General features: G+C 42.5%; 8 protein-coding genes across 20 annotated transcripts in view; 5 read left to right on the forward strand and 3 right to left on the reverse strand.

Annotated features, from left to right (window-relative positions):
• Positions 1–7,530: 7,530 nt before the first annotated feature.
• On the forward strand, positions 7,531–49,792 carry NAMPT (nicotinamide phosphoribosyltransferase). Its single transcript, XM_070755111.1, has 11 exons — positions 7,531–7,809; positions 21,381–21,537; positions 31,475–31,578; positions 35,473–35,601; positions 37,986–38,144; positions 39,991–40,127; positions 43,332–43,557; positions 44,152–44,271; positions 46,968–47,108; positions 47,214–47,348; positions 49,386–49,792. Exons 1-11 carry the CDS (start codon positions 7,546–7,548, stop codon positions 49,497–49,499), a joined length of 1,686 nt encoding a protein of 561 aa, XP_070611212.1. The 5' UTR covers positions 7,531–7,545; the 3' UTR covers positions 49,500–49,792.
• A 7,514-nt stretch (positions 49,793–57,306) lies between these two features.
• Positions 57,307–65,825, forward strand: SYPL1 (synaptophysin like 1). 2 transcript variants are annotated; one of them, XM_070754682.1, is made up of 6 exons: positions 57,307–57,402; positions 57,495–57,566; positions 61,422–61,540; positions 62,517–62,721; positions 62,858–63,046; positions 65,319–65,825. In XM_070754682.1, exons 2-6 carry the CDS (start codon positions 57,498–57,500, stop codon positions 65,445–65,447), a joined length of 711 nt encoding a protein of 236 aa, XP_070610783.1. In that variant the 5' UTR covers positions 57,307–57,402; positions 57,495–57,497; the 3' UTR covers positions 65,448–65,825. The 2 variants fall into 2 exon arrangements, with proteins under 2 accessions (XP_070610783.1, XP_070610784.1); XM_070754683.1 differs by having other exon boundaries at positions 57,333–57,408.
• A 741-nt stretch (positions 65,826–66,566) lies between these two features.
• CDHR3 (cadherin related family member 3) lies at positions 66,567–116,146 on the reverse strand. Its single transcript, XM_070754697.1, is given in 22 exon segments — positions 66,567–68,186; positions 70,535–70,810; positions 73,480–73,528; positions 74,210–74,241; positions 76,391–76,404; positions 78,946–79,127; positions 80,208–80,452; positions 82,528–82,699; positions 85,166–85,395; positions 88,163–88,261; positions 88,391–88,493; positions 90,709–90,874; positions 92,304–92,493; positions 93,606–93,760; positions 94,907–95,011; positions 95,277–95,371; positions 97,691–97,785; positions 100,914–101,082; positions 103,569–103,780; positions 107,393–107,602; positions 107,605–107,681; positions 115,851–116,146. Coding segments are annotated over 22 exon segments (3,387 nt in total). The 3' UTR covers positions 66,567–67,971.
• ATXN7L1 (ataxin 7 like 1) lies at positions 116,003–192,371 on the forward strand. Of its 4 annotated transcripts, none has more exons than XM_070755165.1 (12): positions 116,003–116,235; positions 118,385–118,456; positions 150,792–150,896; positions 165,546–165,774; positions 169,054–169,331; positions 173,048–173,130; positions 175,438–175,694; positions 176,206–176,401; positions 180,063–180,184; positions 181,867–182,821; positions 185,471–185,545; positions 189,711–192,371. In XM_070755165.1, exons 1-12 carry the CDS (start codon positions 116,145–116,147, stop codon positions 189,750–189,752), a joined length of 2,505 nt encoding a protein of 834 aa, XP_070611266.1. In that variant the 5' UTR covers positions 116,003–116,144; the 3' UTR covers positions 189,753–192,371. The 4 variants fall into 4 exon arrangements, with proteins under 4 accessions (XP_070611266.1, XP_070611267.1, XP_070611270.1 ...); XM_070755166.1 differs by having other exon boundaries at positions 116,078–116,235; positions 165,588–165,774; XM_070755169.1 differs by lacking the exons at positions 116,003–116,235; positions 118,385–118,456; positions 150,792–150,896 and adding an exon at positions 159,933–160,151.
• Positions 192,372–194,573: 2,202 nt separating this feature from the next.
• EFCAB10 (EF-hand calcium binding domain 10) lies at positions 194,574–199,195 on the forward strand. The gene is made up of 4 exons (XM_070755170.1): positions 194,574–194,730; positions 195,634–195,798; positions 197,497–197,581; positions 198,972–199,195. The coding sequence occupies exons 1-4, from the start codon at positions 194,634–194,636 to the stop codon at positions 199,006–199,008; spliced, it is 384 nt and encodes a 127-aa protein (XP_070611271.1). The 5' UTR covers positions 194,574–194,633; the 3' UTR covers positions 199,009–199,195.
• Positions 199,196–202,409: 3,214 nt separating this feature from the next.
• Positions 202,410–233,899, reverse strand: RINT1 (RAD50 interactor 1). Of its 4 annotated transcripts, none has more exons than XM_070755174.1 (16): positions 233,820–233,899; positions 232,012–232,565; positions 227,882–227,949; positions 226,078–226,273; positions 224,555–224,796; positions 221,740–221,913; positions 221,501–221,653; positions 219,995–220,151; positions 219,390–219,500; positions 217,768–217,993; positions 214,366–214,503; positions 212,976–213,175; positions 210,369–210,580; positions 208,231–208,411; positions 207,369–207,487; positions 202,410–202,767 (listed from the first exon to the last, which is right to left on the reverse strand). In XM_070755174.1, exons 2-16 carry the CDS (start codon positions 232,057–232,059, stop codon positions 202,545–202,547), a joined length of 2,448 nt encoding a protein of 815 aa, XP_070611275.1. In that variant the 5' UTR covers positions 232,060–232,565; positions 233,820–233,899; the 3' UTR covers positions 202,410–202,544. The 4 variants fall into 4 exon arrangements, with proteins under 4 accessions (XP_070611275.1, XP_070611272.1, XP_070611273.1 ...); XM_070755171.1 differs by having other exon boundaries at positions 227,882–227,952; XM_070755172.1 differs by having other exon boundaries at positions 227,882–227,952; positions 233,610–233,865.
• Positions 233,900–236,157: 2,258 nt separating this feature from the next.
• PUS7 (pseudouridine synthase 7) lies at positions 236,158–279,593 on the reverse strand. Of its 2 annotated transcripts, none has more exons than XM_070755113.1 (16): positions 279,512–279,593; positions 276,715–277,105; positions 275,719–275,803; positions 273,191–273,292; positions 269,870–270,014; positions 262,432–262,543; positions 261,316–261,393; positions 259,565–259,693; positions 256,170–256,295; positions 255,945–256,006; positions 250,441–250,601; positions 248,336–248,462; positions 246,277–246,378; positions 242,712–242,841; positions 241,445–241,536; positions 236,158–238,800 (listed from the first exon to the last, which is right to left on the reverse strand). In XM_070755113.1, the coding sequence occupies exons 2-16, from the start codon at positions 277,074–277,076 to the stop codon at positions 238,664–238,666; spliced, it is 1,950 nt and encodes a 649-aa protein (XP_070611214.1). In that variant the 5' UTR covers positions 277,077–277,105; positions 279,512–279,593; the 3' UTR covers positions 236,158–238,663. The 2 variants fall into 2 exon arrangements, with proteins under 2 accessions (XP_070611214.1, XP_070611213.1); XM_070755112.1 differs by lacking the exon at positions 279,512–279,593 and adding an exon at positions 279,352–279,447.
• Positions 279,594–287,511: 7,918 nt separating this feature from the next.
• Positions 287,512–288,358, forward strand: part of SRPK2 (SRSF protein kinase 2) — a 124,724-nt gene continuing 123,877 nt past the window's right edge. For 2 of the 5 annotated variants that reach the window (XM_070755117.1, XM_070755114.1), the window contains exons 1-2: positions 287,661–287,829; positions 288,006–288,090. In XM_070755117.1, the coding sequence (XP_070611218.1) occupies positions 287,814–287,829; positions 288,006–288,090 (101 nt within the window). In that variant the 5' untranslated portion in view covers positions 287,661–287,813. Of the gene's footprint in view, positions 287,830–288,005; positions 288,091–288,358 lie in introns of all 5 variants that reach the window. The other 3 variants (XM_070755115.1, XM_070755116.1, XM_070755118.1) reach the window with 3 other exon arrangements.

The following is a 288,358-nucleotide window of genomic DNA, read 5'->3' on the forward strand; positions in this document are numbered from 1 at the left end:
CTTGATAGACTACCTTGAGTAGAGATAGTCCTTATGACCACAACTGAGCCCCAAAACTTTGTTGCTAAATGAGATATTTGTTAAATGAGCCTTGTCTCATATTTACAACCTTTCTTGACACATTATTTAAAGCGAACTATTGCAGTTGTTAAGTTAGCAACACCGTTTGTTAAATCAATCCACCTTCCCCATTGGCTTTGCTTGCCAAGAGGTCGCAAAAGGGGATCATGTGATCCTGGGACCAGAGCTGGGTTCCTGCTGGTTCGGATCAGTTCTATAGAACTGGTAGTAACCTAGCGGCCTGGGTTGCTAGAACCAGCAGTGACCCAGGCCCACAACCCCCCTAAACTGTTGTGCTTAGCTCTGGCCCAGCTCCTGCCCCAAGGATTGTGGATGTGGGGGAGACATCCACATGCTGCAGGCCTGTTTTGCTCCCGGTGGAATCTGATGATGAAGGCTCCTCTGACCAAGAAGACATGAGTGACAGGGAGGAGGAGAGTGGGGCAGACAGCTCAGAAGGAGATCAATTCTCTAGCTCCTCCTTGGATTCGGAACAAGAGTTAATGATACAGCCACGCATGCGGAGAGCGATGCATAGGCAGCAACAACTGAGAGATTATTATCAAAGAAAATGAGGCCACCTGTGGTTGGGTGGGGCTGGGGTCATTAGTGAGGCTGCTATTTGGCCATTGTGGAGGATTATCTGATCTTTGTGTTTCGTGACTGCTTTGCTGACTGACTTTTTGGGTGCTGATTTTTCCCCGCTTTGAAACTAAACCAGAGCAAAGTGTGTTTCACTTTGTGAAAGAAGAAGGACTGTGAATTGCCTCACAGCTGCAAGCTAAGTATCACAGGACTGATAAGGGACTTGTACAAATTACCAGTTTGTTTGGAGACCAGTGCTCTTTGCTATACCAAAAGAGGGCTTAGTTTAAGTGACTTTTCATTATAAAGAACATTGTTTTGAATTTTCAAACGTGTGTGTGTCTGAAATTTGTACCTGTGAATTTTTGGGAGGAGTCTACCAGAGAGCCCGACAGAACATAAACCAGTTTTCTTGGTGGCGCCATAAGCAGCGCCATTTTGTTTCAGTCAGGTCCTCCATTTTGGAAGGAAAATACTGACTGCTGATTGGCTAGACCAGGGTAGGCAAAGTTGTCTTTTCTTTGACTTGTGGACTTCAACTGCCAGCTCAGGAATTCTGGGAGTTGAAGTCCACATGTCATAGAAGAGCCAACTTTGGCAGCTCCCTATAAAAGGGCTGGCTGTCAAACAGAGCCTTTGCTGGATTGTAAACAGTTTGCAAATAAAGAGCTGTTGTATTGAAGCCACCTCTGTCTGCTGCTTCCATTCACCCTGTTTAGCAACATTGTACAGTTATTTGTACAGAATTGACCACAGGCAAAGTTTTATGACATCTTTGTCATAAAACAGAGCCAGTTTCGGCTAGTGGTTAAGGCATCAGGCTAGAAGGTAAGAGATTGTGAGTTCTAGTCCTGCCTGAGCCATGAAAGCCTCCTGGGTGACAATGGATCCGTCCATCTCTCTCAGCCCAACACTCCTTACAGGATTGATGTTGTGGGGAAAAATAGGAGGAGGAAGGTGTGCTGGATATGCCCTTGACTTATTTGTAAAAATAATGAATACATTCCATTTTGCAGCTACTAAAATTGTTGGACGAGCAGGTACAAAAACAGCTGGGAAAGCGATTGAAACCTGGGAAACAGAAGTGCTACTATCAGTTTATCAAGTACTTAGGAGACAGGGCTTGGCAACACAAGGTAGCAACAGCCAGGGATTTAATAGCTGGCCATCAACAACTAAAAAGCCACACATAACCAGGTACCATATAAATATCACCCACAGAAAAACAACCAAAAACAGGCAAAAACGGCTCACTTTTTGGCCCAAACCAGTCATTTTCACCTGTTTTTTAGCCTCCTGGGGTGTGTGTGCACCCTGTTTTTCAGCAGATATTGGTCAATCTAAGCGGACGATAAGTAAGGGGGAAGTGATGAAAGAAACATGCTGGAAAAGAAGATCAAGACAGTGTAGATTTGCTAAAGAAAGGCACGTTATAATTGCAAACAATTCTATACAGGAGGGAAAAAATAGAAGGAAAATGCTGAGGCTACAGGGAAAACAAAGGCTTAGTGAAGATCTAAAGAAAAGAAAAGACAATGGATAGAAATTGTGAAAAAGGACCAGGTCATAAGAAAATAATACACGCAGGCAGTGTTCCTCCTAATTTTTTTTTGGGGGGGGCGGAAAAGTATAGTGTCTGAGCGGCAGTCCCTTTGGGACTGGGTGGCACAGAAATAATAAATAAATAAATAAACAAACAAACAAACAAACAAAAATCCCACCCTGTTTTGCCTCAGAGAATTTCAAAATAAAACACTGTACTGTGTGTCTATAACAGTGAGCTCATAATAGGGCAACTCTATCAATATCAAAATGCCACTTAAATAGTTGAGCTACTTTCAAACTAGATTTTGGTTTTCTTTCTCTCTTCCTTACTCCCATTCTTTCTCTTTCTCTTTTCCTTCCTCTCTTTTTTCTATCTGTTTCTCTCTCTTCCTCTCTCTCCTTCCCTCTCACTCTTTCCCTCTCGGCTTCTGGGCAGATTTGGAAAACTCTGAGTTGATGATGATTTTTAAGTGAGCGATTGCTCACTGCTCAGCTTAGAGGGAACTATGCATGCAGATGTCTTGCACCTGTGAAGCACGTGTCTCAAAAGCTTCAAAGCTCAGAACGAGCCGAACTGACGGTAGCTAAAGGTGCTCTCTTGTTATTCTTGCCATGCTTTGCTTTTTTCACCTCCCCTGCCTCCAAAAATTGTTGGCCTTACCTTTCAGTTTCAGCCCGCAGGGCTCACAGAGGTAAATCCTGCACTCAGCTGAAGGGTGGGATGCGAGCGGGCAGCCTCGTGGTTCTGTGCAGGCCGGGTTAATGGCTTCAGTGGGCCACATGTGATCCATGGGCTGTAGTTTGAGGACCCATGTTCTAGACCAGTGATGGCGAACCTATGGCACCAGTGTCATGCAGAGCCATATCTGCTGACATGTGAGCAACTTGTTACACCAACACTCCACAGTCTGCATTGGTTGCCGATCAATTTCCGGTCACAATTCAAAGTGTTGGTTTTGACCTATAAAGCCCTTCATGGCATCGGACCAGAATATCTCCAGGACCGCCTTCTGCCACACGAATCCCAGCGACCGGTTAGGTCCCACAGAGTTGGCTTTCTCCGGGTCCCGTCGACTAAGTAATGTCGTTTGGCAGGACCCAGGAGAAGAGCCTTCTCTGTGGCAGCCCCGACCCTCTGGAACCAGCTCCCCCCAGATATCAGAGTTGCCCCCACCCTCCTTGCCTTTCGCAAACTCCTTAAAACCCACCTCTGTCGTCAGGCATGGGAGAATTGAAATTTCTCTTCCCCGTAGGCTTATAGAATTTATACATGGTATGCTTATATGTATGAGTGTTTTTTTAAATTGGGGTTTTTTAGATTGTTTTCAATATTAGATTTGTTTACATTGTCTTTTTATATTGTTGTTAGCCGCCCCGAGTCTTCGGAGAGGGGCGGCACACAAATCAAATCAAATCAAATCAAATCAAATCAAATCAAAGAAAGAAAGGAAGAAAGAAAGAAAGAAAGAAAGCCTTTTGAGCCTGGGAAGGCAAAACCTGAGCCTACTGGGCCCACCAAAAGTTGGGAAGCAGGCCATTTCCAGCCTCCAGAGGGGCTCCAGGGAGGCGGGGGAAGCTGTTTTTGCCCTCCCCAGGCATTGAATTATGGGTGTGGGCACTCACACATACACAATAGCACGCGCGCATGCTCTTTTGGCACCCGAGGGAAAAAGGTTTTGCCATCACTGTTCTAGGCCAAGATTGGAGCCTGCAACATTATGCTGGGGCATGTATATTCATCTTCATTTGTTGAAAAATAATAAAGGGGGATGCAAATGAACAAACACACGAAGACCCCAACTCTCTGGAGGACAGCTGTAATGCTAGGAAAGGTGGAAAGAGAAAGGACTAACAGCAAAGTGGACGTGAGGAACCAGAAAGAGTTGTCATGGAGAAAACGTACAGGAATTGAAAACTAATTGATGGTCCACAATCAATCAAAATGACAGTGAGCAACAGCTATGAATAAAGCCTGAATAAATGTGACCAGTGAGATAAGACTAAAGTCAACACTGAGGATTTAATGTAACATTTTCTTGCCAAATAGATGTTGCAAGAGATTGCTGAATCTCGCCCTGCTGTGGGGAAAAAGGAATTTGTTGACTTGTATTATGTAACCTACTATAGAATTTGTGTTTTCTTTTCTTAACCCCTCCCTTACCCAGGTTTGAAGGGAGTTTTGCAGGTTGCACCAAGGTCAGGACATTAAAGCATAAAAGGTAAACTTTCAGGTACATGGGCTTGATAAAATAGGTTAATGCTTTACATTATGCCAAAAATAAACCAGGTTTTTACTAGACTAGCCTCACAATCTCTGGAACGTTTAAAATTTATTTAAAACTACTACAAAATTACTAAGCTTTCATCAGTCCTCTATTGACTTTCTCAGAGTGTAAAATCCCCATTGAAGCGATGCTTTTATTTATTTATTTATTTATTTATTTATTTATTTATTTATTTATTTATGTATGTATTTAAAAAACCCCAATTTAAGGAACATACATACATTACAGACATACCATGCATACATTTTCTAAGCCTAGGGGGGAAGGGAATATCTCAGTTCCCACATGCCTGACGACAAAGGTGGGTTTTGAGGAGTTTACGAGAGGCAAGGAGAGTAGGGGCAGTTCTAATCTCTGGGGGGGAGCTGGTTCCAGAGAGTCGGGGCCGCCACAGAGAAGGCTCTTCCCCTGGGGCCCGCCAACTGACATTGTTTAGTTGACGGGACCAGAAGAAGGCCCACTCTGTGGGACCTAATCGGTCACTGGGATTCGTGCGGCAGAAGACGGTCCCGGAGATATTCTGGTCCGATGCCATGAAGGGCTTTATAGGTCATAACCAACACTTTGAATTGTGACCGGAAACCGATCGGCAACCAATGCAGACTGCGGAGTGTTGGTGTGACATGGGCATATTTAGGAAAGCCCATGATAGCTCTCGCAGCTGCATTCTGCACGGTCTACTGTTTCCGTTACAGTAGTCGAGCCTCGAGGTGATGAGGGCATGAGTGACTGGGAGCAGTGACTCCCAGTCCAAATAGGGCCGCAACTGGTACACTAGGCGGACCTGGGCAAATGCCCCCCCTCGCCACAGCTGAAAGATGTTTCTCTAATGTGATGTAATGCGTTCAATTTAGTCATTGTACATGCATAATAGACATAATAGGAAGCACGTGTGCCTAACAGAGAGAGGAATAACAATATCAATGAGGGGGAGAGAGCAAGGAGAAATACTTTCAAAGCAATGCCTGATAGCTCTGCTTTATCCCCCAGGGAGAGAAATAGGCAGTACACAAGGAAAGGGACAACAGAAATTCCATTATCACATGTCAGCATAACTGAGGCAGAAACAGCAAAGTTAATTACAGGAGGGAAGAAAGGGTGTGGGCCGCATGCAATGACTAAATTGAGCATTGAGTGGCATTACATAAAAAGCACACACTTCTTTAATGGGGATTTTACACTCTGACAAAGTCAGAAGAGGACTGATGAAAGCTTAGCAGTTTTACATTTTAAATATCCCATAAAATCATGATGGCTCCTGCCTCTTCATTTATAACAATACCTGGAACTCACATTTTAGGACAATTCTTAATATATATATTAAGAAGTAGTCTCCCTTCCTTTTCATTATCAGCAAAATATGTTACACACACAGGCACAAAAAAATTAAGGGAGCACTTAAACAACACAATATAACTCCAAGGAAATCAAATGTCTGTGAAATCAAACTGTCCACTTAGGAAGCAACTTCACATGCTGTTATGCACATTCAACTTTGAACAGAACAAAGTATTCAATGAAAATATTTCATTCATCCAGATCTAGGACGTGTTCTTTGAGTGTTCCCTTTATTTTTTTGAGCAGTATACATACATACATACATACATACATACATACATACATACATACAGTATATGTAAGGAGTATGCATAATAAGGGACGTGCATAAGTACACCAGCGTGCCTACCATCCCCAGTCCTAATGTCTTTCTTTCTTTCTTTCTTTCTTTCTTTCTTTCTTTCTTTCTTTCTCTTATTTATTTATGTATGTATTGGATTTGTATGCCGCCCCTCTCCGCAGATTCAGGGCGGCTAACAGCAATAATAAAACGGCATATAATAATAATGCAATACTAAAAACAGTTAAAAACCCATTATTATAAAAACCAAACATACAGACATACTATGCATAAAATTGTAAAGGCCTCAATTCCCCCATGCCTGGTGGCAGAGGTGGGTTTTACTAGTATCATGTATATACTGTAAATATTATTATATCTCTGTATATCACCAATACATACTTGACAAAACAAAATTATAATGTATTATTATTATATTTCTATATATAATTATAAATTCAAATATTACATGGGAAACCCCCCAACAATCTCTTTCTCTCTCATCTACCTAGGTGTATGTATGTATGCCTGTATGTGTGCGTGTATATATATATACATACACACATACACACACAAACACACAAGAAATTCTGAGACCTGCTCTAGAAAGTGTGTACAGACTTTTGAGCTTGCGTAGGAATTATTAAAAGACGTGCCAGCATGTTAACAGGAAAGTGACAATAAAGGTTACCTCAGCTTAATTTAGTACCTTTATTTTAACGTTTCTCAACCTCAGCAGCTGAGGGACTTTAATGCTCAGAATTCCCACCCAGAAGCGCCAGATGGGAAATGTTGGGAGTTACAAGATCTCCCACACTTCAGCCAATGAGCTTTACAACACATTCAATTTATTTGGGACCCAGATTGTTTTGCTTCATGGTTTCCTTTCCCGGGTGGAAAAGAAACCACGAAGCTCCGTCTCTCCTCAGAGGCTCAAAATGTCAATTTATTTATTTATTTATTTAGTGGGGGGGGGGGTGTTATTTTTTAAAACTGGGGTCTTTCTGCTCTACTCGCGTCGCGGCGAAACGGGAGGGCATGAGGTGAACCTCGCGCGACCTTGAGGGGCGACCGTCCGCGCCTCAGAGCCTCGAGGCGGGGAATCGAAAACAGAAACCCCGTTCCGCGACGTCTGCGCAGGCGCGCTTCACACATCCCGTCACTGCGCGCGCGTCATCTCGCGCTCATACCGCCTCCCGAATCAATCCTACTTCGTCCAATCAGAGAGACGAACCATCAGCGCCGCCCTTCCCTCCCAGTCCCGTGCGTAACATCGCCCCTCCCTTGTAAGTTACGAAAAACCCAAACAGACGCTCGCTTGGTGGGCCGTGACGTCATTCCCCCGGCTTGACCTCCCCACGAGAGAACGAGAGCCAATGAGCGGCGAGCGAGGGACGATCCGGGCTGGGCGTGACCTCACAGCTCCCTTCCCGCCCCTTTCCCCTCTCGGGGATGGCCACCCAATCGCGGCCCGAGGGCCCGCGTGACGTCCAGGCCCCGCCCCGCCCGTCCCGGAGGGTGGGCAAAGCGCGAGGCGGCGGAGCCCCTTTTCTTGCTTCGTTCTTGCGCCGTGAGCTCCGAGGGGGGGTCCCGCCGGCGGGGCGCGCACCTTGGACGCGGCGCCCTTCAGCTCTTCCTGTCCGCCCCGCAGCCAGCATGGAAAGCGCCGCGCTAGGAGCCGAGTTCAACATCCTCCTGGCCACGGACTCTTACAAGGTTGGCTACGGGTGGCGAGGGGGGTCAAAACGGGGAAAGGGCGCACGAGGAAAAAAATGGGGGTCCCCCGCAGCCCCCTCGCCTCTCCTTCCACCTGGGAGTCCGGCTCCTCTTCCCTTGCACCGGGGCTGCCTAAGTCCCCCCCCCTCCCAGGCCGATCTCGGGGTTTGGGGGGGGGGGTCTCCGGGACGACGGGTGTGACGCTTGCTACAGAAAATGGGGGGCGGCCACTGGGGCAATCCGAGGCGCGGGGGGGTGTCTTTATCCCTCTCTCCTAACCTCCCCCACACCTGCTCATAGGCGCAGGTGGAAGGGGGGGCACCCTTTCTTCCCCTCCCATGGGCGATTTGTGTGTGGGGGGTTGGAGAAACTCTAGGGAGGGGGAAAGGATTTGGGGGGGGGGTAGACTAGGGGTTGGTGAGCCCCTCTTGGAGAAACTCAGAGGGATTTGGGGGGCAACCTGGAGGCTGGGGAGCCCCCCTAGGGAGAAGGGGGAAATATTTTTGGGGGATAGACTGGAGATTTGGGGAACCCCTTTGGAGAAACTAGGGAGGTGGAGAGATTTGGGTGGTAGTTGGGGGGGGGGCTTGGAGAGTCCCCCTTCCAGTCTACCACCCGTGGAGGGATTTTGGGGGGGTGAAGCCTGGAGGTTGGGGAGCCCCCCTGGGGAGAAGGGGGAAAGATTTGGGGGGGTAGACTGGAGATTTGGGGAGCCCCCTTGGAGAAACTCTAGGGAGGTGGAGGGATTTTGGGGGGTAGACTGGAGGTTGGGGAGCCACCCTTGGAGAGCCCACCCTCCAGTCTACCCCCCTTTGAGGGAAGGAGGGGTGGGATTTTGGTGGAGTAGCCTGGAGGTTGGGGAGCCCCCCTTGGAGAGAAACTAGAGAGGAGGGGGAGATATTTGGGAGAATAGACTGGAGGTTGGGGAGCCCCCCCCTTGGAGAAACTAGGGTGCTGGGGGAGAGATTTTGGGGAGGGGTAGCCTGGAGGTTTGCCCCCCCCTTGGAGACAAACTAGACAGGAAGGGGAGATATTTGGGGGGTAGACTGGAGCTTGGGGAAGCCCCCCTTGGAGAAACTCTAGGGAGGCGGGGATGGATTTTTGGGGGGTAGCCTGGAGGTTGGGGAGCCCCCTCTTTGAGAGAAACTGGGAAGTTGGATCATGGGGGGGGGGGTAACCTGGAATTGGGGAGCCCCCTTAGAGAAACTCTAGGGAGAGATTTGGGGGGGTAATCTGGATAAACTTTAGGGAGGTGGAGAGATTTGGGGAGCGTGGCCTGGGCTTTTAGGAAGCCCCCTTGGAGAAACTCTAGGGAGGGGGGGGTAGCCTGGAGGTTGGGGAGCCCCCCTGGAGAAACTATTCTATTTGCAACCATTTCTGTACATATGTAAGTTTATTATGGGTTTTCCTGTTCTTATTGCTAATTATTTGACTTTGTTTACTGTATGTACTATTTATTGTTGCAAGCCGCCCTTGTTCCCATTGGAAGTCAAATACAATTTAAATTAAACTCTAGGGAGGGATTTTAAGGGGGTAGCCTAGAAGTTGGGGAAGCCCCCCTTGTAGAAACTTAAAGGGGCAAGAGAGAGATGATGGACCAGGTCATCCCTGGCTTTTAGCCCTGCAATTGCAACCTGACTCCTTTTAGGTCCTGCAAAGATGGATCACTGGGATTTTTTGCACTGGGCACGTGGCTAGACCTCAAGCAGCCCAGAGAGGGGTTTCTCTTCCTCCCACCTTCCTCTGGTGGGGGAAAGTTCCAGTGGGCATAGAAAAGTATGCACAGCGGAGAGAGAAAGGGAAGCAATTGAGCAAGATACAAAGTGAAACTTGGGGCAGTTAGATACTGAGAAAGTCACGCCTTTCAACACCCAGCTTTTTCCCGGGAAACCGAAACATAAAATTTTTCTTTTTATAACTCCAGGAGGGTTTGACCTTCCCTCTGCAGCAAGTGAATTTAAAGCCTTGAATTACAGTCCGGAAGGGCTTCTGCAAAGATAAATTATCTGCTTGACCCCAGGGATTTTTTTTGAGGAATCCTTCACAAAGGAGGGGGCGGAAATTATGATTTGCAAGCAAACTCTTGATTGTATCACCATAAAATTTTTTACTGATTAGTAAGAGGGAGTTTTTTTGTTTTAAAGTGTCATAAAAGTATTTTCAAATTGCTGGGGTAGCTTTTAGCCAAATCAAAAATCCCTTTGGGCTTGCTAAAATGTAAAGGATTTGCACGAATAATGTGGAAGGCCAAAAATGAAATTGGTTTTTAATATTATTTATTTATTCAATTCAACTTCTATGCCGCTCAATCTCGAAGGACTCAGGGCGGCTTGCAACAACCCTATAAATACAGAACGATAAAAAGAAGTCAAGTTTAAAATCTAAAAGAATTATCAAACCCTAATTAAAAAAGCCATTAATTAATCAATCACAATAACGTGCCTATAAAACATTCATATGATTTGGCCATGAAAGTTGTTAATTCATGGGCCTGCCGGCCAAGCCAGGTCTTAGTGGCTTTATGGAAGGCCAATAGAGTGGGAGAAGTACGAACATCGAGGGGGGGGAGAGTTGATTCCATAGAGCCGGGGCAGCCACAGATAAGGCCCTTCCTCATGGCCCTGCCAACCTGCAATGTTTAGTCGATGGTACCCGGAGGATGACGACTCTATGTGCTCTTATTGGTCACTGAGAGATACGCGTCAAGAGACGGTCCCGTAATTAGTCTGGTCCTGAGCCATGTAATAATAATAATAATAATAATTTATTGGATTTGTATGCTGCCCCTCTCCGCAGACTCGGGGCGGCTAACAACAATAATAAACACAACATGTACAATCCAATAATAAAAAACAACTAAAAAACCCTATTATAAAACCAAACATACACACAAACATACCATGCATAACTTGTAATGGCCTAGGGGGAAGGAATATTTCAACTCCCCCATGCCTGGCTGTATAAATGAGTCTTGAGTAGTTTACGAAAGACAGGGAAGGTGGGGGCAGTTCTAATCTCCGGGGCGTGTTGGTTCCAGAGGGCTGGGGCCGCCACAGAGAAGGCTCTTCCCCTGGGGCCCGCCAAACGACATTGTTTAGTCGACGGGACCCGGAGAAGGCCAACTCTGTGGGACCTTATCGGTCGCTGGGATTCGTGCGGTAGCAGGCGGTTCTGGAGGTAATCTGGTCCAATGCCATGAAGGCATGTATTGATGGTGGAGGACTTTTTATTATTATTATTTTATTATTTATTAGATTTGTATGCCGCCCCTCTCCGTAGACTCGGGGCGGCTAACAACAGTAATAAACAGCATGTAACAAATCTAATGTTTAAAATAATTAAAAATTATTTTTAATTGTTAGGGTTTTTTTTGCTGGGATCCCCTTATTGGCTCTGTTTGTGTATATCATAAAGAGTTCATATATGGGAGCTCCCAATATTATTTATTGATTCGATTTTTTTTTAATGCCACCCTTCTTCTTATTCTCAAGGCGGCTTACAACATGTTAGCAATAGCACTTTTTAAAAACAGCCAGCCTATTGCCCCCATAATCCGGGTCCTCATTTGACCCACCTCGTAAGGATGGAAGGCTGAGTCAACCTTGAGCCGGTGATGAGATTTGAACCGCTGACCTTCAGATCTACAGTCAGCTTTAGTGGCTTGCAGGACGGCACTCTACCCGCTGCCAATATTCAGCTACAGGACAAAGGGAACGGCTCACGCCGAAAGTACTTCATATACCCACAGGTTAAACCTATCAAGCTGTGCCAGTCACCGAGTCCCTGAGGCTAGGAGTTATACAACATGCAAATTTGCAGCTTGAATTCTTCAAACGAAGCAGGAAAGTTTAGTTTTGACTCAGGTGGTGGCCACTGTTTAAAACTTCTAATGCGGTCTTTCTCAACATTCAGTTAGGTTAGTGGTGGGTTTATTTTATTTATTTATTTATTTATTTATTAGATTTGTATGCCGCCCCGCTCCGTAGACTTGGGTTGCTCCCAATTCAGCCCGGTTCTCCAAAATTGTTCTCCAACGCTGTTTAAAACCCACTGCTGGGTTAAATACAGTGATACCTTGTCTTACAAACTTAATTGGTTCCGGGACGAGGTTCTTAGGGTGAAAAGTTTGTAAGACGAAACAATATTTCCCATAGGAATCAATGGAAAAGCTATTAATGCGTACAACCCCAAAATTCACCCCTTTTGCCAGCCGAAGCGCCCGTTTTTGTGCTGCTGGGAGTCCCCTGAGGTTCCCCTCCATAGGAAACCCCACCTCCAGACTTCTGTGTTTTTGCGATGCTGCAGGGGAATCCCAGCATCGCAAAAACAGGTGCTTTGCTGGCTACGGAAGTCCGGAAGTGGGGTTTCCCATGGAGGGGAGCCTCAGGGAAATCCCAGCAGCATAAAAACGGGTGCTTCTCTGGCAATGGGAGTCCGGGGGTGGGGCATCCCAGCAACGGCGGTGGGTTTGTAAGGTGAAAATAGTTTGTAAGAAGAGGGGGGGGAAATTTAAACCCCGGGTTTGTATCTCGAAAAGGTTGTATGATGAGGCGTTTGTAAGATGAGGTATCACTGTATGTTGTGCAAAAGAATAACCTCAGCGATCTTTAAGCGGCATAGAAGTAGCGGGTGTTGGCATCCCGGTGCAGTCAGAGAAAATCAGAATATCTCCGGGACCGCCTTCTGCCGCACGAATCCCAGCAACCAATTAGGCCCCACAGAGTTGGCCTTCTCCGGGTCCCGTCGACTAAACAATGTCGTTTGGTGGGTCCCAGGGGAAGAGCCTTCTCTGTGGCGGCCCCGACCCTCTGGAATCACCCCCCCTGAGATTTATTTATTTATTATTTATTTATTTATTGGATTTGTATGCCGCCCCTCTCCATAGACTCGGGGTGGCTAACAACAATGGTAAAAACAGCATGTAACAATCCAATCCAATACTAAAATAGCTAAAAAAAAACCTTATTATAAAAACCAAACATACATACAGACATACCATGCGTAAATTGTAAAGGCCTAGGGGGAAAGAATATCTCAGTTCCCCCATGCCTGACGGCAGAGGTGGGTTTTAAGGAGTTTACGAAAGGCAAGGAGGGTGGGGGCAATTCTAATCTCTGGGGGGGGAGTTGGTTTCAAAGGGCCGGGGCCGCCACAGAGAAGGCTCTTCCCATAGGTCCCGCCAAACGACATTGTTTAGTTGACGGGACTCGGAGAAGGCCCACTCTGTGGGACCTAACTGGTTGCTGGGATTCGTGCAGCAGAAGGCGGTCCCTGAGATAATCTGGTCCAGTGCCATGAAGGGCTTTATAGGTCATAACCAACACTTTGAATTGTGACCGGAAACTGATCGGCAACCAATGCAGACTCTGGAGTGTTGGTGTAACATGGGCATATTTGGGAAAGCCCATGACTGCTCTCGCAGCTGCATTCTGCACAATCTGAAGTTTCTGAACACTCTTCAAAGGTAGCCCCATGTAGAGAGCATTGCAGTAGTCGAACCTCGAGATTAGAACTGCCCCCACCCTCCTTGCCTTTCGTAAACTCCTTAAAACCCACCTCTGCAGTCAGGCATGGGGGAACTGAGATAACTTCCCCAGGCCTATATTGTTTATGTATGGTATGTTGTATGCATGTTTTTTAAATTATGGGTTTTTACTTTTAATTATTAGATTTATATTGTACATTGTTGTTTTTTTTCTATTACCGTTGTGAGCCGCCCTGAGTCTACGGAGAGGGGCGGCATACAAATTTAATAAATAAATAAATAAATAAATAAATTTACTTGGAGCAAGCAGGTAGGAGATGGGAAGGAGGAAGGAAGATAAATAGATGTGCAAAGGAATAACCTCCGCGATCTTTAAGCCGCCTAGGAGTAGCGGGTATTGGGGTCCCAAGGCAGCCAGAGGAAAACCGTTTGGGGTAGAAAATTCACTTAGAACAGGTAGGTGGAAGGAAGGAAGGAAGTTAGGGAGGGAGGGAAAGGTAGGAAGGAAGGAAGATGGATGGATGAATGGATAGAGATGGATAGATAGATTTTCGAGATAGATAAAATGATAGATAGGGAGGGAGGAAGATAGGTAGATGGATAGATGAATAGGTAGAGATGGATGGATAGATAGATAGATAGGGAGGGAGGGAGGAAGATAGGTAGATGGATAGATGAATAGAGATGGATGGATAGATAGATAGATAGATAGATAAATAGATTTTCAAGATAGATAGAATGATAACTAGGGAGGGAGGAAGATAGGTAGGTGGATGGATGAATAGACAGAAATGGATGGATAGATAAGATAAGGAGAGAGGAAGGGAGGAAGATAGGTAGATGTATGAATGAATAGATAGAGATAAATAGATAGATTGATTGATTGATTGATTGATTGATTGATTTTCAAGATAGATAGAATGATAAATAGGGAGGGAGGAAGATAGGTAGATGGATGAATGAATAGATAGAGATAAATAGATAGATTGATAGATTGATTGATTGATTGATTGATTTTCAAGATAGATAGAATGATAAATAGGGAGGGAGGAAGATAGGTAGATGGATGAATGAATAGACAGATGGATGGATAGATTTTTGAGATAGATAAAATGATAGATAGGGACGGATGGAGGGAGGAAGATAGGTAGATGGATGAATGAATAGACAGAGATGGATGGATGGATAGATAGATTTGATTGATTTTTGAGATAGATAGAATGAATAGGGAGGGAGGGAGGGATAAGTAGGGAGGGAGGGAGGAAGATAGGTAGATGGATGACTGAATACAGATGGATGGATGGATAGTGTCAGAATGGCTCCACTCAGTATTTAAGAAAAGTAAAACTCAGAGTCCATTTTGAACTTGAAAAGTAAATTTTACTAAATCACAAGTGAATGCATCAGAAGCAAAGCAAAGTCCGAGGAAAAAGGCGCGATAGTTGCCCGTATCAAAGTATCCCATTCGCCCCCCTTTGGGAAATAACCAATCCCCATTGTCCAACTTCGTCAGGTGGACACATCTTCACTGGCGCCTCATGCTTATGGAATGCCGCTACTAACAGACATTCTTATCTCCTCTTCTCAAGGAGAAACGAAAGTCTTCTGAACTTCGCCAGAAGAAAACAAAACTTACCAGGGTCCCTCCAGAAATTTCCCCTCCCAAATCCCCAAAGACCTCCCCCCTCTCCCCCCCCAAGCGTAGTCGAAAGATGAAACATGGCGAGACTGACAGATAGATAGGGAGAGAGGGAGGAACAGGAAGGAAGATAGGTAGACGGATGAATGAATGGATAGATAGAGATGGATAGATACATAGACGGACAATTCAAAAGCAAGCTCCATTGTGGGATTTTGTTGCAGGCTGCAAGGGATGATCATTTAAACCTTACTCACAACTCTCTTGGAATTTTTTTTTTTTAAAGATGGGTAGGGTAGATTGCCTTCTGCAGGCCCAACTTAGTCGGTCCAGCTTGTGGGTGGGAGCATTTGGAAAGCACTGGCGATATACAGGGGGTGGACAAAAAAATGGAAACACCTTGCAGCTCTTCCGTGGAATCCAGATTTGTGAAGCTCCCTTCGAACAGTTTTTGTGGAAACTGGGTTCTGTACGTGTCTATTGAGCGCTGTAGTGATTTTTTTGGAGCTGTGGTCTTGCGATCCGCTCTAACCATTCGCTTTAGAGTCCGACAGTCTCTCTCAGACAACTTCGACTTTCGACCAGCCAGACCTGTGCTTGGCTGAGGACGTTTTCCCTTCTCTTTCCAAAGCAGTCATTACTTTTGAGACATGACCTCTTGAAATGCCAAACATTCAGGCACTTTCTGTTGCACTAGCGCCTGCCATTCGAGCACCCACAATTGGGCCTCTTTGAAAGTCTCAGCGGTCTGCCATTTCTAGAAGGTTATAACCAATTTCCTTAAATTTCTGTTTTAAAAAAAGGTAGTTTAAAAACAAACAAAACTAGTATATACCCTCGAAGTAATAAGACGGGATTTAATACACCAACTACATTCTTTTTTTTAATAGGAAAGTGAACACAAGAACAAGGGGACACAATCTGAAGTTAGTTGGGGGAAAGATCAAAAGCAACATGAGAAAATATTATTTTATTGAAAGAGTAGTAGATCCTTGGAACAAACTTCCAGCAGACGTGGTAGATAAATCCACAGGAACTGAATTTAAACATGCCTGGGATAAACATATATCCATTGTAAGATAAAATACAGGAAATAGTATAAGGGCAGGCTAGATGGACCATGAGGTCTTTGTCTGCCGTCAGACTTCTATGTTTCTATTCTCTAATTTTATGTTGTACTGAGCTGTAGCACCAGCCAAGTTCCTGGTCCTTCTTTACCTATTTCCTATACTCCCTCCCTTTATTTTACCTTTCTTCAACATCTTTCTCTTTCTATTGTTTTTCTTTTCTCTCTCTCCCTTTCTTTACTTTGTTTCTTATTATTCTCTAATTTCTAAATATTATGTGATGTTTACGGTATCGACCTCAAATGTTATGATTTACAACCTAATTACTGTAGACTTATTTTGTCTTACCCTTTCTATTTTTGTAAAACTCAATAAAGATCATTTTTTATAAAAATAAAAAAACAATCAAACAAAAAACAAAAAACAAACAAACATTAAAATATGTCAGGTTTTGATTGATTTGAACATGTTCAAACATTGTGATGCCAAGTCCTTCCTTCCTTCCTTCCATCCATCCATCCATCCATCCATCCATCCATCCATCCATCCATCCATCCATCCATGAGGTCTTTTTCTGCTGTCAATCTTCTATGTTTCTATAAATGAACCTATTTTCTCTTTGGAGAGTGCCGTATTTTACTCTGTGATCTTTTACCCCAGTTAGCTTGTGAAAAGAGTGCTGGTAAAAACCCATAATATATATGTCTTCATTCATAATACCAAATTTTCTTTTAAACACCCTGTCCCTTCCAAACTTAAAATCCAAAATAGTGACCATCTGCTATCTGGACAGGTGATTGTGAAAAGGTATTTTAGGCATTGATGCTTTGTTTGTTTTTGTTATTCTATGTAGGTTTTAGTGTATTATGTTGGAGAAAAATAAAAATATATATACCCCCCAAAAATGAAAATGTATGCGAAAAATCAATAAAGATATTGATAAAGAAAGGGGTATTGAAAAGAAGCAGTAATTTGGCATATTGGGCCCGATATGTACAGTGTTTATGTGTATATTCTTTTAGGTTATTTGTATAATTTTATATTGATACAAACTGGCCTGTGCTTTAATTTAATGCACACTCTGGTGTTTAGTCAAGTTTGTCTCTAGTGTTACATAGAAACATAGAAGTCTGATGGCAGAAAAAGTCCTTATGATCCATCTAGTCTGCCCTTATACTATTTTCTGTATTTTATCTTAGGATGGATCTATGTTTATCCCAGGCATGTTTAAATTCAGTTACTGTGGATTTACCAACCACGTCTGCTGGAAGTTTGTTCCAAGGATCTACGACTCTTTCAGTGAAATAATATTTTCTCACGTTGCTTTTGATCTTTCCCCCAACTAACCTCAGATTGTGCCCCCTTGTTCTTGTGTTCACTTTCCTATTATAAACGCTTCCCTCCTGGACCTTATTTAACCCTTTAACATATTTAAATGTTTCTATCATGTCCCCCCTTTTCCTTCTGTCCTCCAGACTATACAGATTGAGTTCATTAAGTCTTTCCTGATACGTTTGATGCTTAAGACCTTCCACCATTCTTGTAGCCCGTCTTTGGACCCGTTCAATTTTGTCAATATCTTTTTGTAGGTGAGGTCTCCAGAACTGAACTCAGTATTATTCCAAATGTGGTCTCACCAGCACTCTCTATAGCTGGATCATAATCTCCCTCTTCCTGCTTGTTATACCACTAGCTATGCAGCCAAGCATCCTATTTGCTTTCCCTACCGCCTGACTGCACTGTTCACCCATTTTGAGACTGTCAGAAATCACTACCCCTAAATATGAAATAGTTACAACTATAGATTAGCTCAGAAGCACAAATAGTTACCATAAGTTACAACTGTGGTACAAAATAGTTAAAATGCCATTCACCTTTTTTATATAGAGACAAAGGGAAATCATTTTTGGGGGTGGGGTATATCCAACCAGTTAATATTTTCCTGAAAATTTAATCTAAAATAAACAATAGATAGGGGTGAACGAAATAAATAACAAGGCCTATCTTTTATGAAATCGGATGGTTTGCGGATTCTGGAGGCTATTTTTTTAATAGCTATTGAAAACTGTGACCCAGTTTTTTTAAAAGATCCAAGAGGAATGTCTGAAATAAGCTTTAAATAACATTCGCATTCAGACAGTGTTGATACCTGGCATAGAAAAATCATTTCCTCCTCCAAAGGTATTTAAATCAGGTTGATTGGAAATATGGACCAATCTCTAGCTTTGTTTAAGCAGAGAAACATATATTGACTTAAGAAGACAAAAACTCTAGAGGGAAACTTAAAATACTGCATTAGATGTTAGGTTAGATTTTGGAATTAAATGTCTATTTCAAAATGTTTTGAATAATTTGCCCACTTGCAAATTTACAATTAAAAGGAATAAAACAGAATGCAAGCAATTCTATTCAAACTAATGACTGGGAGAGTTAATATTTTGGGGTCAACTGATATTAAAGTGTTCCCTTGATTTTCGTGGGTTCAAATGTCACGAAAAGCCTATACCATGGTTTTTCAAAAATATTAATTAAAAAATGCTTCACTTATTATTATTATTATTATTATTATTATTATTATTATTATTTTCCCCCCTATACCACGGTTTTTCCCGCCCGATGACGTCATATGTCATCGCCAAACTTTCGTTCGCCTTTAATAAATATTTTTTAATAAACTTTAATAAATAAACATGGTGAGTAATAATCTAAATGATTGCTAAGGGAATGGGAAATTGTAATTTAGGGGTTTTAAGTGATACTGTCCATAGCCAAAAATAGTGTATTTACGTCCGCATCTCTACTTTGCGGAAATTCGACTTTCGCGGGCGGTCTCGGAACGCATCCCCCACGAAAATCGAAGGAACACTGTATACATTTTTTTTTAATGGAACATATGCACCAAAGACGGCATCATTAAAGAAGGCATCTATACAATATACTGTTGATATTCAGTCTTGTTAGAAAACGCACCATGTTTGGGAGAGATTAGAAGGGGCTTTTATAGAATAGAATAGAATAATTTATTGGCCAAGTGTGATTGGACGCATGAGGAATTTGTCTTTGGTGCAGATGCTCTCAGTGTACATAAAATAAAAGATGCATTTGTCAAGAATCATGAGGTACAACACTTAATGATTGGAAAGACTTAATGAACTCAATCTGTATAGTCTGGAGGACAGAAGGAAAAGGGGGGACATGATCGAAACATTTAAATATGTCAAAGGGTTAAATAAGGTCCAGGAGGGAAGTGTTTTTAATAGGAAAGTGAACACAAGAACAAGGGGACACAATCTGAAGTTAGTTGGGGGAAAGATCAGAAGCAACGTGAGAAAATATTATTTGACTGAAAGAGTAGTAGATGCTTGGAACAAACTTCCAGCAGACGTGGTTGGTAAATCCACAGTAACCGAATTGAAACATGCCTGGGATAAACATATGACCTTTAAAGCCCTTCATGGCATCGGACCAGAATACCTCCGAGACCGCCTCCTGCCGCACGAATCCCAGCGACCGATTAGGTCCCACAGAGTGGGCCTTCTCCGGGTCCCGTCAACTAAACAGTGTCGGTTGGCGGGCCCCAGGGGAAGAGCCTTCTCTGTGGCGGCACCGGCTCTCTGGAACCAACTCCCCCCGGAGATTAGAACTGCCCCTACTCTACCTGCCTTCCGTAAACTCCTTAAAACCCACCTTTGCCGTCAGGCATGGGGGAACTAAGACATCTCCCCCTGGGCATGTTTAAATTGTGTATGGTATGCTTGTGAGTGTGTATGTACTATACGGGGTTTTCTTTTTAAATCTTAAACGTTTTAAATGTATTCAGATTATTTATGATTTGTTTTTCTCTGCTGTGAGCCGCCCCGAGTCCTCGGAGAGGCATACAAATCTAAATAATAAATAAATAAATAAATATCCATTGTAAGATAAAACACAGGAAATAGTATAAGGGCAGACTAGATGGACCATGAGGTCTTTTTCTGCCGTCAGTCTTCTATGTTTCTATGTTTCTATAAATTGTAAGGGCACAAGCAACTTTACGGTTGTACAGTCATTTTATTGATGTGTTTTTGAGATTTGTAGTGCAAATAAGAAACACGTGGGTGTGTGGCGCGATAATATAATCGTATCTAGTTCTACCCAATGAATTATTTCCGAGCCAAACGTTGGTCAGCCTGTACTTGAATGCAGTTTTTTTGTCTCTAAAAGAATTCTGCTAATAAATCTAATTGCGAAGCTGCAGAGAAAGGCATGGCTGTCACATTTACCTGGAATTACCAGCTTCACCTCTCAGTTGTGGCAAAAGTCTGTTGTATATAAACAAGGTCCCACAGGGTTGGCCTTCTCAACAATGCCGTAGGGGTAGAGCCTTCTCTGTGGCGGCCCCGGCCCTTTGGAATTGCCCCCACCCTCCTTGCCTTCCGCAAGATGTTAAAGACCCATTTATGCCGCCAGGCATGGGGGGGACTAATCCTCCCCCCCCCCAATCTTTCTGATTCTGGCATTTGAGAATGGTGTGATTGTGTAGAATTGAATGGTTTTTTTTTAGTAATAATGGGTTTTTAAATTAGCTTTAATATTGGATTTGTATCATATTGTATTTTGTTGCTGTTGTGAGCTGCTCCGAGTTCTCGGAGAGGGGCGGCATACAAATCTAATAAATTATTAATAATAATAATATTAATAATAATAATAATAATAATCGTTGCTCAGAATGAGTGGAGTGAGTAGAATGGAATGGAATAATGGAGTTGGAAGGGACCTTGGAGGTCTTCTAGTCCAACCCCCTGCCTAGGTAGGAAAACCTATAGCATTTCAGATCAATGTTTGTCCAATATCTTCTTAATTTCCAGTGTTCACAACTTCTGGAGGCAAGCTGTTCCACTGGTTAATTGTTCCAACTGTCAGGAAATTTCTCCTTAGTTCAAAGTTGCTTCTCTCCTTGATTAGTTCCCACCCATTGCTTCTTGTTCTGCCCTCGGGTGCTTTGGAGAATAGCTTGACTCCTTCTTCTTTGGGGCAACCCCATAGATATTGGAACACTGCTATCATGTCTCCCCTGGTCCTTTTTTTCGTTAAAACTAGCCGTGCCCAGTTCCTGCAACTGTTCTTATGTTTTAGCCCCTAATAATCTAAAATGAGAAAGAAAAATGTACGCTCCAAAATTGCCAGCCTAGAATTGAAATGGAGCAATGAATGTTTCTTCTTACTTCTAAAAGTTGAGGGAGATTTGCGCAACCCCAAATTGGTCAAACGGGAAGTCATGAAAACGATCTTTGAAAAGAAAAAAAAGGGTTTATAGCACCAGGGTTTAAACTTGGATATTTCCTCCCTCTCTTCTTATGGACTGAAATATTTTCTTAACTCAAAAGTTTTCTTATTACAGGTGACACATTACAGACAATACCCACCCAACACAAGCAAAGTTTATTCCTACTTTGAGTGTCGTGACAAGAAGACGGAGAACTCCAAATTGAGGAAGGTCAAATATGAGGAAACTGTTTTTTATGGATTGCAGTACATACTTAATAAATACTTACAAGGTACATTTCCCCACCACCCCCTTCTTCTATATTTTCAAATGTTGCCTTTCCATGTTGTCGCTATCATTTCCCGATGTCCATTTCTCTGCTGGAATATAGAATAATTTTCGAATTGTCTTAGGTTGTATCAAGGAGACGTCATAAATGTAATATGGAATATGTGTTGCATTGGGTTTTGTCCTGAATTAATTGCTTAGATAAATATAAGATCCGGACTCAATTACGTCTTAGCTTTTTAATGTTTATTCATTCTTACAATATATTGTGTTTCCCTGAAAATAACACATCCCCCCGAAAAGTACCCCAAAATAATACAGGGTGTCCAGCAAACCTGGGGAAAAAAAGGGAATCAGGGAATTATCTGGGAAATTGGTGGTTCGGGAATTATTATTATTATTACTATTATTATTATCCCTCTCCGTAGACTCGGGGTGGCTCACAGCAATGATAAAAACAATATACAGTGATACCTCGTCTTACAAACGCCTCGTCATACAAACTTTTCGAGATACAAACCCAGGGTTTAAGATTTTTTTGCCTCTTCTTACAATCTATTTTCACCTTACAAACCCGTCGCCGCCGCTGGGATGCCCCGCCTCTGGACTTCCATTGCCAGCGAAGCACCCGTTTTTTCACTGCTGGGATTCCTCTGAGGCTCCCCTCCATGGGAAACCCCACCTCCAGACTTCCATGTTTTTGTGATGCTGCAGGGGAATCCCAGCAGGGGAATCCCAGCAGTGCAAAAATGGGTGCTTTGCTGGCAACTGAAGTCCAGAGGTGGGGTTTCCCAGTGAAGGGAGCATCAGTGAAATCGCAGCATCGCAAAAACACCAAAGTCCTCAAAACCCACCTCCGGACCCCTGTGTTTTTGCGATGCTGCGATCAGGGGAATCCCAGCAGTGCGAAAATGAGCGCTTCGGCTGGCAAAATGAGTGAATTTTGGACTTGCACGCATTAATCGCTTTTCCATTGATTCCTATGGGAAACATTGTTTTGTCTTACAAACTTTTCACCTTAAGAACCTCGTCCCGGAACCAATTAAGTTTGTAAGACAAGGTATCACTGTACAATGACAGGGAATTTGAACCAAATAAATCGGGGGGGGAAACAAACTATTAAAGTGAATCAAGCAAACATGAGCAGAGTCAAACAAACATGAGCATAACTGTGGCCACAACTTGCTTCCTCAGCTACTGATATTTCTCCACGGCTTAGCCGTTTGGTATGACGTCATCTACAACCACGCCTTAAATAGATCGCAAGTTACACAGCGAAATGTCAGGGAATTTCAAAGTGCTTTTCCCCCTGGACAGCCTGATAATAAGACCTGCCTAAAAATTAACGCCAAGCGCTTATTTCGGGGTTCAAAAAAATAGAAGGCAGGTCTTATTTTCAAGGCAACACAGTAAAAAACATTGCTGTTCTACTTCTTGTAGCATGGGAATGTAAGATGTTTGAAGAGCCTCATTTGAAGAGGATGTTTTAAGAAGAAAGCATGTCTGGATCCCATCGCATTGTAAATTTAACGGATCCATTTTTGAGCAACCTGCTTGATTTTGGTGGAATTTCAGTTCCAGTTATTTCTGGATTATTTGTCAGATGGACAAAATCCGTTTTAATTGAACGTCAACCCTAGCCGTAGGACAGAAATCCTTCGTGACAGGTTGCAGTGGTTCTCAGCCTTTCTAATGCCGCAACCTCTTCGTACACTTCCTTGTGTTGTGGTGGCCCCCAACCATAAGTCTAGCGCCAATTCTCCCAACAGAGCTTTAAGCTGATTGGCAGGAAGGCCAGAGGGACACCCCCACTGTAAACGCCTGATTGGTCGGATTGTAAAAATATGCTCCAAGGCGCCAAATAGAAGCTTTAGTTCCTAAGTCCATGGGAAATTTGTCTTTTTCCAGGGTCTTAGGTGACCCCCAAAGGGATCCCAACCCCCAGGTTAAGAACCCCTGTGTTAGAGGATTGGCTGCACCCAGGATCAAGACCAGAAATATTCCTTATTGGATCTTCTCCGTACTGAAGGAGCGGGTCCAGCAGTCACATGGGTTGCTCATGTCCAATCCGGTGGAACTGAGCCTAGTATTAAAAAAGCTTGCCGGATCCGCCCCTTCCCCAGAATTCGCTCAGTTCGCATATCCTGCGGTTGTATTGTGATAGCTCGTTCAACATTCGTTCAACATTCTAACACCTTCCCTTCGATCTTTTCCTTCAAAAATAGTAAGACTGTTTATCCTTATTTGTTTTACTTGCACTAATAGCGCCAGCCGTTTGCGGCTCGGCTTTTTTCCCTTGGAGAAGTTGCGGTTTCGTTTTCCCCCGGCGGTTTTGCCGTGTACGATCCCCGCGGCCGCTTGTGGATTCCTTTAATCCCTTGGCCTGGAGGTTCTAGTGCAAGTATTAATTGATTGCCTTATTGATTCTAATTATTGCATATATATTAAAGGGCTTAAAATATACCTCCTGCGGAGTGAGACGGCTTTCTAGTCTCCTGGACTTAGTCGATCGCTTCCCCTTTAAGGCATATTCGGAGCGATTTTTAGGCGCGAAGGCCTTCGCGCCCTTTTTAAACTAGGCCTCTCGTGTTGGCCTCCTGCCAGCCGCGTAGGCCTCAGTCCACCGCGTGGATCCCGGAGCGGGCCTTGGGGGTCCCAGGCTAAATTCTCCACCGGCTAAGCCTCCAACCAGAGTGCCTTGGTTTACTTAATTGAAAAGTTTAGGGAGGCTGGCCCCGCTGGATTTGGGGGCACGAACTCTGGGTTTGCCCAGATTGTCCTCACGTCTCAGCAGCTTCGAGGCCTCGAAGCAGGATCCATTCCTCTTGGGAAGTCCTTAAAATTCTTCTCCTTTTCTATTCAGTTATTGGCTCAGCCTTGTCTTCTGTTAAATTTCAGACTATGGCTTCCTTTCCCAAGAGAGGCACAACTAAAGGTCCCAGAGAGGCCAGGCCTACAGGCGATGAGATTACTAGTATCCCCCAGGCCTCTTCCTCCTCTTCTCCTGGGGCCCGCCCCTCGACTAAGGTCACCAGGGCCGAGAAGAGAAGGGACCTAGCCCTACAAAGAATCCATGACAAATCAGCAAAACGTTTAAAAGTGCAGGCCCAAGTACTCAGTAGTCAAGACCCCCCAGAGGCTTCTAATCTACCTCCTTCTGGGGTCCCTGTGTTATCTCTGGATGAGCCTAACCTAGACAGACCCCAACCTAACCTATGGGGCATAGGGCCAGAGGAACCAGATATTATTGAAGATCCCTCCCAGCCAGGATCCTCCCAGGCCTTTAGGGATTCTTCTGCCATTCCTGCTGATATTTCTAATTTACCTCCTGAGTTCCAATCTATTTTTGCTGTGTTGTCTAAGGCCATTGATGCCAAACTCTCTTCCATCAATGAGCTTCCCTTACCTCCTCCTCCTCCTCGTCCCTCCCGCCCCTTGGGTTCTTCCCCAGCGGTTAGGGCTCCTATTCAGGATGATTCAGATTCCTCTCAGGACGAATATGAGGATATGGAGGATGATGAGGACCCTTTCCAAGGGCTATCAGACGATGAGGAATCCCAAATAAAGGTTCCTTCTCCAATTACCATTTTCCCTTCTCAATTATTCAAATCTCTCCTCCTCAAAGCTAGGATTTCTACGGGATTAGCGGCCCAGGAGAAACAAGCCTCCACTTCCACTGATCCCCCGGAGGAGAATTTACCTTATTTCACTGAGGAACAGGAGGATAACGAGGTAATTCCTATGCCTAAATTGTTTAAAGATGCCTTACTCAAACAGTGGGATTTCCCAGCCTCTAGTCTTAATCCCTCAACTAAAGACAGGAAGTTGTACAAACTTTCCTCTTCCTATGAAGAGCTTCTATCCTTTCCCAAACCGGATGAACCTGTCAAGATCCTTCATTCGGCAGCGGCTGTGCCGGGAGAGGCGGAGGAAGTCCTCCGCCCAGAGGACAAGCGCATTGAACAAATGCTCAAAAGAGGATTCACGGCAGATTCCTGGGCCATTAAAAGTTCTGCAGCAGCCTCCTTTTTCTCCAGAGCCACGCTGCTGTGGCTTCGCCAACTTCAACAGCATATTCCTCCCGATGACTTGAGAGGTCAACAAGACTTCAACAAGGTCTTTGCAGCTGCCCAGTACGTGGCTGATGCCACCTTGCAATCTACCAGATTTTCTGCTAAGTCTATTGCAGCTTCTACAATGGCAAGGAGACTCCTATGGATTCGCCCTTGGCAAGCGGGAGTACGCCAGAAGTGGCAGTTATCCCAGGGACCCTTAAAGCGCGACCTTCTTTTCGGTGATCTTCTGGATCCTCTCCTCACGGAAACCACGGATAAGAAGAAAGTTTTGGGTCCAACTACAAAAAAGGCTACCAAAACGCAGTCCTTTCGTCGCCCGGGGCGCCAGCAAGATCAAGCGGCGTCCTATCAGAGATCTCCAGGTCAGTATTCCCCCCGCTTTCGTTCCCAAAGTAGGAACTCCAGGGGTAGAGGTTTTCGCTTCCAAAGGGGAGCTTCTTCTAACAGGGCCTCAAAAAAACCTAGATGGTAATTTTCCCTCTATTCCCATAGGGGGCCGCCTAGCTCATTTCGCCTCAAATTGGCGTCTCACCTCCAAGGACCCCTGGGTCATTGACACTGTTCAAACTGGCCTTCTTTTAGAATTTATTTCTCCTCCCCCCAAACGTTTTATTTCCTGCCCTTCTCCCAGGTCCTCCTCAGATTGTAACCGTATGGAGGAGGCCATTTCTCATCTATTGTCCATCAGAGCCATTCAACCGGTGCCTTCCGGTCAGAAGGGCCTAGGATTTTACTCCATTTTATTTATGGTTCCAAAATCCTCTGGAGGTTGGAGAGCTATTTTGGATTTAAAGAAACTAAACCTATTCATCAAATATAGGAAGTTTAAAATGCACTCCTTATCTTCTATTTTGGCCGCCATTCACTCCGGAGATTTCATGGTCTCCCTAGACCTCACTGAGGCCTACCTTCACATTCCTATAGCCAAATGCCACAGGAAGTTTTTACGTTTTTCCTTTCAAGGCAGGCATTTCCAGTATAGGGCGATGCCATTTGGCCTTTCCTCGGCCCCTCGGGTCTTTACAAAGCTCTTGGGGGTCCCTGGCGGCCTATATCCGGTCGTCTCCCATTCACATTTTATGTTATCTTGATGATATTTTGATTCATGGGAACTCCCTAGAGAAAGTGAAAACAGACCTTTCTGTCACCATGTCAGTCCTTCAGGACCATGGTTTTTCCATCAACTTTGAAAAAAGTCACCTCCAACCTTCCACATCCATTTCTCACCTGGGTTCCATTATCAATTCAGAATCTTCCCAGGTTTTTCTCTCTCCCGAGAGAAAACTCAGTATAGGGGAGTTAATTTCTAACATTTTATCTAATTCTTCAGTATCCATAGTAACTCTGTCTTCCCTTTTGGGGAAGATGGTGTCATGCATAGGCATCATTCCCTGGGCTCGCCTTCATGCTAGGGAACTCCAGTGGCTCCTATTACCCTTTCAGAGATCGGGGCACAGCAACTCAAATCGGCGCATTGTCATCCCACCAAGTGTTCGCAGATCCTTCAAGTGGTGGAAGTCTCCGGCCATGGACAAAGGATCCCCGTTCAGATGCCCGGATCAATTTGTCATCACCACAGATGCCAGTCTATCGGGATGGGGCGCCCACGCCCAGGGGATGATAGCCCAGGGCACGTGGTCCCCGGAGGAAGCTTCCAGGCCAATCAATTGGCTAGAGTTAAGAGCCGTTTCCCTGGCTCTGAAGCATTTCTCTCCTCGCATTCCCAACCGGCACGTTCTCATTCTCACCGACAACATTGCCACAAAAAGCCATATCTGCAGACAGGGGGGCACGAGATCCAAAGCTCTCATGAGGGAGGCCCTCAAGTTAGGCCTTTGGGCGGAAAAACATCTTCGGTCGCTCCTAGCCGACCACATCTCGGGGAGCCTCAACGTCCAGGCGGACTGGCTATCTCGAGCAACGATAGACCCAGGAGAGTGGAACCTCCATCAGGACCTGTTCCATCAAATCAGCCTCAGATTCGGCCTACCAGTCCTGGATCTCTTCGCGACCAATGTGAACGCCCAACTCCCTCGCTTCTTTTCCAGATTTCCATCCCCGGGAGCGGAAGCAATCAATGCCCTCCGGAGTCCATGGCCTCCAGGCCTACTCTACGCATTCCCTCCAATTCCAATTCTCCCGGACGTGATTCACAAGGTTCTCACCGAGAGGGCCCGAGTAATCTTAATCGCCCCTCATTGGCCCCGCCGGCCCTGGTTCGCGGACCTCCAACAGCTGTCCGTCCAGGACCCTTGGCGACTCCCCGTTTCGGGGGATATGCTGCGGCAGGGGGCCTCATTTCATCCAGACCCGGAGTGGTTCCACCTCACCGCCTGGCTGTTATCAGGAGAGACTTAGAACTGCGTGGTCATGACCCCGATTCAGTGGAGGTCATTTTAAAGGCCAGAAGGGGTTCGACCAATCGAATCTACGACCACACGTGGTCCAAGTTTCACCAGTGGTGTCTACAGGAAGGTCTATCCCCTCTGTGCATCCCCATACACAGAATTATTTCCTTCCTTATGCAAGGCTTCCATAAAGGGCTTTCCACCAGCACCCTCCGGCGTCATCTGGCAGCCATTTCATCTGTCCTAGGGGGTCCCCGCAGACAGCCTCTCCGATCCTTCCCTGAAGTTCAGGAATTCCTCAAGGGCATAGCCAACCTCAGACCTTCCAAGGTCCACAGGTATCCATCCTGGGATTTGCCACGGGTTCTCCATTCCCTCACGCAGGCACCATACGAACCCCTAAAATCGGCGTCCCTCAGGTACCTATCCTTTAAGGTAGCTTTCCTGGTGGCTATTACCTCTGCCCGACGCATTTCGGAGCTGGCTGCCCTCTCAATCAGGCAGGACCTTTGTCAATTCCATCAGGACAAGGTAGTCTTGCGACTGGACCCCACCTTCTTACCCAAGGTCAGTTCCATGTTCCACAGATCTCAGGACATTGTCCTACCTTCCTTCTGCCTCCAACGAGATCATCCCTTGGCAATTAGATGGCACACCCTGGATCTCATCAGAGCGCTGAGAATCTATATCCAACGCACAGGACCCTTTCGGAGGTCAGAAGCACTTTTCGTAGCCTATCATCCCAGAGTCATGGGGGCCAAAGTGTCTTCAACAGTAATAGGCCGTTGGATCAGAGGGACTATATCTAAGGCCTATGAGTCGGCTTCCCTCTCAGTTCCAAGGAACATCACAGCGCATTCCACCAGGAGCGCAGCCACCTCGGCCGCTTGGGCGACTCAAGCCCCGTTGGAGGAGGTCTGCAAAGCAGCCACTTGGGCCTCGCCAAATTCCTTCATCAGGCACTACAAGATTGATTCTTACGCTTCGGCGGACGCTGCCTTCGGCAGAAGGGTACTCCAATCCGTTATCTCACACGATAGCAATCTAATCCCACCCTAGGGACCATCTATTGGGTATGTCCCATGTGACTGCTGGACCCGCTCCTTCAGTACGGAGAATAGGCGTTGATTGCTTACCTGAACGCCTCTTCTCGTACGGTGAGCGGGTACAGCAGTCACTTCCCGCCCTTGTATGTGTCTTCTTCACCTTTCTATAATCCTTTTTCCTCTAACAATGAGAGTTGAACACTACAGAGCTTCACAACTGAGCCTAGTCTATGGATTCGCGAATTCTGGGGAAGGGGCGGATCCGGCAAGCTTTTTTAATACTAGGCTCAGTTCCACCGGATTGGACATGAGCAACCCATGTGACTGCTGTACCCGCTCACCGTACGAGAAGAGGCGTTCAGGTAAGCAATCAACGCCTATTCTAGATTTCTCATCAGCTGTTGATTCAGTTGATCAGTTATTTGGCTGAAAAGAACTTGGCAGTTCCCATAAAATTGACATTTCCCCTCCTTCTTGCAAAATTCCAGAAAATTAAATTAAAAAGGCTTTTAGAATAGAATTCTTTATTGCCCAAGTGTGATTGGACACACAAGGAATTTGTCTTTGGTGCAGATGCCCTCAGTGTACATAAAAGGAAAAAATACATTTGTCAAGAATCACGAGGTACAACACTTATTGGTTGTCATAGGGGTCAAATAAGCAATGAGGAGTAATCAATAAATAAAAATCTGAAGGGTACAAGCAACAAGTTACAGTCATAAGTGGGAGGAAATGGGATGAGAAATAAGTAGTAATAGTAGTAGTAGTAATTTATAAAGTAGTAGTAATTTATCTTATCAAATATTATTTCACTGAAAGAGTAGTAGATCCTTGGAACAAACTTCCATCAGACGTGGTTGGTAAATCCACAGTAACTGAATTTAAACATGCCTGGGATAAACATATATCCATTGTAAGATAAAATACAGGAAATAGTATAAGGGCAGACTAGATGGACCATGAGGTCTTTTTCTGCCGTCAGTCTTCTATGTTTCTAATAGTAGTGCAGACTTAGTTTGACAGTGTGGAGGGAATTATTTGCTTAGCAGAGTGACGACGTTCGGGAAATCCTGGCTGTTGTCCATGTGTCCCTTAGCTTATCTCCTCTACTAAGTAATATTTCAATTTATCTTATCAATTGAGGTTTCAGAATCTGGATGTTTATGGTCACCTATTATGCTACTAATAGGCAATTATCCTATTTGGATGCTGAATCAGAGGTTAATTATAGCCATAAAACTGTTACGGTTGAAGATTGCTCTTAAGCAATAGAAAAGAGAAACCGCCTTGTACTCTCTATCAGAGTTTGTTGCAAACAAATCAATTCCTAGAAGCACACACAGATGACTGATTTAGCTGGATTCACAAACTTCTTTATAAATATACCATGTTTCCCCCAAAATAAGACATCCCCTGATAATAAGCCCAATCGGGCTTTTGAGGGCATGGTAGTAAGGCCAAGCGCTTATTTCAGGGTCCCAAATAATAATAATAATAATAATTATTATTATTATTATTATTATTATTATTATTATTTATTAAATTTGTATAAGACAGTCTTATTTTCGGGGAAATACACACAATCAGTGTTCCCTCTAATTTTTTGGGGGGGGCGGGCGGAAAAGTATAGTGTGTGAGCGGCAGTCCCTTCGGGACTGGGCGGCACAGGAAAAATAAATAAACAAACAAACAAACAAATAAAAAACTCAGAGAATTTCAAAATAAAATACTGTACTGTGTGTCTATAACAGTGAGCTCATAATAGGGCAACTCTATCAATATCAAAATGCCACTTAAATAGTTGAGCTAGTTTCAAACTAGATTTTGATTTTCTTTCTCTCTTCCTTACTCCCATTCTTTTTCTTTCTCTTTTCCTTCCTCTCTTTTTTCTATCTGTTTCTCTCTCCTTCCCTCTCACTCTTTCCCTCTCGGCTTCTGGGCAGGTTTGGAAAACTCTTGAGTTGATGATGATTTTTAAGTGAGCGATTGCTCACTGCTCAGCTTAGAGGGAACTATGCACACAATGCCATAAGATTATTATTTGTTTAAGTAGCTAACTAACAAGCAGGAGTTAGTTTCATTTCAACAGAGCAGACAAACACAGAGTGGGCTGAGAGTATAGATAGGACTGAACCACGCACAGCCTTAAGATTCTGTTTTCAGTTTCGATTCTCGGCATAGACTGAAGCTGACCATACTAAGGACACTAGCCAGATGAATATCTGGTGAGCAGATACTTTTCCCTATTTTCCTCCTCAAAAACTAAGGTGCATCTTATGCTCCAGTGCGTCGTATGTGCCGAAAAATACGGTCGCTTCCCGATTTATCATTTTGGCTTCTCCAAAAGCAGCAGTTAGCAGAAGTAATAATATGTTTTTGATATATTATTTAAATTTAAAATACACACACAGAGACAATATTGCCAAACCGACTTTCTTTGAGTATATAATAAAGTTTGAATTGTTTCACAGGCAAAGTGATAACCAAAGAGAAAATACAGATAGCCAAAGCAGTATACAAGGAACATTTTCAAGACGATGTCTTCAATGAAACAGGATGGAACTATATTCTGGAGGTAAAAAAACAAATCGAATTAATATTTGCATTTAGTAGAAAGTTGCGTCCCTTGGTAGAGGACATAGTACTTATTGTAAAAAAAAGAGTTATCTATGAAATTGCCAGAGGTTGTCTTTCAATTTCGTAGGACTACGAGATGATTGATTGATTGATTGGATTGATTGATTGATTGAAAGTTCATGGATAAAGCAGTGTGCTTTCCGCATGGCAAATGCGAATTTAAAACTTTGGTAGGAAGAATTGGCTTCTGTATAGAAAAAAATGTGGAATATGTTGAGTTGAATATGCTGGGCAAATTGTTTGTATGAAATAAGATTTCTGATGAAGTTTCTCAACCAACCAGGCCAAGGTGCTTTTGCAAGAAGCAGCTGTCCTTCCTTTTTTTCCCCCTTGGTATTCAACATTCAGCATTTCGAAACGAACATTTTGTCCTGATACTCATTGTTTGGTATTCAGTGCGCAAGCTGGAATTTGTCAGCTTGCTTGTGATTCACTATAATAGCAGCCCCCAAAGTTTAAGACACCAGGGACCGCTTCCTTGTGTTCTATCCCGGGCCTATGCAGCTTGAAAACAATGGAGGAATCCACGCGCTATTTCAAATCAATCTTTTTTATATAGAAAGCATCATTTATACAAGCCAAATTCATGCATGTTGAGATTAAATTGGCAGAGAGTAATTAAAAGATAACAGGTCCACAGTTAGGCTGCTGCCAAAGGTCAAAGCTAGTTGCGAATTCCTTCATGAGATAAAGAATCTCCAGTTTCACAGACTTATATTTACAACTTCCCAGCATCTCCGCAGACAGGGCACTTTTATTAATAATAATAATAATAATAATAATAATTATTATTATTATTATTATTATTATTATTATTATTATTATTAATTAGATTTGTACGCCGCCCCTCTCCAAAGACTCAGGGTGGCTTATTTTATTTATTTATTTTATTTATTATTTAGATTTGTATTATTCCAAGGATTTTAGCAGGAAAATAACAGTTGGCTAGCGTAACCTAGCTAAAACCTCAAACATCACCCGACTCCATTGTAAAATGTTGAAATTCCACCCGGGATTACCCATTCATCACCTTTAAAATACTTATGGGGAGTGGTCAACAATGCCCTAGTGTTAACAAACTACAGACTACTTCCTTTTCTCATACAAGTATTCTTGTTTTTTTTCTTAGTCTTCTAAAGCGGGCATCTAACAAAGGCTCCCGATCTTCCTCCTCCTCCTCTTCTAAGTCAGACTCTACTGTCATTGGCATATCTGCCACCTCTGGTGGTCCTTCAGGTTCTTCCAGGTCTATCTCATTCTCTGCATCAGCTGGTAACTCCACTGGCCCAGAGTACCAAGATGGGCCTGGCTCACATCCTCCTCAGAATCTATCATGACCTGAGTTGGTTGAGGACCATTTACTGTGGAGAAACTTTTTTCCATTTAGTGGAGGGAGGATGCTGTCTGCATCTTGTGTATGGGTCTTCTTTTCTTTCAGGTTTCTGGCATGCCATGGCCCGGTGCTGGTCCATGGACCAGGTGTTGGAGACTCATGCACTATATTATTTCTTGGAAGCATTTGCTTGGTACTCATCAGTTTTGGTACTCAATTAACAATGAGTACCAAGGTACCACTTGTTGTGGTTGGATCGCAGCCAGGTCCTCTGGCAACAGACTTCGGGCCTGATGAACTGGGACCGTCTGGGCACGGTCGGACTGTGTGACCGTCAGAGGAGTCAGACAGTGAGGAGGAGGGAGAGATTGGGTGTGAGGAGCCTGCAAAGGCTATAGAACCCCCAACTGGGACTTTGCCTGGGTCTTAGGAGGAAGAAGATATCCAATTCTGGACGCAAGAGTGAGAAGGTTGCAGGAGAGGCAAGAGCAGTTATGTAGACTCAGAAGGAGGAAGACAGCACAGCTGTGCACAGTCTGCATGTGTATATAAGGGGGGGGGGAGTTGGGAAGTTTTCTTTGCAGTAAATCAACGTTTGTTCCTTCGGAGAAAAAAAGAGCACATGAAGTGTTTTTGTCTCTTGTTCAAACAAATCTTACTGCAGTTCTGGACAATTTAATTTAATTTATTAGATTTGTATGCTGCCCCTCTCCGAAGACTCGGGGCGGCTCACAACAATAACAACAATGTAAATAAATCTAATACATTTAAAAAAACATCTAAAATTATTAAAACCATACAACTCATACCATACATAAATAATATAAACCCAGGGGCTCAGTTTCCTTATGCCTGACGACATAGGTGGGTCTTCAGTAATTTACGAAAGGCAAGGAGGGTGGGCACGGTTCTGATCTCCGGGTGGAGTTGATTCCAGAGGGCCAGGGCCACCACAGAGAAGGCTCTTCCCCCAGGGCCCGCCAGACGACATTGTTTAGTCGATGGGACCCGGAGAAGGCCAACTCTGTGGGACCTAATCAGTTGTTGGGATTCGTGGGGCAGAAGATAATTCTGAAGGTTAAGGGTTAATAATCTCGTGAGTAATTCTTGGCTTTGAAACCATTTGTTTGGGATTATATCTTATTAAGTCCAGCTCCCATTTTGAGCTTTGGCAGTCAGAAAACATTCCTTTGTCCTAGTTTATGCTTTTCAACAAACTTCATTGTAAATAGACTCTTTCATTTTGGAAACCTTGTGTCTGAGCCTTAATTTGAGGTTAATTACTGGCCGGCTGTCATGCAAGAGAGAACACCGCTGTATTTATATTAAAACCTATTTTTCTTTTTTTTTCTTTTTTTAAATATTTTTACTGTTTTTTAAAAAGACAGACAAAGACATACAACACTAAACATTTAAGGAGCTACCATTGCTCCGCTTGCCGTAGAAGTCTAACTAATACAGAAATATAAAAAATCCTGACTATAGTCAGATCAAAGCAGAAATGCCACACGTGAAAGTTACATTCTTATTGAATTCAACTCTATATTTTTAATATTAAACTTATTAATTAAATTTCTTTATATTTTAAAATATTCTTTACTTATACGGAAAGGAAGAGACAAATTATTAGTAATACAGAAAAAGGAAAAAATATACACTTCTAAGTTAGTTATACTATGTACTATTTCATTCTATCTTATAGTTCTTCAAATAGTTATATATACTTATATGTTTAATTGTTAATACCATTTTTGAAATTCCACCAATCATATACTTTGTCCCATATTTTATAAAATTCTGTTTCAGTTTGATTATTCAAACGTTTAGTCATCATATCTAATTCTGCACATTCTATATTTTTTTTAAATATTTCAGTGTTGTCCTAGTTTGTGCTTTTCAACAAACTTTATTGTAAATAGACTCTTTCATTTTGGAAACCTTGTGTCTGAGCCTTAATTTGAGGTTAATTACTGACCGGCTGTTGTAGAAGAGAGAACACCGCTGTATTTACAGTGGCCCCTTCGATTTTTGCGGATTCGAACTTCGCGAAACGGCTATACCACGTTTTTTCAAAAATATTAATTAAAAAATACTTTGCGGCTTTTTCCCCTATACCATGGTTTTTCCCGCCCCGATGACGTCATACGTCATCGCCAAACTTTCGTCCACCTTTAATAAATATTTTTTTTAATAAACTTTAATAAAGAAACATGGTGAGTAATAATCTAAATGGTTGCTAAGTGAATGGGAAATGGTAATTTAGGGGTTTAAAGTGTTAAGGGAAGGCTTGGGATACTGTTCATAGCAAAAAATAGTGTATTTACTTCCGCATCTCTACTTCGCGGAAATTCGACTTTCGCGGGCAGTCTTCAAACGCATCCCCCGCGAAAATCGAGGGAACACTGTATATTAAAACCAATTTTTTTTCATCGGTCTAAATTGACGGTAGTATTTGGAGTGTTTTCAGAACCATCCTTCTCTTTCTCTTTTACATCCTAGAAGTACGATGGCCGCCTTCCTATCGAGATAAAAGCTGTCCCCGAAGGATCTGTCATTCCCAGAGGAAATGTACTTTTCACGGTTGAAAACACGGATCCAAACTGCTACTGGCTCACAAACTGGATAGAAGTGGGTGGCATGGAATTTTGAAATGAATAAATGGTGGCTATGATGGAGTGTTAAAAATATATTATTATTATTATTATTATTATTATTATTATTATTATTATTATTATTAGATTAGATTAGATTTATTGGATTTATATGCCGCCCCTCTCCGCAAACTCGGGGCGGCTCACAACAGGGTAAAAACAGTAGATAATAACAAATCCAATACCCACCAATCCAATTACAATTTTAAACTAAAGAAATCATAAAAAACAGCCCCAGAATATTAAAAAAACACTCACACAATCAATCTAACACCAAAACAACATGGGCAAGGAGGAGATGTTTCAGTTCCCCCATGCCTGATGGCAGAAGTGGGTTTTAAGGAGTTTGCGAAAGGCAAGGAGGGTGGGGGCAATCCTAATCTCAGGGGGGAGCTGGTTCCAGAGGGTCAGAGCTGCCACAGAGAAGGCTCTTCCCCTGGGTCCCGCCATATGACATTGTTTAGTCGACGGGACCCGGAGAAGGCCAACTCTGTGGGACCGAACCGGTCGCTGGGATTCGTGCGGCAGAAGACAGTCCCGGAGATAATCTGGTCCGGTGCCATGAAGGGCTTTATAGGTCATAACCAACACTTTGAATTGTGACCGGAAACTGATCGGCAACCAATGCAGACTGCGGAGTGTTGGAGTAATATGGGCATACTTAGAGAAGCCCATAATTGCTCTCGCAGCTGCATTCTGCACCATCTGAAGTTTCCGAACACTTTTCAAAGGTCGCCCCATGTAGAGAGCGTTACAGTAGTCGAGCCTCGAGGTGATGAGGGCATGAGTTGTTGTTGTTGTTGTTGTTGTTGTTATTATTATTATTATTTATTAGATTTGTATGCCGCCCCTCTCCGTAGACTCGGGGCGGCTCACAACAATAACAAAGACAATGTAAGAACAAACCTAATAATTTAAAAAACACTAAAACCCCCATTATTAAAAGCAAGAAATGCAGGTTTAATTATCCTGTAAGAATCGCTTTTCATAGTCCACAACTCTTCTAATCCACACTATGGGAAAGCATCAGGTCGAGGAAGGTAGCTCAGAATATTTGCCTAATCAGGATGAAATGTTAATGAGAAATATACTAAATATAACAATTAAAAAAACTAATAGAAAAAGTATCGGCTAATGAATTAATATTCTACACAGCCCTCCTACTTAGTGTAATAAACTAGGAATTCTTGCCATAAGTCTATTTGGAATGTTACTTTTTTCATATTTTTAGATTATATTTTTACTTTAAACTCAAGAATATAGTATATCTAGTTTGCTAAATAACTACTACTACTACTACTACTATTATTATTATTATTATTATTATTATTATTATTATTATTATTATTATTATTATACCATTCTGTAAACCGCTTAGAGAGGGCTGGAAAGCACTCGAAAGCGGTATATAAGTCTAAGTGCTATTGCTATTCTAGACAAATGGAAGTCCCACCTCTTCTTCAAAAACCAATTTAAAAACATAGAAGATTGATGGCAGAAAAAGACCTCCTGGTCCATCTAGTCTGCCCTTATACTATTTATTATTATTATTTATTAGATTTGTATGCCGCCACTCTCCGAAGACTCGGAGCGGCTCACAACAACAAAACAATGCAAATATTTCCTAGGATGGATATTTATTATTATTTATTTATTATTTTATTTATTAGATTTGTATGCCGCCCCTCTCTGTAGATTCGGGGCGGCTCACAACAGCAATAGAACAATTCATAACAAATCTAATAATTTAAAAAACATTTTTAAAAACCCCATTATTAATCAAACATGCATACAAACATACCATACATAAATTGTATAGGCCCGGGGGAGATATCTCAATTCCCCCATGCCTGGCGGCAAAGGTGGGTTTTAAGGAGTTTATGGAAGGCAAGGAGGGTGGGGGCAGTTCTAATCTCCGGGGGGAGCTGGTTCCAGAGAGTCGGGGCCGCCACAGAGAAGGCTCTTCCCCTGGGACCCGCCAAACGACATTGTTTCGTTGACGGGACCCCGGAGAAGGCCAACTCTGTGGGACCTAACCGGTCGCTGGGATTCGTGCGGCAGAAGGCGGTCCCGGAGATATTCTGGTCCGATGCCATGAAGGGCTTTATAGGTCATAACCAACACTTTGAATTATATGTTTATCCCAGGCATGTTTACATTCAGCTACTGTGGATTTACCAACCACGTCTGCTGGAATTGTAGTCATAAGTTGAGGACTATCTATGTATGTATGTGTATTTTGACAGCGAGCATCAGAATTTCTTTTTTTTTTAATGTGTGCCAGTGTGCTCGCAAGAAAAACAAAAGGGATGAACCAGTTTTATCTTGTCTTATTGATGGTGTTCCTTTTTCTTTTGCTAGACAATTCTTGTTCAGTCGTGGTATCCCATCACGGTAGCCACAAATTCCAGGGAGCAGAAGAAGATACTGGCAAAATACTTGTTGGAAACCTCAGGCAGTTTAGAAGGACTGGAATACAAACTTCATGACTTCGGCTACCGAGGGGTCTCTTCACAAGAGGTAACCAGCAATGGGCTACTGCCCCCACGGCGAAAGGGGTGTGTGTGAACGCAGTGGGGGGGTAGTAGGTTTATGCACTATTTATTGAATACTGAATAGCTTTTTTATTGTCCTTCCTTAGTACCATCCTTAATTATTTTTAAAATAGGAAATAAATTAAATAGTATGTTTTTACCCATAAACGTTTTAATCATTTTAAACGTGATCTAGAACTGAACTTTTATAGCAATGAAAGAAAATTGAGCTACTTGCCTAATCTGTTATCGTACTGAACCGTGTGTACGAAACCTTCAAATGTGACTGTGCTCCTCAATAAATAATGCTGTCTGTCATTTGTCCTTTTTGTGGCTATTCAAATAGTGGGACTTAATCAGCTGAAAAAAGAGTCCAAGATAAAATACAGAAAATAGTATAAGGGCAGACTAGATGGACCATGAGGTCTTTTTCTGCCATCAGACTTCTATGTTTCTAAGCTTCTTCAGCGTTCCCTCGATTTTCATGGGGGACGCGTTCCAAGACCGCCCGCAAAAGTCGAATTTCCGCGAAGTAGAGATGCGGAAGTAAATACACTATTTTTGGCTATGAACAGTATCCCAAGCCTTCCCTTAACCCTTTAAACCCCTAAATTACAATTTCCCATTCCCTTAGCAACCACTTAGATTATTACTCACCATGTTTATTTATTAAAGTTTATTTTAAAAATGTTTTTTAAAGGCAGACGAAATTTTGGTAATGACATATGATGTCATCGGGCGGGAAAAACCGTGGTATAGGGGGGGGGAACCGCGAAGTATTTTTTAATTAATATTTTTGAAAAACCGTGGTATAGACGTTTCGCGAAGTTCGAACACGCGAAAATCAAGGGAATACTGTATTTGAAAACTTAGCCACTCCCACCCAGTCACATGATCTTTAAGCCACCTCCAGTCACATGATTATCAAACCACTCCCACCTGGTCACACGGACGGCAAGCCACACCCAAACAATAAGCCACGCCCACAATGTGGTAGTAAATCTTTTTGTAGCCCTTCATTGGAGGTAATGTTTTTAATTATTTACCAGACTTTTCAGAGTATTATCACACATTTTCTCCCCCACTCCAAAGAGTAGAAATGTTGGTGCATCTTATATATTGAATATACAGTGTTCCCTCGATTTTCGTGGGGGATACGTCATCGTCAAACTAATAATTTTTGCAAATAAATAACAAAAAAAATAATTATTGTTAATAAATAATTATGTTCATAAATATCAGGATCACTAAGTGTCTTATTCAATGGTGAGTACCAGTAATAATGGTGAGTAAATGGTTGTTAAAGGAATGGGAAATGGTAATTAAGGGGTTTAAAGTGTTAAGGGATGGGTTGTGATACTGTTCATAGCCAAAAATGGTGTATTTACTTCCGCATCTCTACTTTGCGGAAATTCGACTTTCGCGGTTCAAATCTCATCACCGGCTCAAGGTTGACTCAGCCTTCCATCCTTCCGAGGTGGGTAAAGTGAGGACCCGGATTGTGGGGGCAATAGGCTGGCTCTGTTAAAAAAGTGCCATTGCTAACATGTTGTAAGTCACCCTGACTCTAAGGAGAAGGGCGGCACAAAAATTAAATCAATCAATCAATCATAAAATGGGGGAATAATTGCTGAAAAGACACCAAAAAGATACATTACTTTTTTTCTTTTTTTTTTGGGTGCCCTTGTAACTTTGAACTGTCACCGAACGAACGGTTTTAAGTCAAAGACTGAATCTGAATGGCCTTTTAGAGTGTTGTAAAACCCGAGAAAAGATTGGTGGGGTTTTTTTTTACTCTACTGCTCATTAAAACAGAAACCATATTTTCCCAGACTGCAGGAATCGGCGCGTCGGCACATTTGGTGAACTTCAAAGGCACGGATACCGTAGCAGGGATTGTTTTAATTAAGAAATATTACGGCACAAAAGATCCTGTCTCGGGTTATTCCATTCCAGCTGCAGAGCACAGGTAGGTGTTTGTTTTATCGGTATTCGATATAGCAGCCTGTCCTTTTTGTTATCCTTATCAGGTGACAACCATGACTAAGATAATTGTGAATCTTAACAACTGAAGTTATCCACTTAACAGCCATAACAAGAAACACAATAAAAAGTGGCAGAATTCACTTAAGCTAGCAACTGAAATTTTGGGCTATCTCTATGGTTATCTGTCTGTCTGTCTGTCTGTCTGTCTGTCTACCTATTCATCCATCCACCCATCCATCCATCTAGCATCTATCAATCATTATCTCTCTATATTATCTATCATCTATCATTTTTCTATCATCTACCTACCTACTATATCAATCAATCATTATAATATCTATCTATATATATTATTTATCATCTATCCTTTTTCTTTCTTTCTATCTACCCACTTTCCATCTACCAATCAATCATTACCATCTCTATATATTATTTATCATCTATCCTTTTTCTATCATCTACCTATCTACCAACGTACTATCTATTAATCAATCAATCATTATCATCTGTATATATTATTTATCCTCTATCCTTTTTCTATCATTTACCTACCTACCTACGTACTATCTATTAATCAATCAATCAATCAATCAATCAATCAATCATTATCTCTATATATTATTTATCATCTATCATTTCTTTCTTTCTACCTACCATCCACTAATCAATCAATCAATCAATCAATGGACTATATATTATCTATACTTATCATTTTTCTATCACCTATCTATCATTTATCTATCGTCTATATCTATCTGTCTATCTATCCTATCTACCTACCTACCTACCTACCTATCCATCCATCTATCTCATCCATATCTCTCTCTCCCTATCTTTCTCTGTCTGTCTATCTATCTACCCACACATACACACAAAGAAACACCATACCTGTCACATAGCTGCAATTCATAAGCAATTCTGATACCAACCAGTAATTTATTTGCAGCTTCTGTTTGACGTGTTATAATTTCAAGGAAAACGAATGAAAGCTCCATCTTCTTGAATTAATTCACACTGACATCTTACATTTGCCTTCTCAGTTCCTTTAGGGAATCGATCAAGTCACTTAGATATAATTTATAATAAAAATAATATTGTTTTCTCTTCAAACGCATCAGTGCCCTGTTTGGGGACTTTAAAATAAAAATTGTTACAGATAAAGCGTATTAGTCCAAGGACTCCTTGATTCAAGGCTTACATTTTTCTAATTAGGTTCATTTGCAACCCTTCACGATTAAGTTCTTTTGGGAAATCAATACTACTCTAACAAAATTGATGATTTAAGTATAATTAATCCATCCACAGGGCTGGGTGGGTGTCAGCTGCCTGAGATAGGAGCGACAGAAAACTTCCACAAGGCAGTTGAAGATTTTTAAATCTTTCACAAGAATGAAAACATTGCCTAAATTTGCTCCAAGGAAAAAAAAACAACCACGTTTTTCTACTTAAAGCAGGACTTAAACTTTGACAACTTTAAGACTTGTGGCCTTCAACTCCCAGAATTCCTCAGCCAGCAAAGCTGAGGAATTCTGGGAGTTGAAGTCCACAAGTCTTAAAGTTAGAGACCCATGACCTAAAGGATTTTTGATCACAAGCAGACTATGGTTAAAATGCTACCAGCTCAGCCCAGTTAAAGGTGTACCAGTAGTGGCGGACACCGCTAGTACAGAGAGCCGGTAGTGGTGGCAGTGCGAGGCTCCGCCCACCTGCCCGAATGCCGCCATTTTCCTTTTTTAACCCGCTATGCATGCTCGGAAGGTGAGGAGGGCGTTTGCCCAGGTTCGCCTGGTGCACCAGTTGCGGCCCTATTTGGACAGGGAGTCATTGCTCACAGTCACTCATGCCCTCATCACCTCGAGGCTCGACTACTGCAACGCTCTCTACATGGGGCTACCTTTGAAAAGTGTTCGGAAAGTTCAGATCGTGCAGAATGCGGCCGCGAGAGCCATCGTGGGGCTCCCTAGATTCGCCCACGTTTCTGCAACACTCCGCGGCCTGCACTGGCTGCTGATCGGTTTCCGGTCACAATTCAAAGTGTTGGTCATGACCTTTAATGCCCTACATGGCATTGGGCCAGAATACATCCGGAACCGCCTTCTACCGCACGAATCCCAGCGGCCGATAAGGTCCCACAGTGTTGGCCTTCTCCGGGTCCGGTAGATCAAACAATGTCGTTTGGCGGGCCCCAGGGGAAGAGCCTTCTCTGTGGCGGCCCCGGCCCTCTGGAATCAACTCCCCCCAGAGATTAGAATGGCCCTCACCCTCCTTGTCTTTCACAGATTACTCAAGACCCACCTTTATCACCAAGCATGTGGGAGTTAAGATATTCTTTCCCCCTAGGCCATTACAAGTTATGCATGGTATGTTTGTGTGTATGTTTGGTTTTACTATAAGGGTTTTTAGTTGTTTTATTAATTGGATTGTTACATGCTGTTTTTTTATCATTGTTGTTAGCCGCCCTGAGTCTGCGGACAGGGGTGGCATACAAATCCAATCAATAATAATAAATAATAGAAGTTTGGAGAAAACATTATTCAAAACAAACAATGCTCCTCACAACACATATAAACACCGCTATGAGAATTGCGATAGCACAACTCTGGAAAAGTGATCAGATGCCAACGGAAGATTTAATTATAGATAAGAAAATATACCTGTGTGGAGATGGACGAACTCAATCAAAGGAAATAAAATCATGGAATCAAAAAGAACATGGCAAAAATGGCATGAATGGGTTCAAAAGAGAATATAAAAGCAATACAATATGAAACAACAGTACAATTGAAACGACCTACAGTTACCATGTAAAAATTTTTTTTTAATATATCAGTCACTGAACGTAATTGATATTAGAATATAAAAATATGAAATACAATGTATATAATGAAATGAAAATGGTCAAAATTTATTGTCAGAATGTTAACAGAGAACATGTATAATCTGTAATACAAAATAATGTGTGATTGGAATGATATAGGAAAATTTAATAAAGAGATATTTAAAAAAAACAAAAAAAACCCAAATCCAATACATAATAATAAAAATAATAATAATAAACTTGCCTGTGAGCGGAGCGGGGTTGAAACAGCGTGTGCGCGACCAAAGCATAAACTTCCGAACCGTTGAAGCAGAGTTATACAACAGTCTATCAAATGTCTCCAAATTTAATCCGCGCCTCTTCTTCCAGTACTATAACAGCTTGGGGGAAAGACCACGAAAAAGACGCTTTCAGACACATCGTGACCCATTTCTCTTCCGTGCCTGTATCTGTGGTCAGCGACAGTTACGACATTTACAATGCTTGCGAAAAAATCTGGGGTGAGGATTTAAGGCATTTGATTGAGTCGAGAAGTCCAGAAGCGCCTCTGATTATCCGGCCCGATTCCGGAAATCCCCTCGACACCGTGCTGAAGGTAAGGGCTCGGAGTTAAACGGTTTCAAAATTACAGAGCAAAACTAACTACAGTGATACCTCGTCTTACGAACTTAAGTCTGGAGGACAGAAGGAAAAAGGGGGGGGGCATGATCGAAACATTTAAATATGTTAAAGGATTAAATAAGGTTCAGGAGGGAAGTGTTTTTAATAGGAAAGTGAACACAAGAACAAGGGGACACAATCTGAAGTTAGTTGGGGGAAAGATCAAAAGCAACATGAGAAAATATTATTTTACTGAAAGAGTAGTAGATCCTTGGAACAAACTTCCAGCAGACGTGGTAGATAAATCCACAGTAACTGAATTTAAACATGCCTGGGATAAACATATATCCATCCTAAGATAAAATACAGAAAATAGTATAAGGGCAGACTAGATGGACCATGAGGTCTCTTTCTGCCATCAATCTTCTATGTTTCTATGAATTTATTTTCTTTCTGGTTTATTTATTTAATGGAATAATTGGTTGATCTGCTAATATTTATGTTCTCATTCTCTCTCTCTCTCTCTCTCTCTCTCTCTCTCTCTCTCTCTCTCTCTCTCTCTCTCTCTCTCTTTCTCTCTCTCACACAGGTTTTGGAAATTTTAGGAAAGAAGTTCCCCATTACAGAAAATTCAAAAGGTTATAAAGTATTGCCACCTTATATCAGAATTATTCAAGGAGATGGCGTGGATATCAACACACTGCAAGAGGTGTGATTTTTGAAACTTTTTGTGGTTGTGAATGCTCCATCATTGGAGGCTTTTATTATTATTATTATTATTATTATTATTATTATTATTATTATCATTGTCAGTACCACACAGCAAACGAGATCACTATGCTGGATTTTTATTATTTTTATTATTATTTTATTATTATATTATATTATTATTATTATTATTATTGGATTTGTATGCCGCCCCTCTCCGCAGACTTATTATTGTTGTTGTTGTTGTTATTATTATTATTGTCAGTACAACACAGCAAACGAGATCACTATGCTGGATTTTGTTTCTTCTTCTTCTTATTATTATTATTGTTATTATTATTATTATTATTGTATGCTGCCCCTCTCCAAAGACTCGGGGCGGCATACAAATTCTCTTTTTGAGAAGTGACTGGACATCCCCTTGTCCAGAAAGACATAGGGCAGTGGTGGCGAACCTTTTTTGATTTGTGTACCAAAAGTAGGTGTGTGGTTGTTGTGCTAGCATGCATGAATGTAGCCACACCCCATCCCGCACATGTGCACAGGCCTCACTGAAGCCTGGGATGTGGAAAAAACAGCCAGATGACCAAACCGAAAGTTTGGAAAAATGGACTTCCGTTTATGCCCGTTGGACAGTTTTTTGCACTCCAGAGGGCTCAGGAAAGCGTCTTTGAAGCCCCGGAGTGCAAAAAACAGCCCGACGGGCAAACCGGAAGTGCGTTTTCCAAACCTCCATGGGGCCTCTCCAACAACCCCACGGTTGTCTTTTTTAGCAAGGGGAAAAAGAGACTTGCGTTGTCAAAAGTTTCTAAGTGTTATCATAAAAGAGGACCTGACCTGGGCTGTTCACATTGCAGCTCTGGTCAAGAGGGCCTAGCAGAGATTATACAGTGGTACCTCTACTTAAGAACTTAATTTGTTCCGTGACCAGGTTCTTAAGTCTAAAAGTTTGTATGTAGAAGCAATTTTTCCCCTAGGAATCCATGTAAAAGCAAATAATGCGTGCAAACCCATTAGGAAAGAAATAAAAGCTCGGAATTTGGGTGGGAGGAGGAGGAGGAGGAAGAAGAGGAGGAGGACAGTCACTGCCGAAGGAAGAAGGTGAGGTGAGGGGAATCAAAATAACCCAAAATGTTGAAGCTTAAAAAAAAAAGAGGGACCCTGAGGCGGCGAGGAGGAGCACACGCTTCCCATATACCCGGCGCAAGGCTGCCTCCCATACACTGCGCCAGAGAGAGAAACCCAGGCGGGCAAGAGGGGGACCGCAACCTCTTCTGGCAGCCCAGAAAAGCCCGAGATGGTCGGGATTAAGGGGGGAATGGCAGGAAACTGGGCGGACCTTCGTGCCGCTCTCAAATTTCCTGGGAAATTTTTCCGGGCTCGGGTTCTTAAGTAGAAAATGGTTCTTAAGAAGAGGCAAAAAAGTCTTGAACACCCGGTTCTTATCTAGAAAAGTTCTTAAGTAGAGGCGTTCTTAGGTAGAGGTGCCACTGTACTTAGACAGCTTCACATCTCCGGCGTAGACGCATCAGAATGAGATTTTGCTTCTGCGCATGAGCAGAAGCAAAAAAATCAATCTCATGGGTAAGCCCGCCCGTCGCCTCGTGATCCTAGATCTGAATGAATAAAATATCCTCATCGAACACTTTGTTCTGTACAAAATGGAATGTGCACAACGGCATGTGAAATTGACTGCCAATCAGTGTTGCTTCCTAAGTGGACAGTTTGATTTCACAGAAGTTTGATTTACTTGGAGTTATATTGTGTTGTTGAAGTGTTCTCTTTTTTTTTTTTTTGAGCGGTGTATTTTTAAAAAATGTATCACGTGGGTTGGAAGACTGTTGACAGTAGATTCCCTCCCTATTCCAGAATATTTCTTAACAGGAACCAGACAGGATGCTATCATGGCCTGCATTGGCTGCCGATCAGTTTCTGGTCACAATTCAAAGTGTTGGTCATGATCTTTAAAGCCCTACATGGCAATGGATCAGATTACCCCCGGAACCGCCTGCTACCGCACGAATCCCAGCGACCGATAAGGTCCCACAGAGTTGGCCTTCTCCGGGTCCCGTCGACTAAACAATGTCGTTTGCGGGCCCCAGGGGAAGAGCCTTCTCTGTGGCGGCCCCGGCCCTCTGGAACCAACTCCCCCCGGAGATTAGAACTGCCCCCACCCTCCCTGTCTTTCGTAAACTACTCAAGACTCATTTATACCGCCAGGCATGGGGGAGTTGAGATAGCTCTTCCCCCTAGGCCATTACAAGTTATGCATGGTATGTTTGTGTGTATGTTTGGTTTTATAATAGGGGTTTTTAGTTGTTTTTTATTATTGGATTGTACATGTTGTGTTTATTATTGTTGTTAGCCGCCCCAAGTCTGCGGAGAGGGGCGGCATACAAATGCAATAAATTATTATTATTATTATTATTATTATTATTATTATTATTATTATCTCCCCCCCCCCCAATTTTGTAGAGAAATGTAACCTACCAAAAAACAAAACCGGGTCTTATGCAATTTTGGTGTCTAAACATAACTTACAAAAAAAATCTTCGTTTCTGTAGGTTACGTTTGTCCACCAAAATTTGTGTAAAACCCAACTGAGATTCCCTGCACGTAGATTATGAGGGGTAGGCTTAATTTAAACCCTGCACTTTGCTTGTGTGATGCTGAAAAGGCGTTTTCTACCGTTTCCAGATTGTGGAGGGCATGAAAAAGCAGAAATGGAGCATTGAAAACATTGCCTTTGGCTCAGGAGGGGCCCTTCTGCAGAAGTTAACCAGAGATCTCTTGAACTGCTCGTTCAAATGCAGCTACGTGGTTACTAACGGCCTCGGGGTATGTTCTCTAAACATAATCTTTGCTTGAGAGAGGGGGGGGCGGAAAACGGGAATTCGCCGAAGTTGGCGTGGGTGTTGAATTCCTTTTAACTTCGAATCCTAGGTAAACGTCTTCAAAGATCCCGTTGCAGATCCAAACAAGCGTTCAAAGAAAGGGAGGTTGTCCTTACACAGACGGCCAAACGGAGACTTCGTCACGCTAGAAGAAGGCAAAGGGGATCTAGAAGAATACGGGCAGGTAATTTAAACGCTTCGATTTCTTTGGTTGGGCTCGAGGGAGTAGGGATAAAATACCTTGTGGATGGGGTTTCAGAGCAGAAATACAAACATAGGCTTGCATTCTCCAATATCTATCTATCTATCTATCTATCTATCTATCTATCTATCTATCTATCTATCTATCTATCTATCTAGACTAGACTAGACTAGACTAGACTAGACTAGACTAGACTAGACTTGACTTATTGGATTTATATGCCGCCCCTCTCCGCAAACTCGGGGCAGCTCACAACAAGGTAAAAACAATACATAATAACAAATCCAATACCCACCAATCCAATTACAATTTAAGCTAAAAAATTCATTAAAAACAACCCCAGAATATTAAAAATCAAGCACACAATCAATCTAACACCAAAACAACATGGGCAAGGGGGAGATGTTTCAGTTCCCCCATGCCTGACAGCAGAGGTGGGTTTTAAGGAGTTTGCGAAAGGCAAGGAGGGTGGGGGCAATCCTAATCTCAGGGGGGAGCTGGTGCCAGAGGGTCGGAGCCTCCACAGAGAAGGCTCTTCCCCTGGGTCCCGCCAGACGGCATTGTTTAGTCGACGGGACCCGGAGAAGGCCAACTCTGTGGGACCGAACCGGTCGCTGGGATTCGTGCGGCAGAAGGCAATCCTGGAGATATTCTGGTCCGGTCCTAGCTAGCTAGCTAGCCATCCATCCATCCATCCATCTATCTACCTTTCTTTCCTTCTTTCCTCCCTCTTCCCTTTCCTTCTTTCCTTCTTTCTCTCCTTCTTCCCTCCCCTTCCTTCCTTCCTTCCTTCCTTCTTCCTTCCTTTTATATGCCACACTCTCCATTTTCTTATCTGTATTTATATATTTTTTTAAAATCTTTTCAGAGTTGAATGTATAGAATCCGTTTTCAATCACAGCGATACCTCGTCATACGAACTTTTCAAGATACGAACCCGGGGTTTAAGATTTTTTTTGCCTCTTCTTCCGAACTATTTTCACCTTATGAACACAAGCCGCCGTTCCGTTGCTGGGATGCCCCGCCTTCGGACTTCCGTTGCCAGCCGAAGGTTCCCCTCGCTGGGAAACCCCACCTCCGGACTTCCGTTGCCAGTGAAGCGCCCGTTTTTGCGCTGCTGGGATTCCCCTGAGGCTCCCCTCCATGGGAAACTCCACTTCCATGTTTCCATGTTTTTGCAATGCTGCAGGGGAATCCCAGCAGCACAAAAACGGGCGCTTCGGCTGGCAAAAGGGGTGAATTTTGAGCTTGCACGCATTAATCGCTTTTCCATTGATTCCTATTCGTCTTATGAACTTTTCACCTTACGAACCTCGTCCCAGAACCAATTAAGTTCGTAAGACAAGGTATCATTGTACAGTGTTCCCTCGATTTTCGCGGGTTCGAACTTCGCGGATAGCCTATACCACGGTTTTTCAAAAAATATTAGTTAAAAAATACTTCGCGGGTTTTTTTCTATACCACGGTTTTTCCCACCTGATGACGTCATATGTCATCGCCAAACTAATAATTTTTCCAAATAAATAACAAAAAAAATAATTATTGTTAATAAATAATTATGTTTATAAATATCAGGATCACTAAGTGTCTTATTCAATGGTGAGTACCAGTAATAATGGTGAGTAAATGGTTGTTAAGGGAATGGGAAATGGTAATTTAGGGGTTTAAAATGATACGGGAAGGCTTGGGATACTGTCCATAGCCAAAAATTGTGTATTTATTTCCGCATCTCTACTTCGCGGAAATTCGACTTTCATGGGCGGTCTCGGAACGCATCCCCCACGGAAATCGAGGGAACACTGTATTCGTTTTTCTCAATTATTTTAAGTGTTTGTATTGTTTAAGCCAATTGTACCATCTTTCCCGTGCGGTGTAAAAGTCTGATCTGTCTTGTCGCTCATATGTCAATTTAGTTCTGTGCATTCTAATACTTTATTGAAAAGTCAAATACATTTTGGGGTAGGTGCTGTCTTTTTTTTTTTTTTAACTTAAGCCCTAATACCTGGTGTTTGTTTGCAGGATCTCCTTCACACAGTGTTCAAAAACGGTGTCGTAACGAAGACGTACTCGTTTGATGAAATCAGACAGAATGCTAAGTTGAAGACAAACGAATTTTCTGTGGCGTCTCACTAAAGTTTCATTCCATGTTGGTATATGTGCAAAAATTATGTACTGATAATTGGTTTTCTTGTAGATCTGTGTGTTTGTGTTTGCCACATCCTAGCCAAATTATTTGTTGGTTTATGGACACCGAGTGCCACATTATGTTTTTTCCTCTTAATTTTTGACCAGTCTAAAATTGAAATATTTACAGCTGAGAAAACTTGATCCATGGAAATCTAGAGTCCTTTGCTCTAGTCGTGATTCAATCTGGTCCAGATCTCAATAAGAACAGTGATGTGATGTTTTATAAATAAATAAAGAAATGAATATATATATATAGATATAGATAATAGATATATAGATATATATATATATAGTAGCATATCGCAAAAGAGGATTTACCGAATAGTATCATCGCTTTATGTTTATAATTAACTTGTATTTTTGTACAAATAAGGAGATTGTGTAAAATATATTTAAAAGTTTCAATAATTCCGTCTTTCCAACTTTTTTGTGATTTTTACGAGCACAGAATTTCAAGGAAATAACCAGGGCTGGGGAAGAAATCTCACTGCCTTTTTTCGTTTTGTTTTTGTTTTTTTGTCCATTGATCAGCAAATAAAACATGGCCTTAAGTTTTATCGTGAAAAATTGTCCTGTTTGGAAGTTTAAATCAGGAGAGCTCGCTCACAACTCGGGGGGAAAAAACCGTTAAACATTAAAAGTCAGATTATTATTATTTTTGATGCACCCACCGAATTTGTATATCCACCGAGACGGTAGGCTACGTGACTTCTAGCAATGCAAAACTTTGTTTAAAGAGAAGGAGATAAATATTCACGGAATGCCAAATAACGAGTAATTTATTGCTGGGGGGGAAAAGACTATCACCAAGTTTGTCTCTCTCTCTTTAAACAGGGAGGCCGCAATCTCAATGAACTCGGTGTAAAATCCCGGTAAAATTTCATGGGGTTTATTTCAATTCACCGTCAAGCTAAGATGTCTCCTTAAGGCAGTGTTTCCCAACCTTGGCAACTTGAAGATATTTGGACTTCAACTCCCAGAATTCCCCAGCCAGCGAATGCTGGCTGGGGAATGCTGGGAGTTGAAGTCCAAATATCTTCAAGTTGCCAAGGTTGGGAAACACTGCCTTAAGGGACAAGTTGTGAAAACGGTTATATTAATTTTTTCCATACACGATTACAAACGACAAAACAAAAATACTGGATTGAATAGTGCACTTTTAAACTTTTTTTCTTCGTTTTATATTTCAGTTTGGAGTTTTTCTCTCTCTTTTTTTTCCTTTGTCAGACTGGATGTTAAATTGTATAGATGTCTTAAATATTTTTTTTCTGTTAAATAATTCTAATAAAGACATTGTTCTAGCCAAACTGCTTTTACATGCTAGCTTTCCCTTAAAAAAACCCACACAATTCGAAAGAGAACATTAGGCAGAGGTTTAAGCATTTAAAAACAAAACTTTAAATGCAATGAATGAGGTTTTGTTTGTTTGTTTCACGACAGCTTGAATAATTTTCTAGAGAGGCTCTGAATCGCCGAGTTGAAGAACAAATTTGTTAATAATAAGGCGCAAGGAATTAAATTCTCAGGTTGAATGTCTATGGCGCACATGTCAGGTGGCGGGCAGCGCCCTTTCTGATGGCACACGAGCCGTCGCCCCCCCACATGTGCCCTACCCCCCCTTGCAGAGATTCGAAGACCATCTGGCTGGTGGGAGGCACATGCACATGCGTGGCAGAGCTGAGCTGGGACGACCGCTTGCGCGCCCACAGAGAGGGCGCTGCATACCACTTTTGGCACACGTGCCGTAGGCTCGCCATCGCCGGCATAGTCGTAACTCGCAGTTATTAACAATCTGTACAGCAAACCCACAACCCCCTCCCCCTCATCTCACACTGTCCTATAAACATCTTCATGGCTTTGCGTGTATTGGCCCCCTCCTCAATCATCATATGTACTCCATGAAGGAAACCCTCGACTTGCGACCACAACTGAGCTCTAAATTTTTTGTTGATAAGACCGTTCTTAAATGAGTTTTGCCCAGCGGTGGGCTACGAGCCGGAACACTAAATTGCGCTCTCCACCGTGGCTCGTAGGTTCTTGCGGGACCAGCGCGATTTTGCTGCTGTGCCTGTGGAGGAAGCAAAATCACACACGGAACTACAGGTCTGCTGCTGTTTCAGCAAGCACGGAAGCAAAAAAACGTCGCCAAAACACGGGCGCACCTGCGGTTCCGTGCGCAGTTTTTCTTCCTCCACAGGCGCAGCAGCAAAATCGTGCTGGTCCCGCAAGAACTTTTGAGCCGCGGCGGCGAGTGCAATTTAGCGTTTTGGCTTGTAGCCCACAGCTGGGTTTTCCCCACTGTGTGACCTTTCTTGTGGCAAGGTTGTTAAGTGGATCACTGCATTTAAGTTAGGAGCAGGGTTGTTAGAGTCAACCTGGTTTCCCACGTTGACTTTGCTCTCCGGACGTCACAAAACCCGATTGCGTCACCCCAGGACTCCCGTAAGCGTCATAAATACGAGACCGTTGCCAAGCACCTGAATTTTAATCGTGTAACCACGGGGGAAATGCCACAATGGTTAATAAGTGTCGGCGGTCATAAGTTACTTTTTTTTCAGCGTCCTTGTTACTTCGGTTGCTAAACGAATGGTCGTTAAGTCAAGGAGCATCCTGTACTCTCGATACTTAACATTTCTGTATTCGGCTTTGGGAACGCAATGGATTTTCTTCACATATATTTGGAATTTATATAATCGTATGTGTGTGTGTGTATTTGTTTAAATTAAATTAAATATACTTAGTTGTAGGGGCGTGAAGACCCAGAATAAAAATAAATAAATAAATATTTTGGAGGAAATAAGTATTTGCCTGTCCCTCTTTTGTGAGCTTTCTATCTGTTGGGGGGGGGGATTAATATTAATATTAAGCTCTGAGTTAACAACTTTAATGTGAAGAATCAATGTAAAAGCAAATAATGTGTGCAATTGGGGAAACCACAGGGAGGGTGGAGGCCCTGTTTCCTCCCAGGACATTCCTAGAGAGGACCCATGGAGGCTTCTCCCCACCTTTTCTGGCCCTGTTTCCTCCCAGGAGATTCCTAGAGAGGCCCACGGAGGCTTCTTCCTGCCTTTTCCGGCCCTGTTTCCTCCCAGGAGATTCCTAGAGAGGCCCACAGAGGCTTCTCCCTGCCTTTTCTGGCCCTGTTTCCTCCCAGGAGATTCCTAGAGAGGCCCACGGAGGCTTCTCCCTGCCTTTTCCGACCCTGTTTCCTCCCAGGAGATTCCTAGAGAAACACCAGGGAGGACAGAAGGAAAAGGGGGGACATGATCGAAACATTTAAATATATTAAAGGGTTAAATAAGGTCCAGGAGGGAAGTGTTTTTAATAGGAAAGTGAACACAAGAACAAGGGGACACAATCTGAAGTTAGTTGGGGGAAAGATCAAAAGCAACATGAGAAAATATTATTTTACTGAAAGAGTAGTAGATCCTTGGAACAAACTTCCAGCAGACGTGGTAGATAAATCCACAGTAACTGAATTTAAACATGCCTGGGATAAACATATATCCATCCTAAGATAAAATACAGAAAATAGTATAATGGCAAACTAGATGGACCATGAGGTCTTTTTCTGCCGTCAGACTTCTATGTTTCTATACCATACCATTCTATTCTACTCCATTCCATATTATTTTATTTTATTTTATTTATTACTTTATTTTACTTTACTTTACTTCACTTCACTTCACTTCACTTCACTTATTTTATTTTTTTTAATTTAATTTTTTTATTTTTTTTTTTTTCCTTTCATTTTCCTTTCCATTCCATTCATCAGCTGGTGTTCGTTTCTTGCATATGACCAAGCTAAGAGTCATTGGAAATGAACCGGTCCCAAGTTTATACATAGTCCACACAAAAGTCAGTGGGTTAAATCCTCCCTCTCGGGACATTTATAGAACCAATTATATACCACATAATTATACTAATTATATACTAAAACAATATAAGTTGGTGGAGAGAAAAACCCAATTATTTCAGCAGACTACAGCAACTAGATTATTATAGCGGTCCTTTTACATGATGAATTGAGGTCGTTTTCAGGACAGAATGGGAGGCTTGTTTTTTATAGGCAATATTGACACAAAATTATTTTAAATTCAGCACAAGGGAAAAAGTAGTACAGCCGCTACGTAAGCAAATTAGCGAATTAAATGTATGTTTTTTTAAAGTAGTTTTTAAAAATTTAGCTAACATTCAGTAATCCATTTCCTTTGGATGCTATTTTGAAGTGTGGGCTGCAAAGCACAGACTTTAACAACCAGAATGCATTAAAAGGCCAAAATTTAATTACAATTTCTCCCAATATATCATTATTTTGACTCCCAATAAGCTTAACCAAGACTTCTGAACAGAGCTATTTGAGATTTATTCATTCATTCATTCATTCATTCATTCATTCATTCATTCATTCATTGGATTTGTATGCCGCCCCTCTCCGTAGACTCGGGGCGGCTAACAACAATAATATAAAACATCATGTAAATCCAATACTAAAACTAATACTAAAACAATTTAAAAACCCTTATTTGTAAAACCAAACATACATACAAACAAACATACCATGCATAAATTGTAAAGGCCTAGGGGGAAAGAATATCTCAGTTCACCCATGCCTGGCGGCAGAGGTGGGTTTTAAGGAGCTTACGAAAGGCAAGGAGGGTGGGGGCAATTCTAATCTCCGGGGGGAGTTGGTTCCAGAGGGCCGGGGCCGCCACAGAGAAGGCTCTTCCCCTGGGGCCCGCCAAATGACATTGTTTTGTTGACGGGACCCGGAGAAGGCCCACTCTGTGGGACCTAACCGGTCGCTGGGATTCGTGCGGCAGAAGGCGGTCTCGTAAATACCCTGGTCCAGTGCCATGAAGGGCTGTATAGGTGAAGGCCAACCAGATTACATTGTTTGTGTGTTTGTTAAAAAAAAGACTTTTGGCTACTGTTTAGTAAACTTCAAAATAAGATTGTAAAGACCTTTTTATTACAAATCATTCATTAAACTTCAGTTTTCCTTTATCGTTTGTCACGTACATAGAGAAATCCTGCCTGATTAAAGCAGACTTCTTACATCATAAAATATACCATATTTTTCAGAGTATAAGACGCACTGGAGTATAAGACACATCTTAGGTTTTTTGGGAGGAAAATTGTTCTGCCGGTGTGTTTCAACCGCCTGTAATTACAGGGTAATTAGTCCAGGAAGACACACACCACACGATAAAAGGAAAACCCAAACGTTTTTATAAACAGAAAAACAGAAACAGCTCCCTTTTTAAATGTCAAAGGGATTTTCTGGTACACACAAGGCACAGGTTAAATGCAATCCAATTGCTCACCCAATAACTGGGAAATTGAGTCGAATTCTAAAGTCCAGAGAGTCCACACACAATCTTGAACAGCACAAAAACCACGATCTTGACGAAACAATGAATCAGATAAACTGCCACAAGGCTAAACCAGCACGCTGTTCTTTTTATCTGTAACACTAATTACAGCAGCCCCACCCAACCACAGGTGGCCTCATTTTCTCTTGTAATAATCCTTCAGTTGTTGTCTCCTAGGCATCACTCTACAAATGGGTGGATGTGTCATTAATTCTTGTTCAGAATCCAAGGATGATACAGATGATTGATCTCCTCCCGGGCTGTCTGCCAAACTCCCCTCTTCCCTGTCACTCACGCTTCCTTGGTCAGAGGAGGCTTCGTTGGCAATTTCCATTGGGAGCAAAACAGGCCTGAAGCATGTGGATGTTTCCCCCACATCCACCTGCACATTCCTTGGGGCAGGAGCTGGGCCAGAGCTAACCACAACAGAAAATAGGGAAAAGAATCTGATTACCAGGTATTCATCTGGCTAGCATCCTTAGTGTGGTCAGCTTCAGCACATTATTTTATCCCCTGGTTAGGGCTTTAAAAAAATTATTTGTAGGGAGTAACAATTAAAAAGCTTGCAAGCCAGTAAGAGCTGGAAACATCATTAGCATCTGGAAAGAAACAGTCTGAGCAAGTAGAGCAATGGAAAAAACCCTGCAAAGACTTAGGGCTTGGAAAATATTATTTGCAGAGAGTAACAATGAAAGAGCTTGCAAGCCAGTAAGAGCTGGGAACATCGTTAGCACCTGGTTAGGCCTGGAAAGAAACTTATTCAGAGCAAGTTAGAGCAATGGAAAAAACCCTGGAAAGACTTAGGGCTTGGAAAACATTCTTTGCAAAGAGAAACAATGAAAGAGCCTGCAAGGTAAGAGCTGGGAAGATTATTAACCAGCTAGTTGGGCTGGGGGGGGGGGAAGCTACATTCAGAGTATAAGATGCACCCTAATTATCTTTTAGGGAGGAAAAAGGTACATCTTATACTCTAAAAAATATGGTAATCATGATATTTAAAAAAAAATAAAGGGAACACTTAAAGAACACAATATAACCCCAAGTAAATCAAACTTCTTGGAAATCAAACTGTCCACTTAGGAAGCAACACTGATTGACAATCAATTTCACATGCTGTTGTGCACATTCAACTTTGTACAGAACAAAGTATTCAATGAGAATACAGTAATACCTCATGATACCAACTTAATTGGTGCAAGGAGGAGGTTCGTAAGACGAAAGGTTCGTAAGATGAAACATTGTTTCCCATAGGAAACAATGTAAAGTCAATTAATCCGTGCAACCAAAAAACCCCCGCAAAAAAACGGCTTTCGGCGACTGCTGGGAAGCTGTGCGGCTGTTTTAAAAGGTGACAGCCGGCCTGGGGGGCTTCCCAGCACCCCCCCGAACCCGGGGTTCGGGGGGTGCTGGGAAGCCCTCCAGGCCGGCTGCGACCTTTTAAAAGAGCCGCGCCGCTTCCCATCTGTCTCCTGAAGCCGAACGGCAAAGCCGAACTTCCGCGTTCGGCTTCGGGAGACAGCTGCGAAGCGGCGCGGGTGTTTTAAAAGGTTGCAGCCGGCCTGGGGGGCTTCCCAGCAACCTCCCGAACCGAACCCGGGGTTCAGCAAAATTTTGCCTCTTCTTACGAACTTTGTTCGAGTTACGAACCGGCGTTCGGGAGGCTTCTGGGAAGCCCCGCCGCCCGGCTGTCACCTTTTAAAACAGCCGCGCGTCTTCCCAGCAGTCTCCGAACGCCGGTTCGTAACTCGAAAAAAGTTCGTAAGAAGAGGCAAAATTTTGCTGAACCCCGGGTTCGTATCACGAGTTGTTCGTAAGATGAGGGGTTCGTATCTTGAGGTACCACTGTATTTCATTCATTCAGATCTAGGATGTGTTCTTTGAGTGTTCCCTTTATTTTTTATTTTTTTTAGCAGTATACTTCAAAAAATATGGCCACGAATATGCTGGTGGGGGAATTCTGGGAGTTGAAGTCCATGCCTCCACTTCCTGCATATATCTTAAAGTTATAGGCAGGGGTTCCTCCTCTGTTATCTATTTTTCTAGAGCAGCACTTCAGAGTTTGCAACTGCTCCAGCAATGTCCTGTTTCATGTTATACCTGCACATGGGGGGGGGGGGGGGTGTTGGACTCGATGACCTCCAAGAACCCCTTTCAAAACTCTGTTATTCTGTATATTCCACTGATCTTCTATCAGGCCTTTGTGAGATAAAGGAGAAGAATGCAAGGCAGCAGGTTCTATAGGACCAAAGAGGGAGTAGGGGGTTGGACTAGATGACCTCCAAGAACCCCTTTCAGAACTCTGTATATCCCACTGACCTTCTTCCAGGCCTTTGTGAGATCACAGTTGTGGGGAAGGAGGAGAATGCATCTCATTGGCTGAGGGACGTGGGCGGAGCCCAAGGCAGCAGGTTCTATAGGACCAAAGAGGTCCACCTTCCTGCTCCAGGGAGTAGAGCCCTTGGAGACAAGGCTGAGTTGAGGTTCCATCTTGATCCCACCATCTCTTGTTGGGTCCCACCAGCTCTTCCTTGGGTTTAATCCCTCTTCCTCCTCCTTCTCTTTGCAGAACATGAGTGACTTTCACCTGGACTTGAGTCCCCTCAAAGAACCTCTAGGTTTCATCAAACTCCTGGAGTGGGTGAGTTGGGTTTATTTATTTTATTTTGTTTGTTTTATTTGTCAAGTATAGGATGGTAGTTTATACAAACATGACATAGAAAGTAATGATAAAAAAAAGACAATAGCACTTTGGTTGGAGAATAGGTTGGAGAAGAACTTTCATGCATGGCTTCCTTTGAGGAGGACTTCTGCAAACTATGGTTTGTTTGTTTGTTTGTTTGTGTGTGTGTGTGTGTGTGTGAATATGAACCCCAAAGTTGAGGTTTTGCAAGATGTCCTGAACCTCAAAAAAAAAAAAAGCAAGCAATTGTAAATTAAGGCTTTTGCAAACTTCTCCTTTGGGGTAAATTCAGAAAATTTGTATTCCTTCAATTTTAATTTGGAATCCATGGTGGTAAGAGATAAATTATATTATTATAATTTATGTTTGGTATGTATGTGCTGTTTGGTTTTTAATTATGATAGGGTTTTTAGTTTTTTAATATTAGATTTGTGCCATTATAATATTGTTTTTATCGTTGTTGTGAGCCGCCCCGAGTCTTCGGAGAGGGGCGGCATACAAATCTAATAAATTATTATTAAATTATTATTATTATTATAAATACTCCCTCTTGCAAAGCTTTAGTAGAATACAATAACCAAATGTTGCTAGGCCAAAAAAGGCTGTGAGGCCTGTAGTTTTTCTTTCTTTCTTTCTCTGCTCCAGAAATACTATAGTTAGTTTCTCTTCTGTTATAAACATCTTTCTTTTGCTAGGCCCTGGTGTAAGTAAAGTTTATTATTTATTTCCCTGTCTTGTCTATATAAAATCCCATTAGATTTGGAACATTTATTCCAAGGGGAGTTTTCTCTTTTGCAATCGGCATGATTAGGCATGGCTCCTAATTCAAACTGTTAAAGTTAAATAGTTAACTTTAATTTAAAGTTAAATTAATTTCCCCATTTGTTTATTTGTTTGCTGGTGAAATTTCTCGTGTTGTTGTGCTGCTACTCCAGGCATCTTACAACAACAGGAGTAACAGTAGCAAAAAGAAATAGAACAATAGAATTAAACAGTGAAAAAGAAAAGAATGGAGAATAGAGCGATAGGATAATAAAAGACGCAATAGCAGGGTACAAAGGGAGAGTAGGACGTTAACTGTCAATTTAGTAGCTACTACCTCCAGTGTGGAACCAACCTCTAGGAGTTTGTTGGTATTTGTAAAAGCTTAAAACTTAGAACATGGTGTCAGCCTACATTGTGTTAAAATTGCTGCACCACACTGCCTTTTTCTATTTTATGGTTGCAAAAGGTTGCATCCCACAACCTTTTCCTATTTTATGGCTGTCAAATATTTCGGACAAAATCCAAATTACTTGTGCGGCCCCTACATGCTGAGCTCTTACTGGATTGCAAATAAGCTGGGATCCTGAATCAGGATAAGCTGTGGTGTGTCGCAGGGCCTGATAAACCATAAATAATGGTCTGTAAGGCCATAGGTTAGCACATCCACCAGGTTGAGTCAGAGCCTCACAAAATCACAATCTAGCACAATCTGTTGTATGAATTAGCACAGAGCAAATTCCTTGTGTGTCCAATCGTACTTGGTCAATAAAAATTCTATCTTTTAATTTTCATTCTGGGCAAAGAGCTAATATGCAAAGTCATTTGATAGGAAAATGGAATCCAATTATCTGCAAAATCCAGGTTAATAATAAAAACTCCGGCAAAAATATCTGAGTTTTGGGGGGGGGAACTACACTTCAACACTATTCTTGTTCCCCCAAAAAATAAAAAATACACTATTCTTATTCCTGATTTCTACACCTGAAAGGGCATTTTTTTAACCAAATGGGGCTGAGTTTACATCACATTTTAATAATAATAATAATAATAATAATAATAATAATAATAATAATAATTTATTAGATTTGTATGCCGCCCCTCTCCGAAGACCCGGGCGGCTCACAACAACGATAAAAACAATATTATAATGGCACAAATCTAATATTAAAAAAACTAAAAACCCTATCATAATTAAAAACCAAACAGCACATACATACCAAACATAAATTATAATAAGCCTGGGGGAAAGGTGTCTCAAATCCCCCATGCCTGGCGGAATAGGTGGGTCTTAAGTAGTTTACGGAAGACAAGGAGGGTGGGAGCAGTTCTAATCTCCGGGGGGAGTTGATTCCAGAGGGCTGGGGCCACCACAGAGAAGGCTCTTTTCCTGGGGCCCGCCAGACGACATTGTTTAGTCGACGGGACCCAGAGAAGGCCAACTCTGTGGGACCTTATCGGCCGCTGGGATTCGTGCGGTAGCAGGCGGTTCTGGAGGTACTCTGGCCCAATGCCATGTAGGGCTTTAAAGGTCATGACCAACACTTTGAATTGTGACCAGAAACTGATCGGCAGCCAATGCAGGCCACGGAGTGTTGTAGATACGTGGGCGAATCTGGGAAGCCCCACGATGGCTCTCGCGGCTGCGTTCTGCACGATCTGGAGTTTCCGAACACTCATTAGGTTCAGTGATTTTGCGTGACTGGGTTTTAACCATGGTTTATTGGGCAAAATACAACTGGCTGGCTTGGTACCGCCACCTGAACTATGGTGTTTAGGTTTACATGATGCTAAATCAAAGCCCAGCAAAAGGAATTATTGTGTAATAAATTGTGGAAAACTAGTCCCTATTACAGGTACCACTAGTCCTCCATGTACAACCACAATTGAGCCCAAAATTTATTTTGGTGAGACAGCTGTTAAGTGAGTTTTACCTCTTTTATGACTTTTTTTGCCACGTTTGTTAAGTGAATCACTTCAGTTGTTAAATTAGTAACATGGTTGGTTTAATAAATCTGGCTTCTTCATTGATTTGTCAGAGAAGATCGCAAAAGGGGATCACATGACCCTGCAACCGTTATAAACAGGGGCGGATTCCCATTACCGCTGCTACCGGCGCACTGGGCACACAGTTTTGCTTCTGCATGCGCGTCCCAGCGTGTATTTGCTTCTGCGTATGCGCAGGAAGCAAAATCTCATGAGGGGATGCGGAAGTGTGTGAAATTTCAACGATTGTTTTGCTTCCGCGCATGTGCAGAAGCAAAAAATCACCAAAATTTCACACACGCATACGTCCCCTCATCGCAATATTTTGCTTCCTGCACATGCACAGGTGTGTGTGGGCGCAGGAGAAGTCAAGCTTCTTTCGCTACTGGGGCGCCGTCTTCAACTGCAACCCGTTACTGGTCATAAATACGAGTCAGTTGCCAAGCGTCACGTCACCAATGTTCGTAATTGTGAAAAATGGTCATAAATCAGTTTTTTTCAGTGCCGTTGTAGCTTTGAACAGAACTGTTATAATTTGAGGGCTATTTGGATTATTTTACCTGCGATATTTATGATACCAGAGCATTACTTTACCTCAAAAAGTATGATACTTTGTGATATTTATGATACCAGAGCATTATTTTACCTCATAAAGTATAATACTTTGTGATATTTATGATACCAGAGCATTATTTTACCTCATAAAGTATGATACTTTGTGATATTTATGATACCAGAGCATGATACCATGGTCTTTCGAGACTGAAGGATGCCAATATAACCTCATAAATTATAATCTTGGCTGTTTTTAAAAATATTTATATTTAAATAGTTAAATATTTCTTTTTTATGCACCCCAATTCGTGCCTGTTGGACCTGAGAATTTCTTGTTTGCGGCTTTGTTTTTTTTTTAATCCCACCTGACATTTAATTTCATTTCTTGAGCCTTTGAATTAAAAAAAGAAAACTGTGATTTTGACAAGCGGGCCATTCTTCTCAGTTCCACATCTTCTTGCCTTTGCGAATTAAATGCTAGAATCAGGATGTTGTTTGTTTTTTCCACAGATCTTTGCGGTGTTTGCATTTGCTTCTTGCGGAGGATATAAAGGTGTCACCACACTTTTGGTTACCTGTCACGGCGTGGTGAATAAGACAATAACAGCCTCTTTTACTTATCCTTTCAGGTAAGTTCCTGGGAGATTGTATCTGTGGATCCTGACAGGATATTGATTGCAAATAGGTTTTTTCCATTGTATCTTGTCCTTACGTCGCTTTTTAGCCTTCTCTGTCATGGACATTTCTGAGAATCTGATTTGATTTGATTATTTTATATCTCTCTGTCTCTTTGTCTCTCTGTGTGTCTGTCTCACTCTCTGTCTCTCTCTCTCATCTCACTGTCACTCTCTCTGTCTCTCTCACTCTGTCTGTCTCTGTGTGTCACTCTGTCTCACTCTTTCTCTGTCATCACTCTTTCTGTCTCTGTCTCTGTCACTGTCTGTCCCACTCTCTTCGTTTGTCTGCCTGTCTGTCTCTGACTTTTTCACTCTCTTGTCTGTCTCTTTGTCTCTCTGTGTGTGTTTCTCTCTCTATCACTTTGTCTCTGTCTCTCTGTTACTCTCACTGTCTCACTCTCTGTTTATCTGCCTATCTATTTGCCTATTTTGATCTGTCTGTCTGTCTGTCTGTCTCTCCATCCTATCTCTCTATCCTATCTATCTATCTATCCATCTATCCATCTATCCATCTATCCATCTATCCAGTAGTAAGTTCTAAAACCCTTTACTACCAGATTGTTCCCAAGACACTTCTCCACCGCCAGTGTTACTGGTTCTTAGAACCGGACCAATCTCTTCCTCCCTTTCTACTTCCTCTTTTACCCTCTTCAACCTTTCCAAAGTATCTCCCCTCTCAAATTTGCAGAATGGTATTAAATAATTTCCTTAATTATTCCCCCCAAAAGAAGAAAATAGAGTTGTTATTATTATTATTATTATTGTTGTTGTTGTTGTTGTTGTTGTTTTGTTGTTGTTATTATTAGTATTAATGCCTTTCTAAATCTTCAGTAAATCTTTTCTATATAAGTAAGAATATGAATACGAATAAATAAATAAATATAAATCTGGATAATTCACGGACGTTCCCCAACTTCCGTTTGTGCAGGTTGAACACTGTGGTATTCACTCCGCCGGATCCCAACCGCTGCAATGGCACCTGGACGGATGTCTACCTGGTGGGCAACTTCTCCTCTTCGGCCCAGTTCTTCGTCACCTTCGGCGTCCTCATCTTCTTCTACTGCATGATAGCCCTGGTCTTTTACCTCGGCTTTATGCATTCCTATCGGAACGGTAGCAATTTCCCAATGATCGTAAGTCGTTCCGATTCAGGGCAGAAGATAAAAAAGACTGCGTTGTTATGAATGTATGTTTTTAAGGTGGAGAAATTTTTTTAAAAAAAAATATTATACCAGAAACTGATCCAAGGTCACTCTCTTTGGCTTCCAGGATTACGTTTTCACTCTCTGCGCTGTCTTTCTGTGGTTAGCCAGTACGGCTGCCTGGGCAAAAGCCTTAGTGGATATCAAAATATCGACCGGTCACCGTATTGTGGAAGAAATAGCGGCATGCAAAATTGCCGGGTCCTCCTGCATGTTCGCTTCGGTGACCAGCATGGGAAGCCTGAATGTGTCTGTGGTATGTACGGCATGTGGAGCATGGTTTAACAGTGTGTGTGAATTTATTTATTTATTTATTCAATTTTTATGCCGCCCTTCTCCTTTAGACTCAGGGCGGCTTACAACATGTTAGCAATAGCACTTTTTAACAGAGCCAGCATTATTGCCCCCACAATCCGGGTCCTCATTTGACCCACCTCGGAAGGATGGAAGGCTGAGTCAACCTTGAGCCAGTGATGAGATTTGAACCGCTGACCTTCAGATCTAGCAGTCAGCTTTAGTGGCCTGCAGTACAGCACTCTACCTGCTGCGCCACCCCGGCTCTTATAACTGTTCTGATAAGAAGAGAATTTTTATTTATTTATTTATTTATTTATTTAATTTAATTTAATTTATTTAATTTATCTATCTATCGATCAATCTATTCATTTATTTATTAGATTTCTATGCTGCCCCTCTCCATAGCTCACAACAATAATAAAACAGTATATAATAAACAAATCTAATATTTAAAAAGTATCTAAAAACCCATTAATTTAAAACTATTCAACGCAAGCATACCATACATAAAACTATATAAGCAAGGGGGAAATTTATTTATTTATTTATTCGATTTTTATGCCGCCCTTCTCCTTAGACTCAGGGCGGCTTACAACATGTTAGCAATAGCACTTTTTTTTTTAACAGAGCTAGCCTATTGCCCCCACAATCCAGGTCCTCATATCTCAATTTCCCCATGCCTGACGGCAGAGGTGGGTTTTAAGGAGTTTGCAAAAGACAAGGAGGGTGGGGGCAATCCTAATCTCCGGTGGGGAGCTGGTTCCCGAGGGTCGGGGCCACCACAGAGAAGGCTCTTCCCCTGGGTCCCGCCAAACGACATTGTTTCTTTGACGGGACCCGGAGAAGGCCAACTCTGTGGGACCTAACCGGTCGCTGGGATTCGTGTGGCAGAAGGTGGTCCCGGAGATATTCTGGTCCGGTGCCATGAAGGGCTTTATAGGTCATGACCAACACTTTGAATTGTGACCGGAAACTGATCGGCAACCAATGCAGACTGCGCAGTGTTGGTGTAACATGGGCATACTTAGGGAAGCCCATGATTGCTCTCGCAGCTGCATTCTGCACGATCTGAAGTTTCCGAACACTCTTCAAAGGTAGCCCCATGTAGAGAGCGTTACAGTAGTCGAGCCTCGAGGTGATGAGGGCATGAGTGACTGTGAGCAGTGACTCCCGGTCCAGATCGGGACGCAACTGGTGCACCAGGCGAACCTGGGCAAACGTCCCCCTCGCCACAGCCGAAAGATGTTTCTCTAATGTGAGCTGTGGATCGAGGAGGACTATAGCTCAAGGTTGAACTGTGGTGCTCCCTGAGCTGGGGTTGGTTTTTTGCAGACATTTCATTACCCAATTAGATAACATCATCAGTTCTAGAAAGGAGTGGGGTTCGTGGAGAATGAGGAGGAAGAGAAGGAGGAAGGAGTGAGGGTGGTTTGGTGCTTTCTTTTATTTATTTATTGGACTTACCAGAGTATAAGACACACCTTAGTTTTTGGGGAGGAAAATAAGGAAAATAATCTGCTTGCCCAGTATTCATCTGGCTAGCATTCTTAGCCAGCACATTATTTTATCCGTTGGTCAAGGCTTTTAAAAAACTTTATTCGGAGAGAGTAACAATGAAAAAGCTTGCAAGCCAGTAAGAGCTGGGAACATCATTAGCAGCTGGAAAGAAACATTCGGAGCAAGTTAGACCGATGAAAAAAACCCTGCAAAGACTTAGGGTTTGGAAAACATTCTTTGTAGAGAGTAACAATGAAAGAGCTTGCAAGCTGGTAAGAGCTGGGAACATCGTCAGCACCTGGTTAGGGCTGGAAAGAAACATTCATAGCAAATAAAGCAATGAAAAACAAACCTATAAAGACAGGGTTTGGAAAACACTCTTTGCAGAGAGTAACGATGAAAGAGCTTGCAAGAGAGTAAGAGCTGGGAACATCGTCAGCACCTGGTTAGGGCTGGAAAGAAACTTATTTGGAGCAAGTTAGAGCAGTGAAAAACCCCCTGCAAAGACTCCGCATGAGCGGAAGCCAAATTTCACGCAGCGGCACGCATGCGCACCAGCACACACAACCTCAAATTTACTACCACTCTATAGAGTGGCCCGTATCGGCAGCAGCCCACCACTGCCCCCCGATGTAGAATGTCTTTTCATTGTCCCCCTTCAAAATTGTGTAAAGTACCCATTGGTTTTCCCCTGATTAACACCAAACTAATCAAGACCCCTCTTATTCTTGCAGGTTTTTGGCTTGGTGAATATGATTCTGTGGGTTGGAAACGCCTGGTTCGTATATAAGGAGACTAGTCTACACAAAGCAAACAGCAATTCTCCAAAGTCAGGATTCTACCCACCAACCTCAGGAATCTGAACAGTTAATAAGATTTGTGCTCAAAGGGTCGCCGTTTCATTGTGTTGACAAGTTTGAATACACTGTATTTGAAAACATTTTTACGATTAACTTTCACAAATGTACAATTTGGAGGGGGGCCGAAAAAACACCAGAGTGTGTAGGTAAGAAATGAGTTTTTTGAAAGAATGTATTAACCTTAAATGAAAAGAATTTAATAACCTTAAATTAAGCTTGAGTCAAATGCTTGGACAGCTTGTCATCGTAGAAAAGAATTTTTGGGCCACAACACATTTCCGATGTGATGATTAAAACTGCATTTGACAATTCTTGGCCTGTATAATCATACTCACGTTGTACTGTACTTAACGTTTTGTCATAAAGAGAGACTTAAAATAATGGTTGTGCATTCTGTTGAGGGGTTAGGATTTGGACAAATTCGCTGCCTGTTTTAAGAGTTGCCTGATTTAAAAAGTTTTCCACTTACAAACCCGAGCCTCCACAACTGTAACCGGAAAAGGCAGGGAGAAGCCTCCATGGGGCCTCTCAAGGAATCTCCTGGGAGGAAACAGGGCCGGAAAAGGCAGGGAGAAGTCTCCATGGGGCCTCTCTAGGAATCTCCTGGGAGGAAACAGGGTCGGAAAAGGCAGGGAGAAGCCTCCATGGGGCCTCTCCAGGAATCTCCTGGGAGGAAACAGGGCCGGAAAAGGAGGGGAGAAGCCTCCGTGGGGCCTCTCCAGGAATCTCCTGGAAGGAAACAGGGCCGGAAAAGGAGGGGAGAAGCCTCCGTGGGGCCTCTCCAGGAATCTCCTGGGAGGAAACAGGGCCGGAAAAGGAAAGGAGAAGCCGTGTGCTTCAAAATTAAGACGAAGAAGCTCTTCTTAAGATTGAGGTTTTTTGACAATTGATTACCTGATTACAGCGTGGATTTTTCTCAGCTCACGATATTGGCCTTACATATACACACAGAGATTAACAAGGAGCTCTGTCATTAAAAAGTTGATCTAACTTTTTAATATACAAGAAAAATGATGTTAAATTCCTTTAAAATTACATGACTGACAGCTATTAAGAGCTACTTTTCCACAGCTCTGGTGAAGACATTTCAAATCCATCTTGAAGGAGATGATGGTAGCAATATGGATTTAAAGGATAGTACTTTATTTTGTCAAAATATTACACCTATAGAAATTTTTTTGGGGGGGGGGGGATAATTTTTTTATTTTTCTCCAACATACAATAAAACATACATAGAGTAATAAAAAACAGCAGACTGTAGAAATCCCCCTCCCCTCAGTTAGGATATTATTTGAGTTAGATGGGGACGTTGAGGACTCTATATTAGATGCAAGAGTCAGAAGAATGAGAGCCAGGCATGAATATCTCTCTAGAAGGGGGTCTAGGCATTGAATATCTCTATGGTATTCTGCCGGGCTCTCTGATAGGAGCCTCCCGAAAATTCAAGGGTACAAATTTCAGACACACACACATTTGAAAATTCAAAACAATGTTCTTTATCCCAAAATTCAAAATAAACTAAGCACTCTTTTTGTATTGCAAAGAGCACTCGTCCCAAAACAACCGGGTAGTCTTAAGCAGTCATTAAGTAGTTAGCTAGCAACTGTGAAGAAACTTCACACCCCTTCTTCTTCCAAGGAAGTGAGACACACACACACACACACACATTGCTCTGCTTTGTTTTCAAAGGCATGAAAAATCAACAAGCAAAGTCCAGAAACCAGCAACCCAGGATTCCTGACGAATTGCGATCAGATACTCTTTCACAACGGCCAAACCCACACGCTATTTATAGCAGCAGCCCTAATTACTGGAGCCCCACCCAACCACAGGTGGCCTCATTTTCTCTTGTAATAATCCTTCAGTTGTTGTCTCCCATGCAACACTCTACGCATGCGTGGATGTGTCATTAATTCTTGTTCAGAATCCAGGGATGATACAGATGACTGATCTCCTCCCGGGCTGTCTGCCAAACTCCCCTCTTCCCTGTCACTCACGCTTCCTTGGTCAGAGGAGGCTTCGTTGGCAGATTCCATCGGGAGCAAAACAGGCCTGCGGCATGTGGATGTCTCCCCCACATCCACCTGCACATTCCTTGGGGCAGGAGCTGGGCCAGAGCTAACCACAACATATGGGATATGTGACCACACCCAGGCTGATGGGAAAGGGAGTAAGACAATATTTGGCATGGATGCCATATCATCAGAACTGAGCTGTGTCTGCTCCATTGGATTTTCTCGCCTGTGTTTTGCTAAAGCCTTGAAACTTCCCTGGGATTGTGTGCGAGCACTTTGTCAAACTAGAAGAGACAATTAATGGAAGATTTATGATTCTTTGCTGGCCAATCAATAATTCCGGCTAATGAGGGAGATGCAACCGAGATCACATTGTATTTCTGAAACTTTGTTTGATAAAACAAGAGACTTTCTTTGCTTTTGAATCGCAGCATGAATGGGTCACGATTCCTAGTAATTAATGAGGACAGACAGAACAGGTTACAAATATTTTTGCATCTGGTTCTGATTTTTTAAGACTGGTTTTGATATTTGGGATATATTTTGGGAGAAGGGATGGGAGATCTCCGTGGGGTAGTGGGCGATGGTGATGGGTTGCTTGGGCGTTCCTCGTTGGCTTTCTGCAATTTTAGGTGACTGCTCGGAGGAGCTTCTACCGTTTTGTCTAAGGCTGTTGGTCCCAGGTGGTTGGGTCTTCTGGTTTCATCTTCCTTTTGGAACAGGTCACCTGTTTGGTTTTCCAAATAGAAATTTTTATTTTCTCCAGCATAGAATAAAAAAACAATACATTAAGTACAAACACTAAAAACCTACTTAGAGTAAAACATACATAAATAAATATTTTCTTTTTCTATTAATCATTCAATGGTGGCTTATTTTATTCCTTTAAAAAAAAATTCTATAGAACTTATTTATTCATTCATTCATTCATTCTATTCATTCTATTCATTCTATTCATTCTATTCATTCTATTCATTCTATTCATTCTATTCATTCTATTCATTCTATTCATTCTATTCATTCTATTTATTTATTTATTTATTTATTTGTTTATTTATTTATTTATTTATTTATTTATTATATTTGTATGCCACCCCTCTCCATAGACTCAGGGGAGCTAACAACAATAATGAACAGGATATGACAAATCTAATGTTTAAAATAATTAAAAAACCTTATTTAAAAACCAAATATACATGCAAACATGCCATGCATAAATTGTATAGACCTGGGGGGGGGGAGGAATAGTTCAATGCCCCCATGCCTGACGACAGGGGGTGGGTTTTAAGGAGCTTACGAAAGGCAAGAAGAGTGGGGGCAATTCTGATCTCTGGAGGGAGCTGGTTCCAGAGGGTCGGGGCCGCCACAGAGAAGGCTCTTCCCCTGGATCCCGCCAAACGACATTGTTTAGTCAATGGGACCTGGAGAACCAACACTCTGAATTGTGACCGGAAACTGATCGGCAACCAGTGCAGACTGCGGAGTGTTGGTGTGACATGGGCATACTTATATAATATTATCAGATAAAGAAGACCTCAAAAAACCCCAACAACAATCTTTTCCCCACCTTACATTAAAGAATTACATTGCATCAGTATAAACAATATCAAACTCTATATTATGCCCATCTTAATTCAAACTTTCTACATTAGATTAATTAATCCAATAACAACTTATCCTGTAATTACTAGAGGTTCTATATACAGTGGTCCCTTGACTTTCGCGGGGGATAAGTTCCAAGACCGCCTGCGAAAGTCAAATTTCCGCGAAGCAGATATGCTCCCTTCCTTCCTCCCTCCCCCTCCCTCCTCCATTCCTGGTTTTACTTATCCCCAGAACCTGCAGGGGCAATGGGGTGACAAGCTGGGGGCTTTGCTGCGCTCGCTGCCGGAATCTCCCTTGACTGCGGCAGCTCAGGGTCAGGGCAGGGGAAGGGGAAGCTCAAGGCAAGAGGGATCCAGGCCAGGACTCGGAGCCAGGATTCCAGGCCGCTCAGCTGGGCGGTCGGACGCTACCTCTAAGGGAGACAGTTTAGGTGGGTGGGGGAAGAACAGGCAGCAGCGGCGGGTGGCAGTAAGCGACGGCAGCGGAAAAACTAGTTAAAAAGAGGCTTCAAGTGGAGCGTACCAACGCTCCGAGAATTAAAGGGGAGGGATCGGGAGGCTGGGATGGAAGCAGAGCTTTGATTTAAAGAAGCAGGGCAGCTGGGATGGATGGGAGGAGGAGAGTTAAAACGCACAGTATTGTATATCAGGCGGTTGTGGGGAAAAACATGGTGTTCAAAAAACCCACAGAGTATTTTTTCCATTAATATTTTTTAAAGACCCGTAGTATAGCCCTTCCGCAAAAGTCGGACCCGCGAAAGTCAAGGGACCACTGTACAGTGTTCCCTCAATTTTCGCGGGGGATGCGTTCCGAGACCGCCCGCGAAAGTCCAATTTCTGCAAAAGTAGAGATGCGGAAGTAAATACACTATTTTTGGCTATGAACAGTATCACAAGCCTTCCCGTAACACTTTATTTAAACCCCTAAATTACAATTTCCCATTCCCGTAGCAACCATTTAGATTATTACTCACCATGTTTATTTATTAAAGTTTATTAAAAAACATATTTATTAAAGTGGACGAAAGTTTGGCAATGACATATGACGTCATCGGGCGGGAAAAACCGTGGTATGGGGGGGAACCGTGAAGTATTTTTTAATTAATATTTTTGAAAAACCGTGGTATAGACTTTTCGCGAAGTTCGGACCCGCGAAAGTCAAGGGACCACTATACAGTAGTACCTCTAGATATGAGTATAATTCGTTCCAGAAGGGAGATTGTATGTTGAACAACTCGTATCTGGAACAAATGGCTTTAGACTTTGTTTTTCCCCTCCAAGATAACCAAAAGCAAGGATTCTTGCGCCACCTAGTGGACGCTCGGCTCGTATCCCGAATTTGAGCTCGGGTCTGGAACAGAAATTTCTCTCTCCTCGTGGCTCGTATCTTGGAATACTCGCATGTGGAGCAGCTCGTAACTAGAGGTAATACCGTATATCTAAAACAAAAGTACTTCTTATCATATATCACCTGTCTTTGGAGGTTTCGTCTCCTTAAAGTCTCCTTGATTATCAGCAGGCTCAGTTTCTCCTTTGGCTTGATCCTTTTCGCCACTTTTTGGAGATCTCGGCTTCTGTTTGAGATTCCGCTCCCCATCATTAGTGGTAGCTTCTGCTTTACCACTCTTGGGAGGAGGAGTTGTGACTTGCACAACAGGGTCCTTCGCTTCAACCTTGGCAAGAACATTGGGGTCCTTCCATCTCCGTGCCCCGGATTTTGAGTTGTATTCATACACGTTGCCAGTGACTGCGGAAGAAAGGATTAATTTGAAATTTTCATTTTTCAGAGTAGAAGGGATGCAGGGGTGGTTTTCAGCCCGTTTGCACCGGCTCATCTCCATTATCAACCCGGATAAGACGGAGTGGCTGTGGGTTTTGCCTCCCAAGGACAATTCCATCTGTCCGTCCATTACCCTGGGGGGGGGGAATTATTGACCCCCTCAGAGAGGGTCCGCAACTTGGGCGTCCTCCTCGATCCACAGCTCACATTAGAGAAACACCTTTCGGCTGTGGCGAAGGGGGCGTTTGCCCAGGTTCGCCTGGTGCACCAGTTGCGGTCCTATTTGGACCGGGAGTCACTGCTCACAGTCACTCATGCCCTCATCACCTCGAGGCTCGACTACTGTAATGCTCTCTACATGGCGCTACCTTTGAAAAGTGTTCGGAAACTTCAGATCGTGCAGAATGCAGCTGAGAGAGCAATCATGGGCTTTCCCAAATATACCCATGTCACACCAACACTCCGCAGTCTGCATTGGTTGCCGATCAATTTCCGGTCACAATTCAAAGTGTTGGTTATGACCTATAAAGTCCTTCATGGCACCGGGTCAGAATATCTCTGGGACCGCCTTCTGCCGCACGAATCCCAGCGACCAGTTAGGTCCCACAGAGTTGGCCTTCTCCGGGTCCCGTCAACTAAACAATGTTGTTTGGCGGGACCCGGGGGAAGAGCCTTCTCTCTGGCGGCCCCGACCCTTTAGAACCAACTCCCCCCAGATATCAGAGTTGCCCCCACCCTCCTTGCCTTTCGTAAGCTTCTTAAAACCCACCTCTGTCGTCAGGCATGGGGGAATTGATACTTTCCCTCCCCCTAGGCTTATAAAATTTATGCATGGTATGCTAGTATGTATGATTGGTTTCTAAATTGGGGTTTTAAATTAACTTAAATATTAGATTTGTTTACATTGTACTACTATTGCTGTGAACCGCCCAGAGTCTGCGGAGAGGGGCGGCATACAAATCTGATTAATAAATAAATAAATAAATAAATAAATAAATAAATAAATAAATAAATAAATAAATAAATAAATAAATAAATTTCCGTTAACGGATCGCCGATCCCACCCATAGCAGTTGCAAACCACTACTGGTGTGTGTGTGTAATTTAACAACACACACACCAGTAGTGGGTTGCAGCTGCTGTGGGTGGGATCGGCGATCCGTTAACGGAAATGGAGATGTGCGCGCATCTCTGCACCCCCAAGGCGGGAATGTCGCGGTTTCTAAGTAATTAAAGTCCGTTAAGACCTTAACCCCGCGGAGGCGATAGATGAAAGTCTTTAATCATTTGTTCGAAACGAGATTTCTTTTATTATAAAATAGAAAATAAAACATGTCTCGATGGACAACGTAACAAATATGTCTTACATGACGGTGGATAGAAAGAGAAGAGAGAACAATGAGGAAGAAGAAGGAAGTGATGTGAGATTTGGCAGGATATTACATCATAGTATCTTAGTAAAGCACACATAGTTAACTCTTTCATTAATGAATGTCTCTGGGGCTGGCAATTTTTCAGCGTGACAGGGAACGTGTGCGTCCATGTGAGATTTGGCTTCTGTGCATGTGCATGTGCCAGAAGCGAAATGAGTGAGGATGCTCTCGCGCCTGAAATTTCACCCAATTTCTGGGTTTTTTCCTGGTGAAACTCGCCAAAATCTCACGCACACATCATCACGCGAGATTTAGCTTCTGGTGCATGCGCAGAAGTCAAATTTCGCACGAGGACATGCACACTCCCGCTGGTCTCCGGAAGCATTCCGGTAGCAAAATATAGGAGCCCCCACTTGACACACCCACCCTGGGGTGAGTTCCCTCCACTTCGGACAAGATCGCCCAAACCATTAGTGACCTGCTGGTGATGTAATTTTGGCATCATGGATCTGGTTCTTTCTGTACTGGTCCACACTTGCCGCCATCTTTTTTTCTGAATTTTTCCGCCTCCGGACTTCTGTTGCCAGCGAAGCACCCGTTTTTGCACTGCTGGGATTCCCCTGAGGCTCCCCTCCATGGGAAACATCACATCTGGACTTCTGTGTTTTTGTGATGCTGCAGGGGAATCCCAGCAGCACAAAAATGGGCGCTTCGCTGGCAACGGAAGTCCAGAGGTGGGGTTTCCCAGCGAGGGGAGCCTCAGCGAAATCGCAGCATCGCAAAAACACGGAAGTCCAGAGGTGGGGTTTCGAGGACTTCCATGTTTTTGCAATGCTGCAATTTTGCTGAGGCTCCACTCGCTGGAAACCCCACCTCCGGACTTCAGTTGCCAGCGAAGCACCCATTTTTGTGCTGCTGGGATTCCCCTGCAGCATCACAAAAACATGGAAGTCCGGAGGTGGGGTTTCCCATGGAGGGGAGCCTCAGGGGAATCCCAGCAGTGCAAAAACGGGCGCTTCGGCTGGCAAAAGGGGTGAGTTTTGGGCTTGCACGCATTAATCGCTTTTCCATTGATTCCTATGGGAAACATTGTTTCGTCTTACAAACTTTTCACCTTACAAACCTCGTCCCGGAACCAATTAAGTTCGTAAGACGAGGTATCACTGTATTTGTTTTGGGGACATTCATCCCTTCCTCTAATGAGACTTAAACCGTTTTCCTCTCAAAATCGATTTGCTCTTTCTCAGCCTCCTTGCAATATACCTGGGTCTATTGCTTCCCCATCGAAAATAGGATTGAAATTGGTCAATTCCTAAAAAGGAAAATAAAAGCACAGTTATTTATTATTTTATTAATTGGATTTCCATGCCTCGGGGCGGCTCACGACATATAATATACAGTATAGAGTTAAAGAAATGAGGAAAAAATAGCTGACCAGCAGGGAATCAAGGACAATTCTACAATCTATATTTCCCCCCACTTCCCCTCTTTTTCAGGTTATAATAACAATAATAACAACAACAATAGAGTTGGAAGGGACCTTGCCTAGGCAGGAAACCCTACACAACAGATGGTTATTCAACGTCTTCTTAAAAACCTCCAGTGAGAAAGCATTCACAACTTCTGGAGGCAAGCTGTTCCACTGGTTAATTGTTCTAACTGTCAGGAAATTTCTCCCTAGTTCTAAGTTGCTTCTCTCCTTGTTTAGTTTCCACCCATTGCTTCTTGTTCCACCTTCAGGTGCCTTGGAGAATAGGTTGACTCCTTCTTCTTTGTGGCAACCCCTGAGATATTGGAACACTGCTATCATGTCTCCCCTGGTCCTTCTTTTCATTGAACTAGCCATGCCTAGTTCCTGCAACCGTTCTTCGTATGTTTTATCCTCCAGTCCCCTAATCCTCTTTGTTGCTCTTCTCTGCACTTTTTCTAGAGCCTCAACCTTCTTTTTGCATTGTGGCGACCAAAACTGAATGCAGTGTTAAAGCTTACTTACCCATATTACTTCTTCCTTCGCTTTTTTCTTTTCTGTAGGGGAAAAACAAAGTCCTCCAGACTTCAATTGCTATGTTTAGAAAATTTACAGCTATGCCGCCTCCGAACTGATTTAACTGTTCATAAAATCATACATCACAATGTTACTCCCTGTTAGTGGCTACTTCACCTTTAACAACAGCAACACGAGAGCACGCAATAGATACAAACTAAATGTAAATCGCTTCAAACTAGACGGCAGAAAATACGATTTCAGCAATAGAGGGGTCAACGCCTGGAATTCACTACCGGACTCTTGTTTCTTCCCCCAATTCCAAAATTTTCAACCTTACATTATCTACAATAGACCTCTCCCCTTTTCTAAGAGGTCTGTAAGGGGCGTGCATAAATACACCTTCGTGCCTACCATTCCTGTCCTAATGTCTTTTTTATCTGTTCTATCTCTACTTTATACTCATATTATGTTAAACATACTACAATACAATACTATATTTGTATGACAAATATTATTACTGTACACTGTCTTATTATTGCTGTTAGCCGTCCCGAGTCTCCAGAGAGGGGCGGCATACAAATCCAATAAATAATAATAATAAAAAATAAATAAATAAAATAAAATAATAATCTTTCTAATCTTTCACTTTATGAAACAAAGAACGGTTAAAAGTATCCAGCCAAGTGATATTCTCTACCGTAGGATGCCCAAATGAATTAAGTAGAACTTACTACATAAAGCCAAGAGTTGGAGACGTTCAACTCTGCGCTGCCTGCACATTTTCCTGTGTCCACTATGCGCATGCGTGCGGCCGAGCGAGATTTTGCTTCTGCGCATGTTCAGGAAGCAAAATCTCACGAGGGGAGATTTCGGCAATTTTCAGCTTTTGCGCATGCGCGGAAGCACAAATATCATCGAAAATCGCCAAAATCTCGCTCTGACGCGCATGAGCAGAAGCTAAATCTCACGTCAACGGGCACGCACAGGACCAATGGCCACACGTGCGCCCGCAACGGCTTCCGAGTGATCTGCCTGACTGGGCTCAGGCAATGCGTAACAGTCCAAGGAAAAGAAATCAAACACACACGTGCTCTTCTAATCAGCAAAGTTGTATTAAACAAACAAAAAAGTGTTACTCAAAACAGTCCTTAGTGTCAGGAAATAATGATAGTGCAAGGCGTAATTCAGCCAAATACAAAACACAGGAAAAAGCAAACAAAGACACGTGCCTGAAAAGGCTGGGTTGAAATCCAAAGGCACGGAACAGAAACTTCAGAGCAGGAACCACAAAATAACACAGATAAATAGCCACAGTTTGCCTTGGGCCTCTGTTCCCTTTTATACCTTTAGCCCTCATTAAGGGAACCACACCCAGCCCTCAGGATAAGAATCACACCCAGCCCAGGTGCTACTCTGATCACCTGTAATAATCCTTCAAGTGAGCCCTCCTTTGCATGGCTCTTCGGCTACGCATGTCTATGAATTGGTCTGCAGAGGAATCCAAGGAAGAGAGACTGTCTGAGGGACTGCATGCCAAATCCCCTGGGCTGTCTGCTGGGTCCTGCGTGCTGTCTGCCAACTCCTCTGAACCAGTGGCCTCATCCTCCTGGCTGTCTGCCACGTCTTCCTGGCTGTCAGCCAGGCTTTCGCACTCACTTTGTGCCGCATCTCTCCCATCTGTGGGAGCAACGGCTGGCCCAAGCCAAAACACAACACCGAGGGCACTCCATCACTGTCTAAGAGTACTTGAATTCACCTTCTCCTACTTTTTAGCCTGGTCCCTTAACCACTAGGCTGAACTTCCTTGGTGGCCAGCCTGCATTTATGGCCATTTGCAGTGTTTGCGATCATGATTTCTGACATTTTTTTCCAAAACTCAGTGTTTATTTCTAGTTTTCAAAGAGAAAAAAATACTCAATGAGCAAACAATGAGTTCACTTAATGATTACCGCGAAACAGGATCATCAAATTGGATTGGTCACATGGATGATCTATTTTACGACCGCCATAGCTTAGGCATGCTCCATTACAATCATAAGTGTGGGACTACTTGTATTCTGTTCAATTAGATATTAAATTCTGTGCTTCTAGATCAAACTGCCAATAAACTCTTTCATTTTTCGAAAACGTGGTGTTTCTTATTGACAATGCGGCAGTGTTTTAAGAAGAAAGAAAAGTGGTACGTACCTGGCATGTTCAACCTGTCATAAATTAAAAAATATATATATGTTATTACTAAAACAGTCATTAGGCAGTACAGTAAACAAAGCTGGATTGAAAAGTTATGGACAGCAATGACTTCAAATTTTGGAGGATTGCTCCAATTATTATTATTATTATTATTATTATTATTATTATTATTATTATTATTAATTTGATTTGTATGCTGCCCATCTCCGGAGACTCGGGGCAGCAAACAGCAATAATAAAACAATACTAAATAATAATCCAATACTAAAAACAGTTAAAAACCCATCATTATAAAAACCAAACATACGTACAGACATACCATGCATAAAATTGTAAAGGCCTAGGGGGAAAGAGTATCTTAATTCCCCTATGCCTGGCGGCAGAGGTGGGTTTTAAGAAGCTTACGAAAGGCAAGGAGGGTGGGGGCAATTCTAATCTCTGGGGGGAGTTGGTTCCAGAGGGCCGGGGCTGCCACAAAGGAGGCTCTTCCCCTGGGTCCCGCCAAGCGACATTGTTTGGTTGACGGGACCCGGAGAAGGCCCACTCTGTGGGACCTAACTGGTCGCTGGGATTCGTGCAGCAGAAGGCGGTCCCTGAGATAATCTGGTCCGGTGCCATGAAGGGCTTTATAGGTCATAACCAACACTTTGAATTGTGACCGGAAACTGATTATAACCTTCTAGAAACGGCAGACCTCTTAGACTTTCAAAGAGGCCAAATTGTTGGTGCTCGAATGGCAGGTCGCCCAGAAAGCAATGCAGGTGGATACTCAGAAGGCAGAGGAGAGGAGAGGAGAGCAGTGGAAATCTATGGGCTGTTCCTTGGGAAGGAAGAGCCACCGTTGTTAGCAAAGCCCCAATCTAACTCTGGGGATAAAAGGCAGGGGGCAGAGATGAATAGATGTGGCAGAGAAATATTCATCTTCTGTCCGGAAGGCCTTGTTAGCCTGTGGTGAAAGAGAAACATTTTGCCGGGGCTGCTGACGCTCCTAATAAAGGAATCTTTGAGTTCATTTCAGAGGCTTAACCAGTTTGGGGAGCTGGGTAAAAACACTGGCTCTATAAACTGCCTTGTCAATTTTAAATCTTAGATCCGTGGCTCCCCGACCGTTTGGGTACCAGGCAGATGGGGGTGGCAAACTCCTTAAAACCCACCTCTGCCGTCAGGCATGGGGAAATTGATTCCTCTGGGCCGTTTTCGCTTTATGTATGGTTTGTCTGAGATGTACCATGTTTCCCCGAAAAGAAGACACTGTCTTATATTAATTTTTGCTCCAAAAGTTGTGCTACGTCTTATTTTCAGGGGGTGCCTTATATTTCTCAAATAAGACAAATTCACAGGCAGAAAAGCTGACACCCCCAAAGAAAGTGTATAGTACGGTATACTGATTATGATACGGTACCTGTCAGTATGGCACCCACACACACAAACAACGGCACTTATATGGTACAACAGTGTACTCCCGCTATTGCAGCTTCCGGCCACCAGAGGAACTACAGTCTACGCACTGTAGTGGAGACTGTAATGGCAGTGAGACAGCAGCAGATTGTGTCTGCTGTACTGGACGGTACAAAGCGATGGAAGGGGCCAGCAAGGGATGCCACATTATTACGGTACCGCTATGAACAGCTTTGAATGGTACCGTATGTTTTTCCACCGTACCGTATGTAAACTTGACTACGCCTTATTTTCGGGGGGTGCCTTATATTAGCAAATTCTGCAAAACCTCTGACATGCCTTACTTTTGGGGTATGTCTTATTTTCGGGGAAACAGGGTATGACTATTTTTTATATTAAGGGGTTTTAAATTGTTTTTAACTATTGGATTTGTACTTTTTTTTTCGTGTTGTGAGCCGCTCCGAGTCTTCGGAGAGGAGCGGCATACAAATCTAATTAATAATAATAATAATAATAATAATAATAACAACAACAACAACAACAACAACAACAACCTCCGCTACTGGTGCTGATGGGCACACAGCTCGGAGTGACTGGTGGGTGCTCGTGTACGTCGGAGCGAGATTTGGCTTCTGTACAGAGAACAAATCTCATGAGAAGACACACAGGTGCGTGAGATTTCTGGGTTTTTTTGTTGACGCGCATCCATGGAAGCAGAAAACGGCCAAAAATCACCAAAATCTCATGCGGCCGCACATCCTCACGCAAGATTTTTCTTCCTACACATGCGCAGAAGGCAAATCTCGCTCTAGTATGTGCGCCCACCTGCTGGTCACCCGGAACAGCGCGCCAGCTCCATTTTCATTACTGGAATGCCATTCCCCCTCCCCCTGTTCTGGTAGCAAGCTGATACTGGTACCAGGGACCGGTTCCACGGAGAGAGGTTTTCCCGCAGACCAGAAGGGATGTGGTTTCATGCGCCACCTGAATCCTGCAGATGGGGGCTTTGCTTGTTTGCACAGCCTGATTTTTGGCATGTTGTGGCCCCGTGCGGGATCACAAACTTGGGACTGGGGACCCCTGTCTCAGAGAGTAGCGCAAAGCACTGGGAAGCGGTATATACGTCTCAGTGCTGTTGCTATTGCTATACTTACAGTGGCTTTGCGTCCGGTTTGGGTTTTGGCGGGCAGCAGGAACGGAGGTATTTTGCCAGCAAAACGGTTAGATATCCGAGCAACCCCAGCAGCAATAAACTGCCAAGGAGTATGAAAAACGGCACATACCAAGCCGATGGAGCATAAGCGTTTTCTTTGGTGGTCACAATGGTCACCCCAGGCTTGTAAGGAAGGAAATAAAAAGGGGATGTTGGAAACAAAATTGTTCGAAGTTTCATTTTAATCATTATCTAGAACTGAACTTTTATAGCCATGAAAGGAAATTGAGCTACTTGCCTAATCTGTTATCCTACCGAACCTTGTGGGTTCAGTACAAAACCTGAAAACGTTACTGTGCTCCTCAACCAATAATGCTGTCTATCATTTGTCCTTTTTGTGGCTCTTCAAATACCGTGGTACCTATACTTATGAACTTAATTCGTTCCGTGACCAGGTTCTTAAGTAGAAAAGTTTGAAAGAAGCAGCAATTTTTCCCATAGGAGTCAATGTAAAAGCAAATAATGTGTGCGATTGAGGAAACCACAGGGAGGGTGGAGACCGTTTCCTCCCAGGAGATTCCTAGACAGGCCCCATGGAGGCTTCTCCCCACCTTTTCCGGCCTTGTTTCCTCCCAGGAGATTCCTAGAGAGGCCCCAAGGAGGCTTCTCCTTGCCTTTTCCGGTTACAGTTTCGGAGGCTCGGATTTGTAAGTGGAAAATGATTCTTGAGAAGAGGCAAAAAAATCTTGAACACCTGGTTCTTATCTGGAAAGGTTTGTAAGTAGAGGTGTTCTTAGGTAGAGGTGCCACTGTATAATTAATCGCAGTCCGGTCATATGATTGTGGACTCCATCTTGGTTCTGTTTTGTGATGGAATCTCCATTTAACAAATACCTTTTTTAAAATATATTGAGGCTAAAAAATGGGAAGGAGACCAACAAAGAAAGGATAATAACCTCCTCTTAAGGCCCATGAAAAGTAGAGGTGTTCTTAGGTAGAGGTACCACTGTAATGTGACTTAATCAACTGAAAAAGAGTCCAAGCACCTATTTGAATACTTATCTTGGTCAGTAAACCATTCCCACCCAGTCACACAACCTATAAGCCACCCCATTCATATTATTGTCAAGCCACTCCCAATTGATCACATGACCATCAAGCCACACCCACACAATAAGACACGCCCACAGTGGGGTAGTCAATTTTTGTTCAGCCCTTCACTGCTTTCATCCCAAATCAATTAGTATAAAAGCCCAAACTTACTGTTGTAGGAATGACAGTGGTTGGATCTGGAATAACTCGGACGGTCAACTTTACTGTGCCGTTTCGAATATGGACCGAGGTTCTTTCAGAACTTGATAACAGGTTATCATCCGTTACGGTAACCAACAGCGGGTATTCCCAAACCTTGTCCACTCCTGACATATAGTCAAATGGACTGGTCAGGACTAACCTTGAGATATTGGAACCAGCCTTGGGTGAGAAGTCAAAATGGTTATTCACGTTCCCTAAAAGCAGAGCCGAAGACAAAATGAGGACAGATAAATGAAGTTTAATTCATTGGAAGAAGAGCCCTTCACTACTCCACTCAAACAGAACACCCTATGAGACTAGACTTTCAATCCTGGGCCTAGAAAGTTTAGAACTAAGACGCCTTAAACAAGATCTAAGTATTGCCCATAAGATCATATGCTGCAACGTCCTGCCTGTCGGCGACTACTTCAGCTTCAACCACAACAACACAAGAGCACACAACAGATTTAAACTTAATATTAACCGCTCCAAACTTGTCTGTAAAAAATATGACTTCAGTAACCGAGTTGTCGAAGCGTGGAACTCATTACCGGACTCCATAGTGTCATCCCCAAACTCCCAACACTTTACCCTTAGATTATCTACGGTTGACCTATCCAGATTCCTAAGAGGTCACTAAGGGGCGAGTACAAGTGCACTAGAGTGCCTTCCGTCCCCTGTCCTATTGCTCTCCTATATCTCCTATACCTTTCTTCTATTCCTATATCTCTTCTTCTATTCTTTCATTGATATGTTCTATTACTATACCTTTTTTATTATTTCTTACATATATTTTACTATGAGTATCTCCTCTATAACCTTCATCATGTATTTTCTATGTGTATATAGATATATACCCACTAAAACCCTAATTGTGTATTGGACAAAATAAATAAATAAATAATTTTTTTTAAAAAGATGGCGGATAGGACAAATGATTGCAGAGAATTGTGAATATCTAATCTAGCAAAGAGAAGGACCAGGGGAGACACACAATAGCATTCTTCCAATATCTTAGGGGTTGCTACAAAGAAGAGTGAGTCAAGCTATTCTCTAAAGCACTTGAGGGTAGGACAAGAAGCAATGGGTGGAAACTAAACTAGGAGACAAGCAACTTAGAATTAAGGAGAAATTTCCTGACAGTGAGAACAATTAATCATGGAACAACTTGTCTCCAGAAGTTGTGAATGCTCCAACAAATGAAGTTTTTAAGAAGATGTTGGATATTCATTTGTCTGAAGTACCGTAGTGTAGGGTTTCCTACTTGGGCACAGGGTTGGACTAGAAGACCTTCAAGGTCCTTTCCAACTCCGTTATTCTATTCTATTCTATTCTATTCTGTTCTCTTCTCTTCTCTTCTATTGTACTCCAGTCTACTTTACTCTACACTACTCTACTCTATTCTTTGGGACAACATGTATTATAATATACACTGATAAAAAAAAATAAAGGGAACACTTAAACAACACAATATCACTCTAAGTAAATCAATCTTCTGTGAAATCAAACTGTCCACTTAGGAAGCAACACTGATTGACCATCAATTTCACCTGCTGTTGTGCACATTCAACTTTCTTTCTTTCTTTCTTTCTTTCTTTCTTTCTTTCTTTCTTTCTTTACTTCTTTACTTCTTTACTTAACTACCTACCTACCTATTTATTTATTTATTTATTTATTGGATTTGTATGCTGCCCCTCTCCATAGACTCGGGGGGGCTAACAACAGTGATGAAAAACAGCATGTAACAATCCAATACTAAAACAACTAAAAACCCTTGTTATAAAACCAAACATACACACAAACATACCATGCATAAATTGTAGAAGCCTAGGGGGAAAGAATATCTCAGTTCCCCGATGCCTGACGGCAGAGGTGGGTTTTAAGGAGCTTACAAAAGGCAAAGAGGGTTTGGGCAATTCTAGTCTCTGGGGGGAGTTGGTTCCAGAGGGCCGGGGCCACCACAGAGAAGGCTCTTCCCCTGGGTCCCGCCAAACGACATTGTTTAGTTGACGGGACTTGGAGAAGGCCCACTCTGTGGGACCTAACTGGTCGCTGGGATTCGTGCGGCAGAAGAAAGTGTTCCGTACAGAACAACGTATTCCGTGAGAATATTTCATTCATTCAGATCTAGGATGTGTTCTTTGAGGGTTTATTTATTTATTTATTATTTAGATTTGTATGCCGCCCCTCTCCGCGAACTCGGGGTTCCCTTTATTTATTTATTTTTGAGCAGTATATATTCTACCAGCAAGTAATGACATAAGGTATTCAAAGATGAAGTATAAAATACCTGCCGTGATAGTATATCGGAATGACTGTGGAGTTGAATCCCGGTCCACGCAGGTAATTTGGAAACTATTAATAATGCCCAAACTTAGATCCACTGGCACTTCCAGCAACTGTCCATCAGGGGTACATATGGGTGGCTCATCGTTTGCTTCAAGGACATTTATTATTATTATCTAAAGAAATATTTGGGTTAGTTTCTATGTTCATAGATGTTTAAACAGTGATGTTATGTTGTCACAAATGGTTTGAATCCGATCCCTTTTGAATTCTGTTGGTGAACAGTGCAGTCGGGCAGTAGGGAAAGAAAGTAGGATGCTTGGCTGCATAGCTAGAGGTATCACAAGCAGGAAGAGGGAGATTGTGATCCCGCTGTTTAGAGTGCTGGTGAGACCACATTTGGAATAATACTGTGTTCAGTTCTGGAGACCTCACCTACAAAAAGATATTGACAAAATTGACGGGCTACAAGAATGGTGGAAAGTCTTAAGCCTAAAACGTATCAGGAAAGACTTAATGAACTCAATCTGTATAGTCTGGAGGACAGAAGAAAAAGATTTAAATAAGGTCCAGGAGGGAAGTGTTTTTAATAGGAAAGTGAACACAAGAACAAGGGGACACAATCTGAAGTTAGTTGGGGAAAAGATCAAAAGCAACATGAGAAAATATTATTTTACTGAAAGAGTAGTATATCCTTGGAACAAACTTCCAGCAGACGTGGTTGATAAATCCACAGTAACTGAAGTTAAACATGCCTGGGATAAACATATATCCATCCTATGATAAAATACAGAAAATAGTATAAGGGCAGACTAGATGGATCATGAGGTCTTTTTCTGCCGTCAGACTTCTATGTTTCTATGTTTCTAATGATAATGATAATAATGTGTTTTTTCAATCTTGTCAGCTTTTAAGGTGGGTTGACTACAATACCCAGAATTCATGCTTTTATGGTGGGTGGACTACAGTACCCAGAATTTATGCTGAGGTCTTTTTCTGCCGTCAGTCTTCTATGTTTCTGTTTGTCTGGCGCTAATTTATTATTGAATATTAATTGACTAGATTCTAGATCAAGAAATCTTTTAAACTGCAACTTAATAAATGAGTCTGACTGTTTGTGGCTACGTAATAACTCTAGGCTGATGACTTGTTTAACTCCACCCTGTTGTGAATGGTCCCCAACCAGCTCAGTTAGTGACAAATTCTTCTTCTTCTTTTTTTTTAAATAAAGTTTTTATTTACAAGGACAAATACAATAAATACATTTAATTTCAAATAACAGTGTAGACATGTCGAGATACAAGGAGAAAGAAAAAAAAAGAGAATTGGATAATTGGAAGATTAAAAACAAAAATTATATGTCAAATTATGGTCTAGACAGTATGCATTTAACAGGAAACAGAAACAGACAAACACACAGACGAACAGAAAGAAAGAGAAAGAAAAAGAAAGAAAGAAGAGGAGAACAAACGAAAGGAAAGGGCGGGCGGGTGTACTGTATTGATCTGTATTGGAATTATGAACTAGAAGTATTCTCAGTAGCTCATTCCCTTATATCTAATATTTTAGATTATAAATAAATAAGTGAAAGTGTTGAATAAATCAAAATAAGGAGATTTTAAGAAAGCCAGTCTAATTTTAACATATATCGATGTCTCATACATCCATTTAGAAGAAAAGGAAAGATTTGACACCAGATATGTATCTATTTAAATATATAAAGTTCTTAACATTTATTGGGCGAGTTGTTCTTTTTTTTCTAACCAGCGATAGAAGGGATCCCAGCAGTTATTGAATGAGGACTCATCATTATTTCTAATTTCCAGAGTTAATGTGACAAATTCTGAGGACGACGAATCAGCTCCATCTTGGTACCTGAGGCCAATGTTCTTGACAGCTGAGTCAGAGAGTGAGAGAGAGTTGGAACCTGGGGAACCTCCAGAGACTGTAGAAACCCCAATGATAGTAACGTCTGAGGAGGAGGGAGACATGGGCGACCAGGAGCCCCTATTAGATGCCCAGGTCAGAAGGTCACAAAGCAGACAGGAATAACTTTATGGGGGAAAGTTCTAGAAGGTGATATCTCTATGAAAGAAAGTCTAGACAGTGAATATCTCAAGGAAACAGTTGACCACACGCAGGCAGTATATAAGTGAGGATTTAGGGGTAAAGAGGTGTGGAGGTTCAACATTTGTATGATGGAGATCCTAGATCTGAGGTTCCAGAAATGCTTTGCTGGCAAACTGCTGTTATCCCTTTAAGTTCATTGTGCAGAGATGCAGCTGTCTGAAGGAAATCTGAAGATTCGTGAGTGTGTGTTTAAAAAACATTAGAAAACTGAAGAATGTCTAAATTTATCTTTATCTATTAGACAACTTTGACCAGGAACACTACCAATGTGAACTAAAAGCCTGCAGATGCTTTGTACAAATCATTTTTAAATATAGATGTGTTTTGGTTTGAATTTTCTGTGAATTTTGTTCCGATCCGATTAGGCCTAAGCAGAACAGATTCCCAACTTATTCTCCCACCCCAGCGTACGTGTTACTTCTGGCAAGTCCTTCTGTGTTTACCATAAAGAGGCAAGAAAAGTCGATCGCAAAGAACGATAAGCCCCGTTTTATGCTGGCTTGTTTACTCACGGAGGTATTTGCAATGCGGCCATCGTTGTCGGAAGCTCTCACTTGGAGGGTGTGCACTCGCTGTGATTCATAGTCTAATTGCTTGGTGTTCTCCAAAGTGCCCAACCGGGCATCAATTACAAATAAGTCTGTCACCCCTCCACCACTTTCTCCGGACAAAATGAAGTAAGAAATTCCGGTGGGAGGCAAATCCTTGTCAGTAGCAAGCACTGTTCCGATATAAGAGGTTGCTGAAATGAAATAGTGGCACATTGTTATTGTTATTGTTGTTATTGTTAATTAGATTTGTATGCCGCCCCTCTCCGTAGACTCGGGGCGGCTCACAACAACAAAGACAATGTAAGAACAAATCTAATAATTTAAAAAACATTAAAAAACCCATTATTAAAAGCAAGCATACACACAAACATACCATACATTAAGATGACAGGCATGTAGTTTTTGGGTGTAAATGATGTGTTTAGAGATTGCGGAGGCTTTAGAAATTATACCAAAACAAGTCAGAAGGATAGCTACTGTCTGGTCAACTTCCTACCCATTTTTTAACGCAGATCTGTAAATCAGGGTTATCCGTGTGACTGAAGCCACATCCTTTATCAGGAATATCCAACCTTGGCCGCTTTAAGACTTGTGGACTTCAACTCCCAGAATCCCTCAGTCAGCTTTGGGAATTCTGGGAAATGAAGTCCACAAGTCTTAAAATGGTCATGATTTGACACCTCTCAGAGTGATGGGCTCCTACAGGTTGGGTCACGTGCGCAGAACCGGTAGAAAAAATTTGTATTTGTTTTCTTTTTTTCCCTTCTGGGCTCTGGGTATGTTTTTCCTATTGCAGTAAATGAGGTTGAGTGTGTATAATTTTTTTAAAAAGCTGTGTGTTTGCGTGTGTGTACAGACACATAGAGTTTATATAATAATGTATATATTTGTGTGTCTGTGTGTAATATATATGCAGCCGCGTGAGCAGTTTTGGGCCTTCCAAGGCATGCCCATATCTCTCCATCACTCTGCGGACTGCATTGGCTGCCGATTGGTTTCCTGACACAATTCAAAGTGTTGGTTATGACCTATAAAGCCCTACATGGCATCGGACCAGACTATCTCCGAGACCGCCTTCGGCCGCACGAATCCCAGCGACCGATGAGGTCCCACAGAGTTGGTCTCCTTAGGGTCCTGTCAACCAAACAATGTCGGCTGGCGGGACCTAGGGGAAGAGCCTTCTCTGTGGCGGCCCCGGCCTTCTGGAATCAACTCCCCCCAGAGATTCGCACTGCCCACACCCTCCATGCCTTGTGCAAGAATTTAAAAACAGATCTTCTGCCACCAGGCCTGGGGACATTATACCTTCCCCTGTCCAGCAAATGTTGTTAGTGTGATTATTGAATGAATGATAATGAATGTTTTTAAAGTTAGAATTTTAAGAACCTTTTAGTATTTTAATTGAATAACTATACTGTTGTGTTTCGTTATATGTTGTGAGCCACCCCGAGTCCATGGAGAGGGGCGGCATACAAGTCCAATAAATAAATAAATACATAAATAAATTAATTAAATAGTATATTTTGGATGTTCAGGAATAGTAAATAGATAGGGAAATTGTCTCTCTTTGAGGCGAGGAGAGGCCAGGCACCCTAACCCAAACCCTTGATGTGAGGGACGTCAAGTTGGCCACCTTTAAGCCAGTCACGTGACTTTTAAGCCACCCCGGTCACATGATCATTAAGCCACTCCCACCTGGTCACATGGCCAGCAAGCCACACCCACAAAATAAGCCACGCCCACAGCGTGGTAGTAAATTGTTTTGCAGCCGTATAAAGTATATACAAAATGGTAAAGTCCCATGGATATTACAGGGGTCCTCAACTTAAAACAGTTCATTTAGTGACCATTCAAAGTTACAACAGCTCCAAAAAGTGAATTCAAGTTTTTTGGGGGGTTTTAAAGGAACTCGTTTGGGAAACATTACTGTTTTCACTCAATTGCTTTATTTACATAGTGAGAGTAAGAGATGTTTGTTTTGTTTCCTTGACAGCCAGAAAGTTTTCAAAACTTTTTTTTGAAGTGGAAGTAATAGGTGTATATTAGATTCTGAAGAAGGTTCAAGTTACACTTTATTCCAGCGGTTTATTTGGTGTTAAAGAAACATTCACCTCAGGGGTTAAATGCTCCCGGTTCCTTGTGTCTATTGGTCGTCGTAGAGCCAGTCGCGAAGGGAACATGAGGCTCCGCCCACTTGCCCGGATGCCGCCATTTTGGTCCTTTTACCCTCTGCGCATGCCCAAAATGCTTTGCGCATGCACAGAGGGTAAAAGAACCAAAATGGCGGTGTACTTATTTATTTTATTTATTGATTGATTTATTTTGTCCAATACACAATGAGGGTTTTAGTGGGTATACCCATAGTAAAATACATGATGAAGGTTATAGAGGAGATACTCATGGTAAAATATATCTAAGAAATAATAGAAAAGAAGATATAGGAACAGAACATATCAATGAAAGAATAGAAGAAGAGATATAGGAATAGAAGAAAGGTATAGGAGATATAGGAGAGCAATAGGACAGGGGACAGAAGGCACTCTAGTGCACTTGTACTCGCCCCTTACTGACCTCTTAGGAATCTGGATAGGTCAACCGTAGATAATCTAAGGGTAAAGTGTTGTGGGTTTGGGGATGACACTATGGAGTCTGGTAATGAGTTCCACGCTTGGACAACTCGGTTACTGAAGTCATATTTTTTACACTCAAGTTTGGAGTGCTTAATATTAAGGACGAGTGGGAGTGTATTAAGGAGAGTGGGCGTAGCTTCACACTCCCTTCGCAACTGGCTCTCCGACTATCGATAGACACGAGCAAAACAGCAGCCTTTCATCCGTGATTCACCCTGGTGAAACTCTCTGTATGGCTGATACCGAACAAGGGGGTAGAATCGGCATTCATTTGAGAGACTTCTATTTTATAGCCTTGATATTTCAAAAAAAAGCCATCGTAACTTACACGGCACTAATTCCGATACATTAAAAATGTACAAAGAGCTGCTGAAGACTGGATCAAACTCATTCACCGGCTCAATGTTGACATAAATGTAGATCGGTTCTGTAAATACAGCAAGTAAGAAAAACATGAAACATGACACAGAAATAAGAGCCCCATTTAAAGATATTCCCCCCCCCTCAGAAAAAGACTCAGGGAAAAATGGAACAAGAAAGAAAAATTAATACTAACCAGAAAAGAAAGGGTCCGAAATATCCTGGATGACAATATTCAAAATATATTGTTGGAGTGCACTTCCATCTGTTGTGTTTTCCAAGTCTACATTTCCTGTAAGCTTAAAGGAACATACTACTTTTAAAGGCAGTCCTCGAATTATGACGGCAAAATCACCTCGAGGCTCGACTACTGTAACGCTCTCTACATGGGGCTATCTTTGAAAAGTGTTCGGAAACTTCAGGTCGTGCAGAATGCAGCTGCGAGAGCAATCATGGGCTTTCCCAAATATGCCCAAATCACACCAACACTCCGCAGTCTGCATTGGTTGCCGATCAGTTTCCGTTCACAATTCAAAGTGTTGGTTATGACCTATAAAGCCCTTCATGACACCGGGCCAGATTATCTCCGGGACCGCCTTCTGCCGCACGAATCCCAGCAATCAGTTAGGTCCCACAGAGTGGGTCTTCTCCTGGTCCCGTCAACTAAACAATGTCGGTTGGTGGGGCCCAGGGGAAGAGCCTTCTCTGTGGCGGCCCCAACCCTCTGGAACCAGCTCCCCCCTGAGATTAGAACTGCCCCCACCCTCCTTGCCTTTCATAAACTCCCCAAAACCCACCTCTGCCGTTAGGCATGAGGGAACTAAGATAATCTTTCCCCCTAGGCTTCTACAATTTATGCACAGTATGTTTGTATGTATGATTGGTTTTATAACAAGGGTTTATAGTTGTTTTAGTATTGGATTTTGACATTCTGTTTTTGTCACTGTTGTTAGCCACCCCGAGTCCACGGAGAGAGGCGGCATACAAATAAATAAATAAACAAACAAACAAACAAACAAACAAACAAATAAATAAATAAATGACACTGCGACCGTCATAAATGTGAGCTGGTTGCTAAGGGTCCGAATTTTGATCATGTGATCATAGAGATCAGGGGTGGGTTACACTGACCTTCGCCACCAATTCACATGGCGATGTTTCGTGCGGCCATGGCTTAAAATTCTGGTTTGAAGGATATTTTTGATACCTTTCTTGTAATTGTTGATACTGATAAGACACGTCCCCACATTCAATTCTTAAACTGGTTTTTAATGCTGCTTTTAATGGGAGACACTTCCCCTCACTGCACTTCCATCACTCTACTAAACAAATAATTCCCCCAACACTGTCAAACTTTTTACTAAGTCTGCACTTCTATTTCTACTAGTTTTTTCTCATCATTCCTATCACCCTTTCTCCCCCCACTTACAACTGTATGACTGTAATTTGTTGCTTGTATCCTAAGATTTTTATTAATATTGATTGTTTCCTCATTGCTTATTTCACCCCTATGACAATCATTAAGTGTTGTACATCATGATTCTTGACAAATGTACCTTTTTCTTTTATGTACAAAGACAAATTCCTTGTGTGTCCAATCACACTTGGCCAATAAAATTCTATTCTATTCTATTCTATTCTATTCTATTCTATCGTATCTTCAACACTCCGTGGCCTGTATTGGCTGCCAATCAGTTTCCGGTCACAATTTAAAGTGTTGGTCATGACCTTTAAAGCCGTACATGGCATTGGACCAGAGTACCTCCGGAACCACCTGCTACCGCACGAATCCCAGCGGCCGATAAGGTCCCACAGAGTTGGCCTTCTCCGGGTCCCGTCGACTAAACAATGTCATCTGGTGGGCCCCAGGGGAAGAGCCTTCTCTGTGGCAGCCCCGGCCCTCTGGAACCAACTCCCCCCAGAGATTAGAATTGCCCCCACCCTCCTTGCCTTTCGTAAACTGCTTAAAACCCACCTTTGCCGCCAGGCATGGGGGAATTGAGATACTCTTTCCCCCTAGGCCTTTACAATTTTACGCATGGTATGTCTGTATGTATGTTTGGTTTTTATAATAATGGGTTTTTAACTGTTTTTTAGTATTGGATTATTATTATATGCTGTTTTATTATTGCTGTTAGCCGCCCCGAGTCTGCGGAGAGGGGCGGCATACAAATCCAATAAATAATAATAATAATAATAATAATAATAATAATAATAATATTTTTATTAATATTGATTGTTTCATCATTGCTTATTTGACCCCTATGACAATCATTAAGTGTTGTACCACATGATTCTTGACAAATGTATCTTTTTCTTTTATGTACAAAGACAAATTCCTTGTGTGTCCAATCACACTTGGCCAATAAAATTCTATTCCATTCCATTCCATTCCATTCCATTCCATTCCATTCCATTCCATTCCATTCCATTCCATTCCATTCCATTGATTGTATTTGAATAGACACTCCCGTTCTCCAACTTTAAACAATATTGAAGAGTGAATTAGCAGACCTTAATTATTCCGGAATGAGGAGGATCCTGGGTAAACTTATGACTTCCAACTCCAGATAGTTCAGTGAAGTTAAACAAATTGTGTGGAGATTCCGCATCTTTATCTTGGCAATAATTCTTCAAATTGAGTTCAAAGCCAGGGGAGGCCGTTTCGAGAATTACCACCCTATATAAGAAAAACAAATTAGCTATTTATTTCTGATTTTCTGGTTCTTTGCCTACCTTTCCTAAATGTTTAAAACGACATTGCCCTAATGTCTTGTGTGTTAGAAGTTGCAAGGATGTATGTTTTTTGTGTTATCACTGTTATTACTGATTTTTGTTATTAGATTTTAACTTTTTAAAATTGTTGCTGTATTTATTCCTATTGTTAGCCACTCAGGGTCCGTTTGGAATGAGCGGCATATAAATGCAATAAATACAATAAAATAAATAATAGAAGGTTTTTTTTGCAGGGAATAGGATCGTATCAAAAAAGAGACGAGAGTAGGGGCAACTGAAAAAGTATTTTAATAACCTTTCATGGGCCTTAAGAGGAGGTTATTATCCTTTTTTTGCTGGCCTCCTTCCCACTTTTTAGCCTCAATATATATTTTTTAAAGGTATTCGTTAAGTAGAGATTACAACACAAAACAGAACCAAGATGGAGTCCACAATCATATGTCCGGACTGCAATTAATTATACAGTGGTACCTCTACCTAAGAACGCCTCTACTCACGAAATTTTCTAGATAAGAACTGGGTGTTCAAGATTTTTTTGGCCTCTTCTCAAGAACCATTTTCCACTTACAAACCCGAGCCTCCGAAACTGTAACCGGAAAAGGCATGGAGAAGCCTCCGTGGGGCCTCTCTAGGAGTCTCCTAGGAGGAAACAGGGCCGGAAAAGGCAGGGAGAAGCCTCCGTGGGGCCTCTCTAGGAATCTCCTGGGAGGAAACAGGGCTGGAAAAGGCAGGGAGAAGCCTCCGTGGGGCCTCTCTAGGAATCTCCTAGGAGGAAAGAGAGCCGGAAAAGGCAGGGAGAAGCCTCCATGGGGCCTCTCTAGGAATCTCCTGGGAGGAAAGAGGGCCAGAAAAGGTGGTGAGAAGCCTCCATGGGGCCTCTCTAGGAATCTCCTGGGAGGAAACGGCCTCCACTCTCCCTGTGGTTTCCCCAATCGTACACATTATTTGCTTTTACATTGATTCCTATGGTAAAAATGGCTTCTTCTTGCAAACTTTTCTACTTAAGAACCTGGTCACGGAATGAATTAAGTTCGTAAGTAGAAGTACCACTGTACAGGTAGTTCTTGACTTATGACCACAACTGTCCCCAAATTCCTGTTGCTAAGCAAGGTGGTTGTTAAGTGAGTTTTGCCCCATTTTACAACCTTTGCTGCCTGCAGTTGTTAAGCAAATCACCACGTCTGTTAAGTCAGCATCATAGTTGTTAAGTGAATCTGGCTTTCCCTATCGATTTTGCTTGTTGGAAGGTCGTAAAAGGGGATCACGTGACCCAGGGACCCTGTAACCATTGTAAATATGAGTCAGTTACCCAGCGCCGGAATCTTGATCAACCCTGAATAGTCTCTTCTGTCAGTAGCATAAAATATTCTTACCTGTGGTTGTACTGTGTGCATTCGGGCGGAAGGTCATTGATATCTTCAATAAATATGAAAATTTCGGTTTCAGCCGTTCTTCCACGGGTGGGACTATCCACAACGCGAATGGTCAGAGATATATTGGGATTGGACCTGATGGGATCAGTGTCACGATCTAGCCGGACGGACACCAAGACCATGCCTGTCACTAAACCAGAAATAAGCCGTAAGGGTTTCCAGGTACCATCACAGACATAGCTTTTGATTACGACAAAAAGAGTCTTCGGAGAGGGGCAGCATACAAATCTAATAAATTATTCATTATTATTATTATTATTATTATTATTATTATTACTATTATTTACTTACTTACTTACTTACTTACTTACTTACTTACTTACTTACTTACTTACTTACTTACTTACTTACTTACTTACTTATTGGATTTATATGCCGCCCCTCTCCAAAAACTCGGGGCGGCTAACAGCATACAATAATAATCCAATACTAAAAGCGAATTAAAAACCCCTTAATATACAAAATCAAACATACATACAAACATACCATGCATACAATTGTAAAGGCCTAGGGGGAGAAGAAATCTCAATTCCCCCATGCCTGGCGGCAGAGGTGGGTTTTAAGTAGCTTACGAAAGGCAAGGAGGGTGGGGACAATTCTAATCTCTGGGGGGAGTTGATTCCAGAGGGCCGGGGCCGCCACAGAGAAGGCTCTTCCCCTGGGTCCCGCCAAGCGGCATTGTTTAGTTGACGGGACCCGGAGAAGACCCACTCTGTGGGACCTAACTGGTCGCTGGGATTCGTATTATTATATTTGTATTTTTCTTTTATTATTTTTATAAATAACTCACAGTGACAAACATATCCAACATATTCATGGCTTCGGAGAGGGGCGGCATACAAATCCAAGTAATAAATAATAAATAATAAAAACCATACAGCACATACATACCAAACATAAAATATAAGAAAGCCTGGGGGAGATGTCTTAGTTCCCCCGTGCCTGGCGATATATGTGGGTCTTGAGTAACTTGCGAAAGACAAGGAGGGTGGGGGCCGTTCTAATCTCTGGGTGGAGTTGATTCCAGAGGGCGGGGCCGCCACAGAGAAGGCTCTTCCCCTGGGGCCCGCCAAACGACATTGTTTGGTCGACGGGACCCGGAGAAGGCCAACTCTGTGGGACCTTATAGGCCGCTGGGATTCGTGCGGTTGAATGGATTTAAGCCCCCTTTGAAAACCCACGAAGTAGTGAATCCGCAAAAGATGAACCGCGAAGTAGCGAGGGATTACTGTAATTCCTTACTTGGATTGATGGAGAATTGGGGGATCACTTCAGGAACCCCCAGGCTGTAGCGGAGGCTATGAATAAAATCTTCGCCATCGGGATCCTCGGCTGTTATATTAGCTACAAACGTCCTTGCTGGTCCCTCTTCACGAATCTTGAAAACCTTCTCTTTGCTAGAATAGAAATTAAACGGGAACATGTTTGGATGGGTTGGATCAGCTGTCTCCTTATAATCCCTCAAGATATAACTCATGCAACGAAGGGTTAGAATGTAAAAGCAGAAATGAAATGATCCTCGGGGCTCAGTAAGCCTGGCGATTTTGTTGCAGGCGTTTCATTACCAAACTAGGTTACGTCATCAGTGATGGAAGGAAGTGTGGTTTGCTCTTAAGAGGCACTGATGATGTTACACAATTTGGCAATGAAAGGTCTGCAAAAAAGCCACCAAGCTTGGAGATAGCCAAGGGCCCCATAGTTGAAATCTAGGCTGCAAATATTGTCTTTGAGCAATAATTAATTATAGCTAATAATCCAGCCCTGGAACTTAAAGAATTCTTCTTCTTTTTCTTCTTCTTCTTCTTCTTCTTCTTCTTCTTCTTCTTCTTCTTCTTCTTCTTCTTCTTCTTCTTCTTCTTCTTCTTCTTCTTCTTCTTCTCCTTCTTCTCCTCCTCCTCCTCCTCCATCTCCTTCTCCTTCTTCTTCCCCCTCCTTCCTTTCTTCTTCTCCTTCTTCTCCTTCTTCTTCTCCCCTTCCCCTCCTCCTTCCTTCCTTTCTTCTTCTTCTTCTTCTTCTTCTTCTTCTTCTCCTCCTCCTCCTCCTCCTTCTCCTCCTCCTTCTTTTTCTTTTTTCTTCTTCTCCTTTTTCTTTCTTCTTCTTCTTCTTCTTCTTCTCCCCTTCCCCTCCTCCTTCCTTCCTTTCTTCTTCGTCTTTCTCCTTCTCCTTCTCCTTCTCCTTCTTCTTCTCCTCCTCCTCCTCCATCTTCTTCTCCTTCTCCATCTTCTTCCCCCTCCTTCCTTTCTTCTTCTTCTTCTTCTTCTTCTTCTTCTTCTTCCTTTTTCTTCTTCTTCTTCGTCCTCTTCTTGTTCTTCCTCTGATCACATTTTTAAGATCTGATAAAATATTAATATTAAAGTCTTCCTCTTCTTCTCCCCTTCCCTTCCTCCTTCCTTTCTTCTTCTTTTTCTTCTTTTCTTCTTCCTCTTCCTCTGCTTGTTCTTCCTCTGATCACATTTTAAAGATCTGATTTGAGAGCACTTCCCACCTCTATTGTCACATCTAAAATAAAAAAAGCAGTGATGCAACTGAGATTTTCCACTTACTTGATGAAGTAAGGAGCTTCATCATTCACATTTATGATGTTGACAATTAGGAGCCTCTTAACGCTAACACCAGCTTTGTCTCTTATGGTAACATTTAATGCATAGCTGTCAAAACAAAATAAAACACAAAGCATTCAATGTATACCTATCAAATTGAAATAAAACGCAAGATATTCAATGTATAGCCATCAAAACAAAACAAATACAATGCAAATAATGCAATGCAGTATCAATAAATACAAATAACGCGGTACAATATAAATAAATAACTACAAACACAATAGGCGTAGGATTGCTCTCGGGGCTAAACCGTGTTTAAAATATCAAACCGTCATTTCCCCATTTCTGGATCATTAGTATATGATCTCACCTGGGTAGATCTTTCTCATAATCAAATTCCTTCAAAGTAGAGATGGTTCCAGTTGCAGAAATCTTAAAGAATGGGGAATCCGGACTCAGAGAAAACTGGAATAAATAATCAGACACAATGAGACCATTTGTAACACATACTTGTGATGGCAAACCTAGAGTCTTTTCTGTCTAACCTCTATGTTGTCCTGAGTCATCCTATAAGGACATCTATATAAAACATCCAAATACAGTGATCCCTCGATTTTCGCGGGGGTTGCGTTCCCAGACTACCCGCAAAAGTCGAATTTCCGCGAAGTAGAGATGCGGAAGTAAAAACACCATTTTTGGCTATGGACAGCCAAAAACTACCCCCGCGCACCCTTTTCCAAGGCTGCGCAAGGAGCCGGGCTTGAAGTTGGGGGCGGGGAGCGCCGAAAGTGCGGAGGCCAGCAAAGATTGTTTTGAATGTCGGCCGCCCCCCCCCCCCCCAGCGCCTCCGGCCCCCTCGCCGCTACCCCCCGCTCGCCCGATCCACCCCTCTCACCGGCTTTCTTGGGGCACGGGTCCTCCTGCAGCAGGGCTGGCAGCTACGGCTTCTCGTCCTCTTCATTCGGCCGCTAACCGCTCTGAGCGCTTTGAGAATGCCCGCTCCGCCCCTCTCACAGTCCCTTAGCTGAGAGCGCTTTCGTCCCAGCTGTCAGCGAGGGGGCTGCAGGAGAGGAGGTGCAGGCATTCTCACAGAGAGGGAGCAACAGACAGCGAGATAGAAAGGAGAGAGAGAGGGAGAAAGAGAGAGAGAGAGCAAGAGGGGGGAGAGTGGAAGGTAGAGAGAGAGAGAGAAAAATGATAGAAAAAAGGGGAGAAAAAGAGAAATGAGGAAATGATTGAAGCTGAAAATGACAGGAAAGAGAAAGAGAGAGAGAAGTAACTTTTGGTGATGACGTATGACGTCATCGGGTGGGAAAAACCGTGGTATAAAAAAACCCAGCGGAGTATTTTTTAATTAATATTTTTTGAAAAGCTGTGGTATAGCCGTTTCGCAAAGTTTGAACCCGCGAAAATCGAGGAATCACTGTATTTTAAAAATACATTCGTTTAAACACACCCGCATCCACACAGCCCATACCTTAAAAAAACCCACCAATATTGTGCCTGGTTGCATTCATAACATATAAGAGAAGAGCAGGCAGAGTTAAGTGTGTCATCAGCTTGGAGTCATTATGTTGCCACCTTCTTGAATTCCATTGGTCCATATCTCGTGCCAATTTAGCAATGAATTTTATTTGGCTGGATTCTCATGTATAGGCCTGGACAACGAAAAACTTTTTGAACTGCAACTTGACTGCAACGCAAGTTAATGTTTCCAAATGTAAAATGATGCACTTGGGGAAAAGGAATCCTCAATCTGAGTATTGCATTGGCAGTTCTGTGTTAGCAAAAACTTCAGAAGAGAAGGATTTAGGGGTAGTGATTTCTGACAGTCTCAAAATGGGTGAGCAGTGTGGTCGGGCGGTAGGAAAAGCAAGTAGGATGCTTGGCTGCATAGCTAGAGGTATAACAAGCAGGAAGAGGGAGATTGTGATCCCCTTATATAGAGCGCTGGTGAGACCACATTTGGAGTACTGTGTTCAGTTCTGGAGACCTCACCTACAAAAAGATATTGACAAAATTGAACGGGTCCAAAGACGGGCTACAAGAATGGTGGAAGGTCTTAAGCATAAAACATATCAGGAAAGACTTCATGAACTCAATCTGTATAGTCTGGAGGACAGAAGGAAAAGGGGGGACATGATCGAAACATTTAAATATGTTAAAGGGTTAAATAAGGTTCAGGAGGGAAGTGTTTTTAATAGGAAAGTGAACACAAGAACAAGGGGACACAATCTGAAGTTAGTTGGGGGAAAGATCAAAAGCAACATGAGAAAACATTATTTCACTGAAAGAGTAGTAGATCCTTGGAACAAACTTCCAGCAGACGTGGTTGGTAAATCCACAGTCACTGAATTTAAACATGCCTGGGATAAACATAGATCCATCCTAAGATAAAACACAGGAAATAGTATAAGGGCAGACTAGATGGACCATGAGGTCTTTTTCTGCCGTCAGTCTTCTATGTTTCTATGTTTCTATGTTTCTAATAAACTATACCTTTCTCAACAAACCGAGCCAACGATCCTTTCCATTTCGAGTGGTTTAAGTTGTGGCAGGCCTGACAACTTCAGATAAAAATCAAATGAACTAATAAAGCTGAAAGGTAAATATTCAATTGTCCTGATTCTTTGGTTTCCCATCGCTTTGATAAATTGGTTTCAAAGGCCTGGTGATATAACATACTATTTACATAAGCCTTTTGTTAAAGGAATATTTCTGAGGGCTGGATTCAGTACAGAATGTTCACCTCATGGATGTTAAGATTAGTCGAATTTTACTCACCTCAACATCTTTAGGGGGTGTCGTTTCAGGATCTACCGCATGAATTTGATAAATATTTCCTGGTGGTGTTCCTTCCAAGATGTAGATTACGACAGCTATACAGATAAAAGTAATACACGTTAACTTAAAGGGATTAAAAACTATCCTATAAAGCTGAAGTGACAACCCATACCGCATTTCTGACGTTAATACCCTCGAAAATGTCCAGAAATACTTCACCAGAAGAGCCCTTCACTCCTCTACCCATAACAGAACACCCTACGAAACTAGACTTACAATCCTGGGTCTAGAAAGCTTAGAACTAAGACGCCTCAAACATGAACTAAGTATTGCCCACAAGATCTTATGCTGCAACGTCCTGCCTGTCAAAGACTACTTCAGCTTCAACCACAACAACACAAGACCACACAACAGATTTAAACTTAATATTAACCGCTCCAAACTTGACTGTAAAAAATATGACTTTAGTAATAGAGTTGCTGAAGCGTGGAATTCATTACCGGACTCCATGGTGTCATCCCCTAACCCCCAACACTTTACCCTTAGACTATCCATGGTTGACTTACCAAGTTCCTAAGAGGTCAGTAAGGGGCGTACATAAGTGCACCAGATTGCCTACCGTCCCCTGTCCTATTGTCTCTCCTATATCTCCTATATCTTCTCTTCTATACCTATATCTTTTTCTGCTATTCTCTCATAGTTATATTTCACTCCTTTATTTTCTCCTCTATTCCCCCTTTAATACATTCTACCTGATTATATCCTTTATAACCCTCATTGTGTATTATTGTGTATTGGACAAAACAAATAAATAAATAAATTATTTGTTCTGGAAGGTGCTTTGCCCCTTCGTCTTCATTATGTGGATTTTGTAAGTCCCAATGCTGGGTTTCTCTGTTCTTTAATAGAAACCGTATTTTTCACAGTATAAGACGCAGCTAGACTTTAAAGGTGGAAAACAAGGAAAAAAATTATTTTGAACCAAATAGTCTAGTAATATACACTTCTCAAAAAAATAAAGGGAACAATCAAAGAACCCATCCTAGATCTGAATGAATGAAATATTCTCATTGAATACTTTGTTCTGTACAAAGTTGAATGTGCTGACAACATATGAAATTGATTGTCAATCAGCGTTGCTTCCTAAGTGGACAGTTTGATTTCACAGAAGTTTGATTTACTTGGAGTTATATTGTGTTGTTTAAGTGTTCCCTTTATTTATTTTTTAGCAGTATATTATTTAATTAAAAAATATCAGTGTAGCAGAATACTTTTTACAAGCATGTACACTTTTTACAAACTTCAAACTTGACAGCTTTAAGACTAGTGGACTTCAACTCCCAGAATTCCTCATCCAGTCATGATAGATGGGGTAATTAGAAGGCAAAAACAGCCCAATTTTTGCAAAAAAAACCCAGGCCATTTTTGGCCCATTTCCCCCCGCAAAAATTGGGTGGGTAAAGGGTCTGGGGAGCCTGCAGACAGCTCTTGGTTGCTGGGGGATGGAAAAAATGCCCCCATTTTGTGAAAAACTGGTCATTTTTGCCCGTTTTTTCACAAAAATGAAGGCATTTTTGCCTTCCCCCTGTCCCCAAGAGCTCTCTCCGGATTCCCTAGACCCTTTCCCCACCCAATTTTTGCAAAAAAAATATGGGCAAATAATGGCCCATTTTTCATAAGAACTTGGGTATTTTTGCCGTCCCCCAGCATCCAGGGGCTCTCTGCAGGCAGCCCCCCCCCCCATGATAGCAAAATTGGCTGTGTACAATGTACATAGAAACATAGAAGACTGACGGCAAAAAAAGAACTCATCATCCATCTAGTCTGTCCTTATACTATTTCCTGTATTTTATCTTAGGATGGATCTATGTTTATCCCAGGCATGTTTCAATTCAGTGACTGTGGATTTACCGACCACGTCTGCTGGACGTTTGTTCCAAGCATCTGCTACTCTTTCAGTAAAATAATATTTTCTCACATTACTTCTAATCTTTTCCCCAACTAACCTCAGATTGTGCCCGCTTGTTCTTGTGTTCACTTTCCTATTGAAAACACTTCCCTCCTGAACCTTATTTAACATAATATTTAAATGTTTCGATCCTGTCCCCCCTTTCCCTTCTGTCCTCCAGACTATACAGATGGAGTTCATGAAGTCTTTCCTGATAAGTTTTATGCTTAAGACCTCCCACCATTTTTGTAGCCCGTCTTTGGACCCCTTCAATTTTATCAATATCTTTTTGTGGGTGAGGTCTCCAGAACTGAACACATTATTCCAAACGGGGTCTCACCAGCGCTCTATACAGCGGGATCTCCCACTTCCTGCTTGTTATACCTCTAGCTATGCAGCCAAGCATTCTGCTTGCTTTCCCTACTGTGTATAAGACTCACCGACATTTCCACCCTCTTTTAGGGGGGGAAGATGCGACTTATATCCCAAAAAATACGGTATACAGTATGTCACTTCCATCCCATTCTTACACACAGTTTAAGTAAATTTTGAAAGCAGTGCTTCTATGCATATATATGACAAATAAGGCAAATGAGCTGTGATGTTCCTTCAATACACCAGGATGATTCGACACAAAAATATGTAACCCTTCCCTGGTGCAGAGCTGAAGGGATTGGATACTGTAGCCTAGAGGATAATTCTCTGCCTTACAAGGCAAAGGTTGCAGGTTTAAATCCCAGTGGGTATGGCTAGCTGATGAGGCCAAAATAAGGCCGAAATAGATCTATCCTAGTCTCCCTTAATTTTCAAATTCAGCAAAAAAAACCCATGTGACATATATTGAGCTCAATATTTTTGTTGCTAAGCAAGACATTTGTTAAGTGGAGTTTGTCCCATTTTGTGAACTTTCTCACCGTAGTTTTTAACTGAATTACTGCAGTTGTTAGGTTAATAATATGGTTGTTAAGTGAATCTGGCTTCGTAAGAAAGTGACCCCGTGAGCCGTGACCCCGAGGCATTCTGTCATAACTCTGAATCAGTTGCTAAAATCATCCAAATTTTGATCACGTGACTATGGGGTTACCGCAACAGTCTGCTTAAGTTTAAGAGACAGACAAAAGTTAATTTTTTCCCATCCGTTTATTTCAATTTGGAACGGTCACAAAGCGAACTGTTGTAACTCAAGGATTTATTTATTATTTATTACTTAGATTTGTATGCCGCCCCTCTCCGAAGACTGGCAAAACCTGGTTTTAAAACGAGCCAGGGTCTTACTTTTATTTGCCAAATTGCCTTGAAAAACCGGAGGTTCGTTTACGTTGGTCACTTGGACGGTCAGAATCTGTACTTCCATGGCTCCCGCGGAATCGGCAACAAGGATCTGCAGATCAAATGCGCGTGGCATCGTTTCATAATCTAGAACGGGGTCTCCTGTAGTAACTACCTAAAAAAAAGACAAATTGGGAGCAAATATCAGATGGAAGGTCAGGTTTACATGGCGTTAAAATCGGCGGGTGTAAATTGGGGCACTTCCGTAGCAGCATTGTCAAGTACAGTGGTACCTCTACTTATGAACGTAATTTGTACTGTGACCAGGTTCTTAAGTAGAAACGTTTGTAAGAAGAAGCAATTTTTCCCATAGGAATCAATGTAAAAGCAAATAATGTGTGAGATTGGGGGAACCACAGGGAAGGTGGAGGCCCTGTTTCCTCCCAGGAGATTCCTAGAGAGGCCCCATGGAGGCTTCTCCCTGCCTTTTCTGGCCCTGTTTCCTCCCAGGAGATTCCTAGAGAGGCCCCACGGAGGCTTCTCCCTGCCTTTTCCGGTTACAGTTTAGGAGGCTCGGGTTTGTAAGACTTCAGAGGAGAATCAGAACTGCAGAAAAAACAATTGCTGCCAACCTGCCTTCCATTGAGGAGCTGTATACTGCACGAGTCAAAAAGAGGACGGGGAAAATATTTACTGACTCCTCGCATCCTGGACACAAACTGTTTCAACTCCTACCCTCAACACGTCGCTACAGAGCACTGCACACCAAGACAACTAGACACAAGAACAGTTTTTCCCCGGACGCCATCACTCTGCTAAACAAATAATTCCCTCAACATTGTCAGACTTTTTACTAAATCTGCACTTCTATTATACTAGTTTTTTTCTCATCATTCCTATCATCCTTTTCCTCCCACTTAGGACTGTACGACTGTAACTTGTTGCTTGTATCCTAAGTTTTTTATTAATATTGATAGTTTCTTCATTGCTTATTTGACCCCTATGACAATCTTTAAGTGTTGTACCACATGATTCTTGACAAATTAATTAATTAATTGATTTTCAATTAAGTTCTCATCACCACTATCCTCCTCCACGTCTCTTAAATCAGGGTAATTGACAGCTTCTGTGTCTTCCTCCTCTTCTGAATCTGACATTACCAAAGGCTGACAGGGAACACTCACAACAACGGGACTCAGAGAAGGCCGACTCTGTGGGACATGACCGGTCCCATAAGTAATCTGATCCGATGCCATGTAGGGCTTTATAGGTGTATGTACAGGGGATGGACAAAAAAATGGAAGCACTTTACTTTTTGGCATCATAATGTTTGAAATCAAATCAATTAAAACTTGACATATTTTAATATTTTTAAAAAATTCTGTTATTTGATATGTTTTTTTAAACTAGCTTTTTTTTTTACAGAAATTTAAGGAAATTGGTTATTTATTTATTTTTTATTTTTATTTATTGGATTTGTATGCCACCCCTCTCCGGAGACTTGGGGCGGCTAACAGCAATAATAAAACAGCATATAATAATAATCCAATACTAAAAACAGTTAAAAACCCATTATTATAAAAACCAAACATACATACAGACATACCATGCATAAAATTGTAAAGGCCTAGGGGGAAGAGGATCTCAATTCCCCCATGCCTGGCGGCAGAGGTGGGTTTTAAGCAGTTTACGAAAGGCAAGGAGGGTGGGGACAATTCTAATCTCTGGGGGGAGTTGGTTCCAGAGGGCCGGGGCCGCCACAGAGAAGGCTCTTCCCCTGGGTCCCGCCAAGTGACATTGTTTAGTTGACGGGACCTGGAGAAGACCCACTCTGTGGGACCTAACTGGTCGCTGGGATTCGTGCAGCAGAAGGCAGTCCCTGAGATAATCTGGTCCGGTGCCATGAAGGGCTCTATAGGTCATAACCAACACTTTGAATTGTGACCGGAAACTGATTATAACCTTCTAGAAATGGCAGACCTCTCAGACTTTCAAAGAGGCGCAATTGTTGGTGCTCGAAAGGCAGGCGCTAGTGTAACAGAAAGTGCCCGAATGTTTGGCGTTTCAAGAGGTCATGTCTCAAAAGTCATGACTGCTTTTGAAAGAGAAGGGAAAACGTCCTCAGCCAAGCACAGGTCTGGTCGAATGTCGAATTTGTCTGAGAGAGACCGTCGGACTCTAAAGCGAATTGCTAGAGCGGATCACAAGACCGCAGCTCCTAAAACCACTGCAGAGCTCAACAGACACGTACAGAACCCAGTTTCCACAAAAACTGTTCGAAGGGAGCTTCACAAATCTGGATTCCACACAAGAGCTGCAAGGTGTTTCCATTTTCTTGTCCACCTCTGTACTTTAGTGACGTACTCATTTAAGCTTTGCATTAAAGACAGCAGTGTCGAAGCCACGGTGTCATGTCGTCATCATGTGACACATCGCAACTTCTCCGTCCTTCGCTAAACTGGGGGTGGGCGTGGCCAGCACATGACACATTCGGTCTGTGGGGCACAAGCTTGACACGCCTGCATTAAGCGATCGGATCGTCTGAGTCCTGATGTCACTGGTTTCGTTACTTCGCCGGAACCTTGACGTTAAACCAGATCCGGTTTCTTGGATCTGTTTCTTGTTTAAGGCCACAGCTTCTGCTGCTAAACAAAGACGTACCTGGCACCGGAGAGAAGATGAACAACTGATCCGAAAGGCTTTCGTGAGTGGATTTGAATTGATGATGAATGGATGCCCAAGCGGTATTGTAACATTTGGCAACAGATCTGGCGTTAGGGTGACCTGGAAATTATGCACCACGGTACCAGAAGGTGAATTTTCTGTAACATTGCTTGTTGCAGGTAAACCAGAAAAGCTGAGGGTTTCTACCCCTGTAGATTATGGACAACAAACATAGAAACATAGAAACAAAGAAAGATAAAAGATTAACGGCAGAAAAAGATCTCATGGTCCATCTAGTCTGCCCTTATACTATTGCCTGTATTTTATCTTAGGATGGATATATGTTTATCCCAGGCATGTTTAAATTCAGTTCCTGTGTATTTATCCAATCCAACCACGTCTGCTGGAAGTTTGTTCCAAGCATCTACTACTCTTTCAGTAAAACAATATTTTCTCACGTTGCTTCTGATATTTCCCCCAACTAACCTCAGATTATGTCCCCTTTATTCTTGTGTTGACTTTCCTATTAAAACATTTCCCTCCTGAACCTTATTTAACCCTTTAACATATTTAAATGTTTTGATCATGCCCCCCCCTTTCCTTTCTGTCCTCCAGACTATACAGATTGAGTCCATGAAGTCTTTTCTGATACGTTTTGTGCTTAAGACCTTCCACTATTTTTGTAGCCCGTTCAATTTTATCAATATCTTTTTGTAGGCGAGGTCCCCAGAACTGAACACAGTATTATTCCAAATGTGGAATACATAGAACATAAAAACAATATAAGCAGGCCGTGTTATTTATTAAGCATTATTTCAAGGTGAAAAACGCTCAACATGTAAACCTCCCCATGAAGACGAAACAATGTTGACAAAGGTGTCTTGGGGGGATGATAGGTCAAAAAAATCAAGATGGTGGCCGCCGTCGGGTAATTGAAGACCTGACCCTGCCTTATGCACCAAAAGGGGTGTGGCTTTGATTGCCTAGCTCAGGGGTAGGCAAAGTTGGCTCTTCTATGACATGTGGACTTCAACTCCCAGAATTCCTGAGCTAGCACGATTGGCTTAAGAATTCTGGGAGTTGAAGTCCACAAGTCATAGAAGAGCCCACTTTGCCTACCCCTGGCCTAGCTCAACCTTTCTAATGCCACGGCCCCCTTAATACAGTTCCTCATGTGGTGGTGACCCCCAGCCATAAGTCTAGTGCCAATTCTCCCAACAGAGCTTTAAGCTGATTGGCAGGAAGGTCAGGGGTCTTTCTTGCTAATTTTGCCTAACTGACAGGGCTGATGGGCAGGTTTTCATAAAAGCAGCAGAGAACCTAAGACTGGGAAGACTTTTTATGGCATCTAAATGAGTTTATCCTGAGTAACTGCTGTGCTTCATTGGGAGAATTTTACAGGTTTAGGGTATCAATTGTCTTCCATTAGTGCTGTATTTTTCCTACCATTTACTCTGATGTTGATGGTTGTTTTTGCTACCTAAAGGACAGGACCTCCCTAGTATCTGAAAAGGACAGGACAAAGGTATTCCTATACTTTGCAGTACCTTACCTTCCTTCCTTCCTTCCTTCCTTCCTTCCTTCTTTCTTTTTCTTCCTTTCTTTCTTTTTTCTTTTTACTAAATCTGCACTTCTATTTCTACTAGTCTCTTCTCATCATTCCTATCATCCTTTCCTTCCCACTTAGGACTGTATGACTGTAACTTGTTGCTTGTATCCTAAGATTTTTATTAATATTGTTTCTTCATTGCTTATTTGACCCCTATGACAATCATTAAGTGTTGTGACACATAATTCTTGACAAATGTATCTTTTTTCTTTTATGTACGCTGAGAGCATCTGCACCAAGACAAATTCCTTGTGTGTCCACTCACACTTGGCCAATAAAATTCTATTCTATTCTATTCTATTCTATTCTACTCTGTCTTTTTTTCTTTCTCTTTCTTTCTTTCTTCACCCATCTCACTATCAATCAACTGGGCATTTTTAAACTGTAATTTAGATTTGTTGTAAATTGTTTCACTTTGTTGTGAGCCGCCCCGAGTCTGCAGAGAGGGGCGCCATACAAATCTAAATAATAAATGAATAAATAAATAAATAAAATAAATAAATCATAAAAACAAAAATCTTAAATGAATAAACATTTGATATATTAAATAAACCCACCCTAGGATGTAACGTAAAGCTGGATCTAAGGTAATTAAATAACAAATCTTTTAAAGGACAATTATCGACACAGATACTCAAACTAGAGAATAAATCACATTATTGATCTAATATGCGGACGTATTTTATTAGCTGTACCGCAGAACAAACCATGAGTTTCCTATAACGCCTAGAGTGGTAAAGCCTACTTGACTAGGATTCATCAGGCTGGGATAACAATGTCTGAAAAACTGGAACTACAGATCCCAGAATTCCTGCTGGGAATTCTACAAGGGGTAGCCCCTCCCATTTGCTTTTCATCCAATAGGAAGGGTGTTTTTTTTTCCCTTTTAATTTTATATCCTGCCCAGGCTGGCAGCTGACCAAATAAACTCTTAAAGCAATTTGCAGTGAAACATGATTATAATCGCAATAAATACTTAAGTTCCATAGCCAATAGCCATAAAATAAAATTAGATGAGTCTAAGCCACAAAAGCCAATTAATACGAGGTATCGGTCAATTAGCTATAAAAGTTTTCTGAAATGGAAATGCTTTCATTGGCTTGCTAAAAAAAAAAATAGAGCACAAGATTTATGAGATTATTTTCACTGCATTATATTGATTTTTCCCTTGTTTCATTCAATCGGAGTGTCTATAAAGCTGAAATTTTAGGATAAAAAACTAGGACGTATCCAATGAGAAAAATACAACCTATCCTTTTCTGTAGCTGCACCTGACAAATTCCAAGCACCAAACAAACTAGAGTTTAAAACAAGATTTAATCAGGCATAAAGGATCCTTGATGCAGAATTATGCTGGGCTAGCTAAACCTACATGCATATGTCCAACATATGTCCAACAATGTCCTGTTTTTTTTTAATTAGAATTTTAAGATTGTTTTTTTAATGTATTAATTGGATTGCTATTTTTTTTCTGTTTTTCTGTACATGCTGTGAGTTGCCCCGAGTCCTCGGAGAGGGGCGGCATACAAATCCAATTTAAAAAAATAATAAATAAATAATAAATAATTGTACCTACCATCCCTGTCCTACTGTCCTTTTTTATTTTATTTTACTTATGTTACATTTATACAAACTTCTATCCTATACATGTTTGACAACTAACTAACTAGCTAACTAACTAACTAAATTTATTTGGTTGCTGGGATTTAAACTAAGAATAAAAGACTAAAGATCAGTTCATACAATGTCCTGTGTTCTTAAGCATAAGAATGTACTGAATATATATTCAGAATCCCTTAAACTAAATTAAATATTAAATTAAATTAATTATGTCATCCCTATTAAGAGAACTTGAGTATGCTCCTTCATTTTAAAAATGAAGAATATGGGTGAATTATAAGGGATCTTATCTGCACTGATTGAAAACGGACTTATTTATTTAAGGGTCATTAAAAATAAAATAAAAAGTCTTATATTCTTGTTTGAGTGGTTTATTTCTAAGATAACATTATTGTTTTGATTACAATCTATGCACTGGCAAAAGAGTTACTCCTGCCAGTTGATAAATTGTTGAAATGTCTACATAAATTAGTTTAAAAACAACAAACAAAACTTACAAGGGGACTCTATTACCCCAAAACTAAAACTATTCTAAGAGATCATCGAGTAGAACAAATCTCTGTAATTAAGAGGAATAAAAATAGTCCCTTACCAGATATTTTTACTAGTAAAACAATGAAGTAAAGATAGACCCCATTCGGTGTCTTTCGGAAAAGGCAGCCTTCCATGATAAACAGATTTTGAGATTGTTGTCTCAAGATTATTGCGAGTCCATTGACTGTGGCTTCAAGATTGTTGTGGCTCCACTGATGGATGTGCTCCTTATCAGGCGGGGCGAACGACAACCCAACAAAGCTTTTGCAGTAACCAAGCAGTTTCTAAAACACAAGCCTGTGTACTTTTCCACTAGTAGTTTAGTGATAGCAATCTGATATGAAGTTCTAGAAACTCATAGAGTAGAAGGGACAGCAAAGGATGAATTCCCTCTCACACATACACAAAAGCTAGATGTGATTATTATTATTATTATTATTATTGATTGATTGATTGATTGATTGATTTTATTTATTAGATTTGTATGCCGCCCCTTTCTGTAGACTCGGGGCGGCTCACAACACAATAAAACAGTTCATGACAAATCTAATAATTTACAATTTAAAATATTTTTAAAAAACCATTATTTAAGCAAACATACATACAAGCATACCATACATAAATTGAACTGAATAGGCCCAGGGGGGATATTTCAGTTCCCCCATGCCTGGCGATAAAGGTGGGTTTTAAGGAGTTTACGAAAGGCAAGGAGGGTAGGGGCAGTTCTACTCTCTGGGGGGAGCTGGTTCCAGAGAGTCGGGGCCGCCACAGAGAAGGCTCTTCCCCTGGGGCCCACCAACCGACATTGTTTAGTTGACGGGACCCGGAGAAGGCCCACTCTGTGGGACCTAATCGGTCGCTGGGATTCGTGCGGCAGAAGGCGGTCTCGGAGATATTCTGGTCCGATGCCATGAAGGGCTTTAAAGGTCATAACCAACACTTTGAATTGTGACTGGAAAATGATCGGCAACCAATGCAAACTGTATTATTATTATTATTATTATTATTATTATTATTATTATTTATTAGATTTGTATGCCGCCCCTCTCCGTAGTTAACTTCTCTTTGCGGTCTTAATACAGTACATAGCAAAATAGTAAAAAAAGATGGTGAAACTCTAGAAAGAGTTCCGAGAAGAGCAATAAAAATTCTATTCTATTCTATTCATTCCATATATTCTATTCTATTCTATTCTTTTTTCTTTTCTTTTTTCTTTTCTTTTCTTTCCATGCCATTCCATCTATTCATAGAAACATAGAAGATTGATGGTAGAAAAAGAACTCATGGTACATCTAGTCTGCCCTTATACTATTTCCTGTATTTTATCTTAAGATGGATATATGTTTACCCCAGGCATGTTTAAATTCGTACTGTGGATTTACCAACCACGTCTGCTGGGAGTTTGTTCCAAGCATCTACTACTCTTTCAGTAAAATAATATTTTCTCACGTTGATCTTTCCCCCAACTAAGCTCAGATTGTGCCCCCTTGTTCTTGTGTTCACTTTCCTATTAAAAACACTTCCCTCCTGAACCTTATTTAACCCTTTAACATATTTAAATGTTTCGATCATGTCCCCCCTTTTCCTTCTGTCTTCCAGACTATACAGATTGAGTTCATTAAGTCTTTCCTGATAGGTTTTATGCTTAAGACCTTCCACCATTTTTGTAGGCCGTCTTTGGACCCATTCAATTTTATCAATATCTATCAATCTATCTATCTATCTATCTATCTATCTATCTATCTATCTATCTATCTACCTATCTATTTATTTGATTTGTATGCCGCCCTTCTCCATAGACTCAGGGCGGCTAACAACAGTAATAAAAAAAACATCATATAAATCCAATACTAAAACAACTAAAAAACCCTTATTGTAAAACCAAACATCCTTACAAACAAACATAGCACGCATAAATTGTAAAGGCCTAGGTGAAGTCTCCAGAACTGAACACAGTATTATTCCAAGTGGGGTCTCACCAGCACTCTATACAGCGGGATCACAATCTCCCTCTTCCTGCTTGTGATACCTCTATCTATGCAGCCAAGCATTCTACTTGCTTTCCCTACCACTTGACTGCACTGTTCACCCATTTTGAGACTGTCAGAAATCACCTAAATCCTTCTCTTCTGAAGTTTTTGCCAACACAGAACTACCAATACAATACTCAGATTGAGGAGTCTATTCTATTCTATTCTATTCTATTCTATTCTAATTCTAACATCTACAAGACAGAAACGCCAAAGCAAATTGAGTATCCTTACTGCCTGGGATAATATATGCCTCAGATAAAAGAGCTTTTTAGAATTACTGATGGATGATGGATGGGGCTACAGTTTTATGATTATTTAATGGTTGGCAATCATAAAATATTACAATTCGTACCAGTATTGTCTCATTGTGTCTTACGTTGCCGCTGCGGGAGGCTTAGTGTCTGGGCCGACTGAAGCAGTATAAAAGCATCTGCTCACCATAAACAAATAAACATTCAAAATCAACAGGATGAAATAAAAGCAACAATTTCGGAGTGTGGTAAGTTTTCAAACCTTCACACGATCGTAGGATCATTTATTATTATTATTATTATTATTTATTAGATTTGTATGCCGCCCCTCTCCGTAGACTCGGAGCGGCTCACAACAACACAACACAGTACAGTACAAATTTGAATCCTCCCTGGCTACTTTGATATTTTGGGAATGAATCTGAGATAGGCAGTAAATTTAATTTGAATTACGGAGGAAAATCAGACACCCCCCCACAAAGTATTTATTTATTTATTGGATTTGTATGCTGCCCCTCTCCGTAGACTCAGAGCGGCTAACAACAATAATAAAAACAGCATGTAACAATCCAATTAATAAAACAACTAAAAACCCTTATTATAAAACCAAACATACACACAAATATATCATGCATAACTTGTAACTTCCTCTAGGGGGAAGGAATATTTTAACTTCCCCATGCCTGGCGGCATAAGTGAGTCTTGAGTAGTTTACGAAAGACAGGGAGGCTGGGGGCAGTTCTAATCTCCGGGGGGAGTTGGTTCCAGAAGGCCGGGGCCGCCACAGAGAAGGCTCTTCCCCTGGGGCCCGCTAAACGACATTGTTTACTCGACGGGACCCGGAGAAGGCCAACTCTGTGGGACCTTATCGGTCGCTGGGATTCGTGCGGCAGCAGGCGGTTCCGGAGGTATGTATGTATGTATGTATGTATGTCTGTATGTATTTATTTATTAATTTATTTATTAAATGTAAATATTGTTCATCTGATGGATTGAGGTGACATCGAGCAGCTTGCAACTTAATAAAAACATATGGAAGAGAAAAGCACTATAAATATAAAATATAAAAACAGATGAAAATTACAAGAGATTAAAACAAACTAAAAGAAGAGATTTAAATAAATAAATAAATATATAAAAGTAGATTTAAAAACAGTCAAAAGGAGGAATAAATGGCCATCATTATCTGTTCTGCCAAATCTGTTACAATCGTGTGGAATTCCATGCAGAATAGAAAAAATTGCTTTCTTAGTCTTTGCCTGAGTGTAGGGCTGCTATTATAGGTAGTCCTCAAATTATGACAACAATTGGGTCCTCTTTTTTTGTCATTGTTCGGTATAGAAATCCCAAATGGGAATTTGTCCCGAACTGCGAATTTGTACGATTGTAAAATAAAGCAGTGGTATCATACCTTCACTGGGGAAATTGTGCATTGCTCTTTCACCAAATTCCCTGATTTTTAAAATTTAGGAAATATTGCCATCTAGTGCCACAAGATCTGACTTTTTACATTTTGATTAAATTTTATAAAGCAATAATAATGCCCTCTTGATTTTTTTGATGTTTCTCAGAATGAGATTATCTTCCTGTGAAACAGTGCCTCTCTCTCCTTTGGGTGAAATAACTTGATTTTAAGCAAAACACAGCAGAAAGGTGATTGATAGTAAATGGCTCAATTCTGATGTGCCTATAAGGAATCTCTTTCTGGGTTTGATTTCAAGTGGGGAAAAAAGCCACTGGAAGCATGGGACTGCTTGGAAAGATGGTTTAATGGTAGACAGCAGGACCACATGGTCCATCCATCCATCTATCTATCTAAGTATCTATCTATGTATCTATGGAACAGTATCAAAGGCTTTGCTGAAGTCCAGGTGGATATTGCCTACCTGGACTTCAGCAAAGCCTTTGATACTGTTCCACATAAAGAGCTGATAGATAAATTAGTGAAGATTGGACTTAATCCCTGGATAGTTCAATGGATTTGCAGCTGGCTGAAGCGTACACATCAGAGAGTTATTGTTAATGGCGAGTATTCTGAGCAGAGTCAGGTTACAAGCGGTGTGCCACAAGGATCTGTTCTGGGTCCTATTCTTTTTAATATGTTTGTGAGTGACATAGGGGAAGGTTTGGTAGGGAAGGTTTGCCTATTTGCCGATGACTCTAAAGTGTGCAATAGGGTTGATATTCCTGGAGGGGTCTGTAATATGGTAAATGATTTAGCTTTACTAGATAAATGGTCAAAGCAATGGAAACTGTAGTTTAATGTTTCCAAATGTAAAATAATGCACTTGGGGAAAAGGAATCCTCAATCTGAGTATTGTATCAGCAGTTCTGTGTTAGCAAATACTTTAAAGGAAAAGGATTTAGGGGTAGTGATTTCTGACAGTCTCAAAATGGGTGAACAGTGCAGTCAGGCGGTAGGGAAAGCAAGTAGTAGGATGCTTGACTGCATAGCTAGAGGTATAATAAGCAGGAAGAGGGAGATTATGATCCCACTATATAGAATGCTGGTGAGACCACATTTAGAATACTGTGTTCAGTTCTGGAGACCTCACCTACAAAAAGATATTGACAAAATTGAACGGGTCCAAAGACGGGCTACAAGAATGGTGGAAGGTCTTAAGCATAAAACGTATCAGGAAAGACTTCATGAACTCAATCTGTATAGTCTGGAGGACAGAAGGAAAAGGGGGGACATGATCGAAACATTTAAATATGTTAAAGGGTTAAATAAGGTCCAGGAGGGAAGTGTTTTTAATAGGAAAGTGAACACAAGAACAAGGGGACACAATCTGAAGTTAGTTGGGGGAAAGATCAAAAGCAACATGAGAAAATATTATTTTACTGAAAGAGTAGTAGATCCTTGGAACAAACTTCCAGCAGACGTGGTGGATAAATCAACAGTAACTGAATTTAAACATGCCTGGGATAAACACATATCCATTCTAAGATAAAATACAGAAAATAGTATAAGGGCAGACTAGATGGACCAGGAGGTCTTTTTCTGCCGTCAGACTTCTATGTTTCTATGTTTCTATCGTCCATCCATCCATCTACCTAATCTATCATCTACCTACAATCTTTCTCTCTTTACCCCCCTCCAACATCCTTCTACATCTATTCATCCATCCATCCATCCATCCATCCATCCATCCATCCATCCATCCATCCATCCATCCATCCTATGAATATGACTGAATAAATAAATCCAACCATCCACCTATCAACCATCCTACCATTTCTATCATCCATCTGTCTGTCTGTCTGTCTGTCTGTCTGTCTGTCTGTCTGTCTCTCTCTCTCTCTCTCTCTCTCTCTCTCTCTATCTATCTATCTATCTATCTATCTATCTATCTATCTATCTATCTATCTATCTATCTATCTATCTGCCATGCCTTGATTGAAGTGAAGCTTTAAATGATCTTGTGCAGAATTACACGGATTCCTTTTGCACCTGGTCACGATCTGTTTTGATTCCCAGGAAGCCCGAGCATGAAAGAGAAGGCAGCCTTACTTGGGGTCTCTGAAATCACCTTGAAGACAAGACAGGTGTCAAGAACGGTTGTGCGTTTGCCATTTGTTCCTTTGCTATTAATTTTTCCTGGATCCACAGAGAAAGCTACAGGCAGAAAACAAGCATCCAATTTAGAGGAGGCAAACGGTCTCTCTCCAGGCTTCCGTGCCTGAAGGCAAAAAACTGAAACCTCTAAACAGTTCATCCTTATTTAGAAAGCGAGAGTGGTAACAGACAGGGTGAGCGGTTCCAGATAAACTCAGCTTCAAGAGATCCTGAAATGTTTATCTGAACTGACACAGTTAAATGGTGTTGCTCAGGAATGTTGATTAAAGATTTAATTTTGGGGTAGAAATTATTTTTATTTCTCTCTCTCCACGTACAATCAATGTAATATACCATCTATTTTCATTACCATAAAACGCAGTATCGTGTTACTAAGACATATATAATCACAAAAAAAATCTAAATTCATGCTTATTTGATTTCGGTATACAGTGTTCCTTCGACTTTCGCGGGGGATGCGTTCCGAGACCGCCCGCGAAAGTCGAATTTCCGCGAAGTAGAGATGCGGAAGTAAATACATTATTTTGGGCTATGAACAGTATCACAAGCCTTCCCGTATCACTTTAAACCCCTAAATTACAATTTCCCATTCCCTTAGCAACCATTTAGATTATTACTCACCATGTTTATTTATTAAAGTTTATTTTAAAAAATATTCATTAAAGGAGGATGAAAGTTTGACGATGACATATGACGTCATCAGGCGGGAAAAACTGTGGTATAGGGGGGGAAAACCGCAAAGTACTTTTTAATTAATATTTTTGAAAAACTATGGTATAGACTTTTCGCAAAGTTCGAACCCGCGAAAATCGAGGGAACACTGTACATCATTTTTCCATATTGCCAAACTTTCTAATTTTGTCATCTAGACCAGTGTTTTTCAACCAGTGTGCCGGGGCACACTAGTGTGCCGTGAGACATGGTCAGGTGTGCCGCGAAGCTCAGAAAGAAAGAGAGAGAGAGAGAAAGAAAGAGAGAGAGAGAAAGAAAACAATAGAGAGAGAGAAAGAAAGCAAGAGAGAGAGAGAAAGAAAGGCAGGGAAGGAGGGAGAGATAGAGCAAAAAAGAGAGGAAGGAAGGGAGAAAGAAAGAGGGATGGAGAGAGAGAGGAAGGAAGAGAGAGAAGGAGGGAGAGAAATAGAGCGAAAGGGAGGAAGAGAGAGAGAGAGAGAATTTTTTTGTCCAAACTTTGTTTAGCCCCCCACTCCCCCCCCCGCTCAATGTGCCCCATGATTTTGTATATGTAAAAAATGTGCCGCAGCTCAAAAAAGGTTGAAAATCAATGATCTAGACAAGCCAATTTTCTTGTATTTTAATTTGATTGTTAGTGTTCGTTCAAGTAATTAATACAAACACTATCTCTATTATCTTCAATGCTAAGCCTTAGTGCTTCCTTCCTCTCTTTATACATTATATATATATATTTGTTTTCGTAGATTTTCATGGGTATATGTATGTAGATTGTTCTGAGTTCGGGTTTTGCCCCGTGTAATATTTTGAATGTCTATGTGACGTTTCGGTGAAATCACATTCACCATCATCAGGCTGAAGTTGTAAGCTTCGTGCTGATGATGGTGAATGTGATTTCACCGAAACGTCGCATAGACATTCAAAATATTACACGGGGCAAAACCCGAACTCAGAACAATCATATGTATGTCACATGTTTTTTTGCTGAATTTGAAAATTAAGGGAGACTAGGATAGATCTATTTCGGCCTTATTTTGGCCTCATCAGCTAGCCATACCCATATATACAGTATATGATAGTAACAAAAAAAACCCAATAACAAAATGAAAAAAGACCATCATTATGTTATAACCATCATTAATAAATTTAATTTCTTATACACATACATGTATATATTTAAGAAATTTTTGCCAAACTTAATACCACTGATAACAGTAAGTACAAATTCAAAACAATTTCTAAGATTAAAGATTTTATTTGATGCCTGGATGAAAATCGGAGTTAACAAGCCAAAAGCAGATGAATGCACATTCAATACATACAGGCTGAAAGAAACTATGTCTAAAAACAACACACAACAAGAAAAACCCCTACATCATCAGAGGGTACGAAGGACCCCTGCAAATCCTTCCCTCTTTTAACCCTGACGACATTCCTTAATTGGGTCACGAAACGTCCCTCAGAAAACCCCCAACTTCAGAGGGTACCGAGGACTCCACAGGTCCTCCTCCTCCCTGCAAACACTTCTTCCTTGTAACCCCGATGTCATTCCCTAGTTGGGTCACGAAACGTCCCTCAGAAAATCCCCAACTTCAGAGGGTACGGAGGACCCTCACAGTCCTCCTTCACCTCCCACTCCTCGACAGGAAACTCCCCTTTCCCTGCCCGCCTCAGCGCAGAACCCTCACCCTCAAACGCACCCCTCCCCTCACTCAGGACGTCCCGCGCGCCTGCGCTCCTCCCTCCCTTTCCCCCCTCCCCTCCCAACCCGTCCGGCCTCGCGCCCCCCCCCCCTCTCTCTCTCAGTCACTCTCTCTCCCGCCCCCTGTGAGGGCAAACTCTCGGCTTCTCCCGGCGCCACCGCGCCTGCGCCACGCCGGCCGGGCCGCCCGCTCTGATAGGAAGCAGGGGCTGCCACTTTTCCTCCCGACTCCCCCCCCCCCCCAACACATACACACTCACACACCCCGCGTGGGCGGTGGCGGCGGGCGGGGAGGGGAGGGGGGAGGCGGCGGCGGCGGAACGTCCCGAGGATGACGTGCGGCGTCGTCGAATCCCGTGGCTGGCTGCTCGCGCGCTGGGGCCGCCGGAGGAGGGAGGGGGGAGGAGGGAGGAGGAGGAGGCAGGAAACGGGCAAGGCGGCGCGAGCGGGAGCCGCGCGGCGGCGGCGTGGAGGAGGAGGAGGAGGTGGCTGAGGCGAAGGAGGAGAAGGAGCAGCTGCTGAGGAGGAGGAGGAGCGGCGCCGCCGCCGCTGCCATGGCGGCTCTGGAGCGGCCCGTGCCCAGTCCCGAGGCTTTCCTGGGCCAGCCTTGGGCCGCCTGGGTGCGGGAAGCCGCCCCCCCGCACTGTAAGCCCCCCTCTCCCCTTCGCCCCCGCATGCCAGGCGTCGGGCAGGTTTCGCACCCAGAGCCCGTGGCCGGGGAGGGGGGTTGAGGGGGCCAGGCTTGACGTGGGGGCGGGAGGGGGGCAGGAGGATGCCCCAGCGGTGGGCAAAGGGTGGGGAGGAGGGAGGGAGGATGTCCTGGGGAGGGGGGTATGTAAGGGGAGGGAGTGGGGGGCGTTGGGGGGCTTGGGCTGCTCTGGGGATGGGTGGGGAGCAGCCAGGTCCTTTGGCTCTTTCTGTTTCTTCTCATTCTCTCTCTTTCGTTTTCATTCTCTCTCATTCTCTCCCACTCTTTCTCTCTCTCTCTCTCATATTCTCTCATTCTTTCTTTCTCTCATTCTCTCTTTCTTTTTCTCGTTTTCTCTCTCACTCTTTCGTTGTCTTTCTCATTTTCTCTCCCTTTCCCCCCCCACTCTCATTCTCTCGTTTTCTTTCTCTCGTTCTCTCTGTCTCCTTCTCCCACTCTTTCTCTCTCTCTCTTCTCATTTTCACTCTCTCACTCGTTCCCTTTCTCATTCTCTCCCTTTTGTTTTCACTCTCATTCTCTCACTCTTTCATTCTCATTCTCTCTCTCATTCCCTCTTTCTCTCTCATTCTCTTCTTCCACTCTTTCTCTTTCGTTTTCACACACTCTCACTCCTCTTTCTCATTCTCTCTCCCTTTTGTTTTCACTCTCTCATTCTCTCACTCTTTCATTCTCATTCTCTCTCATTCCCTCTTTCTCTCTCATTCTCTTCTTCCACTCTTTCTCTTTTGTTTTCACACTCACTCATTCTCTTTCTCATTCTCTCTCCCTTTTGTTTTCACTCTCATTCTCTCACTCTTTCATTCTCATTCTCTCTCTCATTCCCTCTTTCTCTCATTCTCTTCTTCCACTCTTTCTCTTTTGTTTTCACACACTTGTTCTCTTTCTCATTCTCTCTCCCTTTTGTTTTCACTCTCTCATTCTCTCACTCTTTCATTCTCATTCTCTCTCTCATTCCCTCTTTCTCTCTCATTCTCTTCTTCCACTCTTTCTCTTTTGTTTTCACACACTCACTCGTTCTCTTTCTCATTCTCTCTCCCTTTTGTTTTCACTCTCTCATTCTCTTATTCTCGCACTCTTTCATTCTCCTTGTCATTCTCTCTCATTCCTTCTTCTCTCTGTCTCATTCTCCCACTCTTTCTCATATTCTCCTACTCTCTCTCTCTCTCTTGTTTTTAACTCTCTCTCTCACTCGTTCTCTTTCTCATTCTCTCACCCTTTTGTTTTCACTCTCTTTCATTCTCCCACTCTTTCATTCTTTTTCTTTCTCTCTTGCTTTCACAGTCTCCTTCTTTCACTCTCACTTCCCCACTCTTTCATTCTCTCTCTTTTGTTTTCACTCTCATTTTATTATTATTTATTAGATTTGTATGCCGCCCCTCTCCGTAGACTCTCTTTCATTCTTTTTCTCTCATTCCCTCTTTTTTGTTTTCACTCTAGTTCTTCCATTCTGTCTCATTCTCCCACTCTCTTTCATTCTCTTTCTCTCATTCTCTCTCTCTCTCTCTCTTGCTTTTACTTTCTCATTCTCTCATTCTGTCTCTCATTCTCCCACTCTCTCATTCTCTCTCATTTTCACTCATTCTCTCTCACACTTTTTTGTTCTCTTCATTCTGTCCCTTTCCCCCTCCGTCTCCTTCTCTCTCTCATTCGCTCTCTTTTCATTCTTATTCTCTTTCGTTCTCTCACTTTCCTCGCTCTCTCTCATTCTCTCCCTCCTCCCTCTTTCTCTCATTCTCTCTTTCAATTTTCCCTCGTTCTCATTCTCTCTCATTCCCATTCTCTTTTTCATTCTCTCTCCCTCTTGCATTCTCTCCCTCTTTTTCGTTCTGTCTTTCAATCCCTCATTCACACTTCCTTCGCTCTCGTTCTCTCTTTCTCATTTTCTCTCTAATTCTCATTTTCTCATTGCCATTCGCTTTTTCATTCTCTCTCGCATTCTCTCTCCCCCTCTCTTTCTCTTTCATTCTCTCGTTCATTCTTCCCTAGCTCTCTTTCTCTTCCTCTCTCTCTCTCACCCCAGCTGGACCCCCCATGTCGGTGTGGGCACGCAATCTTTCTCTGACGGCGTTTTTCTCCCACCCCCAGGTGTTGACCTAGAAGACTCTGGGAAAGAAGGCGGCAGCAGCAGCCGAGAGGTGATGAGGCTTAATAAAGAAGGTAAGGGGGGGCAGAAGACGCCTCTTCTTCATTTGGGGTGGGGGCTTTGAAGGGTTCCTTTCCCAAGCCAGACTCCTGCCTCAAAGCCACATGGATTGTTTGGTAGACTCAAACCTTGAAGAGGTCCAGGCAGCTTGGGTTGGCTTGGTCCACTGTACAGCTGATTCTCTTGCCAGGTGAGTGGGCCTTCTCCGGGTCCCGTCAACTAAACAATGTCGGTTGGCGGGCCCCAGGGGAAGAGCCTTCTCTGTGGCGGCCCCGACTCTCTGGAACCAACTCCCCCCAGAGATTAGGACTGCCCCTACTCTCCCTGCCTTCCGTAAACTCCTTAAAACCCACCTTTGCCGTCAGGCATGGGGGAACTGAAACACCTTCCCCGGGCATGTTCAATTTATGCATGGTATGTTTGTGTGTGTGTTTGTTAGTAAATGGGGTTCCTTTTAAATCTTTTTAAATCTTTTTAAATCTATTTGGATTTGTTATGATTCGCCGTATCTTGTTGTGAGCCGCCCCGAGTCTGCGGAGAGGGGCGGCATACAAATCTAAATAATAAATAAAATAAATAAATAAATTGAAGAATATAGAAACATAGAATACTGACGGCAGAAAAAGACCTCATGGTCCATCTAGTCTGCCCTTATACTATTTCCTTTTATTTTATCTTACAATGGATATATGTTTATCCCAGGCGTGTTTAAATTCAGTTCCTGTGGATTTACCAACCACGTCTGCTGGAAGTTTGTTCCAAGCATCTGCTACTCTTTCAGTGAAATAATATTTTCTCACGTTGCTTTTGATCCTTCCCCCAACTAACTTCAGATTGTGGCGGAAGGATCAAAAGCAACGTGAGAAAATATTATTTATCAGATATTGTCAAGTCCATGAGCGAAGCTGTTTTCTTCTGGTTTGGATCTTCTGGTGGTTAATTCTGGGCAAGGCTGTGCCCTTTTGTGGAAGGGGGGGGAAATCATTTACCCCGTTCTGAATCCGTTAGCTCAGTGGTTTTCAACCTGGGGGGTTGGGACCCCTTTGTTGGGGTCGAATGACTGTTTCACAGGGGTCACCTACGACCGTGGGAAAACACAAATTTCCCCTGGTGTTAGGAACTAAAGTTTCTATTCTGGCCCCTTGCCAGAGCAATCGTGGGCTTTCCCAAATATGCCCATGTTACACCAACACTCCGCAGTCTGCATTGGTTGCTGATCAGTTTCCGGTCGCAATTCAAAGTGTTGGTTATGACCTATAAAGCCCTTCATGGCACCGGACCAGATTATCTCAGGGACCGCCTTCTGCTGCACGAATCCCAGCGACCAGTTAGGTCCCACAGAGTGGGTCTTCTCCGGGTCCCGTCAACTAAACAATGTCGCTTGGCGGGACCCAGGGGAAGACCCTTCTCTGTGGCGGCCCCGGCCCTCTGGAACCAACTCCCCGCAGAGATTAGAATTGCCCCCACCCTCCTTGCCTTTCGTAAGCTGCTTAAAACCCACCTCTGCCGCCAGGCATGGGGGAATTGAGATACGCTTTCCCCCTAGGTCTTACAATTTTATGCATGGTATGTCTGTACGTATGTTTGGTTTTATAATAAGGGTTTTTAACTGTTTTAGTATTGGTTTATTATTATATGCTGTTTTATTGCTGTTTTATAGCCGCCCCAAGTCTGCGGAGAGGGGCGGCATACAAATCCAATAAATAAATAAATAAACATATTTTTACAATCTGGCCAATCGGGCGTTGACAGTGGGGGTGTCCCTCTGACCTTCCTGCCAATCAGCTTAAAGCTCTGTTGATAGAATCGGCGCTAGACTTATGGTTGGGGGTCGCCACAACATGAACTGTATTATGGGGTTAAGTGGAGAACCAGTGCTAGCTCCTTTGCTCCCATTCCACCATCGCAGTAGCTTGTTCCTTGACGTCGTTTTAGTTTTTCTGAAGGTAGAAAGATATTGAACATCCCCAGAATTTTGGACCCATCTGCATTTTGGGAGCTTCCGCGGTTTTTTTATAGCGATGAACATCTGGTCGCACCTGTAGCAGTTATATGGAGTTAAACCTTGTAAACTGACTCGTGGGTGAGTCCAGGTGAGGGTTCCTCTTTACTGGCGCTAGTGGAAGGTGACCGGCATAGACATGCGTGCTTCCGGAGGATGGGTGCCCGCACGGTGTGAGATTTGGCTTCAGTGCGTGCGCATACGCGAAACCCCAAAAAATTGCCAAAAATGGGTGAAATCTCACATGTAAGAGCGTCCTCATCCGGCGCATGTGCAGAAGCCAAATCTCGACGGTGCAAAGATGTGTGTGCATCTCAAGGGGACACAATCTGAAGTTAGTTGGGGGAAAGATCAAAAGCAACGTGAGAAAATATTATTTTACTGGAAGAGTAGTAGATCCTTGGAACAAACTTCCAGCAGACGTGGTTGGTAAATCCACAGTAACTGAATTTAAACGTGCCTGGGATAAACATATATCCATCCTAAGATAAAATAAAGGAAATAGTATAAGGGCAGACTAGACGGACCATGAGGTCTTTTTCTGCCGTCAGTCTTCTATGTTTCTATGTTTCTCCATTTCCGCTAACGGATCGCCGATCCCACCCATACTGGGTGCCACCCGCTACTGGGTGAGTCCCTTGAATGTTCTCGCCGAAGCATCCATCGCTTGTGATTGAAAAAGCTATTTGCGGGCAGCCTGTTTTGGGCTGACCATCCAGTGGTCAGATTAGGCTACTACCGGTAACAAATAACCTTGATAAAAAGAAGCAACATAGATTGTAATCGGGACATACTGGCCGGTTTGCTTTGCAATATGTTGTGTGGACAAGCGTGTTGATAGAATAGAATTCTTTATTGGCCAAGTGTGATTGGACACACAAGGAATTTGTCTTTGGTGCAGATGCTCTCAGTGTACATAAAAGAAAAAGATGCATTTGTCAAGAATCATGAGGTACAACACCTGATGATTGTCATAAGCAGTGAAGGAACAATCAATAGTAATAAAAATCTTAACGATACAATTCAATTCAATTTATTAGATTTGTATGCCGCCCCTCTCCGAAGACTCGGGGCGGCTCACAACAATAATAAAAACAGTATAGCAATGGAACAAATCTAATAATAAAATTATATTAAAAAACCCCAACAATTTAAAAACCATACAACACATACATACCAAACATAAAATATAAGAAAGCCTGGGGGAGATGTCTTAGTTCCCCCATGCCTGGCGATACAGGTGGGTCTTGAGTAACTTGCGAAAGACAAGGAGGGTGGGGGCCGTTCTAATCTCCGGGGGGAGTTGATTCCAGAGGGCCGGGGCCGCCACAGAGAAGGCTCTTCCCCTGGGTCCCGCCAAACAACATTGTTTGGTCAACGGGACCCAGAGAAGGCCAACTCTGTGGGACCTTATCGGACATTTATTTTATTATTTATTTATTTATTTTATTATTTGGATTTGTATGCCGCCCCTCTCCGAAGACTCGGGGCGGCTCACAACAAGTGTAAAACAAATCATAAATAATTCAATTAATTAAAATATTTAAAGATTTAAAAAACCCCATATACTAACAGACACACACACAGGCATACCATGTATAAATTAAATGTGCCCAGGGGGAGATGTTTAGTTCCCCCATGCCTGACGGCAAAGGTGGGTTTTGAGGAGTTTACGGAAGGCAGGAAGAGTAGGGGCAGTTCTGATCTCCGGGGGGAGTTGGTTCCAGAGAGTCAGTGCCGCCACAGAGAAGGCTCTCCCCCTGGGGCCCGCCAACCAACATTGTTTAGTTGACGGGACCCGGAGGAGGCCCACTCTGTGGGACCTAATCAGTCGCTGGGATTCATGCGGTAGAAGGTGGCAGTCATACAGTCATAAGTGGGAGCACATGGGTGATGGGAACAATGAGAAGATTATTTGTATTGCCACCTTGGTGAATAGTTTGACAGTGGTGAGGGAATTATTTGTTTAGCAGAGTGATGGCGTTTGGGGGAAAAAACTTATTGTGTCTAGTTGTCTTGGTGTGCAGGGCTCTGTAGCGACGTTTTCAAGGTAGGAGTTGAAACAGTTTGTGTCCAGGATGACAGGGGTCCGTAAATATTTTCACTGCCCTCTTTTTGACTCTTGGCAGCAATTGTTTTTCTGCAGTTCTGATTCTCCTCTGAAGTCTGTGTCGGTCTTGCTGGGTTGCAGAACCGAACCAGACAGTTATAGAGATGCAGATGACAGACTCAGTGATTCCTCTGTAGAACTGTATCAACAGCTCCATGGGCAGTTTGAGCTTCCACAGTTGGCGCAGAAAGAACATTCTTTGTTGTGCTTTTTTGATGACGTTTTTGATGTTAGGTGACCTGAGATATTAGTAACTCCGGACATTTTAATGTGGCCATCAACAAATGGATGAACTTTTAGAATTAGGCATAAAAAGTGGACTTCTTAGAGAAAACATTCTGTGTATAGAAAGCTGGACAGGACGGTGTGGATCAGGAGCGTCCATCTTGGCAACTTTAAGATCTTGTGGACTTCAACTCCCAGAATTCCCCAGCTAGGAGTTGGAGTCCATGGGTCTTAAATTTGTTAAGGTCGAACATCCCTGTTGTAAACCCATCATGCTGAAGTACTATCTCCTCAACATAGGAGCTAGAGATCTTTTAGGAGGAAATAGCTTATTTTGTTAATGCTTGTTTAGATATCACTCTTCCATCTCTTTTTGGGCCTCTGCTTTTTTTTGGTGGGTGAACAAAATGTTGTGTTCTGTAAGGCAGCGTTTCCCAACCTTGGCAACTTGAGGATATCTGGACTTCAACTCCCAGAATTCCCCAAATATCTTTTTTAAAATTTTTTTTAAATTAGATTTGTATGCCTCTCCTCTCCGTAGACTCGGGGCAGCTCACAACAATAACAAGAACAATGTAAGAACAAATCTAATAGTTTAGTTTAGTTTATTTAGATTTGTATGCCGCCCCTCTCCGAAGACTCGGGGCGGCTAACAACAATAAAAAACAATGTAACAAATCTAATATTAAAAAGTAATCTAAAAACCCCCAATTTAAGAGACCAATCATACCAACAAACACACCATGTATAAATTCTATAAGTCTAGGGGGAAGGGAGAAAAAAATTTCAATTCCCCCATGCCTGACAACAGAGGTGGGTTTTAAGGAGCTTGCGAAAGGCAAGGAGGGTGGGGGCAACTCTGATATCTGGGGGGAGCTGGTTCCAGAGGGTCGGGGACGCCACAGAGAAGGCTCTTCTCCTGGGTCCCGCCAAACGACATTGTTAAGTTGATGCGACCCGGAGAAGGCCAACTCTGTGGGACCTAACCGGTCGCTGGGATTTGTGCGGCAGAAGGCGGTTCCGGATGTATTCTGGTCCAATGCCATGTAGGGCTTTATAGGTCATAACCAACACTTTGAATTGTGACCAGAAATTGATCGGCAACCAATGCAGACTGCGGAGTGTTGGTGTAACATCTTCAAGTTGCCAAGGTTGGGAAACACTGCTGTAAGGTGTATATACTTCAAAATTAATTGTCATAAAATTCAGTGTTAATCGGCTTGTAATCTAGTTTAGCATTGACTTGCAAGGAAGTCTTATAGATATTAGTTACATTTCTAAGTAAATGTTACTATACAACAGTGGTGGATTCCCATTCCTGCTACTACAGCTGTGCTGCGCACGCAGCTTCGTTCTCCTGCATGTGTGCGTGTGCGGTCCCAGCATGTTTTTGCTTCTCTGTGTTCTAGTGTCCACGTTGGTATGTCTCGGTGCAGCTAGGCTACCGACCTTCGACATACGCAGAGCAGAGGTTAAGGAAGAGTGTGGATGTGTGATACAGCCAATAATGACACAGACTTAGTATGCTGAATAAGTACTATTTACATATATACATAAAGCAGAAATTATTATTATTATTATTATTATTATTATTATTATTATTATTATTATTAATTAGATTTGTATGCCGTCCCTCCGAAGACTCGGGGCGGCTCACAACAGTAATACAAAAACAATATAACAGTGAGACACATCTAATATTAAAATAAAACATATCTAAAACCCCAACAATTAAAAACCATACAGCACATACATACCAAACATAAAATATAAAAGCCTGGGGGAGGATGTCTCAGTTCCCCCATGCCTGGCGATAAAGGTGGGTCTTGAGTAATTTGCGAAAGACAAGGAGGGTAGGGGCCGTTCTAACCTCTGGGGGGAGTTGATTCCAGAGGGCCGGGGCCACCACAGAGAAGACTCTTCCCCTGGGGCCCGCCAAACGACATTGTTTGGTCGACGGGACCTGGGGAAGGCCAACTCTGTGGGACCTTATCGGCCGCTGGGATTCGTGCGGTAGAAGGCGGTTCCGGATGTATTCTGGTCCAATGCCATGTAGGGCTTTAAAGGTCATTACCAACACTTTGAATTGTGAAATAATCTGCAAACCGCACATAGCAAGCACTAAGTAAAATACACTCCCCCCTCAAGGTAAAGGCAAAAGGTGAATGAGCAATCCAGCGTCATCGTCAGGAGGGAGTACTGGCGCCCTCTTATGGCTAGCCAGCCAAAGTCCTTAAAGTGATATTGCAACTGTAAATGTATTAACTACAATAGGCAGTTTAACAGACATGGCAATCCCAAATAACAGTACGTACCATGTACTAACAGTCCATGCATACCCGAAGATCGCTATGCACACATTGGTTTTTGGCGCTGCACGCACGAAGTAATCACAGCTCTGGAAAAGATGAACTTTTGGGTTCTGGCGCACATGCGCATCGGGCAATCAGCTGGCTGGCGTGCATGCGCGCACTGGTTTTCAGCAATATCACACGTGGGAAGGACATCTGATCATCCCCTGTGCATGCGCACTACCGTCCCCCCCCCCCAATGCGTATCGGCCTTGCTGAAGCCTAGGACGGTGAAATAACGGCCAAACTAGGCAAACAGGAAGTTAGAAAAATGAACTTCCGGTTTGACTGTTGGGCTGTTTTTTGCACTCCGGAGGCTTCAGGGAAGCTTCCCTGAAGTCTCCGGAGGGCGAAACAGCCTTCCCTAAGGGCAAGGCCTATGCCAGCTCCAGCATCCATGCTAAGATTTTTGGCCTTGGGGAAGGAAGGCCATTTCGCTGTAGGTTCGCCATTATTGTCTTAGAAGGTTTTTAAAAGTCTCTGGGATGACACTTTTGCTGTAGTTGGTGGCTGAGAGATTTACATGTAGACATGTGTGAAAATGACTTGGGGGGGTAGGAAACCCCCTCAAAGCAGCTACAGGGAACTACCTAGAAGTCTGGGTGTTCCAACACATCAGAAAGGGAGCAGCGCTGATGCCAATGTGCTTTTTAACCAAGTGCAACATTGCAAAATTTGTGTAGCCAGCCGTGCCACCGAGTAGCCCTTTAAGTGATGTATTTAATTATGAATTTTTAGTGCAGCCGAGAAACCATTGAAAATGAAGTCACTTGAAAAAAGGGCATTGATTAGAAATAATGCTGCCCATTTTCAACCGGATATACAATTTTTTTCAACCCTTTTACGGACTAAAATGGGAGCGAGAGAAATTTAAAAATGCATTATACCCTCTTACTGCACCGAAATCAGACCAAATATGTTACAGTTGTAAATACATTGTATTTTTAGAATGTTTTGAAAAGTTTGTAAGAAGAAGCAACTTTTCCCATAGGAATCAATGTAAAAGCAAATAATGCGGGCAATTGGGGAAACCACAGGGAGGGTGGAGGCCCTGTTTCCTCCCAGGAGATTCCTCTGAGAGGTCCCACAGGGGCTTCTCCCCGCCTTTTCCATCCCTGTTTCCTCCCAGGAGATTCCTTAAAAGGCCCCACGGAGGCTTCTTCCTGCCTTTCCCGGTTACAGTTTTGGAGGGTTAGGTTTGTAAGAGGAAAATGGTTCTTGAGAAGAGGCAAAAAAAATCTTGAACACCCGGTTCTTATCTAGAAAAGTTTGTAAGTAGAGGCGTTTGTAGGTAGAGGTACCACTGTACTTTGAGGGTTTGCATGCAGACAGTAAAATGTCAGTAAATGCTTTTTAAAATAACTTAATTTCTAAAGTAAGGTGGAAAAACTGAAAAGAGACACCTGGCATTTTAACCATTGTACATTATTATTATTATTATTATTATTATTATTATTATTAATTAAGTTTGTATGCCGCCCCTCTCCGCAGACTCGGGGCGGCTCACAGCAGTAATAGAAAAACAATATACAAGACAAATCTAATAATTAAAACTAAAAACCCATAATTTAAAAAACATGCACACAACATACCATAGATAGATGTTTATAAACAGCTGTCCTTCAACTTCAGCTTCTTAGAATTGATAGGTTTTATGTTAGTAATCCTGCAATTTGTAATCTGTGGAATTTAACATAAAGAGGACAGTCGGCCACAGAATTGCAACTCTTCCAATTGTACAAACTTTGATGCAAAAAGCAAGGAAAACCATTTTCGAGATTCTTTTAATTATTTTATTTTATTTATTTATTGTGTTTATATGCCTCTCACTCCAAAATGGACTCAGAGCGGCTTATCTATTTCTTTATTGTACTTATATGCCGCTCAATTTGTCTGATAACCCTGTCTGAGAGCGATAGATCATTAAAAAAAATTACAAAATTTGTTCCTAGCTCCTGCTGCTATATTCACTGTTTAACTGGAGGGCTTTTGCCCCTAGGGGACAAACACAGTTAACAGAGAAAATGGAATATATCTGGATGATATTAAATACATCACAAACTCATTGAATGTATTAAGTGTATTGGAAGCTTTTAATAACCGTAGTTTAGCACGTAAACGGAAATCTATGCTGAGCAGATTCCATCCATCATTGCTGTCTTTAGGTACAGCATAAATAAAGTCGCATTTTTATTCTTGAACATGTCCTGATGGCCACAGATCAAGACCGTAAAGTCTCCTTTGATTCAAGCTTGATTTGTAGTGTTTTGCGCGACAAAATAAAAATGGTGCGTTAACGAACTGTCTTGCAGTCACTAACATTTTGGGCGATCTGATCCGAACTGGGAGGAGCCCACTCCTGATTTGAAGTTTATTTATTTATTTTTTATTTATTTAACCAGATTTCTATGCCGCCCTTCTGCTACTCAGGGCTGCTCACAACAAAGAATACAATACATAAAGAAATCTAATATTTAAATGTACAGTGTTCCCTCGATTTTCGCAGGTTCGAACTTCGCGAAAAGCCTATTCCACGGTTTTTCAAAAATATTAATTAAAAAATATTTTGCGGGTTTTTTCCCTATACCACAGTTTTCCCCACCTGATGACGTCATATGTCATCACCAAACTTTCGTCTGCTTTTAATAAATATTTCTTTTAATAAACTTTAATAAATAAACATGGTAAGTAATAATCTAAATGGTTGCTAAGGGAATGGGAAATTGCCATTTAGGGGTTTAAAGTGTTAAGGGAAGGCTTGTGATACTGTCCATAGCCAAAAATGGTGTATTTACTTCCGCATCTCTACTTCGCGGAAATTCGACTTTCGCGGGCGGTCTCGGAACGCATCCCCTGCGAAAAGCGAGGGAACACTGTACTAAAAATCTCGCTACTAAAAGCATAAAAATCTAATTTAAGTTCATTCTAAAAACCCCTACACATTTAAGAAACCGACATCCACATTCATTCTGATTATTCATTCATGGGCCGGGGATATTAAAAGTTCTTAGTGCCCCCAGGCTTGTTGGCAGAGGTGTGTTTTTCAGGACTCTGCAAATGACTGGGAGGCTGGGGGCAGTGCAAATCTCTGGGGGGGGAGTTGATTCCAGAGGACCAGGGCCACCACAGAGAAGGCTCTTCCCTTAGGCCCCGCCAGGCAGAAGATGGTGAGTTACAAAGGTGTTTAAAAGGTTGGTATGTCTCGGTATAGCTAGGCTATGAGACCTTTGACATACACCAAGCAGAGAATTTTAACAGAGCGTGGGTGTGTGATAAAGCCAAAGAAACAAAGACACAGACCTAGTTATGCTTAATAAGTACTATTTACATATAGACAAAAGATAGAAACATTCCATAAGAAGCCCTAAGCAAATGCAAGATGATAAGCACTAAGCAAATACACTCCCCCCTTAAGGCAAAGCAAAAGCGAATGAGCGTTAAAGCATCATTGAAGGAAGGAGTACTGGCGCCCTCTTATGGCAAACCAGCCCAAAATATTTAAAGTGATAGTACAAGAGACTACAATAGATAGTTTACAATGGCAAACCCAAACAACCATGTACCTTGTACTAACAGTTTTTCATACAACTGTTGTAGTGTGTCCACAGTCAAGTAGCTTGTCAACCCACCCTGTGCCCCGTTTTCGGCCTGGATGGTCACCTCCAATACTTTGGTAGCCAAAACAGAGAGTGGGGGCCCACATGTGGCCCCCCTGCACTCCGCTTTGGCTGCCTTTCCTATTTCCCGGCCAGCCCTATGAGTCAGATTTAAGCACCCCGTGGGCCAGATCCAGCCCGCGGGCCTTGAGTTTGACATTCCTGCCATAGATTGTAGGAAACACCGTTTCATATGTTTGCATTTGGAATTCTGCTCTAATAGTATCAAAGCCAAAGATTATTCATACTTCAGGTGAAATGATTTAATACCCCTCTTAATTACCAAAGGTTTCCTGTTTATACGCCTGCTCTACTTCGGCACTCAAGCAAAGCCATTAAGACGATTTATTATTTCTGATTGTCTTCGTTTAATGGTCTCTGCGTTATTGGTACTCCTGGATTCTTCTGAGCAATTTTTAGTGAACCTCTGCCGATTATCTCATTGCGTGAGATGCGACGCAAGGTCAAAGGACCTTTGTTGATTTGCCGGTGAATCTAAATATAAATTTACATGGTACACATAGAACATTCAATCCACAATTTTAATTGTCTGTCCATTTTGATTTCACTTCGTATATAGGCGGCGTATTTTCTGGCTAAGAAGTAAATTGCTCACTTCAGAAATATTCCATCAGTCTTTTATATACAGTGATCCCCCGGTTATTGCGTCCCCGACCATTGCGAACAGGGTAATTTGCGATTTTTCAACCCGGAAGTCAAAATACCATCTACGCATGCATGCCCTTTTTTTTCTATGGGCACGCATGCGTAGATGGCAACCGGGAGATCAGCTGCTGGGCGGCTTCCCTGAGTCTTCCCCCTCTTGCTGGCATCAGCGAGGAGTTTCCCCACCGCCCACGCAAACTCCTCGCTGCCGCTCGCCCGCCCTTCGCCTGCCCACGCCGTTCGCTCCCCCTCTTGCTGGCGGGAGGGCGAGAAGCCCGCCCTTCGCCGCTCGCCCGCCTGCCCTTCGCCCTGGCGGAGAAATTCCAGCCCCCACCTGGTCCCGCCCGATCCTCCTCCCTGAGGCAGCTCGCCCTCCCATGGCCGCTTCCTCCACCCTCCATCGCAAGCCCTCGCCACCGCAGCCAACGCGCGCTGCGATCTTCAAGCCCGGCTCCTTTCGGCCCAGCATCCCGGGCCAAGCAGCTGCCTTCCGTGACTGAGCCTGGCTGGCCCGGAAGATCGTAGCGCGCGTTGGCTGCAGCGGCGAGCGAAGCCAAGCCGGCAGCAATGTCGCCGCCGCTGCAGCGAACGCGCGCTACGATCTTCCGGGCCAGCCAGGCTCAGTCACGGAAGGCAGCCGCTTGGCCCGGGATGCTGGGCCGAGAGGAGCCGGGCTTGATCCGCTGAGCCTGGCTGGCCCGGAAGATCGTAGCGCGCGTTGGCTGCAGCGGCGGCGACATTGCTGCCGGCTTGGCTTCGCTCGCTCGCCGCTGAGGAGCCGAAGATTGGGGGGCGGCGCGGCGAGCGAGCGAGCGGGTTGGGGGCTCGGGGGGGTGCTAGCGAGCCCCCCATGTCGGCGGCGATGTTTTAAAAGAGCTGCGCCGCCCCCCAATCTTCGGCTCCTCGCTAGCGCTGCGGAAGTTTAAAACACCATCTGCACATGCGCAGATGGTGTTTTTACTTCCGCAGCGCTACTTTGCGAAAACCCGCTCGTTGCGGGGGGTCCTGGAACGGAACCCTCGCAACGAGCGGGGGATCACTGTACTTCCTTTTGCTAAAATTACTAAAAAATACTGGTCCCCCCCTCCTTGCCTTTCGTAAGGTACTTAAAACCCACCTCTGCCATCAGGCATGGGGGAATTGAGATCCTCTTTCCCCCTAGGCCTTTACAATTCTATGCATGGTATGTATGTATGTTTGGTTTTTATATTAATGGGTTTTTAATCGTTTTAGAATTGGATTACTATTGTACACTGTTTTATTGTTGCTGTTAGCCGCCCTGAGTCTCCGGAGAGGGGCGGCATACAAATCCAATAAATAAACAAACAAACAAACAAAGAAACAAATAAATTTCCCCCCAAGAATAGAATTATAGTAGAATAGAATAGAATAGAATTCTTTATTGGCCAAGTGTGATTGGACACACAAGGAATTTTACATTGGTGTATATACGCTCCGTGTACATGAAAGAATTGTTGTGGTTAGCTCTGGCCCAGCTCCTGCCCCAAGGAATGTGCAGGTGGATGTGGGGGAAACATCCACATGCCGCAGGCCTGTTTTGCTCCCGATGGAATCTGCCGATGAAGCCTCCTCTGACCAAGGAAGCGTGAGTGACAGGGAAGAGGGGAGTTTGGCAGACAGCCCAGGAGGAGATCAATCATCCTTATCATCCCTGGATTCTGAACAAGAATTAATGACACATCCACGCATGCGTAGAGTGATGCAGAGGAGACAACAACTGAAGGATTATTGCAAGAGAAAACGAGGCCACCTGTGGTTGGGTGGGACTGCTGTAATTAATGCTACAGATAAAAGTGCAACCTGGTGTTTTAGCCTCATGGCAGTTTATCTGAATCATTGTTTTGTCAAGATCGTGGTTTTTGTGCTGTTCAGGATTGTGTGTGGACTCTCTGGACTTTAGAATTGGACTCAATTTCCCAGTTATTGGGTGAGCAATTGGACTGCATTTAACCTGTGCCTTGTGTGTACCAGAAAATCCCGTTGACATTTAAAAAGGAGCTGTTTCTGTTTTTCTGTTTATAAAAACTTTTGGGTTTTCCTTTTATCGTGTGGTGTGTGTCTTCCTGGACTAATTACCCTGTAATTACGGGAAGTTGAAACACGCCGGCAGAACAAGAATCATGAGGTACAATACTTAATGATTGTGAGGGTACAAATTAGCAATCAGGAAACTATTAATATACAGTGGTACCTCGACATACGAGTTTAATTCGTTCCAGACCCGAGCTCGTAAGTCGATCAACTCACATCTCGAACGAATGCCTTTAGACTTTGTTTTTCGCACTGAGATAACCGGAAGCAAGGAGATTCTTGCGCCACCTAGCGGAAGCTCGGCTTGTATCCCGAATTTGAGCTCGGGTGTCGAACAGAAATTTTGCTCGCGTCGCGGCTCGTAACTTGGAATACTCGCATGTGGAGCAGCTCATATCTAGAGATACTACTGTAAATCTTAATGATACAAGCTACAAGTTACAGTCATGCAGTCATAAGTGGGAGGAGATGGGTGATAGGAATGATGAGAAGACTAACAGTAATAGTAATGCAGCCTTACTGAATAGTTTGACAGCGGTGAGGGAAATATTTGTTTAGCAGAGTGATGGCTTTCGGAAAAAAAACTTTTTGTGTCTAATTGTCTTGGTGTGCATTGCTCCATTGCGACGTTTTGAGGGTAGAAGTTGAAACAATTCATGTCCATGATGCGAAGGGTCAGTAAATATTTTCCCCGCCCTCTTTTTGACTCGTGCAGTATACAGGTCCTCAATGGAAGGCAGGTTGGCAGTAATTGCTTTTTTTCAGTTAAGAAACAGTTAAGATTCACTTTTTTGTAAAGGGGCTGCAACTTGTGCTTAATGGCACAGCCTGTTCAGTCCTTATGTGGTCACCAAACTTTCTTAGTCAGGGTTCTCCAACCTTGGCAACTTTAAGACCTGTGGACTTCAACTCCCAGAATTTGCTTTGCTGGCTGAGGAATTCTGGGAGTTGAAGTCCACAAGTCTTAAAAGTTGCCAAGTTTGGAGACCCCTGTTCTAAGCGGCAGTTTACAGTAGATTCACAAGCAGCAGGCCTCAACGTATGACCACAGTCGAGCCCAACACATTGACTTGAGACAGTGAGACAGTTGTTAAATGAGTTATATCATACAGTTTGAGGGGATCAACATTAGAGAGCAGGGTGACATTTGTATACCTCTCTCCCTCCCTGTCGCCCCCTTGTTTAAGAGACTGGCCCGACCCATCTTCCAAAATACAAGAAGACCGGCCTACCTTGCAGGGTTCTTGGTTCCACCCAACCATGGGTGGCAAACCCCATGGTTTGCAGCCAAACCTGGTTCCTTTATTTTCTGAGGATATTTTTTCTGTGGCAATTGATCAGCATTGGCAGTTGATCAGCAGCCAATCGAAACGTGCCTGCTATGTTTGTCACCAGTCTCCATGCAAAGCAACTACCTGTCTGTTCACCAGCCAATCAAAACGCTCCTCCTATGTGTTTGACCAGGGAATTCTATGTTTTTGGCCAGTTTTTACCTGTCACAGGTGCGGTATCTAAATAATATTTATTTATTTATTTATTGGATTTGTATGCCGCCCCTCTCTGGAGACTCGGGGCGGCTAACAGCAACAATAAAGCAGTGTACAATAGTAGTCTGATGTTAGAAACAATTAAAAAACCATTAATATAAAAAACCAAACATACATACATACATACCATGCATAGAATTGTAAAGGCCTAGGGGGAAGAGGGTCTCAATTCCCCCATGCCTGACGGCAGAGGTGGGTTTTAAGCAGCTTACGAAAGGCAAGGAGGGTGGGGGCAATTCTAATCTTTGGGGGGAGTTGGTTCCAGAGGGCCGGGGCCGCCACAGAGAAGGCTCTTCCCCTGGGTCCCGCCAAGTGACATTCTTTAGTTGACGGGACCCAGAGAAGATCCACTCTGTGGGACCTAACTGGTCGCTGGGATTCGTGCAGCAGAAGGCGGTCCCTGAGATAATCTGGTCTGGTGCCATGAAGGGCTTTATAGGTCATAACCAACACTTTGAATTGTGATCGGAAACTGATCAGCAACCAATGCAGACTGCGGAGTGTTGGTGTAACATGGGCATATTTGGGAAATATAGGTATATCATAAGCACTGTGTTTGAATGGAACGCTGTGTCAAAATTTCAAAGCAATCGGTGAAGTACTTTTCGAGATTAGCCCCGCCTAACAAAAATACATTTACATTTTTATTAATATAGATGAATGAACAAATGAATGATTTATTTTTCTCTTTCACTTTTCTCGCTTTTCTTCATGAACTGACTGTGTGGGCTCAAATGTTGACGCAACTGTAGTTACATTAGGAATACCAGGATATAAAGGGTGGCTGGTTTCTTTATTTTTCCAAATACAGTGGTACCTCATGATACCAACTTAATTGGTTCCAGGAGGAGGTTCGTAAGGTGAAAAGTTCGTAAGACGAAATAATGTTTCCCATAGGAATCAATGTAAAAGCAAATAATGCATGCAAATCCTTCAGGAAAATCCCAAACTTTAGAAGGGAGGCGAACAGAGGGCAGGGAGGAGCAGCTAAAGGGGGCGGGTGGAAGAAGCAAGGCTAGGCTAAAGGGTGAGTGGGAATGAAGAAAGGTAAGGGGGGCGCCCCTCCCTTTTCTTTCTTCAAAAGACACTCTTTCAGTGCCTCTGCAAGCACGCTGTTCTCTGCAAACTCTTCCCCCCTCCAAGCCGCCCCTCCCTTTTCTTTCTTCAAAAGAACCCTTTCAGTGCCTCTGCAAGCACGCTGTTCTCCTACTTTTCTAAATGCAAACTCTTTCCCCCTCCAAGCCGCCCCTCCCTTTTCTTTCTTCAAAAGAACCCTTTCAGTGCCTCTGCAAGCACGCTGTTCTACTTTTCTAAATGCAAACTCTTTCCCCCTCCAAGCCGCCCCTCCCTTTTCTTTCTTCAAAAGAACCCTTTCAGTGCCTCTGCAAGCACGCTGTTCTACTTTTTTAAATGCAAACTCTTTCCCCCCCCAAGCCGCCCCTCCCTTTTCTTTCTTCAAGAAAGGGGGAAAAAAGAAACCCTTTCATCCCAGCAGCAGCGGCTTGGGTTCGTAAGGTGAAAATAGTTCGGAAGGAGAGGCAAAAAAATCTTAAACACCGGGTTCGTATCTCGAAAAGTTCGTTAGAAGAGGCGTTCGTAAGATGAGGTACCACTGTAATATAAAGAGGACTGTAATGGTTCAGAAAATGGACATCCCTAAGGAAAATTTTGCTTCTTACCATTGCTGTAAAAGAAAGAACTGGTGGACAGCAGATTTTATTTCATTTTATTTTTATTTATTTCTTTTTTGGTCATTTTGCTTTGCTGGAAGAGTTGTGCATTCTTCTGACAGCCAAAGATGGTTCCCTAGATTTTAAGGAGGGACTTAAAGGAAGAACAGACGCAGCGCTTATTATACAGGAGCCAATTAATAATGAAGTAAACGTTTGAAGAAATGGAAAAGTGGGGGAGGGATTATTTGTAAAATATGTACTTCCATATGTTTCTCTCTTTCAGGGTGAGTTTGAAAGCGATTTGGCGGTGGTGCTTTTAATTTGGTTAAAGAACTTGCGGGATGAGTTATTAAAAGTAACATTTTGAGTTCCGCGAGAATAAGCTGGGGAAATGTAATGATTCTGAAATCGCTTACTCAGCTCTGCAAAAATTAATAATAGCCTCTTTTTGCTTTGATTCTCCAAGTGCCACAAGGGCAAATTAGCAACAATAAAACATAAAAGCGAGCAAGGAAACAGTACTGAAATTTAAGCTATTTTTACGTTTTGAAAATTTAGGACAATAAGATTTTGATTTTATGTACTGTTCTGTCGGGCTCTCTGGTAGACTCCTCCCAAAAATTCTCAGGTACAAATTTCAGACACACACACGTTTGAAAATTCAAAACAATGTTCTTTATAATGAAAATTCACTTAAACCAAGCCCTCTTTTGGTATAGCAAAGAGCACTGGTCTCCAAACAAAACTGGTAATTTGTACAAGTCCCTTATCAGTTCTGAGATACTTAGCTTGCAGCTGTGAGGCAATTCACAGTCCTTCTTTCACAAAGTGAAACACACTTTGCTCTGGTTTAGTTTCAAAGCGGGGAAAAATCAGCACACAAAAGGTCAAAGTCAGTAAAGCAGTCACGAAACACAAGGATCAGATAATCCTCCACAATGGCCAAACCCACAGGCTGCTCTTTATAGCAGCCTCACTAATGACCACAGCCCCACCCAACCACAGGTGGCCTCATTTTCTTTGATAATAATCTCTCAGTTGTTGCTGCCTATGCATCGCTCTCCGCATGCGTGGCTGTATCATTAACTCTTGTTCCGAATCCAAGGAGGAGCTAGATAATTGATCTCCTTCTGAGCCGTCTGCCCCACTCTCCTCCTCCCTGTCACTCATGTCTTCTTGGTCAGAGGAGCCTTCATCAGCAGATTCCACGGGGGGCAAAACAGGCCTGCAGCATGTGGATGTCTCCCCCACATCCACAGTCCTTGGGGCAGGAGCTGGGCCAGAGCTAACCACAACATTTACTAATACTTTTAATGAGGTAGCTGCACACCACAGATCTTAGTTTATAGCGTGGCAGGAGAGAGCAAGTCTGGTGGGTGGGAGCAGGCATGATGCCCCCGCCCCCGCAAAATGCATTCAGTTTTGCCGCTATTAAGATTGTTGGAAGAGCAGGCTCAAAAACAGCCAAGAAAGTGGTTGAAACCTGGGAAACTGACCCCTTTATCCAGTGATGGTGAACTTTTTTGGTTCGTGTGTGCATGTGCTAGGCTTTTTCATTGCTGCTCCTTCTGAACAAGGTTTTTTCCAGCCATAAATCTTTGCAGGCTTTTTTCCATTGCTACTCGCTCCGAATAAGTTTTTTTTTTAAGCCCTAACTAGGGGTCGTGCAGAATGCAGCTGCAAGAGCAGTCATGGGCTTACCTAGGTATGCCCATGTTTCACCAACACTCCGCAGTCTGCATCGGTTGCCGATCAATTTCCGGTCACAATTCAAAGTGTTGGTTATGACCTATAAAGCCCTTCATGGCATTGGACCAGAATATCTCCGAGACCGCCTTCTGCCGCACGAATCCCAGCGACCGATTAGATCCCACAGAGTGGGCCTTCTCCGGGTCCCGTCAACTAAACAATGTCGGTTGGCGGGCCCCAGGGCAAGAGCCTTCTCTGTGGCGGCCCCGACTCTCTGGAACCCACTCCCCCCAGAGATTAGAACGGCCCCTACTCTCCTTGCCTTTCGTAAGCTCCTTAAAACCCATCTTTGTCGTCAGGCATGGGGGAATTGAGACATCTCCCCCGGGCCTATACAATTTATGCATGGTATGTTTGTATGTATGTTTGCTTATTAAATGGGGTTTTTTAAATATTTTAAACTATAATTTAGATTTGTCATGAATTGTTTTATTCTGTTGTGAGCCGCCCCGAGTCTGCGGAGAGGAGTGGCATACAAATCTAAATAATAAATAAATAAATAAAGAATGAATGAATGAATGAATGAATGAATGAATGAATGAATGAATGAATAAAATGATGTGCTGAAGCTGACCAGACTAAGGACACTAATCAGATGAATATCTATTAGGTAGATTTTTTCCTCCTATTTTCCGTCCCAAAAACTAAGGTGCGGCTTATACTCTGGTGCGGTTTACACTCGCAAAAATATGGTATTTGATTCTCTGTGTTCTTTGGATTATTAAAAGGATAACTTAATGTAGTAAGATCATAAGCATGAATCCATTCTAAATATGATTGTCTACCATTTGAATAATTGTTTTGGAGGTTGTGTAAAAAGGAAGCTCGTGATGATTTAATATATGGGAATTATTTGTTTATACGCTGTAATTTCCCCCTTCCAGATGCGTTTTCCAAGTCAGCCTCACTGTGTTGATAAAGTGATCGTATTAATCTGAAAATAGATGTGCTTCCCTCGGGCTATTTATATAGCAAAGTTATACAGCACAGAGTGAATTTCACTATTTCTTGACAGTGGCTAGGATGATATTGTAATTTCATTTTTCTTTTTAAAGAATTGAATTGGGAACAGATATTCCTTCCACATACCTTTCGTATTTATTATTATTAATATTATTATTAATATTGCTTCTTCATTGCTTATTTGACCCCTATGACAATCATTAAGTGTCGTACCACATGATTCTTGACAAATGTATATTTTATTTTATGTACGCTGAGAGCATCTGCACCAAGACAAATTCCTTGTGTGTCCAATCACACTTGGCCAATAAAATTCTATTCTATTCTATTCTATTCTGTTTTTAGAACCAGGTGGGGAAGTTTTTCTACTCATATAAAGTTTGAGATAAAGGTACAGTGGTCCCTCTACTTACGAACTTAATTCGTTCTGTGACCAGGCTCTTAAGTAGAAAGGTTTGTAAGAAGAAGCCATTTTTCCCATAGGAATCAATGTAAAAGCAAACAATGTGTGCGATTGGGGAAACCACAGGGAGGGTAGAGGCCCTGTTTCCTCCCAGGAGATTCCTAGAGAGGCCCCACAGAGGCTTCTCCCTGCCTTTTACGGCCCTGTTTCCTCCCAGGAGATTCCTAGAGAGGCCCCACGGAGGCTTCTTCCTGCCTTTTACGGCCCTGTTTCCTCCCAGGAGATTCCTAGAAAGGCCCCACAGAGGCTTCTTCCTGCCTTTTACGGCCCTGTTTCCTCCCAGGAGATTCCTAGAAAGGCCCCACGGAGGCTTCTCCCCACCTTTTACGGCCCTGTTTCCTCCCAGGAGATTTCTAGAGAGGCCCCATAGAGGCTTCTTCCTGCCTTTTCCGGCCCTGTTTCCTCCCAGGAGATTCCTAGAGAGGCCCCACGGTGGCTTCTCCCTGCCTTTTCCAGTTTCGGAGGCTCGGGTTTGTAAGTGGAAAATGGTTCTTGAGAAGAGTCAAAAAATTCTTGCGCACCCGGTTCTTATCTAGAAAAGTTCGTAAGTAGAGGCGTTCTTAGGTAGAGGTACCACTGTATCTGTACTTATATAAGTCTTTTCTCTTAAACTAGTCTCACTTCTTTTAAATATTTTGCCTAAAGGAAAATCTCGGAAAAATGCTTTCCTCCCCGCCTTTGATCTGCATTTTAATAATAATTTAATAATAATAATAATAATAATAATAATAATAATTTATTAGATTTGTATGCCGCCTCTTTCCGAAGACTCGGGGCGGCTCACAACAATAACAAAAACAATATACCGGTAATAGTAATACAAATCTAATATTAAAAAAGTATATATAAAACCCCAACAATTAAAACCATACAGCACATGCCATACCAAACATAAAATATAAAAGCCTGGGGGAGGCGTCTCAGTTCCCCCATGCCTGGCAATATAGGTGGGTCTTGAGTAATTTGCGAAAGATAAGGAGGGTGGGGGCCGTTCTGATATCTGGGGGGAGCTGGTTCCAGAGGGTCGGGGCCGCCACAGAGAAGGCTCTTCTCCTGGGTCCCGCCAAACAACATTGCTTAGTCGACGGGACCCGGAGAAGGCCAACTGTGGGACCTAACCGGTCGCTGGGATTCGTGCAGCAGAAGGCGGTCCCGGAGATATTCCGGTCCGATGCCATGAAGGGCAAGTGGTTCATATGTTTGACGGCTGCAGTGTCACTCTCCAGAACCTGTCAGTACCTGCTGGATTTTACCCCTGGAGAAAACTTACTTAACACCTGTCCTGCTTAGCAACAGAAATTGGCTCAATTGTGGCTGTATGTTGTGGACTAGGTGTCAATTTCTTCCAATCCTTGATGTTTCTTCCACTGTACAGGTAGTAGATTGTCTTCTCCTTCCACAGAGAATTGATTTCTAGGATTATAATGAAAATTATACTGCTACTTTTCTTTGGGTTTTCTTAGCCTCTGATAATTTTCCTTTTAAGAGAAGACTTTGGATGGAAAATTTGAACAAAGCCAACCTGACACTTGCACATCTTATTAGCTTCTTATCCACCCAAAACAGAAAAGGTTCACCATCTTATTTGGCTTGCAAAATTCTGATTTCCCTTTTTTCGTTTCAGCTAAATAGTTAGTAGGCTGGATCATCTCTCTCTGTGAAAATCTCGAATAAAAAGAATAAACAACATACCGCTGGAATTGTTCTGGGCCTTTTAATTAATCCTTTTATTATTAGGGAATGTATAATGTATGAAATTATAAAGGTTTTGGAAGGAAGGGAGATCTTCTGCTAGTTCTTTGCAGTCCTTGGGGATCAATTATGATCCCAGAGGCATAGAGCAGTTATGATTGAATTTTGCCTTGCAAAGCAAGGCAAGTTTTATTGTAGGAAATCTATATTTTAATTGCATTTTATTCCAGAAATTTTTAATTGTGTTTTGTCCCTTTGCCAGCTCTGTTGAGCTTTAAAATCTAATACATATTTAGAGTTTGTCCTTTTATCAGTGTAGTTTCTTTAGTAGGGGTGGCATGATAGCAGTGTTCCAATATCTTAGGGGCTGCCCCAAAGGATAGGGGGTCAACCTATTCTCCAAAGAACAGAAGGCAGGACAGGAAGCAACGGATGGACAGTAGTCAAAGTTAGAAGCAACCTAGAACAAAGTAGAAATTTCCTGACAGAATGAGTGGAACAACTTGTCTCCAGAAGTTGTAGATGCTCCAACACTGGAAGTTTTTAATTTAATTTAATTTAATTTATTTGACTTCTATGCCGCCCATTCCCGTAGGAGTCAGGCCGGCTTACAACAATAAAATAATACAATAAAAGTCAAATATGAAACAATAAAACCCAGTTAAACTAATCAACCCATTACAATAACAATAAAAACCTCTAGACTGAACTATACCATCATACACTCATACATACCAAGCAAACTTATTTATTCATTCATTCATTCATTCATTCATTCATTCATTCATTCATTCATTCATTCATTCGATTTCTATGCCACCCAATCCTGAAGGACTCAGGGAGGCTTACAAAATAATATAAAACAATAAAAAAGATACAACAATAAGAAGAATATAATTTTAATTTTAATAATAATAATAATTTATTAGACTTGTCCTTAATATGCTTAACAAATACTGGGCTTTAGTATTTAGAGTTAGATCTTTTCAGTTGTCAGCCAATAATACAGGCGTACAAAAATATTTTTTTTAATCATTTGCAGTTGACCTTGTAATTTTCCGAATCATTTTTTTGTTCTGATTTCAATAATGTATATAGTGTTTTTTTTTTGTAGCAGGTATAGTTTCCAAAGAGGAGTGTCATTATAAGATTTAGGAAATATACTGGGAACATTAAGAAAACTGTAACACGGATGTATAAAAAATATTTTTTGTAATCATCGCAGTTGACCTTGTACTTTTCCGAATCATTTTTTTGGTCTGATTTCAATAATGTATATAGTTTTTCTGTAGCAGGTATAGTTTCCACAGAGCAGCATCATTATCATAAGGTATAGGAAATATACTGGCGACATTAAGAAAACAGTAATTACCACATACATTGAAAATGTAGAAATATTGTAAATAATCACTAAATATAAATGTAAACTCCTTTTTTCTTCTTTTACTTTTCTCTCTTTTTTTTCTCTTATTTTAAATTCAATTTAAGCTATAATGTTAAATTTTTTATATATGTTCTTTAATACTGTGTTTTTATCTACTACCTTATAATTGATATTTTTAAGTATTTTATGGACGGTGTTAAACAAAGACAAGATCTTTTTCTTTTTACTTTTTTCCCCCCCAAACACAAAGACGACTTCTACTCTGAGCGGAGCGACTGTAGCTCCACTAAGTGTTGCATGTTATGTATGTCATGTCTGTCTATGCAATTTAATAAAAATATTTTTTTTTAAAAAAATTAAAAAAAGAAAACATAGAAATAACATAATAAGTTTATGTGATAGAGCAAAACTAAACGTATTTTTGGAACCAGCCCATCAAACTCCATAAATCAGACATATTGCTTTTGCTGGTGATTTTTTTAATGTTGACCAGTGTAATTATTGAGTTCCTTTTTTAATCCCTCCTTTCCTTAAAAGGAACATATCAATAAATTTGCACAGATTTTCTTCAATATTTTAAGGTGTGTTTCATCAGGGCCGAATAGAATAGAACAGAATAGAATAGAATTCTTTATTGGCCAAGTGTGATGTGTAATGACTTTCAAATTAGCTAGAATATCCTTGCATCAGTTCATTTTTACCCATTTTCCTCCTGTTTGGCGTTTGTTCCCAATTTACTATTCCGAGCAACATTTCAATTTGATGGCAACACTGATGTAAAAGTTGAGGGTCTTCTTTTTTTCCTCTTGCTCTTCTCTCTATTTGTCTATGGAGTTTCTCAACCATCCAGGTCATGGTGGTTTTTTCAAGAAGCCAGTGGACTTCCTGGGTTTCACTTCTCATCCCAGAAGCTTCCTCGGCTCTGAAGAAGCTTCTTGGAAGCCAAACCTCTTCAAAGAAAAACAAGAAAGTCCAGTTACCTCTTGGAGGGGGGAAAAAAAGCACTTTTGCGATTCTATTTATTTTCTGCTTTTCTGCATTGCTATTGTTGACACTTCAAGAACAGACTTTGCCAACAGATTTTGCCTCCTTAGCTTGAGTTCATTTCCCACCTTTGATCTTAGTCCTACATTACTGATCTGTAGACTTGCAGATTTCCTTTGCAATTCATCCGTCTTTCCATTTCCCCAAAGTTTAGAAACATAGAAACATAGAAGTCTGACGGCAGAAAAAGACCTCATGGTCCATCTAGTCTGCCCTTATACTGTTTTCTGTATTTTATCTTAGGATGGATATGTGTTTATCCCAGGCATGTTTAAATTCAGTTCCTGTGGATTTACCAACCACGTCTGCTGGAAGTTTGTTCCAAGCATCTACTACTCTTTCAGTGAAATAATATTTTCTCATGTTGCTTTTGATCTTTCCCCCAACTAACTTCAGATTGTGTCCCCTTGTTCTTGTGTTCACTTTCCTATTAGAAACACTTCCCTCCTGGACCTTATTTAACCCTTTAACATATTTAAATGTTTCGATCATGTCCCCCCTTTCCCTTCTGTCCTCCAGACTATACAGATTGAGTTCATTAAGTCTTTCCTGATAGGTTTTATGCTTAAGACCTTCCACCATTCTCGTAGCCCGTCTTTGGACCCGTTCAATCTTGTCAATATCTTTTTGTAGATGAGGTCTCCAGAACTGAACACAGTATTATTCCAAATGTGGTCTCACCAGCGCTCTATAAAGCGGGATCATAATCTCCCTCTTCCTGCTTGTTATACCTCTAGCTATGCAGCCAAGCATCCTTCTTGCTTTCCCTACCGCCTGACTGCACTGTTCACCCATTTTGAGACTGTCAGAAATTGCTACCCCTAAATCCTTTTCTTCTGAAGTTTTTGCTAACACAGAACTCCCAATACAATACTCAGATTGAGGATTCCTTTTCCGCAAGTGCATTATTTTACATTTGGAAACATTAAACTGCAGTTTCCATTGCTTTGACCATTTATCTAGTAAAGCTAAATCATTTACCATATTACAGACGCCTCCAGGAATATCAACCCTATTGCACACTTTAGAGTCATCGGCAAATAGGCAAACCTTCCCTACCAAACCTTCCCCTTTATTTCTTTAGTCTTCTCACCTTTGCAAGCTGCCCCTTGGAACACCTTGTCTTCATGAAATGTCTCCTTGCTTTCTTCCTTGCTACTATTTTTTGACATTGTACTACCTTTAATTTCAAGTAGTCAGAGCCAGCTACAGTATTATCGTCTTCAGGGCTTTTCTATTATCGTCTTATTAAAATTGGTGTTTCTAAAACCTACAGTTTGTTTGCTGTTTTAACAACAAGAAGATTAAAATAAAGTCACATTGTTTGCTATTTGAACAACAAGGTTAAAATAAAGCGTTCCCACTTCTTAGATATATAGTTAGGTGGCAAATCCAGATTGCTGAAGCTTTTGATAGAATACCCTATGAGACTAGACTTTCAATCCTGGGCCTAGAAAGTTTAGAACTAAGACGCCTTAAACTCGATCTAAGTATTGCCCACAAGATCATATGCTGCAACGTCCTGCCTGTCGGCGACTACTTCAGCTTCAACCACGACAACACAAGAGCACACAACAGATTTAAACTTAATATTTAACAGCTCCAAACTTGACTGTAAAAAATATGACTTCAGTAACCGAGTTGTCGAAGCATGGAACTCATTACCGGACTCCATAGTGTCATCCCCAAACCCCCAACACTTTACTCTTAGATTATCTACGGTTGACCTATCCAGATTCCTAAGAGGTCAATAAGGGGCGAGTACAAGTGCACTAGAGTGCCTTCCATCCCCTGTCCTATTGCTCTCCTATATCTCCTATACCTTTCTTCTATTCCTATATCTCTTCTTCTATTCTTTCATTGATATGTTCTATTACTATATCTTCTTTTCTGTTATTTCTTAGATATATTTTACTATGAATATCTCCTCTATAACCTTCATCATTTATTTTACTATGTGTATATAGATATATACCCACTAAAACCCTCATTGTGTATTGGACAAAATAAATAAATAAATAATAAATAAAAAATTTCCCCAACTCAAGTGAAAAATTTGTTTCGCATGTTTTGGCCGAATTAGCCTTCTAAAGAGGCCTCGGTAACCTCCTATCGCAACCACTTTGTGGTTTTGTGGGAAGCTTCAGTAATTTACTTTATCTACTTCTTCTATTTGCTTATCTGTAGCAAACTCCTACGAAGAGTTTACTCCTGGCAATTAGCCTGCTTAACTTAATCCAGATGCTTTCTCTACTTGAAGCACCACGAGTTCAGAGAACTTTACCAGAGGTAGATTCATTCCAGATTCACAATACCTTAGAGCAGTGGTTGGGGGTCAGGGTGGCTGTTTCACACGGGTTGTCGAAGACCAAGGAAAAAGACAAATTTCCTATGGTGTTAGGAACTATAGAAACATAGAAGTCTGACGGCAGAAAAAGACCTCATGGTCCATCTAGTCTGCCCTTATACTATTTTCTGTATTTTATCTTACGATGGATATATGTTTATCCCAGGCATGTTTAAATTCAGTTACTGTGGATTTACCAACCACGTCTGCTGGAAATTTGTTCCAAGGATCTACTACTCTTTCAGTCAAATAATATTTTCTCACGTTGCTTTTGATCTTTCCCTCAACTAACTTCAGATTGTGTCCCCTTGTTCTTGTGTTCACTTTCCTATTAAAAACACTTCTCTCCTGAACCTTATTTAACCCTTTAACATATTTAAATGTTTCGATCATGTGCCCCCTTTCCCTTCTGTCCTCCAGACTATACAGATTGAGTTCATGAAGTCTTTCCTGATACGTTTTATGCTTAAGACCTTCCACCATTCTTGTAACCATTTTTACAATCCGACCAGGGGGGGGGAAATTCTGCCAAACATTTCAACTTTTTAAATAAAACACACAAACACACACACACACACTCAAACTGATTATTCAAATAAATAAATAAATAAATAAATAAATAAATAATAATAATAATAATAATTTATTAGATTTGTATGCCGCCCTTCTCCGAGGACTCGGAACGGCTCACAACAAATAAAACATTATATAAAAAATCCAATGTTAAAACAGTCTTTTAAAAAAAAACCCTATTAAAAAAAGTCATACAACCCAAATACCTTAATACGTCATGACCCTATGCCCCCTTGTATGATTGATTCATCTGTTTTGGCTCTTTTTATTATTTATTTATTTATTTATTATTTATTACTTAGATTTGTATGCCGCCCCTCTCCGAAGACTCGGGGCGGCTCACAACACGTGGAACAAATCATAAATAATTTTAGGTTTTAAAAAGGAGTGAGTCTGTTGACTTTTGGAAGTAACATTTCACAAAGGCTACCATTTTAAGTCCCCTCCCTGGACCTTCCAAAGTGTGAGTGAAACTGACACTTGTCTCCGATTCCAATTGATTCCTTACCTTAATATATTTTGCACGCAAACGTCAGGCACCCTGGAAATTGGCAGTTTTTATAAAATGCATAAGGTTGGCGCCTTAAAAAATGGCAGTGCCTTCCTGGTTGGCTTTAGAGTGGACAATACAATTATTATAAGGGATACAGTCAATAGGAGAGAATAGAATAGAATAGAATAGAATTCTTAGAAACATAGAAGACTGACGGCAGAAAAAGACCTCATGGTCCATCTAGTCTGCCCTTATACTATTTCCTGTGTTTTATCTTAGGATGGATATATGTTTCTCCCAGGCATGTTTAAATTCGGTTACTGTGGATTTACCAACCACGTCTGCTGGAAGTTTGTTCCAAGGATCTACTACTCTTTCAGTGAAATAATATTTTCTCACGTTGCTTTTGATCTTTCCCCCAACTAACTTCAGATTGTGCCCCCTTGTTCTTGTGTTCACTTTCCTATTAAAAACACTTCCCTCCTGAACCTTATTTAACCCTTTCACATATTTAAATGTTTCGATGCTTCTTTATTGGCCAAGTGTGATTGGACACACATGGAATATATCTTGGTGCATATGCTCTCAGTGTACATAAAAGAAAAGATAAGTCCATCCAGAATCATAAGGTGCAATACTTAACGATAGGTTTCTTGAGACTATTCTATTCTCTTTTATCCTGTATTTTCTTCTCTGCTGTGGAGATTAATGAATGCCTGGATAAAGTCAAATAGACCCCTGTTAATTCTCTCAAAACTTTGGTGATCTTGCTAGCTGCGTGAATTGTTTTGACTCGCTCTTTTTTTATGATTCCCAACACACACACACCCAAAAAAAGAGAATGACCATTGCACCGTGCAACATTCTTGTTCAGAGTTTCATTTTCCATATGAACCATCCTTCCTGGCATATGATCTGCATTTTTAAATCTCTAGAACTATAATTTTAGATTTTAAATTATTAGATTTGTTACCATGTATTGTTTTTATCACTGTTGTGAGCCGCCCCGAGTCTGCGGAGAGGGGCGGCATGCAGATCTAATTAATAATAATAATAATAATAATAATAATAATAATAATAATAATAATGGAATGATCAGATTTATTTGCAGCCAAATGTACACTGCCTGGGAACAGGGTTGCTGTGGCCTAGAGGTGTAGCTCTTGCCCGGTGATGGGTTTTCAAAAAGTTTACTGCTGCACTGTGGGCGTGGCTTATTTTGTGGGTGTGGCTTGATGGCCATGTGGCTGGGTAGGAGTGGCTTGCTGGGCATGTGACCAGGTGGGAGTGGCTTGACAATCATGTGACTGGGGATGGCTTAAAGGTCATGTGACTAGGTAGGAGTGTCTTGCCGGCCATGCGACCAGATGGGAGTGGCTTAACAATCATGGGACCGCCTTCTGCCACACGAATCCCAGCGACCATTGAGGTCCCACAGAGTGGGCCTTCTCCAGGTCCTGTCAACTAAACCAAGGTTCGACAAACCCAGGCGCCTGGTCGCCAGTGGCGCCTAGAAAATGTTGTCTGGCGCCTAGAAAATGTTGCCTGCTGTACTGTATGTGTATACAGCAGTGTTTTTCAACCGGTGTGCCGCGAGGTGGCTCCTGCAAGTGGGAGCTCCAGGGCTGAGGCTTCAGCCCTGGAGCTCCCACTTGCAGAAGCCGCCCCCCGGCTATTGCCCGCCGCCGCTACCCGCACACCCCAAAATACCCCCCTGCGTGCCCTTTTCCATGGGCGCGCAGTTCCCATTCCCCTGCCTGCCTGGGGGGGGGGGCGGGGGCGGGGAGGCGCCGGCAGTAGAAGGCGCTGCCCCCGCCCACCCGATCCGCTCCCTCTCCTCCTCTTCCGCTGAAAGAAACGCGCGGAAGCTGCCTGCTTGAGCCTGGCGTTGCTCCACCCCGCTTCTTCCTGCTTGTCATCCTCCGTTGCCAGGAAAGCCGGGTTTGTTTTCCGTGAAAGCAGCGCGCCTTTTAACACGCTGCTTTCCTGCACCAGCGACGTTTGGCTGCCGGGGGGGGGGGGGCGGGGAGGAGAAAATCCTCCCCCCCCCCCAGGAGCAGCAAAAGCCTAAGCGGCGGGGTGCACCGTTTGCCTTCCGGCTCAGTCGCAGAGGCTTTTGCTGCTTGTGCAGGGGGGGGGGGGGTTGGCGGTGCCGATGCCAAATGCTTTCCCTCCGTGGTGGGGGGTGCAGGGCAGGCGCAGTCAGCCCCAGGAGACAAAGATGGAATGAGAGAAAGGAAAGAGAGAGAAAGGGAGGGAGAGAAAGAAAAAGTGAGAGATAGAAAGGATAGAGAGAAAGGGAATGAGAGAAAGGAAAGAGAGAGAAAGAGAGGGGGAGAAGGAAAGAGTGAGAGATAGAAAGGATAGAGAGAAAGAGGGAATGGAAAGAGAGAGAAAGGGAGGGAGAGAAGGAAAGAGTGAGAGATAGAAAGGATAGAGAGAAAGAGGGAATGAGAGAAAGGAGAGAGAGAGAGAGAAAATAAGAGAGAGAGCAACAGAGAGAGAAAGAACAAGAGAGAGAAAGCATGAGAGAGAGAAAGAACAAGAGAGAGAGAGAGAAAATAAGAGAACAAGAGAGAGAAAAAGATAGCAAGAGAGAGAGAAAGCAAGACAGATAGGGAGAGGAAAGGAGAGTGAGAGAAATGAGAACAAAAAGGGGAGAAAAAAGGAGAAATGATAAAATGATTGAGGCAGAGAATGAGAGGAGAGAGAAACAAAAGAGAGAGAGAGAGAGGTGATTCTTGAAGCATATGGTAAAAAGCATCCAAATAATAAGAAACCCCCCCCCAGCCCACACCTGTTTTTGAAAAGGATAAAAGAGAAAAAAAACCCAGCCCTCAACTGGTTTTGGAAATGGTTGGAGTGTGTATACATACACACACATAAGGGGGGGAGAGAGACAGGGATGGAAAAAGAGGAGAAGTGAGAGGGAGAAGGAATGAGGGAAAAAGGGAGGAAGAGAGAGAAATGAGAAACACGAGAGAGAAAAGGGGGAAAGACAGGAGAAGTACCCAGAAATGAGACAGTGGTATAAATTTCAGGAGGGATGATTGATGATTGACTGTATTTATAAGGGGATGTTACATGGGATTGTATATATGAGGGGGTTATTTATGTATGTATGTATGTATGTATGTATGTATTTATTTATTTATTTATTATTTATTTATTTATTTATTAGATTTGTGTCATTTTGGTTGGTGGTGTGCCCCAGGATTTTGTAAATATAAAAAGTGTGCCGCGGCTCAAAAAAGGTTGAAAATCACTGGTATACAGTATATTTTTCCCGCCTTGTGTTTACGCCCAGAAATGGTACATCTTGGCTTCCGTAGCTCCGCCCATCAACCTCGGAGCGAGCTGCTTTCCCAGCGTCCCCTGCGCTTGCGTGCGTCTCTCCCTCCCCCCCTTGCCTCCATTCCGCCTCCTACTCGAACCCCTTCACTCCCCCCCACCGCACACAGACGCTCCGATCTTGGCCGCTCACCCGCCTTCGGAGAGAAGCGGAAGCCCCTCCCCTCCCGGCGTGAGGTTTTGTTCATTCCTCCTCCGGCCGCGTGCGCGGTGACTTCCGACCAGTAACCCCTCCTCCCCCCTCCCCCCCTCACCCGCGTCCCCGGCCCGGTCTCCCTTTCCTTCTTCTCTGTTTCGGTTTCTGACTAACGGTCTCCCCTCGGATCCCGACGGGAGTACAGCAGAGCCGGCTCGGCGGAGCCAGGCCTGCGCCGGGGGGGAGGGGGTGAAAGCGATGTCAGGTGGAGACTCGGCAAAAAACCAAGTTTGCTTAAAAAAAATTCTGGCTCCTAAATTTTTTGGCTGGCTCCTAGATTCTGAACAACTTTGTCGACCCCTGAACTAAACAATGTCGTTTGGCGGGACCTAGGGGAAGAGCCTTCTCTGTGGCGGCCCCGACCCTCTGGAACCAACTCCCCCCAGAGATTAGAATTGCCCCCACCCTCCTTGCCTTTTGTAAGCTCCTTTTAACCACCTGGCAAGCAAAGTCAATGATGGAAGCCAGATTTCCAACTGTGTTACAATTGCGTTGAGAAAGGTTGTAAAATTCTCAATTGTGGTCGTAGGTTGAGGCCTACCAGTATATTCTCTTCTGTTGGCATTTGGAAAGCGGAAATGCAATATGTCAACTTCCCCCCAATTTTATTGATTTTTAAAAATTAATTACATTTCTTAGTGCTTAATTTTGCCCAGTTGTCAAATGGGGCAAAATTCACCTAACAAATGAGAGTTGAAGTCCACAAATCTTAACGCTGCCAAATTTGAAGACCTCTTGCCCTAAATTCTGAAGGAACTGATTTCTGAACAAAGCATGCAATCGTCTCTTCTTCTTTTTTAATTACTTAAATTTAATTTATTTAAATGGTGTCAATAAATTTAAATATTATTCAAATATTGTTTAAACAAATAATGATTTAAATGATTTTTTTTTAAAAATACCACCTTTTGAAACAGAAGTACAGTAATACCTCGTCTTACGAACCTAATTGGTTCCCGGGGGAGGTTCGTAAGACGAAAAGTTCGTAAGACGAAACATTGTTTCCCATAGGAAACAATGTAAAATCAATTAATCCGTGCAACGAAAAAAACCCCGCAAAAAAACGCCGCCGCCTGGCTGTCACCTTTTGAAACAGTCGGGGGGCTTCTTAGCGTCCCACTGAACCCAAACACCAAACCCGAACTTCCGGGTTCGGCATTCGGAAGGCCGCCGAGAAGCCCCCCGGCTGTTTTAAAAGGTGACAGCCGGGCGGCGGGGCTTCTCGGCGGCCTCCCGAATGCCGAACCCGGAAGTTTGGCAAAAGTTCGGGTTCGGGAGGCCGCTGGGAAGCCCCGCTGCCCGGCTGTCACCTTTTAAAACAGCCGGGGGGCTTCTCAGCGTCCTCCTGAACCCGAACGCCAAACCCGAACTTCCGGGTTCGGCATTTGGGAGGCCGCCGAGAAGCCCCGCCGCCCGGCTGTTGTCTTTTGAAACAGCTGGGGGGCTTCTCGGCGGCCTCCCGAACGCAGAAGTTCGGGTTTGGCGTTCAGGTTCAGGAGGACGCTGAGAAGCCCCCCGGCTGTTTCAAAAAGCGACAGCCGGGCGGCGGGGCTTCTCGGCGGCGACGGCAGTGGGTTCGTAAGAAGGAAAAAGTTCGTAAGAGGAGGGAAAAAATTTCTGAACCCCGGGTTCGTATCTTGGGTTGTTCGTAAGACAAGGGGTTCGTATCATGAGGTACCACTGTATTGTTTAAATAAATAATGATTTAAATGATTTTTTTAAAAAAAAATAACGGAAACAGAAGTACTGTATCTTTTTTGTCCCCTGCCTAAGGACGACTTCTAATGTTTGTATTTTTTAACTTTCCCACAGATATGCACTTATTTGGCCATTACCCAGCTCACGATGATTTCTACCTAGTTGTGTGCAATGCCTGCAACCAGGTGATCAAGCCACAGGTTTTCCAGTCCCACTGCGGTAAGTGACACGTTTTGTTCCTGATTTACAACTCTGTTGACGTCCGTTTAATGTGCCTCCCTCGGTTTGGAATTCGGATTAGAGGTAGGGAGGGGGCAGGGGTGAAATGGTCCCGGTTCACTTGTGACTATTGGTCGCCCATCCGGGTAGGTGGGCGGAGCCTCACGCTCCCTTCGCGGCCAGCTCTCCAACGGCCAATAGGCACGAGAGAACCGAGAGCATTTCAACCCTGAGAAAAGGAGAAACAAGATACCCAGAATTGCTTGTAACTGATTTCTCATTATTTACAGCCCCTATTTGACAAAATCATACACTGGGACTGTAATAAACAATTATCATGTTTTCTTCAGGGTACAAATATATATGTAGTTTCTAGAACCGCTAAGTTTATAGTCAGGGCTGTTCAGATGAGAATACAGTGATACCTTGTCTTACAAACTTAATTGGTTCCGGGACGAGGTTCTTAAGGTGAAAAGTTTGTCAGATGAAACAATGATTCCCATAGGAATCAATGGAAAAGCGATTAATTTTGCCGGCCGAAGCACCCGTTTTTGCGCTACTGGAATTCCCCTGAGGCTCCCCTCCATGGGAAACCCCACCTCTGGACTTCCGTGTTTTTGTGATGCTGCAGGGGAATCCCAGCAGCGCAAAAATGAGTGCTTCGCTGGCAATGGAAGTCCGGAGGTGGGGTTTCCCAGCGAAGGGAGCATCAGTGAAATCGCAGCATCGCAAAAACACCGAAGTCCTCGAAACCCCACCTACGGACTTCTGTGTTTTTGTGATGCTGTGATTTCACTGAGGCTCCCCTCGCTGGGAAACCCCACCTCCAGACTTCCATTGCCAGCAAAGCGCCCGTTTTTGCGCTGCTGGGATTCCCCTGCTGGGATTCCCCTGCAGCATCACAAAAACATGGCAGTCTGGAGGTGGGGTTTCCCATGGAGGGGCGCCTCAGGGAAATCCCAGCAGCGCAAAAACGGGTGCCTCGCTGGCAACAGAAGTCTGGAGGCGGGGCATCCCAACGGCAGCGGTGGGTTTGTAAGGTGAAAATAGTTTGTAAGATGAGGCAAAAAAATCTTAAACCCCAGGTTTGTATCTCGAAAAGTTTGTATGATGAGGCGTTTGTAAGACGAGGTATCACTGTACTTTTTATAGAACATATTGGGGTGGCATGCAAAGGAGATGAACTCACTTAAGAATATTTTATATCAGTATGTTAGATTTGTTTAATATAATCCTTTGCACGGGTTATATTCTCATGTTTTACTACTCAATTTTAGCATATTATACTGCATTTTATTTATTCAAATTCCCTCTATTTTAGCCAATTTTATTGTATTTTAACCAGTCACAGTTTTATGACGACAGATGTGGTCCTTTTCCTCGCTTTGATATGGTCGATTGACTAATCAAATAAAGTTGATTTTGTATTGTATTGTAACTGATTTGGGGTTTATTTAAATTTATTACATGTGTTTTAAAAAAAAGTACACTGGGAAAAGAATTTTGTGATTCTGAAGTAGGATCGGCAGCTTATGTACACGGACGCTGTTTTATGTTTTTGGTTTTCCCCTGTTTGTCCAGTTGTTAATTAAAACACCTTGCATAACTCCTTGTTTTTATTGTCCGAGTAATGACTGATTAATCTTGCTGCTTAATGATCTTGAATTAGACTGGCGTTGTGTGGCTAAATCGAAGAGGAATATGTAAGGACTTCAGTCGAGTGCTTAATACACAGTTGTCTTTGTCTTAAGATTGTTATTGTAAAAAAAAGCTTAAGTCATTGCGTTATTATAGCTGTAAGAACGGTTTGAATAACCACTTTTTTTTAAAGGAAGTGATCGCAAGAGAGTGTTTTTGAGGTTTCTTGGTGTTTAAAATAAAGGTATTGCATCTAATGTTCTCAGTGTTGTGGATAGAAATAAATAAATAATAATATTTATTTCCAAATGTAAAATAATGCACTTGGGGAAAAGGAATCCTCAATCTGAGTATTGTATTGGCAGTTGTGTGTTAGCAAAAACTTCAGGAGAGAAGGATTTAGGGGTGGTGATTTCTGACAGTCTCAAAATGGGTGAGCAGTGTGGTTGGGCGGTAGGAAAAGCAAGTAGGATGCTTGGCTGCATAGCTAGAGGCATAACAAGCAAGAAGAGGGAGATTGTGGTCCCGCTATATAGAGCGCTGGTGAGACCACAGTTAGAATAATACTGTGTCTAGTTCTGGAGACCTCACCTACAAAAAGATATGGACAAAATTGAACGGGTCCAAAGACGGGCTACAAGAATGGTGGAAGGTCTTAAGCATAAAACGCATCAGGAAAGACTTAATGACCTCAATCTGTATAGTCTGGAGGACAGAAGGAAAAGGGGGGACATGATCGAAACATTTAAATATGTCAAAGGGTTAAATAAGGTTCAGGAGAGAAGTGTTTTCAATGGGAAAGTGAACACAAGAACAAGGGGACACAATTTGAAGTTAGTTGGGGGAAAGATCAAAAGCAACATGAGAAAATATTATTTTATTGAAAGAGTAGTAGATGATTGGAACAAACTTCCAGCAGACGTGGTTGGTAAATCCACAGTAACTGAATTTAAACATGCCTGGGATAAGCATCTATCCATCCTAAGATAAAATACAGAAAATAGTATAAGGGCAGACTAGATGGATCATGAGGTCTTTTTCTGCCATCAGTCTTCTATGTTCCTATGTTAATAGTATGAGTACAAATAGATCTTGACAAACATACTATATTTTTTGGAGTATAAGACGCACCTTAGCTTTTGGGGAGGAAAATAGGGAAAATAATCTGCTTACCAGATATTCATCTGGCTAGCGTCCTTAGTCAGCACATTATTTTATCCCCTGGTTAGGGCTTTAAAAAAACTTTATTCGGAGAGAGTAACAATGAAAGAGCTTGCAAGCCAGTATGAGCTGGGAACATCGTTAGCACCTGGAAAGAAACATTTGGAGCAAGTAGAGCAATGGAAAAAACCCTGCAAAGACTTAGGGCTTGGAAAACATTATTCGTAGAGAGTAACAATGAAAGAGCTTGCAAGCCAGTAAGAGCTGGGAACATCATTAGCAGCTGGTTAGGGCTGGAAAGAAACTTATTCGCAGCAAGTTAGAGCAATGAAAAAAATGCTGGAAAGTCTTAGGGCTTGGAAAACATTCTTTGCAGAGAGAAGCAATGAAAGCCTGCAAGGTAAGAGCTGGGAAGATTGTTAGCAATTAGTTAGGGCTGAAAAAAAAGCTACATTCAGGGTGTAAGAGACACCCAAATTATCAGCCTCTTTTAGGAAGGAAAAAGGTGCGTCTTATACTCTGAAAAATACGGTACCTGTTGACATTGCTGAAATACTTGTCCCAAAAAAAAAAAGAATAATGGCAAATGGTGCAAATTTAGTTCCAGGTGCCATAATCCCAGCGGCCGATAAGGTCCCACAGAGTTGGCCTTCTCCGGGTCCCGTCAACCAAACAATGTCGTTTGGCGGGCCCCAGGGGAAGAGCCTTCTCTGTGGCGGCCCCGGCCCTCTGGAATCAACTCCCCCCAGAGATTAGAACGGCCCCCACCCTCCTTGTCTTTTGCAAACTTCTTAAGACCCACCTTTGTCGCCAGGCATGGGGGAGTTAAGTTATTCTTTTCCCCTAGGCTACTACAAGTTATGCATGGTATGTTTGTGTGTATGTTTGGTTTTTTTATAGTATAGTTTTGTATAGTTGTTTTATCAAATTGGATTGTTATATGTTGTTTTACCATTGTTGTTAGCCGCCCCGAGTCTGCGGAGAGGGGCGGCATACAAATCCAATAAATAAATAAATAAAATAATCCAGGCAACAATTCTGTGGAATGTTATATAGCTTGGCTCGATAGCGCTATAACTTGATTCGCCAATCCGTTACTCGCTTTAACAAGCAACTGTCTCGCTTAGCCACGGGGCATTTCGAGCTGCTCGGTGGTCGAGCTGTTACATTCTCTCAGACACGAAAAGTCCTTTCTGTCTGTGAACGTTTCGCAGCGCCTGGAGCAGCCCACGCTTCATCTTGGGTACCACCGTCCTCGGTTGCCCTGACAACCAGGCTTGAGTTTTTAAAGAGGAAGCATCCTTCGCTCGTCCTGGAAGTGATCTCTTTTTAGCAAGCTGGCAGATCCGCTTGTCTCTTCGCTTGGAAGAAAGCTGCGGGAGCACTTGGAATCTGAGGGGGGTCCTCCCGACGTCCTCCCACTCTTACATTCCTCGCTCCCCGCTCCCCAACGGTAATGGATTAATAGAAGATGCTGGCTAAGGCATCGGTAAGGGATATATAGGCAGTCCTCATTTTAACGACCGCAATTGAGCCCCGGGATTTATCTCGCGAGAAATTTGTTAACGTGAGTTTTGCCCCTTTTTTACAAATTTGTCTTGCCGCCGTTGTTTATTTTATTTATTTATTTATTTATTTATTTATCTATTTATTTTATTTATTTTATTTATTTTATTTATTTTATTTATTAGATTTGTATGCCGCCCCTCTCTGTAGACTCGGGGCGGCTAACAACAATAAGAAGAAACAGCATAAAACAAATCTAATATTTAAATTACTAAAAGCCCTTATTAAAAACCAAGCATACACACAAACATACCATGCATAAATTGTATAGGCCTGGGGGGAAAGGTATATCTCAGTTCCCCCATGCCTGAAGACAGAGGTGGGTTTTAAGGAGCTTACGAAAGGCGAGGATTTTGCTTGTTGGGAAGGCCACAAATGGTGATCACATGACCCCAGGATACATATGTGCTAGTTGCCAAACCCCCTGTGAAGTGGGATGGGCTGAGAGAGTGGCTCAAAGTCATCTAGTCTGTTTTTATAGCTAAGGCGGGACTAGATCTCTCTGTCTCCTGGTGATTGGGCTAAAGTCACCAGCTGACGTTCATGTCTAAGGCGGGGCTAGAACTCTCCTGAGTCCTGGTGATTGGGCCAAGGTCACCAGCTGGTTTTCATGGCTAAGGCGGGACTAGAACTCTCTGTCTCCTGGTGATTGGCTAAGGTCAGTGAAAAGTGAAAAACTCCAATTTTGTGGTAAGATTTGCAATCCAATCTCCAATGCAAGTGTTGAAAAGTTTACTTTTTAAACGTGACCACTTTTCATAATTTTCAAGAATTTTAGGTTACTTGCTTCTTAAATTATAGCCACTAGGGGGAGCCTCTCTATTAAAAACCGTTCCTTCTGAATACAGAAATTTTCTTTAGTGGGTGTCATGGAATCGACTGCACTAAACGTTTTATTTGAGCCCGAAGGTTTATGTCTGCTGTGAAAGATTTAAGTCCGTAGTAAACATTCCTTGTTCAGCAACTATAAAAGTAGCCCTTGGCTTACAACCATAATTGGGAAAGAATTTCCATGGCTAAGCAAGGCGATTGTCAAATGAGTCATACCAGTTATTATTATTATTATTATTATTATTATTAATTGGATTTGTATGCCGCCCCTCTCCGCAGACTCGGGGCGGCTAACAACAGTAACAAAACAGTATAATCCAATACTAAAAACAGTTAAAACCCATTATATAAAAACCAATCATACATACAGACATACCATGCATTAAATTGTAAAGGCCTAGGGGGAAAGAGTATCTCAATTCCCCCATGCCTGGTGGCAGAGGTGGGTTTTAAACAGCTTACGAAAGGCAAGGAGGGTGGGGGCAATTCTAATCTCTGGGGGGAGTTGGTTCCAGAGGGCCGGGGCCGCCACAGAGAAGGCTCTTCCCCTGGGTCCCGCCAAGCGGCATTGTTTAGTTGACGGGACCCGGAGAAGACCCACTCTGTGGGACCTAACTGGTCGCTGGGATTCGTGCAGCAGAAGGCGGTCCCTGAGGTAATCTGGTCCAGTGCCATGAAGGGCTTTATAGGTCATAACCATTTATGCATTTTTATGCAGCATATGAGATAGTAGGTATTCCGGAATACAGGTAGTCCTTCCCTTACAGCTGTGGTTCTCAACCTGTGGATTGTGAGTTGCGACCCCTTTGGGGGTCGAACGACCCTTTCAGAGGGGTCGCCGAAGACCGTGGGAAAACACACATATTTCCGATGGCCTTACGAACCGAGACACCGCACCTCTATCCATCCCCAGGCAGTTCCACCGACATACAAATAGACTACTGCCAAAAATAATAATAATTGGTGCACCAGTTGCAGCCCTGTCGGGACCGGGAGTCACTGCTCACAGTCACTCATGCCCTCATCACCTCGAGGCTCGACTACTGTAACGCTCTCTACATGGGGCTACCTTTGAAGAGTGTTCGGAAACTTCAGATCGTGCAGAATGCAGCTGCGAGAGCAATCATGGGCTTCTCCAAGTATGCCCATATCCTTCCAACACTCCGCAGTCTGCATTGGTTGCCGATCAGTTTCCGGTCACAATTCAAAGTGTTGGTTATGACCTATAAAGCCCTTCATGGCATCGGACCAGAATATCTCCGGGACTGCCTTCTGCCGCACGAATCCCAGCGACCGGTTAGGTCCCACAGAGTTGGCCTTCTCCGGGTCCCGTCGACTAAACAATGTCATTTGGTGGGACCCAGGGGAAGAGCCATCTCTGTGGCGGCCCCGACCCTCTGGAACCAGCTCCCCCCAGATATCAGAGTTGCCCCCACCCTCCTTGCCTTTCGCAAGCTCCTTAAGACCCACCTCTGTCGTCAGGCATGAGGGAATTGAAATTTTTTTCCCTTCCCCCTATGATTATAGAATTTATACATGGTATGCTTGTTTGTATGATTGGTCTCTTAAATTGGGGTTTTTTAGATAATTTTTTAATATTAGATTTGTTACATTGTTTTCTTTATTGCTGTTAGCCACCCCGAGTCTTTGGAGAGGGGCAGCATACAAATCAAATAAATAAATAAATAAAATAAATTAAATAAATAAATAAATAATTGTGCAATGGGAACTTCTGAACATGTGCAGAAGCCGAATTTCCGGCACTACCACTGTCTTGTTTTTGCAAAAGATTTTTTAAAAATGGCACTGCGTATGCGTGTGAATGCAAAGCGCCCACGAGACACATGCACACAGCGCAGGAGGAATTGAACCGGCAGCGAGGTAAGTTAGAACCCACCCCCCTGAGTTTCCTAATAATTTTATTTATTTCTTATTTATTCATTGAATTTGTATGCCACCCCTCTCCAAGGACTCGGGGAGGCTCACAACGTATCAAAAAGTACAAAACGGTATACTGTACATCTCAAAAGATCCAATTAATAGGACTAAAGGAACTTAAAACAATTTTATTGCATTTATGGTTGGGGGTCACCATAACATGAGGAAGGTCGCGGCATTAGGAAGGTTGAGAACCACTGCTGACGGTCATTGGTTTAGTGACCGTATTGAAGGAAAATAATTGGTGGTAAAATAAGATTTATAATTATGATTAATTCAGCCCCTGATATTTTTTTTTTATTAAAGATATTAAAAACTACAACATTTAACGGTTAGGAACAAAATCTGGGAAAACAAAGGTAGTCCTCAACTTACAGCAGTTCCTTTAGTGACGGTCCAATGGCACTGGAAAACTTTTGGCCTTTTTTCACCGTTGCAGCATCCCTGTGGTTGTATGATCAAAATTCAGATATTTGGCTATTGACGTAGTTATGACGGTTGCAGTGAATCCTCTTCTTAGACCGTCTGACCAGCAAAGTCAGTGGAGAAGCCAGGTTCATTTAACAACCCTGTGATTCACTTAACAACTGTGGCAAGAAAGGTCATAAAATGGGACAAAACTCATTTAACAATTGTGTTGTTTAGCAACAGTGGTTTAAGCCACTGTTTAAAATCCAAAGTGATCATTTCTCTAAAAATTTCCCTAAAATCTGCAGGAGCAGAATTAATTAAGCTATTTAACACGCTACCGTATATCTTCTAAACGAGTGACCCGCCAAAATGAGGTTTCCAAAATCCAGACCGTCTTTGACTAACGACAGCTCATTTAGTGACCATTCAACGGTGTTGGAAAAAAGGGGCTTACGACCATTTTGTCACACCTAATGACCACTAAATTATCCCTAACAAAATTCAGATGCTTGGCAGCTGACTCGTATTTATGACGGTTGCAAGGGGCCTGGGTGGGGGTCACGATCCCTTTCTGCGACCTCCTTCTGATGAGCTAAGTCAATATGGGAAGTCGGATTCACTTACTTACGTACTTACTTACTTACTTACTTACTTACTTACTTACTTATTTTTATTAGATTTGTATGCCGCCCCTCTCCGAAGACTCGGGGCGGCTCACAACAATAATAAAAAACAGTACAAACAATGGAACAAATCTAATAATAAGAATTATATAAAAAACCACAACTGTCATGACGTGTTACTACCGGTAGTCACTTAAAAACCGTGGGCTAGAAGGGGGGTGGGACAAAACTCACTTAAGGAACGTTTTCCCTTAGCGATAGGAAGAGCCGAGGTGGCGCAGCAGTTAGAGTGCAGTACAGTAGGCCACAAAAACAGACTGTAGATCTGCACGTCAGCGGTTCAAATCTCATCACCCGCTCAAGGTTGACTCAGCCTTCCATCCTTCCAAGGTGGGTCAAATGAGGACCCAGATTGTAGGGGGCAATATGCTGGCTCTGTTAAAAAGTGCTTTCGCTAACATGTTGTAAGCCGCCCTGAATCTAAGGAGAAAGGCGGCATAAAAAAATTGAATACATAAATAAATAAATTTGGGGCTCCATTGTGGTCGTAAAGTTGAGGACTTGCAGCAATAATTTAGTTGTCGCAGGATTATTCCATTCAATTCAGTTTATTAGATTTGTATGCCGCCCCTCTCCGAAGACTCGGGGCGGCTCACAACAACAATAAAAACAGCATAACAATGGAACAAATCTAATAATAAAATTACATTAAAAAACCCCAACAATTTAAAAACCATTATCATCCCCCCCACCATCTTAACGGTTGGGATCCTTCCATTTCTGTTACTCTTCTATTTCAGAATAATCAAATTTCCCAAGCCCAAAGACCGTCCCTTAAAAGCTATCCGAAGCGTTGTCGTTGTACGGTGGAGCTGACGGGTGTGCGTACACCGGGTGTGTGTTGTTTTGTGTCGCCGGAGCAGTCGGTGCCCCGAGCGCAAATCTATTGTTGTTGGAGCAGCCTTCTGCAGAGTGATTGTGTTGCTGCTGTCAGTTCTCCCACCGTGAGTCATTTTGTCGTCTCCTGCTTTGAGTTGTTTATGGCCGTCCGAGGAACTTGAGTTCACTTGCCAGGCTGAGCATCCATGTAAGTCGTTTGCATTTCCTTTTTTATCTAGCGAAATATCTCCGGGCGATTCCCCTCCCTTCCTCCTTTAGCAGTTGTTAAGAACTTTTTAATCGTTTATTATCTCGGAAGCGGATTATCTGGTGGGGTTGTTGCAAAAACAGGAAAGTCTGTTTCAGCGAGGCAAAGGAATTTTGGAGTTTTGCTGCTCCGGAAGATCCATGTTTCTGAGTGTGGCAATACTTGGTTCCCTTTTGACAGTTTTTAACACACCAAGCAGCACAAACCGAACTCCCGTTGCCATTTTTTCATGCGTCGTTTACACGATGGTCAAGTGACGCTTCTGAAACGTTTTGGAAACAATTCTCCAAACTTGCAAATGTTTGTTTCATTGTTTCTTCCATTTAAAACTCAAGTATTGATGTTCTTAATCGATGTTCTGTTTTCACTTAAAAAAGCAGGGTACACGGTGTGCTGGGCTTGTCACAGAGAAAGTGAAAGCGCTCAAAATGTTTACAGCCCTTGGCTCCGTACGTTTTTAACCCTACGTTTCCCAGGCATTTCAATTCTCGGTGGTTTTACGGTGTTTGTTTGTTTTTCAAATCGTACACAACACGCCTGGCCTTTGCTTTAACCGTGGAGCATTTTAAACCGGGTACGTGACTCGTATCAACTACCAACCGCGATAGTAGCCTACGTTATTTTGTGATATGGGGCTGGGGGGGGGGATGTGTGAGAGAGAAAGGAATGCTTGCATCGCTAAAAATATTTCACAACCTCTCCGAAAGCCCAAATTGATTGCTTCCGCTCTTAATAAAAAATTTCAGGAGAAGGCGAGAATCGGTCACTCTGGAGGGGAAAAAAAAATATGTCGTTTTCTAGTAAGTACAATATTCCCAAATTCTTCGGGCCAAGATTCTGCCGTGTTTCGTAGTGCATAGCGTTAAAAATGTTTTTTTTTTCAGTGCATGCATTTTTGCAATCTGGGCAAGCTCGGTTGAAAAGGCCTCGCTCGGTTGTGTTGGGCGATATTAGGAAATCCTTTCGGTGCAAAGGTTGCTGTTGTCAGGATGGGTCTGTTTTATTTTGCTTTTCGGAAACATGGCGTGTTCTGTGACCATTTTGCAGTGTTTCTAAGGCTTTAATGCAACATGAAAAACAACCTATCAACAACAGAAAACATTTAGATTAGATTAGATTTATTGGATTTATATGCCGCCCCTCTCCGCAGACTCGGCAGATTTATTTATTTATTTATTGGATTTGTATGCCGCCCCTCTCCGCAGACTCGGGGCGGCTAACAGCGACAATAAAACAGTGTACAATAGTAATTTGGTATTTGAAATGATTAAAAATCCATTAATATAAAAAAACAAAACATACATACATACATGCCATGCATAGAATTGTAAAGGCCTAGGGGGAAAGAGGATCTCAATTCCCCCATGCCTGGCGGCAGAGGTGGGTTTTAAGTTGTTTACGAAAGGCAAGGAGGGTGGGGGCAGTTCTAATCTCTGGGGGGAGTTGGTTCCAAAGGGCCGGGGCCGCCACAGAGAAGGCTCTTCCTCTGGGTCCCGCCAGGCGACATTGCTTAGTTGACAGGACCCGGAGAAGTGCGGCTCACAACAACAATAATAATACAATAAAATACAAATTCAATATTAAAAAACTAAATTAAAAACCATTACTAAAAAAACCCTAGCAATTCTACACAATCACACCAATCTCAAATGCTTAAGTCAGAAGGGTGGGGGGAGAAGTTGATGCCCTCCATGCCTGGCAGCGTAGATTCAACATCTTGTGGAAGGCAAGGAGGGTGGGGCAGTTTGAATCTCAGGGGGAGTTGATTCCAAAGGACCGGGGCCGCCACAAAGAAGGCTCTTCCCCTGGGCCCCGCCAGGTGACTGCTTAGTTGATGGGACCTGGAGAAGATCTACTCTGTGGGACCTAACTGGTCGCTGATATCCTGCGAATTGAAATTCTTCAGTATAGGCCGATGATACTCCTGTGACTAAATAGATTCTGTGACTAAAGGTGACACTTATGACTGTATGACCGTAACTTGTTGCTTGTATCCTTTTGATTTATATTAATATTGTTTCCTAATTGCTTATTTGACCCCTATGACAATCGTTAAGTGTTGTACCTTATGATTCTTGACAAATGCATCTTTTTCTTTTATGCACACTGAGAGCATCTGCACAAAAGACAAATTCCTTGTGCGTCCAAACACACTTGGCCAATAAACAATTGCATTCTATTCTTTTCTAGAGATAGAGTCGGTTGAGAAGGGCGGCATGGAAATCTAATTAAATACATTATCTATCTATCTTATCTATCTATCTTTATTTATTTATTTTATTTATTTATTTTATTTATTTTATTTATTTATTTATTTTATTTATTTTATTTATTTTATTTATTTTATTTATTTATTTATTTATTTATTTATTTATTGGATTTGTATGCCGCCCCTCTCCGTAGACTCAGGGCGGCTAACAACAATGATAAAAACAGCATGTAACAATCCAATCCAATACTAAAATAACTTAAAAAAAACCCTTATTATAAAAACCAAACATACATACAGACATACCATGGGTAAATTGTAAAGGCCTGGGGGGGGAAATATCTCAGTTCCCCCATGCCTGGCGGCAGATGTGGGTTTTAAAGAGCTTACGAAAGGCGAGGAGGATGGGGGCAATTCTAATCTCTGGGGGGGAGTTGGTTCCAGAGGGCCGGGGCCGCCACAGAGAAGGCTCTTCCCCTGTATATGTTGTGTGGACAGCGTGTTGATAGAATAGAATTCTTTATTGGCCAAGTGTGTTTGGACGCACAAGGAATTTGTCTTTTGTGCATATGCCCTCAGTGTACATAAAAGGAAATATGCATTTGTCAAGGATCATGAGGTACAACACTTAATGATTGTCATAGGGGTCAAATAAGCAATGAAGAAACAATATTAATAAAAATCTTAAGGATGCAAGCAACAAGTGACAGTCATACAGTCACAAATGGGAGGAAATGGGTGATAGGAATGATGAGAAAAAACTAGTAGTAATAGTAGTGCAGACTTAGTAAATAGTTTGACAGTTGAGGAAATTATTTGTTTAGCAGAGTGATGGCGTTCGGGGAAAAACTGTTCTTGTATCTAGTTGTATTGATGTGCAGTGCTCTGTAGAGACATTTTGAGGGTAGGAGTTGAAACAACAATCTGAAAGTGTTGCTGTTGTTGTTGATACTGTCACAAATGGCCATGTAGGTAATTTAGGAAACTGCCAGTCGGAAAGTGTGGTTGCTGTCATTATTATCATTATTTATTTTCATTAAACATGAATAATAATAATAATTAATAATAATTTATTAGATTTGTATGCCGCTCCTCCCTGAGGACTCGGAGCGGCTCACAACAACAATAATAATACAATAGAATATAAATCCAATATTAAAAAACTAAATTAAAAACCCATTATTACTAAAAAAAAACCCTAGCAATTCTACACAATCACACCAATCTCAAATGCTTAAGTCAGAAGGGTGGGGGGAGAAGTTGATCCCCTCCATGCCTGGCGGCATAGATTCAACATCTTGTGGAAGGCAAGGAGGGTGGGGCAGTTCGAATCTCAGAGGGAGTTGATTCCAAAAGACTGGGGCCGCCACAGAGAAGGCTCTTCCCCTAGGTCCTGCCCGACAACATTGTTTATTTGACAGGACCCAGAGAAGGCCAACTGTGTGGGACTTAATCCGCCACTGTGATTCGTGCAGCAGAAGGCGGTCCTGTAGGTATTCTTGAATGAAACTCAATTAACTGAACATTGCTGCTGCTACTACTACTACTACTACTACTACTACTACTACACCTACACCATGGTGGCGCTGGGGTTAGAATGCGGTACTGCAGGCTACTTCTGCTGACTGCGGGCAGTTCGGCAGTTCAATTCTGACCAGTACAAGGTTGACTCAAGACTTCCATCCTTCCGAAGTTGTAAGACGAGGACCCAGATTGTTGGGGACAATATTCTGACTTTCTAAATTACATGTACTTAGAGAGAAGGCTGTAAAGCACTATGCAGTGGTGTATATATAAAATCCTGTTGCTGTTATTCTGCTATTGGTTGCCGCTAAGGGAAAGCTTCCCTAATTATATTGGCATTATACCGTATAACTATAACAGCGTGGCAGGATGGACAATGCTTTTGACCTTAACCATTTCTTTTATGTGGGGCCTTTGGTGCTCTCCAAGATCAGTTGTTTTATTGCAGACGTTTCGTTACCCAACTAGGTAACATCATCTATGCTACAAGGATGTGAGGTTTGCTCTCATTGGAACACCCCACTCCCTTCTAGCTGCAAGAAAACAACCAAGCTTGGACAGTACCATTTCTATCCAAATCAAATAAAGCGGTACCTCTACCTACGAACGCCTCTACTTACAAACTTTTCTAGATAAGAACCGGGTGTTCAGCACTTTTTTGCCTCTTCTCAAGAACCGTTTTCCGCTTACAAATCCGAGCCTCCAAAACTGTAACCAGAAAAGGCTGGGAGAAGCCTCCATGGGGCCTCTCTAGGAATCTCCTGGGAGGAAACAGGGCCGGAAAAGGCTGGGAGAAGCCTCCATGGGGCCTCTCTAGGAATCTCCTGGGAGGAAACAGGGTCGGAAAAGGCGGGAAGAAGCCTCCGTGGGGCCTCTCTAGGAATCTCCTGGGAGGAAACAGGGCTGGAAAAGGCAGGGAGAAGCCTCAGTGGGGCCTCTCTAGGAATCTCCTGGGAGGAAACAGGACTGGAAAAGGTGGGGAGAAGCCTATGTGGGGCCTCTCTAGGAATCTCCTGGGAGGAAACAGGGCCGGAAAAGGCTGGGAGAAGCCTCTGTGGGGCCTCTCTAGGAATCTCCTTGGAGGAAACAGGGCCGGAAAAGGCGGGGAGAAGCCTCCGTGGGGCCTCTCTAGGAATCTCCTGGGAGGAAACAGGGCTGGAAAAGGTGGGGAGAAGCCTCCGTGGGGCCTCCCTAGAAATCTCCTGGGAGGAAACAGGGCCGGAAAAGGCTGGGAGAAGCCTCTCTGGGGTCTCTCTAGGAATCTCCTGGGAGGAAACAAGGCCAGAAAAGGCAGGGAGAAGCCTCTGTAGGGCCTCTCCAGGAATCTCCTGGGAGGAAACAGGGCCTCCACCCTCCCTGTGGTTTCCCCAATCACACACATTATTTGCTTTTACATTGATTCCTATGGGAAAAATTGCTTCTTCTTACAAACTTTTCTACTTAAGAACCTGGTCACAGAACGAATTAAGTTCGTAAGTAGAGGTACCACTGTGTTCTCTCGTCTCCATTGTTTGTATTCCTTTCGCTTGTCTTCTATAATTGCCTGTGTTTTTATTCATTTAGTATTGTTATTATACATATCTATATATTACCTATTGCAGAACGAAGACACGGTTCAATGTGTAAACCTTGCTCATCCCCAGCATCGCCAGGACCCTGCAATTCCAGGGCATGCCTCGTACAGATGAAGCCCAAATCCTGCATCGGTGGCCATAACTCCATCAACAACAACAACACAAAGCCATTCAAAACGCCCAAAGACAATCTCATTACCTCCAGTAGCAAACAGCACATGGTCTTTTCTTCGAAAGTCTCAAGAGATAAACCCTGGTAAGTTGGCGGTCTTGCCGAATCTTGATCGCACGTTGTTTTCTCGGTATTAAATTTCCAGTATTAAATTTCCGTCTAGTGGCAGGCAGAGCCCTAGAGAGCCACCCCGAAGGGAGGAGTTGTTAACCTAATCCTACGTAGCTTCTGCTCTGGTAATCTCACACTACTAACCAGAGCATACAAAACTTTTGCCAGAATACAGCTCATCTGTCTGGAACCCACACTGTATTTCGGACATAAACACTCTTGAAAATGTCCAGAGATACTTTACTAGAAGAGCCCTCCACTCCTCTACTCGCAACAGAATTATTATTATTATTTATTGGATTTATATGCCGCCCTACGCAACTCGATCTACAGTCCTAGGTTTAGAAAGCTTAGAACTACGTCGCCTTAAACACAACCTAAACTTAGCCCATCTGCTACAATGACCTTCCTGTCAACAACTACTTCAGCTTCAACCGCAACAACACAACTCTCGTCCTGTCTTTGGTTTGATATTACTACAAGAGCCCTCCACTCCTCTACTCGCAACAGAATTATTATTATTATTATTTATTGGATTTATATGCCGCCCCTCTCCGAAAACCCTACGCAACTCGATCTACAATCCTAGGTTTAGAAAGCTTAGAACTACGTCGCCTTAAACACGACCTAAACTTAGCCCATCTGCTACAATGACCTTCCTGTCAACAACTACTTCAGCTTCAACCGCAACAACACAACTCTCGTCCTGTCTTTGGTTTGATATTACTACAAGAGCCCTCCACTCCTCTACTCGCAACAGAATTATTATTATTATTATTTATTGGATTTATATGCCGCCCCTCTCCGAAAACCCTACACAACTCGATCTACAATCCTAGGTTTAGAAAGCTTAGAACTACGTCGCCTTAAACACGACCTAAACTTAGCCCATCTGCTACAATGACCTTCCTGTCAACAACTACTTCAGCTTCAACCGCAACAACACAACTCTCGTCCTGTCTTTGGTTTGATATTACTACAAGAGCCCTCCACTCGCAACGGAATACCCTACACAACTAGACTTACAATCCTAGGTTTAGAAAGCTTAGAACTACACGACCTAAGCATAGCCCATAAAATCATCTGCTACAACGTCCTTCCTATCAACGACTACTTCAGCTTCAACCACAACAACACACGAGCGCACAACAGATAAAAATGTAAAGTAAACCGCTCCAAACTCGGCTGCAGGAAATACGACTTTAGTAACCGAGTAGTTGATGCATGGAACTTACTAGCAGACTCTATAGTATCATCACCCGACCCCCAAAACTTATTACTATCCACTGTTGACCTCTCCCGATTCCTAAGAGATCAGCATGGGCCGTGCATAAGTGCACCAGCGTGCCTTCCGTCCCCTGTCCTAAAGTTTCTCTCTTGCTAGTATCGTGTATATAACTATTATATCTTTGCATACCACAAATATGTATGTGTCAAAACAAACAAACAAACAAAATTTTATGTCCAGGATGTGAGTGATGCCCGACAAGTGGTGCGATGGCTTAGAACAGTGATGGCGAAACTATTTTGGTTCGCGTGCCAAAAGTGTGTATGTGGATGTGCCAGCATGTGTTCATGTGCCCATGCATGCGCACCCCCCCACCGCGCTGCTTCTCTGAACATGCGCACAGGCCTTTCTGAAACCTGGTAGGTGAAAAAAAAATGCCCAAACGGGCAAACCAGAAGTGCAAAAAAACCCAGCGCAACGGCAAACCGGAAGTGCGTTTTCCCAAACCCCCGGTATCGCCAAAAAAGCTTCTAGAGTTGTTAACCTGATCCTACGCAGCTTCTGCTCAGGCAATCTCGCACTACTCACAAGAGCCTACAAAACTTTTGCCAGACCCATCCTGGACTACTGCTCATCTGTCTGGAACCCATACCACATCTCAGACATCAACACCCTTGAAAATGTCCAAAGATACTTCACCAGAAGAGCCCTTCACTCCTCCACTCGAAACAGAATATCCTACGAAAATAGACTAACAATCCTGGGCCTAGAAAGCCTAGAACTACAGCGCCTAAAACACGATTTGAGTATTGCCCACAAGACCATATGCTGCAACGTCCTACTGGTCAATGACTACTTCAGCTTCAACTGCAACAACACAAGAGCACGCAACAGATTCAAACTTAATACGAACCGCTCCAAACTTGACTGTAAAAAATATGATTTCAACAATCGAGTTATCGAAGCATGGAACTCATTGCCGAACTCAATTGTGTCAACCCCTAACCCCCAACACTTCTCCCTTAGACTCTCCACGATTGACCTCTCCAGGTTCCTAAGAGGCCAGTAAGGGGCGTACATAAGTGCACTGGTGTGCCTTTCGTCCCCTGTCCAATTGTCTTTCCTTTCTTTCACCTATCTTATATATTCTCTTCCTTTCTTATATCCTCTCCTCTAAGTTCACTTTACCCTTATATATACAGTGATACCTCGTCTTACAAACGCCTTGTCATACAAACTTTTTGAGATACAAGTCTTCGGAGAGGGGCGGCATACAAATCTAAGTAATAAATAATAAATAAATAAAATAAATACAAACCTGGGGTTTAAGATTTTTTTGCCTCTTCTTACAAACTATTTTCACCTTACAAACCCACTGCCGCCGCTGGGATTCCCCGCCTCCGGACTTCTGTTGCCCGTGAAGCGCCCGTTTTTGCGCTGCTGGGATTCCCCTGAGGCTCCCCTCCATGGGAAACCCCACCTCCAGACTTCCGTGTTTTTGTGATGCTGCAGCAGGGGAATCCCAGCAGCGCAACATCAGGTGCTTCGCTGGCAACGGAAGACCGGAGGTGGGGTTTCCCATGGGAGGGGAGCCTCGGGGGAATCCCAGCAGTGCAAAAATGGGCACTTCGGCTGGCAAAAGGGGTGAATTTTGGGCTTGCACGCATTAATCGCTTTTCCATTGATTCGTATGGGAAATACTGTTTCGTCTTACAAACTTTTCACCTGAAGAACCTCGTCCAGGAACCAATTAAGTTTGTAAGACAAGGTATCACTGTATTACTACATGTCTATTTTTCTTCCTATGTATTCATGTATTGGACAAATGAATAAATGAATAAATAAATAAATAAATAAGTATAATAATAACGTGATGAAGCTGACCAACCAGATGAATACCTGGTAGGTAGATTTTTCCCCTCCCCCAATTTTCCTTGCCCAAAACTAAGGTGTGTCTTATACTCCGAAAAATACGGTACATGTTGAAGACCTTTCCCACCACCCCACCCCTCTTGGTCTTTCAGTGTTCCTGTTCCGGTGGTCAGCCTAGAGAAAATCCCCAATCTAGTCAAGCCAGATGGGGCCAACGTCAAAATGAACTCGACGGCCGCTCCCGCCGTCGCCTCCTCCGCCTCTTTATCATCCGCCGTCCCTCCTCCGATTAAGTCCGCTTCGACTGCCAAATCGGTGCCGCCGTCGCCCGAGAAGATTCTGAACGGCAAAGGCGTGCTAGCGCCCCCCGTAGACAAGAAGCACCAGAACGGTACTAAAAACAGTAACAAGTCTTACAAGAGGGTTTCAGGTAAGTGGCGGCGGCAACGTGGCTTGACAAAATTGCGTCCTTTTTTTGCGCGGGACCGCTGGTCGCTTAAGAAACCGATTGGTTCTCCTCAACCTGCTCTTGCCCAGCTTTCTGCTTTAAAATATCAATCGAGTGTCAATGTCAATCAAATGAGAGTCGTAAATTGTCAAAGACGAGAAACAGGTAATTCCCCACTTTAGGACTTCCGTGGGCTCTTCTGTGGCTTATTAATTAATTAATTAATTAATTAATTAATTAATTAATTAATTAATTAGATTTGTATGCCGCCCCTCTCCGTAGACTCGGGGCAGCTAACAACAGTAATAAACAGCATGTAACAAATCTAATGTTTAAAATAATTTAAAAACCCTTATTAAAACCAAACATACACACAAACATACCATTTATTTATTTATTTATTTATTTATTGGATTTGTATGCCGCCCTTCTCCGTAGACTCGGGCGGCTAACAACAGTGACAAAAAAACAGAATATAAAAATCCAATACAGTAGTCCCTCGCTATACCGCGCTTCACCTACTGCGGCTTCACTTCATCGCGGGTTTCTGAGGAAGTCGATTGGCAGATTTAAACAGCCCGCCGAACTCGATCGGCAGGTTTAAAAAAAAAAAAATCTAAAATTATAAATACTGTATTTAAATACTGTATCTAAAATAAATACTTACCAAACAATTACAATATAAATACTTAAATAAGTACTATCAGTCGATAAATTCCCCATCGCGGATTTCACCTATCGCGGCCAGGTCTGGAACGTAACACCAGCGATAGGTGAGGGACTACTGTACTACAACAGCTAAAAACCCTTGTTATAAAACCAATCATGCATAGAAACATACCATGCATAAATTGTAGAAGCCTAGGGGGAAAGATTATCTTAATTCCCCCATGCCTGACGGCAGAGGTGGGTTTTGAGGAGCTTACGAAAGGCAAGGAGGGTGGGGGCTATTCTGATCTCCGGGGGGAGCTGGTTCCAGAGGGTCAGGGCCGCCACAGAGAAGGCTCTTCCCCTGGGTCCCGCCAGACGACATTGTTTAGTTGACGGGACCTGAAGAAGACCGACTCTGTGGGACCTAACCGGTCGCTGGGATTCGTGCGGTAGAAGGCGGTCCTGGATGATGATTCTATTCCACCATTTCTTTGAGCTTAGTGTTAACTCTTCTCCCGCAGGGAGTTAGTGGTGTAGAATTGTCCTAGATCCTCCTCTCGGCATCCCTGAATCCAGAGGAAGAGCTGCACGACAAGAAAATAGGTGTAGGCAACTGCTGGCACTCCAGATGTTTATCTTTAGTTCTCCACTCTTTGATCCTCAGCGACGCAGCTCAAAGATGTTCGGAATTGTTGTTCAACCACATCTGGAGTATCAGAATGTCCTTGTTTATCTAAGGCCGTCCCGGAATTTAAGGATTAGGTGAAGCCCTGTTTATCCCAAGCTTAATTGCATATGAAAAGTTGAGTTTGGCTAACGTTAAATACCGATCCCCATTCTTCATGGCTGCAAACAAAAACTGAATTTTTCTCCCTAGTTGGCCTTCTCCGGGTCCCGTTGACCAAACAATGTCGTTTGGCGGGCCCCAGGGGAAGAGCCTTCTCTGTGGTGGCCCTGGCCCTCTGGAATCAACTCCCCCCAGAGATTAGAACAGCCCCCACCCTCCTTGTCTTTCGCAAATTACTCAAGACCCACCTTTGTCGCCAGGCATGGGGGAGTTAGGATATTCCTTCCCCTAGGCCAATACAAGTTATGTATGGTATGTTTGTGTGTATGTTTGGTTTTTATAATAAGGGTTCTTAGTTGTTTTATTAAATTGGATTGTTACATGTTGTTTTTTATCATTGTTGTTAGCCGCCCCGAGTCTGCGGAGAGGGGCGGCATGCAAATCCAATAAATAATAATAATAATAATAATAATAATAATAATAATAATAATAATAATAATAATAATAATAAAGAAAGAAAGGATGCAAAAGGAGGGACAGAACAAAATGTGAATGGCAAAAATTTAAATAATTTTTATGTCAAGGTTCCAGGTAGCACCCGAGCTACATCAAAGTCCAAGTCAAAATACTCCTCAAAGTTCCAATTTTTTTGCCAGAGCCATCCTTGTACCTACACTTGGAAACCTGAATCTCAGTTTTCCACCCAGTTGAAAGCTCACATCCCTTGTCCCCTCCACCCACAAACTTGTCACGTTGCCCGCTCAGATTGTGCCGACGTGGCCAGTCCTGCTGCTTCCGCCCAGGTGGGTGGGCGTAGGATGACCTTGAACCACTCGAAAGAATCACCCCTCCCAAGTTCCCTTAAACACCAGGCCTTTTTTAGATAGACTAGCAAGCATAAAACGTATCAGGAAAGACTTCATGAAAGGGGACACACACGATCAAAACATTTAAATATCTTAAAGGGTTAAATAAGGTTCAGGAGGGAAGTGTTTTTAATAGGAAAGCGAACACAAGAACAAGGGGACACAATCTGAAGTTAGTTGGGGGAAAGATCAGAAGCAACGTGAGAAAATTATTATTTCACTGAAAGAGTAATAGATGCTTGGAACAAACTTCCAGCAGACGTGGTTGGTAAATCCACAGGAACTGAATTTAAAAATGCCTGGGATAAACATACAGTGATCCCCCGAGTTTCGCGCTCTCGATCATTGCTAATCGCTATATCGCGATTTTTCCACCCGGAAGTAAAAACACCATCTGCGCATGCGCGCCCCTTTTTTCTATGGCCACGCATGCGTAGATGGTGGAGTTTGCGTTCCCCGGGCAGATCAGCTGCTGGGCAGCTTCCCTGGGTCTTCCCCCTCTTGCTGGCGGGAGGGCGAGCGGCGGGCATCAGCGAGGAGCCGGGGTTTCCCCTTTGCGTCGGCGACCAGTAAGACCCCAGCGCCGCTTCCCAGCTGAGTCCCGAAGCCAAACACGGAAGTTTGCCTTTGTCGTCTGGCTTCAGGACTCAGCTGGGAAGCGGCGCGAGCGAACAGCGTGGGCGGGCGAAGGGCGGGCGAGCGGCAGCGAGGAGTTTGCGTGGGCGGTGGGGAAACCCCAGCGCCGCTTCCCAGCTGAGTCCCGAAGCCAAACGCGGAAGTTCGCCTTTGCCGTCTGGCTTCAGGACTCAGCTGCTGCAAGCGAGCAGCCGGGCGGGCGGGCGAACGGGCAAGCGGCAAGCGATCTTGGGGTTTCCCCGTTGCCTGGGCAACGGGGAAACCCCATCTTCGGCTCCTCACTGCTGCCGCGCTGCGGAGCAGATCAGCTGTTGGGCGGCCGAAGGGGTCTTCCCCGCCGCCCACACGCAAACTCCACCATCTGCGCATGTGCGGCCATGGAAAACAGGACGCGCATGTGCAGATGGTGTTTTTACTTCCGTGCCGCTACATCGCGAGTTTACGATTATCGCAAGGGGTCTTGGAACGGAACCCTCGCGATAATCGGGGGATCACTGTATATCCATCCTAAGATAAAATACAGGAAATAGTATAAGGGCAGACTAGATGGATCATGAGGTCTTTTTCTGCCGTCAGTCTTCTATGTTTCTTAGTTGAGACGGGTTAAAAACCAGAAGGGAAACAAGCCCAGTTAGAGAAAATGCACTATTTTTACTCGTCTTTTTTGATGTGCAGTCTCTCCAGTTTGTTCACGTATATATAATTTTATGTCGCCGCTTTTTTCTTTAAAGAACCTGTTTTTATGTATTTTTAAACAGAAAGAGAGTTTGACCCAAATAAACATTGCGGAGTATTGGACCCCGAAACCAAGAAGCCTTGCACGAGGTCCCTTACTTGCAAGGTAAATTTTCTTCCTGGTTCATATATGACAATCATAGTTTGTTTTAGATGTGCTTACTTCAAGGCTGTACTTATTATTCTGTCGGGATGTTTTTAGGTCACTGTTTTTTCAACTGGAGTAAAATTATGATGTCTGGGCTTCAACTCCCAGAATTCTAGTACAGTCCTATCTCGGTACTCATTATTAATTGGTTCTGGTATACCGCTTCATAGTGATCAGCCCCCTCTAAGCGGTTTACAGAGCTAGTGTCTTGCCCCCCAACAAGCTGAGTCTTCGTTTTACCGACCTTGGAAGGATGGAAGGCTGAGTCAACCTTGAGCCAGTCTGGATTGAACTCTAGGCTGTGGGCAGTTAGCAATACTGTATTCTAACCATTGTGCCCCAGGAAGGAGAATGAGAAAGGAACAAGGGGAGGGAGGGAGGGAGGGAGGGAAGGAGGGAAGGAAGGAAGGAAGGAAGGAAGGAAGGAAGGAAGGAAGGAAGGAAGGAAGGAAGGAAGGAAGGAAGGAAAGATTATAATAATTATAATAATAATAATAATTTATTAGACTTGTGCCGCCCCTTTCCGGGGACTCGGACTTAGACATATACTGCTTAGGACTTAGACATATACCGCTTCACAATGCTTTCCATCCCTCTCTAAGCACTTTTACAGAGTCAGCCCAATCTGGCTTGTCATTTTATCGACCATGGAAGGCTGACTCAGTCTTTCTTTTTAAAAAAAATATGTTTATTGGTTATATACATTAAAAACAGGGTACAGAAGTAAAGGGAATATATATAATGTACATTCTAGCAATTATAGTTTACTTATATAGCATGCGTGATTGGGGAAGGAGAGGGAAAGAAAGGGAAAGGGATTTAGAAAGAAGGGAAAGAAATATAAGAGGAGGACGAATAGAAAAATAGAGCAAGGAAAGAGTAGTATTTGGAGAGATTGCCGGACTAAAAATCAACAGGGAAAAAACCAAAATGATAACCAAAAATATGACAAGACAGCAGATATTGAAACTAGAGGAATCTACTAAAATCAAAACCGCCAAAAAAGTTAAATACCTAGGACTATGGATTACCGCTAATTGTAGCACTATTAAGAAAGACAACTACGATAAACTAATCAATGAAATGGACAAAGGCTTTTCCAGATGGTCGAAGCTCCCACTTCCTATAATGGGGGAAATTGCCGTAATTAAAAGTAATATACTCCCTAGATTTTTATACCTTTTTCAAACTGCACCCATTAAATTAAACAGGACCTTTTCCAATAACCTACACAAAAAAAATTCGCAAATTTATATGGACAAAAAAAAAAAAGGTCGGAAGGTTGACTCAGTCTTGAGTCAGTCAGAATCAAATTCTAGGCTGGGGGCAGAATTAGCCTGCAGTACTACATTCTAACCACTGTGCCACCAGGAAGGGGAATGAGAAAGGGAGGGAGGGAGGGAGGATGGAGGGAGGGAGGGAAGGAATAAAGGAAGGAAGGAAGGATAGCAATAGCACTAAGACTTATATACAGCTTTGCAGTATTTTATACAGCTTCATAGTGCTTTCACAGCTCTCTCTAGGCGGTTTAGAGAGTCATCCTATTGCCCCCCAACAATCTGGGTCCTCAGTTTACCTACGTTGGAAGGATGGAAGGCTGAGTCAACTTTTAAGCCAGTCAGGATCGAACTGTTGAACTGCTAACAGTCGGCAGTCGGCACAGTTAGCCTGCAGTGCTGCATTCTAACCACTGTGTTGCCACAGAAGGCAGCAGACACTGGCAAGTTCTAACCTGTGCATTGATTACCAAACGAACGATGAGTACCGGGGCAAAATGTCCACGTCAGATTGCACTGAGTACCAAATCCGATGAGTTTCAAAGCAGTTGGGTTCCCTTTGCAGATTGCTCATTGTATACCCCACTCTTAAGCAGCAAAGGAATACTTCCTTCCAGTACAAATTCCAAAGATGACATAAATGCAAACATATCAAATAACAGAATTTTTAAAAAAGCATTAAAATATGTCACGTTTTGATTGATTTGATCACGTTCAAACATTATGCCAAAAAGTCAAGTGTTTCCATTTCTTTGTCCATCCCTATAGAATAGGGTTAGAAGGGACCTTGGAGGTCTTCAAGTCCAACCTCCTGCCCATATGTCGCCCAGTTTATTTTCCAGTGAAATACTTAATATGAATGAATGAGAGAAAGAGAAATGTTGAATTTCTCTTAAGAATTGAACCCCTTTGTATTGCAAAGAGAAACTTCGAATTTCCTGCCACAATTATTTTAACCCCTTTATTTATTTATTCATTTTATTTTTAGACTCATTCTCTTAACTATCGGCGAGCAGTTTTAGGTCGCAAAAAGCAGTTCGACATCCTTCTAGCGGAACACAAGGCTCGATCTCGGGACAAAGAAGCGACGAAAGACAAGGAACACCCGCAGTCCGTAAGGGAAACGCATGAAAGCCAGCCCGCATCAGGACCGGATGCTGTAACAGCAACGTCCGTCAACTCCGGGCAGGAACTTAAAGGAGCATCCCCTGCCAAATCTAGACAGCCCAACTCAGTATTTCCTAGGTGAGCAATATCTGGCCTTAAGCCCTGCGGCCCTCCCGAGCTCCGTTTTCACTGGCAGTGGGTCGCAGGAGGCCGTCGCAGCCCAAAAGGGACCTCGAGAGCCCATTTTCGCTGGCAGTGGGTCACAGGAGGCCGTCGCAGCCCAAAAGGGACCTCGAGAGCCCATTTTCACTGGCAGTGGGTCACAGGAGGCCGTGCCAGCCCAAAAGGGACCTCGAGAGCCCATTTTCGCTGGCAGTGGGTCACAGGAGGCCGTGGCAGCCCAAAAGGGACCTCGAGAGCCCATTTTCGCAGGCAGTGGGTCACAGGAGGCTGTCGCAGCCCAAAAGGGACCTCGAGAGCCCATTTTTGCTGGCAGAGCGCTCAGTCCTCCACAGGCCCCACCCAACATGAGTTACGTTGAGTTGGCCATGCCTACCCTAGCCACGCCCCCCCAGCTCCCTCCCCCCCAAAGTCAAACACAATCCTCAGTGAAATTGAGTTTGACGCTCTTGTTTTAACCTCTCCTTAGATCCTCCTCTTCGAACAGCATAAACAGCAGCACCTCCTTAAACCACAGCGGGAACGTACAAGAATCGTCTCTCCCAGCGCTGGGAGGAGGAGACTTACTCTGCAGATTATCCAGCGACGAAGGCGAAGGAGAAGGAACGGAAGAGGCAGAAAAATTAGACTGCTCCTATTCGGGCCACCATCCTCGGCCGCTTGGGGTACCTCTCTTTCCCCCCCCCTCCTTATAAATCTTATTTGTTGGTGGCATTTATGGCTGGCTTGAATGCTAGGAATACGTCGAGCGTTCCGAAAAGGCCTTTGATCAATTGAATTGGCACATTTAAAGGAGCTCTTGATTGGCTGCTTTAAAAAAAAACCCCTGACTCTGGCAGTGATGGGCTGCTGGTTACACGGTTTGGCGCTCCGTCCCGGTAGGAAATTTTGGGCTGCGCACACATGCGCCCCTATGCGAGATTTGGCTTTTGCGCATAAAGTGAAATCTTGTGTGAGGACGCGCGCGAGAGCGAGATTTCAGTTATTTTTGACGATATTTTTGCTTCTTTGCATGCGCGGAAGCAAAAGTATCGGCGCAATCTCACTTGCGCGCATGTGTCCTAACACAAGATTTTGCTTGTTGTGCATGCGCAGAAGCCAAATCTTGTGCCGATGGCAGTGTGCGCACCCATTGGACGCACATGGACCTATGACAGTCTCGGAGGGCGCAGTGGTAGCGCCAAAGACGAGCAGCCCTTCACTGGTCTTTGGTTGTCTTTAGATGTGCAGTATGTGCTCTTAGATCAGGGATCAAACTCAAGGCCTGGATCTGGCCCACGGGGTGCTTAGATTGGGGCCAGCCTGGAAACAGCAAAGGAGCTTCGTTTTCGCTGGCAGGGGGCTGCAGGAGGCTGTTGCGGCCATCTGAACTCAGTTTCCGTTGGCAGAGAACTAACAAAACAATCTTAAAAAGAAAACAAAAGGAGAAATGTTTCTTTCCGCTTTTGCGTTTGACTGTGTAAGAAGGGACAGGAAAGGAGAAAGGGATAAAGAAAGAAAAAGAAGGAAAGAAGGGAAGGAAGAAGAAAGAATGAAGAGGAAAGAAAAGAGGAGGAGGAGGGAGGAAGGAAGGAAGGAACAGGAAGGACGGAAGGAAGGAAAAGAAAGAAAGAGAGAGAGAGAGAAAGAGAAAGAAAGAAAGAGGAAGGAAGGAAAAGAAAGAGAGGGAGAGAAAAAGAAAGGAAGAGAAGAAGAGGGAGGAAGGAAGGAGGAACAAAGGAAAGAAAGAAAGACAGGAAGGAAGGAAAAGAAAGAAAGAGAGGGAGAGAAAAAGAAAGAAAGAGGGAGGGAGGAACATATGAGATTGGTATGACTGTTTTAGAATTGTTAGTTTTTTATAATAATGGGGTTTTTAATATAGTTTATATTGGATTTGTATTTTATTGTTGTGAGCTACTCTGAGTCCTTGGAGAGGGGTGGCATACAAATGTAATAAATAATAATAATAATAGTAGTAATAATGATGATGATGATGGAAGGAAGGAAGGAAAAGAAAGAAAGAGAGGTAAAGAAAATGAAAGAAGGGGGAAGGAAGGAAGGAAGGAAGGAAGGAAGGAAGGAAGGAAGGAAGGAAGGAAGGAAGGCTCTGTCTGGAATACTGCATTCTCATCACTGAGCCATGAAGAAGAAGAATGGAAAAGGAATAAGAGAGGGAAGGAGGGAAGGAATAGCAAAAGCAATAATAGCAAGAGCACTTCGATTTATATACTGCTCCATAGTGGTTTACCACACTCTCTGGGTGATTTACAGTGTCAGCAAATTGCCCCCAAAATCTGGGTCCTCATTTTACTGACTCCAGAAGGACGGAAGGTTGAGTCAACCTTGAGCTGGTCAGGATCGAATTCCAGGCTGTGGGCAGAGTCTACTTGCAATATCGCACTCTAACCACTGCGCCACAAGGGCTCAATTTTTATGAAAACAAGGGCCTTGCTATTAAAAAGATGTGTGTTATCCCTTTATTCTGTTGCATATGTGGACAATATGAAGTTTCCTCCTGTTCACTTAATCGCTCACGGAATAAAGAAGCTTTCTTGTGATCTCCATCCTTACGAAGCCCGGAGCTTAACGACATAACTCTGTCTGGTGAACGTTTAAGAAACAGGAGCAAGGCCTGACATGACTCATTTTCTTGGTCTTGGATCAGAACCCAATAGCTAGCAGGCTTTTGGCCACACACCCTGTTGCCATTTGGGTTGTTACCCTAGTGATGAGAAAGTGGAAACAGACTTTCATGTTCTCGGGAAGAGATCCTTCCATGTAATTTTCTTTTTAAATGTGAAGCAAATGTTTTATTTTTATCCAGCGTGTCTTGGCATCCTCTAGATCTCATAAACATGGTGGGTCATCATTGTCTTCTGTATTCCTTTCCTCATTTCATTTAATAGTACAGTGTTCCCTCGATTTTCACGGGGGATGCGTTCCGAGACCGCCCGCGAAAGTCGAATTTCCACGAAGTAGAGATGCAGAAGTAAATACACAATTTTTGGCTATGAACATTATCACAAGCCTTCCCATAACACTTTAAACCCCTAAATTACCATTTCCCATTCCCTTAACAACCATTTACTCACCCTTATTACTGGTACTCACCATCGAATAAGACACTTAGTGATCCTGATATTTATAAACATAATTATTTATTAACAATTTTTTTTTGTTATTTATTTGCAAAAAATTATTAGTTTGGCGATGACATATGACGTCATCGGGCGGGAAAAAGCGTGGTATAGAAAAAAACCCACAAGTATTTTTTAATTAATATTTTTTTCAAAAACCGTGGTATAGGCTATTCGCGAAGTTCGGACCCGCGAAAATCGAGGGAACACTGTATTTACATTCACCATCTCCTCTTCAATCAACCTGCTGCATAGCGATAGATAGATAGATAGATAGATAGATAGATAGATAGATAGATAGATAGATAGGATAGATGGATGATAGATAGATAGATAGATAGATAGATAGATAGATAGATAGATAGATAGATAGATATGATAGATAGATAGAGATAGAATGATAGATAGATAGAGAGAGAGAGAGAATGATAGATAGATAGATAGATAGAGAGAGAGAGAGAATGATAGATATGATAGATAGATAGAGATAGATAGAGAGAGAGAGATAGATAGATAGATAGATAGAATGATAGAGAGATAGATAGATAGATAGATAGATAGAATGATAGATAGATATGATAGATAGATAGATAGAGATAGATAGATAGATAGATAGATATAATTAGATAGAATGATAGATATGATAAAATCAATGAATGATAGATAGAGAGATAGAGATAGATAGATAGATAGATAGAATGATAGATAGATAGAATGATTGATAGATAGATAGATAGATAGATAGAGATAGATAGATAGATAGATAGATAGATAGATAGATAGATAGATAGATAGATAGATATCCTGTTTTCCTCAAAATAAGACATCCCCTGATAATAAGCCCTCTGGAACCAACTTCCCCCAGTGATTAGAACTGCCCCCACCCTCTTTGCCTTTCGCAAGCTCCTAAAAACCAACCTAGGTCGCCAGGCTTGGGGAAGTTGATATTCTCCTTAGCTACTATGACTTATGTATGCTTTGCTTGGGTTGCGTGATTAATTTTTATGATAAGGGTTTTAATCTGTTTTTTTTTTAATATTGGATTTGTACATTTATTGTTTTGTGAGCCGCCCCGAGTCTTCGGAGAGGGGCGGCATACAAATCTAATAAATTATTATTATTATTAGTAGTAGTAGTAGTAGCACTTTAACAAATCCGAATGCAAGGATAAATTAATGTAGGGTTTAAAATACTCCTCTCTCTTTCCTAGTTCTGTTCATTTGGAAGTCACCTGATGGGCAGAGGATACTACGTATTTGATAGGAGATGGGATCATTTTCGGCTCGCGCTAAATTCCATGGTAGAAAAACACTTAAACTCACAAATGTGGAAGTAAGTATTATCTGCGTTGTCCGGATATTTCTTATTTTAATGCTAATTTATTTATTTGTCAATTTTATTTGCCACACAACTCGTAGTTCAGGTGACTCTGAGTGACAAAGAAAATACTAACTTAAATTTAATAGTGTTCTCTGGTATTATTTACAAGATATACAATACAGTGATACCTTGTCTTACAAACTTAATTGGTTCCGGGATGAGGTTCTTAAGGTGAAAAGTTTGTAAGATGAAACAATGTTTCCCACAGGAATCAATGGAAAAGCGATTAATGCGTGCAAGCCCAAAATTCTCCCCTTTTGCCAGCCGAAGCGCCCGTTTTTGCGCTGCTGGGATTCCCCTGAGGCTCCCCTCCATGGGAAACCCCACCTCCGGACTTCTGTGTTTTTGCGGTGCTGCAGGGGAATCCCAGCAGGAGAATCCCAGCATCGCAAAAATGAGCACTTTGCTGGCAACGAAAGTCCAGAGGTGGGGTTTCCCAGCGAACGAAGCATCAGTGAAATCGCAGCATCGCAAAAACACCGAAGTCCTCAAAACCCCACCTCCGGACCTCTGTGTTTTTGCAATGCTGCGATTTCACTGAGGCTCCCTTCGCTGGGAAACTCCACCTCTGGACTTCTGTTGCCAGCGAAGCACCCGTTTTTGCGCTGCTGGGATTCCCCTGCTGGGATTCCCCTGCAGCATCACAAAAACACGGAAGTCCGGAGGTGGGGTTTTCCATGGAGGGGAGCTTCAGCAGCGCAAAAATGGGTGCTTCGCTGGCAATGGAAGTCCGGAGGCGGGGCATCCCAGCGCCGGCGGTGGGTTTGTAAGGTGAAAATAGTGTGTAAGAAGAGGCAAAAAAATCTTAAGCCCCAGGTTTGTATCTCGAAAAGTTTGTATGACGAGGTATTACTGTATCTCCATAATGTTACACAGTAATTATAATACAGTCCATAATACATCTCTTATTCGCACACAGCAGGTATAGTATATTCTACACAGTAGATATTAATACTAACCAGCACATACACCAGTAACCAACATTATAAGATAAGGCAGCACAACAGAAGCAGTGCAACAAAGCTCAACACAACAGGATGCAACTACAGAATGTAACAAAGGTATGCAACAGAGAGCAACATGCCTGACCCCTTATATGGCTCAATCGCAGCCTAGCTCATAATTGCTACCTAGCTCTTAAAGTAATACCACTATTTTCTCCTAACGTACAATGCTGGTTTATCTTCATATATTGGAAACCCAACCAATGCAGTACGTGGTACTGGCAAACGGCCCAGGCCTGCCGGCAGAGGTGTGCTTCTAAAACCTTTTGAAAGTCTGGGGAGGTGGAGAGCCAGAGCTGCCACAGAGAAGGCCCTTCCCCTGGGCCAAGCCAGGTGACATTGCTTGGCTGACGGGACCTGGAGAACGCCGACTCCATGGCACCTGACAGGCCGCTGGGATACGTGGGGCAGGAGATGGACCCGTAGGTAACCTGGTCCTAAACCATGTAGGGTTGGTAGTAAAGCCACAGAGTGGCTGTTGACAGTCATTATCTTGGATAAAACCTTAACTGGAATGCTTGAGTCCGCGTTCCTATTTCTTACTCCTTGTAGTAAAGCTCCTTCTGCTTCGTTACGACCGAAGTAAAATGCCTCCATCCCAACGTGTGTTTCTTTCCTTTCATTCTTTAGGAAGATCCCTCCGGCTGTGGACAGTCCCATGCCGTCTCCCGCAGCACACGTCAGCAGCCCCTTCCCGTCCCCCGTCCTCCAGCCTTTCAGCAATCCCGCCTCGGCGTACATCCCCTCCGCGCCCGTCAGCTCAAGAACCCCTCCTTCCTACGTCATGACCTCCGCCGTCTTGTCCAACGCTGCTTTGGCGACGGACACCAACTCCCTCGCGTCCCACGCCTTCCCACACGCAGCGGCCAGCGTGAGCGTCGCCGACTCCGCGTTCAAGATGCCGTCTGCCCTGTCGCCTCTGCCGGCCCTCATCCCCTCCCCGTCTCACAAGCCATCCAAAACGAAAACCAGCAAATCCTCCAAAGTCAGAGACCTGTTGGGTCGCGGCGACGAGCCTTCGAGTAACAAAAGGAGGAAGCTCCCGTCGTCGTCGTCTTCCTCCTCCTCCTCTTCCTCCTCGTTACCTTTGCAGACTTCCTCCGCCGCCGCCTCCTCCTCGTTTTTAGGGGCACACAGGAAGAACTGTGTCTTGAACCCCAGCTCCGCCCTCAATTCTTACCAGGCGACAGCTCCCTACAACAGCCTGTCCGTGCACAACGCAAACAACGGAACAAGCCCCTTCAGTGCCAAATCAGAGCCCTCAGGACGGACGTCGCTCTCCGGTAGCGCGGCGGACTCGGTGAAGCATATGAGCATCGTCGTGAGCAGTATTGACTCCTCCAGTTTGTCGGTCCCTTCCCTGGTGCATCCCTTGGCGGACCACTCCCTCTCCCCGCACAACGCGGTCCCTTCCCTGCCCCTTTGCTTCGACAAATTGGAAGGGAAGAAACGCAAGAACTCGAGCGCTAGCGGCAAAGCCTGCAAAATCACTAAAATGCCTGGAATGAATAGTGTTCATAAAAAGAGCACGGCCAATCTCATTTCTCCGGGGCCGGATACGCCAAACAACGCCATCTCTCGGCCGGTAAGTCAGCTTTGGTTGGTCGTAGAACAGGGCGGGGGTCAAAACTCGATTTCATGGAGGGCTGCGTCAGGGTTGTGTTTTACCTCGGGGGCGGGCGTGGCCAGCTGGACATCCCTTGTGTCATGCGCTGGTGGTGGCCAAGTGCGAAGGCAGGATTTCCCTCCGACCCCCCCCCTCTCTCTCACTATACCTGTCTTTCCTTTCCACCTACCTGCCCTTCTCTTTCATTCTCACTCTTGACCATGTCTGTCTGTCTTTCTTTCTTTCTCTTTCTTTCTTTCTTTCTCTCTCTCTCTCTCTCTCCCTCCATCCTCCATCTATCGTATCCACCTACCTGCCATTTTCTTTCATTCTCACTCTTGATCATGTCTGTTCAATTTTTCCTTCCTTCCTTCCTTCCTTCCTTCCTTCCTTCCTTTCTTTCTTTCTCTCTTTCTCTCTCTCCCTCTATCTATCTACCTGCCTACCTACCTACCTATCTTATCTATCCACCTACCTGCCATTTTCTTTCATTCTCACTCCTGATCATGTCTGTTCGACTTTTTCTTTCTTTCTTTCTTTCTTTCTCTCTTTCTTTCTCTCTTTCTCTCCCTCTATCTATCATCTATCCACCTACCTGCCATTCTCTTTCATTCTCACTCTTGATCATGTCTGTCTTTCTTTCTCTCTCTCTCTCTCTCTCTCCCTCCCTCCTCCATCTATCGATCTATCTATCCACCTACCTGCCATTTTCTTTCATTCTCACTCTTGATCATGTCTGTTCAATTTTTTCTTCCTTCCTTCCTTCCTTTCTTTCTCTCTCTCTTTCTCTCTCTCCCTCTATCTATCTACCTGCCTACCTACCTTATCTATCCACCTACCTGCCATTTCCTTTCATTCTCACTCCTGATCATGTCTGTTCGACTTTTTCTTTCTTTCTTTCTTTCTTTCTCTCTTTCTTTCTCTCTTTCTCTCTCCCTCTATCTATCTATCATCTATCCACCTACCTGCCATTCTCTTTCATTCTCACTATTGATCATGTCTTTCTTTCCTTCCTTCTCTCTTCATCCTCCTTTCTCCTTCCTTCCCTTCTTCCTCATTTTTCCTTTCTTGCCATCTTCCCACCTTTTCCTCCGTGTTTTGCCTTCCCCTCTCTCCTTCCCTGTCTCTTCTTCCATGCTCAAATGGGGAAACATTTCTCCTTTTGTTTCTAGTTTCTTTTGCTAGCCCTCTGCCAGCGAAAACGGAGCTCGGGTGAGGGAGCCTAAACCCTAATCCCTCCTAGCTCTGTTTCCGCTGACAGAAGCCTTGCAGGAGGCCACGGCGCTCAAAAACGGAGCCTGGGAACCCCTCGCACGGCCTTCCTGAGCTCTGTTGTCGCTGGCAGAGGCACCGCGGGCTGGTCTTTGCTGTTTCCAGGGCGGCCCCTTGTTGGCCAGCACCCCGTGGGCTGGATTCGGCCCGCAGGCCTTGAGTCTGGCACCCCTATCTTAGAAGAAGTCCATCTTCTTTAGAAATCTCAGAATAGGACCCATGTGAGATTTCCTATGCCAGCATTTTTCATACCTCAGGATGGTTTTCTGGAAATAGGAAAGTGAACACAAGAACAAGGGGACACAATCTGAAGTTAGTTGGGGGAAAGATCAAAGGCAACATGAGAAAATATTATTATACTGAAATAGTAGTAGATTCTTGGAACAAACTTCCAGCAGACGTGGTAGATAAATCCACAGTAACTGAATTTAAACATGCCTGGGATAAACATATATCCATCCTAAGATAAAATTCAGAAAATAGTATAAGGGCAGACTAGACAGACCATGAGGTCTTTTTCTGCCGTCAGTCTTCTATGTTTCTACGTAAGCCTTTATTTAATGGTGGGGTATTTTTAAAGAATAGAATAGAATTCTTTATTGGCCAAGGAATTAGTCTTTGGTGCACATGCTCTCAGAAAATATACATTTAGAAGAGAATAGAATTTTATTGGCCAAGTGTGATTGGACACACACAAGGAATTTGTCTTTGGTGCAGATGCTCTCAGAAAATATACATTTAGAAGAGAATAGAATTTTATTGGCCAAGTGTGATTGGACACACAAGGAATTTGTCTTGGTGCAGATGCTGTCAGCATACATAAAAGAAAAAGATACATTTGTCAAGAATCATGAGATAGAAAACACTTAATGATTGTCATAGGGGTCAAAGAAGCAATCAGGAAACGATATTAATATAAATCTTAAAGATAAAAACAACAAGTTACAGTCATACAGTCATAAGTGGGAGAAGATGAGTGATAGGAATGATGAGAAATAAGTAGTAGTAATAGTAGTGCAGACTTAGTAAAAAGTCTGACAGTGTTGAGGGAATTATTTGTTTAGCAGAGTGATGGCGTTTCCCCAAACGCCATCACTCTGCTAGACAAATAATTCCCTCAACACTGTGTCTCGTGGTCTTGGTGTGCAGTGCTCTGTAGTGACGTTTTGAGGGTAGGAGTAGAAGCAATTTATGTCCACAATGCAAGAGGTCAGTAAAGACACAATTTTAAGACACAATTGTTTTTTTTTTAAATGAAAACTGTGTTCCAGTAGCAACCAGGGTGTCTCTCTCTCTCTTTTTGCTTTATCATTATTATTTGCAGATTATCATAATAATTTGTGTTATTATTTGCAGATTGGGAAAAACAGTGGTGTAGCCTTGTCCCAATCTAGTCCTTCAAGTACATCAAATCTAATGCACAATAAACAAGTGAGTTTTGTTTGTTTTTTAAAATTATATTTAAATCATAACATGCATCACTTAATTGCTGTAATGTTGTCAACAAATGTGGCTCATCTTAGCAAGTTCACTAGTTTTACAGGTGGTCCTCAAGTTACATCAGTTCATTTAGTAACCGTTTGAAGTAACAAGGCAAGGAAAAAAGGGGACCTTTTTTACACTTATGTCCATGGCAGCCTCCCCGCGGTCACATGACCGAAATTTGGAGGCTTGGCAAGTGGTTCATACTTATGACGGCTGCAGTGTCCCAGGCTTACCTGATCCTCTTTTATGACCAAGAAAAGTCAAATGAGGAAAGCTGGATTCCCTTAACAACTTTATTGCTAAGTTAACAGCTCTGCTGATACATTATTATTATTATTGTTGTTGTTGTTGTTGTTATTATTATTATTATTATTAATTAGATTTGTATGCCGCCTCTCTCCGAAGACTGTGGCAAACAAAAGTCATAAAATGGGAATAAGTTCACTTATTATTATTATTATTATTATTATTATTATTATTATTATTACTACTACTACTACTATTATTATTATTATTATTATTATTAATTAGATTTGTATGCCGTCCCTCTCCGAAGACTCGGGGCAGCTCACAACAGTAATAAAAACAGTGTAACAATGGGACAAATCTAATAATAAAAAATATATAAAAACCCCAACCATTAAAAACCACACAGCACATACATACCAAACATGAAATATAAAAAGCCTGGGGGAGATGTCTTAGTTCCCCCATGCCTGGCGATACAGTTGGGTCTTGAGTAACTTGCGAAAGACAAGGAGGGTGGGGGCCATTCTAATCTCCGGAGGGAGTTGGCTCCAGAGAGTCTGGGCCGCCACAGAGAAGGCTCTTCCCCTGGGGCCCGCCAACCGACATTGTTTAGTTGACGGGACCCGGAAAAGGCCCACTCTGTGAGACCTAATCGGTCGCTGGGGTTCGTGCGGCAGAAGGCGGTCTCGGAGATATTCTGGTCCAGTGCCATGAAGGGCTTTAAAGGTCATAATCAACACTTTGAATTGTGACCGGAAATTGATCGGCAGCCAATGCAGACTGCGGAGTGATGGTGAAACATGGGCATACCCAGGTAAGCCCATGACTGCTCTCGCAGCTGCATTCTGCACGATCTGAAGTTTCCGAACACTTTTCAAAGGTAGCCCCATGTAGAGAGCATTACAGTAGTTGAACCTCGAGGTGATGAGGGCATGAGTGACTGTGAGCAATGAGTCCCGGTCCAGATAGGGCCGCAACTGGTGCACCAGGCGAACCTGGGCAAACGCCCCCCTCGCCACAGCTGAAAGATGGTTCTCTAATGTGAGCTGTGGATCGAGGAGGACGCCCAAGTTGCGGACCCTCTCCGAGGGGGTCAATGATTCCCCCCCCCAGGGTAATGTACGGACAGATGGATTGTCCTTGGGAGGCAAAACCCACAACCACTCCATCTTATCCGGGTTGAGCTTGAGTCTGTTGACACCCATCCAGGCCCCAACAGCCTCCAGACACCGGCACATCACTTCCACTGCTTCATTTATTATTATTATTATTATTATTATTATTATTATTATTATTTATTAGATTTGTATGCCGCCCCTCTTCGAAGACTGTGGCAAACAAAGGTCATAAAATGGGACTAAGTTCTATTATTATTATTCTTATTATTCTTATTATTATTATTATTATTATTAATTATTCGATTTGTATGCCGCCCCTCTCCGAAGACTCGGGGCGGCTCACAACAGTAATAAAAGCAGTGTAAAAATGGGACAAATCTAATAATAAAAAATATATAAAAACCCCAGCAATTAAAAACCATACAGCACATACATACCAAACGTGAAATATAATAAGCCTGGGGGAGATGTCTTAGTTCCCCTATGCCTGGCGATACAGGTGGGTCTTGAGTAACTTGCGAAAAACAAGGAGGGTGGGGGCCGTTCTAATCTCCAGGGGGAGTTGGTTCCAGAGGGCCGGTGCCGCCACAGAGAAGGCTCTTCCCCTGGGGCCCGCCAAACGACATTGTTTGGTCGATGGGACCCGGAGAAGACCAACTCTGTGGGACCTTATCGGCCGCTGAGATTTGTGCGGTAGAAGGCGGTTCCGGAGGTATTCTGGCCCAATGCCATGTAGGGCTTTAAAGGTCATGACCAACACTTTGAATTGTGACCGGAAACTGATCGGCAGCCAGTGCAGACCACGGAGTGTTGTAGAAACGTGGGCGAATCTGGGAAGCCCCACGATAGCTCTCGCGGCCGCGTTCTGCACGATCTGAAGTTTCCGAACACTTTTCAAAGGTAGCCCCATGTAGAGAGCGTTGCAGTAGTCGAACCTCGAGGTGATGAGGGCATGAGCGACTGAGCAATGACTCCCTGCCCAAGTAGGGCAGCAAATGGTGCACCTGGCGAACCTGGGCAAATTTCTTGCTTAACAGCAGAAAATTGGGGCCCCAATTGTGACAATAAGTTGTTCTGATTCAGCTCCAAGACAAACCCTCTGTGGTTGAAGCAGCAATTCCTTTATTAAGAGCATCAGCAGCTCTGGCAAAAAGTTTCTCTCTCACCGTAGGCTAACAAGTCCGTCCGTCAGGGAGGTGAATTTTATTAATCAATTAATTAATCAGTTTTCTATGCTGCCCTTCTGCTGGGACTCAGGGCGGCTCGCAACAAAGTATGCCATACCTGAAGAAATCTAATACAGTGGTGCCTCTACTTAAGAACTTCATTCGTTCCATGACCAGGTTCTAAAGTAGAAAAGTTTGTAAGTAGAAGTAATTTTTCCCATAGGAATCAATGTAAAAGCAAATAATGTGTGCAAACCCATTAGGAAAGAAATAAAAGCTCGGAATTTCAGTGGGAGGAGGAGGAGGAAGAAGAGGAGGAGGACAGTCGCTGCCGAAGGAAGAAGGTGAGGGGAGGGGAATCAAAAAAATCCAAAACTTTAACGCTTTAAAAAAAAGAGAGAGACTCTTAGGCAGCGAGGAGTATCACGCGCCTCCCATACACCAGGCGCGAGGCTGCCTCCCGTACACTGCGCCAGAGAGAGGAACCCAGGGGGAATGGCAGGAAACTGGCCGGGCGTTCATGCTGCTCTCAGATTTCCTGGGAAATTTTTCCGGGCTCGGGTTCTTAAGAAGAAAATGGTTCTTAAGAAGAGGCAAAAAAATCTTGAACACCCGGTTCTTATCTAGAAAAGTTCTTAAGTAGAGGCGTTCTTAGGTAGAGGTGCCACTGTATTTAGATATTTTAAAATACTAAAAACTCGCTACTGTTCTGTCGGGCTCTCTGGTAGAATCCTCCCAAAAATTCACAAGTACAAATTTCAGACACACACACGTTTGAAAATTCAAAACAATGTTCTTTATAATGAAAATTCACTTAAACCAAGCCCTCTTTTGGTATAGCCAAGAGCACTGGTCTCCAACCAAACTGGTAATTTGTACAAGTCCCTTATCATTTCTGTGATACTTAGCTTGCAGCTGTGAGGCAATTCACAGTCCTTCTTCTTTCACAAAGTGAAACACACTTTGCTCTGGTTTAGTTTCAAAGCGGGGGGAAAAATCAGCACACAAAAGGTCAAAGTCAGTAAAGCAGTCACGAAACACAAGGATCAGATAATCCTCCACAATGGCCAAACCCACAGGCTGCTCTTTATAGCAGCCTCACTAATGACCACAGCCCCACCCAACCACAGGTGGCCTCATTTTCTTTGATAATAATCTCTCAGTTGTTGCTGCCTATGCATCGCTCTCCGCATGCGTGGCTGTATCATTAACTCTTGTTCTGAATCCAAGGAGGAGCTAGATAATTGGTCTCCTTCTGAGCTGTCTGCCCCACTCTCCTCCTCCCCTTCACTCATGTCTTCTTGGTCAGAGGAGCCTTCATCATCAGATTCCACCGGGGGCAAAACAGGCCTGCAGCATGTGGATGTCTCCCCCACATCCACAGTCCTTGGGGCAGGAGCTGGGCCAGAGCTAACCACAACAGCTACTAGAAACATAAAAATCTAATTTGCATTATTAATTCTAAAAACCCCTATATAAGTCAAGGACTACCTATATAGTGTTAATTTTTCTGTTTTTTTTTTAATTGTCAAAAATCCATTTGTCATTTAAGATGAATTGTTTTATTTTCTCTTTCAGAAAACATTAAATCGGCCTGGTAGGATAAGGACTCTTCCATGAATAAAGAGAACAACCACCTCTCTATTTTTGTAGCCCTTCTCCAAACCAGCTTATTGGTTTCTGTGTCCTGCAGATTTTTTTTTTCCTTTTCGTAATTTTGTATTAAAACCGTTCCTTCCCCCCCCCTCCCATAAAATTTGTAGTCATGGTTTACTTTAATACCTTACATGTGTTGGCCCCTGATCTGTGCAATCGGTTCTGATTTTAAGTAATGCCTTCGGAAGGTATACATTTTCTCTTTTCTTTTCAAGGTTTCTTGCAACAACGGGAGCCGTGGACATTTCGAAATAATGCCATTTGTGATTAAAAAAAGAGTAGATTGAGCAAAGCTTATCATTTGTCAATTTGCGGTAACTTCTGTATTAATTATTGTCCTCGGGATTAAAAGAAAACGTCCGTCCATTTTGCTGACTTAATGGCTACACAATTCAGTGTTTCTAGATCCTTTGCACACACTGAAGGGTTAATGCACCTAGCTGTTGCCAATATTAATAGGAATATTGTGTGACCCTTTCCTCATACCTAGGTGAAGGGGCCAAGGAAAGGATTGCTGTCCTTCGCGAAGCATTATTCTAAAATAAAGACAGAAGTTGGACATCACCGAATTTGCATCAGTAGAATTGCACTGACAATGTTTTTACAGGAATTACTGATTTTTAAAAAAACAAAAGTAAAGATTTTTTTCGTGTAATCAGGAAACCAATTATACTAAGGTACTACAAAATTACTACAAAGGAAATAACCTTTCTTTCTACAGAATTAAAAGTGCACTTAAATGCCGGTTTATTTACATCTTGGGGAGAAATGAAAAACGAATGCAAATAGATTTATTAGCTTCTTTCCCTTTTAAAGTAAAGGCTTACGGCAGATTTTAAAACATAGAAAATGTTTAACAACGGTAAACTAAGGCTAGGCCCTCCTTTGGGGGGAAATTAGAAAATATTCTCAAAACAATTTTTATAATGTTATTGTAATTTATGTTTTTCTTATACTTGGAAAGTGACAAGAGTAGTTTCATGAGCGATATGAAACTAAGAAAATATAAGCAATGGTTGTATTTTTCATGTATTTTGAGTTACGTTTTATTGTACATTCTTCAAATTGAAAAAAAATATATATGTACATATCTTTATTTTTGCACAATTTTTGTGATTGGTTGTAGGAACAGAGCCTTGTTTTTTAAAAACTAATTTATTTTATGTTGTATAGCTGCAGGAGTTATCAAATTTCAGTAGCAAAACAACGCTCTAATGATCGAACTGCTGTTCTATATTTTTGAGGGGTGGTGGGAGAAAGATACGGTGAATATCAATTTGAGTGGCTGCTGAAGGAACAATTTAATAATGTCAAGACTTCCTCAGCTTAACATGCATCTATTATGTAGAAAGCTGGATATTTGTGGGTGTTTTGGAACAACGCTCATTTTAACTTTTTAACTTTTTTGACTTAGATCTCACAGAATTTTGGAAACCTAAATATCAAATACAACCTTCCACATTTTGTCCCTTTTTTTAAAAAAAAAAAAAGGTCCTTTAATTTATATATGCTAAAATGGTATATATAATGTGTTTTTTTTTAATGGAAATAGACTGGACCAGCCAATATTGTAGTGTAGCATTTGTTAAACTCTTCCCCCCACCCCTCCTTCTCCTTCTTTCCAACAATTTTCCCTTCTACACAACCAACTTTCCAGAAAGACATAATTTCCAGCAATAGAGGCACAGAAGCTTTGGTCGTTAACACATAACGCAATGCATAGGCCCCATAGGTCAGCCATATTTTAAACCAATAAAATTAAATTTAAAAAAAAAACAAACCAACTCGGATAACTTGTATGCCTTCTTTTGTATTCGATGTCAGCAATTGTACATAGTGCCGATCAAACCTTTGTAGAGAATAGTTTATACAGCATATTCTATTATTGCCGATTCTCAGTGAACTCTTGTTTAAGAAAGAAAAAAAGAAGAAAATTTTTTCTATCTACACCTTCTATTTTGTTACGCTGTTTTACCCGTGGCACTTTAAAACAAAACTTTGGGTTTTACATAGCTGATCGGTCATGGGAAATAAAATAAATTTTAAAAACAAAAACTCTTGCACAGAAGTAAAATTTGCACCTCCTAAATTATGCTTTTCCTACTACAGATTTAAAATTTAAAAAAACAAAACCTTTTTCGAGAAGACTTTTGAAGATAAGCACGTCCAATCATACTAAAAAGAAAAAAAAATTGCCATATGTGTACAGTGGATTTTTTTTCTACGGACCCATATTTTGTAACACTATTTTACTCCTCCTGCACCTTTTATGTATTAGCAGTATGACGAGAGAACCCATTCCATGCTTGTGATAATTGTAAGTGTTAAAAGTAGATGTAAATAGTAAAATTTATGACTTACAGTTTTGAGAAAAGGGAAAAAAATAAAAGAACAAACGTATGTATCTGACTGATACTGCCATGGTTTTAGCACCAGGCCTAGAGATATTCTCTAGCGGGCGATTGTATTTCTTTTGTTATTTGTTGGTTTTGCTTTATTATTATTATTATTATTGTTATTATTATTATTATTTGTAACATGGCTTTGTAAATAAAATAATTTATATGTTTCTAAGAAAAAAAATAACACGCAGAGTGCTTTATCGCTTCGTCAACAAAAAAGGGTCCAGGGTTATCCGGGAAAAATTACAAGCCTTGACACGACTCGGTAAAACGCTTTTATTAGGATGTTCCTCCGAAATACACTGCTCAAAATAACGAATAAATAAAGGGAACACTTAAACAACATAGAAACATAGAAGACTGACGGTAGAAAAAGACCTCATAGTCCATCTAGTCTGCCCTTATACTATTTCCTGTATTTTATCTTAGGATGGATATATGTTTATCCCAGGCATGTTTAAATTCAGTTACTGTGGATTTACCAACCACGTCTGCTGGAAGTTTGTTCCAAGCATCTACTACTCTTTCAGTGAAATAATATTTTCTCACGTTGCTTTTGATCCTTCCCCCAACTAACTTCAGATTGTGTCCCCTTGTTCTTGTGTTCACTTTCCTATTAAAAACACTTCCCTCCTGAACCTTATTTAACCCTTTAACATATTTAAATGTTTCGATCACTTAAAAAACAGAATATAAATAACTCCAAGTAAATCAAACTTCTGTGAAATCAAACTGTCCACTTAGGAAGCAACACTGATTGACACTCAATTTCACATGTTGTCAGCACATTCAACTTTGTACAGAACAAAGTGTTCAATGAGAATATTTCACTCATTCAGATCTAGGATGTGTTCTTTGAGTGTCCCCTTTATTTTTTTTTGAGCAGTATAGAAATCCACTATGCAAAATAAGGAAATATACTGTATTTTTGAAATATAAGATGCACCTTCTCTCCCCCCCCCCCCCAAGAGGGTAGAAACATTGGTGTGTCTTATACAATAAATACAGTGGGGGTTTTTGGTCTCCCAAAGCCCCGCCCCCACCCCAATTTTTGCGAAAAACTGGTGCGGTTTTCATAAAAACGAAGTGCGCAGAGGATTTGGGGGGCATGCAGAGTGCTTCTGGGGCAGGGGTGATATGCGCAGAGGGTAAAAGAACCCAAATGATGGCGTCCAAGCGGGTGGGGAAATCCTCACGCTGCAGTCGCTTCTGGCTGTACAATGATACCTGAACCCTCGTCTTTGCCTTCCCCCAGCCCCCAGGAGCAGTCCGCAGGCCTCCCAAATCCTCGGTACACCCCGTTTTTCACAAAAACCGGGCCCATTTTTCACAAAAAAATGGGACATGCAGAAGGGTTGAGAGGCCTGCAGACTGCTTCTGGGGGCAGGGGGAAGGCAAAAATTCAAAGCATCAACAATGTCCGGGAAAGTTGCCAAACCCGTCCTAATCAGCATTCCTTAGATAACAAAGTCCATTTATCATTTAAGCATATGAATACACACACACATGCCAAAAATATTACTGCCACACTGCAGCTTATTTTATGGGTGTGGCTTGATGGTCATGTGACTGGGTAGGAGTGGCTTGACAATCATGTGACTTGGAGTGGCTTAAAGGCCATGTGACTGGGTAGGAGTGGCTTACCAACCAAGATAATTTTTTAAATAGGTGCTTGGATTCTTTTTCAGTTGATTAGAGTCACGTTATTTGAATAGCCACAATAAAAAAACTATTAAACATGACAGACAGCATTATTGGTTGAGGAGTACAGTCACATTTTAAGGTTTTGTACTGAACCCACAAGATTCAGTATAAGTTTAGGCAAGTAGCTCAATTTTCTTTCATTGTTATAAAAGTTCAGTTCCAGCTAATGATGAAAATGATTAAAGCATTTATGGGTAAAAAAACTATTTAAGGGATAGTATATATATATGAGGACCCAGATTGTGGGGGAAATATGGCATTAAAAAAAAATATCATCGAATAAATAAATAAATAATATATATGTGTATGTATGTATGTATGTGTATTTATTATATACATACACACACATATATATATATAGAGAGAGACATAGACACACACATATGCATATATCCCTTTATAGTTTAATAGTTGTTTAGTTATAGTTGTTTGAAACGATATTTAACCATTTCAGATTTTTTTTCAAAGTTGCAAATGAACACTCCAGCACGCTTTTCCAAACTCCCCCAATATTCCCCGGGGCCACGTGCTTTTAACCGGAGACCACGCCCTCTCCCGCTGTCGTAAACATTCCTCGCCGCTCCTCTCGGCTGACGTCACAACCCCCAAGCACAGCAGAACAGCCGGGCGAGCAAGCCGATTGGCCGAGCGTCCCTCATTCTGACGTCACCCGCGGCGCGCGGCGCATCCCGACCCGTCGCCTAGCAATGGCAATGCCTAGCATTGCCTAGTAACGGCAATGGACCGAGAAACCGAAGGCCGCGAGTATTTGGCCCAGCATAAAATCCCGGAGCTTTTGTATAATTTAACCTCGTTGCTGCTCTACCACCGGCCGGGTGAGAGATTTTTCCCGGGGACTGCCGCAAGAAGACGAACGTACTGGCCGTGCACAGAGTAGAAAGAGAAAAAAGGCGGGCTGGGATGGATTGTTTGTTTTCAAATTATTTATTTTTTGTTTTAAAAAAACCAAAATGGGGAATTCTGGGAGCTGAAGTCCACAAGTCTTCAAGTGCCCAAGTTTGGAGACTCCAGCATTAGGCTAAAATACATAGGAGAAGGGCGACATAATTAATAATGATAATGATAATAATGTGTTTTTTCAACCTTGTCAGCTTTTAAGGTGGGTTGACTACAATACCCAGAATTCATGCTTTTATGGTGGGTGGACTACAGTACCCAGAATTCATGCTGAGGAATTCTGGGAGTTGAAGTCCACAAGTCTTCAAGTGCCCAAGTTTGAAGACTCCAGCAGGCTAAAATGTGTTTTTTGAGCCTTGTTAGCTTTTAAGGTGGATGGAGTAGAATCCCAGAATTCATTCCAGCTGGGGAAATCTGGGAATTGAAGTCCACAGGTCTTAAAGTTTATATATCAATAAAAATATTTTTTTTAAAAAAATTGGGAACTGGGAAAATGTTATTATGTGAGCAGTTGACCCAGACAATACACTCTTCACAAAGCACTTATGTATTTTAATTGAAAAATGTATAAATAAATTATATATATACATATAAAGGTTCAAGGACACAGATTGTAATTCTGGGCTTCTCTTGGCCAAGAAAGAAGATACGAACTGCCTGTGGCCAAAATGTTAAGTCAGAAAACATTAAATATTTTAATCATTGAGAGTTATTGGTCATTATTTTAATTGAAAATCATTTAAACTAATCATTTAGTTTAGATACGTTTAACAATATGGCTTGGTGTGCATAATGACATAACAGATCCTTTTGCTTTTCAGAGAGACCGAGAGAATTTTTGATAAAAACATTGGAAAAAGTAAAGCTTGCCAAAACGACTACCAATGATTATCCCAACCTTATGGATGAGTCAAACTTGGATGCAATGTTCGAAATGATTGATGTCGGGGGCGAAGGCTTCATAAATATAACACAGTACAAAGGAGGTTGGTGTTTCTTCATCTCTTACCATCATCTTTTTAATGTCTTCCATGACAACAAGATGCAGTAATCCGAAAACCTCAAAAGACTTATCTTCCATTTTCTAACAAATGTAATATTTTAAATATTCCTATCTAGAAATCCAACTGATTTGTCTGTAAATATCTCATGGACCCTCTATATAACAATTATTTTTACTGAATAAGCTTTAAATTTTGTCTTCCATTTTAGTAATATGAGATTATATATTTATATATATATATATATCTCATATATATATATATCAATATAACAATTATTTTTCCTGAATGAGCTTTTAATTTTGTCCTCCATTTAGTAATGACAGATTATATATCATTTCCGCGAAGTAGAGATGCGGAAGTAAATACACTATTTTTGGCTATGAACAGTATCACAAGCCTTCCCTTAACACTTTAAGCCCCTAAATTGCAATTTCCCATTCCCTTAGCAACCATTTAGATTATTACTCACCATGTTTATTAAAATTTATTTTAAAAAATATTTATTAAAGGCAGACAAAAGTTTGACGATGACATATGACGTCATTGGGCGAGAAAAACCGTGGTATAGGGAAAAAACCCGCGAAGTATCTTTTAATTAATATATTTGAAAAACCGTGGTAGACTTTTCGCGAAGTTCGAACCCGCGAAAATCGAGGGAACACTGTATAGCTATCTTATGTTCTACATGGCAGAACATAAGCTATCAGAGTCTCTTTCCTTTTTACCTGCCTCCATCTGTTTGCTGTATAAATCATGTGTGAATTGTGTCCTTCTGTATATACGTCGGTGCTGGGTTGCTACTGGTTCTCCCGTATTGGGCGAACCTGTAGCGGCGGTGACAGGAGGCTCCGCCCCCGGACATAATCAAAGGTGCTCTGCGCATGCGCAGAAGTTTCTGCATATGAGAAGGGTTGCGTGCATGCAAAGCGCCCGCGTACTCCCCTTCCTGAACCGGTAACAATGGTAAGTGAAATTCACTACTGTTAGTTAGTTATTAATTGATTGATTTTATTTATATGCCGCTTATTCCAAAACGGGCTCAGAGCGGGTTGAGATATAAGAACTCGTTTAATCCAGTTTTTATTGACTCCCCTATTTTTTGCCTGCAAAGGAGGGAGAATCCTTGTTTAAATAAAAAATAATGATTTCTGTTCATTTTTCCCATAAACCGCTAGAAAACTTGCTTACATGCCTAATATCCTTTTGGGGTTCATATCTCCTCCAAGCCAGAAGTGACTGGATTTAAACACAATAGTAACCTCCAAAATTGCTTGTTTAAATTTGGTTTCATACCTTCCATGTGTTATTCAGCCACTCTTTAATTTTGGAAATCAGTTTATGGCAACAGAGTGCTGCATGAATCTAGCAGATTGTGGTATATTTAGCAAACCAGAGCTTGGCACGATGTACGGATTCAGATAAGCTATTCCCGACAGGCGGGAGACCAAAACTGTGTTTTGGTGGTAGTCACATGATTGCAGCAATCTAAAAACACGTAATAAAATAAGTCTAAAAATCAATTTTGGAGGCCTTCTTTTGAGCAATTATGCGTGAGGAGTATACTATGTGCAATGTATACTACAGCAATGCATTCAGAATATGTGTGTGTGTGTGTGTGTAACATATTTTCGCTGAATTGAAAATGAATATATATATTGTATCGTATCTCTTATGTTTTAGCACTCGAGTCTCTGGGATTTGGTACCCAGGATGTACCTTATAAAGAAAATGAAACAATTACACCAGATGTCTTCAAGGAAAATATGTAAGTTAAACCTGAATATTACATTTTATGGGGAATTGCAGGCATATATAAGCCACATTTTTTTTCTTTTTACAACCCTGTAATCCTGTAATCCATCTAGCAATGTACTCTAAATTTTTCCAACTATCTTTTTGTACTTGATTTGTCTCCACCATTGAAGGTGAAATGTTGGGACGTTAACATATGTCTAAAAACCACTGTTAACTCAGGAGATTTTGCTATGGATTTAGACACAGAAAGCTCAAAAGCAGTATCCTCTTTACCCTTTCAAACAAACTACACTATAATTATTCAAACATTGCTAGTATTTCCCTGATCATTGTTTTTAAACCCTTGTTAAGCAAATGACCAAGGTCGTTAAGCAAGACATCACAGGACCTTAATTTATTATCTTCTCGGCTTCTCCATTGATTTTGCTTGTTGGAAATTGTTCTGGGAAGGCTGCTTATTATTATTATTATTATTATTATTATTATTATTATTATTATATTTGTATGCCGCCCCTCTCTGTAGACTCGGGGCGGCTCACAACAAATGTGGATTGTGTGACCACAGGACACTGCAAGGGTCATAAATAAAAATAAAATGGCATTGGACCAGATTATTTACGAAACAGTCTTCTGCCTCATATATCCCAATGACCAGTTAGGTTGCTGAGTCGGCCTTCTCTGTGTCCCGTTGGCCAAACAATGCAGGCTGGCCGGTCCACGGGGAAGGGCCTTCTCTGTTGCAGCCCCAGTCTTCTGGAATCAACTCCTCCCGGAGATTTGTACTGCTCGCACTCTCCTTGCCTTTTGAAAAGTGCTTAAAATACACCCATGCTGGTAGGCCTGAGGCGGTGAGCGATAGTTCCCGCTCCACCCAGTAATGAGAGATGATAGCCGCCCCGAGTCTTTGGAGAGGAGCGGCATACAAATCTAATAAATTGAATTGAATTGACTCTTTTATATTGGGGTTTTATTATTCTTAACATTTTAATTGTTCATCATTAACTATTTTATTCTGTAAAATAGTCCGCGAGAAGGGAGGCCTATAAACCTAATTAATAAATAATAAATAATAAATAAATGAGGGTTGCTAGGGACCTGAATTTTAACCACGAGACCGCGGGATCCTGTGATGCTTTGTAAGTGTGAGAAACAGTCTTGATTTTTTAAGCACAGTCTTAACTTCAAACAGTCGCTGGACAAATGGCTATTAAGCCAGAATTACCTTTTAACACAAATCAGCTGACCAATTAACATAAAAACATATGTAATATACATTTGCAGAAATTCTTACATTGGTGTGCTGACAACTGAATATACTATTCAACCCATAACCATCCTGGCTGTAATAAGGAAAATGCAATTGTTTATATATTTATATGTATCTTTGTTTTCTTCTGTAGGACGAAAAAATTTACTGAGCTGTGGACAACGGTTTAATGCTGAATATTCCCACCCGGAATATTTTTTTTCATATATATATATATATTAGTTCTGAAAAAAGCTATTTCATTCACTTCTCCTGTGCTAATTGCATCATCCCTGAAACATTTCTTATATTTCGGGAATCTTCAAAACTGTTACCATCCTGAATTTGCTAAATAAATAATGGGAGTATTAGCCAACACTGAGCTTTTCATTAGTCCTTTTATTTCAGCGAAATAGGTGAAATTTAAAATTTAAAATTCCCATCAGAAAAAAAAAACATTATTAATTTAGTCATTGCCAGAAGATCCCCAACTTTCCAATCGAAAAGAGGAGGCTAACTACATTTATTATATCGAATTATAGAATACCTGTATATTTAAAGACATTTATATTTCTACAAAGCCTTTTATCTTATCTGCATTCGAAGTTAAGGTGGCGTGAGGAGCCACAATAAGTAAAATTTCCCCTAGTATGGCATGCGAAGATGTTAACCCCTCTTGTGCTTTTTGTCAACATTTTGGTTGTTTCATTCAAAAAGGTGAGGATGGTTTTGCTCTTTTTACCCCCGTGTAGTATTGTGTCATATCAGAATCTTGGTAACACAAAAGTTTCAGAAAACACCCTGATACGGTTTAAGCAAGATTAATCTGAGCCTCAGTTGAAGGCAATAAAGTGATACTGGTCTACCTTTTCCCCCCAAATACTCCAGCATGTTCCTTTAAGGCAGGGGTCCCCAAACTTTTTACACAGGGGGCCAGTTCACTGTCCCTCAGACTGTTGGAGGGCCGGACTATAAAAAAACCCCTGCGGTTTTCTTAATGCCGCCGCCTTGCGGGAGGAGGTGAAGTGGAGCAAGTCCCCAACTCCTTGCCATGTTTTCTCTTTCTCTCTCTCTCTCTTCCTTCCTCTCTTTCTCTCTCTCTCTCTCTCTCTCTCTCACCAGCATTCGTGGCACGCGAGCGTGACTCTTTTCACCCACCGCTGTCACTCCAGCCGGGCTGGCAGCAGTCGCTGCAAGTTCCTCGGGTGGGTTCTGCCACTTTCTAATAATCTCTGCACTTTCTACGGCCGCCTGGCTGGGCTGTCCAGAGGGAGCGGCAGCTCCCACCCAAGGAACCTGCAGCGATGGCTGCCGGCGGGAGAAGGAAAGGGAGCCGCGGCCGGCCCCACCCGCCGCGGATGGGCAGGTGCTGAGCCTCTCGGTTGTGGCCTCTCTGCCCCCATCCCGCGGCCAGCCCACAAGGGGATGGGGAGTGCGCACGCATGCGCAACATTCAGAATAAGAAAAACCTTCGCCATTCAAAAAAAGAAAAACTTTAGCCGGCCTCGCACTTTTGTCGCTCTCTGCCCCCAACTCCAACGCCCGGCTCCATGTAAAATCTTGTGTGCTGCCGCGGGCTGGATAAATTGCCTCAGCGGGCTGCATCTGGCCCCCGAGCCGTAGTTTGGGGACCGCTGCTTTAAGGTGACTATTTCTATAATAGGGAGCGTATGTTAGAAAAATTTCTTCATTGAAAAGATTTCCCTTTGATTACTACAGTTCAACTGAGAAAAGGACAGGGGTCACTGATAGTAACTTACAACTGAACGTAACAGCCAGTATACTAACCAGACTTCATCAAATTACTAATGTTTCTTTGATTGATATATATATATATATATATGTTTTCGTAAATTTTCACGGGTATATGTATGTAGATTGTTCTGAGTTCGGGTTTTGCCCTGTGTAATGTTTTGCATGTCTATGCGACGTTTCGCCGAAACGTCGCATAGACATGCAAAACATTACACAGGGCAAAACCCGAACTCAGAACAATCTACACACACACACACACACACACACACACACACACACACACACACATATATATATATATAAAAATATATATATATATATATATCTCAAAGAAACATTAGTAATATATATATATATATGTATGTATGTATGTATGTATGTATGTATGTATGTATGTATGTATTTACTGTATATATGTATTTATTCCATTTTACAACAGCACGAAGCTTGGAAACTTCAGCCTGATGATGGTGGATGTGATTTCACCGAAACGTCGCATAAACATGCAAAATATTACACAGGGCAAAACCCGAACTCAGAACAATCTACGTATATATATATATATTTGTTTTCGTAAATTTTCACGGGTATATGTATGTAGATTGTTCTGAGTTCGGGTTTTGCCCTGTGTAATGTTTTGCATGTCTATGCGACGTTTCGGCGAAATCACATTCACCATCTTCAGGCTGAGGTTCCAATCTTTGTGTTGTTGTAAATGGAATGTTAGCAACTGACATTTCTTCCTAGTATGTAGTGTGGGGGTGGAGATTTGTTTTGAATGTAGCAAATAGATTGGGTGATTATGTTTCAGTGATCTGATTGGTTGGTGTAATCATAGTTATTAGAAGGAATGACATGGAGATTTTTTATGAAGTGTTTTGTTTAAGGCTGATTTCCAAATATAAAATTCTAAAATCATAATTATTAGAAGGATTGACATGCTGATTATTATGAAGCGTTTATTTTGTTTAAGGCTGGTTTCCAAATCTCTGGCAGGCGGGAGGTATCATCTCTTTTATTTAGACAAAGGGGTCTCCTCTCAATTTCGATAGCTTCTTAGAAGCTATCGAAATTGAGAGGAGACCCCTTTGTCTAAATAAAAGAGATGATACCTCCCGCCTGCCAGAGATTTGGAAACCAGCGTTAAACAAAATAAACACTTCATAATAATCAGCATGTCAATCCTTCTAATAATTATGATTTTAGAATTTTATATTTGGAAATCAGCCTTAAACAAAACACTTCATAAAAAATCTCCATGTCATTCCTTCTAATAACTATGATTACACCAACCAATCAGATCACTGAAACATAATCACCCAATCTATTTGCTACATTCAAAACAAATCTCCACCCCCACACTACATACTAGGAAGAAATGTCAGTTGCTAACATTCCATTTACAACAACACAAAGATTGGAACCTCAGCCTGAAGATGGTGAATGTGATTTCGCCGAAACGTCGCATAGACATGCAAAACATTACACAGGGCAAAACCCGAACTCAGAACAATCTACATACATATATATATGTATGTATGTATGTATGTATGTATGTATGTATGTATGTATGTATGTATTTATAGTATACTGTATATATATCATCATCATCATTTAACAAACCCATAATCTCTTGTGGGGCGGAGTCGGGGGAACTGAATGGTGCTGAGCGTTTACTGGCCCAATGCCCTTCCTATTGTTAAGGGGCAGTTATATTCAGCAGATAAATTCTCAACGTGCCCAGAGAAATATCTGCCTCTACCTAGGATCGAACTCACAGCCTCCTGCTTGTGAGGGGAGAACTCCACCTCTAGGCCACCGCACAACTTCGAAACGGTGATATATAGAGCGGTTTAATTTCCAAAAATTTTTTCAATGCATGTTTTCTTTTTTTTCCAAGCCAAAATAATCAACATGTGAAAACGAGGGTCAATTTCTAAATAATGTAATAGTAGTTGGTGTCTAATCTTGATTATCTGCCCGTATTAGGCCAATTTGTCCTCAAATTAAGGAGGATCTCAACGTCCTTTGGAGCTAACTTATAAATGCCAAGTTCATTTAACGCCGCCACGGCAGTGGGTTGATTCGAACTGAAGCCGATTCCACTTCGGGTTTCGGTGGCTGATTGTAGCACATCCTTCAACAGCAGGGCCGAACCAATATTTAGGTTCAGCACAATACAAGCCTCTTTGATGCTACGCAAGTAAACAAACAAAAAAACAACAAAGAATTAGTTCTAAACCAGGTTTAGAAGTTTACAGTTAACATCCTTTCCCCCCAGGCCTATACAAGTTATGCATGGTATATTTATGTGTATGTTTGGTTTTTATTTATTTATTTATTTATTAGATTTGTATGCCGCCCCTCTCCGAAGACTCGGGGCGGCTAACAACAATTAAAAAGACAATGTAAACAAATCTAATATTAAAAATAATCTAAAAACCCACAATTTAAAAAAACCAATCATACATACAAGCATACCATGTATAAATTCTATAAGCCTAGGGGGAAGGGAAAAATTTCAATTTCCCCACGCCTGACGACAGAGGTGGGTTTTAAGGAGCTTGCGAAAGGCAAGGAGGGTGGGGGCAACTCTGATATCTGGGGGGGAGCTGGTTCCAGAGGGTCGGGGCCGCCACAGAGAAGGCTCTTCCCCTGGGCCCCGCCAACCGACATTGTTTAGTTGACGGGACCCAGAGAAGGCCCACTCTGTGGGACCTAACTAGTTGCTGGGATACGTGCGGCAGAAGGCGGTCCCTGAGATAAACTGGCGCGTTGCCATGAAGGGCTTTATAGGTCATAACCAACACTTTGAATTGTGACCGGAAACTGATCGGCAACCAATGCAGACTGCAGAGTGTTGGTGTGACATGGGCATATTTAGGGAAGCCCATGATTGCTCTTGCAGCTGCATTCTGCACGATCTGAAGTTTCCGAACATTTTTCAAAGGTAGCCCCATGTAGAGAGCGTCCTTTCCCCCCCAAGGCTATACAAGATTTACCAACCACGTCTGCTGGAAATTTGTTCCAAGCATCTACTACTCTCAGTAAAATAATATTTTCTCGTGTTGCTTCTGATCTTTTCCCCAACTCACCTCAGATTGTGCCTCCTTGTGTTCACTTTCCTATTAAAAACACTTCCCTCCTGAACCTTATTTAACCCTTTCAAATATTTAAATGTTTTGATTATGTCCCCCCTTTCCCCTCTGTCCTCCAGACTATACAGGTGGAGTTCATGAAGTCTTTCCTGTTAAGTTTTAGGCTTAAGAGCTTCCACCATTTTTGTAGCCCGTCTTTGGATCCGTTCTATTTTATCAATATCTTTTTGTAGGTGAGCACAGTATTCCAAATGGGGTCTCGCCTGCACTCTATCTCCCTCTTCCTGCTTGTTATACCTCTAGCTATGCAGCCAAGCATTCTAATTGCTTTCCCTACTGCCTGACCGCACTGTTCACCCATTTTGAGAAATCACTTTTGCTAACACAGAACTACGTTTGAGGATTCCTTTTCCCCAAGTGCATTATTTTACATTTGGAAACATTAAACTGCAGTTTCCATTGCTTTGACCATTTATCTAGTAAAGCTAAATCATTTACCATATTACAGACGCCTCCAGGAATATTCACCCCATTGAACACTTTAGAGTCATCGGCCAATAGGCAAACCTTCCCTACCAAACCTTCCCCTATGATACTCACAAATATATTAAAAAGGAAAGAATTGTAGTCATGTATTATTAGCTTGACATCTTTGTTTGCTGATTATGACAAAGACAACTGGTAAGAAAGACTATGTCCTTGGTAATATTTGGATTGTTATTCTGACTTATTATGTGTATGACTTTTAGACTGTTTATCGGAATTGTTGTGATTCCGTCTGAGGCTCCTCAGGGAACGGCTGAACCTCTGCCGGCTCCATGCTCAGAGGGGGAGGATGAGGAACAGGAGGAGGAGGAGGAGGCCCAGGCAGACGGGGAGGAGGAATATCAGGCCGAGGGAGAGGGAGAACAGCCTGAGTCCCCCGGGGTGGAGCTCTCCCCAGCAAGCAGCCTGGAGTCCTTGGATGAAAATGCACAAGCCATCATCGATCTCAGGCAGAGAAGAGCAGCACAACGAAGGGGACAATTAGCCAGGTATTTCCAGCCCTAAATAGGCAACAGCTGGGTTTGGGTGTGGTTCTCCCCAGAAAGGCTGAAAAGGCAGACCCACCCTTCCTGTATTGTGGAGTATTATCTTTGGGAGTCCTGGGACCTGGCTGTGATCTTTGGCGTTTCTGACTCTGGCTTGTGGCCCTGAAGGCTGAAACCTTGGGGGGAAAGATGTGGGTCTTATTCTCTACAGTGGTGGGTGTGCCAGCAAGAAGTCTGCTGTATTGTCTGGCCATCAGGACTCTGCTGTGAAGCCTCATAGCCTGCCTGTTGGGAAGAACAGGTTTTCCTCTGTGTTTATTTTTCAAACTATAAAGTGCTTTTGCTTTTACCAGCGTGTCTGGCTGCTTTTTCCAGTTGGTGTTGAAGTCTGGGGGCACCCAGACAGAACACGGAATATGTTATTTCTCAAAGTAAACTATACTATACATACTATAAACTTACTACCGGTATATCTGTGTATGATTGAATAGTTATTCACAACTAATTTCAATATAAACGTTTTCTGTGTGTGCACAACCTTGATAAAGAAGGATTGCTCATACAACAGTAACCCTTCATTCTTGTAAAAGAAGAATCTGGAAGAAAGGCTCTTGCAAAAACATTTCAGGACAACATATTTAAAAATGTATTTTGGCGAGCTAATCTTCACTTGGTTTTGACGAACAGGATATATCCGTTTCCAGAGAAAGATATTTATATAGTCAGTATGCGGGAAATAAGGGCAAGCTGACCTGATAAAGGCATAAACCTGGGACATGAGCGGTTATATAAGTGATTCATAATGTGTCTCTTAAAATGTTGCAAAGTACTGAGAGTGTTCCAAATACTGTAAAAGCCTGCCAAAACATATGAGTATTGCATAAGGGGGGAGTGTCTTGAAGGAGGAGGAGGAGGAGGGGTACGGAGATGGATGCATAAATATATGGCATTTTTAATCTGAAAGTTCACCTCTGTGATATGGATATCGATCCTCTCCTTAGGTCCGTTCACGCATGAACGAAATAAATAATTATCACAGCATCGCAAAAACGGGCGCTTCGCTGGCAACGGAAGTCCGGAGGTGGGGGTTTCCCAGCAAGGGGAGCCTCAGCGAAATCGCAGCAGCGCAAAAACACCGAAGTCCAGAGGTGGGATTTCGATATATATATGTAGATTGTTCTGAGTTTGGGTTTTGCCCCATGTAATATTTTAAGTGTCTATGCGACTATAACTATATTTACCTGATGATGGTGAATGTGATTTCACCGAAACGTCGCATAGACACTCAAAATATTACACGGGGCAAAACCCGAACTCAGAAGAATCTACACACACACACACACACACACACATACATACATATATATGTCACATGTTTTTTGCTGAATTTGAAAATTACGGGAGACTAGGATAGATCTATTTGGGTCTTATTTTGGCCTCATCAGCTAGCCATACCCACTGGGACTTGAACCTGCAACCTTTTGCCTTGTAAGGCAGAGAATTATCCTCTAGAAGGCAGTCCCGGAGATATTCTGGTCCGGTGCCATGAAGGGCTTTATAGGTCATGACCAACACTTTGAATTGTGACCGGAAACTGATTAGCAACCAATGCAGACTGCGGAGTGTTGGTGTAACATGGGCATACATAGGGAAGCCCATGATTGCTCTCGCAGCTGCATCCAGCACGATCTGAAGTTGTGACTAGGTGAAGTAAAGAATACTTTCTATTGTATGTACAAGAAGTCCAGAGGAGGCAGAACTTCTGAAACACGAGGCTGCCCACTCAGAGAGATTCGTAACCCGGACAAGCTTTTTTAAAGAATGTATGTATGTATGTATGTATGTATGTATGTATTGATTGATTGATTGATTGATTGATTGATTGCATTTGTATGCCGCCCCTCTCCGTAGATTCGGGGCGGCTCACAACAGTGGTAAAAACAACATGCGACAATCCAATACTAAAACAGCTAAAAACCCTTATTTTAAAAACCAATCATACATACAAACATATCATACATAAATTGTAGAAGCCTAGGGGGAAAGAATATCTCAGTTCCCCCATGCCTGGCAGCACAGGTGGGTTTTAAGGAGCTTATGAAAGGCAAGAAGGGTGGGGGCAATTCTAATCTCCGGGGGAAGTTTGTTCCAGAATGCCGGGGCCACCACAGAAAAGGCTCTTCCCCTGGGTCTCGCCAAACGACAATGTTTAGTTGACGGGACCCGGAGAAGGCCAACTCTGTGGGACCTAACTGGTCGCTGGGATTCATGCCTTTGTGTCGGTGATTTCTACACCACCATTCAGTCAGATCCTGAGAAGACAGAGACAAACCTCCAAGTGGACTCAATGACTCTCTAAAAAGGTTGCAAATGACCAGCTGTCTGCAAGGAGTATAAACCTTTCCGTTCCCCACCATCCAGTCAGAGTTGAAGAAGTTTCTTGGATGAGAAGCAAAATGTCTTCAAGGAAAAACAAACAAACGTCCAGTTGCCTTTTGAAGGGGGGCACCTTTTGGGCAACCATGACCTGGATGATTGAAGATCTCCAGAAAAATGAGGTTAATCCTTCTCTCAAAACCCCCCCAAAAAACCCTAAGAAGGAAGCTTTGATTCCCGGGCGCAACTCAAGAAGAAAACAAGAATTTGGGACGTGGCCACACTACTCACTGTTTGAAATAATTCTCCGGACGTTTGCAGTAATGGGAAAAGAGAGGAAACAGATTCCGAGTCATGTCGAACTGGAGTTGGGCCGCCCCACCTTCGTTGAAGTGATTGGCTAGAATGACCTAAAATAGATTGAGGACAGATCAAAAGCCAGCAACTAAGTTTTGGGGGGTTTGGGTTTTTTTTTTTAATTTGAAAAAATATAATCTTTATTGAAAATAAATAAGGGGGGATACATAAAATAAAAGGGATCTGCAGATGTCAATACAAAAGAAAAATTAAGTTCACATCTGTAAATTTATCATGTCATAGTTAGCGTCAACTTATCTGTTGACCCGATTACAGCTTTTAAGATCTTTACTGCCAGTATATATAAAGGTTTGAAGTTCCCAAACTTAGGTTAGAGTTAAAATTTTGTCGGTTTTTTATCCTTTTTTCATTAATTCCTGATGTTATTTTGTAGGTTCGTGGGATAGTTGTTTGGGTAGAGGTTATGAAGATAGAAACATAGAAGACTGACGGCAGAAAAGGACCTCCTGGTCCATCTAGTCTGCCCTTAAACTATTTTCTGTATTTTATCTTAGGATGGATATATGTTTATCCCAGGCATGTTTAAATTCAGTTACTGTGGATTTACCAACCACGTCTGCTGGAAGTTTATTCCAAGGATCTACTACTCTTTCAGATCATAATGAAGTTGTATATTCTCTTTTTCCCAGCCAAATATACCATTTATTCTACGCTTTGTAGAACTCTATTTCCTCTTTGTCCTGTAATTTGTCCCGTAAGTGAGCAACTAAGTTTTAAAACTAGGAGTGCGTTTTCGGCTGAAGTCTCGGCGAGACGCCGGGCGACAATACTTTACCTCCTGGTAGACGAACAAGTCGACTTGTTCCGCGAGCAGCTGCCAGAAGATTTTGAACAAGGTGTAGCAAAGCTGTTGTTCTAACTGAAGTAGCCGGTCCCTTACGGTCAGGAGCAAGGGGCAGGCGGTGGTTGATAAGGACATCACGGCTTGTTCGGACTGGGAAGGCAAGGAGAGCCACCTAAACGGAAGACGGCAAAAAGTTTATTTATTTAATTTGACTTTTAAGCCACCTGACTCCTAGCGGACTCTGGGCAGCATACAGTAATAAGTAGTATAATATACAAAATAAGCAATAATAACACAAAAAACAGGGTGTCCGGGGGGAAAGCATTTTGAAATTCCCTGATATTTCCCGGACATTTCCCTGTAACTACCGTGTTTCCCCGAAAGTAAGACAGTCTTACTTTCTTTTTATCCCCAAAAGCCCCACTATGTCTTACTTTCGGGGTATGTCTTATATTGGAAAAAAAATGTCGAATTTTTTGTTTTAACCATAAAATTAACATTTATTAACAACCTGAACAGTATTGTATTCACCACAAAACAGCAGATGATACCCCAGTATGCCAGTGTGTATGTTTTACTGATGTATGATTAATAGTGTGCATTACCGTATTTTAAGCAGGAGGCGGCAGTGACAAGTGCAGGGGACGGTGCGGTGACGTATGGAGAGGCGGGCGGCGCGGTGACGTATGGAGAGGGGGGCGGCGCGGAAGTGGGCAGGAAGCGGCGCTCATTTGGATCAGACGGAGGTGGCAGATGCAGTGACGTATGGAGGGGGGCGGCGCGGAAGAGGGCAGGAGGCGGCGCTCATTAAGATCAGACGGAGGTGGCAGACGCGGCGACGTATGGAGAGGGGGATGGGCAGGAGGCGGCGCGCAGCTAGATGAGAGGGAGGCGGCAATACCCCCGTGTTTCCCCGAAAGTAAGACACATGTCTTACTTTCGGGGTACGGCTTATATTAGCCGACCCCCCTGAAACCTCCGATACGTCTTACAATCGGGGGTGTCTTACTATCGGGGAAACAGGGTAGCAATCTAGTTCTTGTTCTTCCCTGTAACTTGAGATCCCGCTCCGAGTCCTCAGAGAGGGGCGGCATACAAATCTAATTATTATTATTATAGTTAAGACGCGGTCGTAGATGACGTCATACCAAATGGCTAAGCCGTGGAGAAATATTGGTAGCTGAGGAAGCAAGTTGTGGCCACAGTTATGCTCATGTTTGCTTGACTCTGCCAGGCAGCGCGATCTGTGCTTGTTGTTTTTTTACATGACTTTGCCCTGGCTTTTAAACATTTTAATATAGTCATACCTCGTCTTACGAACCTAATTGGTTCCAGGGGGAGGTTTGTAAGACGAAACATTGTTTCCCATAGGAAACAATGTAAAGTCAATTAATCCGTGCAGCAACAAAAAAAACCCCCGCAAAAAACTGCTGCCGCCCGGCTGTCACCTTTTAAAGCAGCCGGGGGGCTTCCCAGCAGCCTCCCAACGCCGAACCCGGAAATTCGGGTTTGGCGTTCGGCTTCGGGAGGCTGCTGGGAAGCCCCCCGGCTGCTTTAAAAGGTGACAGCTGGGCTGCGGGGCTTCCCAGCAGCCTCCCGAACCCCGAACCCGGAAGTTCGGCAAAAGTTCGGGGTTCGGGAGGCTGCTGGTAAGCCCCGCAGCCTGGCTGTCACCTTTTAAAACAGCCAGGGGGCTTCCCAGCAGCCTCCCGAACGCCAAACCCGGAAGTTCGGGTTTGGCGTTCGTAAGACGAAAAAAGTTCGTAAGAAAAGGCAAAAATTTTCTGAACCCCGGGTTCGTATCTCGGGTTGTTCGTAAGATGAGGGGTTCGTATCTTGAGGTACCACTGTAGTTTGTTTTCCCCCCCTGATTTATTCTGTTTTTTTCACAAATTCCCTGATATTTCCCGAACCACTGATTTCCCTGATAATTCCACGATTTCCCTGTTTTCCAGGTTTGCTGGACACCCTGAATAAAGCAGTGGTAATATAAAAACAGTTTAAAAAAGGAACCCCAGAATACAACAATCATTCAATCATTGAGCCCATGTTGTAAGCCGCCCTGAGTCTAAGGAGAAGGGTGGCATAAAAAATTGAATGAATGAATGAATAGATAAATAAATAAATACCTTTCCCTCTTGTATAACTTGGCCGCCTCTTTGGCCTCTTTGAAGACATGATCCACTTGGCGCGTCAACATGTCCTGCTTCAGCCGTTCCAGGAGGTGGATCATTTCATCGAAGACGGAGCTCTCCAGCGAAGCCAGCTGTCCCAGCTGCAGCTTGGTTAGCGCGTCGCTTTCTGACATTTCCAGCGCGGCCTGCTGAAGCTGTAAAAAAAACTGCAGAGACAGACGGGAAAACATAAGAAACGTAGAACATTGACGTCAGAAAAAGACCTCGTGGTCCATCTAGTCTGCTCTTATACATTTCCTGTATTTTATCTAGGATGGATCTATGTTTATCCCAGGCATGTTTAAATTCAGTGACTGTGGATTTATCTACCACGTCTGCTGGAAGTTTGTTCCAAGCATCTATGACTCTTTCAGTAAAATAATATTTTCTCATGTTGCTTCTGATCTTTCCCCCAACTAACCTCAGATTGTGCCCTCTTGTTGTGTTCACTTTCATATTAAACACTTCCCTCCTGAACCTTATATAACCCTTTAAGATATTTAAATGTTTCGATTGTGTGTCCCCCCTTTCATGAAGTTCATTAAGTCTTTAAGTCGTCCTTAAAGATACTTCTGTTTCAAAAGGTGGTATTTTTTTTAAAAAAAATCATTTAAATCATTATTTCTTTAAACAATATTTGAATAATATAGAAACATAAAAGACTGACGGCAGAAAAAGACCTCATGGTCCATCTAGTCTGCCCTTATACTATTTCCTGTATTTTATCTTACAATGGATATATGTTTATCCCAGGCATGTTTAAATTCAGTTACTGTGGATTTACCACGTCTGCTGGAAGTTTGTTCCAAGCATCTAGTACTCTTTCAGTGAAATAATATTTTCTCACGTTGCTTTTGATCTTTCCCCCAACTAACTTCAGATTGTGTCCCCTTGTTCTTGTGTTCACTTTCCTATTAAAAACACTTCCCTCCTGAACCTTATTTAACCCTTTGACATATTTAAATGTTTCGATCCTGTCCCCCCTTTTCCTTCTGTCCTCCAGACTATACAGATTGAGTTCATTAAGTCTTTCCTAATAAGTTTTATGCTTAAGACCTTCCACCATTCTTGTAGCCCGTCTTTGGACCCGTTCAATTTTATCCATATCTTTTTGTAGGTGAGGTCTCCAGAACTGAACACTATATAACCTATATAACCCTTTAACATATTTATCATGTCCCCTCTTTCCCTTCTGTCCTCTAGTATACAGATTGAGTTCAAGAATCTTATATAACCCTTTAAGATATTCAAATGTTTCGATCGTGTGTCCCCCCCCTTTCATGAAGTTCATGAAGTCTTTCCTGATAAGTTTTAGGCTTAAGAGATTCCACCATTTTTGTAGCCCGTCTTTGGACTCGTTCAATTTTTTAAAAAGTATTACCGCTAGTCTTCGGGGGATCTTAACGTGTGGGGAGAGCGTCTTGTTTTAGATTCAGGAGCATTGGGAATTTGGCTTAGTAAAAGGAACTCGGGGCGGGGGGGGCGTGAAAAATTTCAAGACAATCAGCCGCTAGAATTCTCTGTGTACAATTTTGGAAAACAGACATACGGTAATCCCTACAAACACTATGAAAATGACTAAAATATTTAGAATGTGCAGAGAATGTGCAGAGACCGTCCAATTGTCTCTCCTTATCTCATTTATCTTTTCTTCCTTTCAAATATGTTCACCTATACTTTTATATCTTTTCTTCTATTCTAGTTTAAATGAAAATAGAAATTTAAGATGCTCCGTTAATTTTTCTTAACTAGATAAGAAAATTTTATCTATGTACAGTGGTACCCCTACTTACGAATTTCATTCGTTCGGTGACGAGGTTCTTAAGTAGAAAAGTTTGTAAGAAGAAGCAAGTTTTCCCATAGGAATCAAAGTAAAAGCAAATAATGTGTGTGATTGGGGAAACCACAGGGAGGGTGGAGGCCCCACGGAGGCTTCTCTCTGCCTTTTCTGGCCCCGTTTCCTCCCTAGAGAGGCCCCACGGAGGCTTCTCCCCACCTTTTCCGGCCCTTTTTCCTCCCAGGAGATTCCTAGAGAGGCCCCACAGAGGCTTCTCCCCCCCTTTTCTGTCCCTTTTTCCTCCCAGGAGATTCCTAAAGAGGCCTCACAGAGGCTTCTCCCTACCTTTTCCACTTACAGTTTCGGAGGCTCGGGTTTGTAACTGGAAAATGGTTCTTGAGAAGAGGTAAAAAAAAAATTGAACACCCTGTTCTTATCTACAACGCCTCATAAGTAGAGGCGTTCTTAGGTAGAGGTACTGCTGTATACTGTTAGGTATTGATGTTGTGTTTTTATTCATATGTTTTTTCTTAAGGTGGAGGGGAAAAAACCCTTTATACCTGTAAATATCCAAAAATCTCTTCCGCAAACAGAGCAGGGAGAAGGGGAATGTAATACTGCTAATAGCATGGATGACGTTACCTGGTTTGGCAATGAGACGTCTACAAGGAGACCACCGAGAACAGCGAGTGCCAAGGACCAAATAATTCTTTTCTATCTTTTCTTTGCTTAGAAAAGCCTTTTTGACAATCCCCAAAGGGCCCTTAATCGCACGTGTTACTTACAACATTGTCCGCCCAGTCTGCTAGCACCGTGGCGATGTAGTTGACGGCGTTTAGGATCGCGCAGTAGCGGAAGGCCAGGGGAGTTCTGGTTTCTTCCTTCATGACTTGAGTGAGTCGGATTCGAAAGTCGTCCGCCAGCTCTTTCTGCAATTCCAGGAACTGCAATTTTCTGGCTGCGGTAGGAAGGTGCTTGTACCGATCTATGGAGAGACAGCAAAGTGTTGGTGTTTAGCACCTCGTCAGGGCTGGAAAAAAACCTTCTGAACGAGTAGCAATGAAAAAAGCCTGCCAAGACTTAGGGTTGGAAGAAATGTTCTTCGGAGGGAGTAGCAATGGAAAAAGCCTGCAAAGGGCTGGAAAAAACATTCTTCGGAGGGAGTAACAATGAAAAAAGCCTGCAAAGACTTAGGGCTGGAAAAAACATTCTTCTGAATGAGTAGCAATGAAAAAAGCCTGCAAAAACTTAGGGCTGGAAAAAACATTCTTTGGCGGGAGTAACAATGAAAAAAGCCTGCAAAGACTTAGGGCTGGAAAAAACATTCTTCTGAATGAGTAACAATGAAAAAAGCCTGCAAAGACTTAGGGTTGGAAAAAACATTCTTCGGAGGGAGTAACAATGGAAAAGCTTGTAAGCCGGGAAGATCGTTTGTGCCTCGTTAAGGCTGAAAAAAAAGCTTCAAAAAAAGCTATGAGGGCCGTGCAGAAAGGGATGCACCACATTCCCCCCCAGCCTACAGTGATGGTACAAATGCGAAACTTTAGATATACATTATTTGAATTGTCAGGAGTGCGTGCGTAAATTTTGCTTTTCTTCAAGCAGATAGCATAGCTGCAGCAGTGTTTCAAAATGGCGTCTGTAAGGGATGTACATTACAAGTAACATGAACATTAACAAACGTTTGTGTAGAGTTTATGGAGAATCTGCAGTCAACAGAAGTACAGTTAGTCGCTGGGCATAGAGGGTGAGGCCATTACAGTGCATTCGTGACCAGAACAAGGCATACACGCCCCTGTGTCTCACTGGAGGAAGGCCATAGAATTAGACGGAGATTACGTGGAAAAATAGGGAGTGTAGGAGAAACATCATTCTTTCTGGTGTGTAAGTTTCATTGTGTTCAATAAATAATTGTTGAAGAAAAAGTAGCACATTACTTTCTGGGCGACCTTCATACATCCAGAGTATAATTTTAAAAACTGGATTGTAATTTTAAATTAAATTAGATTTGCCGTTGTACTGTATTGTTATATTATATGCTGTGAGCCGCCCCGAGTCCTCGGAGAAGGGCAGCCTACAAATCTAATAAATAAATAAAATAAGACGCGCCCAAATTTTCAGCCTCTGAATAAATAAACAACGGAAGCAAAATGCCAAGCAATCTCTGATAATTACCGGTGATCACCAGAAGCAGAGTCATAAAAGTTTCGGCACAGTCTGGGACTTTCATTTCATCTACATCGGTGATGTCTTTGTACTGGGAGACCCAGGCGGCTTCCGACGAAAGCATGGAGTCCATTTTCTGAAGAGCAACTGTCAGGGGACACAATCATGAAAATGACAGCTCGTTCACATGCGCAATGAAGAAGAAAGAGCTCAGTCAGAAAATGAAGCGTCAGGTTGTTGTTTTTTTTAAAAACCCAAAATACAAACACTATGGTGCATCATTTTACATTTCGGGTAGGCCTTGACTCACGACCGCAACGACACCCAACATTTCCTTTGCTAAATGAATTTTTGCCTGAACCTCTGTACCTTGGCTGTTAGATGAATTCATTGCAATTGTTTAAGTTAATCACCCAGCTGCAACTGCCTTATGTGTACAAAAAAATTGGTTTTAAATCCCTTTTTCGGTGCAGCTGTGACTTTGAAGAGCCGCGATGACACAGTGGTTGGAATGCGGTACTGCAGGCTATTTCTGCTGCCTGCCGGCTGCCTGCAGTTCAGCAGATCAAATCTCACCAGACTCAAGGTTGACTCAGCCTTCCGTCCTTCCGAGGTGGATAAAATGAGGAACCCAGATTGCTGGGGGCAAGAGAGGGCTGCAAAGTACAGTAATACCTCATGATACGAACTTAATTGGTGCAAGGAGGAGGTTCGTATGACGAAAGGTTCGTAACACGAAACATTGTTTCCCATAGGAAACAATGTAAAGTCAATTAATCTGTGCAACCAAAAAAACCCCGCAAAAAACCAGCTTTCGGCGACTGCTGGGAAGCGGCGCGGCTGTTTTAAAAGGTGACAGCCGGCCTGGGGGGCTTCCCAGCACCCCCCGAACCCCAGTGCTGGGAAGCCCCCCAGGCCGGGTGCGACCTTTTAAAACAGCCGCGCCGCTTCCCAGCTGTTTCCTGAAGCCGAACGCCAAAGCCGAACTTCCGCGTTCGGCTTCGGGAGACAGCTGGGAAGCGGCGCGGCTGTTTTAAAAGGTCGCAGCCGGGCTGGGGGGCTTCCCAGCAACCTCCCGAACCGAACCTGGGGTTCAGAAAAATTTTGCCTCTTCTTACGAACTTTGTTCGAGTTACGAACCGGCGCTCGGGAAGCCCCGCCGCCCGGCTGTCACCTTTTAAAACAGCCGCGCGGCTTTCCAGCAGTCTCCGAACGCCGGTTCGTAACTCGAAAAAAGTTCGTAAGAAGAGGCAAAATTTTTCTGAACCCCGGGTTCGTATCACGAGTTGTTCGTAAGACGAGGGGTTCGTATCTTGATGTACCACTGTATTGTAAAATCTAAGTTCTATTGCTATTCCTTCCTTCCTTTTTTCCTTCCTTCCTTCCTTCCTTTCCCTCCTTTTCTTATTCACCTTCACCCACTGCCAGGAGTTCAATCCTGAACCACCTCAAGGTTGACTCAGCCTTCCATCCTTCCAAGGTCAGTAAAATGAGGACCCAGATTGTTGGAGGGCAATAGGCTGATTCTGTAAACCACTTAGAGAGGGCTGTAAAAGCACTATGAAGTGGTATATAATTCTAAGTGCTATTGATATTGAACAGCCACCAAATGAAATGTTGTAAGTCCTGGATTAGCTGTATTTAACACATACATACATACATATATGCAGAGCCCCAGGTTCAAATCCCAGTAAGGTTGTGGCTACCTGATGAGGGCAAATAAGTCCGAAATAGATCTATAGTAGTCTCACTTCCTTTTCATTATCAGCAAAATTATGATACACACCCATGCGTGCGCGTGCATAACATATTTTTGCTGATAATGAAAAGGAAGGGAGACTACTGTTAATAATGTCTAGGTAATAAACCGTCAATAAACTTTAAGTAGAGTTAATGTAGCAATGTGGTTTAGCCAGTCGATGAATCAGACTTAGTACAAAATAGAACAATATTATTATATACGAATAGGCAAATAAATAATGGTAGTTGCACGGTTCAAATATCATACACACATAATCCTAATAATGGTTTACAAACCAGGTTAACACAAACAGCAAAAACATACACACAGCAAATATAACTCTGTTATATAGGAACATCGTTGGCGCCCTCTTGTGGTCAACCAGCAAATGACTCTTAAAGGTACAGTTTTAAACTTACATTGTTAGCTTCTGTATTGCAACACCCAACGTGGTTACATACAGTATACAGTGTTCCCTCGATTTTCGCGGGGGATGCGTTCCGAGACCGCCCACGAAAGTCGAATTTCCGCGAAGTAAAGATGCGGAAGTAAATACAGTGGTACCTCATCATACAAACTTAATTGGTTCCAGGAGGAGGTTCGTAAGGTGAAAAGTTCGTAAGACGAAACAATGTTTCCCATAGGAATCAATGTAAAAGCAAATAATGTGTGCAAATCCTTCAGGAAAATCCCAAACTTTAGAAGGGAGGCGAACAGAGGGCAGGGAGGAGCAGCTAAAGGGGGTGGGTGAAAGAAGCAAGGCTAGGCTAAAGGGTGAGTGGGAAGGAAGAAAGGCAAGGGGGGGGCGCCTCCCTTTTCTTTCTTCAAAAGACACCGTTTCAGTGCCTTTGCAAGCACCTTGTTCTCTGCAAAAAATTTCCTCCCCCAAGCTGCCCCTCCCTCCTCCCTTTTCTTTCTTAAAAAGACACCCTTTCAGTGCCTTTGCAAGCACGTTGTTCTCTGCAAAATGTTTCCTACTCCAAGCAGCCCCTCCCTTTTCTTTCTTCAAAAAAGGGGGGAAAAAGAAACCCCTTCATCCCAGCAGCAGCTGCTTGGGCTCGTAAGGTGAAAATAGTTCGGAAGAAGAGGCAAAAAAAATCTTAAACACCGGGTTTGTATCTTGAAAAGTTCGTTAGAAGAGGCGTTCGTAAGATGAGGTACCACTGTACACTATTTTTGGCTATGAACAGTATTACAGGCCTTCCCTTAACACTTCAAACCCCTAAATTGCAATTTCTCATTCCCTTAGCAACCATTTAGATTATTACTCACCATGTTGATTTATTAAAGTTTATTAAAAAAAATATTTATTAAAGGCGGACAAAAATTTGGCGATGACATATGATGTCATCGGACAGAAAAAAACATGGTATAGTGGAAAAAACCACAAAGTATTTTTTAATTAATATTTTTGAAAAACCGTGGTATAGACTTTTCGCGAAGTTCGAACCCGCAAAAATCGAGGGAACACTGTACTAACAACTACTATAGATCTATTTCGGACTTATTTGCCCTCATCAGGTAGCGACACCCTTACTGAGATTTGAACCCGGGGGCTCTGCGTTGTAAGGCCTTAGCCTCTAGGCTACAGGCTCATCTCCTGTATCAGCTTGTCCCATATATATATGGGATTGTTTTATTCCAAGGAAACAACTCCGAAGGCATCTTACATTTTCTCTCTACAGTTAACCACCTCTGAAAGTAGGTTTCTTCCGATAAAATGTGCATGCAGCTTGGGAGGCTGCCGAGGTATCCATGAACGCCATGCAGCTCTCTTTCGAAGAGGAGGATCTCGTCCACCAGGTGGCAGAAGAGGTTGTCGTCGTACAGCAGGCAAGGGATGTCCGCGTCCAGCTTCTCCAGAATGAACATCACCAACGCGCGGGCAAACTCCAACTGCAAGAAGCCAAAGAGAGAACGTCCAAGCCCGTGAGTAAAAGGAGGCAGCTGTCAACTTGCAAAGCTTTCAAATTGCCATTACCAGGAAGCGGGAGAGCCGATTGTACAGTAGATTGTACAGTGGTACCTCTCCTTAGGAACTTAGTTCGTTCTGTGACCAGGTTCTTAAGTAGAAAAGTTTGCAAGAAGAAGCCATTTTCTCTAGGAATCTGCTGGGGGGGAGATTCCCATAGGAATCAATGTAAAAGCAAATAATATGTGCAATTGGAGAAACCACAGGGAGGGTGGAGGCCCTGTTTCCTCCCAGGAGATTCCTAGAGAGGCCCCACAGAGGCTTGGAGGCTTCTCTCTGCCTTTCCCAGCCGTTTCCTCCCAGGAGATTCCTAGAGAGGCCCCACGGAGGCTTCTCTCTGCCTTTCCCAGCCGTTTCCTCCCAGGAGATTCCTAGAGAGGCCCCACAGAGGCTTCTCTCCGCCTTTCCCAGCCGTTTCCTCCCAGGAGATTCCTAGAGAGGCCCCACAGAGGCTTGGAGGCTTCTCTCTGCCTTTCCCAGCCGTTTCCTCCCAGGAGATTCCTAGAGAGGCTCCACGGAGGCTTCTCTCTGCCTTTCCCAGCCGTTTCCTCCCAGGAGATTCCTAGAGAGGCCCCACGGAGGCTTCTCTCCGCCTTTCCCAGCTGTTTCCCCCCAGGAGATTCCTAGAGAAGCCCTACCGAGGCTTCTCCCCCTCCTTTTCTGGCCCTGTTTCCTCCCAGGAGATTCCTAGAGAGGCTCCATGGAGGCTTCGCCCTGCCTTTTCCGACCCTGTTTCCTCGCAGGAGATTCCTGGAGAGGCCCCATGGAGGCTTCTCCCTGCCTTTTCCAGTTACATCCAGAGGCTCGGATTTGTAAGTGAAAAATGGTTCTGGAGAAGAGGCAAAAAAATCTTGAACACCCAGTTCTTATCTCGAAAGGGTCGTAAGTAGAGGCATTCTTAGGTAGAGGTACCACTGTAGTAACTGAAACTGCATCCCGCAAATGCTGCCACTACTGATTGTGTCCTAGGTTACCAGAGTCAGGAGGAGGGGTATGCTGTAGTAACATAGAAACATAGAAGTCTGACGGCAGAAAAAGACCTCATGGTCCATCTAGTCTGCCCTTATATTATTTTCTGTATTTTATCTTACAATGGATATATGTTTATCCTAGGCATGTTTAAATTCAGTTACTGTGGATTTATCTACCACGTCTGCTGGAAGTTTGTTCCAAGGATCTACTACTCTTTCAGTAAAATAATATTTTCTCACGTTGCTTTTGATCTTCCCCCCAACTAACTTCAGATTGTGTCCCCTTGTTCTTGTGTTCACTTTCCTATTAAAATGGCCCTTGATCCGTAAGAAAAACAGAGAGGTTTACCCTGGCGTTCACAGAGGTTCCGGCTTTATCCAATATAGGCTGGACTCTGTCTTCAAGAAATGCCACGTGGTTTCCAATCCACATTAAGACTTGGGTAAGGTACCACTCAGGCTTCGGAAGGAAATAAGTCACACACAAAAATCAGAGAAAAACTTTGCACTGCTCAGTCAAAATTACAATTCTATCGGCAACATCAGGCCTGACCTCAGGAGCATCCAAGCTTGGTAACTTTTAAGACCTGTGGACTTCAACTCCCAGAATTCCCCAGTCAGCCATTGCTAACTTCCACTGCACATTCTTGGCTGGCCCAGGGAATCACCGCAGAGCGGTGTATGGTTTATGTATGGTTTGTATGAGATGTATGATTGTTTTTTTTATAATAAGGGTTTTAAATTGTTTTACTTATTGGATTTGTACTGTTTTGTTGTTGTGAGCTGCCCCGAGTCTTCGGAGAGGGCCGGCATACAAATCTAATAAATAATAATAATAATAATAATAATAATAATAATAATAATAATAATACCCTCCCGAGCTGCAATCTTTACAAAGGAAAGATTTTAAAAAGTGAACTTCTTAAGAAGAGGATTTGCACCTCTAAGCCGTACCTTTGACAAGACGTTGGTTTGTCGATTCCCCGTGAAATGGTACTTGAATCTTTTCTGAAGAGGAGCCAACATGATCTGCATCGGTAATATAATAGGCGGAGTTGGTGGAAGGAGGTACTTTTCTGGCAGCTGCTTCGGTTTGGTTAGTAGTTCGTCCCTGAGATTATTATGTGTTAAGGTACAGTATGATGAGGTTACATACACGCAGAAGTAGTACAGGGGTTATCTCTCTGTGACCAGGTTCTTAAGTAGGAAAGTTTGTAAGTACAGTAGTACCTCTAGATACGAGCTGCTCCACATGCGAGTATTCCAAGTTACGAGCCACGAGGGGAGAGAAATTTCTGTTCCAGACCCGAGCTCAAATTCGGGATACGAGCAAAGCGTCCACTAGGCGGCGCAAGAATCTTTGCTTCTGGTTATCTCGGAGGGGAAAAACAAAGTCTAAAAGTCATTTGTTCCAGATACGAGTTGTTCGACATACAAGCTCCCCTCTGGAACGAATTAAACTCGTATCTAGAGGTACTACTGCAGAAGCAATTTTTCCCATAGGAATCAATGTAAAAGCAAACAATACGTGCAAACCCATTAGGAAAGAAATAAAAGCTCGGAATTTGGGTGGGAGTTTTTTTTTTAAAAGCCCTAGCCAAGGGATAAAATAATGTGCTGGCTAAGGACGCTACCCAAATGAATATTGGCAAGTGTTCTGTCGGGCTCTCTGGTAGAATCCTCCCAAAAATTCACAGGTACAAATTTCAGACACACACACGTTTGAAAATTCAAAACAATGTTCTTTATAATGAAAATTCACTTAAACTAAGCCCTCTTTTGGTATAGCAAAGAGCACTCGTCTCCAAACAAACTGGTAATTTGTACAAGTCCCTTATCATTTCTGTGATACTTAGCTTGCAGCTGTGAGGCAATTCACAGTCCTTCTTCTTTCACAAAGTGAAACACACTTTGCTCTGGTTTAGTTTCAAAGCGGGGAAAAATCAGCACACAAAAAGTCAAAGTCAGCAAAGCAGTCACAAAACACAACGATCAGATAATCCTCCACAATGGCCAAACCCACAGGCTGCTCTTTATAGCAGCCTCACTAATGGCCACAGCCCCACCCAACCACAGGTGGCCTCATTTCCTTTGATAATAATCTCTCCATTGTTGTTGCCTATGCATCGCTCTCCGCATGCGTGGCTGTATCATTAACTCTTGTTCTGAATCCAAGGAGGAGCTAGATAATTGAACTCCTTCTGAGCTGTCTGCCACACTCTCCTCCTCCCTGTCACTCATGTCTTCTTGGTCAGAGGAGCCTTCATCATCAGATTCCACTGGGGGGCAAAACAGGCCTGCAGCATGTGGATGTCTCCCCCACATCCACAGTCCTTGGGGCAGAGCTAACCACAACAGTAAGCAGATTATTTTCCCTATTTTCCATCCCCAAAACTAAGGTGCGTCTTATACTCCGAAAAATACAGTACTTTAAAGAAAAAGATTACTTGAAAAAGATACGATGGCTGCAATTTGAGGAGCTGGGAAAACAGGGCCTCGAACTTACTGAATATTTCCGTGGCGTTAGCCGAGGAAGGAGCCAGGCCAAAAGTTTTGGATTGAGCTGGTCCGATGAACGGCCAACGCAGCTGCGTCAGCGTCTCTTCGAAGTCACTGAAAACAGACGAGCATTAACGCACCGCCACGACTCAAGTCTTCCAAAGGAAACATAGGATATTAATTGCTGGAAATTTTCCTACCTGGACAATTTGTCTTTCAGGATCTTGTGCCAGAATTGAATGGTGGATCTTATAAAAGTTAGGAGATGTGAGCAGGAGGATTCTTGAAGCTTGATGTCCAACTCAGCCATCGAAGCTAGGGCAGTAGCTGCCTCCGGTACGTTGTTAGTCATTAGATACTGCTGGATGTTATCACTAGCAAAATCAAGAGAGAGAGAGAGAGAGAGAAAAAGTGGACAACTGCCAAACTGCCTTCCATTAAGGACTGAGTCAAAAAGAGGGCTGTGAAAATATTTACTGACTCCTCCCATCCTGGACACAAACTGTTTCAACTCCTACCCTCAAAACGACACTATAGAACACTGCACACCAAGACAACCGATCAATTTCCGGTCACAATTCAAAGTGTTGGTTATGACCTATAAAGCCCTTCATGGTATCGGACCAGAATATCTCCGAGACTGCCTTCTGCTGCACGAATCCCAGCGACCGATTAGGTCCCACAGAGTGGACCTTCTCCGGGTCCCGTCAACTAAACAATGTCGTTTGGCGGGCCCCAGGGGAAGAGCCTTCTCTGTGGCAGCCCCGACTCTCTGGAACCAGCTCCCCCCAGAGATTAGAACTGCCCCCACCCTCCTTGCCTTTCGTAAACTCCTCAAAACCCACCTTTGTCGTCAGGCATGGGGGAACTGAGATATCTCCCCCGGGCCTATACAATTTATGTATGGTATGTTTGTATGTATGTCTGCTTAATAATAGGTTTTTTAAAAAAAATTAAATTGTAAATTATTAGATTTGTTATGAACTGTTTTATTGTGTTGTGAGCTGCCCCGAGTCTACGGCGAGGGACGGCATACAAATCCAATAAATAATAATAATAATAGTAATAACTAGACACAAGAACAGTTTTACCTGCAAACGCCATCACTCTGCTAAACAAATAATTCCCTCAACACTGTCAAACTATATTGCTCAAAAAAATAAAAGGAGCACTCAAATAACACATCCTAGATCTGAATGAATGAAATACTCTCATTGAATATTCCATTTGCACAAGTATTCCATTTGCACAAATTGATGGTCATTCAGTGTTGCTTCCTAACTGGACATTTTGATTTCACAGAAGTTTGATTTACTTGGGGTTATATTCTGTTGTTTAAGTGTTCCCTTTGTTTTTTTGTGCAGTGTAGTTTTTTCTCATCAGTCCTATTCCCCCAACTCCTCCCACTTATGACCGTATGATTGTAGCTTGTTGCTTGAATCCCTACGATTTTTATTAATATTGTTTCCTGATTGCTTATTTGTATCCTATGACAACCCTTAAGTGTTGTACCCCATGATTCTTGATAAATGAATCTTGTCTTTTTATGTACACTGAGAGCATGTGCACCAAAGACAAATTCCTTTTGTGTCCAATCACACTTGGCCAATAAAGAGTTCTATCCATGAGCAGAGATTATACAGCAGGGCTCCCAAAATTTGGCAACTTTAATAAGACTTGTGGACTTCAACTCCCAGAAGTCTCCAGCCAGCTATGCTTTTGAAGTCCACAAGTCTTAAAGTTGCCAAGTTGGAAGATTTCCGTATAATGCGTGTCACTTTATATAAGTATTCGGTGGCTTTAAGTCTTCCATTATACTGGAATTTATATGGAATGACTTGCAAAGAAATAGAATTCTTTATTGGCCAAGTGTGATTGGACATACAAGGAATTTGTCTTTGGTGCATATGCTCTCAGTGTACATAAAAGAAAAAGATATATTTGTCAAGAATCATGAGGTACAACATTTAATGATTGTCAGAGGGGTCAAATAAGCAATGAAGAAACAATCAATATTAATAAAAATCTTAAGGATACAAGCAACAAGTTACAGCCATACAGTCATAAGTGGGAGGAGTTGGGTGATAGGACTGATGAGAAAAAACTAGTAGTAATAGTAGTGCAGACTTAATAAATAGTTCGACAGTGTTGAGGGAATTATTTGTTTAGCAGAGTGATGGTGTTCGGGGAAAAACTGTCCTTGTGTCTTGCTGTGCAGTGCTCTGTAGTGACGTTTTAAGGGTAGGAGTTGAAACAGTTTATGTCCAGGACGTGAGCGGTCAGTAAATATTTTCACGGCCCTCTTTTTGACTTGTGCAGTATACAGGTCCTCAGTGGAAGGCAGGTTGGCAGCCATTGTTTTTTCTGCAGTTCTGATTCTCCTCTGAAGTTTGTGTTGGTCTTGTTGGGTTGCAGAACCCAACCAGAATTAAATGTTCTTTACCTTAAAGTTAAATGTTCTTTACCTTAGATTTAAATGTTCTTTACCTTAAAGTTAAATGTTCTTTACCTTAAAGTTAAATGTTCTTTTCCTTAAAGTTAAATGTTCTTTACCTTGAAGTTAAATGTTCTTTTCCTTAAAGTTAAATATTCTTTTCCTTAAAGTTAAATGTTCTTTACCTTAAAGTTAAATGTTCTTTACCGTAAAGTTAAATATTCTTTACCGTAAAGTTAAATATTCTTTACCTTAAAGTTAAATGTTCTTTACCTTAAAGTTAAATGTTCTTTTCTTTAAAGTTAAATGTTCTTTTCCTTAAAGTTAAATGTTCTTTACCTTGAAGTTAAATGTTCTTTACCTTAAAGTTAAATGTTCTTTACCTTAAAGTTAAATGTTCTTTACCTTAAAGTTAAATGTTCTTTACCTTAAAGTTAAATGTTCTTTTCCTTAAAGTTAAATGTTCTTTACCTTAAAGTTAAATGTTCTTTTCCTTAAAGTTAAATGTTCTTTACCTTAAAGTTAAATGTTCTTTACCGTAAAGTTAAATATTCTTTACCTTAAAGTTAAATGTTCTTTACCTTAACTCTTCCACTTGAGAAACCTGTTTCAAATAAGCCAGGTGTCTTTCGACATCTTTTATTTGACTGATCAAGGCACCAAATTCCTCCATCCAAGGGCTGGCGGTCAACAGGTGGCTATTCACTGAGTCGTACAAAAGGCTCTCGGTCTCTAGAAGCTGGTAGAGGGATTTCTTCGAATCTTCCGCGTTCTGCAAGGCCTTCTGAATCCTTTTGGGAACTTCCGACGAAACGGTGAGGACCTGTACCGATGCCGGAAGAGAGAGGCTGTGATCCGGACAGTCCTTGACTTATGACCGCGCACTTGAGGGCCCTCCCCCTCACCACATTTTTATTGCTAGGGGAGACATTTGTTGAAGGGAGTTTTGCCCCGTTCTCTCCATGGTTATTAAGTGAAATCACTGCCACTGAGTGAATCTGGCTCCCCTCTATTGCACATGCGGAAGGTGTCCCCACCAACTAGCAACAGTTCACCACTATACCTAATTGAAGTCTTCAGTGAAAAACACTGCAGCAGGCTTTCTTGTAAAAATATATATTTTACTAGTTTAGAAAATCAAAGCCTAGAAAAGAGAGTTTTTGGGGTCGCTTCAGCTTGACCAGAACACATATAAGTCCAATGAATGAATGAATGAATGAATGAATGAATGAATGAATGAATGAATGAATGAATGAATGAATGAATGAATGCCAAGCCTTGCAGAATGTTGCCCAAGTCTCAGAGTTCTCGGAGCGGGGAAGCATATAAATCCAATAAATAAATACAGTAAGTCTACATTTTGAGTCAAAAAACTTGGAAACCTAAAAAGTGGGCTCTTTTTCTTAAAAGCATTTAGAAACATAGAAGACTGACGGCAGAAAAAGACCTCATGGTCCATCTAGTCTGCCCTTATACTATTTTGGTATTTTATCTTAGGATGGATCTATGTTTATCCCAGGCATGTTTAAATTCAGTTACTGTGGATTTACCAACCACGCCTGCTGGAAGTTTGTTCCAAGGATCTACTACTCTTTCAGTAAAATAATATTTTCTCATGTTGCTTTTGATCTTTCCCCCAACTAACTTCAGATTGTGTCCCCTTGTTCTTGTGTTCACTTTCCTATTAAAAACACTTCTCTCCTGAACCTTATTTAACCCTTTAACATATTTAAATGTTTCGATCCTGTCCCCCCTTTTCCTTCTGTCCTCCAGACTATACAGATTGAGTTCATGAAGTCTTTCCTGATACGTTTTATGCTTAAGACCTTCCACCATTCTTGTAGCCCGTCTTTGGACCCCTTCAATTTTGTCAATATCTTTTTGTAGGTGAGGTCTCCAGAACTGGACACAGTATTATTCCAAATGGGGTCTCACCAGCGCTCTATACGGGGGGATCACAATCTCCCTCTTCCTGCTTGTTATACCTCTAGTTATGCAGCCAAGCATCCTACTTGCTTTTCCTACCGCCCGACCGCACTGCTCACCCATTTTTAAAGGCACCTTCCCTCCAAAATAAATAAATACAAAAATAAACGGAACTCACCTGTTCTTCTAATTTCATCTTGTTTTTGGACAACTGTTCAATCAGTTCGCCAAGCTTCCCCAACGAATCGTAATCATTCCCGACCTTCCTTTCGACAAATTCGGACACGTAGAATGGGATGTCGCAGGTCTCGGGGTCTTTGGGAATGCTTTTGATTCCAGCATTCACGTTTTCCGCGTTTGCGCCATCTGTGGTACTAATTTAACAAGTTGGTTATTAATACAGTGTTCCCTCGATTTTCGCGGGTTCAAACTTTGTGAATAGTCTATACCACGGTTTTTAAAAAAATATTAATTAAAAAATACTTTGCGGGGTTTTTTTTCTATACCACGGTTTTTCCCACCCGATGACGTCATATGTCATTGCCAAACTAGTAATTTTTGCAAATAAATAACAAAAAAAATAATTATTGTTAATAAACAATTATGTTTATAAATATCAGGATCACTAAGTGTCTTATTAAATGGTGAGTACCAGTAATAATGGTGAGTAAATGGTTGCTAAGGGAATGAGAATTTGCAGTTTAGGGGTTTAAAGTGTTACTGTCCATAGCCAAAAATGGTGTATTTACTTCCGCATCTCTACTTCGTGGAAATTCGACTTTCGCGGGCGGTCTTGGAACGCGTCCCCCGCGGAAATCGAGGGAACACTGTATACAATTAGCCCAAGCTGTCAAGCCGGTACAGAAGTTGGTGAAAAATCAACGGCTTGCCACACTATTCGTAGAAGGCCTGATGTTTACGGGAACTTGGGAGGGGTGATTTCATGAGCGAACAGATGCAGCCGCAAAGCATTCCTTTGGGAGGTTCAAGGTCATCCTTTGCCCGCCACCTGGCTGGAAGCGGAAGGAGGATTGGCCACGCTGGCACAACCTGAGTGGGCGACGTGACAAGTTTGTGGGTGGGGGAACAAGGCATATGAACTTTCTACTGGGTGGGACAGTCAGATTTGGGTTCCTCGGTGGAGGCGCCAGGATGGCTCTGGAAATACCGGTAAATTGAGATTTTGAGGAATGCCTTGACTTGGACTCTGATTTAAATTTGTTAAGAGTGTTATATATTTTTTGAACCCTAAAATAAGCGCTTGGCATTATTGCCATGCACTCAAAAGACGGATTGGGCTTATCGGATTTGGAATCAATCAATCAATCAATCAATCTATCAATCTATCTACCTATCTACCTATTTATCTATCTATCATCTATCTATCTATCTAATCTAACTATCTATCTATCTTTCTATCATCTATCTATCTATCTCATCTATCTATCTATCTATCTATCTATCTATCTATCTATCTATCTATCTATCTATCTACGGTATCTATCTACAGTATCTATCTATCTATCTATCTATCTATCTATCTATCTATCTATTTCTCTCTCTCTCTCTCTCTCTCTCTATCTATCTATTTCTATCTATCTATCTATCTATCTATCTATCTATTTCTATCTCTCTCTCTCTCTCTATCTAATCTACCTACCTACCTCTCTCTCTCTTTCTCCCTCTCTCTCTCTCTCTACCCATCCATCTATCCATTAACCCACCTACCTACCTACTTTACCCAAAATAAGACTCCGTGTTATATTTTTTGAACCCTGAAATAAGCACTTGACCTTATTGCCATGCACTCAAAAGCCCGATTGGGCTTATTATCAGGGGAGATCTTATTTTGGGAGGAACAGGGTACATAGGAGTGCAGTAGTGATGTTTTCCCATTAGTTGGCTACATTGCTTGAATTCCTCTTCCACCAGGATACTACTACCAACCACTATGCTAAGAACTCGTCTCTGGAGGAACTCACCCACGCAAGCCAACTTCTGCAGGCTGCTCGGTTTCTCCTCTTTCCTCCTCATCCTCTCTGTTGGGTTCCTGCTAAGAAAGAAGAATATAATTTCTCAGTCTGGATTGCATTTAGCTTTCAAGAACAACTGAAGTAGCTTTTTGCTTCTCAACCAAAGCCTCCAAGGGTGTTTCATCATCTCCCAGGATTCCAAAGAGAACAGCCAATAGCTGTTATAGAAACATAGAAACATAGAAGACTGACGGCAGAAAAAGACCTCCTGGTCCATCTAGTCTGCCCTTATACTATTTCCCGTATTTTATCTTACAATGGATATATGTTTATCCCAGGCATGTTTAAATTCAGTTACTGTGGATTTACCAACCACGTCTGCTGGAAGTTTGTTCCAAGCATCTACTACTCTTTCAGTAAAATAATATTTTCTCATGTTGCCTTTGATCATTCCCCCAACTCACTTGATTGTGTCCCCTTGTTCTTGTGTTCACTTTCCTATTAAAAACACTTCCCTCCTGAACCTTATTTAACCCTTTAACATATCTAAATGTTTCGATCATGTCCCCCCTTTTCCTTCTGTCCTCCAGACTATACAGACTGAGTTCATGAAGTCTTTCCTGATACGTTTTATGCTTAAGACCTTCCACCATTCTTGTAGCCCGTCTTTGGACCCCTTCAATTTTGTCAATATCTTTTTGTAGGTGAGGTCTCCAGAACTGAACACAGCACTCCAAATGAGGTCTCACCAGCGCTCTATATAAGGGGATCATGATCTCCCTCTTCCTGCTTGTTATACCTCTAGCTATGCAGCCAAGCATCCTACTTGCTTTTCCTACCACCCGACCACACTGCTCACCCATTTTGAGACTGTCAGAAATCACTACCCCTAAATCCTTCTCTTCTGAAGTTTTTGCTCTTATTTGGGAGCATGGTTATTCGTGTGCTTACGTTGCTGGGCTACCGATTGGCATGTTCACGTTTGAGACCCGGTGGCTGCTATGCAGCGAGGGTGGGTGAGCTCCTGTCAGTCGCTCCAGCTTCTGCTGACTCAGCCGTTCTAAAGCGGGTGACCCCCAAGGAGAGAGATGGGTAGTACTTCGATAGGGTTCTTAGCAGAGATGTGAAAGGTGTTCCTAACTGGGCGATGGTGATGTCACCACACCATGGAAGCCTTTTAGGTAGGAACATGTCAATCACATCTCTTGACAGTTCTGAAAATGTGTCCTTGGCCACTTTTTCCAGGGCCATCGTGACTTGGAATAGTCATTAAACAAATTTTGTAAGCTAAGGACCACTGTCTGTCTGTCTGTGTCTGGCTCTCCCTCCCCGTCTCTGCATATACAGTAGAACCCCGACTTACGAGACTAATTGGTTCCGGAAGGAGGCTCGTAAGTCAGAACGCTCGTATGACGAAACATTGTTTCCCATAGGAAACAATGTAAAGTCAATTAATCCGTGCAACAACAAAAAAACCCGCTGCCGCCGAACGCGGAAGTTAGCGTTCAGAGACAGCTGCGAAGCGGCGCGCGTGTTTTAAAACGTGGCAGCCGGCCTGGGGGGCTTGGGGGCTTCCCCCCGAGCCCCCCAGGCCGGCTCTGACGTTTTAAAACACGCGCGCCGCTTTGCAGCTCTCTTCTGAAACCGAACGCGGAAGTTAGCGTTCCGGCTTCAGGAGACAGCTGCGAAGCGGCGCGCGTGTTTTAAAAGGTTGCAGCCGGCCTGGGGGGCTTGCCAGCACCCCCCCAGCCCCCCAGGCCGGCTGCAACCTTTTAAAACACGCGGGATACGAGCGCCAAGGAGCTGTCTCCTGAAGCCGAGACAGCTCCTTGGCGCTCGTATCCCGAATGTGAGCTCGGGAGGCGAACAAAAATGTCGCTCCCCTCCCAGCTCTTATCTCGAGTAGCTCGTAAGTAGAGCTGCTCGTATGTCGAGGTTCCACTGTATAGATATATACTCATATACATACATACATACATACATACATACATATTTATTTTTATTTATTTATTTATTTATTTTATTAAATTTGTATGCCGCCCCTCTCCGCAGAATTGGGGCGGCTCACAACAGTAACAGAAAACAATATATAATACAAATTCAATAATTAGAAAGCTAAAAACCCATAGTTTTAAAAAAACATGCACACAACATACCATACATAAACAGTACAGGCCTGGGAAAGATATCTCAGTTCCCCCATGCCTGACGGCAGATATGGGTTTTAAGGAGTTTGCGGAAGGCAAGGAGGGTGACATATATATATGCTGCACGAATCCCAGTGACCAGTTAGGTCCCGCAGAGTGGGCCTTCTCCGGGTCCCGTCAACTAAACAATGTCGTTTGGCGGGACCCAGGGGAAGAGCCTTCTCTGTGGCGGCCCTGGCCCTCTGGAACCAACTCCCCCCAGAGATTAGAATTGTCCCCACCCTCCTTGCCTTTCGTAAGCTTCTTAAAACCCACCTCTGCCGTCAGGCATGGGGGAACTGAGATTCTTTCCCCCTTAGGCCTTTACAATTTATGCATGGTATGTTTTGTATGTATGTTTGGTTTTATAATAAGGGTTTTTAATTGTTTTACTATTGGATTGTCACATGTTGTTTTATCACTGTTGTTAGCCGCCCCGAGTCCACGGAGAGGGGCGGCATACAAATCCAATAAATAAATATACACACATACATACATATATATACATACATATATATATATACACTGTATATATATATGTACATATATCCTTTTTATTATCAGCGAAAATGTTACATATACATATCAAGAATTGTCCTAAAATGCGGGTTTTAGATATATTTATAAATGAAGTTTAGTAGTTTTTAATAAATTTTAAAACATTCTGGAGATTGCAATGGCTGTTGCCTCTTCATTTACATATTCATATACATACATACACACATACTTACATACATATATATATACATTTGTAGATTTTCACGGGTATATGTATGTAAATGTTTGTGTGTTTGTGTTTTTTCATGTGTAATATTGTGTTTTTGCAAAAACACAATATTACACGGGAAAACACCCAAACACACACAAATGTACACACACACACATATAAGTACCAGCAATACACATGGATTGGATAGGATATCAGAGTTGGAAGGGACCTTGGAGGTCTTCTAGTCCAACCCCCTGCTCAGGCAGGAAACCCTATTACCAGGGGTAGGCAAAATGGACTTGTGGACTTCAACTTCCAGAATTCCTGAGCCAATCTTGTTAGCTCAGGGATTCTGGGAGTTGAAGTCCGCATGTCATAGAAGAACCAACTTTGCCTAACCCTGCCCTATACCATTTTTCAAACAAATGGTTGTCCAATCCCTTCTTAAAGTCTTTTAACTTAATTAACTTAAGATGGGATTTTTCCAGTTACTTTCTGATAGCTAACACAGAGGACTAGAAGCAATAATAATAATAATAATAATAATAATAATAATAATAATAATAATAATAATAATCGATCACATACTCAGCTGCTGCAAAAAGATTACACAGACTGACTACAAGCATAGACATGATGCTGTGGCACAGATGATCCACTGGAACTTGTGCCGGAACTACCATTTCCCAGTGGCAAAGAACTGGTGGGATCATAAGCCCGAAAAAGTGGTCGAAAATGAGCAAGCAAAACTACTGTGGGACTTCCGACTTCCGACTGACCGAATTCTGAAGCATAACACACCAGACATCCCGATTGTGGAGAAAAAGAAAGTATGGATCATCGACATTGCAATCCCAGGGGACAGCAGAATTGAGGAGAAGCAGCTAGATAAATTAGTGAAATACGAAGATCTAAAAATCGAGCTGCAACGACTCTGGCATAAGCCCGTGAAAGTGGTCCCAGTGGTACTTGGCACGCTGGGCGCAGGGCCAAAGGGTCTCAGCAGACATTTGAAAACCATCGGAATTGACAAAATCTCCACCTGTCAATTGCAAAAGGCCGCTTTATTGAGATCGGCAAACATAATTCGCCGCTACATCACGCAGTCCTAGGTGCTTGGGAAGCGCCCGACTGGTGATGAAATACGAAATCCAGCATAGTGATCTCGTTTGCTGTGTTGTATTGACATAATAATAATAATAATAATAATAATAATAATAATAATAATAATAACGATCACCTACCTCAGTAAATGCCAATGGTGTGGCACTTTTAATCCCTGATTGTGCCATTTCCAACTCACCAAACCGTTTTAAGTTTTGGATGAATTTAGTATATTATTGAAGCATCAAATATCAAATGTTACACAGAACACACTGTTTCGGATATAATCAGAAGACCGCAGAAAGATTTAAAGAAAGCCAATGTCTGTTTTTATATCTCTGCTAATTCAGTCTGTTAGGATTATATTGCTAGCTTCACTTAGTAAACATGAGCATGGAATGGATAGGATTAACAGAAACGAAGGTATATATAAAACCATCAGAACACGTAATGGCACTTCGTAATTGTTGCCTGGCTCCTGAGGTTGCTTTCCCAATGTTTTAATTCGTGTTGTTGGTTTTGATCAAAACAGCCATGAAGGACAACTGCCAGGCACATAGCAACTGAAGTCTTTAAACCATATATTCTTACTTCTTTTATCCTCTCATGCATTCTCTGGGCTTGCCAACAGTCCATAATTCTTCCAATTGTCTTAAAGAGTCATGTTCCTTAATTGATCCATTTTTGTTTTTATCTAGGGGGGGGAAAAATAATAATTGTCCATAAATATTAAGACATCAGATGTGAGATACCTTCCCCAGGCTTATATAGTTTTATGTATGGTATGCTTGTGTTGTATGGTTTTAAATGACGGGTTTTTTAGATGTTTTTTTAAAAAATATTAGATTTATTTATTTATTTTATTTATTGGATTTATATGCCGCCCCTCTCCGAAGATTTGTTACATTGTCATATTGTTATTATTATTGTTGTGAGCAGCCCCGAGTCTGCGGAGAGGGGCGGCATACAAATCTAATAAATAATAATAATAATACAGTAATCGGAATTGACAAAATCTCCATCTGTCAATTGCAAAAGGCAGCTTTACTGGGATCGGCAAACATAATTCACCTGGGAAGCACCAGACTGGTGATGAAATACGAAATCCAGCATAGTGAACTTGTTTGCTGTGTTGTATTGACATAATAATAATAATAACAACAACAACAACAATTATTATTATTCGATGTGATGCTGTTCTACTTAGGCAAAATATGTATATTAGGGAACACATTACACAGTATGGAAATAACTGTATGGGATTTTTTTTGCTGTAATTATATATAGTATATACTGTACTATACTATTATTATATACCTTCCAGGCACTGTTCAACTACATGAATAGAATTCTTTATTGGCCAAGTGTGATTGGACACACAAGGAATTTGTTTTAGGTTCATATGCCCTCAGTGTATAAAATACATTAAATACATTTTATTTTTTTATTTATTCAATTTTTATGCCGCCCTTCTTCCATTCATTAAGAATAAAAAGATACACCACTTAGTGATAGTCAAGGATACTAATAAGCTATCAAATCGTACGATATGTACACACACACACACACACACACACACACAGATGCATGAGAATTTCATTTTTTCCAATTTAACCATTTAAAAAAATTAAAAAAATAATAATGGCCAAGTTTGGCAATCCCCACAGAGAATCCCCACTTAAGGAGTAGTGTGTGTGTGTGTGTGTGTGTATACACACACATTTACTTACTTACTTACTTATTTATTTATTTTGATTTCAAGGCCGCCCTTCTCCAGCAGACTCAGGATGTTGGAGCAGCATATGTGTGCATGTGTGTCTCAGGGGTGGGCTGTTAGCTGGAACGCTGCAGAGGACCCCAGAACCGGCCTAATACCGCCTTCCCGGGCAGAAGTGAACGAGAAACCCAGGAAGGGTCGTGGGAATGCAAAACACGAGCGACCACTCACCTTCTCCTCCGCGTGTCAGTATAAACCACGCCCCCTCCCTCCCTCCTTATTGGACGCGTCAGCACTCAATATCGCTTCGAGAGGGAGGGTGGGGAAAGGGCAGAACAACGCCTCTGACGCTATCACGAGGCGACCCGGCGCAGATTTTTGACGATACCTCTCGCTTCGGGATAGACGGGGCAGGGGAGCGCGGGAGGTCCCGCCTAGAGCGCCCGCCCTTCCGGTTCGTGGCCGGATGTGCTTCTTCGGGAAGCTTTCAATGGGGGGGGGGGAGGCTGGCTGTGAGTGGGGAAGACAGAGGGTTTAAAATGGTGACCCCCCCCCCCCCAAAAAAAATCTGGTTACTTTTACCAGAGGTGGGTGGAGTTTACCTTTCGGGATTCTTGAGCCCACTGGAGAATTCTGGGAGTTGAAGTCCAGCCCAGGCATCTGAAAGTGCCCAAGTTTTGAAAAACAGGGGGTTCAATCCTGCTAAATCTAAGGCAGTGTTTCCCAACCTTGGCAACTTGAAGATATCTGGACTTCAACTCCCAGAATTCCCCAGCCAGGGAATGCTGCCTGGGGAATTCTGGGAGTTGAAGTCCAGATATATTCAAGTTGCCAAGGTTGGGAAACACTGATCTAAGGAATTGGTGTGCGCCATTAGAGGACAAGGGCAGGGCAATTTTGCACCAGCATGTCCTGGCCACAAAGATGTCCTCCTTTGCTCATATAATATTATCCTGACCTCTATATCTATCATCTCTTACTGTCTGTCTCTATCTAATCTATCTCAGTCCATTCATCTATCCAGGTCTACTTGTGTATCATCTACCTATCTACCTACAATCCATCCATACATCTTTATCATCTATCTCAATCTGTTCATCCATCCATATCTACCTATTTATAATCTAGTTACCTACAATCCATATCATCTATATGTAATCTATACATAATCTCTACCATCTATATGTAATCTATCATATGCAATCTCAGTACGTTCATCCATCCATCCAATTTATAAGGCCACCCAATTCTCAATTTGGAAGGAAAGTGTGTTCATATGCACAGATTAACATGAAAAATGTTTCTTTCCTTCCTTCCCCAGGGAAATTCCAATTCAATTTCAAGAAAAGTAGCTTTTTCAAGGAGCTGTGGATACTGTAGATGTTGCGCATGAACTTACAAAACATATTTTTGTCTTTAATCTCAAAAGCACTAACAGTGCTAATAAGAGATCCGCAATCTCTATGCCATTAAGGTGAGAGTGGGAATGTTAATCTTTTGTTAAATAACGTGCCACACACCTCATCCGTTCACACCTGAACACAACCGCCCATCCTATCTCACCATGCGTGGCTTTAATTTTCCAGCCATGACGAGGCGATTTTAAATCCTCTCCGTAAGGCTGCATTCTACCTCCTACACCGACACTGCAATTCGGATCCTATCGACTTTGGGGTTTGTATTTCAATAAGATGTTTTGGCAGGCCAGGAAGTGAGATGATGAAATCTCTTTTAGAACTGACTGTATAATTTTTTTTGATAAACATTGTTTTGATGACAACTGGGCTGTAACCCCTGGGATAACTTTATGCACACAAGGTTCCTTAAAAGCTGCCCACATCCTAAGATTCGCCCATCTGTTGATTAGAGAATAGTTTAGCAACAGAAGAAAAAAAATCTTATCTGGTTTATTTTTTAAAACAGCAGATTTTGCTCCGTCAAGATATTTGATCATGGCACCGGACCAGATTATCTCAGGGACTGCCTTCTGCTGCACGAATCCCAGCGACCAGTTAGGTCCCACAGAGTGGGTCTTCTCCGGGTCCCGTCAACTAAACAATGCCACTTGGCGGGACCCAGGGGAAGAGCCTTCTCTGTGGCGGCCCCGGCCCTCTGGAACCAACTCCCCCCAGAAATTAGAATTTCCCCCACCCTCCTTGCCTTTCGTAAGCTGCTTAAAACCCACCTCTGCTGCCAGGCATGGGGGAATTGAGATACTCTTTCCCCCTAGGCCTTTACAATTTTATGCATGGTATGTCTGTACGTATGTTTGGTTTTTATATTAATGGGTTTTTAATCGTTTTTAATATTGGATTATTATTGTACGCTGTCTTGTTATTGCTGTTAGCCGCCCCGAGTCTCTGGAGAGGGGCGGCATACAAATCCAATAAACAAATAAATAAATAAATAAATTTGATGAAAGCGCATTTATCAAGCGTTCAGCCTTTGTATTTGTGATGTAAACGAATAAAGCTGAGCCACACGTTTCCATTAAAAATTAATTACAAAAAAGGGAAGCAAAGCATTTTGGAAAAGTTTTAGAAATAATCAAATGCAGACGCACAAAATATCAAATTCAGAATTGGCAATTTAATCTTGTTAAGTCTAGGTGCGGGTTTTCCCAATTCGTCTGTTGCCAGCAACAGACAAACCATAAAATGTTGGTTGACTTCTGTTATTAGATGTTGGGTTCTTTCCAAGCTTGCATGTTAGGAAAAACAGATTTAATAATAGTACAAATCAAATCAAAGTGGTTGGAATTACTGTTGACAAAATGTGAAAGCAGGCTTTTCCAGCATTCTTAAGGCTAAATCTGTTCCTAGGATACAGATATGTGTTCAAAGGTACCATATTCCACTTAATATTCCTGAACTGCAGAATGAAGTATATTTCCAATTACAGTGTTCCCTCGATTTTCGCGGGTTCGAACTTCGCAAAAAGTCTATACCATGGTTTTTCAAAAATATTAATTAAAAAACACTTTGCGTTTTTCCCCCCTATACCACGGTTTTTCCTGCCCGATGACGTCATATGTCATCACCAAACTTTCATCCACTTTTAATAAATATTTTTTTAAATAAACTTTAATGAAGAAACATGGTGAGTAATAATCTAAATGGTTGCTAAGGGAATGGGAAATTGCAATTTAGGGCTTTAAAGTGTTAAGGGAAGGCTTGTGATACTGTTCATAGCCAAAAATAGTGTATTTACTTCCGTATCTCTACTTCGCGGAAATTCAACTTTCGCGGGCGATCTCAGAACGCATCCCCCGCGAAAATTGAGGGAACACTGTACTTTTAATCTTATTCATGAAGACCTGTTTACTTCCATATGAGAATGAAATTATCTCCGAGCGCAAAATACCGTTAACAAAGCCAATTGGTAGTTTGAATTCTGCCGTAGGGAGCACCATATTTGTTCAAACTGTTTAAAAAAAACAAATTTTTTTTTTTTTACAGCAAATCTGAAATAACGTCCATTCAACTAATACAAAAATACAGCTCAATTAGAAATCATGTGGGCAAGATAAAATGAATAAAGAAAAATCTTATCCGGTCCAGCGGTGAAATGCTCCCGGTTTGCTTGTGCCTGTCAGTCGCTGGAGAGCAGGTTGCGGAGGGAGCGCGAGGCTCCGCCCATCCAGCGGAACGCCGCTATTTGGGTTCTTTTACCCGCCGTGGATGTACAGAATGCTTTGGGCATGCGCAGAGCGCAGTAAGAGATATTCACGTTTACCAGAATGTCTCCGAATGGGCAGTGGGTGTGCGGGTGGCGGGCGCGCAGATCAGGCACGTGCGCCCATTGCGAGATTTGCTTCCTGGGCATGCGCAGAAAGGGAAATCTCACGCAAGGACGCAAGCGACCGTGAAATTTTGGCTATTTTCACCGGGTTTGTTGCTTCTGTGCATGCCTGGAAGTAAAAAATCGGCGAAAATCACTGAAATCTCAGTGCGCGTGTACTCCCATAAAATTTCACTTCTGCACATGCGCAGGAAGCAAATCTCGCGCTGGTCGGCTGGAGTTGCATACACAACTCCATTTTTGCTACTGGAACGGCATCCTCCCACTTTCCAGGAGCTGGCCATTATTGGCAGAAGATAATTTTACAATTTTATGCATGGTATGTCTGTATGTATGTTTGGTTTTACAATCAGTTATAGTTAAAATGATGGAGACTCTACTCAAAAAGAGGATAAATCAGCACCTAAAAAACAATAACTTGTTGGACCCAAATCAGCATGGCTTTACTGAAGGCAAATCATGTCAGACTAATCTCATTGATTTCTTTGGCTATGTCACAAAGGTGTTGGATCAAGGTGGTGCCGTGGATATTGCCTATCTGGACTTCAGCAAAGCCTTTGATACGGTTCCACATAAAGAGCTGATAGATAAATTAGTGAAGATTGGACTTAATCCCTGGATAGTTCAGTGGATTTCAAGCTGGCTGAAGCGTAGACATCAGAGAGTTATTGTTAATGGCGAGTATTCTGAGCAGAGACAGGTTACAAGCGGTGTGCCACAAGGGTCTGTTCTGGGTCCTATTCTTTTTAATATGTTTGTGAGTGACATAGGGGAAGGTTTGGTAGGGAAGGTTTGCCTATTTGCCGATGACTCTAAAGTGTGCAATAGGGTTGATATTCCTGGAGGGGTCTGTAATATGGTAAATGATTTAGCTTTACTAGATAAATGGTCAAAGCAATGGAAACTGCAGTTTAATGTTTACAAATGTAAAATAATGCACTTGTGGAAAAGGAATTCTCAATCTGAGTATTGCATTGGCAGTTCTGTGTTAGTAAAAACTTCAGAAGAGAAGGATTCTATGTTTCTATAAGGGTTTTTAACTGTTTTAATATTGGATTGTTATATGCTGTTTTACTACTGTTGTTAGCCGCCCTGAGCTATGGAGAGGGGCGGCATACAAATCCAATAAAATAAAATAAAATAAAGGAACCCAAATGGCGATGTTTGAGCAGGTGGGCGGAGCCTCGCACTCCCTTTGCAACCGGCTTTCTGACGACTGAGAGGCGCGAGCGAACCGGGAGTGTATCATCCCTGATCCGGTCCCTGAAAAAGGATTAGCGAAGCCAGGTTGTGTTCAACCGTGATTGACTTTTGATGCTGGTGTCCAATTTGAGCACTTCTCGAATTGCCATTGTGGCATAAGCAGACGGCGGGAGGGAGAACTCCATCTTCAAGGCCTGGTATTTGCCTCCTGCCGTAAGTAAATCAAAACGTTAAAAGATTAGCACATGAAAACTTTTAATGAATATGAATTTTTTTAAAAAAATTAAGGTTCCAAGGTTAACATTAAAACTCTTAACATTAATGCCCTTCATGGCATTGGACCAGAATATCTCCGAGACCGCCTTCTGCTACACGAATCCCAGCGACCGATTAGGTCCCACAGAGTGGGCCTTCTCCAGGTCCCGTCAGCTAAACAATGTCGGTTGACGGGCCCCAGGGGAAGAGCCTTCTCTGTGGCAGCCCCGACTCTCTGGAACCAGCTCCCGCCAGAGATTAGAACTGCCCCTACCCTCCTTGCCTTTCGCAAACTCCTTAAAACCCACCTTTGTCGTCAGGCATGGGGGAACTGAGATATCTCCCCCGGGCATGTACAATTTATGCATGGTATGTTTGTAGGTATGTCTGCTTAAAAATGGTTTTTTTAAACTATTTTAAATTTTAAATTGTAAATTATTAAATTTGTCAGGAACTGTTTTTATTGTGTTGTGAGCCGCCCCGAGTCTACGGAGTGGGGCGGCATACAAATCTAATAAATAAATAAACTCTTCCTGTCTCTGAACACGATGCTATCCAGTGATGGGCCCCTATGGGTACGGTCAGGTAGGGAGAACCGTTAGAACAATTTTGGGCAGGTACGGAAAACTGGTAGAATTTTTGGGGATTTTTTCCCCCCTTCTGGCTATAGAAACATAGAAGACTGCCAGCAGAAATGTGATATCTGACAGTCTCAAAATGGGTGAACAGTGTGGTCGGGCGGTAGGAAAAGCAAGGAGGATGCTTGGCTGCATAGCTACAGGTATAACAAGCAGGAAGAGGGAGATTGTGATCCCGCTATATAGAGCGCTGATGACACCACATTTGGAATACTGTGTTGAGTTCTGGAGACCTCTCCTAAAAATAGATATGGATAAAATTGAACGGGTCCAAAAACGGGCTACAAGAATGGTGGAAGGTCTTAAGCATAAACATAGAAAACTGATGGCAGAAAAAGACCTCATGATCCATCTAGTCTGCCCTTTTACTATTTTCTGTATTTTATCTTAGGATGGATATATGTTTATCCCAGGCATGTTTAAATTCAGTTACTATGGATTTACCAACCACGTCTGCTGGAAGTTTGTTCCAAGGATCTACTACTCTTTCAGTAAAATAATATTTTCTCACGTTGCTTCTGATCTTTCCCCCAACTAACTTCAAATTGTGTCTCCTTGTTCTTGTGTTCACTTTCCTATTAAAAACACTTCCCTCCTGGACCTTATTTAACCCTTTAACATATTTAAATGTTTCGATCATGTCCCCCCCTTTTCCTTCTGTCCTCCAGACTATACAGATGGAGTTCATGAAGTCTTTCCTGATACGTTTTATGCTTAAGACCTTCCACCATTCTTGTAGCCTGTCTTTGGACCCGTTCAGTTTTGTCAATATCTTTTTGTAGGTGAGGTCTCCAGAACTGAACACAGTATTCCAAATGTGGTCTCACCAGCACTCTATATAGCAGGATCATAATCTCCCTCTTCCTGCTTGTTATACTTCTAGCTATGCAGCCAAGCATCCTACTTGCTTTCCCTACCGCCTGACTGCACTGTTCACCTATTTTGAGTGTCAGAAATCACGACCCCTAAATCCTTCTCTTCTGAAGTTTTTGCTAACACAGAACTGCCAATACAATAGTCAAGATTGAGGATTCCTTTTCCCTTCGATCAAGTCACCCCTTAAACATTTCATCCTAGGCAAAAGCAGATATTAAAAAGAAATACAGTGATACCTCATCTTACAAACGCCTCGTCATACAAACTTTTCGAGATACAAACCCGGGGTTTAAGATTTTTTTGCCTCTTCTTACAAACTATTTCCACCTTACAAACCCACCACTACCGCTGAGATGCCCCGCCTCCGGACTTCCGTTGCCAGCGAAGCACCCGTTTTTGTGCTGCTGGGATTCCCCTGAGGCTCCCCTGCATGGAAAAACCCACCTCTGGACTTCTGTGTTTTTGTGATGCTGAAAGGGAATCCCAGCAGCGCAAAAACGGGCGCTTCGCTGGCAACACAAGTCCGGAGGTGGGGTTTCCCAACGAGGGGAACCTCAGTGAAATCGCAGCATTGCAAAAACACAGAGGTCCAGAGGTGGGGTTTCAAGGACTTTGGTGTTTTTGCGATGCTGTGATTTCACTGATGCTACCTTTACTTGGGAACCCCACCTCCGGACTTCCGTTGCCAGCAAAGCGCTCATTTTTGTAATGCTGGGATTCCCCTGCAGCATCGCAAAAACACAGAAGTCCGGAGGTGGGGTTTCCCATGGAGGGGAGCCTCGGGGGAATCCCAGCAGTGCAAAAACGGGCGCTTCGGCTGGCAAAAGGGGTGAATTTTGGGCTTGCACGCATTAATCGCTTTTCCATTGATTCCTATGGGAAACACTGTTTCGTCTTACAAACTTTTCACCTTAAGAACCTCGTCCCGGAACCAATTCAGTTTTTAAGACAACGTATCACTGTATCTGCCTCTGCCTAGGATGAAACTCACAGCCTCCTGATTGTGAGGTGAGAACTTCCCCTCTAGGCCATCGCACCACTCTAACAAAATAAATACCACGTTGGATTAATTTAAATATTTACCTGTTGCAAGAGCTGCAGGCGTTCTCCCTTCCAGCTTATCCAAGTCAGTAGTAAATAATGGGATTTTAGGATCACCGTATTCAATCAGTTCCCTTTTATCAAAATACAACAAGATTTTAAAATGAAACACGATGGAAAACTTTGCATTTCACAGGGTGTCCAGGGGAAAAGCATTTTGGAATCCCCTGATATTTCCATGAAATTTCACTGTAACTTACGATCTAGTTACATAGAAACATAGAAACATAGAAGTCTGACGGCAGAAAAAGACCTCATGGTCCATCTAGTCTGCCCTTATACTATTTTCTGTATTTTATCTTAGGATGGATATATGTTTATCCCAGGCATGTTTAAATTCAGTTACTGTGGATTTATCTACCACGTCTGCTGGAAGTTTGTTCCAAGGATCTACTACTCTTTCAGTAAAATAATATTTTCTCGTGTTGCTTTTGATCTTTCCCCCAACTAACTTCAGATTGTGTCCCCTTGTTCTTGTGTTCACTTTCCTATTAAAAACACTTCCCTCCTGAACCTTATTTAACCCTTTAATATATTTAAATGTTTCGATCATGTCCCCCCTTTTCCTTCTGTCCTCCAGACTATACAGATTGAGTTCATGAAGTCTTTCCTGATACGTTTTATGCTTAAGACCTTCCACCATTCTTGTAGCCCGTCTTTGGACCCATTCAATCTTGTCAATATCTTTTTGTAGGTGAGGTCTCCAGAACTGAACACAGTATTCCAAATGTGGTCTCACCAGCATTCTATATAGCGGGATCATAATCTCCCTCTTCCTGCTTGTTATACCTCTAGCTATGCAGCCAAGCATCCTACTTGCTTTCCCTACCGCCTGACTGCACTGTTCACCCATTTTGAGACTGTCAGAAATCATTACCCCTAAATCCTTTTCTTTTGAAGTATTTGCTAACACAGAACTGTCAATACAATACTCAGATTGAGGATTCCTTTTCCCCAAGTGCATTATTTTACATTTGGAAACATTAAACTGCAGTTTCCATTGCTTTGACCATTTATCTAGTAAAGCTAAATTATTTACCATATTACAGACCCCTCCAGGAATATCAACCCTATTGCACACTTTAGAGTCATCGGCAAATAGGCAAACCTTCCCTACCAAACCTTCCCCTATGTCACTCACAAACATATTAAAAAGGTGTGGTCGTAGATGACGGCATACCAAACGGCTAGAACAGTTCGTAAGTAGAGGCGTTTGTAGGTAGAGATACCACTCTATCTGTTTACTTACCAGCTCACATTCTGTGGTCGGATAATGATTTTTCTATAAGCCCCAGACAACGAGTAGTCTCGGATTTTGTGCTTCATGTTGTTGATATCGAGGTTGTCACTGGCTAGCATTTCCTTGTAGCTTTCTCCAACTGCCAAAAAAGGGGACAGAAGGTGAACTATAACAGGCAAATGAGAGTAAAAAAATATATTATTGGCACCCTCCTGCTGAAATACCTCCCTTCCATCACAGGAATGAATGAATGAATGAATGAATGAATGAATTTGTTTGTTTGTTTGTTTGTTTATTAGATTTGTATGCATCCCCTCTCCGTAGACTCGGGGCGGCTAACAACAATAATAAAAACAGCATATAACAAATCTAATATTTAAATACAATCTGTTTATGTCACAGTTGAGTTTTATTTTTTTGGAGGGCCTTGGTCTCTCTAAGCTTGGTTGTTTCCGTACAGACGTTCCATTACCAAACCAGCTAACATCATCAGGCCTGGTGTCGTTACCTAGTTTGGTAATGGAACTTCTGCAAGAAAGCTACCAACCTCAGACAGCACTAAGGACCCTTCATTTCAACCCTCAACTACAAATATTCTCTTTTATCGTTTTAATTAGAAACATAGAAGCAATGTTTATTCTTCTTGTTGTTGTTGGTTTTTCCAATATGCCAAGTGCAAACTTAGAAACATAGAAGATTGACGGCAGAAAAAGACCTATTTGGTCCATCTAGTCTGCCCTTTTACTATTTCCTGAATTTAATCTTAGGATGGATACCCAGCTTTACATCTCCACCCCTTGTCCAGTCAGCGAAGCAGTGGAAGTGATGTGCCGGTGCCTGGAGGCTGTTGGGGTCTGCATGGGTGTCAAAAGACTCAAACTCAACCCGGATAAGACGGAGTGGCTGTGGGTTTTGCCTCCCAGGGACAATTCCATCTCCCAAGGACAATTCCATTGCCCATGTCACACCAACACTCCGCAGTCTGCATTGGTTGCCGATCAGTTTCCGCTCACAATTCAAAGTGTTGGTTATGACCTATAAAGCCCTTCATGGCATCGGACCAGAATATCTCCGAGACCGCCTTCTGCCGCACGAATCCCAGTGACCAGTTAGGTCCCACAGAGTTGGCCTTCTCCGGGTCCCGTCGACTAAACAATGTCGGTTGGCGGGACCCAGGGGAAGAGCCTTCTCTGTGGCAGCCCAAACCCTTTGGAACCAACTCCCTCCAGATATCAAAGTTGCCCCCACCCTCCTTGCCTTTCGTAAAGTTCTTAAGACCCATCTCTGTCGTCAGGCATGGGGGAACTGACACATCTCCCCCGGGCCTATACAGTTTATACATGGAATGTTTGTGTGTGTGTTTGCTTTTAAGAATGGGGTTTTTAGTGTTTTTTTAAATTATTAGATTTGTTTTTTACATTGTTCTTGTTATTGTTGTGAGCCGCCCCGAGTCTACAGAGAGGGGCGGCATACAAATCTAATTAATAATAATAATAATAATAATAATAATAATAATAATAATAATGTTTATCCCAGGCACGTTTAAATTCAATTACCGTGGATTTACCAGCCACGTCTGCTGGAAGTTTGTTCCAAGCATCTACTACTCTTTCAGTGATATAGAATTTTCTCACGTTGCTTCTGATCTTTCCCCCGCCAACTAACTTCAGATTGTGTCCCCTTGTTCTTGTGTTCACTTTCCTATTAAAAACACTTCCCTCCTGAACTTTATTTAACCCTTTAACATATTTAAATGTTTCGATCATGTCCCCCCCTTTTCCTTCTGTCCTTTCTTTTGTTAGATATAACTATTATAATACCTACCTAGCATGCTACTGATATTAGAGACCCTGAATTTATTGCTTTATTCTTCTGGCAGATTCTATCTTAATAATAATATCAAGATGAAATGAAAAATCCAGAGAATTCGTCAATATTTAGTAGGAAGGAGCTGTAAGATTTCAAACCCAATTTGTTTTCCTGAACTGTTGCATGAGTTTCAGAGTCATTTTCCATGAGATGGACAGCCATATAAAATTGATGAAATGCTATACCGTTGGCATCTTCCACCCAAAAGACTAGCTAAAATGCACAAAAATTATAGTCCAATGTGTTGGAAATGTAAAAACACTCAAGGCACCTTCTTTCATCTATGGTGGTTATGTCCAGCAAAGACAAGAAAATATTGGAAAAAAATAAATAATTGGTTGTGTCAAATAACAAATGCAAAAATAGAATATACGCCAGAGTTTTTTCTACTGGGTATTATGAGAGGTACCTATTCTAAAAATGTAAAATATCTCAGCTTGCATATTACATCAGCTGCAAGGATTGTATTTGCACAGAACTGGAAAAATCCGCAAATACCTGAAGACAATGAGATCATCAAGAAAATATACGACTGTGCAGAGATGGACAGATTGACAATGGAGCTTAATAATCGAAAAGAATCGGACTATTATGACACCTGGACAAAATGGTACCAATGGATAAAAAAAAGAAACTCAAAAGAAGCATTGAAATAAAATATTAAGAAATTCAAAAGCAATTAAAAGACAATATTGATAGGAATGTATATATGATGTAGATTCATCTGTAAATATGATTATGTACTTTTTTTAAAAAAAATGGAAAAATTTAATAAATATATATTGAAAATAAAATAAAATAAAATTTATGAAATAAACAAACAAATGCAACAGATAAAACTCAGTAATAGATGAGAAATTTAATTATGAATACAGTGTTCCCCCGATCATTGCGAGGGTTCCGTTCCAGGACCCCTCGCAATGACCGGTTTTTCGCAAAGTAGCGCTGCGGAAGTAAAAACACCATCTGCGCATGCGCAGATGGTGTTTTTACTTCCGCCGCAGCAGCGAGGAGCCGAAGATTGGGGTTTCCCCACTGCCCACGCAAAGTCCTCGCTGCCGCTCGCCCGCCCTTCGCCCGCCCACGCCGCTCGCTCGCGCCGCTTCCCAGCTGAGTCCTGAAGCCAATTCGCTTCAGGGCTCAGCTGGGAAGCGGCGCGAGCGAACGGCGTGGGCGGGCGAAGGGCGCGCGGGCAGGCAGGCGGCGGACAAGCCGTTCGCTCGCGCCGCTCGCTCGCGCCGCTTCCCAGCTGAGTCCTGAAGCCAATTCGCTTCAGGACTCAGCTGGGAAGCGGCGCGAGCGAATGGCGTGGGCGGGCGAAGGGCGGGTGAGCGGCAGCGAGGAGTTTGCGTGGGCGGTGGGGAAACTCCTCGCTGATGCCCGCCACTCGCCCTCCCGCCAGCAAGAGGGGGAAGACCCAGGGAAGCCACCCAGCAGCTGATCTGCCCGGCGCCATCTACGCATGCGTGCCCATAGAAAAAAGGGCGCACATGCGCAGATGGTGTTTTTACTTCCGGGTTCAAAAATCGCCATATAGCCGTTTCGCAATGATCGGGATTGCAATACCCGGGGGATCACTGTATACCAACCTATGGAAAGTTAAGGATGACCCTCATATATGAATTGTCAATCAGTCTGTTCCTCTATATTCCCCCTCTTTGGGTTTATTACTCAATTAGGGCATATTTTTGAACAAAACTCTTACTTTTATGCTTCGGATATATCACGTCAAAACCAGGCAGTGGCATAACAACATCATGGATGGTGTAATTATCCACAACCTCCTTTTCGATATGAACAGCTGTACCTTAAAGTCAAAAGAGAAGTATATTATTTTTCCTAGCCCTCTGAACTGTTTCCTTTTTTTCTTCTAAAGCCTCCTTCAAAAAAAATATCAGAACAGAGCTCCTTTATTTTTATTTTTATTTTAAATTTCTTTATTGATTTTCACAAATATTTATCTCACATTTTGTTCAATTTTACATATCATTATCCATCTTTGTTACCTTTTGTGTATTTCGTTGATCTTTTTACATATTACATTCAGTGGTATTAACAAACAGATAATATACAATATACAACTATTTGTTTCTTTACATAATATATTACAGTTTCTAAATGTTAAATAAAGACATTTACAAGGTATCTGTTATTTCTTCAGATTGTACTGTTACTCTATATTATATTATTTTTATACAGTATTCTCTTTTTAATCCATTCATGCCATTTGTACCATAGAACAGAGCTCCTTTAAAGGAGGCCACAGTTAAAAGAAAGAAAAGGAAGTTCGGACACACTTTAGAATTAAGAAAGATTGGCTAACACAGAATAACAAACCTAGGAACCGCCCCGAGTCTGCGGAGAGGGGCGGCATACAAATCTAATAAATAAAATAAATAGGAAAGTCCGATTCAGCAGAAACTATTTTTGTCTCGAATTTGTATTTCCCGACAAAGAAATAAAGGGAGACTAGCAGAGATCTATTTCAAACTATTTAGCTGTCTTCAGCTAGACGCATCCTTCTGGGATTTGAACCTGGGCTACTTACATATTAGCCTGTGAAGGGCTGCTCGTCTTTGTTACTAATGGTGCGCCCTCCAAAGCTGTCACAGGTGCCTGTTGGCACAAAATTTGGCTTCTGCGCATGCGCAGCAACATAAAATCTCATGGGAGGATGTGCGAGATTTTGGTAATTTTTGCTGATATTTTTGCTGCCGCGCATGCGCAGAAGCAAAAAAATCAACAAAAATTGCCGAAATCTCACTCGCACGAGTGTCCTCACATAAGATTTCGCTTGCTGTGCATGTGCAGAAGCCAAATATGACACGGGGCATGCATGCACACATCAAGGACGCTCAACTGCGTGCGGATCCTGGAATTTCCTGCTGGGACGGTGTACCTGACACACCGGATGCTGCCCACCACTGATATTAGCTCAGGGGTGTCAAAGATCCAGAGGATGCTTTGATCTGATTTGTAGAGCCATCACAGAAACAGCGAAGGACCATCCCCGTGGTGCCTCGAGAGGGCCATGTTCTCAGCACTAGCAATAGCCCACCAGGGCTTAGATAGCAATAGCAAGAGCATTTAGACTTATATACCGCTTCTCAGTGATTCACAGCCCTTTCTAAGTGGTTTACAAAGCCTATTGCCCCCAACAACCTGGATCCTCATTTTGCTGACCTCGGAAGGACGGAAGGCAGAATCAACCTTGATTCATGCGGTCAGGATCGAACTACTGGCAGTCGGCAGAGTGAGCCTGCAATACTGCATTCCGCCACCAGGGCTCAAGTACAAGCAAACCTGACAATCTTTCGCTGCTCAGTGCCCGAATATTCTAGGCTGCGTAATATAGATCTCTAGAGGAAATTGTCATTGCTGTCTGTCTGTCTGTCTGTCTATCTATCTATCTGCCTATCATCTGTCTGTCTGTCTGTCTGTCTATCTATCTATCTGCCTATCTGTCTGTCTGTCTATCTGCCTATCGTCTGTCTGTCTGTCTGTCTGTCTATCTGCCTATCATCTGTCTGTCTGTCTGTCTGTCTGTCTGTCTGTCTGTCTGTCTATCTATCTATCTATCTATCGGATTTACAGTATATATGCCACTCCTCTCCAAGGACTCGGGGCAGGTCCTATTGCCAAGCAAATGAGAAGGGAAAGGAGAAAGCTGAAAGAACAGAGAATTATTTGAATATTCAGACAATATGCAAGCTGCACCCAAAGGTTTCATGATCTGCACACCCTGAGAATTGTTAATGTTTTACCTCCTTTTAGTACCAAATCCCCTGGAACTGCCTTCAGCCCATATTCTTCTATCCTTTGGCTCACTAAGTTGTTCCATACGTAACTTTGGTAACTATGAATATACATCAACCGATAATTTCTTGTTATCTGTAAGAGAAAAGTATCATCTGAGGCATACACTTCACTTTACTTACTGATTTATTCAATCAATCGATCAATTAATCAATTTATCAATCGATCAATCAATCAATCAATCAGTGTCTTGGATCAAATAGGGTACCTATAATCATATACAGGAATGCAAAATATATAAAACAGGAGGTGTATAACAGATAAGCAAATCTGTGGTAACAATCAATAGCAGCGTATTTCCTGAGGAAAATCGAAACTTAATATCACATTGGATTTTCCTCAGATTGAATATCAACGACAAACAATATAATATCAACGACAAACAAATATGATGATGTGTGTGCGTGTGTACTAGCTGATACCTGTGCTTTGCTACAAAACTGATGGGATTTGATAAATTAACCCGTAAACAGGCAGGGGTTGCCGCTCCTAGGGCGCCATGCGGGCAGCTCCGCCTCTCTGCCGTGCGCGAGTGTCCGAGCGAGATTTGGCTTTTGTGCACGCACAGGAAGCAAAATCTCGTGAAGGGACGTGTGAGATTTTGGTGGTTTTTTTGCTTCCGCGCATGTGCAGAAGAAAAAAACCATCAAAACCTCTCACGTGCATGCGCCTCCTCACAAGATTTTGCTTCCTGCTCATGCGCAGAAGCAAAGTTTTGTTCGGGAGCGCCCGCACTCATGCTGGAGACACAGAGCCGCGTACGTAGCTCAATTTTTGCTACCGGTATGATGGCGTCAACCGTACCGGTAGGAATCCGCTACCGCGTGTAAATCTTCAAAATTAATGAGTACTTAAAAAAGGGACTGTATTATTTCGTTAGAGATGGTAAGCTAAGTTTCCGTTACAGACGAAGACATTATTTGCATAGCATAGACTTTCAATTCATCCCTCAGATGAATTGGAAATATGCAATTAATGTTGTAAAATCTGAGGAATGCAAGAAGTTATATTATTATTATTATTATTATTATTATTATTATTATTATTATTATTAATTAGATTTGTATGCCGCCCCTCTCCGAATCCTCGGGACGGCTCACAACAACAGAAACAATACAAATCCAAAATTGAAACAATTTAAAACCCATTAATATAAAAGCAATCATACATCTCATACAAACCATACATAAAGCGGAAACAGCCCAGGGGAATCAATTTCCCCATGCCTGACTAAGGAGTTTGCGAAAGGCAAGGAAGGTGGGGGCAATTCTGATCTCTGGGGGGAGTTGATTCCAGAGGGTCGGAGCCACCACAGAGAAGGCTCTTCCCCTGCGCCCCGCCAGATGGCATTGTTTCGTCGACGGGACCCGGAGAAGGCCAACTCTGTGGGACCTAACCGGTCGCTGGGATTCGTGCAGCAGAAGGCGGTCCCGGAGATATTCTGGCCCGATGCCATGAAGGGCTTTCTAGGTCATAACCAACACTTTGAATTGTGACCAGAAACTGATCGGCAACCAATGCAGACTGCGGAGTGTTGGTGTAACATGGGCATACCTAGGGAAGCCCATGATTGCTCTCGCAGCTGCATTCTGCACGATCTAAAGTTTCCGAACACTCTTGAAAGGTATATACACAGAGAGTCCTCAACTTACAACAGTATGTTTAGTGACAAGCACTGAAAAAAGGAGACTTACAGTCTTTCACAGTTACGACCTTTCCGGTATTCCCATGATCATGTGGTCAGAATTCAGATTCTTGGCAACTGGTTCATATTTATAACCGTTGCTGGGTCCCAAAGTCATGCAAAAGCCAAGTCCATGGGAAAGCCGTATTCCACTTAACAACTGGATTACTAACTTATCCACTGCAGTGATTCGCTTAACGGAGGTCAGAAAGGATGCCAAACGGGGAAAAATGTCTCACTTAACAATCAAAATCCTGGGCTCCATTTTTGTCGTAAGTCGAGGACTGCCTTTATTTTCACAGCCTGTTCAGAAACCGTTTTAAAACCCCACTCTAACACTGACCTGGGTGTAAAAAACCCCAACTTTACCATGTTAAACGCAGAGACAATATTTTTCAGGCCGTATTTCGAAAGCCCCCATAGTAACTGGCCTTCCACGCATCGTTTTTCAAGAAGGGTCTTAAAAGCCGCCTTGGGGTCTTTGGTCCTCGCCCATTCCTCTCGGCATTTCACCAAGGAACCTTTTTCAACTGTAACAAATTTTGATAGAAAATGTTTACAGGTTGTATGCCTCAACATTTTAATTATAATTTTTTAATTAATTATACACATACCGTATTTTCCGGCGTATAAGACGACTGGGCGTATAAGACGACCCCCTAACTTTTCCAGTTAAAATATAGAATTTGAGATATACTCGCCGTATAAGACTACCCCTCTTCTGTACATCATAGACCTGACTGAGTCTAGGTCTATGATGTACTTGCATTGAGAAAAAAATCATTTCTGAACATGATAACACAATATTTTAATTACTAATGATGAAGATCTTATTGTTAAAATTATGAATGAATTATTTAGAGAGAGAGAGCCAAGTGGGAGCACTCTTCTGTCTATCTCTCCATATGTCTCTGTCTATCTGTCTTGTCTGCCTCTCATATTTCTCCTCACCACAATTAAGTTTATTATTATAACTCATCATAATTTGTCAACACAAAAAGGTGAACCTGGCTATTTTTCTTTCTCCTACCATCTATTCTGCAGGTATCTTTCAGTCTAACATGCAGCATGCTGACACCTATGTGAGAATCTATTATGGAATGAGAATCTGTATGTGATATCATGATATGGCAATCCAAACAGCCCATCCATTTTTTCCTCTTTCCGCACTTTCTGTCTTTATCCTCTTGCAATGTCACTTAAACAGATTTTAACTTGTCGGGTTTAATTAGTGACCCTGCCAATTTTCAGTACTGTGCAGTGTGCTATGATACAGAGCAGGGTGAATAATATGACCTCAGCTTTTAAAGTTATTTTAAAATGTTGCCTAAGAAATATGGAAAGATGATTCTTTTTGGAGGAAAAGTACATTTTCAATGGTTAAACATAAGAACAAATACAAACAGGCAGAAATAAATGCATCCAGTTTAACATTCAATTTTGCAACCACTAATAATGTTGGTCAAGTAGGTACAAAAATACCTGGGGAAATTATCAAAGTCTGAGAAATGGGTCCCTTGTCAGTTAAGAGGAGTGCTGATTTACCACCTGCTAGAGCAGTGATTTTCAACCTTTTTTGAGCCGCAGCACATTTTTTACATTTACAAAATCCTGGGGCACATCACCAACCAAAATTACACAAATCTAATAAATAAATACATACATACACACACACACACACACACACACACACACACACACACACACACATAAATAACCCCCTCATATATACAATCCCATGTAACATCCCCTTATAAATACAGTCAATCATCCCTCCTCAAATTTATACCACTGTCTCATTTCTGGGTTCTTCTCCTGTCTTTCCCCCTTTTCTCTCTCATGTTTCTCATTTCTCTCTCTTCCTCCCTTTTTCCCTCATTCCTTCTCCCTCTCACTTCTCCTCTTTTTCCATCCCTGTCTCTCCCCCCCCCTTACGTGTGTGTGTGTGTGTGTGTGTGTGTATACACACTCGAACCATTTCCAAAACCAGTTGAGGGCTGGGGTTTTTTTCTCTTTTATTCTTTTCAAACACAGGTGTGGGCTGGGGGGGGGTGTTTCTTATTATTTGGGTGCTTTTTACCATATGCTTCAAGAATCACCTCTCTCCCTCTCTCTTGTTCTCTCTTATTTTCTTTCTGAGGCTCCTCCCACAACGGTGGCTACAGCGGCGCTGGCGATCCGGCCGCTAGCCGCTCCGAGCGCTGTGGGAACGCCCACCCATCTCGCAGTCCGGTCCCGAGCTTCCCATCCTCCTTCTCAGAAGGTTTCCTTCTGAGCAAGCTGGCAGGAGGATGGGAAGCAGCCCCCACACCGCTCGGAGCGGCTAGCGGCCGCATCGCCAGTGCCGTTGCAGCCACCGCTAATGTAAAGGGGCTGCTTCCCGGCGGCAGGAACGCCTCGCCTCCGCTACTCCCGCCGCCGCCTTTGCTCTCCCCGCCGGGCAAGAGGCAAAGGTAGCGGAGGCAAGGCGGAGAAGAAAGAAGCCGCGGATAGCTGCAGCAAGGGCTCGTTATGCCGGCTACCCCCCGCAGTTCCTGCCGCCGGGAGTGGCGCTCCACCCCAGCAAAGCCGGCGAGGGAGCTCCGGAATTGGTTGGTGCTCGCCCGACGCCTTGTTTTTTTATTTCCCCCTTTGGCAAGGGAGCGCTCGAGGAGACAGCGTCTTGTGGCATCGCCTCCCGTCGGGTTTACGACGAAGGGACGCTCAGCAACTTCTTTTTCCTTTCGGCGCCATAGCCACCCGCAGTCCCCGGAGCTGGTGGGTTGAGGCAAAGGGCTGCGTTTCCCTTCCCTCCCTCCCTCCTGCCCCCGTCCTGAATGGAAGCCTCGCTCCGGGATCTCCGCCGCTTGCAAACCGCTCACTTTCGGCTCCGGGGACTGCGGATGGCTATGGCGCCGAAAGGAAAAAGAAGTTGCTGCGTGATGCCGCAAGACGCTGTCTCCTCGAGCGCTCCCTTGCCTCCCGAACTCCCGCCTGTGAAGAGAAACCAAAGGGGGAAATAAAAAAACAAGGCGTCGGGCGAGCACCAACCGATTCCGGAGCTCCCTCGCCGGCTTCATCAACGCGCTGCTGTTGCTGCTGTTGCTGCTGTCGCTGCCGCCTGAGGCGGCGGCACTCGAATCTGGCGTGGTGGAAAATCTTTGCCTGCCTCCAGATTTTCCACCACGCCAGATTCGAGTGCCGCCGCCTCAGGCGGCAGCGACAGCAGCAACAGCAGCGCTTTTTCCTTTCGGCGCCATAGCCACCCGCAGTCCCCGGAGCCGAAAGTGAGCGCGGGTCCGCTCCCCCCCCCAATCCCGCTCCCGGCCTCCTCCCGCCCGCGGCTGTGGAATGGGCGCAGTATCCGGCCTATAAGACGACCCCCCACTTTGGAAAAGATTTTCAGGGGTTAAAAAGTCGTCTTATACGCCGGAAAATACGGTAGTTACGGCTGCAAGGATCGCGTATGCACAAAACTGGAAATTGTACAGGGTACACCCTAAGCCTTTACAATTTTATGCATGGTATGTCTGTATGTATGTTTGGTTTTTATATTAATGGGTTTTTAATCGTTTTTAGTATTGGATTATTATTGTACGCTGTCTTATTATTGCTGTTAGCCGCCCTGAGTCTCCGGAGATGGGCGGCATACAAATCCAATAAGTAAGTAAGTAAGGAAAGAAAGAAAGAAAGAAAGAAAGAAAGAAAGAAAGAAAGAAAGAAAGAAAGAAAGAACCAACTCAAAGGGAAGTTTTGAGCAAAATTATTAGATAGTTTTGGTAGTTACTCTTACTTCCAATTATCACTGTGGAAAAGCAATTTCGTTGTCTTAAATCTGTGACTTGTATTCAACTAATTTTTGGCCTCTGGATCCAAATATAACCACAGTTTTTGTCTGTCACGTCAACTTTATAAGCTACAGGATACCCTCAAAAGTCAAACAAATTGTGCACATAAAGGAAAGAAAAGTAAAAGGAATAATCCCAGCGGCCGATAAGGTCCCACAGAGTTGGCCTTCTCCGGGTCCCGTCGACCAAACAATGTCGTTTGGCGGGCCCCAGGGAAAGAGCCTTCAATGTGGCGGTCCCGGCCCTCTGGAATCAACTTCCCCTGGAGATTAGAACGGCCCCCACCCTCCTTGTCTTTCGCAAGTTACTTAAGACCCACCTATATCGTCAGGCATGGGGGAACTAAGACATCTCCCCCAGGCTTTTTATATTTCATGTTTGATGTGTATGTGCTGTATGGTTTTTAATTGTTGAGGTTTTTATATATTTTATTATTAGATTTGTTCCATTGTTATACTGTTTTTTATTACCGTTGTGAGTCGCCCCGAGTCTTCGGAGAGGGGCGGCATACAAATCTAATAAATTGAATTGAATTGAATAGTTACTGCAAGTTAAATTGTGTTCATACAAATAGTTGTTTTTTTAATCGAGAGGTAATTATACATATTAAGGTAAATTTTTTCACTTGTAGCTTTTTCTGGAGTGTTTAATCTGTGGGCATTGTTGCTTGATGCTCCAACAATAGTCAGCCATCATATGTGTATCCTATCTACCTTGATACCGTCCCTCCGTGACCTCCAAATCTTGGTGGAATCGCTCACCCTGCTTATCACTGACTGTATTAAGATTTTAATAATTAATAATAATTTATTGGATTTGTATGCCGCCCCTCTCCGTAGACTCGGGGCGGCTAACAACAATAATAAACACAACATGTACAATCCAATAATAAAAACAACTAAAAACCCCTATTATAAAACCAAACATACACACAAACATACCATGCATAACTTGTAATGGCCTAGGGGGAAGAGCTATCTCAACTCCCCCATGCCTGGTGGTATAAATGAGTATAAATTTTCCCGGAGGTTAGCAAGATGGCTAGATAAAAAATGCAATTGGATGCTCATGTTGCCTAATTACTTATATTATTTATATTTATTTATTTATTTATTTATTTATTTATTTATTTAATTGGATTTGTATGCCGCCCCTCTCCGAGGACTCGGGGCGGCTCGCAGCATATATAAAAAACAGAACAATAATATAATCCAATTAGTACTACAATATTAAGAACAATTAGAAAGAGAAGATTAACCTAAAAAATTAACTTATTAACCAAACAAACATTCAACAGTCATACTTAAGGCATTCGGTGGTCAGGGGAAGATCTAAGAGTCCCAAAGATGAGTTTTTAAGCTGTTTCGGAAGGCAAGGAGGGAGGGGGCAGTGCGAATCTCTGGGGGGAGTTGATTCCAGAGGGCCGGGGCTTCCACAGAGAAGGCTCTTCCCCTAAGTCCCGCCAACTGACATTGTTTGGTCGACGGGACCCTAAGGAGGCCAACTCTGTGGGACCTCACCGGTCACTGGGATTCGTGCGGCAGAAGGCGGTCTCGGAGATAATCTGGTCCTATGCCATGTAGGGCTTTATAGGTCATAACCAACACTTTGAATTGTGCCCGGAAACTGATCAGTAGCCAATGCAGTCCGCGGAGTGATGGTGAGATGTGGGCATTTCTTGGAAGGCCCAAGACTGCTCGCGCGGCTACATTTTGGACGAGTTGAAGTTTCCGAACACTCTTCAGAGGTAGCCCCATGTAGAGAGCATTGCAATAGTCGAACCTCGAGGCGATGAGGGCATGAGTGACCGTGAGCAAAGACTCCCTGTCCAAATAGGGCCGCAACTGGTGCACCAGGCGAACCTGTGCAAACGCCCCCCTCGCCACAGCCGAAAGATGGTGTAGAGAAAAACACTTGATGTGGTAGAAGAAAACTAATTGCAGTTTTGAAACCAGCGTGCCTAATTAACTATAAAAAAGCTCAAAAATCAAACTCAACAGGAATTGTGTTATAAATTGTTCCCCGGTGTTATATTCCAATACTTGCCTCCTGGACGTGGTTTGAGGATTAAATCTATGGCTTCGTTCCAGTTGCTCTGCAGAATAGCTCTAGAAATCCAAACACATTTTTTGAGATTGGTCATAAATTGTGGACCACCTGTGCTATAGCTGTTATAATAAAAATAATTCTGACCTACGTATACGCTGTTTGGCCATTATCAGGTCTACTAATTGGTGTATACTGTATTAACAACAACAAAAAGCTACTTACCTTCCCACTTGAAATGTAGGAACAGCTGTAGTTCCAAACCTCTGCATGCCGTAATAATTAATAAATCCAGTTTCTTTAAGAGAGTGCATAGCTTGCTCAACTTCATCATTAGTCCCTGTTATATTCCTAATAAAAAGAAAAGTGGTACATGAAGGCAGTGGGAAAATTTTTTTAAGACAAACATCATTAATTTTGTCTGGTTATTTAGAACACGGGTATCAAACAGAAGGCTGGATCCGACCTGCGATGTGGTTAGATCTGGCCCATGGAGCCACCCTGGAAAAGAGGGACGTGAAAATATTTACTGACCTCTCGCATTCTGGACATAAATTGTTTCAACTCCTACCCTCAAAATGACACTATAGAGCTCTGCACGCCAAGACAACTAGACACAAGAATGTTTTTCCCCAAACGCCATCACTCTGCTAAACAAATAATTCCCTCAACACTGTCAAACTATTCACTAAGGCTGCATTACTATGTAGTATTAGCCTTCTCATCACTCCCATCACCCATGTCCTCCCACTTATGACCGTATGATTGTTACTTATTGCTTGTATCCAGTGAAGGGCTGCCTGTCTTCGGCGCTACCTGTGCGCCCTCTGACGCCTTCGCAGGCGTGCATGCAGTTGGCAGGCGCGCACCCACCCATCAACGCGAGATTTAGCTTCTGTGCATGAGCAGCAAGTAAAATATCGCGTGGTGACATGCACGCGGGTGAAATTTCGGCGATTTCCGCCAATATTTTTGCTTCCGCGCATGCAAAAAACAAAAAATCGGTAAAAATCACTGGAATCTCCCTTGCGTGAGCATTTATTTATTTATTTATTTATTTATTTATTTATTGGATTTGTATGCCGCCTCTCTCCGTAGATTCGGGGCGGCTAACAACAATGATAAAAACACCATGTAACAATCCAATCCAATAGTAAAATAACTAAAAAAAACCTTATTATAAAAACCAAACATACATACAAGTATCCTCACGACATTTCACTTGCTGCGCATGTGCAGAAACCAAATCTTACACGACGGCGTATGTGCGTGCATTGGGGATATGCAGATACCTGCCCAGCCCGGAATTTCCTACTGGGACTTCACACCGGAGCGCGTAACCAGCAGTCCATTACTGTCTGTATCCTTACGATTTATATTAATATTGATTGTTTCCCGATTGCTTATTTGTACCCTATGAAATTCATTAAGAGTTGTAGCTCATGATTCTTGACAAATGTGTATTTTCTTTTATGTGCCTGAGATCATATGCACCAATGACCAATGACTACTTCAGCTTCAACCGCAACAACACAAGAGCACGCAACAGATTCAAACTTAATATTAACCGCTCCAAACTTGACTGTAAAAAATATGACTTTAACAATCGAGTTGTCGAAGCGTGGAACTCATTACCGGACTCAATAGTGTCAACCCCTAACCCCCAACATTTCTCCCTTAGACTATCCACGATTGACCTCCTCGTGTTCCTAAGAGGCCAGTAAGGGGTGTACATAAGTGCACTGATGTGCCTATCGTCCCCTGTCCAATTGTCTTTCCTTTATCTCATATATCATATATATTCTCTCCCTCCCATCTACTTCTCTTCTTTTTTACTTTCTATCTTTATATATATTACTTAATGTCTATTCTCTTCCATATGTATTGTATATTGGACAAAGAATAAATAAATAAATAAATAAATAAATAATGAAGAATTCTAATCTAAATCTAAATCTAAATCCAAATCCAAAATGTAAAGTGTTGGCCTGTTTCATTTCGGCCCAATCTACCTGCAACTGCTTTGGCCCAGTCTACCCAATGCCAGGAGTTTGGGGAGTGGCGTCATTCTGGCCACACCCACCCAGTCAGCCACACCCAGTGAGTGGCGTCAATCTGGCCACACCCACCCAGTTGGCCACCAAGGTCAACCACAGCCTTCAGGCAGCCGTCAATGAAATTGAGTTTGACTCCTCTGATAAGCCAGAGTTCACCAACGTGGATTCTCATAGTTGCTGAACTTTATAAACACAAAGTGTTTATTTCTTACAAATAACGCAAAGCATTTTTAAAACATAGGGTTGTATCCATAAAATTTTAATTGGTCATATTCAGATAACTCGGACGATCTCATGTTTAACCGATTAATCTGGATTTATTTATTTATTCATTCATTCATTCATTCATTCATTCATTCATTCATTCATTCATTCATTCATTAGATTTGTATGCCGCCCCTCTCCGGAGACTCGGGGCGGCTAACAGCAACAATAAAACAGTGTACAATAGTAATCCAATACTAAAAACGATTAAAAACCCATTAATATAAAAGCCAAACAAATTTACACCAAACAAAAGCATATTTTCATATTTGGAATAGGTGTACGCCGAGGGCCAACTGAAAATCTTGATTCTAAGGGCTAATCTTCTTTATTTAATTAATTTATTCTCCAGCGAAAGGAAGGAACACGTACTTTATTGAATCAATATGATCGGGGGTTCTGTTTTTGGACTCTTTGGCAAATAAATGTACAGTAGTCCCTCGTGATACAAACCCCTTGTCATACGAACTTTTTGAGATATGAACCCGGGGTTCGGAAAATTTTTGTCTCTTCTTACGAACTTTTTTCGCCTTACGAACCTGCTGCCCAAACGCCAAACCCGGAAGTTCGGCAAAAGTTTGGTTTCGGCGTTCGGTTTCGTAAGGCCGCCAAGTGCCGCCGCCCGGCTGTCGCCTTTTGAAAGAGCCGGGAGGCTTCTCGGCGTTCTCCCGAACACCGAACCCGGAAGCTCAGCAAAGGTTCGGGTTCAGCGTTCGGGTGGCTGGCGAGAAGCCCCATCGCCCGGCTGTCACTCTGCCAGAAGAGCCGCGGAGCTGTCGGACGGTCAGGAGGCTCAAACAGAGGTGGGGAATCCCAACAGGGAATTCCATGGGCGGAGCTTTGACGTCACGAAGACGTCCTTCCTAGCCGGCCGAAACGTGGACTCCAGGAAGGACATCACCGTTACGTCAAAGCTCCGCCCATGGAATTCCCCTATTGGGATTCCCCACCTCCGTTTGAGCCTCCCGACTGGCCGACAGCTCCGCGGCTCTTCTGGCAAGGTGACAGCCGGGCAGCAGGGCTTCTCGGCGGCCTCCCGAACCTGAATGCCAAACCCGAACTTTTGCCGAACTTCCAGGCTCGGCATTCAGGAGAACACTTATTTTACATTGTTTCCTATGGAAATGAACTTTTCGCCTTACGAACCTCCTCCCGGAACCAATTAAGTTCTTAAGATGAGGTATCACTGTATTAGTAACCTGTGCAGTAGAAAGTTATTTCAGGCCTAGTTAAATGAGATTTATTCAGCTTTTCCGAGGTCAGAGATTTCCAATAAACACAGAAATACCGCGTTTTTACCTGAGACCCACTGTGAAATGGTTTCCTTGCAATTCTCCCAACTTCAGCGGGTGATTCTTGTAACTGAAGTTCCCAAGCTTGCAGTGCGTCAAGCATTTATTTAAATGAGCTAGTCTCTGTGCGGTGATTCTATGAAAAGCAGAGAACGAAATGTTTTATCGGTAAAAAAAAAAGATTTACTTTTCCCCAGAGATAAAGTTGCCCCAAACCAAGGGAAAGAAACTATAATAAACTCTTCTGTATTCCTGGCTGTGAGGAAGAAGTTGGAATATTCGATTTCTATTTTATTCAAAATTTGATCAACTGTGATTTAAATGGAGATTTTAAAAAAAAATTCCTGGAGATTTTTAAGAAGAGTTTAGACGACCATTGGTCTGAAATGGTGCAAGACATACATGCGCGGGAAGCGAAAGGAGGTTCTTGCGTGTGAGATTTCAGAGATTTTTGGCGATTTCTTTGCTTCTGCGCATGCATAGCAAAAGCCGCCGAAGAAGCAAAAGCCGCCAAAAATTGCTAAAATCTCACGCAGCGTGAGATTTCGCTTCCAGCACACGTGCAGAAGTCAAATCTCACGTGGCCATGTGCATGCACGCATTGGGGACGTGGAGATACATGCGCGCCTCCATTTCCGCTACCACACTATAGTGTTGCCTGTACCGGGTGCAACCGGCTACTGTTGGTGGCCCCTGGACTAGAAGACCTCCAAGGTCCCTACCAGTTCTATACTGATTGATTGATATCTTTAGAAATGGTAAATTGTCCACCCCTTCACGTCACTTCTCCGCTTGTTGCATTCATGCGACCCGAATGGCCAAATTAAACATTACGATCGCATCTGCATCCGATTTGCAGCATTGGATCCCACCACAGAAAAACCAATATTTGAACCAGATTAATAAAATATTGTCAATAATATTATTATTATTATTATTATTATTACTATTGTTATTACTATTATTATTATTACTATTGTTATTACTATTATTATTATTATTATTACTATTGTTATTACTATTATTATTATTACTACTACTTATTGTTATTACTATTACTATTATTATTATTATTAATAATAATAATAACAACAACAATAACAACAATAATAATTTATTAGATCTGTATGCCGCCCCTCTCCAAAGACTCGGGGCAGCTCACAACATAAACAGTGTACAAATCCAATTTTTTTAAAAAATACAATTTAAAACCCTTATAATAAAATAATCACACAATCCAATCAAACCGTACACCAACATTCACAATTGGGGTGTGTGTCAATTTCCCCATACCTGGCGGCAAAGATGACTTTTTAATGACTTACGAAAGGTGAGGAGGGTGGGGGCAGTCCTAATCTCTGGGGGTAGTTGATTCCAGAGAGCCAGGGCTGCCACAGAGAAGGCTCTTCCCCTCGGTCCCGCCAGACAGCATTGTTTAGTCGACGGGACCCGGAAAAGGCCAACTCTGTGGGACCTAATCGGCCGCTGGGATTCGTGCGGCAGAAGGCGGTCCTGGAGGTATTCTGGTCTGATGCCATGAAGGGCTTTATAGGTCATTACCAACACTTTGAATTGCGACCAGAATCTGATCGGCAGCCAATGCAAGCCGTGGGGTGTTGGAGAGACGTCGGCAAATCTAGGTAGCCCCACGATAGCTCTCGCGGCCGCATTCTGCACGATCTGAAGTTTCTTTATTATTATTATTACTATTGTTATTACTATTACTATTATTACTATTACTATTATTATTTTACTTACTTCAAAACAGCTATCTTTTGAACTGTGATAGCCCTTTTGTCTTTGGTGCCCATGTAAGAAAAGATAGTCGGCTTCACTCTTCAAATAAACAAAAAAGGAACGGTTTAGCTGGAATAAATTAGAAACATAAAAGACTGACGGCAGAAAAAGACCTCATGATCCCATCTAGTCTGCCCTTATACTATTTCCAGTATTTTTATCTTAGGATGGATATATATTTATCCCAGGCATGTTTAAATTCAGTTATTGTGGATTTACCAACCACGTCTGCTGGAAGTTTGTTCCAAGCATCTACTACTCTTTCAGTAAAATAATATTTTCACATGTTGATTTTGATCTTTCCCCCAACTAACTTCAGATTGTGTCCCCTTGATCTTGTGTTCACTTTCCTATTAAAAACACTTCCCTCCTGGACCTTATTTAACCCTTTAACGTATTTAAATGTTTCGATCGTGTCCCCCCTTTCCTTTCTGTCCTCCAGACTATACAGATGGAGTTCGTGAAGTCTTTCCTGATACGTTTTATGCTTAAGACCTTCCACCATTTTTGTAGCCCATCTTTGGACCCGTTCAATTTTATCAATATCTTTTTCTAGGTGAGCACAGTATTCCAAATGGGGTCTCGCCCGCGCTCTATCTCCTTCTTCCTGCTTGTTATACCTCTAGCTATGCAGCCAAGCATTCTACTTGCCTTCCCTACTGCCTGACCGCACTGTTCACCCATTTTGAGACTGTCAGAAATCACTTTTGCTAACACAGAACTACGAATACAATACTCAGATTGAGGATTCCTTTCCCCCCCCCAAGTGCATTATTTTACATTTGGAAACATTAAACTGCAGTTTCCATTGCTTTGACCATTTATCTAGTAAAGCTAAATCATTTACAGATTGAGTTCATGAAGTTTTTCCTGATACGTTTTATGCTTAAGACCTTCCACCATCCTTGTAGCCCGTCTTTGGACCCGTTCAATTTTGTCAATATCTTTTTGTAGGTGAGGTCTACAAAAAGGCAGGGAGTGAACAATAGAATACAATTCTTTATTGGCAGCAGATAAATTTAATAAACAAAATACCTTAAGGTGGGTCCCTCTTTCTCTTCCTCAAATACTACTCACCTTAAATATTTGGACAGCAGATTGATGGCGTCCATGGTATCCTTGTTTTCTTTATATAAGACAAAATGGCAATAATTTCCTCTGGATTTTGGCCAGGAATGCTTCCTCGGATCTTTTTTTGCAAAGAAAACAGGAGAGACACAAAATGTTAATGTGTGAAAAATGCCATTCTGTTCTCACAAGTGACACATACAAACCCCATGTCTCTCTGTGTCTGTGACTCTCTGCCTCCTGAAAGGGGTGGGGAGATTTCGGGGTCCCATTTGCGTCCCAGAAGAAGATATATTTGTTAACAATTATTTGATTATGTAACAGTGTTCCTCCACTATGGCAACTCGAAGACGAGTGGACTTCAACTCCCAGAATTCTAGGAGTTGACGTCCACTCATCTTCAAGTCACCTAGGTTGAGAAATACCTGTATATATATGTTTGTTTGTGTGTGTGTGTGTGTGTGTGTGTGTGTGTGTGTGTGTGTCGGGCTTGATACATTGACAGACACACTCACTCACTCACACACACATATATATACACCACTGTTTCTTAGCCTAGTAGAATGTGAAACTCCTCAGCACCAGAGCGTGTTAATATAAGGCAACTGGCAGTTGGAACAGAGTTTTTTTCAGGTGGGGAGGGGGAGTAGAATGTGTCTAGAATGTGAGCCGCCCCGAGTCTTCGGAGAGGGGCGGCATACAAATCCAAATAATAAATAAATAATAAATAAATAAATAAACGCCTAGCCTGCAGGCCGGATGAGTTATGCACTCACCACACCCACTCCCGGTTTAGCAAGGGGTAGCATCAGAGCGTGTTAATATAAGGCGACTGGCAGTTGGAACAAAGTTCTTTTCAGGTGGGGAGAGGGAGTAGAACGTCTAACTCCTTAGCATCAGAGTGCGTTAATATAATACAATATAAGAAAAATACTAATGATCTGATGGTCATTTCGAAAAATCCTTTCTCAGCAAGCACCTGGAAGCCAAGGGGAACATACAAGCTGCAGCAGTTTTCTTACATTTGTTCAACTAACAGGTACCTAACTGTGAATTAAGAATAAAAGCTTTTACTTCTAAATGAAACTAGATGTCACGTGCATTTATTTCTCCAAACCCTTCGCTGTTTTAATGTCTCTAAATCATCATTTATTTTGCTTGGCATTTTGTTTTCTGCTTTGATTGAAACGCCCGGATTTCTTACCTGTTGAAGTTCTGGCCTCTGTTCAATAGGCATAGGATAAAGAGCATAAAACATCAAGTTTTCATTTTACTTCTGGTTTGGCTATTTCAAGCGTTTCGGATGGAAACATGCATGTTTTATGGGTTTGTATGCTGTAGATGTCTGGAGCATTCAACAGTGAACATGGTGACCGACAGCTCTTTGGACGATGGAACGTGCAGGGGTAAAAGGAAAGGAATGGACAACTTTGGCGGCACAGGCCAAAAAGAACGCTGAGGTCATTACGGAATGCAGAACAGAATTGGAGGGGACCTTAAAGGTCTACTAGTCCAACCCCTCCCCTAGGAAGTAAACCCTGAATCTGAATTTTATACTATTTGGAATAAAGTTTATAGAATAGAATAGAATTTTATTGGCCAAGTGTGATTGGACACACAAGGAATTTATCTTGGTGCAGATGCTCTCAGCGTACATAAAATAAAATATACATTTGTCAAGAATCATGTGGTACGACACTTAATGATTGTCATAGGGGTCAATAAGCAATATTAATAACAATCTTAGGATATAAGCAACAAGTTACAGTCATACAGTCAACATGGGAGGAAATGGGTGATAGGAATGATGAGAAAAACTAGTAGAAATAGAAGTGCAGATTTAGTAGAAAGTCTGACAGTGTTGAGGGAATTATTTGTTTAGTAGAGTGATGGCGTTTGGGGAAAAAAACTGTTCTTGTGTCTAGTTGTCTTGGTGTGCAGGGCTCTGTAGCGACGTTTTGAGGATAGGAGTTGAAACAGTTTGTGTCCAGGATGTGAGGGGTCAGTAAATATTTTCCCCGCCCTCTTTTTGACTCGTGCAGTCTACAGGTCCTCAAGTGGATATATAAAGTGGATTATAAGTGGATAGATAAAAATAAAAATTGAACAATATGAGAAATGTATGAAAACATCAAAATGATTTTATATTTTCTCTTTTTTATTAACTTAACTTTTATATTATTATAACGTTTGAACAATATTCTTTTCCTTTAGATTAATATGTTGACTTAATGAATTAAGAACATATTCTTTTTCTGTATTAAAAATTAATCTTCTGAGATGAGAGGGGTAACAGTAACCCCTATGTGTTAAATGTTTTTTATGTTTGTGTGTGAATTTTAAGAAAATTAATAAAGTTTTATAAAAAAAAAGAAAAAGGAAGTACAGTGTTCCCTCGATTTTCGCGGGTTCGAACTTCGCGAATAGCCTATACTACGGTTTTAAAAAAACTATTAATTAAAAAATACTTTGCGCTTTCCCCCCTATATCACGGTTTTTCCCACCCGATGACGTCATATGTCATCGCCAAACTAATAATTTTTGCAAATAAATAACAAAAAAAATAATTATTGTTAATAAATAATTATGTTTATAAATATTCAATGGTGAGTACCAGTAATAATGGTGAGTAAATGGTTGTTAAGGGAATGGGAAATGGTAATTTAAGGGTTTAAAGTGTTAAGGGAAGGCTTGTGATACTGTCCATAGCCAAAAATGGTGTATTCACTTCCGCATCTCTACTTTGCGGAAATTCGACTTTCGCGGGCGGTCTCGGAAGGCATCCCCCGCGGAAATCGAGGGAACACTGTAAACCCTGTATCATTTTAGACAAAATGGTCGCCCAAACTTTTCTTTAAAATTTCCAGTGTTGGAGCACCCGCAACCTAGAGGGAAGGCGCCCGACTGCTTAATTGCTCTCATTTTCCGGAAGTTTCTCCTTAGTTCCAAGTTATTTCCTTCCTCGATAAGCTCCCATTAGTTATTTCTTGTTTTGCCCTCAGGAACTTTGGAGAATAGGTCCTCGGTGACAGGCCCTCAAATATTAGAAAGCTGCAATTGTACTACTCTTACTCCAGGGGTGAAATTTACTTACCTTCCCTACTGGTTCGGAAGCACGCCCTTCGTGTTTAGTGTGTTTTACACACGCCGCCGTTTGTATTTATTATTTCACCCTTCTGCGCATGCGCAGGTTAAAAAAAAGAAAAGAAAATGGCGACCAGGGCAGAGACTCGCGTGACCGCCGTTACTAGTTCTCCGAACCCCTGGTGGCTGCCTCTACCAGAGTAATGGGCTGCTGCCCCTACTGGGTGTGTGTGTGAACGCAATGGGCATAGTAAGTTTATGCACTATTTATTGAATACTTAATAGCTTAATAGGAATAGTCCTTCCTTCTCTAGTATCTTAGTATGATCCATAATTAGTTTTAAAGTAAGAAATGTTTATTTTATTTATTTATTTTATCAGATTTGTATGCCGCCCCTCTCCGTAGACTCGATTTAAATAATTAAATTCAGAGAGGGGCAGCATACAAGTGCAATAAATTATTATTATTATTATTATTATTATTATTAAATTGTATGTCTTTTCCCATTAATGCTTGAATCATTTTAATCGTTATCTAGAACTGAACTTTTATAACAATGAAAGAACATTGAGCTCCTTGCCTAATCTGTTATCACACTGAGCCTTGTGGGTTCAGTACAAAACCTTAAAATGTTCCTGTGCTCCTCAACAAATAATGCTGTCGGTCATTTGTCCTTTCTGAGACTATTCAAATAATGTGAGTTAATCGACTGAAAAAGAGTCAAAAGCACCTATATGAAAACTTATCTTGGTCGGCGAGCCACTCCCACCCAGTCATATGACCTTTAAGCCACCCTCGGTCACATGATGGCCAAGCCACTCCCACCTGGTCACATGACCACCAAGCCACACCCACAAAATAAGCCACGCCCACAGCGCGGCACTAAAAATTTTGGCAGCCCATCACTGCCCTACCGGTATGCCCGAATCAATATCAATCAATATCAACTTTATTTGATTAGTCAATCGACCATATCAAAGCGAGGAAAAGGACCACATCGGTCGTCATAAAACTGTGACTGGTTAAAATACAACAAAATTGGCTAAAATAGAGGGAATTTGAATAAATAATAAGTTAAAATGCAGTATAATATGCTAAAATTGAGTAGTAGAACATGAGTATATAACTCGTGCAAAGGATTATATTAAACAAATCTAAGATACTGATATAAAATATTCTTAAGTGAGTTCATCTCCTTTGCATGCCACCCCAATATGTTCTATAAAACGTATTCTCATCTGAACAGCCCTGACTATAAACTTAGCTGTTCTAGAAACTACATATATATTATGTCCAAATTGGGCCGAATTGGGCCGAATCGGTAGCATTTCGACTCCGCAATAGTCCTCATCTTCCTTAGACTAACCATACCCAAAAGATTAAGTCTTGCCGGTGCTTAGAACAAAATTTCAGTTTAAAACAGAGAGACTATTTAATCAAAGTCCGGATCGTATCGATGCGCAATGACACACAGGGGAAAATGTAGAAGGGTTCAAAGACCATTGCATGTGATAGCTGACCCATGCATTCTTCTCCCACAGGTGAGCCACCGAAGATGGAGCGCATGATATTCAGATTTCGTTTCCATTTGTAAACATACATGCGCCATGCAAAACACATGCAGACATATCTCCGTAGACACTACGCAACGCGCCATTACCTTTGCCCCGTGATATAAACTGCTCAAAAAAATAAAGGGAACACTCAAATAAACACATCCTAGATCTGAATGAATGAAATATTCTCATTGAATACTTTGTTCTGTACAAAGTTGGATGTGCCGACAACAAAATGAAATTGATTGTCAGTCAGTGTTGCTCCCTATGAACCGTTTGATTTCACAGAAGTTTGATTTACTTGGAGTTACAGTAATCCCTCGCTACTTCACGGTTCATCTTTCGCAGATTCGCTATTTCATGGGTTTTCAAAGGGGGCGTAAATCTTTATCATTAAAACTTTTTAATACATTAAAAATTCTTCTACAGTACTACTGTGGAAGAATTTTGAAAGATATTGACAAAATTGAATGGGTCCAAAGACGAGCTACAAGAATGGTGGAAGGTCTTAAGCATAAAACGTATCAGGAAAGACTTCATGAACTCAAAGAGAGTCTGGAGGACAGAAGGAAAAGGGGGGACAGGATCAAAACATTTAAATATATTAAAGGGTTAAATAAGGTCCAGGAGGGAAGTGTTTTTAATAGGAAAGTGAACACAAGAACAAGGGGACACAATCTGAAGTTAGTTGGGGGAAAGATCAAAAGCAACATGAGAAAATATTATTTTACTGAAAGAGTAGTAGATCCTTGGAACAAACTTCCAGCAGACGTGGTAGATAAATCCACAGTAACTGAATTTAAACATGCCTGGGATAAACATATATCCATTGTAAGATAAAATACAGAAAATAGTATAAGGGCAGACTAGATGGACCATGAGGTCTTTTTCTGCGTCAGACTTCTATGTTTCTATGTTTCTACTGTACTCTATTTAAAGAAACTGGTAGGATATCACATGTAGTTCCAGCTGAGAAACATTATAGAATGACTGTTTAAAGCAAAGGGTGGGTTTTAAAAGCCCAAATATTAAATACATTAAAACATATCTTTCCTCTATTTCACGGAAATCCATTTTTCAAGGGTGGTCTTGGAACGCATCAACCACGAAAAACAAGGATCACCGTATAAGGCAGTGTTTCCCAACCTTGGCAACTTGAAGATATCTGGACTTCAACTCCCAGAATTCCCCAGCCAGCATTCGCTGCCTGGGGAATTCTGGGAGTTGAAGTCCAAATATCTTCAAGTTGCCAAGGTTGGGAAACACTGGTATAAGGGACTAGATTTTATAATATTGTTATCTGTAGATGAAATATATCTCATGTGTAGTTGATCTTAATTAACTTAGCAAAGAGGGATAAAAAGTACATATTGAATTTTTTTTAAATTAGGCATATCAAATAACAAATACAAAAAAGATATACACTATTTAATAGTTCATATATTAGTAGCAGCTAGGATAGCCTTTGCACAAAAATGGAAAGATACTGAGATTCCAAAAGAAACAGATGATGACGAGACGGTTAAACAACCAAGAAGAATCAGAATTTTATGAAATTTGGCAGAAGGTATAGACTTGGTGGGAAACAAGGATAAAGAGGTAAATGTGTTGTTATATTATGTTGCATATTTGAATTTAGTATTAGAACTGTATAAGAAGGTAATTACTAGTATAAACATAAATTTTCTCTTTTCTTCTCTGAAAACTTTTCTCTTTTTTACATACATTTTTATAAATTTTGATATAGATTTAGATTTATTATATTAAAATTGACATTTTAATCTTACATAACTATATGTATTTTATAGACAATGTTTTCTTTTTTTTCATTATTACGATGACGACTTCTACTCTGTAGCTCCACTAAATGGTGTATGTTTTGTTTGTTGTTTGTTATTTTGAAAAAAATCAATAAAATATACAATTTTTTTAAAAAAGGAAATATTATTAGCATTTTTTCTCTGAATGTTTAACTTATCAAAGAAATATAATTCATTATTATTTTAAGCATTGATTCTGTGTTTTTTATTGATCATGTGGATCCCGCGAAAAACGAGGGATCACTGTACAGTATATTGTGTTGTTCCCTTTATTTTTTTGAGCAGTATATTTACATTTTGGGATTACGGTTTGAATTGTATTAACTAGGCCAGGGGTCCCCAACCACCGGGCTGCGGACCAGTACTGGGCCGCGGGGCATGTTGCACCGGTCCGTGGAGTCAGCAGCTGCCGGCCCTCATGCCGCCACCCCCTCCCTCCAGCGCTTCGCCTCCCGCCGGGCAAGAGGCCTCGGGAGGCAGGTTCTGCCGGCCACAGGACGATGGATGGGACAGAGGGGCGGGAAGGACCGAGAGGCTCAAGCCTCTTTTGGCTTCTGCCGCGGGGCGCTTTTGCATTTTTGGCTGGGGGGAGGCAGGAGGGCCAGCCTGACCCCCTCTCTCCAGCGCTTAGCTCCCGCTGGGCAAGAGGGCTTGGGAGGCAGGTTCTGCCGGCCACAGGACGATGGCGGGAAAGAGGGGTGGGGAGGACCAGCACCCCCATGCTTAATCCCGCCCCCAACCACGCCCCTTTCCGCCCCCACTGGGCCATAGAAAAATTGTCTTGCTGAAACTGGTCCCTGGTGGAAAAAACGTTGGGGACCACTGAACTAGGCGGTGCAATTAATTCTGCGGAAGGTGTTACATTTTTTTAAAGCACGGCAGGTAATGCGGATGAGACAGAAACTGGTTATTTGCTGGTGAGTGTGTCACTAACCTGCTTTTTGTTTAGTTTAGTTTTTTTTAAAAGCGGCAGCAATAAAACTCACTTGCAAGCGATTTTTTCCCAGCTGCGTGATAAGCAACAATGAACTTTTTCCCATCCTGGTTCTCCGTTTTGGTCTCCAATCCTGGAAATAAAGATTTTATAGCCTGGTGTATAATTGTCCTTTTTTCTTTAGTGTCTTCAATTACCTACGCAGCAACACAGTAACAACAACAACAACAACAAGTAAATACTCCGGTTATACAGTGTCTCCCTAAGAAAAAGCAGTACAAATGGAATGGATCATTTTTACAAATAACACTGGGGAATAATTTGTAACACAATTTCTGTTGAGGTTGATTTTAGAGCTTTTTTATAGTTAATTAGGCACGCTGGTTTCAAAACTGTAGTTAGTTTTCTTCTACCACGTCAATTTTTTTCTCTACACCTTATATACATATATATATATATATATATAATACAGTAATACCTCGTCTTATGAACCTAATTGGTTCCCACGGGAGGTTCATAAGGCGAAAAGTTCGTAAGACGAAACATTATTTCCCATAGGAAACAATGTAAAATGAATTAATACGTGCAAGAAAAAAACCCGCAAAAAACCGACGATGACTGGGTGCTTCTCAGCGTTCTCCCAATGCCGAACCCGGAAGTTTGGCAAAAGTTCAGGTTCGGGTGGCCGCCGAGAAGCCCCGCCGCCCGGCTGTCACCTTTTGAAACAGCCAGGGGGCTTCTCGGGGTCCTCCTGAACCCAAATGCCAAATCCAAACTTTTGCCGAACTTCTGGGTTCGGCGTTCGGGAGGCCACCAAGAAGCCCCACTGCCCGGCTGTCGCCTTTTGAAACAGCCGGGCGGCTTCTCGGCGTTCTCCTGAACGCCGAACCCGGAAGTTCGGCAAAAGTTCGGGGTCGGCATTCGGGTTCAGGAGGACGCTGAGAAGCCCCGCCGCCCGGCTGTTAGCTTTTCAAAAGAGCCGCGGAGCTGTCGGGCCAGTCAGGAGGCTGGAAAGGAGGTGGGGAATCCCAATAGGGAATTCCATGGGCGGAGCTTTGACATCACAAAGACATCCTTCCTGGCATTCGCTGCCTGGGGAATTCTGGGAGTTGAAGTCCAGATATCTTCAAGTGACCAAGGTTGGGAAACACTGCCTTAGATGACTAAAGTGGAATTTGAGCTCGGGGTTTTCCACTTTCTAGGCTGGTGCCTTAACCTCTTCACCCAACTGGTTTATTGGAAGCTTTTAAGGGAGGGAGGAAATAATTTTTATTTTTTACTTTTATTAGAAAAGTGGAGAACCACTGGTTTAAAACACCCAGCCCCTTATTTTTTCCACCTTCAAAAGCAAAAAAAAAATCTGTTTTGTAACTCTTCTAACAGAGCAGAGTCAACAGGCGGTCCACAGAAGGAACAGTAAGTGCATTAATGAGATTTGTATTCCAAAGGGAAAATGCCTCCTCTATTCGGTTTTCTTCCTAATGAATAGCGTTAAACAGGCTGAATATCTAACGTAGACATTGTCCAAAACTCCCATGCACGGGTTTTGCCATTTACTCTGTTACTTACATCCACCTACAGAGTTTCTTAGGAAAAACCACCCCCGACTTCTTAATTGTTTGCATTCGCTGTATAGCTTTTGTCTGAATTAATCGAAGCGGACAATAATGAGCTGCTGCCCCCACAGGAGGGGGGGATATGCAGTGGGGATAATAATAATAATAATAATAATAATAATAATGTACAACACAGCAAACGAGATCACTATGCTGGATTTCGTATTTCATCACCAGTCGGGCGCTTCCCAAGCACCTAGGACTGTGTGATGTTTAATAATAATAATAATAATAATAATAATAATAATAATAATAATAATACAACATAGCAAACGAGATCACTATGCTGGATTTCGTATTTCATCACCAGTCGGGCGCTTCCCAAGCACCTAGGACTGCGTGATGTTTAGTAATAATAATAATAATAATAATAATAATAATAATAATAATACAACACAGCAAACGAGATCACTATGCTGGATTTCGTATTTCATCACCAGTCGGGCGCTTCCCAAGCACCTAGGACTGTGTGATGTTTAATAATAATAATAATAATAATAATAATAATAATAATAATAATAATAATACAACATAGCAAACGAGATCACTATGCTGGATTTCGTATTTCATCACCAGTCGGGCGCTTCCCAAGCATCTAGGACTGCGTGATGTTTAATAATAATAGTAATAATAATAATAATAATAATACAACACAGCAAACGAGATCACTATGCTGGATTTCGTATTTCATCACCAGTCGGGCACTTCCCAAGCATCTAGGACTGCGTGATGTTTAATAATAATAATAATAATAATAATAATAATAATAATAATACAACACAGCAAACGAGATCACTATGCTGGATTTCGTATTTCATCACCAGTCGGGCACTTCCCAAGCATCTAGGACTGCGTGATGTTTAATAATAATAATAATAATAATAATAATAATAATAATACAACACAGCAAACGAGATCACTATGCTGGATTTCGTATTTCATCACCAGTCGGGCGCCTCCCAAGCACCTAGGACTGCGTGATGTTTAATAATAATAATAATAATAATAATAATAATAATAATAATAATACAACACAGCAAACAAGATCACTATGCTGGATTTCGTATTTCATCACCAGTCGGGCACTTCCCAAGCATCTAGGACTGCGTGATGTTTAATAATAATAATAATAATAATAATAATAATAATAATAATAATAATAATTTATTATATTTGTATGCCGCCCCTCTTCCCAGACTCGGGGCGCATAGTAAGTTTATGCACTATTTATTGAATACTTAAGCAGTTTTTTATTGTCCTTCCTTCTCTAATACCTTAGCATGATCTTTAATTACTTTTAAAATAGGAAATAATTAAATAGTATGTTTTTACCCATAAACCCTTTAATCATTTCAATCAAGAACTGAATTTTGATAGCAATGAAAGAAAATTGAGCAACTTGCCTAACCTGTTATCCTAATGAACCTTGTGGCTTCAGTACAAAACCTCAAAATGTGACTGTGCTCCTCAACAGATAATGCTGTCTATCATTTGTCCTTTTTGTGGCTATTCAAATAATGTGACTTAGTCAACTGGAAAAGAGTCCAAGCACCTATGTGAAAACTTATCTTGGTCAGCAAACCACTCCCACCTAGTCACATGACCTTTAAGCCAAACCTGGTCACGATTGTCAAGCCACTCCCACCCGGTCACATGCCCATCTAGCCACGCCCACACAATAAGCCACACCCACAACGCAGCAGTAAAATATTTTGCAGCCCGTCACTGGGAACAGACATTATATTTTGAAGTGTTACCTCGATGGAAACACTGCTTTCTTTGTTTTTAAAAAGCTGGAGGTCTTCCAAGCGCTGTTTCTCTTCGGGGGACAACACTGTAAAGATCTCTTCAGGCGGATCCTAGAACATATATATGAAAAAAAAAGATAAATAAACAACAAACCTGAACATTTCTTTAATACAGTACAGGTTTTAACATCCAGGCCAAAGGTGCTTTTTTTCCAAAGGAAATTGGATTTTATTGTGTGTGTGTCCACCCACCCAGCCACCCACTATGAAAGCATCTCGCTTCTCAATTGGAAGACTGAGAGAGACTCTGGATGGAAAATTACCAAATGACACTATTGGTACCATATAAAGAAACATAGAAACATAGAAGACTGACGGCAGAAAAAGACTTCATGGTCCATCTAGTCTGCCCTTATACTATTTCCTGTATTTTATCTTAGGATGGATAGATGTTTATCCCAGGCATGTTTAAATTCAGTGACTATGGATTTACCAACCCCGTCTGCTGGAAGTTTGTTCCAAGGATCTACTACTCTTTCAGTAAAATAATATTTTCTCATGTTGCTTTTGATCTTTCCCCCAACTAACTTCAGATTGTGTCCCCTTGTTCTTGTGTTCACTTTCCTATTAAAAACACTTCCCTTTTGAACTTTATTTAACCCTTTAACATATTTAAATGTTTCGATCATGTCCCCCCTTTTCCTTCTGTCCTCCAGACCAGTGTTTCCCAACCGGTGTGCCGCGGCACACTAGTGTGCCGCGAGACACGGTCAGGTGTGCCGCGAAGCTCCTAGGGAAGCTCCAGCTGGGCGGGGCGCTGCCGGCGCCCCTGCCTGAGTGTCGTCCTGTGGGTGGTCTTGGGCTTCACAGTCGCTTCCTGGTTCCCTCTCCTCCCACCGCCTGTGTCTCCCGCTGTCGCCTCCCACCAAGCCGGCGGCCGTTGCCGTGGGTTCCTCGAGTGGGAGCTGCCGCTTCCCTCCGGCCAGCCCAGCCACGCTGCCGTAGAAAGCACAGAGGTTATTGCCACCGCTTCTGCCTCCACTCAGGGAGCCACCGTGGTCACCGCGCCTTTTCCTCTCGCTCAGCTCAACCACGATGGCTCCCTGAGTGGAGGCAGAGGCGGCGGAAATAACCTCTGCACTTTCTACGGCAGCGTGGCTGGGCTGCCTGGAAGGAAGTGGCAGCTCCGGCCCGAGGAATGAGGCGCTGGTGGTAGACACAGGCGGTGGGAGGAGAGGGAACCAGGAAGCAACCGTAAAGCCCAAGACCAGCCACAGGACGACCTTCAGCCAGGGGCGCCGGGACTGCGCGCAGCCATGGTGGGAGTAGCATGAGAAAGAGAGGATTCCATCCCACGAGGAGACGCCCACCGAGCTGCAGGTCCCGCTGCCGTCGCCTTCTTTCCCCTCCGCCTCTTTCTCCTCACCTTAGACAAGATAGGGAGGGAAGGAGGGGGAGAGAAAGAGAGCAAAAAAGAGAGGAAGAAAGAAAGAGGGATGGAGAGAGAGAAAGAAGGGAAGGAAGGAAGAGAGAGAAAGAGTGAGGGAGAAAGAGCGAAATGGAGGAAGATTTTTTTTGGTCAAAACTTTTCTTTAGCCGCCCCTCCCCCCCCTCTGTTCAGTGTTCCCCAGAATTTTGAAAATATGAATAATGTGCCGCGGCTCAAAAAAGGTTGGGAAACACTGCTCCAGACTATACAGATGGAGTTCATGAAGTCTTTCCTGATACGTTTTATGCTTAAGACCTTCCACCATTTTTGTAGCCCGTCTTTGGACCCCTTCAATTTTGTCCATATCTTTTTGTAGGTGAGGTCTCCAGAACTGAACACAGTATTCCAAATGTGGTCTCACCAGCGCTCTATATAAGGGGATCACAATCTCCCTCTTCCTGCTTGTTATACCTCTAGCTATGCAACCAAGCATCCTACTTGCTTTTCCTACCGCCCAACCACACTGCTCACCCATTTTGAGACTGTCAGAAATCACTACCCCTAAATCCTTCTCTTCTGAAGTATTTGCTAACACAGAACTGCCAACGCAATACTCAGATTGAGGATTCCTTTTCCCCAAGTGCATTATTTTACATTTGGAAACATTAAACGGCAGTTTCCATTTCTTTGACCATTTATCTAGTAAAGCTAAATCATTTACCATATTACAGACCCCTCCAATAATATCAACCCTACTGCAAAATTTATCCAAGATGAGCTATCGTTGGCACTTTGCCCCGAATTAAAACACATCTCTGTCGTCAGGCATGGGGAAATTGATTCCCCTGGACCGTTCCGTTTTATGCATGGTTTGTATGAGATGTATGATTGCTTTTATATTAAGGGTTTTAAATTCTTTTAACTATTGGATTTGTACTGTGTTTATTGTTGTGAGCCGCCCCGAGTCTTCGAGAGGGGTGGCATGCAAATCTAATAAATAATAATAATAATAAATTAATTAAAAAAAACTGTGACATTCATAGCACCTATGAGAGCACCTTCTTGTTCAAAGTTTATTTTATCACAGAGCAACAGAAAGACAATTTACCTCCTTATCTACCGGCACCGAGAGGTCATCTAAATGAATGATCTCCCCTTCTTTTCCTATTTCGTGAACCACAAAATCGGAGTATCTAAGAGGAGACACAAGACAGATTAAGTCAATGCAGAAAGTGCCATGCGTACATCCCGGTATAGTATTCACTTACCTCCCCTACCGGTTCGCAAATGGGAGTGCACAGGTCACCTTTGTGCATTCTCTCACGTTGGGACACGTGCGCGAAAGATTTTGGTGGGGTTTTTTGCTTCCGCGCATGCGCAGAAGCAAAACGGAATTGCAGAAATCTTCCGCGTGTGGGCGTCCCCCTGTGAGATTTTGTTTCCTGTGCGTGCGCGGAAACAAAAACACATTGGGACACACACACACAGGGACACAGAACCGGAGCTGGGCACGCAGCACAATTTTTGCTACCGGTGCGCCATCCTCAACAGTATTAGTAGCAACACGTGGAGCCAAATATAGTGGTACCTCTACTTACAAACTTAATTCGTTCCGTGACCAGGTTCTTAAGTAGAAATGTTTGTGAGAAGAAGCAATTTTTCCCCTAGGAATCAATGTAAAAGTAAATAATGGGTTCGATTGGGGAAACCACAGGGAGGGTGGAGGCCCTGTTTCCTCCCAAATTCCTAGAGAGGCCCCACGGAAGCCTCTCCCCGCCTTTTCCGGCCCTGTTTCCTCCCATGAGATTCCTAGAGAGGCCCCACGGAGGCTTCTCCTCGCCTTTTCCGTCCCTGTTTCCTCCCAGGAGATTCCTAGAGAGGCCCCACGGAGGCTTCTCCCCGCCTTTTCTGGGCCCTGTTTCCTCCCAGGAGATTCCTAGAGAGGCCCCACAGAGGCTTCTCCCTGCCTTTTCTGGCCCTGTTTCCTCCCAGGAGATTCCTAGAGAGGCCCCACAGAGGCTTCTCCTCGCCGGGCCTGGCTGGTGTGGTAAATGGAGGCCTACCCATAATGCAATTCTCGTCAGACTGACCCGTTCAGTATTACCTCTCTTTTAATATTCCGAGGAAACCCTTGTGTGAACTAGCAAATTTCTGGATGCCCACATCCTGCTCCATCAAGCCGTGTTTCATCAGGTCAGCAAATTTATCCGGCTCGCGCTCCCCCTCACTTTCCGCCAATTCTTCTTCCTCTGCTCCGACCGGATTTTCTTCGTTCGAAATTACGTCTCCTTTGGATTCTTTGACCAGAGGGCTTTTCGGCGGCTCCGAGCCAACTTTGGCTTCCTGATCTTTTTCCGTTGGGAGCTCTTCGGAGAACTTCCGCTTTTTAACGTCGTCCACATCATCTTGATCGCCTTCGGGATGGACCCGCTTCCTGGATACGGTTTCTGAGTCCGCCGTTTCCATTGTTAGCACATACAGATGGTGGAATAATTCTGCAGAGGTGGGAGAAAGACATTATTAGTATACTCCGCAGCAGCGGTAAAATCTACTTACCGTCCCTCATGGTTCGGAAGAGAGTCCTTTTTCACCCTCTACGTATGTCCAGAGGGTTAAAAAAAGGAAATTTATTGATTGATTGATTGATTGGATTTGTATGCCGCCCCTCTCCACAGACTCGGGGCGGCTAACAACAGCAATAAAATAGCATATAATAATAATCCAATACTAAAACAGTTAAAAACCCTTATTATAAAACCAAACATACATACAGACATACCATGCATAAAATTGTAAAGGCCTAGGGGGAAAGAGTATCTCAGTTCCCCCATGCCTGGTGGCAGAGGTGGGTTTTAAGCAGCTTACGAAAGGCAAGGAGGGAGGGGGCAATTCTAATGTCTGGGGGGAGTTGGTTCCAGAGGGCCGGGGCCGCCACAGAGAAGGCTCTTCCCCTGGGTCCCGCCAAGCGACATTGTTTAGTTGACGGGACCCGGAGAAGACCCACTCTGTGGGACCTAATTGGCCGCTGGGATTTGTGCAGCAGAAGGTGGTCCCTGAGATAATCTGGTCCGGTGCCATGAAGGGCTTTATAGGTCATAACCAACACTTTGAATTGTGACCGGAAACTGATCGGCAACCAATGCAGACTGCGAAGTGTTGGTGTAACATGGGCCCCCACCGATTCTCCAAATTACCAGCGGCCTGAATCAATGGGCCTTTATTTCTGACAAGTCACAGCGAAGATTGTGGTTTTAAATCAAGACATTCCTCAGTCCTTGAAAATATGGAAATAATGTGACACCTTCCATTGCATTCCTAATACTTCTTAAGTTAGTTCAGTTATAAAATCTCCTGCTAGATGGACATCCTAGAAGTATTTTATAACCAATTTAGGGCTAGAGAAAAGGACAATGATAAAATAAATAAATTACAAATTAGAAAAGTATAAGCAAAGCAAAGCAAAACTTTATTATTATTATTATTAATATTATTTATTTATTTATTAATTAGATTTGTATGCCGCCCCTCTCCATAGACTCGGGGCGGCTCACAACAATAACAAAGACAATGTAAGAACAAATCTAATAATTTAAAAAAACACTAAAAACCTCATTATTAAAAGCAAGCATACACACAAACATACCATGTATAATAAAAAAATACCAATTTATGAGGGAAAATTTCTCTGATCAAATAGTCTGAGTGGGGAAATTATTTTTTCCAAATGTCTATATCTATCTGTCTGTCTGTCTGTCTGTCTGTCTGTCTGTCTGTCTGTCTGTCTGTCTGTCTATCTATCTATCTATCTAGATAGATAGATAGATAGATAGATAGATAGATAGATAGATGACAGACATACATGGATATAAGATAGACAGATATAGATAGATAATAGAGAAAGGTGATGGATAGATGGTACATGGATAGATGATAGAAACAGATGATAGAGACAGACAGAAAGATAGATAGATGGATGGATGGATGGATGGATGGATGGTAGAGATAGATGATGAATAAAAGATATAGATAAATACATGGATATGTGACAGACAGACATATTGTAGAGATAGACAAGTGATGGATAGATGGTATGTGGATAGATGGTAGAGATAGGTGATGGATAGAAGACAGAGGTAAATGGATGGATGGATGGATAGATAGATAATTTTTATTAATATTGCTTTTTCATTGCTTATTTGACCCCTATGACAATCATTAAGTGTTGTACCACATGATTCTTGACAAATGTATATTTTATTTTATGTACGCTGAGAGCATATGCACCAAGACAAATTCCTTGTGTGTCCAATCACACTTGGCCAATAAAAATTCTATTCTATGATAGATAGATAGATAGATAGATAGATAGATAGATAGATATGATAGATAGATAGATAGATAGATAGATAGATAGATAGATAGATAGATAGATAGATAGATAGATAGATGATATAGAATAGATGATGGATAGAAGACAAAGATAAATACATGGATATGTGATAGACAGACAAAGACAGACAGTAGAGATAAGACAGGTGATGGATAGATGTTACATGGATAGATGTTAGAAATAGAAGACAGAGGTAAATACAAGAGAGAGAGAGATTTCCAAGGGAATCAACAAATCCACTGCTCTTCCTCCGTCCGGGGAGGAAGGCCCAGCACCACTAGGGAATACAGTCGCACAAAGGCCCCAGCCCCGCTCCCAGAAGCCCCTCAAACTCAGCGCCCCCCGCCTTACTCCCAGCGTTTGCAAGGGGAAAGAAGAGCTCCCTCCTGGGCCGAGGCATCCACCAATAAGGCCCCGCCGGTTGCAAGGGGAGCCGCCGCGGCGATTCCCGGCTGGGCTGGATCTAATGGCGCCTCCTCCTCCTCTTCCGGACCCAGCCAGGCGCGCTTACCGGGCTCTATTCGTGGAGGGAAGCGGAGAGAGAGAGAGTCCGGGGCAGGGAACGGGAAGGCCCACCTCGGCTCGGGGCCTGCAGTTTGAACCGTTCCGGGGCAGGGGAGAAGCAAGCATGGGCGGGCCAAGGCGGAGCTCCGGAGGGCAACGCGGGGCTTCTGCGTAAGGCCCGCCCCGGCTTTTTGCATTGGGTGGGTGCGTTGGATGCAGAAGCAACGGGGGTGGGTGGGGTTGTCTTCTTCATCCCTGGAGGCTTTGAAGAAGAGACTGGCCTGTCATTCTGTCAGAAATGGTGTAGGGTCTCCTGGATTTTGGAGGGTGAGGTGGGGTTGGACTAGATGACCTCCAAGGTCCCTTCCAGCTCTTGTTATTCTGTGACTGCACCCATACTTTTCTGGGTGGTGTAATAGAGGAGATCTGCTATTATTGCCTTCTCCCTGGAAGATGCCTGCAGAAAAAACGATGGCTGCCAACCTGCCTTCCATTGAGGACCTATAGACTGCACGAGTCAAAAAGAGGCCTGTGAAAATATTGACTGACCCCTCGCATCCTGGACACAAACTGTTTCAACTCCTACCCTCAAAACGTCGCTTCAGAGCACCGCACACCAAGACAACTAGACACAAGGACAGTTTTTTCCCGAACGCCCTCACTCTGCTAAACAAATAATTCCCTCAACACTATCAAACTATTTACTAAGTCTGCACTACTACGGTATTCTACTAGTTTTTCTCATTATTCCTATCACCCATTTCCTCCCACTTAGGATTGTATGATTGTAACTTGTCGTTTGTATCCTAAGATTTTTATTAATCTTGATTGTTTCTTCATTGCTTCTTTGACCCCTAGGACAATCATTAAGTGTTGTACCACATGATTCTTGACAAATGTATTTTTTTCTTTTATGTACGCTGAGAGCATCTGCACTAAGACAAATTCCTTGTGTGTCCAATCACACTTGGCCAATAAAATTCTATTCTATTCTATTCCTGGAAGATTTTCTTTCCAACTTGGAATAGAATAGAATAGAATAGAGGAATGGAACGGAACAGAACAGAATTCTTTGTTGGCCAAGTGTGATTGGACACACAAGGAATTTATCTTGGTGCATATGCTCTCAGTGTACATAAAAAGACAAAATATGTTTGTCAAGATTCATAAGGTACAACACTTAATCATAGCCTGGATACAAATAAGCAATCAAATCATATGTATAGAGAGATGAAATAATAGAGACAATATAGAGATATATAGATGATAGATAAATAGGTACATAGCGATAGATATAGATGAGAGATGAGAGAGAGAGAGATAATAAATAGAGATATAGAGAGATGATGGATGGAGATAATAGAGAGATGCGAGAAAGTTAGAGACAGATAATAAAGAGATATTGAGATAAGTTATAGAGTGATAGATGGATGTATAGGTAGGTAGGTAGGTAGGTAGGTAGATAGATAGATAGATAGATAGATACTGTAGATAGAGAGAGAGAGAGATACTGTAGATAGATAGATAGATAGATAGATAGATACTGTAGGTAGATAGATAGTTAGATAGATAGATAGATACTGTAGATAGAGAGAGAGAGAGATACTGTAGATAGAAAGATAGATAGATAGATACTGTACATAGATAGATAAACAGATAGATAGAGAGATACTGTAGACAGACAGACAGATAGATAGATACTGTAGATCAGGGGTCTCCAAACTTTTTACACAGGGGGCCAGTTCACTGTCCCTCAGACTGTTGGAGGGCCGGAATATAAAAAAACTGCGGTTTTCTTAATGCCGCCGCCTTGAGGGAGGAGGAGGAAGTGAAGTGGAGCAAGTCCCCAACTCCTTGCCGGGTTTTCTCTTTCTTTCTTTCTCTCTCTCTTCCTTCCTCTCCTTTTTCTCTCTCTCTGTCTTTCTCTCTCTCTCTCTTTCTCTCACTCACTTTCTTTGTATCTCTCCCACTTCCTTTCTCTCTCCCTCTCTATTCCTTTCTTTCTTTCTCTTTCTCTCTGTCCCTCTTTCTCTCTCTTTCTCTCTCTCTCACTCACTCATTCTCTTTCTATTTCTCCCTCTTCCTTTCTCTCTCTATCTCTCCCTCTTTCTTTCTTTCTTTCTCTCTCTCTCTCTTGATTTCTTTCTCTCTCACACTCACTCTATCTCTCCAATGCCAGGCTCCAGGTAAAATCTCGTGTGCTGCTGCGGGCCGGATAAATTGCTTCACCGGGCCCCGCATCCGGCCCCTGGGCCGTAGTTTGGGGACCGCTGCTGTAGATAGATGGAGAGATAGAGAGATACTATAGATAGATAGATAGATAGATAGATAGATAGAGAGAGAGAGAGAGAGAGAGAGAGAGAGAGATAGAGAGATACTGTAGACGGACAGACAGACAGACAGACAGATAGATAGGACACACAGCCCACAATCCCAATATTTACTGTGAAAAACTAGAAAGTCTCCCTTCTGAAATCTTTCCAATGCCTTTTCTCCTTCTATGGGCTGAGATTACTTTTAATTGCGGATTATTTTCTGTTATTAAAAATCTGACTATGAGTTTCTATGTCAGCAAAAAAAACAATCAAAGGCCTCATGCAGGAAGTCTTTAGACTTCATGATGGGACACCGTTGGCAGCACATCAGAGCCACCTTTAAGAGGGTTTTTTTGTGACCCATGAAGTGAAAAAGCCCCCAAGTCATCTGTGTGTACTGGTGTTTCTTCAGACACCTTTTGGTGTGCCTAACCTTAATTGTTTCTTGAGTTCTTTAATTAACATTTTAATTAAAGGGGAGCCTGGAATGATGCAAAGCGAAGCATTCAATTTTGGGATTATTATTATTATTATTTTTATCTAGCAATGTTGCTGAATGACCCATTGGGTGGCTTTAGAAAATATAAAAATATAATATTTAGGTATATGCATTCAGTGCTTTTATGGAGTGCCAGCTATGCGGAAAGGCAATGACAGAGGAAGACTTTGGAGTAAAAGATAGTTTCGGATGGACTCCAGAGATTTTACAATATTTTACACACACACACACACAAACTCACACACACAAACCGTTGTAAGTTGAGGACTGCTCATAACTATATAAAATCTTATCCATCTGGTTTCTGGCAATTTTCTGACTGGCCTTGCCTATCATGGTAATTTATTATCTATCTATCTATCTATCTATCTATCTATCTATCTATCTATCTATCTATCTATCTATCTATCTATCTATCTATCTATTGGATTTGTATGCTGCTCCTCTCTGGAGACTCGGGGCGGCTAACAGCGGTAATAAGACAGCATATAATAATAATCGAATACTAAAAACAGTTAAAAACCCATTATTATAAAAACCAAACATACATACAGACATACCATGCATAAAATTGTAAAGGTCTAGGGGGAAAGAGTATCTCAATTCCCCCATGCCTGGCGGCAGAGGTGGGTTTTTAAGTAGCTTACGAAAGGCAAGGAGGGTGGGAGCAATTCTAATCTCTGGGGGGAGTTGGTTCCAGAGGGCCGGGGCCGCCACACAGAAGGCTCTTCCCCTGGGTCCCGCCAAGTGGCATTGTTTAGTTGACGGGACCCGGAGAAGACCTTGTGAGACCTAAGTGGTCGCTCGCTGTGATTCGTGCAACAGAAGGCGGTCCCTGAGATAGTTATGTTATGAACAGAAAAAAAATCATTGACTGGAAACCATCTTTTAACAAAAATATTCCTAATATTTTTAGATAGATAGATTGAATTTTGGGGGGGAGGGGGGATTTTTTTTCTTCTTCTCCAATCATGTGTACAGAAAAAAAGATACCATTAATTTCAAATTAATTTACAACATATCATTTTTGCAATTTCGGTATACACAGACTAACCAATGCCACCTCCTTACAATTTAACATCTGGACCAAAAAATAATGATTCCAATTCCTTATATGATAAAAAAAGTGTTGTTGGTTTTTTTTAAACTGTATACATTTTAAGCTGTTACTTTTCTTATTCACATCAAATTAATTAGATCGAAATGTTTCAATTTTCTCAAAAATCTCCATATCAATTTTCATATGTGCTTTAAACCCTCTTCCTTAATAAATGCCCTTTAGAATAAAAGAGAAAAGAAAAAGAGCATTAGGGGAAAAGAAAAGGAGCAAATATTTCCAATTACCTCCAACACGGTATTTAAATTAAAACCAGCCATTACTAAAAAGATAGATAGAATTTTTTATTGGCCAAGTGTCCTTGGACACCGAAGGAATTTGTCTTTGGTGCATATGCTCTCAGTGTACATAAGAAAATATACATTTGTCAAGAATCATGAGGCCCAGCACTTATGATTGTCATAGGGTATAAATAAGCAATCAGGAAATAATCAATATTAATGTAAATTGTAAGGATACAAGCGACAAGTTACAGTCATTAGTGGGAGGAGATGGGTGATGGGACTGCTGAGAAGATTAATAGTAGTGGAGATGTGTTCTCAAAGCCAAAACATTACCTTTCCTGGACTGAAAATCATCCCTAAACTCACTCTCGTATTTAATTATAGAGGTGTTGTCTAGTCCCCCAATAATTTTCTCCCTTATTCGTATAATTTTATCCCTTATAAGTATCCAAAGATACTTCACCAGAAGAGCCCTTCACTCCTTTACCTGAAACAGAACACCCTATGAAACTAGACTTACAATCCTGGGTCTTGAAAGCTTAGAACTACAATGCCTTAAACATGATCTAAGTATTGCCCACAAGATCATATCCTGCAATGTCCTGCCCATCAAAGACTACTTCAGCTTCAACCACAACAACACAAGAGCACACAACAGATTCAAGCTTAATACTAAGCGCTCCAAACTTGACTGTAAAAAATATGACTTCAGTAACCGAGTTGTCGAAGCGTGGAACTCATTACCGGGCTATCATCCCCTAACTCCCAACACTTTACCCTTAGACTATCCACAGTTGACCTCTCTAGATTCCTAAGAGGTCAGTAAGGGGTGTACATAAGTGCACTAGCGTTCCATCCGTCCCCTGTCCTATAGTCTCTCCTATATCTCCTATATCTTCTCTTCTATCCCGATATCCTTTCTGCTAGTCTCTCATAGATTCATTTTATTCCTATATTTTCTCTTCTTTTCTTTCTCTAATACATTTTACTCAAGTATATCCTATATAACCTTCATTGTGTATTATTGTGTATTGGACTAACTAACCAACCAACCAACCAACCAGCCAGCCAACCAACCAACCAACCAACCAACCAACCAACCAAATAAATAAATAAATAAAAATAAAAAATACATATTTTTGAAAGGAATGGTAAACATTGAGAGTCAAACATGGTGTCCGTATACTACTACTACTACTAATAATAATTTATTAGATTTGTATGCTGCCCCTCTCCGAAGACTCGAATAAACCATCAGCATTTAGCTTATGCACTTAAACATATTCACAATTAAATCAGGATTGAGTTAGAAACGAGGTCAAGAACACTTGAATTTAGAGAATTGTGATGCATCCTCACTTCCACTGCCATAGTAAAATAATAGGATTATCACAGTTCAAAATCAAAAAGCCAAAAAGGAAACACAAAGACCACAACACCTCCACGCTGTCCAGTTAATACCCAGATGAGAAGAGATTAAAATTATGATTAACACTAGACCAATAATCAAGAAGTAAACAATTCTCCAATCAGGGAAATATATTAATGCAGGCAATCAAACAGTCAAAACAACCTAATCAAAGGAACCACCAAGAACACACCCACCCAAGCACCAACACACCCACCAGCACTGTAAAATAGGTTAGCCTCTTTTAGATAAACAGAGAGCATCCTCATTCACCTCTAGCACTCATGATGTTACTTAGTTGGGTAATAAAACGTTTGCATGAAAAAACCACCAAACTCAGAGAGCCCCAAGGATGCCCACAAGTTTGAACTGGATAGCACACCATTAAGCAGCCTTTTCATTTCATTTTGAGTCTCCATTTGAAACGCAACAAGGTTGAGAGATTCTTAGCGTGTTATTGAGATATCAGGGTGTTGGGAAATCAGACCTATTTACTATGTCTCTGCAGCTGACATAGAGTGAAGACAAATCAGCAGTCGTATGTAATGGCCAGTCGAAAACCATGAAAGATTGGGTGCTGTTATCATTAAGCAAGCCCTAGGGTCAGTAAGCCAGTGTTTCTCAATCTTGGCAACTTGAAGATATCTGGACTTCAACTCCCAGAATTCCCCAGCCAGCATTCGCTGGCTGGGGAATTCTGGGAGTTGAAGTCCAAATATCTTCAAGTTGCCACGGTTGGGAAACACTGCACTAAGCAAACACATTGTTCACTATGGGCTGGTTTCGCAAAAAAAAATAATAATTGTTTTTTTGTTTGTTTTGTCAAGTACTATTGGTGATATAGAAAGATTATTAATTAATTAGATTTGTACGCCGCCCCTCTCAGAGGAACTCAGAGTGGCTCCCAACAGACAATACAAAATACAAATCCAATATTAAAAAAAACAATAAAGGGGGGACATGATTGAAACATTTAAATATGTTAAAGGGTTAAATAAGGTTCAGGAGGGAAGTGTTTTTAATAGGAAAGTGAACACAAGAACAAGGGAACACAATCTGAAGTTAGTTGGGGGAAAGATCAAAAGCAACGTGAGAAAATATTATTTGACTGAAAGAGTAGTAGATCCTTGGAACAAACTTCCAGCAGACGTGGTTGGTAAATCCACAGTAACTGAATTTAAACATGCCTGGGATAAACATACTGTATATCCATTGTAAGATAAAATACAGGAAATAGTATAAGGGCAGACTAGATGGACCTTGAGGTCTTTTTCTGCCGTCAGTCTTCTATATTTCTATGTTTCTAATATTTAAAACCCTTATTAAGAAACTATCATGCAATCCAAACAAATCAAATATAACGTGGAACAGCCGGGGGGCATAGTTCCCTCTAAGCTGAGCAGTGAGCAATCGCTCACTTAAAAATCATCATCAACTCAGAGTTTTCCAAACCTGCCCAGATGCTGAGAGGGAAAGAGTGAGAGGGAAGGAGAGAGAGAGGAAGAGAGGAAGAGAGAGAAACAGATAGAAAAAAGAGAGGAAGGAAAAGAGAAAGAAAAAGAATGGGAGTAAGGAAGAGAGAAAGAAAATCAAAATCTAGTTTGAAACTAGCTCAACTATTTAAGTGGCATTTTGATATTGATAGAGTTGCCCTATTATCAGCTCACTGTTATAGACACACAGTACAGTGTTTTATTTTGAAATTCTCTGAGGCAAAACAGGGTGGGTTTTTTATTTATTTATTTGTTTGTTTGTTTATTATTTCTGTGCCGCCCAGTCCCGAAGGGACTGCCGCTCAGACATTATACTTTTCTGCCCACCCCCCCCAAAAAATTAGAGGGAACACTGCCGAGGGGTATATCAATTTCCCCATGCCTGGTGACATAGGTGGGTTTTCAAGAGTTTACGACAGGCAAAAAGGGTGGGGGCAGTCCTAATCTCCTGGAGGAGTTGATTCCAGAGGGTTGGGGCCACCACAGAGAAGGCTCTTCCCCTGGGTCCCGCCAGACGGCATTGTTTTGTTGACGGAACCCAGAGAAGACCAACTCTGTTGGACCTAATTGGTTGCTGGGATTCGTGGTATAACAATAGATACGAGTAAAAGAAAAACATTAGGACTGGGGACGGAAGGCACGCTGTAGCACTTATGAACGCCCCTTACTGACCTCTTAGGAATCGAGAGAGATCAACTAAGCAGGAGGTTGAACTAGAAGACCTCCAAAGTCCCATTCCAGCTCTATTCAGATTAAGCAACACACAGAGAATTCCCCCTTCTCGCCCAAAAAGCTGCAAATATTGGATGGACTAGCATCAGGGGTAGGCAAAGTGGGCTCTCCTATGACTTGTGGACTTCAACTCCCAGAATCCCCGAGCCAATCACGCTAGCTGGGGAATTCTGGGAGTCGAAGTCCACATGCCAACTTCGCCTAGCCCTGGACTAGCTAACCGGCTCCCGAGGGTGACGTCATCCCCCTTGCGCCTCCAGGGGAGGGAAGAAAAAGCGTGGCTTTCCCTGAGGCCCGGCCCCTCCGGTTGCCTAGCGACCTCCCCTCCGGCTCCGGTTCCGCCTCTCTCTCTCTTCCTCCCCTCCCGCGCGGCTCCACCGCGCAGGCGCGGCCGGGCTTGAGGCGGCCCCGCTGTTCCTCTTCGAGTTGGCGCCCGGCACCGGCGCCCGGAGTCAGCGGAGAGGAGTCGGCGGAGGGAGCTGCGCGCGGGGCTCCGGGCCAAGCCAGGTGGCCGGAGAGTGATGAGCTCCCGGAAAGGTACGGCTGGGAGGGCCGGCGAGGGGTCCCTCGGGTCGCCGGACGGGGGGCGCTTCATAGCGGTCGGGTGGGCAACCCGTGCATCGCCAAGCGGGCGCCCGCGGGCGATTTGCCCCCTAATAATCTCTATTTTTCCTTCTTTTCCCCCCCTTTCCTCCCTTTTTAACGTCCGGCAGTGCTGGCCTTGCAGGCCCGGAGGCGCCGCCCCAAGCACCCCGCAGCACCCGGCAGGAAAGAGAAGCAGCCACCGCATCACAAAAAGTGAGTATGTGGACCTGTGTGGTTGTGTTGTTGTTTTTGTGTTGTTGTGGTTTTTCCCGGGGGAGGGGGGTAGATTTGGGGCTTGTCTTTTTGCATTTTGCACGGCAAGAAACTTCTCCTTCCTCCTCTTTGCATCAGATTTCAGGATCTCTCCCCCCCCCATCTTTCTATGGGACGTTTTGGTCTGGGGTCTTTTTTGCAAGAATGCTGTTCTTTTTTCTTCTTCTCGTGTTCAGGACTCGTTTTGTGACCGTCGCAAAAGGGAGTT

The sequence above is a fragment of the Erythrolamprus reginae genome, chromosome 6 (genome assembly GCF_031021105.1).
Source record: "Erythrolamprus reginae isolate rEryReg1 chromosome 6, rEryReg1.hap1, whole genome shotgun sequence".
Lineage (NCBI taxonomy): Eukaryota > Metazoa > Chordata > Lepidosauria > Squamata > Dipsadidae > Erythrolamprus > Erythrolamprus reginae.

What these genes read in the sequence shown, in the direction of transcription:
- RINT1 (XM_070755171.1), bottom strand. Translation starts at nt 232,059, where the DNA reads ATGGCACAATCAGGGATTAAAAGTGCCACACCATTGGCATTTACTGAG. An exon ending in GCAGAAGTTGGCTTGCGTGG is followed by an intron (nt 226,274 to 227,881) that starts GTGAGTTCCTCC and finishes TTGTTAAATTAG; the next exon opens with TACCACAGATGGCGCAAACG. An exon ending in GAACCTCTGTGAACGCCAGG is followed by an intron (nt 217,994 to 219,389) that starts GTAAACCTCTCT and finishes GGCTTCTTGCAG; the next exon opens with TTGGAGTTTGCCCGCGCGTT.
- NAMPT (XM_070755111.1), top strand. Translation starts at nt 7,546, where the DNA reads ATGGCCACCCAATCGCGGCCCGAGGGCCCGCGTGACGTCCAGGCCCCG. An exon ending in GATGGAACTATATTCTGGAG is followed by an intron (nt 31,579 to 35,472) that starts GTAAAAAAACAA and finishes TTTACATCCTAG; the next exon opens with AAGTACGATGGCCGCCTTCC. An exon ending in GAGGGGTCTCTTCACAAGAG is followed by an intron (nt 38,145 to 39,990) that starts GTAACCAGCAAT and finishes ATATTTTCCCAG; the next exon opens with ACTGCAGGAATCGGCGCGTC.
- SYPL1 (XM_070754682.1), top strand. Translation starts at nt 57,498, where the DNA reads ATGAGTGACTTTCACCTGGACTTGAGTCCCCTCAAAGAACCTCTAGGT. An exon ending in TCATCAAACTCCTGGAGTGG is followed by an intron (nt 57,567 to 61,421) that starts GTGAGTTGGGTT and finishes TTTTTTCCACAG; the next exon opens with ATCTTTGCGGTGTTTGCATT. An exon ending in GAAGCCTGAATGTGTCTGTG is followed by an intron (nt 63,047 to 65,318) that starts GTATGTACGGCA and finishes TTATTCTTGCAG; the next exon opens with GTTTTTGGCTTGGTGAATAT.
- ATXN7L1 (XM_070755165.1), top strand. Translation starts at nt 116,145, where the DNA reads ATGGCGGCTCTGGAGCGGCCCGTGCCCAGTCCCGAGGCTTTCCTGGGC. An exon ending in GTCTCAAGAGATAAACCCTG is followed by an intron (nt 165,775 to 169,053) that starts GTAAGTTGGCGG and finishes TTGGTCTTTCAG; the next exon opens with TGTTCCTGTTCCGGTGGTCA. An exon ending in ACCATCCTCGGCCGCTTGGG is followed by an intron (nt 176,402 to 180,062) that starts GTACCTCTCTTT and finishes TCTCTTTCCTAG; the next exon opens with TTCTGTTCATTTGGAAGTCA.
- EFCAB10 (XM_070755170.1), top strand. Translation starts at nt 194,634, where the DNA reads ATGGACCGAGAAACCGAAGGCCGCGAGTATTTGGCCCAGCATAAAATC. An exon ending in GCTGCTCTACCACCGGCCGG is followed by an intron (nt 194,731 to 195,633) that starts GTGAGAGATTTT and finishes TTTGCTTTTCAG; the next exon opens with AGAGACCGAGAGAATTTTTG. An exon ending in GATGTCTTCAAGGAAAATAT is followed by an intron (nt 197,582 to 198,971) that starts GTAAGTTAAACC and finishes TTTCTTCTGTAG; the next exon opens with GACGAAAAAATTTACTGAGC.
- PUS7 (XM_070755112.1), bottom strand. Translation starts at nt 279,400, where the DNA reads ATGCCTCGGCCCAGGAGGGAGCTCTTCTTTCCCCTTGCAAACGCTGGG. An exon ending in CAAAAGATAGCTGTTTTGAA is followed by an intron (nt 259,694 to 261,315) that starts GTAAGTAAAATA and finishes TGCTTTTCATAG; the next exon opens with AATCACCGCACAGAGACTAG. An exon ending in CGACCACAGAATGTGAGCTG is followed by an intron (nt 241,537 to 242,711) that starts GTAAGTAAACAG and finishes TTTTGATAAAAG; the next exon opens with GGAACTGATTGAATACGGTG.